This window comes from Xiphias gladius, chromosome 12 (genome assembly GCF_016859285.1).
Source record: "Xiphias gladius isolate SHS-SW01 ecotype Sanya breed wild chromosome 12, ASM1685928v1, whole genome shotgun sequence".
NCBI classification, from domain to species: domain Eukaryota; kingdom Metazoa; phylum Chordata; class Actinopteri; order Istiophoriformes; family Xiphiidae; genus Xiphias; species Xiphias gladius.
This window is the reverse complement of record NC_053411.1, coordinates 2,995,557-3,283,914: the sequence shown is the minus strand read 5'-3', so window position 1 is coordinate 3,283,914 and position 288,358 is coordinate 2,995,557. Positions and strand designations below refer to the sequence as shown.

The 288,358-nt window shown below is 39.4% G+C and overlaps 4 protein-coding genes and 1 long non-coding RNA gene across 29 annotated transcripts in view; 2 read left to right on the top strand and 3 right to left on the bottom strand.

Moving 5' to 3' along the window:
* Positions 1-33,816, top strand: part of sorcs2 (sortilin-related VPS10 domain containing receptor 2) — a 305,555-nt gene extending 271,739 nt beyond the window's left edge. The window contains exons 10-28 of one of the 4 annotated variants that reach the window (XM_040140281.1): positions 3,154-3,300; positions 5,955-6,057; positions 9,407-9,483; positions 9,780-9,871; positions 16,839-16,946; positions 22,464-22,584; positions 22,665-22,798; positions 23,388-23,507; positions 23,949-24,120; positions 24,200-24,386; positions 26,347-26,480; positions 27,517-27,640; positions 28,523-28,635; positions 29,925-30,047; positions 30,152-30,251; positions 30,353-30,400; positions 30,818-30,920; positions 31,811-31,971; positions 33,569-33,816. In XM_040140281.1, the coding sequence (XP_039996215.1) occupies positions 3,154-3,300; positions 5,955-6,057; positions 9,407-9,483; positions 9,780-9,871; positions 16,839-16,946; positions 22,464-22,584; positions 22,665-22,798; positions 23,388-23,507; positions 23,949-24,120; positions 24,200-24,386; positions 26,347-26,480; positions 27,517-27,640; positions 28,523-28,635; positions 29,925-30,047; positions 30,152-30,251; positions 30,353-30,400; positions 30,818-30,920; positions 31,811-31,971; positions 33,569-33,633 (2,232 nt within the window). In that variant the 3' untranslated portion in view covers positions 33,634-33,816. Of the gene's footprint in view, positions 1-3,153; positions 3,301-5,954; positions 6,058-9,406; positions 9,484-9,779; positions 9,872-16,838; positions 16,947-22,463; positions 22,585-22,664; positions 22,799-23,387; positions 23,508-23,948; positions 24,121-24,199; positions 24,387-26,346; positions 26,481-27,516; positions 27,641-28,522; positions 28,636-29,924; positions 30,048-30,151; positions 30,252-30,352; positions 30,401-30,817; positions 30,921-31,765; positions 31,972-33,568 lie in introns of all 4 variants that reach the window. The other 3 variants (XM_040140279.1, XM_040140283.1, XM_040140282.1) reach the window with 3 other exon arrangements.
* Positions 33,817-51,511: 17,695 nt separating this feature from the next.
* afap1 (actin filament associated protein 1) lies at positions 51,512-141,626 on the bottom strand. Of its 3 annotated transcripts, XM_040140964.1 has the most exons (18): positions 117,818-118,086; positions 102,937-103,065; positions 101,003-101,085; positions 78,779-78,887; positions 78,412-78,623; positions 78,065-78,244; positions 72,137-72,223; positions 70,968-71,043; positions 66,196-66,348; positions 65,360-65,571; positions 64,491-64,636; positions 63,424-63,538; positions 62,015-62,241; positions 58,928-59,058; positions 55,524-55,688; positions 55,217-55,407; positions 54,891-55,058; positions 51,512-53,140 (listed from the first exon to the last, which is right to left on the bottom strand). In XM_040140964.1, the coding sequence occupies exons 1-18, from the start codon at positions 117,852-117,854 to the stop codon at positions 53,114-53,116; spliced, it is 2,448 nt and encodes an 815-aa protein (XP_039996898.1). In that variant the 5' UTR covers positions 117,855-118,086; the 3' UTR covers positions 51,512-53,113. The 3 variants fall into 3 exon arrangements, with proteins under 3 accessions (XP_039996898.1, XP_039996897.1, XP_039996895.1); XM_040140963.1 differs by lacking the exons at positions 62,015-62,241; positions 117,818-118,086 and adding an exon at positions 141,530-141,626 and having other exon boundaries at positions 58,928-59,048; XM_040140961.1 differs by lacking the exon at positions 62,015-62,241 and having other exon boundaries at positions 58,928-59,048.
* Positions 141,627-147,568: 5,942 nt separating this feature from the next.
* LOC120797539 lies at positions 147,569-167,762 on the bottom strand. Its single transcript, XR_005708537.1, has 3 exons — positions 167,661-167,762; positions 167,335-167,575; positions 147,569-147,966 (listed from the first exon to the last, which is right to left on the bottom strand). It is a non-coding gene; the product is annotated as an uncharacterized LOC120797539 (long non-coding RNA).
* A 5,820-nt stretch (positions 167,763-173,582) lies between these two features.
* Positions 173,583-269,489, bottom strand: ablim2 (actin binding LIM protein family, member 2). 20 transcript variants are annotated; one of them, XM_040141273.1, is made up of 24 exons: positions 269,238-269,489; positions 235,485-235,652; positions 222,407-222,590; positions 219,540-219,652; positions 219,085-219,211; positions 217,621-217,714; positions 208,155-208,242; positions 206,871-206,929; positions 205,899-205,940; positions 203,843-203,920; positions 203,519-203,662; positions 201,584-201,616; positions 199,433-199,550; positions 196,752-197,039; positions 190,910-191,017; positions 190,564-190,626; positions 188,712-188,765; positions 184,463-184,500; positions 184,139-184,247; positions 183,973-184,031; positions 180,978-181,038; positions 179,185-179,192; positions 178,984-179,064; positions 173,583-173,729 (listed from the first exon to the last, which is right to left on the bottom strand). In XM_040141273.1, exons 1-24 carry the CDS (start codon positions 269,248-269,250, stop codon positions 173,616-173,618), a joined length of 2,244 nt encoding a protein of 747 aa, XP_039997207.1. In that variant the 5' UTR covers positions 269,251-269,489; the 3' UTR covers positions 173,583-173,615. The 20 variants fall into 20 exon arrangements, with proteins under 20 accessions (XP_039997207.1, XP_039997205.1, XP_039997206.1 ...); XM_040141271.1 differs by lacking the exon at positions 269,238-269,489 and adding an exon at positions 246,762-246,942; XM_040141272.1 differs by lacking the exon at positions 269,238-269,489 and adding an exon at positions 246,762-246,942 and having other exon boundaries at positions 190,564-190,623.
* A 1,976-nt stretch (positions 269,490-271,465) lies between these two features.
* Positions 271,466-282,359, top strand: zcchc4 (zinc finger, CCHC domain containing 4). The gene is made up of 13 exons (XM_040141611.1): positions 271,466-271,669; positions 272,098-272,216; positions 272,318-272,400; positions 272,558-272,830; positions 274,020-274,100; positions 279,121-279,193; positions 279,267-279,417; positions 280,378-280,478; positions 281,015-281,136; positions 281,489-281,564; positions 281,674-281,725; positions 281,853-282,000; positions 282,126-282,359. Exons 1-13 carry the CDS (start codon positions 271,582-271,584, stop codon positions 282,244-282,246), a joined length of 1,488 nt encoding a protein of 495 aa, XP_039997545.1. The 5' UTR covers positions 271,466-271,581; the 3' UTR covers positions 282,247-282,359.
* Positions 282,360-288,358: the final 5,999 nt, after the last annotated feature.

Sequence of the window (288,358 nt, the reverse complement as noted above, 5' to 3'; positions counted from 1 at the left end):
AAGCAAAGTAGCCGGGGCCATTATCAATGATGTAGATAAGTAATGTAAACGTTTGCTGTCAAGTGGACTAACTCAGTAAATAATCAAAGACAAATTGTACCACTTAGATATACAACAAAGTGTTTGGGCTGGTCTTGTGACTGAGCATTTCGGTTTGAGCATTTTCGGACTGAGCATTTCAGTTTTCATCCTGAGCGACTCTTGTGTTTGTCTTCAGTCACACTAAAAAGAGGTGTCTGTCTTTCAGACTGTGCTATTTCAATCACAGTGTGACATTGCCACAAAACTGTAATTAAGTATTACCTCTTGGCCAAAAACAGTGGGTTTCTTACACAGGCCTGTGGTTTAGAGTGAGTTCTAAAACTCAACCCAAACACCATGTGAAAGAAACTCATCTCACCATCCAAAGTCTCATATTTTCAGTCACAAATCAAAAGTCATGGTGGAGGTGTGGATTGAAACTTACACTTTCATGACACCAGACACCACACCAATCCTCCCGTCAGTCTCATAATCCATCTCACTTTCATTCATGAACAAGACTCAAAGGAGTAAAAAGAAAACATTTGTCCTAAATTTTATTAGAGACTCAGCTAGAAATAAACTCTACACAGCCGATATGTGTTCGGAAAGAGACCCCTAATACCAGCCTAGTCGAACCCACTATCACATAAAACAAGCTTTAGGTATCCTGGAGGTTGCCACAGAAGTTTTCCCTGCTCACATGGCACATTAAGCTGTTTCCATTATAAAAATAATGGTGGCAGATTCACCACTCAGAATTCTCTGTAATTTCTGAAACAGAAGCTCCTTGATTTCAGACAGCGGTAGACAACAGCAGGGTCCTTATTTCTAGGCAGCGACCACTGATTTTGCCTATGAGAAAACAGATGTAGTTAGCTAGCTAATTAAGCTAATATTAGCTCCATTTGGAGCTGGCTGACTGTTTAATGTTTCCAGCTGACTCATATAGAGAAAAAATCCTGCAAATTAGATCTTGGGTATGCAGTTGATGGCTACATACATGATACTGTACTAAAAGACGAAAGCTAAAGGGACATGTCCCAGGTAAAAAATCAGTATAATGTTATAAAACACAGTTCTTGTACTGAGAGCTAGTTAGTCCTCATACTATCGATTAAGTAAAAAAATGAAAATTATAATATAAAACTGTTATGTCATTCTAATATAACCCTGTTTGACTGCTTAGCTTACACACTTAACTTCACAGTATGTTTCCACTTTTAACATTAAAGGAGAACAGTCTCCTAGGATGAGGACTAACCGATGTGTTTATCCAATGCAATGCTGTCTAAAGTAACGCTGACTCCGGTTGGTGGAGCATAACCTTCCTTAAAGAACCCGAGCCATTAACAACTACCTAGAGTGGATTTGCTGTGGGGAAATACGACACAGTGGACATGCTAGAAGTTAACAGGGCTTTCTGTTAAGGTAACCTGTAACTCCACAAACTAATGTACTTGGTTAATAATATACTACGTTTGAAGTTACACTAAGTTACAACTCTAGGTGGTATGCTAGTTATCATAGACATGATAACATTTGCGGTTTCAGAAGTCTCAGGAAGGCTAAAAAAAAAAAATACTGAGTATTGCTCTAATTACAGACCCAAGAAAACCACTTCAGCATGTGGAGAAATCCAAAGCTTGACAGGCCTGTCGCGCCAAGTTATGGTTGTCAAGCTATGATTGGACAATCACTGTTGTTGTTCTTGCGTCACAAAAATGTGCAAACACATGCTTCCTCCGCCTAAATGGATAATAAGTGAATCCAAACGATGTCTCCTTTTCATGAAAGTAATCTTGCATTAATCGTGAAGACTTCTGTTCGAAGATTCAGAAGTGTTGTGGTGGCTCAGCATGAACTTGAAACTACTGTGCTGGGCCTTCCCTTTTCTCTCTTTCTGTATGTTCTAGCAAGCTGTTCTTGATCTCTGTGTCACCTGAATGTTTTGGCAAGATCTCTGGATAAATGGTCACAGAGGACATGAAACAAGTAGAGGAGGAAAAAGGAAAAAGCAAGTTTTGGAGAAAAGATAGAGAAACGACATACCGGGGATAAAGACTTGAGGCAAAAGGAGCAGAAAATGAGGAGAAAAGATGAAGTGCCAAACAGATGTGGAGAGATGAAGAAGTGCAAACAGAAAGGAGAGAAGCCAGAAGTCTAGAGAGAATAGAAGCAGGCTTATGTACTTTGATTTCAACAATTACCTTTTTTCACTCTATAAACACCAGTGCTGTATAATGGATAGCAAATGGAGCTTGGGGAGTCTGCAGAGGGAGACATGTCTGACATGCTGCCTGGCTCTACTTAAATGTCTGTCTGTGCTGTCTTCATCATCATCTCTCTGTTTAATGTTTCAACTTCAGAGCCTGTAGCTAGCAACCTGATAGCTGCAAAAACCATGCAGTATGTATTGATTTCAGCATATTAAACTTTTACAGCCCTGCACATTCTGTGTCAGTGGTTTGCTATCAGTTTCCAAGTAAATGCATTGCTCTGTAACCTATTGCAACATGGGTAATCCGGTTTCAACCACTGCCGACAGTTAAAGGGCACTTCCCATATGTTCTGGTTAATATTCTAAATCTAGCATTATAGTTCAAGTTGAAGTTAAAATCCAGTTACAGCAGTTTTATGTTTGGACTCTTTATGAAAAGAGTCCAAACTGCCAGCACCCAGCTTCACCATATTTTCCTCTCACTTTGTGTTTTGGGTTTATGTTAAGGAAAATATGATTTTAAGTCCCAGTTACTGGATAAAACTGAGACTATATAACATCTGAAATAAGAAATAGCTCATTAATTCTCTTGAAAATATAAGCATAAGCAGTAAAACAAGCAACAAAATATAACTCTTGCTCATTTCAGTAAACGCAAGAGTTTTGCCACTGAAGCTTTACTGTGTGTGGTATAAGCAGTAGCTCATGGTGACTAATGTTAGCGAACCTAAGAGGCGTTGTAGCTCCCTTTTCTGAGTCAGTTTAGTGACTTTATGAATTTACTTCTATATTTGTGCTACTGTTGCACTACTCTTTCGAATTTCCCTGTGCCTCTTGGCCACAGTGGCAACAGTTCAGATAATGTTTTGCAAGATTAACCCTAGCTGTTGTAAATCCACCTCGTTCCCTAGGTACGTGGAATCAAAGGTGTCTTCCTGGCCAATCAGAAGATCGATGGCAAAGTGATGACTCTCATCACCTATAACAAAGGACGAGACTGGGAACCCTTGGCCCCACCTACCACTGACATGAATGGCAAGCCAATTAGCTGCAAAGCAGTAAGTATTGACCCCCTTTTAGTTGTTTACTTTATTAACGAGTGTGTTACCTCAGTAGAGTTCTAGTGTGATACATTGCCAGATTACCGAGCGTGTTAGTTCATGTTATATTAACAGTATAGCACTGTGGAATGCATTACGCCCTAGATGTAAAGTAATGATGATACCTTGCATGAATTATGGGGACAATTTCCTTTTATGTAGTATAATGCTAACTCTTGCAGACGTTCCCCTTTCTCAACTACTACCATATTATACTACGACCAGACAATATGTTCAATCCTAGTATCTGCACACTGTGATGCCACTGCAATCTTGCACCAGCAACAATTAGTCAAAATACTGAGACCCGTCCACCAAGAATGTGAACACAAAGTAAGAGAAGAAAGGATGAGCGTTGTACTTTGAGGAATGTTTGTGAGATGCCTGCCTAGCTTTTCCATCTATCTTGTCAAAGTTGCCACTGTGAGGCCACACGGCAAAGAGCAATGAGTCACTCGCAGTCAGATATCCATACATCACACCTCACAGGGAGATAAAGGAGGAGTGAGTCTGGTCCTTTATTTGAACCATCACTCTATTCAGTTGACAGTTTTGAAAGGAGACACAGATAGCGGAATATCTACTCCAGACTTGTTTGCCACCGCTGAGACACACACACAGCTGTTTGCTCTAGTGTTGACCTCCTCTTCCCTGTAGCTTCATCTATACCTCAACATAATGACCTTCCAAAGACAATCTGCTCCCCTGGATTCACGTCTTTACATCTATCAGTCAGAGACCTGACTTTATTTCAAATACTGACATCCCAGACACGACCTCACTGATATCACAAGTCAGTGAGCTAGACATAGCCAAATACTAGATGTGCTATCTAATGCGTCACTGTATCAGGCAAACACTGTCAGCTGAATCCATTACCTCGCCACCTGACAGAGACTGACTGAGAGTAATGACCCCTTTTATGAACAGGAGCAGTTTATCGTAATGCCTGAATAAGGTGTGTTGGACATTAATGCCTACAATGTGCCTTTAATTTAAGGATGAAAAGTACCACAAAGCCACACCAGTCAGCCACAACACTAAAGCCAGTTACTGGGTTTAACGTTGTGGCTGATTGGTGTATGTGCTGTTAGCACTAGAGAAGAAGACAGTCTAATGCAGAGACACTGAGAACCACATATGGTCTGAAAGTTGGTCTGAAAAAGCATGGGAACGAACAAGGGAAATGTTGAACAGCCAGAGAAGAAGATGAGGCAGGTTGTAAAGAATGTGGGCATGCTAAAAGATCAATTTCAGCACCTCACATATACCAGTATTGTGTGTTACAGGTGCAGCCTTAAAAATCAGGTCTGTACAATGATTTTCATATGAATACATTTTATGTATTCCTGTGTAATATTGACATTGTCACTGTGGTGGAATGTCACTATAGCATGCTTTGGAAAGTGCCTAGCATTGACCAGCGCGGTAGTGTTATCTATCTGTGGTATAAGGCTAAAAGATCTAAAATCACTGGTATGGTCCTTTAATCAAAAAAATTCTCCTGTACTGCACTGGACCTCTGGCATCTCTTTACTTTAATCCCCCCTATTTAGCATCTATAAGCACTATGTAAGGATTTATTCAGTGGTTTATAATGCATAATAATGTAGTTCCACGCAGATATAAGGACATTTTTAGTGTTTATTAATGTACAGTAAGTCAACAATTATAACTTCTCCTATAAAGACATAGTTTATGTCATCAAAACCGTCTTTCACTATATTGTCAGTCATTATCTGTTTGTACAGTGGCCTCCACTTATGGGCGTCCACAGGAGGAGTTAAAGTTGTTAACAAATACTGCTTGAAACTACATTTCAGTGTGTTATAAACCATTTATTTCATGTTTATATACTTATAAATGATACATAGGGACACTTTGCATTGCATGTTCTATAGCTGTTTCAAAATAAAAGCATCCCACTGTTTTGCTACTGGAAAATCTTTGTAGCAACAGGAAATCAGCAGTAATTTAACACCACTGGGATATGGATGAAAATGATCCATAAACAGTAGAACAAGGCTTATATCTGTAAGTACTAGTAGACACGTAGGAAACTGCAACTAAAACCAAGGAAGTTCATTTACAAGCCACAAAAGTACTAAGAGCTGAACACAGAGACATGTAAAAATGGCATTTTCTTTATAGTCACCAGCACAGCTACACGCCCTCCTACCAAGTACATCACACTAATTGCACGTTAGCGTGGGTGTCAGTGTGAGCAGCCTGGCTTCTGACAAATGTTTGCATTTGTGAATCCCATGTCTGACTCACTCATTTAAAATGAATTAGCTCCCATTAAATATCTTTCACTGAGTTAAATTTGATCATCAGCACTGAAACTCCCACACTGAGCTGTATTTGCAGTAGGATTATCAGGTATCTGTGTGGTAAGACTCATTAAACATGACTGAGCAAGTGTGAGTGTCTTCATTTCACCTATCATCCAAATGAAGTACCCAAAGCTTTCTTCTTGCGTTAAACTGGATAGTCTTGGATGTACTAAGTTGTGAAACAACATATGGTATGGTGGATCAGTGTATATGCTTTGGATGAGTGAAATTTTTATCCTCAATTGAATTCTGTGTCTGCATGTCTCTGTTCTGCAGCCAGACTGTCACCTCCACCTGCACTTGCGCTGGGCGGACAACCCCTACGTGTCTGGGACTGTCCACACCAAAGACTCTGCTCCAGGTCTCATCATGGGTGCCGGTGAGTCTCCAGAGCAAAAAAAGGCCACAGAGTGCAGGACACACTAACATGATATGTTGGTATCAAGTGGAAAGTAAACACAACACTTCAATATCCTCCCAAAACATCAAGCTGCAGGCTACATAAAGCTGATAATTTATGTGTGTTTGGGGTTTTAAATGTTTTGTGTGTGTGTGTGTGTGTGTGTGTATTTTTACAATAAATACACAAATCTCTAACAACTTTTATGCATGTTGTATCGTGACAGTAGTAGGAAATAAAAATGATCTAAATCAAAATCCAAAGCAATTATTTACACTAACAAGCACTAAAAGTCGTGTAACTTAACTAAACTGCAAAGGTAAGTCCCTCCAAAGGAGCAGAGAGTAGTATCAACCAACTGACAAGCTGGGAGGCCAACAAAATCCGACGAGCCCCAAAGCTCCCAGTCGCTCTCTTGGCAACCCTCAGCATACAGGCTGCAGTTCAGCATGAACAGGAAGTGTTGAGTGCACCGGGTCTGTCCGAGAGCTGGTATCAGCAGCAGCCAAGTTGAATCAAGTAGATTGGACAGGTTTGTCAAGGTTTCTACGGCTTTGTATATGTGTTTGAAGTACTGGAAGGGCTCAGCAACGAGCACATACCGCTATAGCAAGCCCTGAGGGGAAAACTTAATTAAGTCAATCACCACCTGTACTACTTAAAGCTAAACTTTGTTACACAATACTCAAGTGAGTTTGTAACACTATTTAAGGTTGTAATGGTTTCATTTATATGGCTGGTAGTGTTGGACTTTAGAGTGCGGGCATATGACTATTTCCTTGAGGCAGTATGTACCGCACTATTTATTAAGTATTCCACATTTTTTTGTCATTAATTGATGGAGTCAGTGATTCTGTTCCAAGGTCTACATTTACAGAAGCAGCAACGGTACTTTCATTGTTATAAAGACATGAAGGATTGAGCAGTTACCTACAGTAAATACTGATAGCATAGGGAAAAGAGAATCATACTGTACAGAAACTCTTACATAAATGAAGGAAGATAAGAAAGGAAAAAGAAATCTAACTTCTCCATGTTAAGTACAGTTACAACTGGCATCACCTTGAAGATGCAAGGATAAGGTCAAGTAAAGCACACATTGTCCATGGTGGACTGTTGGTTTTGTCACTGTCTTTAGCTGTCATCGACACTGAATAGCTAAACTGCAAGTTAGCCAAGCTATGAAAGATAGTATTTCATCAGGAACCTCGGATAAACATTTCAGAGATAAACAGAGATAAAAATTATTGGTCCAATGTAAGGAGGATTTACCAAACATCTGTTCATCAAATGGGCTATCACCTATGCTGTACCAACAGATATGTCAATCTGTACTTAGGCACCAAATGAAAAGTTAAGAGAACATGAATCTTTGCCCAAACTTCCTGGCAATCTATTCAAAAGCTATTTTTGTTTCAGTCTAAAAAGGAGAACCACCTGTGTTTACAGGTGTTGGGGAGTACTAAAGCATATTTGAAAAAAGTTGTATAAAGCCTTTTGTGGCTCCACGGGGAGCTGTGTCTCGTAAATGTCCTCAAGTGACGTCACTTGAGTCAGCATAGGTTGGGGAAAATCAGATAGAACCATACTTGAGGTGTTGCCTTTTGATTTTAGTATCATGGTATAAAGTCACAGTTATGACCCGCAATGTGGCAATTAACAGAAATGTAATTTTTAATTGTATAAGCATGTTAGATTTATTTTAATGTGTAAATCAAAACTAACTAAGTCATATCTAGACACGATGGACAAGAGGGACTGTGGGCTGATAATACTGCATGCGGCAGTGTTTGTGTATTACATGTCTATGCCCATGCGTGTCTTTTTGTGTCAGGCCGCGTTGGTGTGCTTTTGTATGCAGCCCCTACAATAAATCTCTATTATACGCAAACAGTCCTTGTGGCTGAGCTAAAAAACGCCACTCCTACAGAGACAAAACTCCATTTACCCCAGGAAGAGACACAACTATTTCTCTCTGTCTGTGCAATGGTGAAATATAAAACCTCACTACTTCATGCCTGAGGAGAGCACAGTTCACTGAACAATTTTATTTATTGAATACTTCACCATGTTTGTTTATGTGCAGGAATTTCACACAGAAAGCAAAAAAACACGGGTCCTGAAAACTGAATAAAGATAAGTAAGTGAACTGCCTACAATACGGCATGCCTTATATATGGAAGCCCAGTTGTGCCAGAAAAAAAAACTGTTAGGTGTGTGAAAAACAAAAATACTAATGGTTAGTCAAATTTTAGAAATATTCACTCAAAAGTCAAAATACAAAAAAATATGACTTTAAAGGGGCATTCCACTTATTTTACACATCGAGTTCAGTTTACTTCCGAGAAGTGAGAAGTTCTGAAAAAGAAGTAAGTCAAAATTATGACATAATAACTTTGAATTAATTATTAAAATGATTCTGTTTTTTTAAGTTAAATTATAAAATCATAAGTTTAAATTATGTCATTAGTCAAATGTATGAGATAAAATGTCAAACTGTGGACGTTTTAACCCTGTTTTGTGGATATTGGCTTCACTTCCTCATTGTTTGGGGTCCCATAGGCCCCACTGCTCTATGTGTAAGAATAATGTTAATAATTGCAAAATCAACCATTTTTTCCCTTAAATATATTTTGACTAAAACTTTCAACTTCCTTTTCACATGTCATAGATTTGTCTTGAAACAACAATGCTTTACTGTAATTTCCATATTTTGTTACTGTCATCAAATGTGGAAGCAGAGTTTGTGGCAATGGAAAGGGTTACCCTTTAATACTTTTCTACCAATGGGGCTTTACCAAGTCAAAATTAAGTATGTACAACTTTTGATTTTTTTTGTCTCAGACTTACTTTCTTATCATTTTGACTTGACGGTTTCATCATTTGGTTTAAGCAAGTCACATTTTTAATAAATAACTATATCATTTGTGTCTACCCTCTCTGGGCAACAATGGGCCTCCACATATCTTGTTTCTAACAGTTACGAATTAGCGGGGGAAAAGCACCCTCCTTCATCTTCCATGGCAGGCTTTGATCAGGCTAAGCAAACCTTTCTTTTCCACTGTATAATGGATTTTCAATTTATACAGTTCTCCAAGGCCCATTCTTCCCATCCGGTCAATTTTTAAAAAGCAAAGTAAAGCAATAAAAAGGTTCTAAGGTTTAATCCTCTTCCTGTCTGAGTTCCTCTTTATTTGATAATTCACTATCTAGTCTCCTCACATCTGTTCTGTCTGTGTTCTTCCCCCTCATTGTATCTGTTAATGACACACACCTCATGTAAGCCTCCCTGCCTGATGAAACTTTCAATTCTTCATCTTTCCTTAAGGTAACCTTGGCTCCAAGCTAGTGGAATATAAAGAGGAGATGTACATCACTTCAGACTGCGGAAAGACATGGAGACAGGTACATCATGTCCTCCCTTGGTTCTTCTTCTATTTTCTCTCCCAACATTCCTTTCCCTCTTCGCCATTCCCCTCCTAACCTTCACTACACTGCCAAAGTTTCCTAATCTCAGGACATATAAAATCCAACTAAATATCGGTCTAGTTTGCTTTTACTCCAAACTAAATGAGCAAAGTAAGGCTCTTTCAAGAACCAACATTTTTTTACGTTTCACGATTTGGACTAACTTAAATAAATTATGGCATTAGTAACATTATCTGTAGTTAACCTCCAATGCTTTTATGTTTTCCTTGAAGGTTTTTGAGGAAGAGCATCACATCCTGTACCTGGACCACGGTGGGGTCATTGTTGCCATCAAGGACACCTCTATTCCCCTCAAGATACTCAAGTAAGATCACCGTTAGGTCACCATTGGAATAGTAGCCCATCCTTTGGAAGGGTGAGCTCATTATATTATTGACTTTTTATTAAAACTATATAGTGTCATCCATATGTCTGATATGATGGATTTTATGCAGGTTAATTGAATTATTTATTCTGGACTTGATCAGTACTATTGGATCATCAGAAGCCTTTAACTCAGTCAATAAATCAAAAATCTTTATTTGTATTACACATTTCATACATGTTAGTGCCCTTCAAAGTACTTTACCGTTGATTGCCAAAATAACAGGACCAATAAGACAGATGAAATATAAATGTTAAAATAATGGGAGCCTAATGCGGGCAAAAAAAGTCAAAATCTAGAGGTCATAATTAAGGGGTTGTTTCACCAAAATTATGAAAGAACTGACCCACTGAGCCATTTTATATATTTCCACGGTAGAGGAAAGATCAGTTAGTCCCCCAGTCAACCACTGTAACCTTCAAAATCATTTAAGATCATCCCCCTCTCTCCCAGCTCATGCAGACAATTTCAAGCTCAGCAAGATGTTATCTCATCGACCTTAATAAATAAGGATGAAATAATGAGAAAACCATAGATAAGGGAGTACTCAGAAAAACGTTTATCACAGACCTAAATCAAATGACCTTTTAGAAGGGTCCTCATCTGTCTCTCAGTCAAAGACCGTGGAGTGTTGTCCTTCACATTTTTCCCTCCCTAATGCCTCAGTTAAATCAATAACCCCAAAGGCTCAGGGCAGTGCTGCAAAAACATCCCACAAAGATCCACAGAGAATCGTGAAAGCATGAGAAAGTGTTCCGTAAAAGGACGACTTCTTAAAAGTGAAGTAAAAACAATTCATACCACTTCATCACACAAAACAACCGTAATGTTATCACCTCATCAATCGCTGAGATTTCTGGCTTCACAAACTCTGTGTTCCTTTCTCAAGCCAGAAACTCTCCTCTCATTTGAGTTCCGTGACCCCCAATAACTTTCTTTCTCTGCTGCTCCGTAACAGAGAACAGTGTTGTGTGTGAGAGCAACACATCTCAGCTGAGAGGATGAAAAAGCATTGTTCTGAAGCCAAGAAACTAATGATGGAAGAGCCATTTTACTCCAATATTTTGCCCACTGATTTATTATGTGTCTCTGTTGGACACCTGCTCTAATTATTCAGCTCTATTGTAAAACTTTGCTATACTGGCACTCTGTCACACCATGCACTTTTGTAGAAAGGAATGAGTTATGTCAGTGTCGCAACTCTAACTGGTCTCCAACAGATTTGTAAAAGATCATTTAGTAGACTTTATAAAGTTTTAGGCCTTTTACCATGTCAAAAGTGGGAACTGTCCTGGGTCCCTGCAGCTCGAGGGGCCCCCAAAAACTCAATGTTTGGCAGTTCTTTTGTGGTAACTTGATTATTTGTAGCGTTTGGGAATACAGGAATATAAACCATTAGAACACATCATCATCATGATAAGGCCCCGATCTGAAGAGGAGCCCTGTGAAACTATGTAGTTTTAAGACCTTTATTATTTCAGCCGATTTCTTACTCTCTAGGTGCATATTCTTAAATTAATTTGTGTTTAATCAAATTACTACACAGCAAACCTGGGGGCGGTTAGCATCCCAGGATTACTCTACACAGTGCACAGAGAGGGGAAGAACACTGGGGTTCCAAGCAGCAAATGTTTGCCCTGGGGTCCCCAAGTGAATAATCCAGCCATGATGCGCCGCATTTTTTGAACGGCTCGAAGTTAGCTGACAGTTTGTTTGGCTGTGCTGTAAACAGATAACCCAGAAAGACACAGAGTCTGTTGGATCTTTGACAGTCACTAAAAGCACATTTATGGCCCTTTGAGAGAGTCACTGTGCGGATATCTGTGTTGTAGCTGAGCTAGCAGCTCTGCTACGAGAGGCTCTGAGTCTCAGTACTTAGCCGTGGCCTTCTGTTTATCACAATAAGTGTTGCTGCTCCTCAGCCCAAAATATCTTGTGAAGCTCTGAATATAGTACGGAAGACCAAGCATTCATAGCGATGTCCCTTTTTGATGCTACCATTTTTTCCTATCATGGTGAAGTAGGATGATATGCAACAAAGATCCCTGCCAGGCTCAAACCGGAGATTCATGGGTTTCATGGTTCATGATTCATGGGCAGCAATGGCCCCTTTCTTTGGCATTTCTGATGGAGTAGCTGCTCATGCTGTGTTTGCTGCTCACCTTCTGAAGTTCTGAATAGAACTCTGGGACCTGCATTGTTAAAATGCAGTTCCTGTTGCCACCAGTAACCACAGGCGTCACCAAAGCTGAAAGCTTAAAGATTAACTGCATCCAGGCAAGTAATCTGGTTTGGGCTGCTAACTATTGCTGTCTGTTTGCTCCTTCCATCAGTCTAGTACTCCTCAGAGTAACGTTTATATTGGATGATTCCAAACTTAACAGTTTGTTTCTGTCCTGTCTGTGCTCAAAGTGATCATTAAAGTTGATGTTAAAATATGCATAATGTAGCCCTTGTAAGTGGTGCAGGTTTTTTTTATTATTCTCTTTCAACTGTTTTTCACATGTAGGCCTAAAAAGATACAGGTTTGTAATGTTTTAGTTGTTTTGTATTTCCAAAGGGAAATAAATCCTTGGTTAACAGTATTATAGCTGGGCAATATGTTTACAATTTAGCTGATAATGTGCATTGTACACAGTTTTATTTTCAGGGAAACAGTCTTGCTCACTTGTTGAATGTAGAAGAAATTTAAGTTTCCAGAATAATTTCTGAGAAGGGCTTTATGAAATGAATAATCAAAATTTAAATTGAATCTAATCACATCAAACCAAAAGCAAATCAATCTGATTCTAGACTTTGTGAATCAAAATCGAAATTGAAACAAATCGGGACATCATTGCTTTTATTGAGCCCAAATACTGGGGGTGGTCAGAGCTTCAACAGGCTTACCTTCCAAACAACAGAGGATGTTGCAGCGCAATGTCTACTACTACTCCTTAAAAAGCTTTTAATGAGTCTGTGTGGCCCAGGTTAACCTCCCAGACGGAAAGAAGCAGAGGTGATAAAAACAAGGAAAGGGTTGGAAGGACAGAGAAAGAGATTAACAGCAATAGACAGAGGTAGATGGAGGACATGGTAAGCTGTAGCAAGAGAGGAGTTTAGAGGAGAGTCAGTACTTGTCTCTGTTAGGTACCCTTCTTGACCTAAAATGCTCCTTCAAGTTAAGTCATCCACATTTAGACACTCATGACACTCTAAAACCTCTCTCCACATCCTGAAAACAAGACTTGTTACCTGACTCTTCTTCAGTGCCTTTGACTCTCCAAAATTATTACACCCTGCACCCATGTGGGGGTAGGATATCTACAACTCTGTGCTTCAAAGCAGTTTCATTTTCACTGCCACTTCCACTTTTAAAAGTGACAGCTGTGCATGTATACGCACACACAATCAAATTATTTTAGAGCAGATCACTCAGCTCCTCTCATCAGATCACTCAAACTCAAAGTTTTTTTACACTGGGTAACACACAAGGCATTCATATCACTTAATTATGAAAAGCTAGCAGGCTGATAAATGAGATGCCTCTGTAACATGGCAGCTGGACAGGATTGTGTTATGTACATTTAAGATTTATGATTAGCTCCACGTAGAATAAGTCTTGTTTTAGGTTTTTTCATAGTACTGAAGGAATGACTTAAATGCTGGTGTGTGGAATGGAGCATAACTATAGGTTTGGCCCACTAATCTGTTTGATTACAGTGTTATCATTCCATCCATTTCTAATAATTCCTCGGGTATTAGCTGGAGGAAATGGGATATAATTGGATAGGTGACTGAGGACGTTCGGCGTGTAGAAGGCTGTAGTTGTCCAGTTGATGAGTTATGGAGCAAATGGGGGATTTAATGCCTTGCTCAAGGGTAACCTATCAGTTCAATCACTGATTGAAAACAGTGTTACTTATTAGTTTTTTGATGGAATTTGATTCATCAGTATGAAAGACCCTGAAGGCCTCAGTATGCTTCAAAGAAAAAGGTCATACATTGTGTTGTCCAATCACTTCTAAGGGCAAACTGACCACATGGGTGAAAAACCTACAGTCATAGCCATCTCCTGCATGCCTTCCCCGTCTTTCTCCAAGAACTCCAGTGCTGCCAGATTTGAGTGACAAAAAGCAAACAGGAAGTATAATGTTGCCATGGATACAGCTTGGGCTACAACTTGAGTTCTGTTTTTTAGCGTATATTTGTTTACATTTGTTAACATGGAAAATTAAGAATGGCAAATTCACCATTAACAGTTCTGGTTTGCTATGTACCATTGGATTTACTAACAACTATCAGTGAATTACTTTGATACTGTAACAATGAAGCAAACTTAAAAATGTGGTGATTCTCAGGCAAGTTCTGGAGTTATAAGGAGTGTCTTTATTCTGTGATGTCTAAGAAGGTTTATGGACGTTTATGTGGACATCTGAGATAATAATATCCTTGGAAAGTGTAAGTCACACTGAATCTAATAGTACAAAAAATAGCCCTGCTGCCACTGTTGACTGCAGGAGTCGTCGGGACAGTGAATAAAGTACAGCAGATAGCTTTTTATGTCTCAGATTCTTCATCTTTCCTGTTACACATGAAAAATAATCTCATGTTCAGGAGACGTATAAAGCACTCCATTTAAAATTAATATTATGTCACTTTTCACATTTTGTTATGTAGCAACCTTATGCTAAAATCATTTAAATTCATTTTATCCCTCATCAATCTACACTCAATACCTCATAAGGACAAAGCGAAAACAGAATTTTAGAAATGTTTGCAAATTTATTAAAAAGTAAAAACTGAAGTATCACATTGACATAATTATTCAGACTTTTTACTCAGTACTTAGTTGAAGCACCTTTGGGAACAATTACAGCCTCGAGTCCTCTTGGGTATGACACAACACACTTTGCAAACCTGGACTTGGGGATTTTCTGCCATGCTTTTCTGAATATCCTCTCAAGCTCTGTCAGGTTGTATGGGACTGTCGGTGAATGACAATTTTCAGGTCTCTCCAGAGATGTTCAATTGGGTTCAAGTCAGGGCTCTGGCTGGGCAACTCAAGAACATTCACAGAGTTATCCTTAAGCCACTCCTGCATTGTCTTGGCCGTGTGTTTAGGGTCATTGTCCTGTTGGAAGGTGAACCTTCGCCCCAGTCTGGGGTCTTTAGCGCTCTGGACCAGGTTTTTATTAAGGATATCCCTGTACATGTTTCCATTCAGCTTACCCTCAACCCTGACCAGTCTCCCTGTCCCTGCTGCTGAAAAACACCCCCACAGCATGATGCTGCCACCACCATGCTTCATCGTTGGTATTGGGCAGGTGATGAGTGGTACCTGGTTTCCTACAGCCATAATGCTTAGAATTGATGCCAAACAGTTCAATCTTGGTACCATCAAACCAGAGAATTTTGTTTCTCATAGTCCGAGTCTTTTAGGTGCTTTTTTGCAAATTCCATCGGGTTCTGGTCACCTCTCTTACTGAGGCCCTTCTCCCACGATTGCTCAGTTCGGCTGGGCAGCCAGCTCAAGGAAGAGTCCTGATTGTTCCAAACTTCTTCCACTGACAAATTATGGAGTCACTGTGCTCTTGGGAACCTTCAATGTAGCAGAATTTTTTTGTAGTCTTCCCCAGATCTCTTCCTCAATACAATCATGTCTCTGAGCTCGGCAGAAAATCCTTCAAACTCATGGCTTGTTTTTTTTCTCTAATATGCATTGTCAGCTGTGAGACCTTACATAAACAAATGTGTGCCTTTCCAATTAATGTCCAATTGATTGAAATTACCACAGGTGGACTCCAATCAAAACGTAGAAATATCTCAAAGATGATTGAGAGAAATGGGAGGCACTTTAGCTCATTTTCAAGCTTCATAGCAAAGGGTCTGAATACTTTGTCAATGTGATATTTCAGTTTTTCCTTTTTCATAAATGTGCAAATATTTCTAATTTTCTGTTTTGGCTTTGTCATTATGGGATATTGAGTGATGATTGATAAGGAAAAAACTGTATTAAATCAATTTTAGCAAAAGCCTGCAACTTAACAAAATGTGAAAAAAGTGAAGGGGTCTGAATACTTTCCAAATGCACGATACGTGATATCCTGCTAAAAGACTAAAGTTAAATATTAATGGCTAAAGTTATTGCCTCAGGCATTTTCACGAGTTGATGTGCATGTAGAAGACGTGGAAATGAAAGGAAGCATTGTTGTATTGCAATGAGTTAGTGATAGCATTGTAACTATGTCAAGTAAAATTCAACATCAGACTTAAACCTGTTTGGTTGTTTACTTTAAATAATTAAGCATATACATCAAACAGTATGGTTTCACTTTTGACGCTACATGATGAAAGGTTTTTAGGATGATATTTTTGGCAAACGCTACCTCAGGTAATGTTGGCCTGGGTAAACCTCCCAACATCTAATAAAAAGAAGGGCAGAGCTGCTAATATTAGTCTAAACTCTGATGCACACAGTGGGGAAATACTGACGAGTGGATGCACTAGTCATCAATGTGGCTTTATTTCAGCATAGGCTGTAACCCCGCACAGCCTAATGTAGTTAATAATGTGTTCTTTGGCCGTGGAAGTAACGCTTGTTTACTACTGCAGGTAGTAAGCTAGTTAGAAAGCATGCTATCTATCACAGATTATGAAAGAGCAGATACACAGAATGTTTAATGCATTGCTTATACTGGTTTTATTTTTGGAAAACCACAAAGAAAAAAATCGTTCTCAGAATTCTTTAAATGCAGTTGGACAATGGGAGGGGTTTAGTAAATGGTCAAATCCTTGGGGGTGTTTTATTTGTGATATAGCCATTACCAACTCTAGTGCAAGGCTGTTTTAAAAAAAACAGATGAGAGTTTCATCATTGTCTCTGTTTGAGTGTTGTTGAATGTGAACACTTCCTCTTTGTCTGCAGGTTTAGTATTGATGAAGGACAAACGTGGACCATTCACAACTTCACCAGCACCTCTGTGTTCGTTGATGGACTCCTGAGCGAGCCAGGAGACGAGACCCTGGTTATGACGTAAGTGAAATCTCAATTACAACAGGAGAAATTTCAGAACCGCTAACGGAATAATGACACGAAATGTCTATATAGGTTTAGTTAAATTGATTGTAAGTGGTTTGAAAGCATCCAAGTCAGAGCTTCAATCCAAGTATGGGTGTAAATTACAGCATACTGAATTGAGAAAGCTCTGTGGAAGCAGAAATTAAACCCATGGTAATTCCTACACCTCCTATAATTTAACCCTAACACCCGCTCTCTGCTGGGTTCACATGAGTTGTCTAAGCGGGTCAGACTGGGCAGCCCTGCCTTGTAGTTCACTACATGTAAGGGAGCTCAAGTTTCTCTCTGATCACAACAATTCCCTCTCAATCTGTTGGAGCGGGGGGGCCCAATTTTGTGGCAGTAACAGCAGACAGTCTCACTCCAAAGCCGTCCTCTCTCGCCACCTCCAGAGGGTTTGATTGCTGTTACATCAGAGGTTGATGGGAGAGGAAGCCCGTATGTGCCTTCTGCCCTCCCTCCCCGTCTCCCTTTTCTCTTCTCAGGCATTCTGTTTCGACATTTCTACTCTGTATTTGTGCTCTCTGTGTTTCTATCTCGCTGTGTTTGTTTGTCTCTCTGCTGGCCTCTCTGTCCTTCTCCACCACGCTTGCACCAGTACAGTAGTCTTGTATACTGTAGGTTCTTTCATTAACACTCTGACATTGGCCAGTTTCATGCACATTTGATATGATGCAGGTTGTTAGACTGATTGCATATATTATAGAAATGATCACTAGTAGGCCTACACAAGTTAATTAGAGGAATTAAGCCCCTAGTCTGAACGTGTTGTGCAATTAGCATTTTTGAGCCATACCACCAGCTAGGCTCATGGCACTGTCATGTGGTCTGTCGGTCAGTTCAACAATTTTAATCCAGAATGAAATATCTTAAATGTTGAATTGATTTACTTTTGCAAAGATATGTATAAACAGAAAATGAATCTAAATGACTGGTGATCCCTTGACTACTCATCTAGCACAATGAACATGTCAAATTTTCCACCTGTCCAGGACCTCAGTGTATGATAGGATAGTCCTCATCTGTACTTCAGGATTAACGCTACACTGCTAATGGGCTAAAATGTTAAATGTTTGCATTTGAGCATGCTAATGTCACAATTTCAATATGCTAACAAGACAACATGCTAAACGTTACATACTAAGAATTAATGTTTAACATACTGTAAATGTTTATTTTGCTAAGATGCTAAAATACCATTAAATACCTGTTTAAACATCTCAGCCTGTTAATTAAGCAATGACATGTAATTTTAAATATTAGCATGTTACCATTTTAAAGGATAGTTAGGATAAGTAATAGGAAAGGATACATAATAAGGCCAAAATGTGCTTTTTCCCCCCACGAGTGGTTCAGATCTAAGGACAGCAAAGTTTGATTTGATTTCTGGTGTGTAATCAAGAGCCTCCCAACGCTTCTAGCATGGCTGTAGACTTATACACCGATCAGCCAAAACATTGAAACTAATAACTGGTTTTAATTTCTGGTTTGGCTGATCGGTGTAGTGTTCTTGTTATTGTTGTCTTGAACTTTAAGAGATTTTTTTGTCCTTTAGTCTACTTCTGGTGAGGCACAAACCTCCATTTGGCAAATTGTCTGGCATGAAAATGTTCAAAATTAAGAATATTAAATATTGACACAAAACCTCAGCTATCTGCAGCTTCAGACCCAAACTTTGACGTTGGCTTCATGGGTTCATATCTCTCCCTCTCTCTTTTCCCAATCTCTCGATCAGTAAGTTAGCTGGAGTGAGACTTGTCACATCATCTCAGACTCCAGGCCTTGTCCCAGAGATAAGGCCGGCTTCCAGCTGTAATCCGCTGAGAAGGGCAAAGAGATGGTCACACACACACACACTAATAGACAGACAGCCGTGCACAAGGAAGAGAGACTTGAACACTCAGACTCAGTCACTATTATCTGCCATGTGGTCAGACACACACTTTCTGGGCTCACACACACCCTCACATACACACACACACACACACACACACACGTGTATAAATATATATATATATATATATATATATATATATATATATATATATATATATACATATACACACACACACACATTGCCCATCTGGCTCCAGCGAGATAGTGTCAGTGTCCAAAGAGGGGTGTTGAGGACAGCTCATAGACAGATTAGCCAGGGTCTATTTCTTTGCCATGGAGTTTCGATTTTTGACGGCGCAGCCTGCCATCTCATAATGAAGTCTTTGAGCAGTGACTTAGCACCAAGGACAGGTGGGAGAGCAGAGATCGACCGCCACTCATACTAATGACAGCTGGTCAAATATCAGAGACTAGACAGACTCTAACTGGGCTTGTACTGCACATGCCGCTGAATGAGCTTATCATGCCAGATTAATATATTCTGCTACTGACAGACCATATTCACTCTTTAAGTTTCCTGCACCATGCACAACATACTTACACATACACATTTTTCCTCAAAGAAATCCTCGCATCTAAACTCATTCAGCACCAAAACTCTCCTGGAAATTGCTTGCAAACACTGGAAATGTTTTCTCCTCCTCAGCTCTTGATGAGGAGGAGAGGAACTAAAGAAACAAATTTCCCACTGTTAATGAGTGTTGATTCCTTTTCACTGAGCTGATTGGAGTGTTGTTTGTCCACTAATAGAGCTCTTATGGCTCTGGAGTGACTATTCAAAATTTTAAAAAAGGGCTAAATTAACTGAGGCTGGTGGCAACTGACACACAGACAAAGCAATAGAGTTAATTTTTACACCACGCTGAAATTATCATTGATGCATTTGCTGTGTGCGGAGCAAATTTAGAATAGATGCCCGAGTGAGCAGTAACACACCATAATACTCTATGAAGCCCATGGAAAAAAACCTAGTGGCATCTAGCCATGTAGATTGTTTTGGACATATGTGCAAAGGTTTTGAGATATATATACACCTCTGAAACTTCAGCTGTCACTAAAATGTAACAGAGGTGAATGGAATTTCATTTGTACTCCTAAGAGCATAGAAAAATATAATTTGAAAAGCTCAATAGCAACCTGTCTTCTCAGGACAATGGGCCTCATACAAAAGTATTTTAAAATTTTTATCCTAAACCTAAATGAATGTTCTTTGTCAGATTCATCATATTCTCTTAACTACGTCTTGTAAGTTGCTTGTCTCATCTTGGTGAATTCGTAAAATTGACACCCAGCAAAACTGCCAGATAATGCTACCTGTGCTGCTCTGTTTGTGGTCAACTCACAAAAAAAATGTTATCAAAGAGTAAAATGAGGAACTTCACACAGCAGAACTTCAAGTCCTGGTGTTGAAAATCAGCAGATGAAAACATGACAAATTCAGCAGTGTCATCGGTCATATTAGGGGACTGGAAAATATTAATACAACTACCAGTGATCAAACTAGCACCAGGTATAAAAAAAAAATTACAACAAGTTCTCTTCACTTCTACATGCTACTTCAGAACAAATCTGTTTGTGTTTCTGCCATGAGGCCCAGTGTCTCTGTTACTTTAGATCATCCGCAGAATTCACTGTGAACAGTTTTCGTAGGGACTATTTCTTAGGACGTAAGTAGTTCCAATGAAAAGTGTTCTTGTGACCTCTGTGGATTATCCAGAGAAACCTGGAACCCTCCAAAGGATAAGCAGTATAGCTAATGGATGATTAATTGCAAATCAGTTCAGTAATATGCCCCTCTAAGGAGCAACAGGGAGGGTCAACAGGGGCCCACAGTTCATTTTGGCCCTGGGAACCCCTACCAAGTTAAAAAAGCCCTGTCACTTTTTGTAAGTTGGGTGAACTCACCCTTTAATAAAAAAAACATACATACATACATATAATTCTAATGAAGACACGAAAGGTGATGGACAGAGCCCCAGACTAACAAGGGAAACAACAAAGTTAAAAGTATGAGAGGGTGGAACAGCATCATATGTGAGTCCACAGTCCAGACATCAATCACTTCCCTTTAACAACGACGGTGAAGACCACATTAGTCATGCCTGCCTTACAGTCCAGCAAGGTGAACGCAGGCCAGCACAGCAACATATGTTAGAGTCACTGACTTGTCTCACATCAGTCTGCCTCCAAAAATGCTCTGACTGACACACGAGGAAAAGACAACTGAGTTCAGGGAAGGGGATGGTGGACATCACCTGTGTTGCACTATAAAACATCACCATCTAGTGGAGAGGAGGGAGGACTGCAGCTGTGTGAGGAAAAAGAGACTACATTTTCAAGGCTTTACTACTGTATGAGGAGTTTATTTATGCTCCCTGTGACATGACATTCCACATATAATGCAGCAAGACAGTTTCGTAAATACTGTCTCAGCGTTGGAGCTTGCAATGGCTATTTAACATAAGAGACATCATGACCTGGATGTCAGGAAGCCAGCGGTTACACAGTGGGGGGGAAAAACGGAGGATCACAAACAGAATGTTTTAAAAAGAGGAGATTTTGATTGGGGATATAAATGAGGTTATCCTGTCCTGTATCCAAACTTCACTGTTTTTTCTGTATTTTTCAAAACGCCAAAACTAAGATTATAATCCCACTGATCCCACTGAATGGGTGGGTTCAGGCTGGACTAAACACTCTGATGTAACTGATGAGAACACGTGGAAAACAGCTTGAATATACTGTAGGTCAGAAAACAGTATGTAAAAGTATCTTATTATTCATTACTGTACCTAATGAAAAAAATCTTCAGAAAAAGGAGCCATAAGTACTGTATCAGCTTGGTCACCACTGATATCATATACCATTTTGAACTTTTTTGGCCCTTACATCAAAGAACTGGTTGAATATTTTGGAAATATTCTTATTCCTATTCTTACTCTGTATGTAGTCCTAGAATTATAGATGTACTGCGATTGCATAAAAAGTAAATGAAAAGATTCAATGTGAGGCGGTTTCACAGTTGCATGGATTGAAAGATGAACATCTTTCAATAGAAGCAAAAATCTCACTTGAGGGGCTTTATAATAAGTTTCATAAACATACAGAGAAGAGAGGAGAAATGAGAACGACGGGAGGGGAATAACAGAAATGATCAGTTTCTGGTCAGTTCTGTGTTCAGTCAGAGGCTGAGCTGAACAAAAACACACTCTTACAGATACGGTAGATGAATCTGTTGCTAGCTACCATACAACTAACATACTGTACAGTTGGGGCGTTTGGTACAAATAAACACAAACCGTCCAAATTTGGTTCACTTTCTGTCTGAACACACCATCACACCTTAACATGAGAAGATTGATGAAATTCTTGTCTCTGTATGGACAATATTAGGCTACATTTTCACATGTGAAGCATTATAATGTTAAATTGCTTCATTTTGTGGCTCTGGTGTGTGTGTGTGTGTGTGTGTGTGTGTGTGTGTGTGTGTGTGTGTGTGTGTGTGTGTGTGTGTGTGTGTGTGTGTGTGTGTGTGTGTGTGTGTGTGTGTGTGTGTGTGTGTGTGTGTTTTTGCAGTGTGTTTGGCCACATCAGCTACAGGTCTGACTGGGAGCTGGTCAAAGTGGACTTCAGGCAGTCTTTCCCCCGTCAGTGTACTGAGTCTGACTACGACCCCTGGCAGCTCACAGACCTGCAGGTAACAAATAAACACACATACACACACAAACACGAGCCTGCTCATATCTGACAATGAATTCTCACATCTCACTGTCTCAGGGAGAGAAATGCATTATGGGCCAGGAGCAGAGTTTCAGGAAGAGAAAAGATACAGCATTCTGCATCAAAGGAAAGAGCTACACCTCTGCTCTCACCACCAAACCCTGTCAATGCACAGAGAAAGACTACAACTGGTGAGATCTAAAGAATTATACAAAACCCCTGACAGTCTGCACATAAGACTACTTTTAACTTTTACTGGTCCAGTGGGGAAACTGGATCATTATAGCAGAAAGTAGTATATGAATTAGAATAGAGCAAACTGTGTTGAATCAAATTATACATGTGAGGTTGAAATGAAATGCTACAGAAAAGAATGAAACACTATGTGAAAAATTATCCATTATTAAAATAGGTTAAAAAAAAAAAGTGTTCATTTAAATTGTTTATTGCTCTAAATAAGTGTGCACTCAATTAGTAATTAAATGGTGAAACTAACCAAACTATGTGTAAAATGAGTGACAACCTATACGGGACATATTATATGCATATATTTTCATATTATATAAAGTAGTGTCTGCAAAAAAAACATCACACCTGTTAAGAATTCAAAAACTTTCCAAGTCACTATTTTAAGTCAGCTTTTTTTACTACTGTTATATCATGTCTTTGTCTGTGGTATGCACGCATGTGTGTATGGTGTGTGTGTGTGTGTGTGTGTGTGTGTGTGTGTGTGTGTGTGTGTGTGTGTGTGTGTGTGTGTGTGTGTGTGTGTGTGTGTAGTGACTACGGTTTTGAGCGGTCCCAAACAGAGGGCGATCGCTGCTTCGCTGACTTCTGGCATGATCCAGACTCACCACCTGAAGACTGCCATCTTGGACAAACCTACGAGTCCACCACAGGGTCTGCACATGTCCTCACAAACACACAAACACCTACAAACAGGCAAATACACACACAGAGTCGCATTAGTGGCAGATTTAAAGGGATAATATCATCATTATGGGAAATACACTTATTCATTTCCTTCAAATTATGGCGCTAGTGCCGGGGCGTAGTTAGCTAGCTTGGCTCTTGCAGCATGTGACTCGACCTAAAACCACAAATTGTTGTTTGTTTGCACAGGCTAGCTGTTTAACCCCGTTTCCGTATTTGCTAAGCTAAGCTAAGCTAAGCTAAGCTAATTACCCCCCGGCTATACCGCACTTTCATAATGCACAGATACAAAAATGATATTGATGCTCTCATCTCACTCTCAGAAAGAAAGCCAGTAAGCTTGTTTCCCAAATTGTTGCGCTACACGTCCATACTCAGAAACTTGTACCCCCCTCTGCTGTCTTTCAGCTACAGGAAGGTGATATCTAATGCATGTGAAGGGGGGCTAAACAGGCAGCAGAGCGCCAAACAACACAACTGCCCTCTGCTGCCCCCTAGAGGACTACAGGTCGGCATCAAAGGGCAGATGCTGGCTGTAGCGCCTGGTGATGACATCACATTCATTGTCCACCAGGAGCAGGTAGGATGAAAGTTATTCTCCTGTTGGTTCTTCTTTATTCAATTTGAATGTGCTGGAAGTCAGCGTTCCTTTCTACCAGGGCGACACCAGCAGCACCAAGTACCAGGTGGACCTCGGTGACGGGGTTCGGGCCATTTACCAGAACCTGACGGTGACAGATGAACCCATCCAGCATCGCTACGAAAACCCAGGCGTTTACAAGGTTACAGTGAAGGCCGAGAACATGGCAGGGCACGACGAGGCCACCATGTACATCCAGGTCACAGGTCAGCTTCCCAGACAGTCACGTCATGTTTTATATTGTTATTTTTAGATAACTCTGCATTTTGGCTCCTTCTGGAATCTTTCTCTTTTTGGTAGGTAGTGAAGGTTAAATTTCTGAGTAGATCTCACAACAAAGAAATCACACAACCTGTCAACAACCTGCACTCTCCTTTGACCGAAATTTCTTTAACAAAAATGATGAAAACATCTTTTTGCAGTCAGTTCAGTAATTTCTGATATGTATAGCTCCTCAAAGACTCACCCCCTGCTGTTAAGAGACAGGTTTCAGTGTCATTATTATGATAAATTTTCACTTTCCTCTTCCCAGGCACAAATGATCTGCTGCAACTTGCCATGTCTTACACTTCAAATGTTATCATACAGTCATAGACGGGTGACAAATTAAAGGAAAAACCAACATAAAGCGTCTTTGTAAGGTCTTGGGCCACCACGTGCTACCAGAACAGCTTCAATGCACCTTGGCACTGATTCTACAAGTCTCTGGAACTCTGCTGGAGAGACGAACACCATTCTTCCAAAAGATTTTCCCTCATTTGGTTTTTTTGATGATGGTGGTGGAGAGCACTGTCTAAACCGTCGGTCCAAAATCTCCCACAAGTGTTCAGTTGAGTTGAGATCTGGTGACTGCGAAGGCCGTAGCACATGATTCACATCATTTTCATTCTCATCAAACCATTCAGTGACCCCTCAAGCCCTTCAGATGGAGGCATTCTCATCCTGGAAGAGACGACTCCCATCAGGATAGAAATGTTTCATCATAGGGTAAAGGTGATCACTCAGAACAAATTTGTATTGATTAGCAGTGACCTTTCCCTCTAAGGGGGACAAGTGGACCCAAACCATGCCAGCAAAATGCCCCCCCACAGCATAACAGATCCCCCAGATCCCCTCACTGTAGGGGTCAAGCATTCAGGCCTGTAACATTCTCATGGTGTACGCCAAACATGCACTCACACACTTGTCAAGAATAAGGTGAAGGATTGACTCATCTGACCATATCATTTTTTTCCACATCTCTGTAGACCAATGCTTGTGGTTTTTGCACCACTGAACTCTGAAATGTGCATTCATCTTTGCAATGAGGGCTTTATGCACTGCAACCCTACTATAATATCCCTCTCTGTGTAATTGTTGTCGGACTGTTCTTGCTGAAACAGTCTGATCACATCCTGCACTAACATTCTCAGTCACCTGGGGAAGAGTTGCTCTTCTGTTTTTCCTTACATATCGCACTAATGCACCAGCATCACGGTCATCAAATGTGCACTGTCGACCACAGCGTCCAACCCTGTTTACCGACGTCTTTCCCATAGATCTAAATGCAGATGTCACTTTAGTCACTGTTCCTTTTGAAACACCAGCCAGCTGAGCAGTCTTTGGGACTGAAGCTCCCATCTTGATACAAAATCAGAATCAACTGGGCCTGCTCAGCATTTTTATACATGCCACAGGGCATGACTAGATTTTAATTGCTTGATTGTACCATCCAGTGCTCCTGTGTGGAAGTACCTGCATTTATTATGTTTCTCCATTCATTAATGCGGGTTTTTCTTTTAATTTGTCACACATCTATATGATTTCTCAGTCAGTGGAGATTTCATTTTATTTTGTATTTTGCTTTGACAATACGGCTCTGTCTTTTTGAAGTTTTAAAACTAGCGCTAGTTTTGTTGTATAAGCTTAAATTGCTCATGAGGAGTCTTGTGGGAGATTCACTGAACCACCATCCTTTTATTTTGTCAACCTTAAATTAAGTTTGGCCTCAAATATTCTATTTCTTTTGTTTGTACTCGTACGAAAAATTTACTTCACTGATAAAAATTAGACCTGTAATTTAAGATCATTCAGAACTGAATCGTACACCAATCACTTCCACTTTTCAGTGTTTGAATAAAATTTTTTGCTTGGTAATCATATGAATCATGTTTTGTTCTCTTACAGCTCCTCTACAAGAAGTACACCTAGAAGTGGTTCCCATCGCTGGGAGAAACCATGAGGTCAATCTGACAGCCATAGTTCTTCCCACTGAGGCCAACCTGACTGTCTTCTACTGGTGGATAGGAGATAACCTGCGGGTAAAGGATACACTACAAATTTCATCTAATGACATTTGCTAACATCAAAATAGATTCAATTTTTTGTACTTCATCTTTAAATTTCTGGTTCCCTTAAAGCTGCATTAATTCTTTTTTTGCCACTTGGGTGCAGGAGCACAAGCTGTAAACACAACATTGACTAATAAAGTTGGCGTGGAAAACATGTTAGCAAACAGTTGCATATTTACACATTTAGGAGACACAGAGCATCATTATCATTCATTTGGATTCATGATCCTGGCCACCTGGAAAATGTAAGTCCAATATTCACTGTCCCTTTAGCTCTTTTTCAGTCTCCACCAACTCCTGCGAAAAATATCCGGCTCTTTAGCTGCTGAATGATCCGCTGTGTTCACCAGTTAATTAACCTCAGCCTTGTCTGTCTGCCATTTGTTGCTGGACAAATAGGATTTAGAAGATTTTTTCACTGAAAACAGCTCGCCACTGCAGCAGGAAACCAGGTTGAAGAGAGCGAAGTTGTGGACCTAAAAACCAAAACAATGAGCAAAAATAGGCTCGGTAAAACCGAGGGAAACTGCTGATTCAGGTATAATTCTCTGTGAGGTCAGTTCTATGAGCAGCACTTACACTCACATTACACAGTCCAATTTTTTATTATAAAAAATTGGATCATTGCAGTTTTACAGAGCAGCTTAAAACCCCCTTGAAAATTTTATTTTTGCTAACCTCCAGTGGTGTAACTTTTCAAATGGCAGCAGTGCCCCAATGACATCACTGGTAGGTATGGTTACAGGCGTAACAAAGCATTATTATGACCACATCCAGCCGACAGTGATGATGGCTGTGGCCAGAGGTGAAACAGGCTTGAAACCTTAAACCAGAGAGGACAGTAAAACACTGCTTTTCAGCTTAGTGTAGAGTTACTCTTTAAGTAAAAATGTCAGTTTGAGCCCAATTTTTTCGTGTCATCAAGGAAGCCTCTTTGTCTTCCCAGACTTTACAGACAAACTTTACATGACTAACCGCCAATGTGTTGTGAATCTGTCTCACGCAGCCCACGCTGACTCTGCAGAACAGCCTTCTGACTCGTTTCCCTGAGACAGGAGAGGTTTCAGTCACCGTCCAGGCTTCCAATGGCCGGTCCATGGTGCAGGATACCAGGACTGTCCAAGTCTACGGTAACACAATGAAATGTTAATAAAGTCCATAGTGGACTTGGGTTTATGTTGCAGAAAATATTGACTGATGTTTCGAACAACCACATTTGATGACTTAATGAAAATATTCGTATTAAAAGCATTGAAGGTATCTTTTACGTTATTTTTCATTTCAGCATTAAGAGTTTTGTATGTTTTCCTTAGTTTCTGTATTTTTTGTCAATTCACTCATAAATGTAAAAAATAAGATTCTCATGAAGGTTCAGGTTTTTTACTGGCCACAAGAGGGTGCTACAATTAAAGTTAAAAAGATAACACTGTTTGGTACACTCACAACCTTTTTCCTAATGACAATAAACACCAATATACACTATATTTGATATATAAATACTGTATCTGTTCATACTAAAACAGACTTTAACTACTTTAATTTTTTGAATGTGAAAGTTAATTCTTGACCCTAGAAACTAAAGAATCTTCAGGGCTCACTTATTACTGGAGTTTTTTTTCCAGAGCTTTCAACTGCCTCTCATGCTCTGCCTCGGTGCATGGGATTCAGTCAGTTGTGAAAATTCCTAAATTCTTTAGTTAAGAGAGCAAAAGTCAAAAAGGCAAATCTTACACTCCTGTACATCTCTGTCTGTTTTATGTCAAAAAGCTACCTCCATCTGTTACTGCTAATAATGCACATCTGTCCATTCAGCACACATCTGTGTACATAAACTGTGTTTTGACATCTACATTTCTACATCAATAGATTCTGTGTTTGTATTTTCTGTTCAGTCTTTAACACCCAATATGCAATATTTGTGGCTTATTTTATACTGCTGCAATGATTCAGTTTCATTTTTGGATAATAAATGTGACGATTGGTAACTACGCCCCTGTTCTGTCCGATCCCAGATAACTTCCAGGTCATCCCTCTGAGCTTCAGCAGGAACCTGGACCACTTCAACCCAAACATCCCAGAGTGGAGAGAGGACATTGGCCAGGTGGTCACCAAAATACTTGCTAAGGTAGGACTGTAAAATGAAATGACTGCAAACACATTGTAAAGATGCATGATGATTTTAACACAACCTGTCTGCTTTCCTTAAGTAAGCTTTCATACACTACTGGTCAAATGTTTTAGAACACCTCTGTTTTTCCAGCTTTTTAATTTAAATTTGCATAATTCAATGTCTTAGTGTTTTTGAAATTAAAGCATAGAACAAATAAACAACTCGAGAGTTTAAAAACGAGGAATCCTGGAATCTTTTTGTTAAACTAAGTTTAATCTAAATTTTTGACTGATCCAGCAGCTGAACACAATCGTGACATTCTTTCTACAATGGAAATCAAATATTGTTCACAAAGTTCATCCAAACACCGTTGCAGAAGTTCCCACAAATGTGTTGCATTTGCGGGTTGCTTTGCTTTCACCTTCTGTCCAGTTCATCCAAAACCAGCTCCGCAGGGTTTAAGTCTGGAGACTGTGCTGGTCTTCCATCATGTGAAGCCACCGTCTAGTCCTGTTCTTCTGATGTTCTGGGTCATTATCTTGCTGTAGGACGAACCCCTGACCGTGTCTTCCTCTGTCACTTGTCCTTTTCCCTTCCATTCTGATAACAGCATACAGTCCCATTTCCTGTACAGTTTCGTCCTAATAATGCATCACTGCCTTTGTAAAGACAGAGGGTTTGTAAGTAAACAACAAAAGCTGGGGAACCTAAAGCCTTTGTTTGCGTTACGTTCAAAGCTTCATTTACTTCAATTGTTACAGAGAAGCTGTAAATTAACCAATTTCTTGATTGCTGAAAAAGGCCTGTTTTTTATGAAATGTACATGATTTTTCACTTTTTGGTGACCTCACCCTTTCTTTTTCCTTTTTTTTTTTACCTTGGGCAGTTTACCACTGACCTTTCTACCTCTTGGAGTTATTCACTAAACTCGAATTGCTTAAATTTCAATAAAAACCGGGAAAATGTGGGTGTTCTAAAACCGTTTCTTTGACCGGTAGTGTAATACATTCTCAAAATAATGGAACCAGTAGAGGAAATACATCTAATGTATGTCTACAATGGACCTCACATTAAGAAGCAAAAAGAGGAATAATAAAACAAGTACGAAATAAATGAAAGTATGAAGTAGGAATTTAACGAGACTAAGAGTCTGCAGCCCTGCTAGCAGCTGTCTAAGTGTCTAGGGTGGTTTATCACTACTAGCGACCCCTTTAACATTACACAGTCATTTGATCCACTGTTAACAGAAAATTTTGATTAGTGTAGCTTTAAGATGCGACCGACCTGTAACCATCTGACCTTAGATCACAGGTGTTCCTCAGGAGTCCCTGGTTACGGTGGTGAAGGCAGGCCTCCCCACCACTGCTGACCTGTATGTTCTCCCCCTGGACAGCAAACCAGCCAAGAGGAGCGTGTTTGTAGATAAGGTACATGCAGATAGATAGAAAACAATATCCTGTAAATGAATTTTCACCTTACAAATTACAACTTTTGAATCCCATGTTTTACTTTATTATTTTCTCATTCTCAGCGTATTCCAGCCATCATGCAGGCCTTCAATGACAACAATGTCAGCTTTGTGGTGCGAGGAGGTCTACAAGTGCTGGTGACGCTAGCTGACCCAAATGCAGGTATATTTAGATGCCTTTATTTCTCATTTAATCAGTTTTTAAAACTACAATTGTTGGTATTTTTTTTAATGATAATTGCATGTTATTGATTTATTTCCAAGGGCTAGGTCTAATTGCTAATGACTCAACAGCTACAGCAGCAGAGACTGGTGCGTTCATGAATCATAAACCTGCAGCTTTCTGTATGAATGCACATAAGCTAACACTCTTTGATTCCCGTGCCTTATCCTTTCCTGGTTTCCTAACAAATCCAAATCTTATCCAGTCTGAGCCTTTCTGTGCCGTGCTGTGCTGTGCTTTTCCATCCACCTGATTATCCCTCAATGAATTTAAAATGCTCGTGTTATCTGTGAAGGTGGTTTCTTTAAGAAACACTTTAACTGAGTTGGATGTTTCAACAGGATTTATCTCTACTCTCTACTACTTTTGTACATTAGTTCCTGCAGATTTTGTCTTCCTTTTTTATACTTCGTTGTTAATGTTCTGCAACTTCTTTTGTCTATTTGTCTGATTGCGCAAACGCAGTGCAGGCTTCATTAGTATATTTGTGTGGATCATCACGCTAGGTTACCATGGAGCAGCCGGAGGTCCAGGTGTTTGGGCTCTAGCAGTCATTTTCCTGATCACCATCATTGCCACGGGCTCTTTCATCCTCTACAAGTTCAAAAGGTGAGCCATGTCATGTTAAGAGCTGTGGCATGTCAGTCCCAGGTTAGGGCTGGGATCACATGGCACTTAATGTCATGTCAGCATGCATGCTAACATGCTGACGTGCTTCAGGAGGAAATGTTTACAGTGTTCCGTGTCATAGTTTAGTGTGTTAGCATGATGTCTTGACTGGTTGATGATGGCACTAGCCAAAAATTCAGGGGAACACCAGCGTTGTTACAGTTCATCCTGTGGGGGACATGAGTCTGTACTAAAGTACATAGCAATAAAACTGTGACCTCATGGCGGCCCTAGATGAAAAGTCAGGGGTCACCAAAGTAAATAGAATTCATCCTCAGGTGGCACTAATATCTTTAATTTTACAGCAATCCATCCATTACTTGTCAGGACGTTTCAGTCTAGACCAAAATGACTGTCCAACCACCTATTTTTACCAAATCCAGAGAATTTGTAAACCGACAAATCAAGTTACTTCATCACGTTATTGGAATAAATCCCATGAATCCAGTATCAACAAACTGATTTGCAGCATTGCCTACAATAGCCTGATACAACCTGATTTAAGGGAAAGCTACCTCTGTTTAAATGGTAGATTGTTGACTTATTTCTATCACGCCACAATATATAACCTCATGTTGCCCAACCTTAGTAGTCGCATGAAAATTCAAAGTTGATTTACTGTGTGAGACACCTTTTCTAACTGCATGCTTTTTTATTTCACGTCAATCACCCATCAGCAGCACTTCCTTGCGTCCTGAACGCATATATTCACCAAAAAGTCACTTGAATGAAAACATGCAGTGTAAAATTACAACCCCATCTTATAAAAACAACAAATCCCACAGTCCTTGGCTTAGGACTGAGGATGCCTATCCCCCACTGTTTTTCAGGAAGCTCCCAGGCAGCCGCAACGTCTATGCCCAGATGCACAACGAGAAGGAGCAGGAGATGACCAGCCCCGTCAATCACAGCGAGGACACCCAGCACATCATCCAGGGCGAGGAGTTCATTGACGACGACCTGGATTCGCAGACTCTAGGTAACGCAGGAGGTAGCCCCGCCTTCCGTTCCCTTATAAGGACTACTACTAACCACTGCTACTAAAACCCAAGCCACTAACACCAGCAGCTAACACACACCAAGGTACAGGAGGACTTCCCCTTTTTCATCTTTACCACTGGTACTGCTAAAAGCCTTCTGGCTTTGAAATTAATATTCAGATCTTTACTTTTACCTCCAAGGTTGGTCACAAAGCACTGTATGGTCATCACTTGCATTTGCAAGCACATTGAAATCATATCATAATTATGTATGACATATCATGTTATTTTGCCATAATGCTTAAGGATAAATAAGTAATGGACCAAATCAACCGAGAGTAAATGGGGCTGTGGTCTTGCCAAAACACGGGAAAGACATAATGTCACTTAAATTAAGCTATCTTTTCCTAACATGAGTTTAAAAATGTAGTGTTATTGAACTTGGAGATTAGTCATAATTGTTGACATCTTAAATTAATAGCTCATAAGCGTCTCAAATGTATCATGGATTATGGTAAATTAGGACATTTTCTAATGTGTTTATGTGACTACTATTTGCTAGTGGTGACTCAGGCCTTTTATTCCAAAAGTAAAATACACTTATTCCAATGGCAACAAGGTTGGATATATGATATGATATGATATGATATGATATGATATGATATGATATGATATGATATGATATGATATGATATGATATGATATGATATGATATGGTGTGATCAGGGATGTAGTAGGTTGGTCACCACTTCTTCATGGTGATATTAGTCATAGTGATTAATACAACCATGAGGAAATAAGAATGGGTGGTTGCTTTTCATAATGACCATAACTGAAAGTTACTCTTTTACCTACCACTACATCAGTGAGAGTGACCAACATTTTAAGTGCTACCGTATAAAAACTACTGTTTGCATGATGTTAAGCTGATATAAACATTAAAGGTACTCTGTGGAGTTTTTAACTACAAATGGCACCTTGGAGAAATATTTTGAGGAGCAGATCCCCATTTTGTTTGACATCTGATAATCAGTTTAACATTTTAGTCTTCTATCAAGCTAGATTTGCCCAAACTTTGTTGATTCCAGCTTCTCAAATGTGACGATTTGCTGCTTTTCTCTTTTTTACTTGACTGCGTTTTGGATCGTGGAGACAAGACATTTTAAGACATCACCTTCAGCACTGGGAACTTGTGATTATTTTGATCTTTTTTTGATATTTTATAAACTAAACGATCAGTCGATCAAATGAAAAAGCAATGAACGGATTAATCAATCATAATTATTAATTTCAGTACTAGGTGATTAATGGGATAGGAGAGAAGAAATTTGAGGCTCCATCTGAGAACACTGTAACCAGTCATCTTAATACACCTATCATGTAAACAACGCAGGTGTCAAAATACTTTTTACAAAATCCACTTAGCAACATTTAATTGAGGCATGAAAAGTTGTTGACACATTTTTCAGACCTCAGGGATACAGACAGTGTGTTTTGCTGAGAAATACTAAATGTACCAGAAAATTCCACAGGGTAACTTTAACACCAGTGAACCAGAGCGTGTCGTGATTCGTCTGTGTCCTGTTTCTCCTCCCCCCTTGTTGCCAGGCAACCATTCGGGTGTGGTCCTGAGCATCAACTCCAGAGAACTACACAGTTACCTAACCAGCTGATGGCTGCCATGACAACGCTAACAAGCTAGCCTAGCCTAGGCTAGCCGGCAATCGAGCACAGGGACTCCACTTTGCCTTCCTCCTTCTCTCTCCTTTCCTTTTTTTCTTTTTACTTCTCCTTGGACACTTGGTCTCCACTCCACAGCCTCCTAAACCCTTCAGCTCCAGCTTTGGTGATTTTTTTTTTTTTTTGGGGGGGGGGGGGTGGCAGCGCATTGTGCAGGGACGGAATGCACTTTGCTTTACCTAATGTATGTTACATCACTGCAAGCCCCCTCTTCAGCCCTGAAAATCTGCAGTGACACCTGGTGAGGCTGGAGATCTTAATGGCGTCACACCAAGGACACTCACTCATCTGTGTTTTGAAAGACAAAATCTGTGTGTACGTTGTCTTGTCACTTGTAGACACTCAAAATCAGCACGCGTGATTCACTGCACCGGTTTCCAGTAATATTCAGTCTAAGAGGGCTGAACCATCCATGGCCAAGAGGCCACAGCCACTGAAAGTAGGTGATTGCCAAAGACCGGTGTGCTAAAAAGATTTTCAAACACTAAGGTGGGGCAGTGTGCACCCTATTGTTTTATTCCCTCTTTGTTTCCCACAATTACTGGACACTCTGTCTTCAAAGGCAATAATATTCTGTCAATGGAATGTAGGATATGATACACCCTTGTGAATTTGCATATGAAAAGTGTACACATGCAAACACAAAGGGCGATGTTGCACTTTCTTAAAATCCCACTCGCAGGTACTTGGAGAGCTCAGCTTCTTTCGAATATACTGTGTTCACACAGCTTTCTTCGTTCATCAAAATCCCAGTCCATTCACACTCTTGTTTATTACTCACACAGTTACAGAAGTTCGGTGTGTGGTGTTTAAAATCAGCACCACCTCCGTAGGAGCTCATTGTCTGTCGCATGGTGCCTAAAACAGCAGATGTTAATCTGCTCAGTGACATTAGCTGTTTATTTATTTCCGATAAGAGTCCGCCCCTTCCTCCTCCTCCTCCTCATCCTCCTTCTCCTCCTTCCCACGCGTTCTGGGTCAGACCTGTTCCCCTGGAGACAAAGTTCACTGTCATGGAGGGAAGGTGTAGTTGATATATTTGACTGTATCAGCCTATATTAGGCGTAGCCCATGGTGGAATCATGTCTCCTTAAAGGTTTGGTTTGTTGTATGTAAATGTGTAAATATGAACAATCTCCACTTTGTACATATCCCCTTCGACTTGTGTGTGAGTGTTTTACACAACTACCAAAATACACAGCTCTTTCTTTGACAGACCCTTCACTGAGTTTCCTAACTTTGAAAAATGTTCACTATTTCCAGTTTCCTCAACGCCATTGCCTGCTTCACATGTACCCATTTTCGATATTTTCAGTGTAACCTAATGAGTAAGATAATTTTATGGTCTTCATTGTTAACTGGAAAAATTTTCATTGTCTTATAAAGATACTCACAACTACACAGTAATGACTATGTATATGGATATTTTTGATACACTTGTTTTCTCTGTCATTTTTTCCAGTGCGTGTAAACACTGGTGAGTGTTTCTGTTGCCTTTTGCTGGAGTCTTTTTGTTTGTTTGATTGCACTAATGATGTAAGCAGTGCTGTCAACACGTATTGGGCAGCAGCTGAACAAGTCTACAGACTCTGAATCAAAAAGTCTTTGGGTGAAAGGCCTTCACAGACGACCAGTGCTACTGCCATTACCACCAAGATCACCCCTTGGTTTGTCTTGTATTTGATGCAGAAGATCATATTCAGTAGTTCTGATTTACACTTTAATTCATCTTTTGTACATATTCTGCTCATGTTCAACTTGTTCTTAGTTTTCTAGTGATGTGTCGTCATTGTATCAATGTCCTCTTTAACAAAGGGGAAAGTGGGAATTATGATATTACAATATAATAGTGAAGGAGTTTCACAGACGATGGCACCAACCATGTAATTTTGACCACCCTCTTTTGCTTTTATTCTTTTCCTTTTTCTGCCGTTTGTTTGATCTATTGCTTTTGCAATTAAAAACAATTGTGTGTCCTCATCAGGAAGAGTCGTGCACTCCACCTGCATCCTGGAATAAATCACTCCAATAACTTGTACGTCTGTTGATTTGATCAGATTGGTTTGCATACTGTCAAAAAATTAACAAATAGCTTCCGCTGCGTCTCTTGCAAGTTCGGTATGTACCGACAACAGCTCTCACCTTCTCCTGCCAACTTGGCTTTCTGTAACTAACTGACCAGACATCGAGATCACAAAATGTTGCTTATGTTAAAAAAATAAATCTATGATTAGGAAAACTCAGTTATTTGTTTTCTTTACCATAATAAGATGAAAAGAACTGGAGGTGGGACCATGAATTGCCTTTTTGACATTTCTGTTTGTGTATGAACTAAACAAAGGAGATATAACGACTGCTTCCAGTCCTAGACTAAGCTAGGCTAATCACCTCCAGCTACATACTTAACACCCAGACATGGACAGTGAGATCAACTTTCTCTTGGAAAGAAAGAAAATACACGTATTTCCCAATAATGTCTAACAATCCCTTCTACTGATTCTAGCTACAGTAAATACTCACTGCCCTTGTCACGTCCTGAAGATACCGGACTGCAACCTGCGTGCCGAAGAAGGCACTGGGTGTCTGCAAGTTTCACCGAGGGAAATTTAAGACCCGGACATGGATGAGAAGCAGGAAATGGATGGGTGGATGGACGAATGAACCACCATCAATTTAAAAAAAACCAATTCATTCAGGATTCACGTGAAGTTCACTTTCCTGGTGTTCTTGTGGTCCTGTGTTTCAGTACCACATGCAAACAGCTGCAAACTCGAGTGGGTAGGAAAAAGTCGTAGATCTGCCGAGATGCGCGGGGGAGCGAGTGAACGCGATAAAACTGCCGCTTTTACTGGAGAATTAACGTGCGACAAGAGGCCTCCAGTGAGTAGGAATTTAAACCCCCCACCCCACATTCAAAGACTCCTCAGTTCTACACAAATCACACAGGTGCCATGTTTTTCATACAAACCAGCAAATTTCTCTGAAAGATGACAAGTTTGCAGCTGCGTAAGTTAAGTCCCCACAGATCCTACGGTAATGTATCATAGCTACACCACACACTGTGTACTGTGAGGTAATGTGGTTTATAGTAATGTACCATACACCTGCTGGCCTTTAACTAATGTGTCACAGAATGTAGTTATTTAACACAGATGTACCACACGCTCCAGGCTTTAAGACAGCGCGACAGAATATATGTATGACTTGCAGCATACACAGTCACACTCTTGTTTTTTCAAATATTTATTCAAATATTAAAATAAATTAAACAATCTTTTTATTTAAAAATGTATTTGTTTTAAATCCAATTTTAAATGTATTTTTATTCAAATCTTTTTGTTTTTACATTTAGCGTAACAGCATGTCAGCATGTCCCACGTCTGGCATAGGTGGGTGAATTGCAATCTGAACGGCTTTTCACCTGCCTCTGTACCCAGCAAACAAGCCACTGTGGGGCCCCTGTGGGTTTAGTGGGGGCAGTGTGGGCAGGGGCAGCCCACACATATCCACTATTGGCCCACTGTGGATTTTCCATGGACAGCCCACACTTAAGCCATTTGAGGGCCCATAGCCTTTTTCCACTTTGGGATTATCTGCAGGAAACCCACATTTGGGCTTGCACTCAGTTACCCCACACACTGACAGAAACAGGGGTACAGTAGGGGTCCATTTCTGTCCCTCAAGTTAAAATCTACATTAATGTACCCCCCAGGGCTAATTATTGAGGCGCCAAAAGGTACATATGTGTTCCCAAGCAGTAAAAAGTACATATATACACAGTTTCTTCTAAATTTTAAGGTACAGTATCAGGAACCAGTCTGTGTTAGTCCAAATACAAAAAAAGAGTTGGGTAAAACATGAATCTTACTCATGAATTTGAAGGTTTTACTTTTTCCTTATTAATTTAAGGTCGATTTGAACCTGTAAGCTATGGTTGAGTAGCCTTGAAATAAAAGAGATGAATGGAAAAATCGAATACAATAAAAAGTTGCAATTATCTAGTCAGTATTGTAATTGTGATATAATACTGACTGTAAGTAAATGAAAAACATTATTCATACAGACACACACATACACACACACACACAAGTGTCAAGGTGCTGAATTATGAATTATTATTATGAATTATAATGACAGACATCTGATTCACACTAAAATAAATATGTGACCTGTTTTTCATGAGCAGCATTGTGGCAATACTGCTGACCTGGAACCACCATTACTACTGATGTAATAACACCACCTATTGTGTCATCTATTCCCCCCCACCAGCTCGCTACTTTTGATTGGTGAATATGTGTCAAACATGTAGAGCCAGCAATGATTGGCTGTTTGACTTTCAATTTCACAAAGACAACTCTGTTGCATTTTTTTTTTTTTCTTCTTTTGGCCTGCCCTGGAGCGTAGACGGCTCGCATCCATGACGCTAACAGGCCTTTCTGAGGGATGAGGACCTCTTAGAAAAAAAAACTGAAGCAGGCTTGGAGGGGAGTGACATGTTAGTTGAAAAAAATGTTAGCGTTAGCTAACATTATCGCGCTAGGCTTAAAAAAATGTCAAAAGAAAATTAATCTTTAAAATATGAATATATAATATAATATAATATAATATAATATAATATAATATAATATAATATAATATAATATAATATAATATAATATAATATAATATAATATAATATAATATAATATAATATAGAAATCCTCCAGACGGCCTTTGAAACATTAGCTTTTTACAGGAAAAATCAGTGATAAAATGAAGGACAGAAGGGTAACAGAAAAGAAGGAGTGATAGCCAGGTTCAGTCTTTCCTGCTGCACAGGTGTACGTTCAACGAAGGAACCTTCGTGTTATGATATTTTCTCCATGGCGAGCTTCCAGTTACAATAGCCTACACTACCAAAAGTCAACTTTTCATATGGCCAAAAGTTTTGCAAGCAAAACAAAGGATGCTACCTTGAGACGGCAAGTGGCAAAGCCACTCTCTGGAAAAAATACGTCGCATTCCCCAGTTTCCATTTGAAGTTACATTTCGAGAAGTATGTCTTCTGTGGTTTACACTGGCGTTCAGAGGCGGAGAGTTTTTATTCTGGCAGGATTCAGGTGCGATTTTGGCCCAGTAAGTGCGCATCTTTTGGTCTATTCTGTTGCCCCAGGGACCAGGGTCAGTAATGTAGGGGTCTGACATATCTCCTACTGGCGCTTCTCCGCCGGTTGCCGGCGCCACTCCATTTCTTCCCTCTACCTCAGCAGCACACAGTCCTCCGTTCTCCTCCACAGCAGCAGAGGGGTCTCCCACCGGCTCGTGGTCTCCTCCAGCTGCCTCTCCGTCTTCCTCCACAGCAAGAAATAAGAAGAATAATTATTTAAGCATTTTATGACCTTCAATTCTGAAAACCTACTTAACAAATCTGCTTTTGTTTGAAAAACAACACAAAGCACCTGACCAGTAAGGTCAGATGTTAGAAGAAAATGTAATTCTAGTAGAATTCCACAATTTATATCAGACACTTCATATTTAGAATACATTTGAATAAATATCAAATAGTAAAAATGCATAGATAAGCAATAGATAGGATACATTATAAATATAAAAACAATTAATAAACAATGTTAAAACTTCTAAAAAAGAGACTTCTTTCTTTTTTTTTCTTTTTTTCCTCACACAGGTATGCAGAGTTGACTGACCGTGTGCCTGTCCTCGCCCAGTTCTTTTCTGGAGCTGACTTGAAACCGGCCTTCAGGCTTTCCAGAAACAGCATCAACATGCTGGTCCGGAAGTGGCCCAGGCCAATAGCGCATGGATGGGGCGAAAGTGAGGTGCTGGTCACGGTCTCCGGGCTCGCCCGTGGAGCCAAACTAGGATTTTCTGCAGCCATGTCTTCCTCCCTGACACACACTGTTCCACCGTTTCGGAAATTGACGTACCCCTCCATGTCCGTGCATCACAGTCGACGACACAGCACCATACTTTTTTTCTTTAGCACCGGCCTCATTGGCACAATGTTTTCTGTTGATTTTATTTTTTGTTATGTGAAATAGAAAATGAAAATCAAACCATTTTTAAAATTTTGCTCACCCCTTTTTGACCACAAAAACGAAAATATATAAATAACTACTGCTTTTATCGTTTTTTTAATACCCATTTCTGACAGGACAAATCGAATGATCAGAAGTTACATGTCACCGTCACCTCCATGACGGCGACATGTAATGGCAGCATGTAGAGTGAGAACAGAACTGATCCGATGGCTTATTGTTGAGGTACGATGCCTGTGCAGCTGAAGAGGTGAATGAATCAGTTGAAACATAAAACCTTCCGTTCGACAGACAGGTAGTGAACCACTCTACCAGGGCAACCAGGGTGGTCCTAGAGATGCCCACCTACTTCTTCACTCTATTGATTAGCATAGCGTGATGAGAGAGTGCAATGCACTGTGCCCCTCATCTGCTGCAGTGTTTGGTTTTTTTTCTGTTCAGGATAGAGAAAAATAAGCTGAATATTGACCAAAAACGAATGTGTCTTCAGAACTGATACGATTAATTCCAATCATGTATCACCTGAACACTTGACCTAAGGCTCAAAAATGCCAGTCAATGAGGTCACATTAACGGCACTGAATCGACAGAAAAAGTTGTGGTTGCAAACAGTGCAGTCCGAGCATCTGCATAGCTTTTTTCATGGCTTTCGAAATTTCGAGTTAACCTCCATTGTGTCTTAATTATATCAATAATTATAATAATGATATCTTTTCTTATCTATAAGTAAACTAGCAGTTTTAGCGAACTCACTGGCACTGCAGTAAACATAAAGAAGTGTTTTGTTCTGGAAAAGTTTATATTTCTGTTAAACATTTCATAAAGCAACATTAATGACGATGCACTAGCTCTATAATACCAAGTCATGGTTGAGAACTCTGATAATATAGTAAACTGTATCTACATCCACATGCTCCACTGGTCTTTTTCCCTTTTTCCTTCTGAGAACTTTTTTGCCACTTGTAGAAGACTTTCCCATCAGGCCACACTCTCCACTTCAGGGTGACTCCACTCACTCCTTTCCTGTCTAGTCTGTCCTGGAGCTGGAAAACACAAATGGCAAATGGCAGCCGTTTTGAAACCACCACTGACTGTTTTTGGAAACCCAGAGAGGAATAGAGATGATTTTGACTTTCAATCTATAAATCTATTTTTTACTTTTACCTAAAGCTAAGCATAAATAAAGTTACATGGAATTTCTTGCCTCTAATGTGCCATCATTTAGAAGTCTCAAAATAAGCAATTATTGTGAGATCTTTGTTGTTATTGCAAACATCAAAATGTGCCAATTGGATATGCAACCATTTAACGTGTTTTTAAGTGGATTCTGGAGACCTTCCTCTCTTAGGATGTATGCTTTCACAGCAGAGTCAATGAGATCCACAGAGGAGCCCTCCAGCTTCATCCTCAGCTTCACTACCTTCCTCTTCAGTGCTTAACACAGAATGGCAGAAGAAACAAAACATTTCTTTGTTGTGAGTGATACCATGACTGTAACTGAGCAGCATTTTCATGTTCTAGTACATTCTACCATCCGTCACTCTAATGTAACGCAGCATTCTCTCTCTTCCACTAGCACTCACCAGGTGGAGGGACGCTGTAGCAGACGAAAGGCAATCTATTTTGACAGGCTGCAAAACTCCATTTTCCTGATCTCTCTAAAGCCGCAACACCACATATGCGTCCCCAAATTGTTTTTGGTACTGCGTCCCAGTAACTGAATGAGTGGCCACTCCCGTCAGACCAGTAAATGTTAGGTTCTCTGAGCAAACCAATCCATGCCCCATCTCCCCCCAGCACCAACTTCTGAATCTCAAGCTTCTCAGTGTCATTCTTCACAGAGGCCAGATCTATGAAGTTCTCTCTGCAGTGCCTCTGAGCACTGGAGCAATTCACTTTTTTGTTCACAAGAACAAATTCAGGATCCAGCTGTGTTCCTGCAGTATTGGAAAAAAATATTTTTGAGGTGACACACTGAAATTCAAAATAATCATTATTAGAGAAGAGATAATGCTTTGCTGGGTACCCACCATTATAACAAATGAACGGCCTCTCGCTTGACCAGTGACCATCCCTCCATTGTTGAGCATGCATATCAATGGCCACACAGAACTCACTTCCATAGAAAAAATCTGGCTCACCCCTTTTCCAGTCCCTATATTCAGGTCCACTCGCTGTGTACCCATCCGACCACCTCGAGTCAATCAAGCTGTGCAGGCCGATCCAGACCTTAGACCCGTAGCCAGTAGATGAAGCTGTGTTGAGTAGCTGGTTCATCCCTTCTGTGTTTTCAATGGTGGCCAGGTCCGTGTATTTCTCTCTGCAGTAGGTCTCAGCTTCAGTCCAGTTCTTTAAATCAGCAACATAATGGTACTGATGGAGGAGGCACGTGGAGAAGGTGAGCCACCCTAAGGACGAAACCTTTTTTTTTTTTTAAATGTAACGTGGATCAAACTAATTTCTCTCTTCAGTGTTACAGGATTCCACAGTAATAAGCACTCTTAGACATCATACATATCGAAATAATTCGCTGACCCAAGAGACACAAAACACCCAGAAAGATCCTTTCCATCAGGATGCAGCGCTGTGGACTGCTTGCGCCAGTGTACACCACTCATAGGGAACGCTGCCGCTTTTTTTGCCGTTCTTAGGAAAATTTAGGGAAAATGTTTTTTCCCACAGCATACTAAAGCAACTAAAATCTATTTTAGAACCAGGGTTTCTTTCAGACCTTTGTCATTTGCAAACAACACATTCTCTTACTTATCTCTGGTTGTTGCTGACCAAGATAAGAAGAGGTCTCTGCCTCCCCCCAACACAGTGGAGGTGAATGGAATGTCTCTTTTGAAAGAATAACCATACATAGCCATACAAATATATTGTAATTCTTATTTGTTAACTAACGCTAAATGAAGAGAACTTCCATTCCATTTGAATATAAACTGCAAATCCAGCAAAAGAACAGTCATAAAACCGGCTTGATGACATGAATGCTCGCAAGTCGTTAACATGGGAATCTTTCCCGTCTCTACTATCCATCCCATATGATGCGAACATACAAATGGGAGTGGGGTAGATTCACATAAGAGATATCCACATAGGAGCAATGAGGTGGAGCCACAAGTGCAACCTGACTGGAACTGAGTGATTAAGAAAAATAGAAAGCCCATGTTGCTTTTATTGCTCTGACTTAAGCTTCTCTTCAAAAGCAGTGATATGCTCATGCACACATAGGAGGGCAGTGTTGCACTTTAAATTTCCACACACAGGCACTGGCAGAGCTCAGCTTAAGCGCAGGCTGACGTACGGTACTGTGTGCGCTCACACCGTTATTTGATATTCACTATGATGCATGGAGGGAAGGCGTAGTGGATATATTTTGTATCCGTCTACACTGTATTATATGTTTTATTTTGAAGACAATTGGCTGTCACTAAAACATTTGACACAGATTTTTGATACAGCACAAATCTTCTCTGTAGTACGCCTACAACTTTGTGCATTGTATGTATTAGAATCAACATCAACCACTGATTATTGATAAGCAGAGGTAAAGTTAGGTTGAATTTCAGAGCTCACTCTGTCTTCTTCTCCTTTCCTCCTCACCGCTCTCTCCGCTTCAGTGTGACTCCATTCACTTCCTTTCTCGCAGCCTCTCTCTTTCCTGGAGCTGGGAAACACAAATGTATTTTTTTTTTTTTTTAATAGTCTGGAGTTCCTTTTTAAGAAAAAAAAAAACAGCAATTATTTGTAATCCCTTCTGGACTTTCTCTCAACCAGCAAAAACTATTTCCTATGTCACCTAGCCTGCCTTTCAGCGCCCTCCAGAGACAGCTGCGAATGTGTTGCTCGAAATCATCAGTGTATTTGCAGAGTCGTTTTGTTGTTGTTGTTTTTTAACCGAGGGTCAAGGAGGGCGTGTAATTACATTTATTTATGTTAACACTGCAAAATAATGAGATGGAACATTCAATATCATAAGTTATCATTCTAACTCAGTTATCATTACGGCGTTGACAGAGACCAAGGGAGTTTCTCTAAAATCTCATCTGCATCCATGGCTGTGGCTGCTTTACATTTTCGCTCTTTGAGGCTTTCGTGATTGCATGAGATGTTTGTACACCGACAGACCACCCACGTCATGATTCAGAAAAACCAGTGGACTTAAGCGCACAACTCAGACTCTATTTACACCTGTCATTAAGTGCATCTCACATCCAGACTATATCTACATATGATTTTAACCTGATTACATATACACCTGGTATTAATATGTGTCTACAGTGTCCACATTGAGATCTGATTGAAATCTGATCGCTCTGTCCAGCTCATGTCAAATCTTCCTCTCGTTCACGCTGGTCCAAAAAACACAACGAACAACAACAACAAAAAAAGGATAGAAGAATAAGAATAGAAGACCTTAATCTCCAGCATTTGCTTAGCCATTGTTTCATAAAGCCATTGCTGGCTCAGCCATGCTATGCATTGTCAAGTTTCGCTTGTTTACTTAAGTCGGACCAAATTGAAAGCAGACACTTGGTCTCGTCTCCATACACGAGTGTCTTGAATGAGGTCTGCAGTTGAGGACTGAGGAGAGGACTGCTTTGTGTTTTTACTGGCTAATGGCTGCTAGCTGCCTAGCTGCTACCTCGCTGGTTTGGAAAAGTCACGCACGGAATTCGCGCACGTATATCTGCCCGCATCCCTGACCACCTCAATCCGTCCTCAATGTGTCTGGGGTGCATTTACACCTGTACTCTCATGTGGTCAAGCATTATCCGAATGCAACCCGATCACCCAAAACGCATTGTAATGCCATGTGTAAATGGGGTATCAGACGCCGTGTAAAAGTTCAAATGGTTAACCCTTATTGGAATGCGGGCAAAGCAGCTAGAGGGGAATGGCGAGGAAAGTTGACCGGCAGACAGGGATCGACAACAGGAAGGCAAAACTCCAAAGGCAACAGGGAGCAGGCCGAAGCTAGGTCTAAAAAGGGGAATGAAGACTGGAAAGCGAGGGCAGAGGACAGTGACTAAATAACCGAATAACTATGAATGAACTGAAATTTCATTTAGAGTTTGGGAATAAAGGGGAAAATGTTGAGTGTACATACTGACTTTCAACATCATCTTTGAGGGGGAAAACATGCTATTCTGTGTATTCACTTTCATCAACTGGTTTTCCCACTTCACGTAGCCATTTCCAATATCTCTGTTACCATACGACCACAACCAATGGATTTCACAATACAGGCCAATCCAGACGGTGTTTCGAGGGCCAACCGGGTCTATGTATGTTTCCCTGCAGTAGGTCTGAGCTTCAGTCCAACCATGATGAAGGTGGAACATTTGGAGAGGCCATGTGGAGATGTGTGAGGGAAATGTGTGATTTGTTAAAAGCTGCATGTACAGTATATGTCTGTTGACATATTTTAACAAGTAAAGTGACCTAAACATCTTTTTTCGGTGTTGCAGTATTATACAATATTAACTGACCTGAGAGCAACAAGGCAACCAGCAAGATCCACTCCATCATGATGCAGCTTTGTGTCCTGTATGTGTTAATGCACACTGCTAACAGTAAACCATCTGTGTGTCTGCTGCTCAGGCCAATGTAGGAATACTCAAAAAGCAACTTCTCCAATCTGTTACTGAAAATCTCCATTGTTTTATCTTTGCAAAAAGTGTTGCAGTTTCTAGTGTTATGAAAGTGTTTGTGTCCCAATACATCATCATGCTTTCTCCAACACAATCACGCGGGAACCTATTTGTAATCCTGAATCTCTTACTTTTTATCTGTTCCAAGTTGGATTCACCAAACTCTCTTAACTGGACTTGTAGACTGCTGAAGAGACCGAGTAGGAGCTTCAGGACTCGTAAGGTTTGTTCATGTACCAGAGTCAGACGGTCGACTATTTGCTCGTTAGCCTTTTGATACTACTCTTGTTTCCTGCTGCCTGAGAACTTCAGAGTCCCGCTGCAGAAGTTAAGTTAAATTACACACCTTTTACTGCCTGCTAGTGTGAATAATTGTTTTGCATTTTGATTGAAACACTTTTATCATCTCCAGGTGTTTTTTTTTTTACATTATACTATATACTGTACATATGGGTTGGTAGAGTTTGATTTATTGTAAATAAAAAACAAATAAGTAGCATCAACACAATTACTTCAGTAAGTTAAGTAGAAACCCTTTATGATTTCATAAGTTGTAGCCTGCAGCTTGATGTTTTGGGAGGATATTGAAGCGTTTTGTTTACTTTCCACTTGTTACCAACATATCATGTAAGTGTGTCCAGAAGTCTGTGGCCACCTGGTATATATTCAGGGAAAATAACACTCCAACATCCTGGCTAACAGCTAACAGTAGACTATTGCTGACCCTTTTAACGGTAATATATTAAATCTGAAAAATGTAAATGTGGGGCTGAAAAGCTCAGAGAAAAGAACTCAGACCCCCCCAAAAAATAGCAGTCAAGTCAATTCAGTTTTATTTATATAGCGTTAAATCATAACAGAGGTTATTTCAGGGCACTTTTCATATACAGCAGGTCTAGACTTGACAATAGTGGCAAGGGAAAACTCCCTTTTAACAGTTAAAAACCTTGAACAGAACCAGTCTCATGGTGGCTACCTCGACTGGTTGGGTTAAGAGAGAAAGAGAGATGGAGTGAGAGGGGAAGGGGGGGTCATGGGGGCAGTAGGTGGTTTGAAGTCACAGATCCAGACTCTGCAGCTCTAGAGGCAGAAATATCTGCAGAAAGCGACAAGGGGGGGGGGGGGCACAAAACTATGGGAGAGAGAAGAAACTGAGTTAGTAACAAGCATCAGTGAAAGCAGATGCATCAAAATGCATCACAATAACTAGTTAAATCATTTTGAAAAAAGGAAAATCACAGTAATTGTAGTTGAACATAAAAAAATGAAGAAAACACACAAGCCAATTTAGCTGCTCAATCCACTGAAAAGAGGACATTTATAAAATCAACAGAAAGAAACACAGAATCCCTTTATTTCTTCAGTGGAAAGAATGACCAGTTGGGTTTTATTTTTAAAAGTGCAGATTTTTCACTGCTGTGAGCACGTCGATTGAAATTTCCCCCACACACCAAACCAATGACAGCCCAGTGGGTGGTGCATTCACCTCACCAGCTGTACCGAGGGTTCAAACCGATGTCTGACTTAAGGAAAGAACAGTCAGTCTACTGTACAGCCTACGTACGCTGACGTTGGAAAGAATATTTATACCATGCAAACAGCTACATAGCCTCGCCAAAGCAAAATCCACAGTTGCAGTTATAACTCTTATATTGCACTCACCTTTTCCTCAAGGACAGAGACACACATGCGAACATGAGAGGGCGCTGTTGCACTTTAGGTCATTTAAAAAGCATGGCTAACATGCAGTCTGAAATACCTTATGTTCACACAATCATTATGTGTACATTTTACATAGTGATATTGAAGATGAAAGACAAAAGTCTTAACAGGTTGTCGTTAAATATTCTGTATGATAACTACAAGGTAGTGTACTGTAGGTGTTAGCAGATATTAACTCAACATTTCTCAGGGGTTATAAGGGTAAAATTACATTTCAGAGCTCGGCTAGTGGAAGGCTTTCCCCATCAGGCCACTCTCTGTACCTCAGGGTGACTCCACTAATTCTTTTCCCTATCAGTCCTGACCCAGAGCTGGGATACACAAATGGCAGCCATTTTGAAACTTTTGTCCAAATCTGCATTATTTGAATGGAAGCTAGCTTTCGTATAGCCTGCTATCAATGGGCCCAGAAATGCAACCATTTAACGTGTTTCTAAGTGGATTCTGGAGACGTGCCTCTTTCAGGATGTCTGCTTTCACAGCAGTCAATCAGATTCCACAGAGGAGCCCTCCAGCTTCATCCTCAGCTTCACTACCTGCCTCTTCAGTGCAGCTTCATAGGAGAAAGGGAATTCTGATTTTTTAAAAGTAGTTTTTTCATGTAGTAGTTTGAGCAGTTAACAGCAGTTGAGGACATTCCTTAGAGGTGATGGCTAGACCTCACAAACACAATTAACACTTAGTTACAAATTTATGATTCACAAAATTCAGTTTCATTCAGTTTGGGTTTGAAAGGACAAAGTAATTCCAGAAGAAACCTCTGCCTATGTTATCAGGCCAGTAAATGTGAACAAGTCCATTTGGGCCAATCCATTCATTGTTGAGTTCACATACTGAATTTCAAAACGATCTTTATTAGAGATGAAAATATACTTTCTTTGTACTCACCATTAGAGCAGATGATTGGGTATGTCAAATAACACTAATTATCCCACCATCCTCCAACATTTCCATTGTTCACACACCAATGATCTGCCAGATACGGTTACCTTTCAGTAGGGTTTTCCCAGTTCCTATAGCCAGAATATATGTACCCATCTGACCAACAGCAGTGGATGTCACTGTACAGACCAATCCAGACTTCAGACTTGTTACCAACACAAAAAAACTGTTTGGTTAAGATGGTTCATTTCATCAATCGGGGCCAGGTCTCTATGTCTTCCTCTGCAGTAGGTCTGAGCTTCAATCCAAGTCAAAGATACATTAACATAGTGGTACTGATGGCTGAGGCATGTGGAGCAGATGGGCCACACCCTGAATAAAAAACTTGAGACTTATAAACATATTTTAACATGTAAGTTGGCTAAAACCTTCCTTTTCAGAATTTTAGTAGTATACATTTATAAGTGCTGTCAAACATTATCAAAGATTTCAATGACCTGAGATATACAAGACACTAAACAAGATCCTTTCCGTCATCATGCTGCTCCGTGAACTGTAAAAGGAAACTACCTATATAAGTGAGTCTTGAGAAATTCCACACCTGCTTTGCTTCTGTAACTGAGACATTTCATTGGTCTGTTGGGCTCTTTATGCAAAAACGTCATGATGGCTGATTTTATGAAAATGTTTGTATCCAAAGCATAATCCTTACTTGCTCTTAGGCTCTATTGTACTAGGGCAGAGGCAGAAAATCTCATATGGATATGTAGCATTGGCCTCTTCCTGCTGAAACCCCTCCCCCAGCACATAAATTCATCACATATGAAATGTTGCTTCCTGTGATGAAACAAATGTCTCTGTTAAACCATCACGTTGTTTATGTTTTCAAATAAACTTTTACATTTACAAATATGACCTATTAAATGTGTAAAATCGCGAATTTGAATAAACCACATCAATAAAAATACTCACTAACAGAGGAGGAATTTATGGAATTTGTCCCAATTTTCCATTCCGTAGCTTGGTTTTAAAAATTTACTGTGAAAGTGGGTAATAAACCACGTGTGCTTTGAGAGGTGAAATGTCCAAAATTATTTACATGTGAATTCTTCAAATGTAAAATGGTGGTCCACATGTGATAAACAGAGAAGAGATTGTTTCATTTTGTAAATTTTTTTTTTTCATCACTATGAGCATCAAAAAATTTTTGAACCCTTCTCGCAGCGTTCACACTGATGTCTGACTGCAGTGCTCCGGAGCTTTCGATCGTATCACATGATCTTCATCAGCAGGTAGAGTTTGCCCTGTTGTCATAGAAATGTTGAGCACAAGTGAGAAAAAGTCCTTTAAGTGCTTTCATTTTGTTTCATAGAATATTAATGAGCTCCACCAATAAAGCACAAAGTCACTAAGAGCTGTTTGTCAGGAGCGTTTATTAATTTATGTACAAGCATGTCTGTCACCAAGGCGGAGACTGTCTGAGATATACAAAAGAGTAGAAAATGTATAAGGTGCAAAAACAAACACTGATGCATGAGTCTTTCCTCACCACACCTGCGCCCCCCCACCCCCTCCCACAACGCCAAGCTACTGTATGTACAGCAGGTTCACATTTACTGACATCCGACATCCTGCTCAGTTACAAGCCTCGCTGAGCCGACGGGGAATCATAATGAACTAAATACTTGTAGATATAACTCCCCTACGCACCTGTCTTCATGCTAACATGCTGACTACACTCTAGCTTGCAGACCTTTGGGGTATAAATCTGAAAGCAGTAAGAGGACAGTAAATATTTACAAGATTGAGGAGCAGTTCGTGCCCATGTTCTGTATGTAGCATTGATTTCCCAACTCTAACAATAGTGCGTGCTAACACTACTTCTGTCAGTCAACAGAGCATCTAGTATACTTAGCAGTATCTACATGGCAGCAAAGCGTAGGCAGTGGAACCTAAAGTCTTTATCAAAAAAGCACCATTAAAATGTGACTAATGATGAGTGAATGTATGTGTGTGTGTGTATGTATAGCAGTCTGAAAATCGCAGTCACAGTCTTTGATTTAGCAGAACACACAGCAATTATAGTTTACAGCAAGTGTCCCTATTTCAGTCAGTGTATTGTTGATGGGTTTGGAATGTGCCTTGGAGACATTTGAGCGTTCACACACACGCACACACACGCACGCACGCACGCACACACACACACAAACACAGATCAAAGGGCTACAGTAGAGCAGTGGTGTGATTACAGGAGCTGGACTGAGGCTCTTGGATGAGGGGCTAACGTACGCCATGTCAGTTGAGGTTTCTGAGTTTTCCAACGATGAGCGCCAAATCTAAGGGTGGCCACGCCTGAGCCTGACCTGCCCGACTTTCCGAGCGCTAACACGCAGCCCATTAGAGCCCTACTACAGGCTAATGGCAGCAATCCATCATCACACTAAGGAACTATTTAAAGAAGCACAATAACTCCGTTAGCAAGACAACTCTGAACAGCATGGTTCAAGCTGCACTGGGTGACTGAATACTAGCGGCATCAAATGGTAACCACAAGTTTTAGTTAGGGGTAGGTGAAGAGAGCCATTGATTATGTGAATTTCATTTGCTGATGCTTTATTTTAACATTGACTTCACAGTTGTAGCTTGCTAAAGCTGTGGCTACCGGCTACTTGTTTTTTCATAATTTGTTTTCACTTCATTTATCAGTCTGACATTTTGTTCATGGTAGCCACTTTGGTTAGTCAGGTTATTTGTTTTGTGTTGCATTAACCAATCAGTAGAGAGTGACATATCCGTCCTACCAACGTCATTTTCAGTCAGCACTGGTAGTTGTTGCTGGGAGCAGTTGACTTACAACATCATTCATGTTTGTCATCATTGGGCTATTTTTTTTTTAGCTTTTTGTGATTATAAGTCAACCTTCCTTTTTCAACATCTGTTTTTGAGAAAAAATATTTTTGAGGCTCCTCAAGACTCCTCCTGTTGGGAAAGTTTCCCTTAGAAAAACCATTAATCCAAGGAGAAGAGAGTCCAAGTCACTGAAGCCTTTTCTCTAATTTAAGTGAAACATGAAATACAGTGATGCGTAAAGCCCACATTAGTGTATCCTACTTATCAGTCAGCATCACATTCTCTCCTGTCTCCTCAATCATTTTCTTTGACAGCGTTTTTCAAACTGTCCTTTTGAGCTCATCATCTGTGACAGATGTAATTCTTGGCTGTTTGATGGATTTTCTCCCTGGTTCATTCTGCAGTAAAGGTGTCAGAGACGCCGTGAACTGGTTTCCACTCATCTGCATAGCACCAGACTGAATCACTTAAAAAAAAAAAAAAAAAAAAAAAAAATCATCCATGCAGGCAGTGACCAGGCTAATTTTGTGATCATACTCCCTCTATCCTGATCATTTTGATTGATAATATTTATTAATATTGAATAAAAAAAAATGATGATTAATATATTATATACTTTTCTCTCTACTGGCAGGTCCACCAATAATATATATAAAAAAAGTTTAGGAGGGTTCACATAAAACATTTTTTACCTAGTGGTATCTGGCCAGTTATTCTACTAATGGTTTGTGGAAAGACATATTGATGTTAAAATTTTTTAAAACGTAATTTTTCAATATTGTGAGCACCACAAAGAAAATCATCTTAATCAAATATCTCAAAAATGGGAAAAATAAAACCAGACCTTTCCACGTAGTTAGACAGCAGTAGAGGCCAGAAAATCTGGGCTATTTCTTTGGGTTCATTTGAGTGTTGCTTTTGGGTGCTAATGATGACACACACCAATGGACATAAGGGGGTACTGTCTGATGGAAGTGGAAGAAGCTTTTCAGCCATTCACTTGAACAGCTCATCCAGCCTCAGATTTAAAGTTTATGTTCTTTGTGACAGACTGATGTACTTTTCCTTGATGTTTTACTATAGTACTACTAAAGGAGTAAGGCAGAAAGTAAATGTAAATGGGTTTAAATGTAAGAGGACAGTAAAGCTATGGATATATTTAGAGGTTTAGGGTTTGGGCTGATTCTCAATTTTACCCATATACAGATGAACTCACAGATGCCTTACTTATGTCAGTGCATGCAGTTGCACTTGGAATGTATGTTGGATGTCTATGGGATAAACTATGGGCTTTTCTCAAAGGTAGTTTTATCTTCTCCAAAGCCAAGAGTACTCCAGAATACACACATATAATACACCGCATTTCAGCATTTCACAAGGAAACAGAAAATAAACACAATAAACAGGGGAGTCACCATCACCCACCAATATTCAAATTGCACACAGCTCAGGTACATAAAAATGTATCTGTCAATTAGTCTGACTGTGGATAGGTTGGAAAAATGGCAAAATTCCTACAAACACTCCAAACTATGCAAACTATGGTTATTACTGTCTGTGTGTAAAAGTACTGACCAAACTATAAAAAGGTCAGCATTTCATTATTTTAGTGTGTTTTTAGGGTTATTTGGATAATATTGAGAATAATTCTGCTTCTTGAAATACCCCTTATAGTGGAGCTGCATTGTTACTCAGCTGGTGTGTGTTATGATTATTGTGACCCTAAATGGTGCACTTGGTTTGCTGATGCTGACACCCATAAATGAGAACAATTAACGGTGTAGGAAATGGGATTGTGTGGAGTGCCACAAATTCTACAAACAAAAAAAACAAAAAACCTTTAAATATATCAACATAAATAAACAAAGGGAAGCTAGTATTTCCTTTAAACATTTACAAATAAATACTTGGTTTTGACTTTTGACAATTTTGAACCCAAACTGCTGGAACAGATTTTGAGTGAAAAGAAAAAGAAAAAAAAAGACTGGTGAACTGGTGAGACTAAAGAAAGTACAGCGGACAACACAAGTTGCACAACTTAGTACACTAAGCATGCTCAATAGTATAACAATTTTAAAATGCTGTATGCTGTGGTACTTACAGTACACTAAAACCAGCCACTTGTTTTGGTTCATCTGAATGCTATGATTGTGTCCTCCTCCACACTCAATGACTGTATGAACAGTTTTAAATAAATATATAGACAATTTCTTAAAAAGAAAAAAAAGAAATTAAAGTAGGACTGATGTGAGGGGTTGAGCGGTTTATGTGCCATTCTTCTGCTCCCATTCCTACAAAACAAAGAGAGAGAGAGAGAGAGAGAGAGAGAGAGACCCACTTAGTTTGCATGCTCTTCTTCATGTTGCATGTATTTGTCTTTGACATCTTATCAACAGTATCAGATAGCAGATTTTATACGAGCATCTTAATCTGTAGTACGGATACAGGTGTAGTAATCATCAATCAAGTAAAAATAACAAACGAAAAATAAAACGAACAAAAATTTATGATAAAAAGGTAAAATGATTCACTGAAAAATATTTTATGCCTAATCTAGCCTCAAGCCTGTCAAAATAAATTAAAAAAGACTAAATGAAACTTGTGCTGCAGGTTTTTGCATGATACAAAGTACCTAAAGTAATTATTTGAAGGGGAGTGTGTAGTGGAATAAATGTTCAAACCATCAACACAAAAATAAAGAAAAAAAAGAAAAAAAGAACTGTCTCACTTCTAGTTTATACTCTTCCTCTCCTCCACTCTTGACCCTTCAACACACCAGGGTTTGCTGGCATTCATCCTCATCCTCCATCATTCCTCATATGCTGTTCCATATACTAATTTGTGTTACACTGTCGGTTTCAGAAACTACAGATCGGAGGTGGGAAAAAGTCATTGTTTTGCACATTTTAAGTCTTGGCTGTGATGTCCTGAGTCAAGTCCTAAATCAAGATTAACAAATCCAGTCATGTTCCATTAAATCAAATTCCTAAACTTTACGTTTGGAGTCATAAACAAGAAATTAGGTGTCTTTAACCCAATTAAATCTATTACTTTCAAATAAAGGTTATAACATTTAAAAGCAAAATAATGTGGTGTGCATTGGTGTGTTATTCATGTGACATAATTACAATCATTTGTAATTTCTTAGCTGAATGTTTTACCTATTGTTGTCATCCTTTTTGTCTTTAATTTTGATTAAAGTCCTGATAATCCAAGGTATTATCTGTTGTCCATCTACACACTGACACACATTCATCCAATCATTTAACACAGAGGTTTTCCACTGGGGAGAGTTGAAGGAGGTGGGGGGTACTGTGTGACGTGAAAGGGACAGGTGCATACAGGTTTTCTAAAAACAACAGGAAGCTTGTTAGTGTAGTTTGGCTGCTGAATCAGTCAAATCTGACACACTAACGATATACACATTCCTAGATTCAGTGTGACTTGTACTTCCCTAGGGTATCATTATCCATCAAAAATAAACATCCATATATCTGCTTAGAAATCACAGAATAAAGACACTGCTTAAAACTCCAGAACTTGCCTGAGAATCATCAAGTTTTTACATTTTCTTCAGTATCACAGTAATCCAGTGACAGTCTGTACATCCACGGTACATTGCACACAGGAAATGCTAATAGCTGCATCATTATAAAAATATGTTTTACATGCTAAATAGGACTGCATAGGGACATCTTTTTTGGAAATTATATCCAAGAAAATACACTTTTTCCTCTTGCTTCAAACATTATTGGCTGCTGTTGTATATCCATCATCAGAAAATAAATAATTGTCTCACTTTACACTGTTTTATACCATAATTCTTATTCTTTGGGCTGTGGGAGGATCAAGCTTTTTCAATTCAAAAGTCAAAGAGTCCATGTGAAGCCACAAGTCACTGGTTTTAAAGTTAAAGTCAAGTTGTAAGTCTTTTTTTGATTAATTCATCAGATTCTTACTCGTGAACAAGTCATGTGACTCGACATCTCTGCTACAGACATTACCACTGCACTAGCCCGAGTCCACATTGTGAGCTCTGACCTTGGCCTTCCTGAGGACGTGTCCCCGAACTGGTGAGGCCTTCTGACTGCCCTGCTGCCGACGGAGCAGTGAAGCGCTGTTGACTGGCAGGGAGCAGGACTCTGTGTCACTGGTGTCGCAGCTGGAGAAGGGAGAAGACTCCTGTGTCCGCCGCAACATCGCCGGTGACTACACACACAGGCACGGAAACAATTAGACGGCTAATGGTGGTAGATGGCTAGGGGACAGTTGTTAGCAATTTCAAGTTAGCGACATTTGATTTTTGAACTGCGGTGGAAGTATTAAAGCACCACAAATGAGCCACAAGATAGTACAGGTGTTCTGACCTGGAGGCCAGAGGAGCCAGCTTTTGGTTCGATGGTGAGGCCCAGGGTGACCCCTCCGCTCAGGGCCTTCTTCAGGCTCTCCTTCACCTCTGTCAGCTCCAGCTCCAGGTTAACCCTCTCCTCTTCCTTCTGCCGGCAGTCCTCCTCCACCTTCTTCAGTCGCTCTGACAGGGAGCCATGCGAACGTTTGCCTAATGGACAAAGAGGGGGGAATTTCTCTGTGAATGTTCATCACTTTAATAAACTTGTACCTGGCAGGATGTTGAGTGGAGAGGTTGGAGAGCTTAGGGAAGATCGTCTCTCTTACCAGCAGCAGCCTCCACAGCAGTGCGCAGGTCTCTCCTCTCCTTCTTCAGATGGGTCAGATGAGTCCTGATCTCCTGCTTCTTCTTCATCAGCTCTTCTTCCTTGGCCTGCAGCCGTTTGGCGTCGGCCTCCACACGGTTCTTGCCATACTTGCACTGCTCCGCATCTGCATGACAAAGATTTGATTAGAATTTTAAGAAAAAAACTAAAATCAAGGGGTCTTTGGAATCTGTAACAACTTTCTCTGTTTTGATGGCTTGATCCATAACACAAGCAAACCACAAATTGAGGCTTCATTTCCTTTTTCCTGAGAAGGTAACTGATAGTTGTGATAGAAAAACATAGCTAGTAATGGAAATGGTGGATAACATTTGAGGCTTAAAATTAGTCATTTTTTATTTTTTGGAAAAGTGTTATGCCTATATAAGACAAACCTAAGAGAAAAACTGAGACTTACTCTATAGACCAGTCTAACATATCTTTGTGAGACAAGTTCAGATGCTGCCCATAACTGTAAAGTTAAGTTCCAATGGGCAGCTTAATTTTAGATCTGGTTCATGCAAGTAAAATACCTGGATTTGTTAATAACTTCAATTTATTAAAACTTGGGTCTTATTTTAGTGGCTGTGGCCACAAATCAGTTACGATCCGTTATGATAACATGGTCCTGATCAAAGTATTTGCTGAGAACTGGGTAGCACAGTGACATTACTATAACAAAGTAGGACAGGGTAAGAAACAGGAGCATTCAGACTGCCAGTCAGGTTGTAAGCAAGCCAACAGTTTAAACCAGTTTTATTTGAAAGTAAAGTAAACCTGAATGTCGCTAATAATCCCTGATTGTGCAGAAAAACTGTGAGCACACAACAATGGCAAAGTAGATACACTAGGTCAAAACTTAACCATGAAGTCCGTTGGTAAACTGTGGTGGATGTTTACCAAAGACATTTTAGTAATTTTTCTGTTTGCCTTTGTTTTCTTTTCTTAATAAGTTTTGCTAACCTGGAGGTTTGATTAAAACCCGTCTGATCGTCTGACACTCGTGCTTCTTGCCCCATCTGTATTTCGTAGCGGTTAAACTGCCTGTTGTAAACATCCATCACAGAACGACTTCTTGGTTTAACTTTGAATTACTGTACTTGTGCATTCATGGTTTCATGTGCAATTAAAGATTATTTCCAACATTACAGTTCTGCTCACTTCCAGTTTTACCTCCAAATATAGTGGTAGCTAAACTGGGTAAACTGTCTGCTTATTTACAAGCTGTATGATGTTCTGACGGCTCATGTTTATCGTCCTGTTGGACCAATTTTTTGCAGTGATTGTTGTTTGAGATCTTAGAATTACACTAGTGAGTACAGTGATAGCTTAAGCAACAGACCACTGAACCTCTTAAAGAATCTTTATATGGAATCTCCTGGTTTTATTTTAATGAGCAAATAATGTATAAAGCATTCAGGTAGATCTTTAGCTAAATTATATGTAATATAACATGTAATGGCAAAACTTTGGCAAAGTTTTCTGTATGTCATTCTTTGATTTATAGTTCTTAAATATTAGGCCATTTGTAACCTTTGTTACCTAAATTTGTTACAAGTTAAAATTAGATATATTCTGCAGGGGATTTACTACCAGATTCAAATTTGAATGAATTGCTATTGCACCCTAAAACGTAATGACATGAGTTCTAGACTCCAAGTAATCCACACCAGAACAAGACTAAAAGACCCCCACGACTCCCTTAGTGATAGTGTGTTGCCCATGAAATCAGATGTAAGAGATTTTCCATTACAACAAGACCACAAACCAACATGTGAAGAAAAAAAGGAAAAGATATCATAGCCTTTATTATCAGGACACTGGTAAGACATGAACTGCCAAGAAACCCACTGAACTCACAGCCACAGCCTTAAGCAGTCATTAATTACACCAAGACCATGCCTTCACTTACTGGAAAATACACTGAGGGTAACCATCCAATGTGGTGTGTTTCTATGTGCGTGCATATAAAAATTGCTTATGAGGAATCACTCAATCAAACCACTGCTGACATTTTCAAATTCAATACACTTATTTGACACTGGATATGAGAATTGTGTGGCATTCTCTAAATCCAACATGACACATATTTGGTATTTCCATTCCAATATTTGGAGGAAAGACAAGCTACACAAGCGGTTATAACCCTCCTCGTTCACACATTAGGCAAAAAAAATACTATTCTGTACCACAAGGATTAACACGACCACATTTCACCCACTTCCAATGAGGTGGGCCCTGCTTCTGCTATCGCGTCTGTTTGAGCGTTACCCAAATGTTGGCAGGAGGCTCAAGTCTGGCCCGCATGCGTCACATGGATCTTCTCAAGGGTAGGATAGGTTTTAGGTTTTCAAGTTATTTACTCCCTCCTACTTAAACCAACTGTAATTTGGACATCCTGCATTTTCCAAATTACTGTGGAGCAGCGCTTTGCTAGAAAGCAATCAGTGGTGGTGAGGCTGGGACTGGGGAGCCAGACACACTGTCTGCTGCTCACTTACAGCACAAGAACTGACTGGAAAAGGTGGATTACTGTCAGAAGTTACTGTGTTAATGATATTTCAATTTTGATTTAAGGAGAAATAACAGAAAAGTTGATTTTCTGTCCTAGTTTTCACAGTATGAGTCCTAGTTGAAATGATGGGCATTCCTGTGTAAGTACAGAAATAAATGCAAATCAACCAGTTTTGTGTATGTAATCTGAATATTTAATCAAATGTCAAAGGTTACTGAAAAAAAAATGCTTTCATATAGTGAAAAAAAAAAAAAGACATAAATGTACTCATGACACTTATTGGCACCCTTTTGATGAATAGTTTAAAAAACAAATACGACTCATCTGTGCTTAATGTTCGGTGTTCACATGACCTGAATGATGGTTTTACAGTATAAAAAGGGGCTGATTGTTGCCATTTTCTTTTTCACAATGGGGAAGACGAGAGAGCTGCCTGAGAGATCAGAAATGCTATTATCAAAAAACACAACTGTTCCAAAGCATACAAGGCAATTGCCAAAGATCTTGAAATCCCAGTTTCAACAGTTTGTGATGTTATCAGTGTTATCAATCAAACTGCAGTGGTGCCAATAACTGTGTCTAGGGTACATTTTTTGTCTGTATTATTTCACTATTATGCAAGTTTTGTTTTTTTATTTTCTTTTGTTCAGTAACCTTTGACATTTTATTAAATATTCAGATTATACAAAATTGGTTAATTTGCATTGATTTCTGAAGATCTTCTAAATTCTGTACTTAAAATTCAGGGGGGCCTATAATTTCAACCAGGACTGTGAGATAAACTCTTCTGATATCAATACTGTACTTCCCTAATGGAAATAATGTAGATTTGTAGACTTTTTCCTACTTACTGGAGTTGTTGCGTTTCAGACAGGCTGTCCCATTAGTCCCATTCTTCTTGGACTGGTTCTTTGGCTCCGCCTTCTGTTTTGATGCCATTCCATTGGTCACTGTGCCCTTCTTTCCCTTCAGCTGATTGGAGAAGAACACGGAGATGAATTACCTTTCAAACATCTCAAGTTAATACTGAATATAAACTACATACATGTAGATGCACTAATTATCCCACAAATTGTACCAAAAATGGCATATGAAATCACTATATTAAAACCTACTGGCACATTTCTAATGAAAACCTTAATGACAGCTAAAATGACAGGACAACTGCTTATTCCACAGCTGTCTGTACTTGGATTGAACCAATATGACCCTACAGTTAGATCTGGGTTTATTTTTAGTCACATCTAAACATGATAGATATGGTGCATTTGAATGACTATAGATTTGTAGGGAAGTAGGGCAAAATATTGAGGATATATCTGAGAGAAGGTGCAACTAGTGTGATAAAATTACATTTAAGTAGACAAATATATGCAAATAAAAGGTACAAATTAGCTTCTTATTTGCATTAAAATGTAAGAAAAATTCTTAAAGCTGCGTTAACTTTTTCTAACGGCTTTGGTGCGGACAGACAAGCTCTCAACAAGCTGTTTTGATCTCCTGTAAAAAATATGTCTCTACTTTGTCTGTTTGCCATTTGATGCTGGGCAGATAGTATACAGTTTTTATTTTTTTCTAAAAACAGCTGCCTGGTCTTTCTCTCTCCCCCTCCCACTTTCACCTCTCTCCCCGATTTGTCTCTCAACCTAACCAGCCTCTATAATACTATAAGGTTTTGACCTTACTCTATACAGTGCCGTGAGATAATGTATGTTATGATATGGTGTTATACTGAATTCAATTCTGCTACTTGAAAATGGCTTCAATGAAAACTTTGAGACTGAACCAAAACAGTAAAGTTACAGGTCGGAAAACCAAAACATTGAGCTGAAAGAAACTTAAAAGCTCCATAGAGCTAAGGGGAACTGCAGAGTTGGATGATAATGCTCTGTGGGTTCATCACCATGAGCAACACCTTTCACTATACACATAGTCACTCAATCCATTGTTAATATAAAAAATATTGACTAAAGCAGCTAACCTATTGTTTTTGTATAGGATCATTGTTTGTACTGGTAAAGTATGAAGGGAGATATACAGTATACTGTAGGCATGTAATTATGTAAAAAAAATTCCGTCACTATTACATATAATGTATATTTATTTATGTTTGTATGAAAAAAAACAGGTCCACACATGTCTGGAGTAATACATGGCTTGTGTTTGTGATGCCCTTAACCTGATCGGACTGTAATGAGGTGTACGGCCATGGGTTTGTCTTGCTGAAGAGGATACAGTTATGGCAGGAAACTTGGAAAGCTCATATTTTCTAAATGCTTTGTTCTGAAAGTCATAGTCTTAAAATCCTTCTAACCCAAAATATGCAAGCAACCGGGATGTAGAGTGAAAAACAATTTCATATGGCGCTCCTAACATTTTACTTGACTTCGGTTTCTCAGGCCAGCTATGCTGCCTGCAGTCTGCTGTATACCTTGTTGGATGAAAATCTACTTCTTATAGTGAAGTGGTACTTTGTGGTCATATTGGCGATGTTAACACCCCTTGGCCACGCCACACAGAGCACACACATCAAAGGGGTGGCGGGGAGGAGGCGGAGCTCCATACAACACCATGTGGTGACTTATGAGACCTTTGAGGCAAGGGTGGTACTTAAGAGCGGGGCTGTAAAAATATAAATTACACACACAGCTGAAGCTCAGTGTAAAGGGAAGGAAGGAAATACACTATGTGGGTCAACCACAAAAGCATGAACACACAAGGTCTACATATACACATAGTATACATATTCTATACACATACTGTACATATACTACACACAAAGCACAAATCAAAGACAAAAATCTGGCTTTTATAGGGGTGTTCTTTAAATTTTATTTCACAACAGAACCCAACTGTTGATCTGCAACTCATATTATTGATATTAAATCAGTGACTGGTATTAGCTGTAAAAAGCTGGATTGGAAAACACTGTAAATATTTCCAAAGCCTGGTCACAGGAATGATTTGGGGCCCAGTCGTGGTTTTAATCAAATTAATAAGAACTACACCAGAGAGAGAACATGATTCACAGGCTGATGGGAAAGAGAGGTTGGCTTGTGGGTGGCCGACATAAACACCTTACCTAGTGAGTCGATGCATGGTCCTGCAGGAAAAACAAACTCAATTTTCTCTTCCCCTCAGCCAAGCTTCTCTCTCTTACACTTGTTCTCAGTTCATGTAAATCAGGAAATTTGCCATTTATTTGAAGAGATGCATTGTAGTGACAGTAAGGGAAATAGCCATTTGGGATACACAAATATATCAGTTCCAAGGTTGCCCCAAGGAAAATTTTTAAGCTTTTGATGAGAATCGCCGGTGCATACATTCATTTTTTTCAAATAAAATTTGTCATATTAATAATGGATCAAATGCTTGTGTCATGTCTTGTTATCAATTTAGCTACTACATGATGGCCAAGCTTCATGACCGTTACCATGCCAACAATCCATGCTTTTCCGTAAGATTTATTTTACTTCTTAAAAGTGTAATCGTTTCTTCAGCATTGGCAGTCTGTGTTTCAGGCGAAACTTACTGCATCCACTATAAAATGCTGGGAGTAGAGATACAAAATATTGCAATGCTCATAATTTCCCTTTTATTTAAAACTGGACAATGATCAGTGAGAACAAAGAGAAGTAGCTCCTAGTGATATGTCTTAAATTCCTAGTCCTATTAGTCATTTGATATTATTTTAGTGGTTTCATCAGATTCAAAGCATTTGGGCTTTTTTTTTTTTTTTTTTTTTTTTTACAATCAGCAATTTGGACCAATTTTCATCAGTCATAGAGTGAAATTTTCCGACAAATTAAAAAAAAAAAAGAAAAACATATTGTGAATTACGGAAAGGTGAGTATAACACTGTAAATATCCAAGAGTGGATTAGGAAAAGGTTTGGCCAAAGGAGCAGAGTGTTAATCACCTGAGCAGTGTCTTTAGTTTTAGTATCAGCAGAGAGGAACTTAGAAGAGACTTTAGAAACAGGGGTTTTGTAGTGAGTGCTAGAGGTGGAGGAAGATGAAGTAGAAGAAGAGGAAGGCTTGGGAGGATAGCGAGCAAACAGCTTGGGTGAGGGCATCTTCTCATAGAGTTCAGTGTTCTCATAGTGCACCTCCTCTTTCAGTTGATGGCCCCCTGTGCTGGGACTGGAGTACAGCGCCTCTGAGTCCTTTGGTTAGACCAGGCAAGCATGCAAGCGAGAGGAGAAGGGAAAAGAAGAGAAGAGAAGGGAAGAGAAACAATATATAACAGGAAAGAAAAATATAAGGAGAACAGCGAAGCAGAGATGATAGCAATATAAAGTTAGTACACTACAGAGCTTACATACACTACATAAAAAGTGTTATTACAATATATGATATTAAAGGGGATCTCCACCAATTCTAAACATACAGATTAATACACTTAGCATGGTGACCACTACCACCACTAAGTACTACAACTCCTCATAAAACAGTTGTTTATTGTCTCCTGTAGCTCTTTGGGACCTTTCTAAAATCTGCAATAAAATTATGGGAAATGTAGAAGAATGGAGGAAGTAGGAAATTATTTTTGGAACTTGACCCATACTTGATACTAAAAGTTAGGATTCTGTCTCCTGTGAGTCCCCCAACATTATGAAGTGCAATAGTAAATCAAAGGAGTTCCCCTTTAATTACAGGTGCTAAATGGATTTTAACATCCAGTAAGTGATACATTACTGTACTAAAAATCTCATCTGTTCTTCTAGAGCTAATTGAGCTGGAGCTTTCACAATTTCTAGCATTAAATATTAAACAGTCTAAATATTAATATGTAACTAAATATTCAATATGGTAACGTTTTTCTGTCAGTCAGGTGGTTTAGAAAAGCAAAGGGGAAGGAAAGTACAGGGACTTCATTCCTGATCTTAGAAAACAGCTGCTGACAAATAAGTTGCACCACAGGGTCCATTTTGTAGCTATTGTGGAGCTTTCAAAGTCCTTTAAATGTTTGCGAAAAAATGGAAATTTGAACATCTACAATTCCATGCCAATTGGACTCCATCTACTGATGAAGATCATCTGATATAATTGAGAGCTTCAAAACAGTTACCAATTAGTCCTTATGGAGATTTTTTTCTTATTTGTTCACTCTAGTTATATCAACATATCACAGTTAATCTGGCAATGATATATTGATGTAAAAATACTACATGTAGCACCTCTAATGCTATTCCGAAAAGTGAAAAGCAGTTAGCAAAGAGAGCGACAGTCAAAGTGGTGTTCAGCCAAGAATTTGAAAAAAAAATATATATATAAGAAGGGGTTACTGTGTATTGAGCTCCTTTAGCTTAGTCTTTATGTGTACCAGTGAACAGGCACGTCCTCACCATTCCGTTAATGGGCACATCATCATAGTGCAGAGCCATTCCAGTGGGGCAGGCGTAACCGTTGACTGGGTTGTCCAGGTATGGGTTAGGGGAAACAGCACGCTTACTGGTGAAACTGTGAGGAGAATAAACCAAGATTCATAAAAAAGAATCCACATCTCTTTAATAAAGTAATTCTAAAACATCAGACTTTTATGTCACAGAGCTCAAACAGACCTATTAGTCTATTAAATACACTGTACATTTATCACTAACAGCAGTAACATCAAAGATTTGGTTAAAGTAAGGGCTAAATAATCATTACTTCAGCACCAACATCACATTGTACTGAAAGAAATGCTATGTGATGAAGTAAATTAGCTTTTGCTACATGAGACATTTTAGTGTGAACAGAAAATAAAAACTAGACAAGTTTTCATTTCAGTTTTTAAATTAAGGCCTCTAGTGTCCATCTAGTCATTATTTTACTAATTGTTTTTCCCCGGTTTTTCAGAATACATGCTCACATGTATTCTATGTGAGCATGATTTGTTTATCAAATCACAACAAGAGCTACAACAGAAAGACAATTTTTTGTGGGTTTTTTTTGCATCTAATTTAAGAGGAGTGGAGGGGGTTACACTCCATCTTTCCAAAAGAACCTACAGCAGAAGGAAGCTGTCTTGTGTAATTATGCATTGCTTTTAAATATTTTAGTGTGCATATTTTGCAAAAAAATACATATCAAAATGTGATTTCTTCCCAATTTTGTTCAGCCCTGGTTAAAATACTCCAATTATACAAATTACTTGTTATTTCACAGAAAACTCCTAGAATCACTTGAGGGCTTCCAAGGAGTCAAATTAACCATGCTTGTGATTATACTATACAGTATATCTCATCAGATCAAAAAAACCTTAATTTCCTAACATAAAGGGGAAAAAAAGCTTTATGTGACTTTAAAAGGGGCTTAAAAACATGAAAAAAGGCAGGATAATGCTCTGTGATTCTAATTTTAATTACATTAAATAACTCAGTAAACAACGAAAAACAAATAAAGAGAAAAAAAAAATCTGTGCCCCCCTCACCAGAAAGACTGCTTGGCCAGCTGGATGACGTTAGCGGTGGTCTCGACATCAATGTAGTCATAGTGCAAGGTGGCTGGGTCAGTGGTGGAGCCAGTCTCGGCAAGTAACACCCCCAACCAGCGACCCATCTCCTCAGAGGAGGAAGCCTGGAGGAGTTACAGGAATTCAATCCATATAAGTTTATATGATGTTAAAGCATGTCTTTGATAGGATGAGGTTAATGTGTATAGGAAGGCTGTTAATTAAATGCCTGCACTAAAAATGGAGAAAATATAGTAACAAAATAAAAGTTGAGATGACATCCTTAGCTGCTTTTTTTTGTTAAATTAGGACCTAAAATAGCTTTCTGATAAGAGTTCAGGATACTTTCTTTTTTTTAATCAATAAATTAAAATTATACATGTATATAATTTGTTGAAATTTAGAGCTCTTTTGATTTTTTACAGGAACAAGCTACTTCTTGCATTTTACCATCCATCAAAGGCTTAGTAATGATATGGTTTTGCAGGGAAAAGAAATGGAAGCAAATGTCTAGCAGAGGGTAGCTTGCAGACTACATTAGGAAAGAGAAACAAAACAAAATGGAAAATGGAGGAAGTTCATACACACCAACAACATTAAATACATAGACACAAGTCACTGGGGGGTGGAGGAGACGTTTTACCACGAGAGGAGCACTAAGGACAACATGATAAGCATTGCTTGTACCAGTGTGGCTTTGTTTTAATGTAGTTTCAGGCCTTTTTGCTTCATCTAATGTTAGACAGGGAAGTTTTAGTGGCTGCCTTAGACACAGGAAAACACATCTCCTCATATATGAGAGGAAATTAACCATTTGAAAGCTGAAAGCATTCTCATACAAATCTTACCTCCAGTACAGCCACTTCTTGGCCGTTACGAAGGAGGCGGAAGGCAAAGGGATGTTTGTGGTCGAGGCCGGGACTGACCTCGCAGCCACGGAGGGGCAGAGAGGCGATGTGGCTCTTCAGGTCATCCCTGTCCTTATGGAGGAGCAGCTGATTGTCTTTCAGGCGGCACCAGCGCTCCCGCCAGCGGTTATTGGACAACACGTTCAGGTAGCCTATCAATCGAAGCATAGAACTGACTTAAGATTTTCAACCCCATTTCTGATACTATTAATGGCCGGCATTTTTCAACTTTTGGAATTAGTTAGTTGGCTTTTCTGGATTGTATTTTCTAATTGGTGGCTGGCAGATTTCAACTTTACCTTTCTCTTTGCTGGATTCAAATTGCACACCCACACACAAGGGGATTCATGGGAAATGATGCATGCATTTATTGGACCTGTTGCAAAAGTCCAAAGCTGGCACATGCATGCACAGCTATTTATCATCCCAACACACAAATAAACATCAAGATGAGTTGGGGGGTGGGAGAGAGAGACAGAAAGACCATTGTGGTTACCAGCAATACAAATAAAAAAATACATAGATCTCTCCACAATACACAGATATTGACCGAACACAGATTCCATTAAGTGATGAATGCTGAAAGGTGCTGATTACATACTAATTCACCATAAGCATACAGTTGCTGGTGGCATGAAAAATAGCAGTGACGAAAAATGCAGCACAGACTGTACAAGGTTCCAGGTAATTGCCAGAAAAATATTATTCAGATTTTTTTTAATCATTGAAACATTAGTGACACATTTAGGATAATAACTTTAATGTCTTCCTCTTACCACATGTTGGTACATCTTCTTCTGCCGACGAGGTTTGCTCATCTGTGGATGGCTTCTTCTTACCCAGCCCAATGATCTTCGTGATCTTCTTCCCTGCACCCTTCCCCACTGTCCCCGTCTTGTGCTCTGACTTTGAGTTCTTCTTTCCTTTTCCTGAGACAGAGATTGTGAATTTAGTTAATGACTCAAAATGAAGGGGAAATTAGTAACACAATGTGTAATGTTCTTTTTGAATGACTCCTGCAGACTTTAAGTGCTCTACCATCATTATCTTAACATGGGAAATTAGCAAGAGAGATGTTATGAGTTCATTTATGTTGATTCTATTAAGTTTGGATGCTTTTGCAATACTTTAATTAAGAGACGAGAAAGACAAAGAGCAACCTTAGATTCTACTATAAACAAGCATGAGTTAGGAATCACTTGCACTGGGTTTAATCAGACTTTTGTGGGTTCAAAAACTCTTTGTTTGTGAATAAGGCTTAGTCTGCAAACCTGGCATCACCACTGGTCTGAGTGGGCCGATTTGAGCTGGCCTAGTTTCTATCCAAAGAAGAAAGAAAGAGAGAGGAATGACAGTGCACATTCTGCTGGAAGGAGCGCTAAAGTCAAGTAAGCCAGTTCTTAAGAGGCTATGTCTGAGTCCCTATATCTGTCTGTCTGTTTAAATGAGGAAAATAGCTTCTGCTTGGCTCGCTTTTTTAGATACTGTGGTCTGTGGTGTATTTAAAAGCCTATTTGTATGACAGAGAATCAAAGGGAGAAAATCAAAAAAAGAAAAAGAAAGAAGAAAGAAAGCAGTGGTCAAAAGATGTGACAGTGTGTTTTCAACACATAACAGGACAAAAAAAAAACTTTTCAAATGCCAGATATTGACGCAAAAGAGACTGGAGAAGAACTAGCGGGGAAAAATATAAAGCATTCCACTTCACTGATGTCATCATGCCGAGACGGCTAACGCCAAGTGTCTGGAGTGATGCTAGACACACATGCACATGCAGTAATATACTGTATATAATCAGCAGAGTTGGTTTGCACACACACAATGTCTTTGCCTTGCACAAATCAGCCCTTAGCTGAAGAATACTAATAAACAGTAGTCTGAAATGATATGGTAATGACAGAAACTCTTTGTGTTCAATTCTTTTTGGTCCTCATAAGCTTCTGTTTCAAGGTGACACCTATCATGGTGACTGCCTTAATTAAATATTAAGCCATCTGCACTCAATTTCAGTCACAGGATTTCTCTCGTAATACAAAAAGTATACAAACAAACGTCACACACAATGCAGGCTTAAGGTGGAAATCACTTTCACAGATGTGAAAGTGATTCAAACCTTTCTAAAAAGGAGGAATTATTATTATTTTTCCCTCCAGGAGACAACGAGCAGGAAAACTCTGATCAGGTAAATTTGATTCCCATAAATCAGCTCTTTTTGTTACCAGTCATGGAAAGAATGTGGCTGATTAAGCTGAAAATAGGATTTTGGGGCTGAATTAGGGAATGACTGGAGGACGAGGAGAATGGGTGAAGTAAGACCAAGAACTCTGGGGTGTTTATCACGTTTATTTCACTGTTAAATCTGTTGTGTTTACTGGATGATGATACCACAAACCTTGCATTAACTGTAGAGAGGGATGTGGGCACTGACAGTAAAGTTAACCACTACAACAATTGACCCGAGTCAAAGAACAATAGCATTAGCAGCTAATGCTTCTTTCAAAGTACACCGGCCCCAAACTCCTCCCTTTTGTAGGTAATGACTTAACCTATAAGCTGTTTAAAGCACATGAATCCATTTAGTGCTGTTGAAAATATCAGATTTTGATGAGTAACAGTGATCCTAGAAACAAGTTTTAAAAAATAGCCTTCCAGCAGCATTTAAGTTAAAATTTCAGCCTACTTTGGGTAGGATCACGGCCCCTGTTAACTGTTACGGGGTTTATATTTCTAGTCATCATTAACTTCTGAACTCCAGCTGTCACCGTGAGGTTGCCTGGCAGCTAGCAGAGACATAGAGAAGTTGTTGCTCACGTGTCGTTTTTACACTAGTTTTTGTAGAGATTAAACAAATGGCATATAATGTATTAATTAGAAGTACTGGTAGGAGGATTTTGTTAACCTTGGACAGTTTCCAGTCTTTATGCTAAGCTAAGCTAATTGAGAGTGAGAGTGGTATTAATCCTCTCATTTAACATCTTACTCTTGACAATAAATTAATAAGTGTATTTCCCAAAATGTTGAACTATTCCTTTAAAAGTGACTTGTATTTTAATGATCAAATGATATTTCATTTACAGCATGATACCATAGCATAAGTGAACATTACATATTTTACCTGACACAGTTGTCATAATTGTTGTGCAATGTTAGCTTAGCTGAGCCACCATTACAATGGAGGATAATAACCATCAGCAATGGAAAGAAAAACAGCTAAGTGGTCCTCCTTTAAGGAAATGTCTTGATTCACTTCAAACTTGAAGGCGCATTTCTTTGATAAAAGTCATCAAAAACTCAGACATGAGCAGAAACCAAAAGTTCATTCTGAGGTTGTGCAGTGTAAGCATAGCCAGAACAAATGACTAATATGCACAATGGACAAAGAGAACTAGCCCAAAAAGGAACCAGCTTTAGTCCCAGCATTTGTAAATGTATCTAAGCAAGGCACAAAACCTGTCATCATGTAATTTAATCAGCATGCAACCATCAGCTATAAATGCTTAAAATGTCACATGATTCTGGTGTCACAGATGACTGCTTAGTTAATGGAGCGTTATACTTTCTTTCCCTTTCTTAGGATGCATATTGTATGTACACTGGGAGGATGAGAATGTCAACTACTTCGTACTGAATGAATCTATACATTACTAGATCCCACAGGCCAGAAAAACTCACTCTCTGGAGAAGTAATCAACCATTTTATATGACCGCATTAAGCTCATGTGGGAGATCACTGCTGATGCTATTTCTACACTCCCCATAGTTTCACAGCAATGACACATAAACATGACTGACACAACCAAGTCCATGATAAAAACCCACCTGGTTTGGAGATTTTAAATTAACTGCTGGTAGGAAATCTGTTTTAGACATAATGTTGAAAAAATGAACCAATCTTGATGAGGAAAAAAAATATAAGATTGTTAAATTTTAGTTAACAACCTAAATAACTGAGCTGAGAAGTAAAATTAGATTTCTCTCCGAGAGGAATCTTGCCTACTGAGTAAACAAACGGTAAATAATTGGAGACTATTTCACCCCTATCTCTTTGTTCTAACATCTAGCTGTGCAGGGGAAGACCATCTGTGTTTAAAAACTATCTTGAATAAATCAAAATGCTCATTCTTCATACTTCATGAATTACTGTTAAAGGTTGGCCTTTTCAGAGCTTTAAGAGATTCCCCTCTGAATTAAGAGACAGAATAAGGGGGAACACCAGCTGTAATATCTCAAGATTTAGAACTGGCTCCAAGTTGAGAACAATTTTTTGTTGGTTCCAAAAAACAACTATATTGATAATGTTATACCCCTCATTTAATTTAACTTTTTTTGTTTTTTTGTTTTGTATTGTGCTTTAGGGATACAATTAATGGTACTGCATGAACGCAGTGTTTTATAATGGGGATTTTACTCTATAAACACTTAACCATTCACAGATGTTGAAACATCACACATATCTGACAAAATAATCTCAGCAAGGCCCACTTACTAGCTTTGTCTTTGTCTAAAATTTCCAAGTACAACAGACTGTTGGACACTTAGTAATGATTTTTTAATAATTCTGGATTCCTTCAAATGAATAAACTGGGGAAATTTGGAGTCAACTGTGATGAGCAACAGAAAAGAGAGGTCGGGTTCTACACACTACAGATGGTGCCACCCTGATCACGGTACCGTGAAGGAACATTTCTGCAACTTGGACATTGAACTGTTAGCCATGGGGCTATGTCCATAGTACATACCCAAGGAGGTCTCACACACTGTCTTAGGTGTTGTTTACCCCCCCCAACTGGGCAACCGTGCGTCATGTTATCCACTCTGTTACTCTGAGACTACAGACTCTGCTTCGCAGTGCTTTTTTTTCATGATCTCAGGAGGACATCAATCATTGGACACATTACTTTTTGCACATTTGCATTTGTGTGTTTTTATATTCACTTACTTTGGATTTATTAGTATTACTACTTTATAGTTGTATTTACTTTTATATTTATTTACTTCCTCTTTCCTAACTGCATGTTGAGCAATCGTAACAAAGAAATTTCCCTGCGGGGATCAATAAAGTTTTTCTGATTCTCATTAAGAGATGGTAAGCGCAACACAGATAAATGTAGGGATATTATTTGACGACTTAGTGCCTCTCTTTCTTTTCCATTAAAGTCAATTTTATTTCATGACAGTGTTATAATTTTTTGCCACTGCTATGAAACACTGGGAAACCCTGCAACATTTTAGTTTTTTCACTTAATGCACCTACAGACTTGTTCAAACAATGTGATCGGAATACTAACGTAATTTTCTGTTGTTTTTACGTTCCATCTCCATGGTGGTTCTTAATGCTAACCACCCTGTTCTTCTTCTTTTGAATCCAAATTAACCAGAAAAGAATTTTCCCAAGAAAGTCATTTTGTCTTTACCAAAAATGCTGAAACATTCTCGTGAACTTCCTGTAAATGAATCACTTCTAATCACTTCACTTCTATTAATAACAGATCTTTATTTCCAGGAAAAAGTTACAGATTATTTGGTTATTGTTGCTTTGGAGTCTCACCCTGGTCCTTGCAGTCACTGTGTCCGTTCTCGTGGGTCGCCTCTCCATCAGAGCTCGGCCTGTCACACGATGCCTTCTGGCAGCAGTAAGACCATACAGAGAAAAAGAGTGGATGCACAAGAAGGTACAAAGTGATCACAATTGTATTTTTCTAAAAAAAGACAGGTCGACAAAGGCATTCACACAAACACAGCTGTCTAATTACATTGTACATTGTAAAAACCCTAAGACCATCTGCAACATGTTATAGATGAATAATTAGGCTGGGCTTGAGTTTGCTGTGCCAAGTTGAGAGCGGTTTGTCATTAAAGGGCCTCTGATGTAGCTCATTTTCCACCACAAAACACACATGAATATATAGAGGCACACACATAAGTGCCGGCTACAGTATATCTCCTGCATTAACTGCTATTTCACATGCTTTTCCCAATGAAAACCAAGAAGCTATGAAGCTGTTAAGCTTACATTATATAAATATTAATCTGATATGCATCAATGTTTAGTTTCCAACCACTTAGACTAATGTGATGTGATCAGCTAGGCTGTTTCACCAGAGGACTCATCCCTCTGTTGGTCTTATTGAACTACCAAAAGAAAAACAACAAACAATCGAGTCATGATTGTAAAGAGGTGTTTAGGACTGAATATACTCCTCAAAGACACAGGCATTTTAGCCTGAGAAAATTCACAGCACCCACACCCTTGTGGCTGCATGGTCACAGAAAGTATAATTTGAGATTCAGAGAGTGGTGTTGAATTCTCTAACAAATAATTTTTAGCTGAGTACAGACACCAGCTAACAGAGAGCACATTAACCAATAATCAGGAGTCAAATAACTAACACATTAATGATTATTAGCCACAACAAAATATGCTGCCAGCAATATTTGTCATTTCACGGTGCAAAAGAGACAGTCAACGCCAGCTACAAATAAGAAGCCTGTACCAAAATGTTTTACAAAATGTTACTTTTTGCTAATACAAAAACATCGTGAGATTCATCTCATGTGAGATTTGTTAGCAAATCAAGGTATTTTGTCAATCTGGGCACCAGACCGAAAATTGAACCAGCTATTGGAACCAAAACCTAGAACAGAAATAATAATTTTTGAGAAAGTACAACACTCGCTAATATGATTACAGGACCTACCAGTGTATGAGTGTGTTACCTTTTCCAGTTCAGGTTTATGCACAGGCGATCCCGATCCAGCTCCATCCAAGTCTACACTTCCATTAACACACACCTCTCGCATCACCTGGAAAACATAACGAAATATAGCATTAGCTAACAAGACTGCCGTTCACATTAAACACATGGAAAGTCAACACTCGCACACATGCTGATCACCGCCGAGGGGCTTCAATTTATATGCAGCCGTGTATAACCAGGCCAGTGGAATGTTAGATCCTTACCATGATCCCAACACATGGGTGGAGCCCTTATTTAAAAATCCTAAAATATTTCCTCACACCATTGCCACATAATTAAGCAGCTCATTCCTTCAGCCTAGACAGCATGCCTGGGGTAATGTGAGCCACATGTATGGTGAACTCCCTCCTCTCTCATATTCCATCATGCTACTGAATGGCAGCCAAGGGATCATAAGGCAACACAGCCCATGCAGTGGAGTAACTACAGGACGTAGAGCGCGGCATGCATGTGTGGTAGGAGGTGGTGAAGGGGTGGGGGTGTCTGCTACACACATTATACACCACAGAGTTTTACTACGTCCATGGAATCCTTATGCAATAAGGTCCAGTAGGGGTGAATGAGATCTGCAGGGCTCTGGATGGGGCGCCAGTGTGCATTACCGTAACCTCATTGGACTTCAGACCTGGCAACCCACTGTCAGATCTGGCAGTCATAGGCATGTGGCGGTGACAGGGGTGTGTGTAGATGAGCAGTGGGCAGAGGGAAATGAGATTTCAGATGAACCGCTGTGTATGCAAGTCAGCTAATGCATGCTGACACACGTACACACACACATACATACTGTATTCCCCCTCATCTTCTCCACAAGCATGTAGAGCTCCTCATCCCATTGGTTTTGGCCAGGAGAGAGCATAATTGGGTTTCGCAGGGAAAATGACAGGCTGTGGCTCCATGGCTTTGGCTCAGAGGCCAGAGAATGAGACAGACGGCCACATCATGTGTATCTTCCATTGGAGAGCTGCATTGCCAGACTGGGATACTATGTAGGTTTGATGATGTAGTTCAAATCAGTGGAGGTAGTGTGCGGTATTTCAATAAAAGGAATACGCTGGTGATCGACATGTTGCTGTTGCATGCTCTAGGCACTGAAGTGGTTTTTATATTTTTACATATTCATGTCCTAGGACCACACATTTCATATTTTTTATACAATAAAATTAGCTTTTAGGCTACATACACGGAAATATAGTATTTTAACCATATCAAAATCTAGTAAAAATTTGAACACTTATATATTCCAGTATCGGCAAATCTGTGTAGTTAAAAAAAATATTCAGTGCGCTTACGCACTTGGTTTATATTGTTTATCTAGCAAAATATAATAAAACAAACAAACAAAAAAAATTCAGTATTTATAATCAACCAATATTGAGAGCTTTGTCTAATTGACAGCATATATTAAGACTTTCTGATGGAGGAAATTGTGATTATTTCCAACAAATGATCAAATGATCATTCTCCAACCATTTTGGGCTTAAGCCATTACCTTTGGCTGCACTTAACATACACCACTGATGCATATAAACAATGCTGAGGCATTTTCATTTTAAAATTGTAATTGTAATTTTATCTTTATTTGTTCCTTTCATTAAGAATTTGGGTGTATGTTTATACATATATTATAACAATTTTCAAAGTAAAACTAAACTGAAGGGTCACAAATTGCAATTTTAGTAGTTGCGTTTCTGGATTTTTTAAAAATAATTCTATATTTGCACATTTTATACCTTTATTAGATCAACAACAGTAGAGCTAACAGAAAATGAGGGGAGTCCAAGACAGGGGATAACATGCAACAAAGGTCCCTTGGCAGATATAAACCAAGGATGCTGCAGTTCAGTGTCAGCCCCTTAACCACTAGGCTGTCACCAGTTCCTGGAGTTTTACAGTGATTCCACAGCTTTATCAAAGACATTTTGCAACTGAGCAAGCACTATATACATTCTATGCACCAACTTGATCCATTACATGCCTGAATAACCAGTGACGTGATGGTACTTCTCAGGGTTTTTGGTAACATGGGTCTATTTGGAACTATGAGTTATCCTTTCGTATATAACTTCACATGGACAGGCTTGTTTTTCTGTTTGAGGGATCAATATGTGGAATACCTTGCCCACAGAATTTAGAAACAGATCATGAATGGGATCATCCAGCCATCCATTAGCTATACTGCTTATCCTTTGAGGGTTGCAGGGGGGCTGGACACATCTGACACTGGGCGAGAGGCAGAGTACACCCTGATCAGGTCACCAGTCTATCATAGGGCTGACATATCGATTCAAACATGAATGATCTTGTACTTGTCAGTAAGTTTTATGGTAATTCAATAAATTATTGTGTTCGTTTTGTGCTGTTTTGTATGTATTTTCTTGTTGAATTTTTGTGTTTTTTAAAGGTCCATTGTGGGACGAGAATTGCAAACTAGCCTAGGCTAGGCTGTCTTGGTATTTGGCATTGGTAAATGCTATATATTTGTCACTATGGAAAAAATCATTAAATAAATAAAATCAAGATGGTCACATGCATAGGATGACCACACAGTGCTTAACAGTTTGCAGCAGTTTGCAGTGGACAACAATGATGTACTAGGGGTTGGACTGTCAAGATGGCATTTGAATGCCCACTTGACAAGGTAAGGTGTGAACAAACAACTTACTTTCCCCAAACTTAGTGCAGAAAAAGACAAGAAAAAGACAAGTTAGGAGAACTGATACTAGCTTTGTCTGCTACACAAAGGAAATCAGGTCATTGTGTACCAGGAGGGAAAGGGAGAGCGGGAAAAGAGAAGAACAGGGGGAAAAAGGAGAGCATACAAAAAAAAACAACTGGGAAGGTTTAGGAGAACGAAGTAAGGACAGAATATGGACATGTGTGTTCCATAAATACATCGTTAGCAGACAATGTCTGGGAGAATCATTACTGTAACTAGCAGTCTTTGAAAACCCTCAGGTACTCTCTTAACTTTCCTTTCACCCTCCTTTCTTCTCCTCCTTTCATTACTTTCCTCTTCTTCTTTTCCTCTTGCTTTTTCCCATTGCTTCCTTCTCCATCCATTTTCATCTCACTCTCTTCCTCCCCTTCCTATTTCCGTCCCTCATCTCCTTTAGCTAAATGCGATTTCACATGGCTTCACTTTTGTCAACAAGACATACTGTTGGCTGGCTGATTCGACGAGGGTGGGAAATGTCATAAGAAATCCTTATTCCCATTATCTAGATCGCTAATATGAAATGCAAGATTGGCTGTTATTGAAGTTTTATGCCTGTGGGTAAAAGATGCGTTTAAGAGAAATGGACAAAAAATACAAAAGCTGGAGAAAAAGAGGTGAGGAGTCAAAGAAAAAGTGACGGGAATAATGAATAAATGAGCGATTTCTTAATACCCAGCGGTCCTTGCAACACTTTATCCAAACACAGACACAAGACATGCTAATCTTTCTGGCTGGATGCCACTCTTACACACCCTGAGGTTCAAGGGAACACAGAGCAAGTCAGGGGAATCTAAGCCTCCATCACTCTGATGCTAATGGCACAAACACAGCACATGGCCTTTAAATCCAGAGCTTTATTGCAAAGGAGGGTGTGAGTGCAGAACCTCAGCCAATTGGATGTGATGACTGTTGACTGCAGCAGTATGATGAACTACATGTGGATCGATTAAGCAAACAAAAACACTTGAGTGATTGGGAGGATGAAAAACTGACTGCGTTAGCATTATCAGTTCAATATGTTTCCAAGATCCAGGCACCTGACTAAATATGCTCCCCGACCCAGTTTCTCCGAGCAACAATTAGTGCAGTCATTACCATAGTTTGGGTGGTACAGAGATTTGTATATTTTCACGGGTCTGGTTGCGAATGCCTGCAGAGACCTCGGCCCCGATGAAGTTACCTGCCCCAGCCAATCAATAAACAACGGCTAATTATTGTGCGGAACAAGTAATTGAATCAAGAAGAAAAACGCAAACTGTTTTGATCTTTGTTTCCTGACAGCCATAAACATGAAATACTTGAAACTTCAAGAAGAAGACAGAAAGCAAACTCTGCAAATAAGACTGGTGTTTCCATCAATGGTCTGCGGGGCAATTGTATCACACTTCATTTTTTAACAAAACCTTTGGGGAGAATGAAAAAAAAAAGTGCATGCCTTCCATCCCAAAAGTCTGTTGGTAAATCTGCAGCAAAGGGGTATTGAGCTGTCAAAAACTGGGGGCACGAATGATTACAAAAATACAATTTCAAAAAATGGGCAAGGAGGAATCTTAAAATAGCCCACAATGCATAGTCAAGAACAAACAAGGAATTTCAGGAGATTCTTGAGAGAATGAGGGAGAGCAGAGGTGAGGAGGAAGAGGGGGGCTGTGGTGTTTCTTTTAAATCCAAAGACCAGATGAGGCCCGTCTTTCCTCCTGTGATTGAAATAGAAAGAGCCCAGTGGTGTTGTTACCGCACTAACAACAAATTGACGCAGGGTTTGAAAAGCAGAAAGTACCAGAGTCTATTTGATGTCGACGGGGTGGGTTTGTTTTGCAGATTTGTCGAGCAGCCAGAGGGAAAGATCAGAGAGCGTAAGAGAAGCCGACTGGGGGTGAGAGAGACAGAAAAAAATTGTGCAAGAGACAGAGAAGAAAGGGATCAGAGGAGGACTGTAAACCAAACATCTTCACATCAGAGTGAAACAAGAAGAAACACCTTTTCATAACAAACTAATAGTCATACAATATCAGGAAAAGGCCCATCCTGAAGAACAAAAGCCAAGTTATTCTTATAGAGAGTTACACCCTTTATTCTTCAATGCTATTAGAAAAATGGGAGTTACAGTGCATCTAATTTCGTCTGACTGACAACAATATCCGAAATCAAAGCTAAAGGCAGATCCCAAGACTTTCACCCCAATCTGAACTGTTACAATGATCTATGGTTAGCACTGCCAACGCTGGTATACAGCAACCTTTACTGTGTTTGACAGCTCTCTACTTTATGCAATGAGCCACATGAGGCTGCGGTTTAAAGTAATTTTAGAACAGCTAACAGAGTTTTAGGCCTCTTCACTGTTGTGCAATCATGTCTTGTGGTGACACTATGTTTTAAGAAAGGCAGTTACACTTTAACGCTAGTGAAAAATGATACAAATATTTACAAAAAGTTTTGGATTTTTTTATTGACTAAATGTTAGGTTTAAATCTAAATATCTATAGACATATTCATATTAAAATTTGGATTCTTGAGTAGTGTAAATAATTTGACTGTAATGCAGTCAAAGTCTATCAGTCTGTATTTTACAACACCACTGAATGATACTCAGCCAATCAAAACTAAGAATTTATTTTAATGTCATAATAGAAATGCCCAATATGAATGTCAGAAAAGTGTAGAAATAATTCAAAGGGACAAAAAAAAAAAAAAAAATCAAACCAGGTTCTGCTAACACCACTCTCTGTGGTTGAATGGCTCTTAATGGTTAATTTACAAAATTAAATGAACATGTCAAAACAGTGTCCACTCAAGAACCATCTCGTTCATGTTGGCTTAGAGGTTTAGCTACGAAGATATTTATCTGATGATAAAAACCATGTAATATGGCTGAAAGCTCCTGATAAAGCAAGTAAGTTTACTTCGAGTACAGATTGTTTTGTAATGTGCTCCAATATTTTTTAAGTTAAGTGTTATGAACCATGGAGAATGGTTTAAGTCACTTTAAGTAAGTGGACTTTGAACATAGACTGTTTTGTCAGCTGCTGTTTCCAAGTTCAAGAATGAACTGTCTAGCTCAACTATTTGAGCACAGTTCTATTTAGCATGGAACTCCAGTCCAGACTGCTCTTTTTCTGCATTAATGTCATATATATCATAGAACAGTGGTTTTGCAGTTCATAATTTTACCTTGAGCCATTCTTCAGCCTGTTCTTTGCTCTGCACAGCCAGCACCAGGGCGTCCGCCCCCTGGTGGACGATCTTCAGTTCATGCTTCTTCTTCTTGCCATCTTTGGGGATGTGAGTAATACTGCACCCAGACAGTGTCAGCTCCATCTGGGGAGTGTGGTCTTTGGAGGACTTGTAACACTTGAGAAAGGGAGAAGGGGAAGGTTACACTGGAGTAACCAAACATGACCAAACACGATGTTGTAATGTTATCTCCCTATTATCTATGTGCAAGTATGCACATAAATCTTGGGAGTACCCTTTAGATTGTGCCTAGGTATGCTAACATGTACACAAGTGTCCCTTACCAGCAGTTTGTTATCTTTGATGACACAGAGGAGTTTGGTCCACTGGCCAAAGCGTTTCTTTCGCAGCAGGAATGCACAGATCCGGGCGTCCTTCACCAGATCCATGGATGCCTCCTCAGATGGCCACTGGTGATGCATCTTCTGGCCCTTCCCATCCTCCTCTTCCTCGTCGTAGGACTCATATGAGCTGCTCATGGCATCTGAGTCATAGTCTGAGAGGGAGGTGCATACATAAACTGCCCTTTATTTCCTATTCATTAAAAGCAGTAAAGTAGTAAAAGTAGTAAATAAGTAAATATGAAAACTTGAAAAAAGCAATAAATTAACAGTTTCTCCCCAGCAGCATGTAAATTAAAATGTCACTCACTGGAGGTGATGTATTCAGGAGCCTTTCCAGGACTTAAAGGAACCGCTTCCTCATAGTAGCCTTCTGGAAGAGAGGAACTGGGCAGTGGAGGAGGGCCGTTGTTTGGAGGCTGCAGACAGAATATACATTTCCATTGATTAGTCTGAAGATGACTCACTACTGTTTTCATCATTGAAACATAAAATGACACCTCAGCTGCTTTGTGATTCCTTTTCGACTGATTTCAGCTGCTTATAGTACTTTCGCTTTTTTCATTGCTTACACTTCAACTGACATTTCAAGACCCTTAATCATTTACACTTCAGCTGATACATTAACTGCTTTCATTGCTTACATTTTAAATAACACTCAACTCCTTTACGTGTTTAAACTTTTTCTCACAACATTTCACAGCATGAGTTAATATTTTTTTACATTTCAACTCATTTATAGTGTTTACAAGTGAAATATTCAGCATATGCAAGCAGACTTAAATTTGAAATTGTTCTTCTCAAATAATTTTAATATATTCAGTTTCATCCATATACTGTATTTACATTGTATACAATTAGTCTACAAACAAACAGCAATTTAAACTCCAGATTATATGCCTACAGGTTTGGTCAGGTTTACAGTGTGCAAATTGCAGTGTATCATTATATCTATTAAAGGGCAAATATCAAACAGCTGTTAAATATACCAATCATCTAGAAAATCAGTCTTCCATCCTTCACTGCGTCTTCCACTGATATGATTGGTATGAGTGAGGTTTGGGGTGTACCACTGAAGCAGATTTTCTAGACAAAAACTTAAGTCAACTTAGTTCATCCAGTACCCAAGCAGTGGGCTTAACCCCTACCTTTTTCCAGCTGCTGTCTTTACCAAGCGATGGAGTGCGGGAACATTTTAGTTTAGCACTACAGTGTTTTTAACTTTATGTCATTTTTGTGGTTCTTTGTAGCATATGTCTATAGGGAGGTTAGAGAGAAATATGTCAACAAAGACAACAAACTGAGGTCCTCTACATTTATAATGAATGAAATTTCTGTCATAGCAATGAAAAAAAAACACAAATAGAGGTGAAGATTAATTACAACAGTGCTGAATGTTTGTCTTGTGAGTTTCTAGTGATGGTGACCATGATCAAAATATGATCATGTATCTCCCCAAAAGCAATTTATCAAAAGTCAGGATTGTAAGACAGTTAGCTATAATGTGTTTTCTTTGCTGTGGGAGAGGAGCCACTTTAAAGAGCCATTCTTTCGATCAGAGCAAGAACATTATGAGGGAAATCCTTAGTAAACTATCAGTGCAGCACTCATAGTTAGCCACAGTGTCAACTCAAAACAGGGGCAACCACTTTGCAGACATTAGAGACATTTAACTTTTAAATGAAAAAAATTCTTGTGGAATGATTTTGAGGAAGAAAAGAAAATAATTATAAGGTACTGTGTGACAGAGAAAACAAGTGAGTTGCCAAGAGAAGTGTTGGTTTAAGAAACCTAACCTGAAGTCTTGTTAGGGCCAATTAATACTGACTGGAACTGAATTTAAAACAGACCTAATAACCAAAATAAAGCAGCAAAGCTGAGAAAACCAGTTAGTTTGTGACTAAAGAAGTTATAGAAAGGCATTGATGTTATTGCATGATGAATAATTAGGCCTTCAGTAGTGTGCAGATATTTTCATGGTATTATAGTGCAGAGCTCTTGACAGGAACAGAAAGGGGAAGAAGGAGAAATGAGACCTCCTTTGTTTGGACGTGTTCTGTTTGGCATCCACAGTCCTACAAATCCAGTTGTTAGAGCGGGGGATCAACTGCACAGCCTGACGTGATTCATCTTAGCCAGCGCTGCATCCGACTTCTGACATTTCAACTTTTAGAAATGTCATAACTTGACTATACACTTCAAATTGAATTTTCAGCATTTCCACTGCGTTTTTAAATAATAAACCAAAAATACGGATAAAAACAGGCGGATAGAAATCCACCTATTTTGTCTTGCCATAGTAGGAAAAGCACAGGAGTCACTAATAACATTAACAATGGCTCTGTTGTATTCAAGTATCCCAGTGAGCCCTGACAGTGTGATGGTGAGCTAGTATGACAAGACCAGCACCCTGAAACTGAGGCAGTTAAATGACATTCAGACATCACTAATTTCATTATTTACATCTGTGGTTTTCCTACTGTGACATTTCAAAATATCTGCTGTGAAAAAGGACTATACAGTATGTAGTGTCTTTGATTTTGTTTGCCCCAGAAAGATTCAATGTTGTGATGTTACTGATGTCAAATGGTCTATTATTCCAAATGACTGTTTATCAAATGGAAATAAGGATTTGTTATAACTTTAATTAACAGAAAATGCTTTTAAATCATTACGCACAGGAGACCAGTGGAGTACAGTATGGACCAATAAAAGCAATGTTTCTTCTGCGGCCTCATTCTAATAAGTAGTCTACAAAGGCTATAAGCCAGTACCAGACAACCTCAACGTGCATAAAATGTTGCCAAGCTGTAAAGACCTTAAGGCCAACTTTATGTCTTCTTGAAAGCCCTTTTCACAAGACCATGACCAAGCCTCCAGGGCTGCAGACTTTTTTCCTCTAATGGAAAACCTCTTTGATTTCTCTTTTTATTTTATTTACTGGTGGCAGCACCAATTTTCCGCTGGAGGGCCGCTTATAAAGGGGAGAAACTCCATTACTGTTATGAAACTCTACACGCTATGGGCCATTGGTTACAGTTGACCCAATCAGGCATCAGCGCTGCAGTGATGTCAGCGTCCATTGCTGTAGCAACATGGAACAATCATAAAAGGGTTTGGCTGATGTGCAGCTTCAATGGCTAACTTCTTCAAAGTGCAGAAAGTATACGTCAGTGTCATGACAGCGGACAGTCCAACATTATAGTCATTCTGCCATAATTATGGTGTTACTGTGATGAAAAGAAAATAGTGAATTTTATTTTAACAATCATATCAGAGAATCACAAGAATGCCAAGAAAAATCCATTTGAGAAATTACACTTGTCATTTTTATGAAGATGGCCTGTGATTTCTTATTGGTCGATGATTTTTGGTGGAGTTATTTCTTTTTTCTTTTTTTATCCTTTGGATGATTTAGATTTAGGATGTGTGTAGGGTAGCTTTGGGTGTGCAGCTGAAAAATCACAAATGTTTAATGTTAATTTGACCATTAATAACTATGAAAATGTACCTGATAGTGTGGAGAATTATTACTGATCTTTTTTCCTAATCTGTTAACCATATCCCACTGCCTTTTTAAGTATATGGAACTTGCTCAGGTGTCATAACATGACCTAGGTAGGAGACTGGTGACATGATAAGAAGTGTTCATCTCCCACCATATACAACCTGTAGTTATTGTGTGATACTTACTTATCATCTGGACGTATTCCATTCACTGAAGGAGGTCTTTGAAATATGGTCAACAGTTCTTGAAAAAGCGAGTAAGTAAACTTTGAGTTTAGTATATTTTATCATAGAGGTATTCAGTCAGTCGTCTGTATTTGTACTCCAAAGAACATTGAAGAAATATGAATAAAACACACTAGCCAACCATTCTTAAGACTCTGAATCTGATTAACAATCTTGTATCTCCAGGGTAAATGTTTTGCTTTCCTTTGCAATGACTGTCCATGGTGTTTTGCTCACAGAAAATGCTGAAATCCTGTTTTGGTAAGGCTGAATGTCCAGTCAGATAACCATACATGGCCGAATGGTGCCCAATGGCCGATTGTCGTCTTGGGTGTCAGGGCCTTGATTGGGAAACGGACCTCATTTCTTTAAAAAAAAAATGTAAACATTCTTGTTATATTTCAATGAAATTAAGTGTGTGAGCTTGACCACAGTATTTTTCTGCAGCTAGACTGTGAACTGGTTATGATGGCAGATTGTTAGTGGTTACTCATTACTTTTAATGTCTTAAAATTACTGTGGAACACGAGGAACAGTACGAGTGACCCCACTCGTACTGTAGAAAGGCGATACTTTTAAATCAAACATGAAGGACTGGCCCATTTGTTAATATTTGAGCCAGCTGTATTCCATTCAATATTGATTTGGAGTCAAGTCCTAAAGCAGACAAATCCTGGAGATGAAAGATAAAAGCTGATAAATACCAGGCCTATAACACCTGTCCAACAATCCATTAAAAATGTTTAAAACTCCATGACCTGATTTTCTCTCAATCTGCTTTTTCACACTTTCATTCTTTCACTTTCTCTCACTCAAGCCAAACACTATAGTCTTCTTTCCTCCCCGTTCATCTGTCTTGTTCATCTGTTGCAAAAAAAAAGATCCAACTTAACAAGTTATTTAGAATCCAGCCTTTCAAACTGTGGTTTTCCTCAAACAAGACCTTCAAGACTCTATGTAAATTGAAAAAAATGCATTATTGGTTTACCATGCACAATGCAAAGATTATTTTCTTCTTCTTCTGTCTCTTGTCTCAGTCAATACATCCCCTCCCCTCCGTTAATCCTCCTCTTTCTCTTTTTTCGTCTATAAATCAAGGGGCTGGCCAGGCCTCTAGCAGAAATCTTATCACATCTCCTTTGGGGGAAACAGTGGTTTGGTGAACTCATTTTTTGGCAGGGATATGCTGCCCTGCTAAAATCCAGCTCCGCCAGCGTTCTCCTGCCTAAACCAGCCCTAAAAAAAAAAAATCCCAGGAAATAAAGGAGAAGTGAAAAGAACAATAGCACTCAGCCTCAACAGTCAAACAATTAGGCATAATATTAGGTTTGAGAAGTGGATGTGAAACTGGATTTGTTGGCGTTGGTGGAGGGAGATTGTTGATATGAAGTCTGAAGCTTCATATCTCACACCACAATGACTTCTATTAGAAAACGTTTGCACAACAATACCATTAATAATCATGCAGAAACCGATCGTTTAGGTGAGCTTTTTTCCCTGTGTGTTGCACAATACATTACATTATACTCTAGAGAATGTGATCCAATTGCTCTGCTATGTAGTGACTCAAAACTTAGAGGCACTCGGGCGAGGAGTGTGTGTTTGCATACACACACACTTGTATACAGACATGCACATAAACACACAGTCTAACTTTTCCTTTTGCTTCCAGTCCTCAAAACAACAGCTTGGCTGTATCACACAATTGATCTGCAGATCAATTACGCTGCTGCACTGAAACGTACAGGAATTTATTGCGGTCAAAGTGCATACTGCCCATCTGCTGACCTTAAGCACAGACTGCATCATGACGTGGACATTTGCCAACACGCAAATGTCCACATATCTCTGAGGTATCCCTCTGCTCAGCCTTAAAATGCTCCACAGATCTCCAAAACATCCACTCACTAACTTAATATAGCGGTATCCTATCCAGTGCAGAAATGGATAGGGGTTAATCAGTTAACCCTCTTAATCTTTTCAGACCAGTTTCCTTCATCCGCTTCCAATGAGATTAGATTTGATGGAACTTTAATTATTTTTGTGGGGAACTTTGGCCAAGATAAGCAGACGATCCTGAAGATAAAACAATTCCTGCAAGGATCTTCACTGACATATTTACAAGTTGAACACATTGTATTTACAAAAAAATATTCTAAACACGATTTCCACTTACTGAAATCAATAACAGTGATAACAAGGTAAGACACAGTAAAAAAAGGTAATTACTCAAATACTACAGTTGAAAACCATAAAACACAATAACACAACATAGAGATATCTGCTAGCTTTTCCCTCAAGTACTCCCAATGTCCTTCACAGGTATTCACAAATTCAAGGCTATTATGTCCAAGAGAGAGCAAAGAGCAAATCCTCTCTTGGGCAGCACTTCCTGATATTTTGTAGATTTTAGCACTCAAAGTTAATCTAAACTGAACACTGACGCGAAATACACCTAACTCTACGGGAGAGAGAGCGGCTACGCTAATGTGATTCTGTCATTGAAAGGAGGCAGACACTATGACAACCCTAATTTTAATATAGAGAACAATGGTGACAAAGTTATTTTTGTGTATTTCTTAATTCTGGCAGTTATGTAATTCTACTTTGTGATCCTACCAGAATTTGTATAAAAAAATGAAAAAAATGAGAGAGGATAAGGATACTATGTTAGAAAATTAATAATGTAACTGTTTACATTCCATTGTAGTGCATAGCAACATAGTTAGCTGCTTTGCAGGATAACTACCTTGTGTGTTTGGTCTGAAACCACTGGACGACAATAAATCTCAAAATACAGTCAAGTACTGTAAAGCAGGATTTGCAGTTTTGCAAGTTTTTACATAAATAAAATTTCTTAATAGCCCTCTAAACCATTTCTAAGACTGACTAACTCACTTTGAAGCTGTCAAGTCTCAAAGAATCAAAGAAGATGAAGCTGTCGGGGGCTTTTATTGAAAATATGGTATTGCCAGAAAAAGATAACAGTACAGGACTGTACCATGATTTCTGCAACTTTCTACAGTTTCAACAAGTTGGCTGCCAAATACAACTGGCCCTACTGAAAATTCTGCTTGGCACAACTAACTGGATGGATGAGAAGGATGCCAAAGTTTGCCTTGTTACCTATTCACTTTATTACATGCAGACATTTTTTTGTTCTACTTGATTCCTTGTGAAATGTTCTTGTCAAAGTTATGAAGTAAAAGAAAAGAATAACTTGCCCTAAAATAAATAGTGTAAAAAAAAATGAAAAACATTGCCGATAGCGACTCATCCATATTATGATAATACTTTATTGAACTTCTAGTCCACTTACATTTAATTAAGAGTTTCGCGGGAGTTTTCATGTCCCATCATGGTCTAAATGTTGTTCGTCCCTGACAAGAATACATTGCTAGAGGAAACACTGCTACAACCAGAAGAGCAGCACATACAGGTCATGTTCATGGATGCAGATCAGAAATGTCAGAATTCCACAGTCATAATGTGTAATTAGGTAGTGGTAAAGGAGTCCTGACCTTGGTTTGGATACTTGGAGTGGGAGGGTTGTCTGTTGTTCTGGCCATGGCCTGAAACTCACATCCAAACATTTATGCCAAGTATCCATTTTTGCCCTGCGTAGGAGGGCTGGACCTGAATAAATGTTTGCCACAGTGCTAGTGGGACGCTGGAATGGATAAACTGAGTGGACAGAGGAAAGCCACTCCCTTAGGAAAGGATTTGGAAAGGGAAAACTGCATTTCCCATGATTCTTGGCAAATAATCCAGTGTATAGGCACATATGTTTCCAGCTTGTGCCAATCCTGATGGATTTTTAGAATTTATTTTACAGCAACCAGTTTGACTTGTAAGCAATGACTTGGTCGGAGAAGTTATTTTTGGAATTCAATGGTCTGGAAAAATACCCGTTCATTTTCTTTATAGACATTGCGAAGTGACTGACAGCTGGAGAACTCATGTGGCTTGAATGAGCATGAAACTCTCATAGTTGAGTCATGTGTACACAAGATGGACAACAGCGTTAGAAAAATATCTGGTGTTTTGATAGGAAGTCAAAAGATACCTAGATGAATAACAATGTAAGCATAAAATTCAACTACCACTCCCGATGTGCATTTAAATTTAAAACAATCGTTAATACTCTACTTATTCAGCGGTTTAAATCAGTTTACTGTCAGATTCTTTGTCAATTTTGGGAAGAATTTATCAACTATGGCACACTGTTTTGTTTGAATGTGCAACAGCAACGAGTTCTTAACTTGCTACAGGTCTGATTTGCGCCTCTGACTGATTTCCTCTCTATAGCAACAACATCAGAGGCATATGGGTATTGGAGTTTTTAGAGCCATCCTCTACAAAACTGGCAGAAAGTTTAAATAATTAAAACTGATCACCATAATGTAAGCCTTTAGCACTGTTAGTATCTTATTTATTCACCAGTTTATTGCACCACTTTATTTTGGTCAATACCATTACATTTCGAGATAAACCCAAATATACATGTTTAATGCTAAGGTACAAAACTGTGTCCTTGAAGAAAGGTACTGTATATGCAGGTGAACTCTTTTGTTCAGACTGTAAATCTATAATTGTTTTTTTTTAAATGCACACTAGCTACTTCTATTTGGAGGACATACAGCTGTTAATGAAAACCTAATAAATACTGCCCAAACCTTGAGTTACTCCAAGGTAAGGATTATGGGTGAAAGGTTTTTGTAAGGTTTGCTTAAAGCTTTATTTATCCAGCGGAGGGTTTTGCTGAGGCCTATGCTCTTCTCCAGTACCACCCTGCTTAACAGTTATACACATTCACATCTGGGAGCTGCACAGTGTAACCACAGTATTCTACTGTTGGCCTCTGGTCGCCTCCCTACTTGTACAACTGGAGGTTAAGTGCCTTGCTCAAGGTCAAATGGATGGTACTTATTTTAGAGAGAAGGGTATGTTACTCCTTCATTCTTCTTGACCAAATTTTTGCTGCTGGTCCCAGCTGCTCCTCTCATTTCCAAGCTACTGCCACCCATAATTATTCAATCACATGTATTTTCAGTCTTGTCTCTCGTCAGATGAATCAAGGTCTGACCAAATGTTTCAGATCAGTTGTTGCTGTATCAGCACACCTCCAAACTGGACTGATATCCATGCACACACTCACATCCCTTCCCCCATATGTTTTTTGAAGCTCAAGCATGAGGTCAAGCTAAAGCAATGAGTTATAAATTGAAGCCAGACTGCAAGAGAAGATGAAAGCACAAAGAGCAAAGGGCTGTGTTGCTAGTTACCCATTAGCCTCCAGGTTGACCCAGAATGTCCTGCCTTTGTCCCGGGATAACCCTGAGACAAGTAGTTTAAGACTTTACAGTTTGTACTGAAACTCTGCTAGAATATTTGGAAGTGACATGGTATTCAGTGTGATTGAGCCCGTTACTTTAAGGGAATGTTGTACTATGGGTTGTTTGTAGCCTTATTGTTACAAACTTATTGTGTTAACAATTTTCTAGATGCCACGCTACAACCCAGTGTGTGTCCAGTTAACTCAATTTAAACTACAGATGTTTACTGAAGGTTCATGTAATGAATTTTGTTGACTGACATAAGTCACTAGATTTACCGACTTTTCAGACCCCTTTAGCAACTTTTCTTCACAAAAGCACCTAGCAACATATCTAGCGACTTCTTGGACAAACCTTAGTTACTTTCCATATTAGAGTGAGTGCTTGTTAAATAATAGTCATAATGTGCTGCTTTTCACTACTTCATACTTGTTCTGCTGTCTGACAACAAAAACAGAAAAACAAATAAATGAGAACATTTTTATTAGGAATTCAGCTGTATTAAAATACTGTATATGTGAGCATAGAGAGTAGGAGAGAAGCAAACAGATAAAGGGTGATCCAGCCATATACTAGGTTTTGACCTAGTGTTGTTTTTATTTTAGGGAGTACCAGTGTAACTACGGTCTTTTACAGAGTCTTGCATTATGAGTGATTTGTAGCCTTATTATGTTGTTGGGCTAGTGAGCATTTTTGAATCTGTCTATAGTGAATCTTTCGGAGTTAATCAGCTTTCATTAGACTAGGTAGTCTAGTTTAACCTGCAGGAGTTTCTGAAGGCTTGTGTAACATGTTCTGCTGCCACGGAGGAAATAAGTTCATGACAAGTGAAAATGACTTCTTAGCATCTCCTGATGTCTTTACTGCAGAAATAAACCAGGGAGAAAATCTGTCAAGCAGCCACAAATTACATCTGTCCTCGATGATGAGCTCAAAAAGACAGTCTGAAAAATTTGTTAAAAAGAAAATGTCAGAAAAAATAATTATGCGGGAGGAATGAGAATGAGAGAGGAATCGACTTGCTACAGTAACTCATTCAGCTGAATAGCGGCCACTGGGAAAGTGAGCTGTCTACAGACGTCCGACCGACCAAAACATTTTGCTAAGCAGCCAAACGCTGTTACATTGTCAGATGGCTATGGGAGGATGAGAAAATTGCACTTTGATTCCATTCACTATGAATCTTGTTTTACCAGCGTTATTTTATTTGGCGAATAGTGCGGTCACTTACAAAAATGTGAAGGATTACTTCAGGACACAGTGCTCACTTCACGCAGTGAGCACTATGAAGTAGTGAGCACTATTGAGTACCCCCCCCCGGCAAGCCACCACAGTGCCTAAGCCCTCCAGAAACCTGGGAAAAACCCAGTACTAGTTCGCATTCAAACACAGAAATCTAGTATGAAAAGAAACAAGAAAACAAAAGAAAAACTATACTGTGATACTAAATCTCTCTAAAAATCCCCTCTCTGCAGGACTCAAGGCCTCAGCCAAGCTCAAACCCTGCCAACCTCTGTGATACACATCTAAGTGTTCCACCTCTGTGTTTATACATGAACCACCCATGCTAGTGTTACCTCCGACAAAACAAAACCTTTCTCACAAATCCCATGTTTAACTCTATTCTTCACTTCCCTTCCATCACTTTCCCTCCTTCCTGTCTCGGGTTGGCGAGTAGAGTATGTATTTTGCGGGACAGGTGCATTCACCAGAGTGCCGTTACTGGAGGATGTGCCAGCTTGCCGGCTGAGCTGAAAAAACAGCTGGAGATTGGAATTGGGTTGGGTGTTTCCTGCATTTCTCTCACCTCACAATGAGGTGTAAATGTGGGTCAGCAGGAGCCAGTGGGAGCTGGTAGGAGCTGGTAGTCAACAGCGTTGGAAAGGAAGGGTGGGGTGGCCTTAAATTCCCTGTGCTATAAAGTAGGTTCATGTCTTCAATGGCACCAGTGTGCTGTACTACAACTGAGTGAAGAGTCATATGAAGGGATGCATGTACAACTGCAGAAACACAACACACATACATACACATGCAAAATTTGGGGCCTCTGTTTAAAGGGGTTTTAGCTCCCACACAGTTCTTTCTATTATTATGTATACCTACTCAAATTAAAACAGAGACTTGTCACTTTCCTGTAGTATCCATTATTCTAATTCAAATTTAATTTGCTGATGTTCAGAGCCGGATGAACTCAAAAATGTGTAACTGTCCAAAAACTTCCAGTCTGTACATTTAAAGTATTCAGTCTCGTAGGTAGGAAGCAGACTATGCCCTCCTACAGCAGAGCTTGATGGAAGTTTTTGATAATATATTATGTCAGCGGCACATTTTTTGTTTGCGATTCCTTAAATAATAAAAGTATCCCTTAAATTTGGATATTAATTCTTTTAATTTTGGATATTGTGACCAAAATATGTGCTGAGTGGGACATTTTACAGTTAGAAAATAAACTAGTCAGTGCTCTCTGGTGGACAGACTCTGTAACTGCAACACTGTTTCTGAATTACTTCAAACAAAGTATATTCAGCATTTCTCTACTGCAATTTTGACATTTACATCGATACCAATATTTGTGATAAGCTACGTTGATCCATCAATCAGCCTCTTTTACAAAGTAGTATTGTATAACTTGAATGATTTCAGTCCACCGTGTTTAATGTTGCTTTTGGCTCGGAAAGGACACCCACATAATAGGACAAAAGTTTTCCCAGACTTCTGTCATTTCAGCTGAAAGTCTGACTATGCAAGATTACTTCCCACCAGTAATCACAATTACAGTAACCTGTGCCAGTACAGCACTCCCTCATTTTACTGCTTAACTGGCAAGTTAGAGAATTAGATACTTTTGCATTATGTTGCTTGATTGGAAAAAGTACTTAAATTAAAGCCTGCCTTGAGATCAGACAGAAACCCTAAACATCACTCTAAAAAAAGCAAATATTTCTACACAAGTTAGAATTTTAAGAATGTTTTACTAATCTATTTACAGCACCCTCTTTGCATGCAGACGTTCTCTGGACAATGATTGTTACATAAAGAGATACAATCAATGGACATTTCCAATTAAAGGTCAGGGTGGAAGGCAACAAGATGTCAATCTGTCACCAAAAAGTCAATTCATTTTGTCCATAAACCATCTCTACATTTCACTTAGTTTAATAGTAAACTATATTAGTTCTTTAACAGACTGCAGAAATAACTTCAATTTTACCTCAGTGTGTTATTAAGTCACTTCGATCACATCATGTGTCAGGAAAAAAATCCTGGCATTGTAAAAAGCCTTCGAAAGCACTGCAGTGGGGGAAAAAAAGTTGTGAAATAGGTTTTCCATCCATGCTCCACTTTCTCAGCAGGGACTTTTTCCAAAGAGTGTCAGTATAAGCAGGCTGAAACAGTTCTGACCCTCATGATTAACCATGCTGTGGGCATGTGTCACTTAGTTAAGTCCCACTGCTTACTGCAGTTAAGACTTAATCAATCTCCCATTTGCCACTTGTTTGGTTACCTCAGTGACAAAGTGTGACGCCTTTCAATATTATCCGTTAAACCACTTCATTTCCTGTTTCAAGTCAATGACACAATAGTGCCGATGTCACTGAATGCTTTGCTGTGGTTGACCATACCACCAAGTAGGGAAATCCCACTGATGAATTAAGTCCAATATGAAAATCAATTCATCAGCACCATTTGTATACCAAACCATGCCATGCGACAAACTCCAGCCGGCAAATCATTTCTAAAGACGTACAAAAGCAGGACTGATTCAACTGAAATTCTGTGATTGCGAGCTGACTCCTGCTGCAAATGCAATCCATAATTTGACACAGCACAGTGACACATTAACTTGCTACAATGTGTTTCCCTTTCAGGCTAGAAAGCATTTGTTAGAAAAACATAGAAACAGAGAACATTTGGTTTGGCAAATACAGCAAACCCTACATTTATTCCAGATACAAAGCCGCTGGTCTATGGCCACCAACGTGACAATGAATTGCAAGTGGTAGGAAATGCTTTGAATAAATTGTGCGCTCAAACAAGTAAGATCCATCGCAACCACCAGTGACACCTAACAATAGATAATAGTGCATTTAGACGTGTGTACACTATGGGCTGCATTCGAACATAAAGCTTGGGTTAAGACGCATATTTATCTTTGAAAGTGCTTGGGGAGGAAGGGGGTTGTCTGATTCAAAATGAGAAGGGAAGGAAATGAATTCCAAATGGGACCCAGACTGTTAAGGATAATGCAACCCAGCTTGTGTGTATACAGCATATCCATCACATGACACATTTCTATACTCCTCTGCGCTCTAAGTGCAAAACAGAAAGCAAACAAAATCAACCCATAAAATTTTTAACGCATGCATGATGCAACATAAGTTAATGGCTCTGTTAAATGGTTAACTTGCGGAGTGAGGGAAGTTCTGTTCGGGGGAAGATGAGGGAGTAGAGGAGGAAGGGGCAGGGAAGGAGGTGAAGGGGGGGTGGCACCACTCTCCAACATCAACACAGATGGAAATCATTTGTGTCTCAACAAGAGGACGGGTCCACATTCTGCTCAAACAGAGCCGCTGTGGAGCCTCGCACGGCACTTAGGATGCAACTGATGATGTGACTGGAATACTGACTGAAAAGGAATTGTTATGTTAATGCATTAGTGCTAAAACAATTAGCAAAAAAGCCAAGCATTTTCTAGTCTCAGCCTCTTCTAAAATCTGAGGATTTGCTGCTTTTATCTGATTTGTATCATTGCAAACTGAATAACTTAGAGTTTTAGACTGAACAACCAGAAAACAAAAGCAATTTAAAGGCATCATCTTGGGTTCATGGAACTTGTTATAGCAGTTTTCACTATGTTTGGACATTTTAATGACTGAACATTGAATCAAATAATCTAAATATATTCAGAAATGAGAATAACCATTGGTTGCAGTCCAAGATACCTTGCCTGTTGACAAGGCATGATCTAACAAACATGTTGATGGATGGTTTTCAATCAATTGAAAACTGAGTTAAACTTTGTTACAACTTGCTCAGAATTGAGCAACTTGGGTCTGAGATTTTGGTCTGCACTAAGGCACCACAGTTAAAAGCGGTTTCAAGGCTGGGGTATGCGTAAAACAAAACAGGTCGTATGAAATGTCGTCCAACCATGTCTTAATGCAAAAGTATTTTTAGCTGTTCCAAATGGCCACATGAAGGCAGGGCAAAAACCCTGCTATCATAGAGAGGGGCATACCCCGATGAACTGTGATAAAAGCGGGATAGCAGTGCACACTATTGGATATTCTCCTCAATGGCCGTCACGGCTTTAGATTCTGTTGGTTACAAAAAAATTGAAAAAAAAGAAGGTGTATGAAAAATTAAGAAAAGAAAGCTTGAGTGAGAAGTTCAAATCCACATTGGTTGAATGAGTCACCTTTTGAAAGCTGCAAAAATAGTCTCTAACCTCAGAAAGGTTTGGGGGAGTGGGCTTCCAACACTTTAACAATTCAATAAGCACTCTGAAGCATACTGACACCTTTTTTTGTCTACGAACCTGAAGAAATGTCACATATTTCTGATGCTTTGACGTGCAAGACACCAATGAGACCATTAGCTGGTGTATTTAAACATATCACTGTGTTAATTTCCTTGTTTTCATTTCATGGCAGCATGAAATAGGAACACTGTAGAAAAAGTCCCATAACAAAATGCCGATGACAAATCAATTCTTGAAAGATGCTTACTATCATTCTGTGTTCAGTGATGCAATTCCATTGATTTTTGTTCAAACTACTTGACATCTGGATGGAAACCGTACATATGGTTGAGGCAGTAAGCTTGTTGAAGACAGGAATGTATTTCATCCAGAAGATAAAAGAGGAATATTAGTGAAGCATAAATCTTCCATTTGAAAAGAGACAAAAAGAGAAAGATTCTTGTAGTCCTACAAGACTTCAGTTGAATTTTGTCACACTTAGTGGTCATTCTGATGTAATTAGAGCCAGACCTTGTTTTCTTTGTGCGTAAACGCATGTGTACATGTTTGAGTGTGGCTTGTAACACATTGGAAAATGGTACAGTGATCCTCCTTCTTAGATCGCTGAAGAAATTTATGAGGTGAGGGGTGTGGAGAGGATCAAACTGACATGGAAAGATCCCGTTTCTCTCTGAGTGTATATAGTATGTGTATCTGAGCAAACCAGCCAGTTTTACTGCTTTATACTCTTGCACACACACATACACACAGCCCTACATCCATGACCAGATCATGATGGAATTGTATGACAACACCAGGCGGAATGCCTGGCCACTTTTACTGCAGTTTGGAGGATCACCATCATCAATATCAACTTATCATATACCATATACCATATTGGTCCTTCAAATTACATTTGCAAAAGAATCCTGCTAGTGCTAAAACAACAGTATTTTTCAGTTGATTAGTCAATTAACAGAAAACTTATCAACAATTTGATAACTGATGAATTACTGAGGCCTTTAATCAAGCAAAAATGGCAAACATTTGCTGGTTCAAGTGTGAGGATTGGTTGCTGTTCCCTGTTTTATATCATTATAAATTGAATATCCTTGTTTACTGGACTGCTGGACAAACAAAACAGGTGAAGACATCACATTGGGGACTGTGAAAATGTGATGATTGTTTTTCATGACTTTTGAAGTTTTTATAGAACAAATTCATTGACAGATGAATTGATAATGAAAATAAATACTTTCATCCTTACATCTTAGTTGGTGAGCAGACATTTATGTATTTACAATTAGAGGAACAAGTACTGGTTCTTGTGTTACTGAGTGAACCTGTTATTCTAAGGGTGTACTGTGTGTTGTCTATTGCCTTGATTATTGCTAAACAGGTGTTACAAACACACAAACAAAATAATAATAATAATAATAGTTGCCAATATGGTACATTTAACACTATGGTTTGTTTTTGGTCAAGAAATGAATTTTTCTATTTTGGTGTTCTTTGTATTAGACCTTAAATTTTGTTTTGCATTGACTTCCTAATGACTCATTTTATGCCCCACACACACACACACACACACACACACACACACACACACACACACACACACACACACACACACACACACACACACACACACACACACACACACACACACAGAGTGGTTCAGACCAGTTTGAGCTTGATAAACAAAAATGTAACCCAGTGGCTGTCTATTTGATTAGGGGATATCCTGCTGGGTTTCTATGTGCTTGTGTGTCCATGTTTGTGTGTGTTTGAGAGTCGATAACAAGTCTGCCCCTGGGAAACAAGTCTCTACGCACAGATACACACATCATCTCTTTGTTTCTTTTTGCTAATGCTGAGGCTAACAAGTGTCACACATGTGACTATCATGCCCCGCTAACAGTTACACTTTGTGAGTATACTACAATGTCTTGACCTCAGCTGACTGTCCTGAGGCAAATCTGTCACTACAAATGCTATGCAATAATGTAAATGATTGAATGACAGGCTTAGCTGTGTTGGCTTAAAATAGCTAATAAACAAAGGCAAAAGTGGTTAACTATGGCTAAATTTTATTCTTAACTGCTCATATTTTTTGCTAGTTGATGATATATCTACTGAGCCACAGGATTTTATATATTAAACATTGGACATTTCTACCCCATTGGAAAACAGATACACGCGTTATGTTAGCTATGCATGCTAGCATGCTATACCTAAGCTCTTAAGTGAACTTAGCATGTCTGCACTCTTAACAAGAACAAATACAAACGACACATCCCTCCATTATTTTACAATGACTTTAGAGCAGCTAACACAGCTAAAATTGTTAAGATTTTGCTGGCAATTTAACAATTTAAATGTGGTAATACCACGACTTCTAATGGTGCTTTGCTAACACAACAATAATAAATTATTGTAAAATGTTTCTACCTGGAAAGAAGCTACAAAAGTGGTAAGTTACACATAATTGTATGAGCATAAAGTAAAATAAAGATAGTGCCATTTGTCTATGTTCATATCCACCTGTTCTGCTAGGGTAGTGATTAGCAATGCCATAGCTAATTTTAGTAATTTCAATATCATTCTATGTACCATACATTTCAGAGTTTGTCAGGAGGTACAGGGTGTGCATGACAAACTGCATAAAAATTCCACATTGAGTAAACACATCATGGCAGTCTGTATAATTTGACTACTTTCCCCTTTGTGTCTGACACACAAGCATTTCATTGTGTAAGTGACAACCTCCATTCAGTTCATGTTATTTTTGTTTGATTAATTTATAATGAGTGCAATAATAATGTCACTTGACTAAACATTTGCAATTGTACTTTACACTGAGATGTCCAGATGTCCTTTCCACTGAGCTACTCTAAACTAATTATTCCTTATATAACAGTGAGGAATCAAAATGGCTGCCACAGGCTTTGCGGTTGACAGAGCACTGATGTAGCTTCTAAAGCCGCAGGCTCTCAGTCTTGCAGGGAGCAATGGTTTGGCTCGGCATTGAGCCTTGACAGGTCACAGACAGACCGTGGCCGTCTCTTCCTCTTCCATACTCTCCCATTCTTCCACAAGATCTCTCTTCTCTATTTATTGCACTTAGACACCCAGAGTAACTCAATAAATATTCTGCTCTGTAAATTAACTACATTTGACCCATTAGAACATGACTAAACAGAGTATGGGTGTTTCATCTGCACTAGATCTTGTTCTTCTTTGTTTCTTCAACTCCCTACCCCTACCCCTTCCACTTTTGCATTCGCCTCCCCTCTCTCTTGCTTTTACCCATCTATCTTTTTTCCCCACAGGCTGAAATTTATACAACTTAAAAGAATTGAGAGTGGAGAGAGAGAGTAGAACAGATTTTTTCTCTCTGCTTGGACAGCTTATCCAGAGGTCAGTGTGGAAATGTGATGAATGGTAATTTCAGAGCAGAGAGACAGCAAGAGAGAGACATAGAGCTGGAAGAAAATAAAAGATAGTAGGTAGGTTTCCATTCAAGTATATTTATGAGAATTGTACTTTAGTGCCGCACTACCTGCACATACTGTATGTTACTTTTAGAGTTTTTAATATACATGGGCTATATTTCCAATTAGCATGTTAAAGTGTACTCGCTGGCTCCAGTATGTTTAAATTTCCCCCCTTTACTATTATTTTCTTCTTTGCTGACACAACAGCAAAGAAGCTGATGGCAGCATTATAACTGTATTATATCTGTTTGCATAAATCTACAGCCAGTTTCCACTGCATATTGTTGTTTACTTCCACATGCACATGTTGAGTATGATGTCTTCATAGTTTTTCTTTTACACATATGGGTTTAGACTTGAGTGGTCAGACTGTAATTGGATATAAGTCACAGTTAAATAAATGTGGGTAAGGATCTGTTTGGCCATCATTCCCATTTTTTTATGGTAACAAATAACATTCTCATTTCTGAGAAATGGGGACATGTTGACAACACTTAAAACAAATTGTAACAGGGCAAGGAAATTTTGGATTTTCATCCCATCTATTTGTGGTAAGCATCCACTTAATTTTGCAGCCAGGCTTCCTGTGCCCAAGTTTTGCTTGAAAATACATGTAAGTAGTTTAGCCAACATAACCAGTACCTTAACGAAATCCCATGGGGCCCACCAACAAACCACAACATAAAATACCTAATTTAAAGCAGAGAATAAACCTCACATTTGTGTAGTGTGTCCAGCTATGTTTTCAGGTGCAGCTTATTCTTTGTTGTGTCAATCACATAGTTCCACTCTCTGGCAGTTAACATTTTTCAGCCTTTTTCAGCTCCTCATCATTGCATCCTGACAGATGATTCAGTTCTGATTTTACAGTGAAGACAAAGAGCAATGTTTTTGACTCACTTTCATTCATTGCCTGCAGTTTACAGCCTAGAATGTAACTAAACTGAGGGGTTGTTTACAACCTGTGTGATTGTCTGACCCCTTGCATTCCTGCCCTTGTAGTGATGTTTCTGCATCCATATACATCAGTCATTACTTTGATGACTACAATGTTATCAAAAGCAGTTATAAAGATTAATGGGCAAACCACAAATATAGGCCCTAGGTTGTAAAATACTGAATTTTCCTTTAAATCCTGACTGTAATGAGGGTTAAGGTTAGTTAACTAAGAAACAAATTAGAAGTGACCACTAAAGATGAACTAACTCTGAAAAGCATTGGTTTGCTGTCCTCTCTGGGTGAAGGTTTTAAGCTTGTGTCAACTCTGACCACAGCTTGCATCAATGATGGGTGTGGTCAGAAGCGTGCTCTATTGCTGCTGTAACCACACCCAACAGTGATTACACAGCATACTTGTACACCCTGGAGTTCACATGTACATCACAGAATCAATGTGAGGAGTTAAACCACGGAAGGGTTTAAAAGTTGGTGTTAAAGTTAAGGTTCGTAGTATGCATGCATAGCCTTTGTATGTGACTTACAACATTGCTAAGAGAAATTTTGGATACTAATGTTGATACAATGTCATAGTTATAGTACCAATACCAGAAAGATACTTTTTTGATACCTTTCTTTGTGATATTTCACCATTTTTTTTGACAAAGACCTTTTTTTTCAACATAAGAAGCCAAGCTCCTACAATGTTATATATCGTCTAAACACAAGACATTTGCTTGATTAAAATGTTACAAAAACTGGCAAAGTTTTGATTTAAATCAAGTTGAAAAATCTGATATTCAGTATCCAGCTTTTGGTACCAGACAGTTTTCAATACGAAGTGCTACAAAGACTTTTCAGTTGGTGCCATTCACTGATGAAGACCTTTAAGATGCAACTGAAAGCTCCAGAAAACCTAGAAAATTGACATTTTAGTTGAGATTATTGTGTAACACATACAAAGTCAGGAATGACTTTCATGCTAATGTATTAAAAAGCATCTAGGCTCGATATTCACTCATTGCACAAATTGATTTTTTTCCTCTAGTCATGTGACAACATGAAATTTTCTCAATCATTTGTCTTGTGACTGTGTACTGAAAAGGTTAACACAGAAAACACAAAATGAAGCAATGTGGTGACCAAACAGGGCTTTCAGCTGTAAGAGTACTGCTATGCATTTTATTTTTTAACATTTCAAAAGCTGGTTAAATTGCAGGATAGAAAATTGCTAGAAAGACAGGAGCAGAGGAGGGAGACAAAAAGTAGAGACAGAGCGACTCACTCCTACTCACTCCTCCTCTCGCGTCTAGGTTTCCGGGAAAACCTGGCCTCTGATTTCAGACGCACGCTGGGGTCACCGGAGGAGGCTGAGTCTGTGGACTGGTTCTAATTACAAACTGCACTGTAAGGCCTTGTGCCTCAGTGTCTGTGTGTGTGTGGATGAGAGGATGTAGAACAAGGGATTGTGGCTTATTGTTACGGTGAGAGGGCTTTGCAAGCCATCACCGCCACCTGCTTTCCATCAGAGGCATCTGCTCCAACACTAATGACACACACACACACACACACACACACACACACACACACACACACACACACACACACACACACACACACACACACACACACAAGACTCCCTGTTATTCCTCATGCTGGATCTCTTTACACATGTATGCTCCTCATATCACTCCCACTATATCACTCACATACACACACACACATATACACACACACACAAACACACTCACTTGCTACAATAAAGACGTAACAGTGCTTACTGACTGTCAGGTTGATTTGATGCAAGTCTCAGTGTGAGACAGGAAAACATACTGCTTTGCAAGTGACTGTTAAAACACATCTTACATGGCTTCCACATCCCACTGTATTATTAAATATGACTTTAATGTGCCTAGATAGATTTTAAGTGTGTTTTAATTTGACTTTTGACTTAATAGAGAATGTCTTGATTGAATGATAAAAATGTGCCGATATCACCAAGTATCAAAAACTGTCAAGTACTGAAAGCTGCCATCAAATCTCTTCCCCCTTTTTTCTAGGGTATTCTTTGATTAGACTGATTTAAGTCAAACTTTTAGGCAAAGTTCTTGTATGGGTGCTTGTATTTAAACAGTATTTAATATTTGAGAACTTTGGGGTCTTCTGTTAAATGAAAAGAAATTGTTTTTGATGATACAAACTCACCATAGATATTGTTCCAGTACCAAAAAACATTTTATGCAACACCCACCCTACTTCATTCACTTCTATCTTTCCTGATTTTCCATGTGTGAGAATCTCAAAAGACACATTTGCTTTGAATGCACAAAAAAGACAGGCCTTATCCTGGGTTCAGACTACATGATATTTTTTTGTAATCTGACTCTGATGATCACTGACTGTTAACGCTCATGACAAAGGGTGTCTAAGATGTGTTTCTCTGCTCCGATGTTTTCTAAACTATGTGAATATGTTATATGAAAATCACATCCAGAACCATATGACATGCAAGCGACTTGCAATGCATTGTTAAAATCGGAATTTGTCAGTGTTGCCAAGACAATAAGTAAAGTTTATGTCATTCACCTGAGAGTTGTCAGAGTTTTGGCACTAGAGCAGCTTTACTAAACCAGAGTTACAAAGAAGGAGACAAGACACAGCACTGGAAACAAAGTGACGCTGAGTTGGTTGGTAAATGGAGGAACACCTCTGTTCGGTCAGACGTCTAAAGCAAATACAGGAACTGAATGTTTATCTTGCTTACATTACAATACCATAGGGTATGGTTACATCTGACAAAACATACAAATATATACACACACACACACACACACACACACACACACACACACACACACACACACACACACACACACACACACACACACACACACACACACACACACACACATACATACACATGTACACTTATATACACATATACACACACACATATATATATATATATATACATATATACAGATAGACACATACACATATACACACACACACAGACACATATACATATATACACATACATACATACACAAACCCACACATATATATATATATACACACACACACATTTATACACACACACACACACACACACACACACACACACACACACACACACACACACACACACAAATATACACACACATATATATACAGACACGTATACATATACATTTATATATATACACACATACACACGCACATATATATATACATATACACACACACACATATATATACACACACACACACACACACACACACACACACACACACACACACACACACACATATATATACACACACACACACACACACATTTACACACACACACACACACACACACACACACACACACACACACACAGAAACACACACATATATAATGCATATACATATGTATAAATATAAAAGGACATGTGGAATACGGTGTTCCCTGGTCAAGTGAGTGGTCAAGTTTCCTGTAGGATTAGATTTTGCCTGACTGCAACTCTTCATCTTTTATAAGAGGTACTGTAAGGTTATAGGTCTTGAGGTCAGGATAGAAGTCTTACCAGCCAGGGATGAGGGATCTCAGGGAGGGGCATCTGAGGTGGCGCTGGTAGACCACTGTGGATCTCTGACTTGAATGAAGGCTCTGGGGAGGAGGAAAAAGACACGGAAAATGAGAGAACGTTCTTTATTATACGTACAGTATACTGTGTAGTGGGCATGAGGAGGAGGAAAGGTTCAGTAGCTGCAACTGGGAATGAAAACCTCAGTTTAGGCTCTCAGCTTTCTTCAATAACAGGGTGTCCCAGTGAGGATTTTTTTTTTTCTGTAACATAAAAAATATACTTTACATCAGGCCACTGATAAGAGTTTAGCTGAACTGACTAAAGGCACAAACCTCCCAGGCAAGTTCTTTGTATGGCCCCAGAAAGGCTTAATCTGGCTCTAGTACTAGATTTTCCCATACAGTGGGAGTTATTCCTTATTTTTGTGTGACTTTGCATCATTATCCATTTGACTTTTATGAGTTTTACTGCAATGACAGCTAATGGCTAATAACATTCTCCGTCTTTGAATTAACCTTGGAAAAACAAAATACAGATGTTTGATGACTGCCTGATAGTGTTTGATAAATCCCTTGCAAATTTTTAATAGTTGTGCTCCTTAAGAAATAACATCAAACTGTCAAAACTTTTTAATAATGTGAACAATTTGTGATGTACACATGCATGTCTAGACACAGTTTACCCTGGCAATGCACAAACCAGATTTGCCAGATCGCTATCAGCACCAAAAACGACCTTATTTAGTGATGGGGTTTCAGCTAGATGTCAACAATCAACATTAATACAATTTTTTTGTCAACGTCATTACAAAAATCAGTGTCTCTACTGAACGTAGCATTTGACATTAGACCAAATTAAGTGGTAAAGTTACCACTGATAGTAACTCATCAGATGTATGTGCTTTCAAAATAAATGCATTTAAATGTGAAGGCAGTGGTAAGCCTTTACTGTGAAACCAGAAGGGCTTTTGTTGTTTTGCTAAGAGTATATTTGGACATCCTCTTTTGTAAGTCATTTTGAAACATTGTACGGACCAAATACATTTACTACTTCTAAGCTCGATGAAGAAATGAGGACTGACGTTACATCTTATTAATGACTAACTTTTAGCTACTGGAGTTAAAAACACCACTGCAGTCCAGCTATGTTGGTTTTAGTTTGAGTGACAAGAATGACAGTGGATAGGTGAAATGGTTAGGTGCAGAAATGCAGAAGCATGTGGTTAAGCAGAATGAAGCCATGTCCCTTATCTGGTATGGTATGGACATACAGTAAGTAGACAGCAAGGGCATCATTGGCTCTGATGACTGCTACTCACAGCAGCTCAACCTGTTTGGAAGGTGTGCATCTGTACATAGCATGATTTCTTAAATTCATTTTCTGCACTACACTGCATTTACAGCAGTTTCATTTAAATTTGCACAAGCCTGAAGAGGATGTTGGTTTATGAACCTTTCCACTTATAGTTAAGATTTGAAGACAAGTTCTAGCTTAATGTTACCATACAGAATTATTATCCCACTGAATCTGAGACAGTGAGGTATACAGATTATGAACTTTGAGAACAGATTACTAGCATCATATCGGTACTCTGTGCATTGCAAGTTTATAGATGTGTCAATTTATCACACATAGACATTCCTGTTATGTTCTGTTTGTTTTGATTCATATCTAAACTGTTTGAAACATTCAGGGGTCATTCATTCACATCTTCAATCATTTTGTTTTATCTTCAATACCCAGCACTTGTATTCTAATCAGTAGCTGTTTTGTTTGGCTGTAGTTTTATCTACAGTAACAGTGAATTCTATCCTAATGGCTTCACCCTCTCTGCATGTGAAAGTTTGTCAGCTATCTGATTATGTAATACACAACTCCAGATAACGCCAAAGTGTTTCTGATGAATGTTATATTGCATTGTGTAATCTCACCTTTGTCGGATAGGACTCTGTGGAGGATGTTGGAGAGGTGCATCTTCTTTTCTCGGACCCCCGCGCTTAGATACTCCCTGTCCAGCAGGTCCAGGAACAGACGAAGCTCACACACCAGCTCCTCCATCGCTGCAGAACAAACACACAGACAATTTATATTCAGGGTTGCCATTATTACTTCGGAAACTACGGATGTTTATTACATCTGTTACATTATTCATAACAGCAACCGATAACTAATGACCTGCTGGAAACATGGAAAAACTGCAACAACAAAATCCAGCGGGGCACGAGCAGCCAGATGTTCAGACAGGTTGTAAAAAAGTCGTCAGTTTAGCCAGATTATCTAAACACTCAGAAAGTAGTTAAATGTACATAACGATCCCTCACTGCACAAAAAAACAGTGTGCGGGCACAACTGAGGTAAGACGCAGGTGGCAAGTAGTGATAAAGTGAATGTTTCGCCAATTACGTCTCAAGTCGTGGTTATAAAGTCCCAACAAGTCCCAAATCAGGTCCAAGTCCTAAACTTCGTGTTTTGCCTTATGCAAGTCATTATGCGCCATTCTGTGCATAATTTACAGATATAATGAATGCCATTCATTTTTTGTTGACCACAGCAGAGTTTTAAAATGCAAATGTGATAAGTGAAAGAATAATCTCTTCTTCCTCTGTCTGCCTGTCTGCACTGACAAATGCACAATATGATTGGCACAATGTTTTTATAACACCAGATTTATTGTCTGGGCTTGTGGATAATATCAAGCCATTCAAATCCAAAAGGCTCAAGTTCAAGTGAAGTCACAGGTCATTGGTGTTAAAGTTGAGTTGCAGGTCTTTGTTTTGATTATGGTAAGTCCAAAGTCATTCATTACCTTACTTGAGTCCACACCTCTGAATAGTAGGTCATGGTTGTACCAGGAAGTCAGTCTGTGAACTGTGATGGATGTTTATGATGGACAATTTGGGTAATAATTTTACTTTTAAGCTTGGTTTTCAATTCCAAAGATGTTTGGTAAACTTCATAATACCCAGATCTCCACACTTACTTGAGTACAATGTTATTATTACTAGTGGAAATGATTTGGAAAATTTAACCTGTATTGCCATAAACAAGAATTATCCTTTAACAGCCGGTATGAAACAAGACCACAAGAACAAGCTGCTGAAATATTAAGTACCTATGAAACACAAACTACACACAGTGATAGGCCACAGCATTGCTCATTAATCATATTTAATTTACTGTATGTTTTAGCTAAAGCTCTGTGCAGTGTGTTTTTGTACTATAAGTCAAAATTAAACAGATGCTGATCAAAAGTACAACATAGTTACATAACAGATACATGGGCAGCCAGGCAAAGATATGAAAAACAGAGCTTTCAGTCAGTCAGTCAATCAGTCAATAATCGAATCAAACAGCACTTCATTCCAGCACGGAGGTCCAGCAGGCTGATCGCTGCTCGGCAGGGACAGACCTGGCAACCCACCTGACAGACATATCGCAGCAGAATTATAGGTGCTGGTGGAAAATACACCACAGCCAACCCTAACAGAGCAAAACAACAGAAACCAAATGTAGTACAGAGCTAGAAGCTTTGGTATGTGTGTGTTCAGTATTTAAGTGTGTGTTTATGTTCGTCCACCTTCACATACTCATATCTGAAAGCTTGTTGTGATATGGATGGCATCAGATGGAGTTCATAAGCATGACTCTGAGCTGGCACGCTCTAGTCATGCACAGCAATGCACAGGCACTCAGGTGACAAGCACCTCTTTCAAACTGAAAATCCTGGTCTGTTTTTTGCACAATCTGTCAACATCTGATTACATCGGAGTGGACGACATCAAACTGGAAACCCTGGATACCCTGACCAGCTAAGGGAAATGGAGGTTCAAAAGGCCAACCTACATCATGCCTGTGTGTGTGTGTGTGTGTGTGTGTGTGTGTGTGTGTGTGTACACACACACACACACACACACACACACACACACACACACACACACACACACACACACACACACACACACACACACTCTGAGGTCCAACAGTATTAGACTACTTCCCCATTCACTTACATATAGGGGCTCTGGCCAATGTTGATTTACATTTTTCATTACAATTTTTACATTATACTAACCAAAAAATTATTCAGTAGATGATGAATGTAATGGGCACATTAATCAATAATTTACAAAAATGCCATAGCTGCATTCCCAACATGGTTTGCAAGCTATGTGTTGCCACAGTTGCAGGAGTGAAGGTTAATGCCACTGAAACGTTGCAACAAATTACAACATGACGAAGATTTCAAGGCAATAAAACTAGCAGACCACATAAACATCCAAAACAGGAGCCTTAAACTACATCACTATACTGCACAAGGTGTCAAAGACAAATGGATAATGCAAAACTGTAGTCCTTAAAGGCAGCACTCACCAGCGACACATGATGCATATCGAAGGTGTTGCCCTCAAAAGTTATGAAACAAAATCAAAATTTTTTATCCTACTTCTGAGTCAGAAAGGCATGTTCTTCTTTAATTCAAGCACTATGCAGTCTTAATATCTAAATATAAGTTGAGGTTCATTCCTTACAGATAGAAAAGTCCCAGAGAAGATGGAGCTTGCACCCCCTGCCAAGCTAGTTGTGATATGTTTATGTTCTTTACATAACCATATTTAATCAGCTCAGTCAACATTTGGGCTAGAAGCACAGGAGGTGTACTGATCTGACCCAAAGTCCAAAATATCCCAGCAGTCTAAAACTAACCAGCCCTCCAACCACTCCACATGTTGAATTCAGGTTAGGGATTAGAATGAGGCTTTTCAGCAGGGACTAAATGTTCTAACAACGTTATTCCAGATATCTGAAATGACGCTACAAGTCTCTTATATCTCCTTCAAAACACGTCCGAATACCAGATCTGATCATAACTCACCGTGCCTATCACACAGGTATCTATGATTAACCAACAACAGGTGAGAACGCTGGTAGCTGGCAAGTGAGGGAAGAGATTCATCCAATTATCTTGGTGTTATGACTTTGATGAATGAATGAATTCTCCAAGAGACATTCATATAGATTTCCAATGGAACTATAATTCATTTTCATAGCTGCAGAAGAGGGTTGGGTATTCGGCAGCAGCTCTGAAGCTGGATACACAGCCGCTTTCACGCATTCCGCACATAATCTGATTATCATACATGAGAGAGGCGGGAGAGAGGTATAAATCGAGTGAACCAATAAGGTGCAAAAAGAAAAAGGGAATGAAAGGTAAACTAGCCAGGAGAGAGTGAAGGTGGGGAAGAGTTCAATAGAGTAGAAAGTTAGATAAAAAAGAGGCAGCATGAGTGATGGAGAGACTGAGAGATATAGAGACACGGTAAGACAAATAGATATGGAGAAAAATTATCACTCTACAACAAAACAACAAAATTTCAAAGTGAAAATAACAATGTACTTAACAATCTTGTTAAGAGTTCGTCTTATGGTGTGCTCACCAAAGTGTACTATATTTCCAAAAGTATATGGACAAAAATGTATGTCCACATACTTTTGTGTACTTTTGGTCTCGGACTGTTTTTCATGGTATGGACATATAGCTCCAATGAGGGGAAATCTTAATGCTACAGCATACATTGACATTTTAGACAACAGTGTTCTTCCAACTTTGTGTCAACAGCTTGTGTTTGTTCCTTTCCTGTTTCAACATGACACTGCCCGTGCACAAAGCCAGCACCATAAAAAATGGTTTTCCCACTTTGGTGTGGAAGAACGTGAGTGGCCTGCACAGAGCCCTGACCTGAACTGTATCCAACACCTTTGGGATGAACTGGAACACCCACTGTGAGCAAGTTCTTATCAGCCAACATCAGTGTTGGAGCTCACTAATGTGCTTGTGGCTAAATAGGAGCAAATCCCTGCAGGGATTTAGGACCAGATTAATGCCAGTGATTTTGAAAAGAGATTTCCATGTAATGTCCAGGTGTCCACATACTTTTGGCAATGTAATGTAATTGCTGAGATCTGGAAATGCAGTGACAACAAAGTGGAAAGAAAAACAAGCAATGAATTGATCAGACAGGTTGGAAACAAGCCAACAGTTTATCCAGGTTATGTAAAACATTATTTGGAGGTTAAAGTGAAAGTTAGGGATAATTAGCAATATTTTGATGCGCTATCAATTTCACGATAGAGCTGAAACAATTCATCAATTCATCAATTAGTTGATTAGCCTGTCAAAAGAAAATTAACTGCCAACTATTTTAATAATCAACTCAGTCATTTCTCAAGAAAAAATACCAATTATTTTCTTGTTTCAGCTTCTCAAATGTGAGGATTAAATTAAGCATATTTGTTGTTGGCTAATCAAGCAAACTAAATATCTGTCAAATAAAGGCAATTTCACATGGATGCAAACAACATATAAAAATCTAATATGGCCATAAAAAACTCCTTGACATTGATTTCCAACATTGCCTACAATAGCTGATCCAACCAGAGATATAAGAGATAACCACAAATGACATAGCAAAATATCTGACAATTGACAAATGTATATAATGTATATACTCTCTTGTCACCTGACCCTAGTTAATTATGCTTTTAGGAATGTTGGCCTGTGTTGTAATAAACTGGAATTATCCTTTAAATGAGAATGAAGCCATCTAAATTTATTAAAGTTCAATAGAACTAACACCAAAAGACCTTTGAGCATATTTAAACTACACTTCACAGTCAAATGGAAGCATCATCAATCATGTCAGCCAATCTGTCAGTTTCTATTCAAAAATGAACAAATCCACAAAGCAGCACTAACATCCCCACTGTAGCGCTACACACTCACACACACCCTGGATCACTTTCACCAGGCCTGTTTTTATATTACAGTGAGAACAGCCAAGCACTCTTTACTGCTCCATTTACTGTTTCATAGAGCTTTGGGCAACCTGTGCAATACTTTACCTCCACTAGGGTGGTCAAAAAGCTAAACCTGTGTGTGTGTGTGTGTGTGTGTGTGTGTGCGTGTGTGTGTTTGTGTGTGTTTTGGTGTGTGTGTGTGTGTCGTTAAAACCTAAAGCAAGTTCTCCAGATCACCAAAGACGATGAGGGAAAATGAAGTGGCACAGAGCGAAAAGGACCACCCTCAAACAAGGCCCGAGGGCGAGAAGAAAAATACCTCATTGTGCAAACAAACCACCCACGCCCTTTCTTCAAAAACTCACTCCTTTCTTCCCTCCTTTGTCTGTCTGTCATTCCACTCCTTCCTTCATGTCCATTTTCTTCATTGTCAATCTTTCACTCCAACTCTTTAGTGTTATCTCTCTCTCCGACTTTCCACCTCAATTAGTGTCTGCATATAAATCTGCTACTCCTAATTCCATTATATATGAAAGCATATATGTACTTGTTAATTTATTTTATATTTTGGATATCAAAAATACACGCTTTCTTGTAGAAGTATACCAAACCAGCTGTCATTTACTTGTGTAAATGCATTTTGGTCTGTTTTCAAATTTTTGCTTACATGTGTCACACATATTTTCAATTATGTTTATATGAAATGTATATTCTTAGCTGTATAATTTACCTCTAACCGGATTTGCTATGTCAGCACAAGGCTTGCCATGACAAATGATTGCAGCTCTTTCCAAAAAAAAAACAACTATTAAACCCAACACTTACACACAAACACATACACAGAAATGCAAACCTACTAAAAACACCTAGACAAGTCAGGGGGATGTTTTCACCGTGAGCTATTCACACTTCCCGGAGCTCAGAACAAAGGGGGTTTTCCTGGGTGAGGCATGTGTGCGTTTGTGTAAGGCAATGGGGTCATGTTTGGGTCTCGCAGAGAACTTGAGACCCTCCGGCTCCGTTGTTGTTGTGGGTGCATATGCTTAGCCAGGTTAGAAAGAGGAGGGCTTTCTGCCCTCTTCCCAGAATACAGCTGTTAGGATTGACAACACACTGACAGATGCTGTGGCACTCTCTGTATCTGTCTGTGTGTTTCTGGTGTCTGTTTCATGTTACTAACAGCGTCTTTAACACTTCAGGGATGTGTTTAGTCTGGACTTTTGACAAGCATTCAGGTCATGATCTGCCTCCACACATACACGCTGCTTAAAAGACTTTGCGTCATAACTTGAGCAACAAATGTCAGTGATTTTACAGTCAAACACACATATCATTAAGACAAATCCAGTTTCTCTCACTGAGTTAAGACGGTGGTTTTTCCCTTGAGAAAATGTGTCCCACTCATTCTAATTACAAACCATCAACACCATAAAGCCATGCCATTCTTAATCATCATGGGCTCTTAGTTTACTTGGATAAGTGACGGTTTACAAACATCATAAAGATCTCCGATTCTTGTTTTGGCTCATGCTGCCAAAAATGAACTAGGGTCAGTTCTGATATTCTTAATAGAAAAAAGGTTTCTGGCAGCATGGTGAGAAAATCTGACCTTTTTTCCAATGAAGTTTGGCTTGTTTCATTATTACCATACAAGACAGATGGAGGCAAAGCCCTCTGTTGTAGGGCTGTCATTCTTTCAAAAAAATCAAGTTCAAAGGAATGAGAACTAACGCATAACTATGTCGAATGAATTCAAATAGAACCCATGTATCCACGTAGGGCTGGGAATCAAGAACGGGTTCCAGTTGAGAACGCGTTTCAAATTGTCCGAAACCATCAGAATCATATGCGTCCTAGTTTTCAATTCCTTTTATGATGTCGGCATGTTTTTCTGAAAGCTGTGTACTTGTAATGTCTGTAAAATGGTAACTGTAAATGAGGGTGTAAACACGAACAATATGCTGAAAAATCTTTTTATGCAACATGGGCTTAAACTTTGACCGGGAAAAACCTAAGTGAAAACGAATGCTGTACAAATATTCTCTCATTTCATCCACACCAAAGTCACATGCATGGATTTTTTTCTTGTTTCTATACTGTGTACAGACTCAGAGACAATAAAACAGTTGCACTGATGCTGAAAAGCTGAAAAGAAATTAAGTAGGCCTACTTTTTTTTCCGAATAGTAAATTATAAATAAAGAATATAAACACAATCGATAATAGCATGGGTATCAATAAAATCCTATCAATTCCCATCCCTATATCCATGTAACCCCAAACTATGTTGTAAAATTGACATGCTGAGGCAGGACTGTGGTTCTGAAGGGGACATGTTCAAGCTAAAGTGTGGTGGTAAGAATACAAGTGACCATCCTGCTTCATTTTTACAAGCAAATGGTACTTCAATTAAACATCAAAGCTAGATTGACATATTATGCATTATTGCACCCCATTTCCTTATCACCATAACTACAAAAACTCAAGCCAAATGCAGTCCACTCTAAACAGAAATTTAAAAAAAAATTACAAAGGCTTAGAATGTCCCATCAAAATGGTTCTTCTATACCTGCAACACCTTCACTCTCCTCTATCCATCCAAACCGCCCTAGAACTTATATACTACTATTGACATTCAAAATAATGGCATCCAAGTAGCCTCACTTATTCAGAAACTAAGAATACATGGCATGACTAGCTGAGACACAAAGTGATATTTGCCATAAGCAGAAATTAAGTAAGAACTGGGCAAAAAACTGTTAAAACGGTTCAAAACCAACAACAAAGCCAAGCCAGTCTAGTTGGGGTGATATGCACAAGACAAACATGCCTGGGTACTTGACTGAATAACCTGTCCGGGTGCTTATTTTGGGAATATAATTAGATGACAACATTTGTTACAGTAAAGCTACAGAACATCTTTAAATCCACATCTTAAGACGAATCAGCACATTGCACTTCTCTATCGCACGCCATGCCAAGTCACATTAGCTGACATTAAATCTTATAGAGAAACATCTGCTGCTTCCAACAATGCATTCTGAGAACTGAAATTAACAAAATGGGGTGTGCAGAACCCAATACTTTTGCCATTTCCAAACGATAGCACCTGGTGGGCTTCACTATTGCAGAAGATAGATCCCTCCCCCAGGCATAACAGACTGCTGACGTAGCCAACAGATGCATGAGAAGCCTGAACCACTTACTAAGTCAACCATCAACCAGCCAATCATCTTCAGTGTGTTTCTGGGAAACTTAATTGCACTGTGGGTTGAGTGTTACAGTAAAACGTGGTTGTTGTTAATTGAGGTTGGTTTATGGTCTGGCATCATCATGGTTACTGCCTCCAATGAGCCACCAAAACACAGCAGGGCATCACTGGAAGGCATTCATTTGGATAATATACACATGATTATATAGGAACCCACACACAGAGATGTTGAAGGACTATCATCAGACCAAAAAGGGGCTTAATATTTTGCAAAATAAGGTGTCATCTACATTACTATCATTTTTCTCTAAAAAGGATGATCCTGGGTGTATGAGGTCTATACTAGTGCTTTATTATTGTTCTCAACAAAGCTAATGAAACATCAGCTGGAAAACACTAAGATGCACTAGTCTTTACTTATCCTAGTTGATCAAAAATTCACATGACAAATAACAGAATTTAAAATAACTTATATAACTGTTCCTCATTTTTATTTTAATGGTAACATAAAAGCATCAAATGCACTTCCCCTTGGATGGGAAAAGGCTTATGAACTTGTATATTTTTTCTGAACTGATGGTGAAAAGCTGTGAAAGTCATGCAAAATTACAAGTCATAAATGTTTCATAAAGGGTTTGTAAAAGCCTCGACTTGGACGAACACCAATAGAGAGGGAGAGTTATGAACAGATCAGAGGACGGGTGATGCTGCATTAGTTTATGATGAAAGACAAGCTGTCTCGCTCTCTCCCCTTTTCTCAGGTCTGTAATTATGAGGTTTGTGTGTTTTCTTCGTTCCATTGGACATGCCAAGTGAACATCACAGAGCGGGGCTGATTGCTATCGAAAAGTACAGGTGGTTTACTGTACGAGCAGATGTTTCCCCCACCACAAATACACATCTGCTAAACCCTGATCTGAAGAGGGGGGGTGTTAGAGATGGAGAGATGGGATATGGCAGTGCTGATGGAGGTTTAAAGAAGATATGAGAGAAGAGGACATGGGGAGGAGGTCCCAAAGCAAACTAAAGACAGATACTGTTTGGGGAGATGATGCTCCCTTTGGTATCTCTTTTAAGAAGATAATTAAAGGGTGCCCGGCTAAAAATCACAGGCCATGGAGAGTGACATGGAGAAAAGGGATGGAGGGGAGCTCCAGCTTAGGGATCCTATTTTCTGGTGGGTATAGAGGAAATGTGATTTCCTTGATTGGACTGGGAATGGTTGCGGCCTGGGTTTTAAAAATGGGTGTCATGTTGTACAAACCTTTTTCATTAGTCTAGTTAAAGAAGTTGCAAACCTACTAAGTGATCATGGGATCATTAATTTAACTTCTGATGACACAACAATCCAGACCAGATATAGGCGAGGCACTGGAATTAGCACAAACTGTGGATTCACGGATCTGATCTGCCAAAGATGTATCGGAGCATATAGCGACCTTCTTGAGCAGGTCGGGTATTGACGGATCCATGATAAATACAGTTTCTTAGTCAATGTCATTATCAAAAATTCAGTGGTTCCACTATCAGATACAAATTACTTTTAGTGCAAAAAAAATTCCTGGCCTCATATTACCTTGCACAGACATGATCCCAATGAGTTCCATGCAGTGTGGTGTGATTTTGAATACGGGGGGGAATGGATCAGTAATTGGTTCCTGTAGGTACTTTGAGATGAGGTATCAGAATCAGGAGATATTAAATTGGATTGGTGCAATCCCTAATCTTAATCTGTTCAGCCGCCCTGAGACAAGACTGCATTCTTATTTACCCACCTTTTCTTTGAAGCTCTTTTAGCATAATTTTTAGTCAATCAACAGAAAATTAATCATCAATTTTTATTTGCTACTTTTTTGTTTCATTGTTATTGTAAATTGAGTAATACATTTGGGTTTTGGACTACTGGTACGGTACTATTGATAATAAACAATTTGAAGATCCCTTGGGCACTTGGAACTTATGATAGGCATTTCTAAATAGAATAAATAATTAATTAAAATATAATTGGTAGATCAAATTGATAATAAAAAATATGTGGTTAGATGTAGCAGTGAATAAAAGATAAATAAAGTTTACTTACTTACTAAGATGTCACTAGTTTAGAAACACAGCTTTAGTATTCTTACATCAGATTTTGTTGCCATTTATATAAAAAGTCCAAAAGAATTCATTGTGAAACCGTCAAACTGAGTTTACAAGACAGTCTTAAACTAGATTTATGATGCATGATAACCTTCGTAAATAGAAAATAGCAAAAGCCTGGTCAAAATTTGCTAGATGATGTCATGGGCTAATCCGCATTCATGTTAATGATTGGCTCATAACCTGCATATGAAAATATGTCAATTTAAGTCAACACAGACAGCTATAGCAACAGTGGTTCTCTTCAAGAGAAAGCAGATAACTTATGCCCAAAAGGTTGCTAGATTTGTAACTAAGTCCTTTATTGAATAAAGCTACCAAAGGGGTCTTGGAAATTGCAGAATCCAGAAAAATTGCTTAATTGGCAACATATCAATCATTATGAGGCATCCCAATGATATAAACAAAAAGGGTAAATAGGATTCTGTTGGGTTTACCCTCCACTACATCCTCATCTTAGTCTAATTCATACTAACCTTCTGTTGCAAACCAGTGCATATAACCCCAGCCTACACAAGTGTAAACACCCATGGGAAAGTCTGAGATCTGCAGGGATGCGTAAATCTTTGCACTGATAGAATGTAACTGGCTGAACACTCTGTCTGGTCTTATGCCAGTAGTATCTTAACTTTAGATGCTAAAACAGTCCTGATTGTCACCCATTACATCCCTCCTACAGTACCAGAATGCCATGCAACCCCTCACACAAGGCATACCCATATGGGAATTCGTGACGAGACGGGCAGATCCAATCACAAGTACGAACATAGCATAACTCTCACATAAACACATGGAAATTACACATGCCACCACATTAGGTGCTCATAATGCCATTCCTTTTTTGTTGTTGTTGTCTCTTCTGGAGGCCCTCCCATAATCTGCCAAACCTCTAGCTGTGTGAAGCCCCACACACTCTACATCACCCCCGCTAAAGTAGCCCCCATCATAGCATGCCACCAACGCAGCTTTGGTCTTGTAATCCAAAAAGGTTTGTCCAATACAGACAGACAGTGTAACAAACCACCAGGCTCATCCTATTACAACAATAATCCTATTAAATACGCTTGGTGTGGCTCATCAGAAATGATCCTCTCCTAATAGACCCAAATTACCAAGGTAACCATTAATGCCAAGACTAAATAGCACTATTTCAACTGTTAGTTTTACATTTTGAGGCAGGGGTCCAAAGGTAAATGCTTGGTTGATGATGTTAAATCAGCAGGCCAGTTTCCAGTTTCTTTAAGCCATATGAAACTTTGCTATTTGACATACATCAGGGTCTTCTGAATTGTGCTAGAGCTTGGCTAAAGATCTCCATCCTTCTCCCTGTGTTTTTCCAGATGGATATTGACATGGGGGAAGGCCGGGAGGGCTATGATTAGTCGGCCCGAAATTAAAGCCTCTCTTCCCGCATGCCAGCTTACTGACAGGCCGGCTTTGGAGGGAAGGAGGGAGAGATTACAAACTCATTTCTCCTCATCTCTTCTCTCCACTCCTGGGATCTGTCTTCCCCCAGCCACCAAAAAGGAGGGGCTCGCATGTCTAACAGATGAAAGCTTTTAAACTTCAATCATCATTGGGGCGAATGGGAGTTCTGAACAAGGCGGAGAGGGAAAGCAACCCCCAATTTTAAAGCAGAACCAAATGGACCAAGTGGGCCAGAACGGTGACACCATGTACCCATTCTGCCCACATTAAAAACACCCCAATTGATTGCTCATTGACTCAGGGGTTCCGTGAGGAAAGCTGCAATGAGAAGTGGCAATAAACACTTTAACACTTATAACACATTTATGCCCCCAAAACATGGCACCCAATAAGTGGGAGACCGTTTGAGCGAAGGACTTGCTGAAAGGGATCCGTGACTCCATCAAAGCAGCTTACTGTGATTCCCCATATCGAGCAGCAGCTTGTTTCAACAGGGACGGTAAAGCAAGTCAGGGTTCAGTAGACCAGTACATAAAACGGCCTTTTAGGGATCTTTCACACTATCTTTTATAACAGCCTAATTTTGGGCTGCAAATAATGCATTTAAATGGAATTGCCAAGATTGTCCAGACAGAGTAAATTTGAGCAGACATTTTTTTTGCAGAGTTTGTTTTTGGGGAACCCTGACACTGTTGACCAACTTCAAGCCATCTAACACACTGACTGTCAATCAAACACCCTTAATCTGAAGTGATATTCTGGCTCGATCAGAACATACTACTGTTATCATTAGAAGTAGTACCTTTGGTTTAAGAATGTGTCAAAAATGCTTCTGTTAGAGCTTTTCCAAGCTTGTAAAGTACAAATTCACGGACACACATTTGCTAGTTTTGGGCATGGAAATAGTTAAAGGTAAAACTATGTTGTGATTATCTGCTGCAGAAGTTAAAACATTGTTCTCAGCTGTAATATGCAGTGAGTATAATGCTGCTTTATTTCATTACATTACAAAGTAAACTACCGCCAATATAACCAAAAAAAGAGACTGAAGCTTTAAGTAAAGGCTTTTCCCCAAAAAACCATTCTCCTCACTCCTATAAATGTAGCTCCTAGAAAATATGTTAGCCGAAAGAGCTGGGAAACTGGGTAAACTGACTTGGTTTACCATCTATTACATACCTGCATATCGGTTATCTTAAACTCACATTGGTTAACCCCTTTTCCAAATCCAAAACCAAAACATGGTCTGCTACATTCTTGTATGCTGCTAGGATGTGATTACAGCCCCTTTACACAATGGATGTCTGTCAGAACCTCACCAAGTGCTGGGCAGAGAAGCGCTGCCGGGCTACCTGATACCCTGCAGCTGCTAGCAGAGGTCTTGTTATTGTAGGACTCCATTCACTGCGACAAGCAAGAGACATTGGAGATATGGAGCAATTGTGTTGTCATTCCAGGATCATATTTGGATACCTCTGGCTATAGTGTGGCGTTACCCCGATGATGACCTGAACGGTGTAATATCTGACTGGGGACTGGCATCTTAAATTAAGATGGGTAATCTGATAGAAAATAAGATACATGGATGAAAAGCAATGCTTTCAATAACTCTTATGAATAGAGCTGTAGAGGTGGATGGACTATGACCTGATAAATGAAAGACCCTTACCATTGGTAATATACATAGGTTTTATAGGTTTACCAATTTATCCAATCTCATTACTATTTAAGTGAGGCTAGAAGTTTAACCCAAGACCAAAAAGGTAGTCAGAGTGCCTGCAGTAGGTTTTCCTTTCTTCTGCTGTTGGGTGATAGCAAGTCTAGAAAATCAGTTTGTATCATTTCAAGTCTAGGCCATACAGTAAGGGGGTTATGGACCCCATGTTTATACCCTACAGGTAAGCTAAAACCTACCTAAATCCTACTGATCCCTTATTTTATGTTTCACTGAAGCATTCAACATAATGTGTGTTGTTGGTGTATCTGGAGCCGTTGTCTAGCAACAATGAGGTAATGGGAAACAGACTTGTTTTTAAGGTCACAATGCTACAAAACAAGGAATTCAGTTACATAACAGTGAGCTGTGTCAAAAAACTGAAAATGAACAAATATTAACTAAAAAGCTAATAACAGCACCTGCTATATGCTTTTGAAACTAGCTGCTGCACAATAAGTCATTATGAAGTATGTCAGAATACAAGAAAGATGATAACTTTAACAACAGAAAAAGAGAAAGCATTAGTTTTCACATTAGGGGTCAGTGAAGGTAAAAAGGAATCTTGCTCTATTTTATGTTCTGTTAGTCTATCAAGATTGGCCTGCAAGTTGATGTAAAAGTTTCAGTTTAATCAATTTAAGTGTTACACTGAAAAAGTCAAGTTCTTAACTCCTGCAGACAAAAGTACCAAAAGGTCTTGCTTCATATTTATGACGGATGCATTTTTGCAGTAAGTAAAGCCACATTAAATTGGCAGATAACTGAATGGAGTTTGGCGTGAAGTTCATACTACATGGACACTTGACAAACACTGTCAAGAGCCAGAATCTCTCCACAGTTTCTCCCGCTGTGACACCTTCCCTCCAGCCCCCTCTCAGTCTGTCAGAGACACTAGCCTACCTTTTATAAACACTGCTCATTTCAAAATTCAAACTTTTTCTTTTTTTCCCAGCTGAATTTCACCACTGGCTCTTTTCAGTGGGCGTGCGCGCGCGCGTGCTTCGAGCACTGCTAGGATACAAAATTGCTAAAGCACACTGAGAAATAAGAAATACATAATAATAAACTGTTCCAATTTTATGATGAATTTTCATGCACGAACCATCATTTGTTGCGGTAAAATTCGGTAAGTGAGTAAGACTATTATTTCTAAATATTACAGAACATGAAAAAAAACTTTGAGTACATTCAAGCTATAACATATACTATGAAAACCACAGCAGCATTATAATAGGACAACTTCAATACCAAAGAAAACTCGACTAATAGCCTAGCAAACGAGATGGAAATATCGGTTACAAACGGTCACTGCAAAATCCGTATGCTAGCGACTCGTAAAAAAACAAACTTCCACAGGTTTATTAGTGTTATTAAGGAGATGCTACGCGTGATACAGTGTAATAAAGTCACGGTAAACTCCTGGCACGCGTTTTAATCTCCTGTTGGTCTATTCCTGTAAATGGAGAGCGGTACAGTGATTTTTCGTGGTCAGAAAAATAGCCCCAGGTTGAGCCACTCACCCCTGCTGGAAGTGAACAGAACGGGGTCGCTCCTCATCGTGAAGTCAGACTCATCTAATCCGCCCGACTACGCTCACAGGAGCTGGCGCGTGCCCAGCGGCTCCCCGGCAGCAGTAAAATCCCCGCACACGCAGACTTTGCGCCGTTTTCTGCCTCCTCTTTCAGCCTCCACTTCTTCCCTTTCTACCAAGCCGGCCACTGGAACGTCTCTCTTTTTCTTTCAAACTTTTCTCCTCCTCCTCCTTCCTTTCCCTTCTTTCCCCCTCCCCTCTGCTCCTCTGAACGTCTCTCTATCTCACTCGCTCTCCTTCCCGCAAACTGCCTGCATGGATAGTTATGCTGCATTTAAAGAATGTCGGAACTACGATAATTCCCTGCCCGGATTATGAATTTATCTCCTTTTAGGGGACAGAAACGCGTTAGATTGTTTAATTAAAATTGATTTGGTTTCATAAAGACTATATAATACCTTAACTGCTCAGATTCAACTAATTTTTGCATCTTAACACGACCAGAATTACAGACAGACTGCGTAATAGATATTGAATATTATTACTAATAACACTAAAAAAAATATTATTTGAATTAATATCAAAATAATAATTTCAGTAAAAAAACAATAGGCTAATAAGAAATGCTAGAAATAATAAACCTGATATTTCTGATTTGCATTGTTTCTTGCTTTTCAACAATGAAGAAGAGAGTGCACTTGAAGGGAGCATTTTCCACCTCTTTTCTTGTGCCTTCCCTCCTCCTCCATTCTGTCTGCATGGATAATCTGTCACGAGCAGCTCTTAATTGTTTATGTGCAGATTTTAAATATACTTTCATTATACCTTTTTGAGTACACTTTATTGTGTAAAAAGGAAAATTTTCTTTGCAGACTGTTCCATTGGTTGATTTGTATATGGACGCATATGATTGGTTTGTTTTTGATTTTTCTGCTTTACACCTACCCTATTAAAATTTTGTCTATAGCATGTTTAATGCTGACCCAGATGAAGGCCAGCAACCGAAACGAGTTGGTCTAACAATAAAGTTGTTCTATATACAACAAGTTTTGACCTCATAGACCTTTCACCTTCTCCATGCACCCTGGAAGCAGGGGAAGTTGTGACAGAAACCTTCACTCTGTTTCTACAAACTATTCCATGTCACATGCAACCACACGATGAAACACACAACAGTATAAAACACACACATGTATGTAGAAATATTGATAATAAAATGTTAAATACTGACCTGAGAAGTGAGTATTCATATGGAACGACATAATACAAATTAAAATGTGAAAAAAAGACCAAGTTTCACCATATATCAACACCTCCAGTGTTTCCCTCAGACCCATACTTTATAATACAACTCTTAAACACTTACTTTTTAGCTATAGGAGACCTCCTTAATTGATGTTCACTGGGATATTGTAACTGCACAAAGGCCTTGACCTGTGACCTCCTTACTATTAACTGCTTGTAATTTTGATGATCTGCACATTGAGTCTTTTCAAAAACTCCTGCGATGTTGCAAGAGTTTGTTCTACCAACATGAATTCCACCTCTTTAGCTTCAGATTGGTCAGAACCAGCTTTAGCTTTAGTTACACTTTGTGAAGTTTAACCCACACACACGAGGGAAGGAAAGAAACATTGAAAGAGAGAGAGAGAGAGAGAGAGAGGCTAGCTTCCCTAATTACACTCCATTACCATAAGCTGCTGACCTCGCCCCACCATCCGCATCCCCAGGGGTAAGCAAGAGCCAGTCTGAGTTCAACATCCCATCTGCCACCAGGGAAGGAGGAGGATGACGAGGAGGGAAGGGAAGGGGGGTGAGGGGGTGTGGAGAGAGTCATACTGAGGCTACCCGACGCTGTGTTTTTCTTTTTTTTTTTCTTCACAACTGCACTTTTTCAGTGAGGAACATGAGACTGAGGGAGGGAACAGTGTGGAGAGAAAGAATAATGTCTCAGCTCACCTTTCAGTTCCACCCATTCAAGGAGAGCCAAAGAATGGCAGAGGTTGTTGAAGTGTATTTCCCTAAAGGATAATCACCATAATGTTCCTGTAACTGACCTAGTCCACAAAGGAGTATGTGTATGTGGTGTTAGCAGTGTATATATATTTCAGTTTATGACATTTTGTTTAGCCTGTAATTTATTAATCAGAGATTTTCTGCGGAATGTGGCTGTTGCTGGACTGTATAGCTTTTTATTGTCCCACTGCATCTTCCCCATGTAAATATCCAATTGAAGAAGAGTTTGTGTATATGAAGTATGAATCCATTTTTATAAAACACTCATACAGATCATTTTTGTAAGGGTCATTTGCTTTTTGGAAGGCACTGACAAACAATATCAACTAACCAGTAGCACCAGATAAGAAAATGCTGAAATGAGTTGTTTTGGAAGGCAATGGCAAACAACCTGTTTCATTGTTTAGGTTGGAGACCCTGTTGGAAACTTCATCTTTAATAACAATGAAATTAACATTAACTGTGGATAACTTTCAAAACTAATTCTTTCAGGCAGTACTTCACTGAAGTTATGACTATTTCTCAACCAATATATGCTTTAACACTGTTGACCTCTGAAGAGGCAGTCGTTCAACCAAGTAGAGTTGTGCAACCAACAAAGACATCGCAGACACCCAAAGGAATCTCCTTATGTCAGTCTCTGCTGTGACCAGAACCTGTCTGTGAGATGCAGGCTGGTTAATATCACAGATAAGTCCAGTTTTCTCAGAACAGAACACTCGATCACTGCTGTTAGGACACACTTTGGATTTGTCATTCCCGATGTGGACAAAACGTCCCAACATCCATTCTAAGTGTGAAAAATTTCACTTGTCTGTCTTAATTAGTGGGATGCAGAGCGGCTTGGTGGTTAGCACTGTCACCTCCAAACTGCCAGTCTGGTTTCCTCCCACAGATGAAACTGAACTGGTGGACTGGAAAATGTAAAATTGTCATTTCTGTGTCTTCTGACTGTTACTGTGTTTGGCCATGTGTGTTATGTGTTTTTGGCCACTTATGTTCAGCAAAACAAACTGAAAGCACAAGAGTGACCAATTATCACCTAATAAAGTTGTTATGGCTAACCTGTTAGCAAACAATTTCCATATTCAGTAGACACAGTCTAACAATAATATTCATTTGGAGTCATGTCTCTTCTCACCTGAGCCTAAGCCAAATTATCAGTTAACTCTGTTTCGGTCTCCATCCAACTACTGAGCTCTTTACCTGTTAAATGCTGAACTATGTTCACCAGGTAGCTAGCTAGCTAATGCTGTTTGTCTGTTGTTTGGTGCTCCGGTAGTGGACAGTGGGTTTATCAGAGCTTTTATTGTGAAAGCAGCTGCTTGCCTCATTTGAAAACAAGGTTGATGAGAGCAGAGTTTGCAAATAAAATATAAAAAACCCAAACACTTAGCTAAAAAAGGCTTAAAAGCTCAGCTGAGTTGAGGGGAACTGCAGAGTCGGGGTTCTTCACTACGACTGAAAGCTTTCACTTACACATAGTCATTTGATCTATTGTTTTGATTATACTGATTAGTGAAGCTTTCATTTCTGGGAATGGGACACGTTTGAAATGTAACTTCTGCCTTTCTCAGCTTTACAGCTGTCTTGACACCACTTTTTAACTCATCCTCACTCTAGCTCACAGTATGGCAGCCAATGTTGCCACAGCAACAAAGAGCCTCGAGTTCAGCACAACAGGCAGCAAAGGGCCACACACACGCAAAGACTGCGGTCAGAGACAATTGCTTCGGACGTGCCTGTCAAAACAAACAGCTGGCTAATCTGAACCCAAAACCCTCCAGATTTTATATCCATTAAAACTCACTTTCCTGGTCTGAAAATAACAAGACCAGACAAACATCACTGAGCTTAGAACACAAGAGGCAGGTTGGGTTCAGGGTGTTTTTATGGGCAGATGGAGGTGGCATTCCTCAAAGCGCTGTTCATTGTGGTGCACTGTGAGGCGGTATGCAGGCCAGATGACCCTAGAGTCAGTTAATTGTAGTGGAGAAATCCAGTGGGAGGATTTCTGCTTGAGCTATGAGAATCTTATCAGGGTGAGATATTATGATGGAGAGGGAGTGTGCTGAGCATGTGTATGTTGAAATGATGAGTGATGAAACGATGGATGGATTCCAGTTAAATTGTGTGTGTGTTGTAACTCTCTCTATATTTTTCACTTAAGTCTGGAGTCACACACTTTTCTATGCTGTAATGTGTGTGTGTGTGTGTGTGTGTGTGTGTGTGTGTGTGTGTGTGTGTGTGTGTGTGATCTCACTGAATTCTCATACTGGATAGATGTCGGCTTGGCTCTGCTGTATAAAAGTCAACACTGACATCAGTGTTTGGCCCCCTGACTGAGATTAAATCTAATAGAGATTGAGATACTGTAATAACTTGGACCCTTCCATGCACCAGCCAGCCATCAACCTGTCATGTTATTCAGACACCCCAACTACACACACACACACACACACACACACACACACACACACACAAACACACACACACGCACACACACACGCACAGACACATATACACACACACATATATACACACTGTAACTAAAGCTGGCTATAAAACATCCATGGTTTTAATTTGAATTAATAACAGTCTTCCCTTTTGAGGTGTTTTTGCTTTTTCATGCACTTGTTTCAGAGTTTTCCAAGCTGACAAAATAAATAAAATGTAAAATTTAGTGATTTCTTAAATACATATTTTTAGAGAGTTTATATTTATAGAGTTTGGTTGGTGGCTTGTAAAAAATTCTAAGGTAGGTGGGGTCTTGCTTGGTTCATGTTGAAACAAGTTGGAAGTTGGAAGCAGACCATTATCATTAAGATTTCAACAAATTAGACCTCAGGGCTCTTGCCCAAACCATGAAAAACAGCTAGAGGACAAAACTATCTGTCCATCCATATCATTTTGACCATGTCGTGTATGTTGAAGGTCTATGTACATGAAATTGTGGACAATGTGGACCACTGGTTTTATACTACACTAAGTTAAATTATGACCAAAGTCTCACTGTAACTGTAACCAAAAGAACTCAACTACATCTTCCTTTACAACTCACCATGTTGCAAACACTGCTGCTGTGTTTTAGAAATTTGGATGTATGTTATCTAGCATTCCAGGTATCAGTTGGGTTTCAGTAATTTTCCCATGATATGAAAATCTTAGCCTAGAAGGTTCTTGACTTTGCGCCCCATCACAGTGAAAATTACGTATGCCAATATTTTCGTTAAAGATTTTTTGTTGTGAAGTAATGCGATGCAAATCAATCTACAACAATGTAACATTCACAACAATGTATACAGGCTCTATGTTGACTGTGACGTATTACACAACAGTACATTTTGAGAGCTGTACTTGCGCCTCAACTTTCAAAAATCTGCAAAGCAACACTACTCTACTTGATTTGAAAACTTTGGTCTTTGCTCTTTTCAGTCCTGGTGTTACCCTATACTTGTACCATAACATATTTTAATTACATAATCATCTATACTGAGCCTTTCCTATTTGACACAAGTCCTAACCAAAGGCATGGCTGTAACAGCTTAGACCATTTTAATCAATAGCAAGTCAACTCTTTTTGGACTTCCCAGTGTAAAACTCTATATGGAAAGTATTGTGAGGAAACTGGTGCTACAAAACTGAACCAAGTCATCCATAGTGTCACATGGTAGGAGTCTGACTTGCAATAAATAACAATTTCTCAACCCATCCCCCTCTCCAGTTTGCCTTATTGAATTAAGACACATAGTTTGGGTTTGAGACAAAGTGAGCCTTGTCCTCACAGAGAGGAGAGCCACTGCTGGAGTATGGTGCTGTCAGGGGCTGATGGGAAACCAGAGCTGCAGAATCACGTCAAACTCTGATGAATACCACTACTGGCACTGACCAAATGATTGTGTGTATGTCAGATCCACCCCTACTCATAAAGACTAGGGGTGGAACTGACAAAAAGAGTGGGTGATATGGCCAGGAATTACTTTATCTACAACTGGGAATAATAACCCTGTTTGGCCTCTTAAACATTTAGAGGGGACAGAATTGTCTAAGGCCAAGTGGCACATTAGATGACAAGATGGCCAGACCAAGAAAGGGTCTCAAAATCCACAAGTCAGCAGGGTCATTATGGAGCCTTGTCAGGCCCCTGCTGTGATTGTCAGACATGGTTAATACAGTCTTGTAGTGCTTGAGGAGCCAACCTGTCACTCTGGGCAATATCAAGACAGAAATTACTGTTGACAATATGAGATATCCAATGAAATTATGTATGATTGTTTGACCTTGGATTGAATGCAGTCACTAACTCTGGAGACTTAACAAAGAAAATAAAGACTGGAAATAAGAAAAAAAAACATACTTTTACCAACAAGCCTGATTTATTGTAATTGTCCTTCATTTCTGTTCTGTATACTGTCTCGGGGAGTGGAAAGAAAGCAGAAAAAAAAACAACGACAAACAGAGGAAGAGCAGCAAGACCATAATTGTTTCAGAAGAAATTTACATGCATATATGTAAGAATACTTGACTTTAAAGCAGCTATGAATTTTTGGGGAGAATTTGGGGGCAGCAGAAAAGGATGTAAACACACCACTGACATATAATCCCCTTATAAAGTTGTGATGATGAATATGTTAGCAAACAAGTGCTTATTTACACATCCAGCAAACACACAGCAACAGCAACAGCAACAGCAACATTAGCATTCACTTAAATGTTGTCCATTGTTACTCTGTTTCCCATCCAAAACAAAGCTGTTAGCCAGTAGCTACCTGGTCACAACTATGGAAATGGGTGAAACACCTGGGGTTGGATTTATGAGAACTTTTATGCTGGAAATGAGGATGATGACAGTGGTGACACAGAACCAAAACAGTAAAGATGTGGCCAGTGAAACCAAAAGAATTAGCTGAGAGACACTATAGCATGTTATAGAGCTGAAGAATGGCATGGTTGGATGAAAAGTATTTGTTTTTATTATTTGTCACAATGAAAGATCCTTTTCACATTTCACATATTAATTTGATTCACTGTTGATATGAAAATATTGATTAGTGCAGCTTTAAGGTGTGTTCAAACTGTTGTATGTTGTACATTTTGAAATGCATATCAAATGCATATATCGGCCATGACTGTGTGTCTGCGTCTGTAGGAACAAAAAAAGGGGATGAAAAGGCATGACTCTGTGCATGCACTCAGAGGTTTGTTTTGATTCAGTGTGTTTCCCCTTTCCCAGAAAATGGCTGGTATTCAAGGCACGCCTGTCAAAACAGCAGCCAACCTGAGCACCTCTCAGCACAAACCAAGACATATTCCACACTAACACGCGTGCACACACACATATTTCTCTGTCAAGCAAAACAAGGTGGAGAGACTCATGAGGAACAGCTGCTCCGGATTTGATTGTGTCTTTGTGTACATTCATGTTTGTGTGTATGTGTGTGTGTGTGTCTATCTGTCTGTCTGTGTGTGTGTGTGTGTGCGTGTCTTCTTTTTGCAGTTACCATGCATTCTAGGTTGTTAAGGAGGTTCTGCAGTGTTGGAGTGATTGTTTTCTTCTCACAGGGAGTCTGTCTGCATGCAGCAAGGTCCAACTTTGACAAGTATTCCCAAACCTGGCAACCTCCCCTTGCTTTTCACAGTGTAACTCATTCCCTTTGAGTGTGCTTTCAGATTGCTCCCTGTTCCCCCAGGTGGTTGGAAGGTTAACCCAGCCTGGCAAGCATAACTACTCTCAACATCCAAAAAGTGAGGAGAGAACGACTGGCTGTTTTAGAAGCTGCTCCCAAAAGGTAAAAAGGTTGTCATTTTCAGTCTGGCAACTGTCTGGTTTGGATTCAGGAGCAGCCATTTTCTGTGACTGTTGAACTGAAGGTGCAAAGGTCATCACAATCAAAGCCAAAAGACAAAAGGCTTTACCTGACATGTCATTTTAAATTGAGTGGAATGAAGAATGTTTTCCATTTGCAACAAATGTTGACAGCTCTGTTTCCTCAAGGGGTCAAACCTCGGTGATGAGGGCTAGATACAATGTGATGTGCCAGGTCAGTATCAAAAAAAGGACCTAGTCTTTTAACTGTGTCACATGCACATTATGAACATGATAAGACTGCACTTAAATTCTAATCAAAGCACAAACACGCATAAAAGTTAAGTTTAAGGAAGTATTTTTGATTTCCTTCTCTCTCCATTTAGTCAACAAAATAAGTCAATAAAATCGCCCTGTGCTAATATTGGATTAGGCGTCAGTGACTAGTATAATGCATTTTTCTACTAAAAGTAGTTAGTAAAAAGTAGCCACAAAAAGCGTTAATGAAAGTTAACCAAGAGACACATTCATAGGCTATATGAACAGCGGGTCTAGTCTTGTCTGTGATACCAGGTGTTTGTGGATGTGGTTCACCTGAATATTCAAGCTCTGTAGAAGCAGCAATGGTTGCTGCTGCACGCCAGTCTAGGCTGCATGGGGCTGTACTGCATTCTGGACCTGGAGCTAAATGAGTCATCTTAGGATTTGTTTTAGGTAGAATCTTTGTGCAATTTTACATTTTCTGCAGAGTAATACCCAAGGACAAAAGAATGACAACGAGAGCAACTCATGGATTTAATCTTGCATATATACGCCACCATGGTACCGTTTTTCTGCAGGCACTATATTATATGTCAGTTTGTTGCATGTATGCATGTGTCTCACCACTGGGCTTCAGGAAAAGTGTTAAAACACACTGAATGCTGCAATTTCCCCCAAAAGTTGAGCCGCTTCAGAGTCGTAAGACTGGAATGTGGTTGAGGACTGGAGGGATTCCTCTGGATCCCAGGCCTCCTGCTGGCTGTGTTACAACAGGCTGCAGTGTATCAGCTCCACCATCAAGCACACCGCGCTGTTTTCCCAACACATCCAGTAGCGAGCACGATCACTCACTAACGTGTGTGTTTTTAAGTCTGGCTCGTGCCTGTTTTCCATTTGGGACGGACACGATCCAGTAATACCAATTACTGGGGAAGAAGAAATGCCCCCTACACTTCCATTTTGTTGTGATATACTAATATGCTCTGGAAAGGAGGTATAAATATGTAGGTGTTGCTCTCTGATTCTCCTCCCTGAGGGGAAAACATGACATTGAAATGTACATTTTTTTGCAGCTGGCTTTATTTGCAGAATGTGCATTTGCATCTGTCCATACATACAGTATGTATATTTTTTTGAGTATGTATGTGCATGTAAGTATTGATACAATGTCCAGATGTTCCACATTAAGTTAGTGCCATAACATCCCACAAGCTACAGATAAATACTTTTGTGAGGCTTAGAAACCAAACCCAGCCCAGAGAGATGAAGGAAAATCAATCTTAACTGGGCTTCAAATCACTGGATAGCAGTGTAAACAGTATTATTTCACACGCACACACCCAGTCACACTGCAGGCTCACCTTTCTTAACGAGAAGTATATGAGGAATGCTGACGTCAAGGTATTATAAATCTCAAGTCACAGTGCGTCACAGTTGAGAAGTGAGCCAGCTCTAACGTCCAGGGCTGGAAGTTCCATCATCATTATCATCATCATCCTAAGCCGAGTGAATTGTGTGTCTATGTGTGTGTGTCTCTGCAGGAAGGCATGAGTGTGACTGCTCATGACTGCAGCCATGCCTATATGTCCATATGGACATGCATAAAGTATTATGTGTGCATGTAAAACTATTATTATGTGTGTGTGTGTGTGTGTGTGTGTGTGTGTGTGTGTGTGTGTGTGTGTGTGTGTGTGTGTGTGTGTGTGTGTGTGTGTGTGTATGTATGCATTGCAGTATAACAACTGTCTGAGGTGCAACAATGTCAAATGCTAACTTGCTCTTAGAGCGCTTTTATTTTGAAAGTGAAGGCCATTTTATGATGTTTTATTACTGAAAAAACATAAAACACTTGGTAAACATAACACAGACAAAACTATCTAAACTCAAGGTCTTCTTACTAGAGCTTTAATCACATTGTCATCAGGTCACATGACAAATGAGCCAACTCCATTCATTGATGTTCTTGAGATGAGATTGATAGCTCCAGAAATAGCTAGTTAGTGAACCTTATTTTGTCAAACTGCTATTTCTAAGATCAAGAATGACCTTTCATGCTTAACCTGACAAACAGACCACTGGGATATCGAAACAGCACTGCAGTGCTAGAAACAATGTTAGATCCAACTGTTTACATTGAGGCACTATTTATCCACTTTAATATTTCATATTCTATTGTTTTAGCTTCTTCTTTTTTAATCTTTGAGAGTTTGCAGGCCATGCATTTCATTGCCAGCAATGACTGCCTTGCCTATAACGGTTGTGCATTTGACATAAAAAAAAACCTTGAACTTTTAAGCTAATATGCAACTGATAAAATTAAAAGTAGTAAATATTGTATAAGGTCCAACAGTTCACACTGCAAGTCATGACAAAAAACACCCAATGATGTCCAAGGAACTCCCTCTAGACCTCCCTGATAAAATCATGGCAAAGCATAGATCAGGGCCAGGGTTTACAACCATTTCTAAAGCTTTCAGTGTTCCCAGGAGCACAGTGGCCTCAATAATTTTGAAATGGAAGAAGTTAGGAACCACCAGGGCTCTTCCTAGAGTTGGCTGTCCAGCAAAATTGAGTAGGTGGGCCAGAAGAGCCTTAGTCAGGGAGGTGACCAAGAACCCAACGGTAACTATAACAGAGCTTCAGAAGTCCTCTGCAGAGACTGGAGAACCTGGCAGGCCCATGATCATCTCAGCAGTACTCAATCAGACCTTTATGGCAGAGTGGCTAGACGTAGGCCACTTTAAGTAAAAGGTATTTGACATCCTGCTTGGAGTTTGCTAAATTTGGGATTTAAAGGACTCGGAGAGCATTAGGAAAAAGATCCACTTGTCCGATGAAACAAAAGTTAAACCCTTTGGGCAGAAATCCAAACACAATGTCTGGCGAACACCAGGCACTGCTCATTATCTCACGTGCACTCATCACACATCATGTTTAGAGTTGGCTGCTCTGCTCCACGTTGATAGTGTCTGGTTGATGGCGTAGAAAGTATTGTTGCAGTTGAGTTCCGCTTTTCTTGAAACCTTTGCATGTGCATAACGTAAAATGTCCGGGTGCTAGTGATGCACGGGTTGAGCCATAACCCAAGGCTCCTGCAGATTGACCTGCCCAACTCATGGGTCGACCCGCCCAAAGTGCAGGCAGGTTTGGGTAAATTTACTCGAAAATGTCAGGTATTCAGGCAGGTTGGGTCAAAAAGTGACAAAGCAGCATTCCAACTACGTTATAAATAGATCACAGAAATACTGTTTGCAATAGGCTAGATGTGATCATTATCTGATTATTATATATCAGATGTGTTGACATGGGCCTACATGTTTGCAGCTATGAACAAGAGTTAGTCAGTCCTCTCTTTGATGCACGTGCAAGCCACTTGCTTTTCCTTCTAGAGAGTATCTTTCTCCCTCTCTCTCCTCACTGCTCTCTGAGCGGTTTGACACTGCAAATTTGACAGTTGACACTGCACTACCTTGGCTCCTCAGCAATACACCCACGAAGTTTGAAGTTGATCGGATGAGCAGTTGTCGAGAAAATTGAAATAAAGTTGGAGAGACAGAAAGAGATTCCTCCATTTATAGTTAGATTTGCAAAACAATCTACAAACATGTTTTCAATTTTTCATTATGGGTTATTGAGCGTTGATTGATGGGGGAAAAGACCAATTTTATCCATTTAAAATTAAACCTAAAACACAATAAAGTTGAAAGGGGTCTATTTTCTGAATGACGATGCTTCAGTACTAACAGCTTATGCACTACTTCTAGACTGCATTTACACCAGAGTTTGTGCATTTTTGAACATCAGGAACACAATCTGATTACCAAGAAAAGTTGTACTGCTATTCCATGCAAAATCTTTTTAGTATCAAATACTCTCCACAAGCAACAAGCTGCTACAAACTAGCAGCGTAGGGTTAGAAGAAAAGTTGAAGTTGATTCTGTTGCAGGAATCGTTTTAGATGTTTCTGTGGATGTGTTGATACTTTTTTTACATCATGAAAACGTGTCAGCATTATAATCTGTTGTACCTAAAATGAATCCTGTTGGTCCTGTTCTTAAATTTTTAAAGGAAGCATCCGTGCATTGCTGATGTCTGAGTTTTGGTGTCAAGACGTTTTTCTCTGAGAAAGACAGGGTGTTGCATAATTTGATACGTCTGTCTCTGTCAGAGCACAGCAGCATATATGGAACCTTGGCCCTGATCCAAACTGAACAAGAAGCAGGCAGACCAGTGAGGGAAATTAGGTCAAGAATGGAACCAGGTCTTTTTTCAGTAAGCGAGTTCCCCAAAAACATACAGCAGTTCGGGCTATACTGTATGTCTGTGTTTAATCATACTGTTAACTTTAAAAACTTTCTCACTTCCATGTCTCTCTCTGCCCTAGTGATCTCAGATATGTGTATATGTGTATGCATTGTTGCTGGTTTGTAAGGCATCTGAAAGGAAAATGGTTTGCTACTGCTGGGTAGGTTACTGACAGCTTCTAAATTGAAGATCTGCTGCTTTTCTCTGTGTTATATCATTGTATTAACTGTATAACTTATCATTTCTATAATTTTTTTAAATAAAATTGTCTTAGGTACGTGCCACAATGATCACAGAACAGATGGAAGCAATGTCGACAAAGTTGTTTTTGTCCATGAGATCCAGTTCCTGCTGGAAATGTTGACTTGTACCAGTAAATTGGGAAATGTAACTGTAGCCATGGCTTAAATCAGCCAAAACAAAGAGTTTTACACCCCATTTGTTTGGTTTACTCTTCACTGAGTTCCTTGACTTTGTAGTTGACATGTTTTCTATCTATTCAAGACATCAGGCCCCTCTTAGGTCATCCATAGTCGGCATATAACCAGCTATGGATCTCTGATTATATACTCTATGGTACTGTGACATTTATAGGAAATAAAAGCCTAAAAGTGCTCTGACCTGCATGTCAACACCTCATTGAGAAATAAACAAACTCCATCTGCTGATGAAGATTGATACAGTTAGTAAGGTTAAAAGCTGTTTTGTTAAACTACTTTTTTCAAGGTCAAGAATTAAGTTTCCTGCTCACAAATATTATTTTCTGTTCATTCCTTTTTGCCATTGCACTTCTATTGTGTTTCGAAAAGACTGAACGTGTGGTTTACCATGCATTGTGAAATCACTGCTGATCTTTTTACCATCATAAAAGCTTTCTGTTTGGTTGGTTGTATCAATAACTGTAGTTTGTCACAGATTAAAGGTGATATATACAATAGGAGACACAAGTATGCAATACTCCAATACTCTTATTGGAGTCATGCATCAAGACCTGGTTAAACCAGCTTTTAAAATGGTCATCAATTCATTTAAATTGAGCTGCCACGATCATTGGATTCACTGGCCGGGGCAAAGTAAATCTGTGCAAAATCTTTTACGTCGAGTTTAACTTTGGTGAACTTTTAAACGCAAACTTGCACTGTTTACCGATAGCAAGCTGTCTTGACAGTGCTAACCGCTCTGGGAACGGACAGATGAAAAGTCCAAAATGGAGGAAGCTATCATAGTTTATTAGCTGTGTTGCTCCATCTAGTTTTATTTGTACCCTCCTCTGTCCGAATACATGGTTTGTACAGGTATGAGACAGGAATAAATGGTACTAATACATCTTTTGAATAAAAATATAAGAAGCTAGAAGAACTATTTTGAATGATTAGTGCTGTTCCCAGCTTGCTAGCGTGGCAATGGTTAGCTTGCCAGCTACAGTAGTTCACCGACTAGCTTTGCAGTGTAGTCTCTACATCACCAAGCCTGACAAATTTTGCGCAGAAGCATTTGTGCTACTTTTTGGTATGAGCAGACAACCCAACATCAAGAAATGTTATAATATGTGACAGACCTACAAGCTGTCCACCGGTAATCACTAGGTGACACTGGGGGGGCCCTACACTGAAACAATTACCTGATCAAACAGGGAATAGAGATGTGAGGAGAGATGACTGTCAGCCCGCTGAAAAAAGGAAAATGTTCTTTTTCCATCCCTTTTCGTCTGCCATTGGTCATTTTGCCTGCCTTTTCGAACAGACTATTTACAAATGGTATCACGTTACTTCTGTTTATTTACTTCAATTGTTTGCTGTCGTTCATTTCCTGTTTGAAATGTGTCACTTCACTGACCACACTGTCCCCGCACAGCTGGGGGTGGTGCTAAGAGTGAGTGTGTAGAGGTCAAGCGCAGATGTCGGAAGTGTGCGTGTTTGAGCTCAAAGTGCACTACATGGCTGTCAAAGGTCACTGGCTCCAGTCTTCATTTACCCACTGGGATTTTTTCTAGTTTTTACGACAGAGAAAGTATCCCTTTGCCTCCTAATAGACCACAAAATTGCTCTTAACCCCTGTGTGACTCGCTTTAAAAACACAAAGACACAAGGCTTAGCCCCAGCCTTTACGCTTCAACTACTCCTGCTTCAAAGTAGTGCCACATGTCAAACTACCCCAGTAAATAGTCTAACCCAGACTTTAATTTCTGTCAAAAGTCCTCCTTACATAACCTTATACCCATTCAAAGTAGCTTTAAGTCCGTAATTCTCCCTCACGTAACCTTAACCTTCCACACACCCTATCTAATTTGCAAAAATCCTTTCACTCCTGCTCAAAACTGCCCCGAGCCTCAAAATATTCACTCAAACTCTAAACCTTTGCCTAAAATATTCCCTCTAACTGTAAACTCCACCTTAACATCACCCCCAACCGCCAACTAACATGTCAAAGTAGTCTTCAACCCTTCAAAAACAACTCTAAATTTCCCCCTCCCTCCTCAAAAACAGCAGAACTACCTTTAACTTCTATCTACACACTTCAAGTGACCTTTGACCCCAGGTCCCCCCCTCAAAAATATTTATCTTTCAGCACCTGACTGAAAAGAACTCTCCGTGCTGAAGTCCCCCCTCAGAGTAAATCCTGGTTGGTAGCTGACCTGCTGGAACAAATCATTTTATAGCTTGTTGTATTTCACCTGAGCTAATGGTGAAACCGACAGTAGGAAGAGATGATGGAAGTGTCTCATCTTCAGGCAGCAGAGGGGGCTTTACTCTTTGGAGCCATGAATGTGTGTGTGTATTTGTGTGTGTGCGTCCAAGTAATCTAGGGTTTACATAGAGAAGGCTGTTATTAATCAGTACACAGGAAATTTAAACAAGCCTCCCTCATTAGCGCACTGATTGACCTTCTGTTCACCCCGACGGAGTCACATTGTGTTTGTGTGTACGTGCAATCAGACCATTCTTACCCCATTTCTGCCTGTACATGAAAGACAGATTCCTGACTGATGATAGGCCAAATGGGCCATAATGTGGCCTTTTGTCTTGATATCTTACTGACTATTTGTTTGTTCAGTCATGAGCTACTGTTGCTCATGCTAACTACGAAAATCAACTGCGATGCCGGTCCTCAGGAGAGTAATTCAGCCATGCAAGGCTTAAAGGCCCTAAAAACATACTTTCTTCATCAGCCTCTTACTATGAGTGATCAGGTCCTTCATGCTGTCAATATTAGAAGACTTTTGGTTTCACATGAGAGATTTCTGTTTGTGTTTTTATCTATGCTCTTAGCAGTGGTTTGAAATGGGTGGGGCTCAGTTGGGAAAAGATGATGTCACATACTTGTGTAAACCAATCAAGATGTAGTACAGGGTCAGAGAGAGACCAATCCCCCTGAACATCAGGAGATGTAAGGGAATGGGGAAAAGCTAGTGTTGTTTATCCTGGTCTTAAGCAATGATAGTGTATTTAGTCACTTGAGTGCATTTTCAATTCAACTTGCTACCAAAAATATTTTGGTCTTAGTTAGCCTGATGACTAGAGTGGGTCAGTCAGTGTCTCACTTTTTATACTTGGCATGGCCACTTCTACCGCAGTTGGGGTGGTCAACAATGAAATATACCTCAGTCTGTCCACTTTCATCCCCACAGAATTTGGCTTAGCTGAACTTTCAACTCCAAGGAGATGCATGCAAGCGAGTTTTTAGCAGAGAAAGGTTTTTTTCCCCCCACACAGTATGTTTATTGTTGGATAAATCTCAATTTTAACATAATAAACCAACAAGAATCGATCATGTACAACACAAAAGAGTAAATTAAAGTGCATTCTCTCTTTAATTTTGATTGTTGCTTATTTGGTCATGAATATTTAATATAACAAATAAATACTTGATTTGAAACCAAGTGTTCAGAGGCTTTAATTAATGATTAATACTATCATTTTTTGACCTTTATCAGACAGTTGACAGTGAAGACACAGACAGGAAGCAAGGGGGAAGAGAGGGTTATGACATGCAACAAAGGTCTCTGGCTGGAATGGAACTAGGGACAGCAGTTATGTACTATACATTGTAACCATTCAGCTACAGGGTTGCACCCTTCAGGGACTTTAAGGAACAGTCTACCATTTTAGATAAAATGTTTTCCACAACAACCATGGTCAGATGTGAGTTTTTGTCGGCAGATAACATACAGTTTTTTTTGCAGTGGACTCGCAGCACATACCCTTATCATTTGCTCAACTGACTCTGGCTAGAGACGCCTCCTTAGCTTCCGCTGTAAACATGATGGCAGCCTGTCACCGTGGTAGCTGGCAGCAGCCCCCTTCTGCATAAATGCACTTGAGCGTGTAAAAATTTTTATTTTGTTTGTTTTACAACTGTGACATACATTATGAACATTTTACATTACGTACTGGAAAAGATTTTTTTTTACCCTACAAATTTTTACTCTAATTCAAATTCCTATTTTTTCTTGCACATCCTCAAGAGTCTGCCTCTCTCCATATTGTGACAAATAAAATTCAGTTCATGATGGTTTAGCTTTTTCAGCTTGCTTGCCCTTTGACCATAGCAACAACAGAAACCACACAAGGAAAACAATGCAGGAGCTAATTTCAGTGGTATCTGAATTTTCTTCTTCACCTGGAATAAAAAAACATATCAGATAGCATCATCATCTCTGAAGTTTGATAATCCTCTCTGGGCCGTTAACCATTGTTTACAACATCATAATGGAAACTATCCCTCTACTTTAGCATATGACCCACTCTATTAAGCATACTTTGATAAGATTAGTGTAGGATGATAGCAGCACCTTATAGAGGGCATTTTGTTGTAGTCGTAGCTGTGGAGTGGCAGTAACTGCACACTGTCTTAAACACAGTGCTTAAACACAGATTTTCTATACAGCTTCCCCAGTTTCTCTTCTATAGTCACAAAAACCCTAAAGTATTCTTTGTTTCATGTCCTTGATATGAGTGTGGTCACTATGAGTCAGTATCCTCTGCCCCGATGTCGTTATGACAGGCACTTTGTCCACTTGCTCATACATTTTTAATGGAGCTAACCCAAATACACATGCAAACACACACAATAATAATGAAGCAGTCGTTACAAACGGGAGCAGATGTGTTAAGTCCTTTAACTACACACACACACACACACACACACACACACACACACACACACACACACACACACACACACACACACACACACACACACACACACACACACCATGACTTCTGAAAGGCCAGATGGTTCAGTGAGGGATGACTGGAAAGACGGGTGGACGAAGGAGGATGAGATCAGAGGTGGGTGTGGCTCCTGAAAAAAAAAACTCCTATTATGTGTATATATAAAGTTTATATGAAATACAGTTCACCTTGTAATGTACAGAAGTAAGCTTAGTATCGGAAATTCAGTGAGATTCCAGGCTGGGTAAAACAGCCTGCAGATATATCCTGCATCTGCTAATATAATATGGAGCTCTGCTAAGGAAGTCTGAAGTAAAGGGAGTTGATTCATTAAAGCAAGACTGTCGTTTTTAAAGGAAGAAATAACACAATCCTCCTCTAAAAAATGGACATTTTTAGTCATAGGCAATGTAATACACTCTTTATCAGTTCAATACACTCAGAGTTTCTACAGCTACAGCCTTATATGGTCTGGTATGACCAGTAGCTTATGGTGGCTAATTTTAACTAATGTTATCTTTGTTGTGTAACTGCCATCACCGAGTCAGTACGCTCACTTCATGACTCTTCTCTATCTGTGCTACTGTTACACTAGCATGTCACAGAGCAAATCCATTCGGCCGGACCCGCAAACATATAGGCTAATCAGCTCTCCTGTGTGGAATAAGTACGACCTTGCCTTCCTGAGTTCAACGGTTCATACATCAGTTAATTATTTTATTTTCTGTTTTACAAAGGTGAGACGGAAAAGCAAGCGGCTTGCGTGTGAATCAAAGAGAGGACTGACTGTGACTCTCGTTCATCGCTGGAATCATGTAGGCCAATGTCAACACATCTGATATATAATAATCAGATAATCACCACATCAAACCTCCAGATGGGTTTCAAAAGCAGACATGACAGTATGATACACTTTATAGTCCCGTAATGACAGCCAGGGTATAAGAGGACATGCACCATCTGGTGCCTGCGTGCGTGTGTGGGTGTGTGAGAGTGAGAGTGAGTGTGAGAGAGTGAGAGAGAGAGAAAAAGAAAGAAAGAGTGAGAGTGAGAGAGAGTGAGAGAGAGAAAAAGTGAAAGAAAAAGAGAGAGAGAGAAAGAGAGAGAAAGAAAATGAGAGTGAGAGAGAGAGTGAGAGTGAGAAAGTAAAAAAAACCCACATCATCGTCACATCATCACCAAACAAAGAACTGTCGCCCAAAAGAAAATTTCCGTCAGAAATTAACAATCAGCCCCCCCCCCACTGCCAAAATGTGCCTGAAGTCCTGCACGTTGTCCATCATTATATAATAAGCGTTCCACGCGAGAGAAAGAGAAAGAGAGTGAAAGTGAGTGAGAGAGAGAGAAAGATAGGGGAAGAGAAGAAAAGAAGGTGGACTACTAGTCACAGTCTGGTCTATTGTACATAACGTCTCTCTAAGTTATTTAGAGCTTCGTCGGAACGCTGCTTTGTCACTTTTTGCCCCGACCTGCCAGAACCCTTGATATATTCTAGTCCGCTTACCTGAACCCACCCGACCCACCGGTTGAGCCAAGAGTTTATCAGGTTGCCTACTGATGTATTTAGAGCAGCTGACTGAAAAAAATCATGGGAAACGAAGGGAAATCCAGTGTAGCATTGTGTTTCTGTCACTTCTGGCCAAAGTGGCTGCTGTTGAGCAAAAGTTACTTTGTCTCAGTGTAAATATTTAGTTTGACCAAATTTGAAAAAAGAGAGGGGTCGCGAGAGATAAACGTACTGAAACAGGCAGTTAAACATGTCTTTTTTAAGTACAAGTAGTGGTAAGATTAAAGCTCATCAGAAATTTTTGAAACTTTGACAGAAGGACGCTTTACTTACTGACTTCACTTGAAAAGCAAATGGAAGAGTTTCCCTCTGAAGTGCAAACATTACAGAACCACTTAAAATCAGTTTCCCTTAAAAGAGTTCTCCACTGATTCAGCATTGCATTCCTATTAGATTCAAATACTCATGATGGGTAGTTAAAAAAGAAAGCTCACTTCTCTCTCACTCCACATCCCCAGATTTTTTTCATTTTCAAACTTGAAGTCTTCAGACCCAACCCACGCTTATTATACAGTATATATTTAGCAATTTATCAGACTTCACTCAGCTCCCTCAGGAGCCACAAAAGCCTTTATACAATGTTTAGCTCATATGTAATAGCACTCCCAAAGACCTGTAAGCAGGCTTTGATGTGTAAAATCGGTGGAGTTCATCTTTAAGAAAGCACCTGAATTATTATTTACTGTAATCTGTTGTCTCATCTTGTAGAGGGGCCCTGAGTTAAAGTCAAATTTGATGGCTTTTAGTTTTTCGGTATATACTGTGCTTACATTAGTAAATTAGTAAAAAAGAAACATTCCACACACAAAAGCTCTGCACTGGATCAACACGGCCTGCCTGCCTAGACAGAGGAAATGACGTCACAGGTTAAGTTTTCTGTGAATACTTGTGTGTGTGCTTGGATACATTTGCATGAGAGTTAGGTAACTGAACCCATGCGTGTTGGCCAAATGGATGCAAAATGTGTATAGCTGTAAACACCCACTGCAACAAAATATCCACTTTAACAAATGATGTAGTCCAGCATTGAACACTGAACTCTTATATTATCCTTAAAGAAGTGACAAATCTGCCAACAGGATGAGATAAATCCACTTGTTTCTTATTCTAATCAACTTTCTTTTCTGAAATAAACATTTGTTTTCCTGATAGTAAAGTGGCTTATTCAGAGAGAATTCCTTAAATATATCTCCTGAACACCACTGAAAACCCAGCAGAATTCTGTCACCCCCATTGAGGATACTTTTTTACAGTGCAGGAAGGAGGCAACTGTATTTGCCATGCACAAGGAAATCGCAGCAGTGCAATATAAAAGCCATATGCTCTGCATTGTGGTGGGTGATCCTGGGGATGGAAGTGAAATGACTTCATTTCTTTCCACTGAATCCAAGAGAAAGATGGAGGGTGGAGGAGGAGGGGGGGCAGAGAGAGCCTGGAGAGCAGAGGATGTTTCATCATCCTGTTCCAGCTTACAGTCACATGGTATTTATAGTGCCGACGGTTGCTGAAAGTCATCTGTGTGTGTGTTGTGTGTGTGTGTGTGTGTGTGTGTGTGTTTGGATTTTGATATATATGAAACTCACACAAGCTCACAAACACACATACCAAACTTTCGCCCACACACCCCAGTCAGTCGCCATGCTGACTGACAGTTCTGTTTGGCATGCGGGTAGAAAACTGAACACGAGGCTTATTCAGGTTGTAACCAACCAAAGTGCATCTGCGTGTGTGTGTGAGTGAGTGGACAACACCACACACCATTCGCTCCAACCAGCCAACCGGTATTTAGCCAAATCCCAGCTGTGTTTCCTGTCTGGGAACCAGTCACAAGAATTCAACTGAATATTTTTAATAATGCTTAATCATTCAAGTTCAACTTTAAGTTTTAATAATATTACTCATAATGATTTTAAGTTGTTATGCTACCAACTTCTGGTGACATTCCATGCCTTGCTCTTGCTGTATTGTGTAATACGGTATTGTTGCTGTATGTATGACATAATTAAGATCATAATATTTTTGCATTTTCTGATTTCATTTTCAGTAGAATTATTACCGATACCATTAATATCAACTTTAGAGGAAAAATGTGACTTCGGCTTTCATGCATTTACAATGAAGTTTGCCCATTGAAGTTTTATTTTATTTTACCCGAGCTACTCAGCATTTCTGACAAAAATACTGTGACAATTACACTTTTATCCTTTTTCTTTTTTTTTTTTAAATAAATGCTCTGACAAATAATGCAGCGATTGGTTCAATTTTGTGCTAATTATTGGGATCTCACTATCAGTATTATAATGTATAATGAATTTAAAGTAAAATATATTAATGTAATGCTGCACTTAAAGCAAACCTGCAAAACTTATTATGGGGTAATGGAAAATGGGAAAACATAGCATAACAGTAGCGCAAGTAGAGAAGAGTCTGACTCACTAATGTCAGTTACGCAGCAGTATCTTTTCTAAACTTTTTTAACAACTAACATTAGCCCTTGAAAGCTAATGGTCATACCAGACCAAGTAAGGCTGTAACGGCATAACCTGTGGGTGTATTGAATTGAGCAAGGTTACATTTTCTTGCTTATGACTTCAACTTTTCATTTTGAAAAAAAAAAAGAATGTATCATTTATTCTCTCTTGTATTAAACTTATAACGATTTTGATGTAAAAACAAGAAAAAACCAGTACTCTGCTGCCCCACTAGCAGCATGATCTAGGGATGCAGAGCTGATCTGTCCACTTCATTCTAGATGAGTACTTGCTACTACTAGACTACTAGTTTGGTATGAAATTCATGGTGCCCAGAGGATGAATCCTAATGTTTGTCATGACCCGTCGACCTTTTGTGTAGCACCAGCATCAGACTTCAAAACTTCCGAAAAATATGATAACTAGCAAAGAATATAACAACGTAAGGGACAGATTGCTGTTCCTGTTTCCAAGATGATGTCCTCATGTGAGCTTCTTGTGGCACTCACTAATACCGAGATAGAAATGAACACATTCATTCTCCAAAGAAGACAGACCCCATGACATCTCCTCTACCACCACCCTCATGACAAAGTTTAGATTTTTTACTACACTACTAGTAAGGTTTTGAGAATATCAAAATTGTGTCTTTCAACTCAACTACCGTGAAAACTATACTTTCAAACTACAACAATACGAAGGCAGTGTGTTTACTCACGAGTTAGCACTGTTGTCTCATAGCAAGAAGGACCTGGGTTCCAATTGCAGTTTCCAGGTACTCAGTTACCAGGTATTATAGGAATAGTATTTCCATTTGTGTGACCAATAAGCCCTCAGTTAGACTGTGAGTCCCTGCCTACTAATCCTAGAAGGGTCAAACACAGAGGTTAAATTTTCCCGCACAGGTCAATAAGAGTACAACTTAACCTTTTCGTAAAACATCAAGCAAGAAAGTCAATTTTCAAGGAAATCCTGAGAGTCAGTGCAACCACACTAACGTCGTCCAGAGATTTAGTCTCTTTCTCTTTCTGTACACGCTACTGCTCTCCTTTTTCTCTCTTCCAAGAAATACTGAAAAAACAAACACCAGTTTGAAGCTGAAATCTAATCTCAAACACTTTTCTGTCCAATGTAATATAAGTCATGTAAATAACTACTCAGCTACCACGCTCTACTAAAACATCAAAGAGAGCAGGAAAAGAACCCACATAAGAGCTGGGACCATGTAAGGACAAACCAGCAGTCCTTATGATTCATGTTAGGAAAAGCAACATGAATCATGTTCAGCTATGAAACACTGTCTGATCAATAGGTTAAACTCCTGTGCTTCTTCTTATTACTGAAACATCACTTAGTCTCCCTCGGTTCTACATTACAGAACAAAAACAAGCTATATAAAGGGACTGATTATACAGTTATTCAAGTAACGCAAGACATGTCTTCCTCTCACATGAAGCTTGGCTCATCTATAAGAACATACATTCTTATAGTAGAACTATTTCAGATGTTTGCATTAATGCCGCATCAGCAATAAAGCTATGGTCAGACAGACAACAGCAGTGCCTAAAAACACTCAACCTCCACTTTCATCTGAATGAGGTGCCAGCACACTAGGCTTGGCCAAAAAAAAAGCATGGTTGTCTGGCAAGCAAGTCTAACCTGGCTAAACTTTTGCCGCAAAGCAATGCACTGCCCTGCGCTGGCAAATCAAATAATGTGCCAGGGCACATTCCTGGCACATTACTTTGTAACATGAACGCTGAATTTCTAGTGTTTATCACACGGTCATCAAGACAAATGATACACGATTGCTGCAATAATAACTCTGTAAAATCCTACCTCTTAAACCTCTGTGCAGTGTTTTGCCATCTGATAAGCTTGTAAACTCATTAATCTGTTACTCAAATTGGACTTCCAGGATCTTATTTAATCATTGCACTTGAAACAACATGTCCACTCTTTCATAGCTTCTTGCATTGCTTGAACACAGGGCCATTTGCAGCCAGAAATGTCCAGTAATGTGGACGTTGTACCGTACTGTTGTGGCGAGAAAGGAGCTGAGCCTGAGAGGAAAGCTCTAAATATATGTTACAACCCTCACCTGTGGTCATGAACTTTGGGTAGACGCCAAAAGAATGAGATCATGGATAAAAGCTGCCGAAATTTCCTTCACAGCGTGGTTGGGCTTGCCCTTATCTCCAGTTGTGTCCTCAGGGCTTTGTACATTACTCCGGGATTCGGTGTATAAATGCTTCTTCTTCTACTTACTGATTTTAATAGTGGTTGGCAAACAACGTCGTGGTGCATTACCGCCTCCAACTGGAATGGAGTGTTGCTCGGGAAATAAGCATGCATAGAAAGTCATATAAATATGGGGATAACTGCACATTTTCAGATACTCTCTCCTGAACACCATCCATTGAGTTGAAATTGGTTGATCACATGAAAACTGCCACAAACAGTGGCAAAGGGGTATAAAAAAGAGAGCTTGAGAGAGAAGTTCAAACCCTTGCCTCCCACGGGCAGGTTCAGAACACACTAAAGGAATTCCATATCCTGTCTGGCCTGGCCACGCCACAGGATTCCCCAAGATGAGCTAGATGACGTGGCTGGGTGAAGCATGTGAAGCATGTATTGATGTTTGATTCGCTGTACCATTACTTCAGAGAATTCCAATGCAAAAGGAAATTATTATGGATGACATAACAGTTCACAGAGTAAGTATTAATGGCCTAACATAGAACCAGATTCCTTGCAGAATCAGTGGATAGGAAGGGTCTAAGATAACTAGATGACAAGTGACATCTCTGTCATTATGAGACAGACTGGCAGGTTACTTTCAGTAGGTGACTTCCATCCTTGGTAATGCCATTTGAACAGCCAGCACTAAGAAAACAAGCCACAAAATTGAAATGATTTTGTTATTTTCCTCCCTGGCAAGAATTGGAGGTGAAGACACACCGCCAAGGGAAACACATTTTTTCATACACACAAATTGTGCAGTAAATCCTGAGAGCTAGGCCCAGATTTACAGCCTAATGAGAGGCAAAAAGAGGAGTATTAGAGGGAAGACGATGAGGTAATGAGAAAATTCTGATGAGTTTCACATGTCAGCCTAACTAATACAGGCAGCACACGCAAGACAGAAGGAGAAGGGCACAGTGGACGATAAAGACCAGGCAGCAGCTTTTTAAAAACCACATAATCACAAGGATGCAAAATGGTATTCTAAACAACACTGGTTCTCCAGCTAACAGTAAAAGAACATGGCTAGATTGGACCAGATGAGATCATTTCAGTTTATTTCAAATGCAAATTCCTGCATTATCATCATTATTTGATGGAAATTGCAAATGACTTTGCTGATTCAAATCGTTTTGTTCAGTATAGTTCAAACATTTTTCGTCACTGACTGTAGCTCTTTTCATTTTTTCTAAGTTAAGAAATTTCTTTACAGTTTGTGTGGGCTCATCATTATGAGTGACGCATTTAACATCACGCATAGTCATTTCATTATAGTATTATAAATAGAATACAAGTTAGCATAAAATATCAATTACTGCAGTTTAACTACGTCTGTGGTTAGACAGAAAACTTTTACCACCCTCCACTGGAACTTAAGTGTGGAATTAAAGTGAATGAGGTGTTACTGCTTTTTTATTCTGCTCTTCATGACAATGGCACTCTGAGGTTCTACAAAATATCTGAAACACCATTGGAAACAAATACAATTGCCCTATGCCTGCTGGATCAGGGAAATTGGACAAGCCATTCTTTGCAAAAGGCATATTTTTGACCCTTTTTGTCTACTGTAGGCTCTGACTCTGGCTGAGAGTCAGGTGAGGCCATCTCCACAGAAGCTGGTGGGTCACGATTAGGCATAACTCTGGGGACAGGGGAAACAGGTGGTGGAATGCTTACCTCCGCCAATGATGTTGGGTCTAAGCTTGGGCTTCCAGGGTTGGGGAGAGGTGTCACGGGCACCGCCTCATCTTTCTCAACAAAACAACAATAAATAGTTCTCTTCATTTTGAATTTTAAAGGTGTGATATCACGAGGAGGAGTACAGCATGCAGATTCACACATACATACATGCCTTATGTTTTTAATCGTATCATATCAGGGTCAGAGCCAATCGGAGGAAGTGTAAGGGCAGGTATTTGCAGAATGTGGGTGGGAAAGAAAAATAATGCTACACACATGAACTCACAGAGACATACCTGCTAAATGTCAGGCACACTGGTACCACCTATAAAAATGTTAAATCGCATTTGACAGATTTTTGGTAGCATGTGCAACCATATGGTTGCACCCTTGAGCCTCGTGGATGAACTGTCCCCTTGTGTTTAAGACCCTGACACATCTTTGTGTGTGTGCAGAGGGAGAGTGAACTGGACGATCTGACTGTGTCCTGTGTGATTGAAAAGAGTGAGGCCTTGTTCAAACTCAGCTCTGCTTTCCATTCATCGTCTCGTTAGAGAAGTGAAGCTGCTATTTACTCAAGAATTCCACTGCATAGATGGTTCAGTGTGGCAGCGGGGGACACACCCACATCAACACATTCCCAATCATACAACTATATATAAATATTATATATCTAGCAACAAACAAATGGCAAACGAATACACAATCAAACATATGTTCAAAAAACCAAAGCACACATTTCAAGGCAAGGTGGGAATACCACCGCTGCCCTTAACAACAGTGGTATTCCCAGAACAGATTTTTTCCTCTTTCTCTTTTTTCCATCCCTTATTTTTTTGTTTATTTCTTTAAGGGTGTGTCACCCTAATTATCAGGGTAAATATGGCGATCGGAGCCCAGAATAGCTGACATTTGCATCAAGAGAGAGGAGGGATAAAGTGGGTTAGAATAATAACAGAATGGAAACTTAGCGTGAAATTGACTTTCAGCTTCGCCGTTAGCACACGGGCCTTGTATAAATAATGACTGGCGAGGGCCTGCCAACACCACACACACACACACACATTGACCTACAGTAACTAAGACACATACAGTTGTACACAAACACACACATATACACACTGTTGACTTGGAAAGAAATGCTAGGCCCTGCATATTAACATTAACTAAATTTACCCAAAAGCCACACATGGCAAATATGTGGAGGGAGTAGAAAGAAATACCTCTAGGGAGAGAAAGAAAGAAACAAAGGGAAAGAAACCTCAGATGGAGGACACTGTCTTTCTTCCTTCAAACACAATAGTACACTGTAGTTAAACAAGACAGAGACGTGTGTTTTTGTGTGTGTATGTAGACCGCACAAATGACTGGAAAAGCTCAGACGAGCAACCTAAAGCTCAGTACAGCCATACTGTAACTATAACATACAGAATAGAGCTGCATGTTTATAGAGTCTGTACACACTAGGAACAATACAGTCAAGTGTGTGTGTGTGTGTGTGTCTGTGTGTGTGTGTGTGTGTGTGTGTGTGTGTGTGTGTGTGTGTGCGTGTGTGTGCCAACCCAAAGTGTCCATGGGAAGTGTTATGCAGAATATACTACAATTTCCTTTGACAAGACAGACTTTCATTTTCTGTGAAATGAAAGCCAAAGATGTCATATCTGTTTCTAATGGTGACTGGAAGTTGTCCTGGCACCCAGCACGTTTCTGGGTCTCATTCACTCATTCACATGTGCGCATATGCACCCAAAAAAAAGACTGAGGTCACGAGAAGACTTTTGACAATCACACACACAAGTTTCTTATTTACACCTGTGGCCCACTGGGACCAACTGCACTTTCATCACGATTTGCTGCATTTCCACATGGTCTGCAGTGAGTAAAGAGTTAAAGCTGCAATATTCATCTTATTTTACATTAAAAATACCTAAAAGCCAATAAGACATACTTTAATCTACTCTATCTTTAATCTACTGTGGGACCCTGAATGCTCATGCTTGAGCTCTCCAGATCATACTGGAGGAGGTGTGATTTGTACACGTTATGAGAGGAATCAAAAGTGCCTTTTGGGGCTATTGCCATGCAAATTATATTAGTGATCAAACTTAGAGACAATGGTCGGTTAATGAGAAAAGGACTTTAATCATGCACTTCCTTGACCATGGAAATTCATTCTTGACTATGGGGAACAGTATATGTAACAAAATAATCTAAACATGAAGGTCCACTTACAAGCATTTGGGGGTTTAACCACATCTCACAGTCTTCATTCAGCAAATGGGACTCTGAAAGCTATGGAGTGGACCTTTGACGTCAGATAATTTGGTAAAACTGCCTAAATGCAGAACAGGTACTTACTGTACTATGATTAGACCAATGTATTGTCCCAGTAATTACTTTTTATAAAAATCAGATATGATTCTGTCAGCTTTTTAGCTTGAGTATGAGCACATGTATAAAATGTGATAGTTATTCTGTTGCTTTACTAGTGTTTTTGTTAATTATTTCTTTATATCAAGGTTTCCATAACATTGAGCAGCTAAGGTGTGGTAGACACTTTACCTTCATCCCACACAACTGAAACTCTATATCTGATTTTTATACCTAAGCAAGAAAGGTCTCTAATTTATGTTCCACAATAAAGAGGCAAAGACGTGGCTTTTTAATTCCAGTAATAATGACTGCTATTTAAAGTTGAAAGAAAGTTTAACACTTTCAACGTATAGTCAGTAATAATCAACTGCTAAGCGAAATGCATAGTAGAATCATTAAAGCAGCGAAATGATTTTTATGGTCATTTGGGAGCAGTGGAACAATCTGTAAACTAAACACAACACCAACATTTTTTAACCTGTGTGCTGCTCCAAGTGTTAGCAACTTAAGCTTACATTTCGAGTTGTATTCGTGTCCACCTGATGAATGTTACATCAAATTTTCCCTTTCCTTCTAGCTGTGGTTTGGTCTCTGCCACCGCCTGAGAAAAAATACACATCTATCTTTAGCTGCTAAATGCTCCACTAGGTTCACCGGCTGGTTTCTAACTGTGTCTGTCTGCTGTTTGATGGTGGGCAGGTAGTGGACAGTGGCTTTATCAGAGCTTTTTGCTAAACACAGCTGCCTGTTGAGCTGGAAATGAGGCTGATGAGACGGGATGAGACTGAGCCAAAACAATAAAGCTACGGGACGGAAAACAGTAACAATGAGCTGAAAATAGCTTAAATGTAGAGCTGAGAGGAACTTCAGAGGTGACAAATTCTCCATAGCTTTGTCACTACAAGAGACCCTTTTCAATTCATACGTTTTTACTTTTCTCATTATGGGAGAATTTTACATAGATAGAATACAAAATTACGTTCATTATTTCTTTCTCAGCCCTGTTTACTGGCCTCCTGTCATACTCTACCCCGGCCTCTCTTCCTGTTTCCAGATCCACCTGCTCACCTGCCTTCCATTTCCAATCACTGGAACTTCCCCACCTATCTACACAGTCTGTGCCCGCCTGCCCTCATCACTTATGAGTGTGTCTGCGCTCGGATCCTCCCTGCCTGTGCTCCTACCTCCAGCCGTGACAATTACACATCACGGTCAATGTATTAGATAGTGGCATAAAATTAAATGCAAAAATTATATTAAAACTTGATTCGTCAGTACCCCCTTTAAGCTACTTTCACTCGGTAGAATTGTTTAACGCATTTTCCTGGATACCAATTTACATTTTACAGCAGAAAACATCAAACACCACTGCTGTTCTTGAACACAACCTGATAACTTCCTTAAGTGCATCAGCGTGCATTATTCAGGTCAGGTGACACAACATGGCTGTGACTCTGTTCATCAGGAGATGTGTTGTCTGAAAGGGAGTGTAATCGGTGTAATTGTAGCTCAAAGTCATCTTTAAAGAGGGATCATTTTGACGAAACTGTAGAGTAGTGATGGTGAGATGAAGCTTCATGAAGCACTGAACCATTCCAGCAAATTGGTTCGAGAAAAGGTTCATTTCTTGATGCTTCAGTACGACAGTACGACATCTACTGACCAGAATGTAAAATACAAACAAATACAAACATCTGTATATTACAAATTAAATATCAGCATAAGGAAACCATGATTGTATTTTTTTATTCTAAGCATAACTTTATAGTAATTACTGTAAAGGCAATCAACGTGTTTTTCATGCATTGAAATGTATTAATATCGGTCGTTAGGGTCAATATCTGTGTTTTAACTTAAGTGTGAAAAGTGAGTAGTCACCGGGCAATGTCAGCAATGCAGATGTATAATGGAGAATGATTTTGGGAAAACATTTCATTTTTATTAAGAAATGTGACTTGAACTTGTGTTTTGGGACGAAGACAATTTAGTTTTTCTGAAATGATCTCCCCTGCCTTTGAGAGCAATCTTTCACAGGGCACAGATGAAGCTGGGGTACATAAAAACCACATTAACAGCTTTTAAAGGCATGGATAAATTCATTTCTGTCTTTCCCAGGATTGCAGTGGATCCTCAAGCAGGCCAAGATTGGTTTCACCGAGGTATTTCTGCACCTCCACAGTTTTGTCTGCTGTGACATTTTGGATTTGTCACTGATGTCCAGATGACTCCATAGACTGTCACCTGATAAGCAAACAATGTCTTTAGTGAATGCAGGTATTAAGAAAAGAGAACTCCAAATTAAAAATCATATACCAAATAAATAAAATGTGATGGCCTTGAAAAAATAATAGTTCAATAAACTTGAAGTATCTATAATGTTACAGTACTATGCACATACGGTACCTTATTGTGAGAATTAACAAGCACTTCAAAGCCTCGACCTCTCATGTATTATCACTTTTAAAGTGCTTTTATCGTATTGAATATTGTTAAAATGTCTGTGATTATATTGTCGTCAATCTCGATTTCACATTTCACTGTAGACACTGTCCTGTGCTAATTCAGTAGACAACGCCCAATCCTACCAGTTACATAGTTTACCAGCTCATCGGCCGCCATTCTCCTAACTGAATCATGAAGTGAACCACTGTGAGAACAGGAAATAGACTCATTCATTTGGATGTCTGGTGAAATTTAATGAGCGAGTGCAGGAGGGAGTGACATTATAAATCTGTCACTAGCCGTTTACTCTCATGGATCATCTGTGGCTGATCAGGTTAAAACACTTCCATTATTGAAACTTTCCCTTTTTACTTCCTCCCTTTCCTCTCCCCTTCCATTACTTTTTCTTCATTTGAGTGTGGAAAAGTCAGTTTAGGATTTAAAATGAAATTCAGTGGCTTTAAATTTCATAATTTTTCCTCAAAAAATGAAGTGTATCACGAGGAAATGAAGAAATACTAATAAAAGACAGGAAGGAGAAAGTGCACAAGAGTTATACAAAGAGAAAGAGACGCCATGGACAGCTGGTAGCTGCACAGATGTTACACTATGAGCTGGATATGACACACACGCATGGTTGGACAGTTAGACGACACATTAACATCAATAAGTGTGTGGACACAGGGTAGAAAGGTCAAAAATGAAGAGAAGGACAAACAGAGGATGATGAAAGGAAGAAAACCAGAGGAAAGGAAAGCCTGAGGTGCTGAATACCTGTAAATACATACCTGCGTCTCACACATACCCAATTACACACAAACACACACCAAAATCCAGACAAGCTGCTTGTACATTCCTGCTGCCTGCAGGCTTTTTTGCTAAATGAACCTGGGTCTGTATGAGAATCTGGCATTTCATTCCTATAAATTAGTGAGGTGGAAGACTTTTTGTCCACAGCATGAATCTGCCTCATCACATTCCATCCAATCACTGGCTTCGGCCTTAAGACAGACTCAGTTTGTCTTGTTCCACTTGCATTCTGGTGTGAAGGAATGCAAAGGTACGGGCTGAGATTTGTGCGTGTCCGCACTGCAGAGTGTGTGTAGCTTTTGTCTCTCTGAACTTTCCTAGATTGCTCTCTCCATGGGGGATTGGTGTTTTTTTCTGTTGTCTCCCCCCCTGCAGGCTTTTTAATAAACAGCCTTTATCTGTGATCAGACTACAACAACAAGGCAGACCACGACCCTATATCCTTCATACAGGAAATGGAATCCCTCTGGCAATGAAGCAGTGTGTTTTAGGGGGTTCAGCGTTATTATGAATGAACAAACATCCAAGATTTAAATGAAACAAATCAAAAAAGTCAAAACTGGAAGGAAATTAAAGGAACCCATGTAAAAAAAAAATGTAAATCATATACTGTAACAATATCTTGTAAAATCCAAAATATTTGCAGATATTATACTTTAAAGCTGCACTAAAAAGTATTTTTATATTAACAATGGATCGAGTGAATATGTATAATGTGAGAGGGGTTATTTTTTTCTGATGAACCCACAGAATTATTATCACCTACTCTGTACTTCCCACCAGGTCGACAGAGAGTTTTTTTTGTAATAAAATCAGTTGATCAATCAATGACCAGTATTGAAGATTCTTAGGGTTGTTTACTTGTTGTCTGAACAGATACTTCTGTATCTAAATCAGGAAACTTTTCCAACTTTTTATTCAGCCAAAGTTCTTTACTTAAAGGTACCCTGTGGGGTTTCTGACCTCTAGTACTGCTATGGGAGCCATGTCTTTACGATTGGGTCCCTATTTTGTTTGTTTTATACAAATGCACAAAGACGAACATGCATGTGCACGACCACCTTGGATACTAGCTAGTAAACAAGCATGCAGCAATGCGCGATTTGATATGCAATGTGCGATATTTTTCTTAAATTAAAAGAAGGTTAAAATTATTTTATATTTGCCAAACAAATTTATTTTATGTGTCTTGGAACTGATACTGAAACTCAGGTACTATCAACGTTCACAAATTTAGTATCCCATTTTTTTATGAATAGGACTTATATAAGTTGCACAGGATATTCATGATCTAAAACCACTGTATGGTATGAAGTATTAAACCTGTATGAAAGTGGCCATAATCATGTGACACTTGACAAATGTAACCTTTTGATGAAAAAACATTTATAAGTTGTGTACCTGTGCTGTTCTTAAGTGTTGTCAGAAACTGTGGGGGATAATTAGAGAAATAACTGTAGTCAAAATCGATGCACCAAAAAAAACTAAACAATGGATCCTATGTTTCACATAATAAAACTCAATGGTGTCTTAGTCAGACCCTCAATGTTTGGTACATATTTTCTATTGTAAACTTTTAGTCAAAAAGCCCAAGCTCTACTCACAACTTCTAAATCCACAACCAGGAGCTTCTGTTCAGGTCTTGAAGTCAATATTTTTTTTTTACATGATCTCTCTCAGTTTTTCCTCCCAGTACAGACTTTGAGTGGTGTGAGGTGAAGGAAAACAGGTGTTGTTTGGGTGCTGTGAGGCATTCAAGGATCTTATGGTGTGGTTGTTAACAGGTCCAAGCCAGTGGTCTGACCGACATTGATACATTAATGTACTGTACGCTCACATGAGGCTGGAGGAGATGGAGGAGGTGATATGAGGTCCAGGTGATGCCTCTTCTTCTGACTTTATTATTTTCATTCTTTGTCTCACAGCAGGGGAAGCAGCATCTGTTTGTGCAGGCATATGTATGTGAGTGGGTGTATTTGTGTGGACATAGTATATATGAGAGGTATTTCATGAGGGCACGAAGACAAATGATGTTGGTGAAAAATGGTGGAACGCAACAATTAGAAACAATGAGCACCAGTTCGTGTGCATGGGTTTGTATAGTGTCTATGTACAGTATGAGTGTGTGTGTGTGTCTGTATACAGTGCGTGTGTGTTTGTGTAATACCCGCAGTGAACACCCAAGCAGAAGAACAGCTGTGCATGAGGCATAGCAGGAAAAATGTGATGACACAATGTAATTCTAACACATTCAAAATCTATTTACCTTTCAGATTTTGCCTTCAGGCTGTCATGTAATGGAGCAACACATCAGCAATGAGCAGATTTTTCACTTTGTCCTCCATATGGACTCCATAAATACAAATCTATAAACTAATACAGTCCACTTAGATGAAACTATTTTTATTGCCTGAACCTGCCTTTGGTGTTGGAGGACAGCAGTGGGTAGTTGGTGGTGTTGCTTGGGTTATCAAGTGGACACCTCCCTTGGTAACTTATATGAAGGCAGAGTAACCGCCAAAAGGTTTCACATTTAATTTAAGTGTCCAAAGACACACATAAAAACATGTAATTAAAGACACATACATTATTTGGATAGAGAGCAATAATGCATGTTTATACATATATATATATATATACACATGTATATACACACAAATAAAAAAGCCATTATTGTCCATTGTCAAGGAATTGCAAATTCACCTTTTCTAGCAGAAAATGTCAAACGCCAATGCTGTTCTTGAACACAACCGAATAAGTTCGTTCAGTGAATCAGCTGGTTATTCAGATCAGGTGATTCAACACAGCTGCAACTCTGTTCAGCTGGAGATGAGCTGTCTGAAAAGGAATTTAGGAGTAACTTTGGATCAAGGTCATCTTTAATGATAATAATTTTTATGAATCAGAAGAGACCGTGCTGTTATCTCCATCAGGACGTAAAAAGAAGAGGAAAGCTGAAACTTATTCACGTAACGTAGCAAAAAATGCACATTATAGCGGCCAGGGAAAAGTTCCCTCCCTAGCTTGTAAACACAATTCAGAAAAAGGTTGTCAGGTGTCTGCACTATCTACCGAGGAGTTAACTAAAATAAACCTAGTTCCTCTATTCCACAACAGATAAAGTAAAACAGGATTCCACTCCATTGTCTTACATGTATATCATGTCAGTTAAACAGCAAAGACCTGAAGTGGATAATCCAGCAAAACACAAAACAAGGATCTGACCGTCAAGTACTTCATTCTGAATGAGACTGGAAAAACACATTCGTGCAAAGCATCATTTATGAGCAATTTTATAAGTATTGAATATTGCTAAATGTCTCTGACTATGTTGTGGATAAATCTTTTTTCTGATTTCATTTCAGATTATTTGCTTTTTATTTGTATACACTGTTTTGGGCTTTCAGTCTGTTAAGAACACACTATCTTGATTATTATGGTGTATATCTACACTAATCAGCCACAACATTAAAACCGGTAACTGGTTTTATTGTTGTGGCTGATTGGTTCATTTGAGAATATAGAGTATATTTGACTCTCCAATTTGAAATGGAGTGTGGAGATAGGTTTCGACTATGCAAGACTATTTTTACTAACGTTATGTTTTTTTGAAATTGGATTTGTAGGTTTTTGGTTTTCCCTTGACACTGGTCACATTCCCTTTTTGCAAGACAGGCTTCACTGGAGAAAACTTTTTTTTGTTGTTTTTTGGGCTTACGTGAAGTTTGTATTGGAGCTGGTCCTTTGTTGATGTTAGTGGACTCAATTTCTAAGCTAGAGTTAGCAGGTGTTGCAGGTATATATATATATATATATATATATATATATATATATATATATATATATATATATATATATATATATATTTTTTTTTTTTTTTTTTTTTAACATTAAAAAAAACATAAAATTAGCTGGTTCAACGCATTTTCCTGATATTTTTTCACTGTGTCTGGCACATTCTTTTGAATGTTTTGATGAGTGGGCCCCCATTTGTTTGTATCTTATGCCCTCACATGACCACATGGGTGATGTGAAAGAGAATTCTGCCAGTGGTTTCACACTAATTCACTGACTGACAGGTGGGGATAGTGCTCCAAGAAAAGTATATTTACTAAGACTTACTATGAATATATTTGAAAATACTACTGCTAAGGTATCCACCATAATAAGACTGTCTGTAATATCTGTACTGTGGTGTAATAAAATTTTAATATGGCATTATTTAATCTCAACAATAGTACATTTGCATTTCAAATAATGGACCTGTGAGTACTTTCTGACATGAGTATGTGGTGCTCTGCCTTATAAGTAAAGTCAATTTTGCTGGAGTGACTCTGTGGATTAAGATCCAAGGAGTTTGGTAACTCACTGGGTCAGTTGAGGAGACAGGGTGGACTTGTGGTCACAGATTTGGCCTTTGAACCAGATGTTAATGTGACTATTGATATAAAGCATGGGCTTATTGGACTTGTAGAGCTGTAATGGCATCATCATCTGTGTTTCCTCTCTGTATGGGATACAAGAAAACCACAATTTAGGTTTATGGCTAGATATCATCTCAGTTAAGCTCACAAAAGAAAGGATCTAATCCCCATATTGATAGGCTAAACTGTTGCTCCAAGATGTCAGAAGTCTTGGTTTCTGGCTTTCTGATGCAATTCCAAAATTCCTCTAAATAGACCATCTTTGACTTAACTTAGCATCTGTGAACCATTTAGCAAACTGCAGCTAGCTTTTAATGGGATCTGGGTGCCTCATTCAGACGAGCACCACCCTTACAACTTGCATTACACTGCTCCCTTAAGGTAAGTGAGGTTGAAACTCCATCCGCTTCTCTTTAAATGCATCTATTTTGGACCAAACCCAAGCCACACCACTTTTCCCCGTTTACTTTTCCTTGGATGTGGCTGAGGCGCTAACAATCCATCGCTCTTTCATCCCTCTGTCTCCATCTCCTCATCCCTCGCAAGCAATCACTACCATGTGGGAGACTCTTGGTCAGGTTTGTCGCATGTCTGTATGTGTCGTGTGCGTGTGTGTGTGTGTGTGTGGGTGTGGGTGTGGGTGTGTGTGGGTGGCGTGGACCAGATTGTGGCTATTTCCGTCTCTTATCATCACATATCTCCCTTTTATCTACCTCTGAGGAACACAGAGCAGGAGAGATGCAGAGACGCTGACAAAGAGAAAACAGAGTTAAGTAGTGAGAATGTGTAAGCCATGAAAGAAGTTATTTAAATGACACAGAGATAGTTCAAGAGCTGATTTGCGACTATAGTTTTTTAATTTAATTTTCATTTAAACATCTGAAGCAACAGTTCCAGGAAGATCAGGAAAGCATTTTAATTAAAGGTTCATTAAAGAATTTTAAATGAACCTTTACAAATACAAATACTACCGTTTTTGAGTGACAGCCATTAAGCAATTAATCTTAAGAGCCTTGCTCAAGAACCCTTCAATTTTATTGGTTGATGGAGGTGAAACTGTTCCTATTTTTACTTTACAAAGCGCGATTAGTGAACACGTCCTCTCCTATAACATCATTATCCCTGTGTTGGAACAACAGTAAGACTGTTGCCAAAGTGCCATATCACATATCATAATGATAATATTTGACAGTACAGTATATGTTTTGTAATGTATATTACAAGCAAAATGCATTTCTTAAAAGCAGCAGCCAAAAATCCATTGTTCAGTCAATGCGCAGCTTTAAATTTGGTTATTTAAGAATTGTGAGTTTGTCAGCACTCTCCGGTGGACAAACTATGTCATGGTGACACTGTATCTACGTTACCTCAAAAATATCTTTGGCATTTCTGCACTATCATTAAAAAGGGACTATAAGAGGCACTTAAAAGACATTATGCAAGATTTAGGTGCATTAGCAAGTGCAGAGGCGAAGAAGGCAAACAGAGGGAGAGTGAATGGAAATAATGGTAGTCTATTGGGACATTTGATGGACATATTTTATAGAGTGGATGAGAAAGACAGAGGAAGAGTGAGACAAAGACTCTCCTTTGTACCAACCTCACTGAACTGTATGTGAGGCTCTGACTACAAAACTCAAACACTCAAACACACAAGCAGCTCATACCCTCTCAGACAGTGACTCACAGCACCAGGGGCTCATCTGTTAAATACTTTGACATCTTCTGCCTTTACACACACACACACACACACACACACACACACACACACACACACACACACACACACACACACACACACACACACACACACACACACACACAGAGTGAAAACCTCCCCTCTCCATTATTTCTCACTAATGCTTTTCTTTTACCTGCCCTGCAGCAGAGTCTGGATAGTATATGGCATCTTAATGCAGAAGAACTCCCCCAAACCTGCTTGACTCACATACTAACGCACTACACACACACACACACACCTCTGTTATACTTGAGCTAATGTTGACTTAGACATTCCTCAACATCTGAAGCTAGGCCTATTTATCTTCACACAGTGAAAGCCTTACACCCACCTTAATTTGAAACATATTTCAGCCTTAAAAGAGCCTGTGGATGAATATTTGGATTCAATAAAGTAGCATAAATATAACATTCAAACATATATAATTGTTTTGGATGGATCCAGTGATGGATTCAGTGATGAACCTAACTAAATTCCTGCCCTAAACCCAGGCTATAAACCAATTGGAACTGTAATCTAAAGTTAGAATAGTGCATGTTTTTGAATAAGTGAACTGTTATTCATATAACTCTGTAGTGATTGCATTCATAGCCAGCTGATGAAGGTTTTCTTGGACAAAATCATTTCAACAGTGAATACCTAGCAACCCTGATTAGTTGAAAATCAGCACAAAACAAAGGAAAAAATCACAACGATTTTTATTTTAACCCCAATCAATTGATTTGTCAGTATATTTATTTTTGATTACCCTATTCATCAGTAAAATGTGAATCAAAATGGTAATCATAGTTTCTGGTGTGCACAAAACTAAAGCCTGTTTTTGACAATGGAAAAAGCTGATCCTCCAAAGAAAAATCAATGGTCTGATGTTGGTTCAGGAAAGCTACTGAAAGGAAAAGTTGACCTTCCTTTTGAGATTAAATTAAAAACACTTTGAGAGAAATGATAAAATGATAAATATATATAATTGTATGATTACAGTACAACTATGTGTTTTGTTTTGTTTAAGCTCTATGGATTGGAACCTGAGGAGATCAGTCGGAAGGTCCACCACTATCGTCCAGACTGAAATATCTCAACAACTATAGGATGGATGGCCATGAAATTTTGTACAAATATTCATGTTCCCCTTAGGATGGAATGTAATAACTTTTCATCTAGTGTCATCCTCATTTCCAAATTTAAATTTGTTCAATACTTTTTCAAGTGAAAATGCCAGACATTCCCTTGTCCCAGCTTCTCAAATGTGATAATTTTTTGCTTTTAGTGACCTGAATATCTTTAGACTGCTGGTTGAATAAAAAAAGGGATTTGAATACATCAACTTGGGTGTGAGAATTTAAAATGGACATTTTTCACTATTTTGTAGTATTGTATAGACAAAACAATTAATCGAGAAAAAAAAACAGAAGACGATAAGGAAAATGATTTTCAGCTGTAGTCTTACTAATCTCTTTCAATTCAGCCTCAGTTGTACTTGTTTGGTGCCTATCAGCAAATGTTAGCATGCTAACATGCTAAACTTAGATCGTGAAAATGGTAAACATTATACCTGCTGAACATCAACATGTTATAATTTTCAGTGCCAGGATGCTAGCATGTTGACATTAGCATTTAGTTCAAAGCACTGTTGTGTCTATGTACAGCCTTATGGAAGTGCTAGCATGGCTGTAGTCTCTTGTTCTGCTGTCACATGGTAGCGGTTTCAAATGTGTAAGATCATAAAAATGATTTGATCTTGATACCAGTACAAGAACACATACAGTCTCTCGGCACCACCTTGTAAACCTATAACACAATCGCTCATCTCTCTAATCACTTTTGGTGTTTCTGTCCTTTTGAAACGGTGCAGGATCACAGCGAATGCAAACACACTCCAATCTCACCAAAAAGAAAACAAAAATCAGTCCAAAAGATGATTGAATAACACTTACTTTGTGTTTGTTAATCCCTACTCATCTTTTTACATGCTTTTCATTCTCTCATCCGTGGCTTTAAGGTTCTCGTTCTATCATGTTTTTGTTGGCTGCACACACCTACACTCACACACACTGAGGTGTAAGTCTGTGTATTTACATTTAGGAGTTTGTATGTGCATATGATTGTCTTGAGCAGGTAAGTACGTAGCTGTGAGGGCATATAAGCATCTGTGACTTATGTTTATGCATGTATTTTCAACACGTGTAACCTTACAGTTTGTGCTTGTTTGAGTGTGTGTGCACATACTGTACATCAATGTGTACAGATGCATGAATGCTAATGTTTGTGTTCTTTAAAGGCATTTTGAAAATTATAAATATGTGTGTGTTTGGCAGTGGTGATGAGCAGAGGTGAAGAAAAATTAGCAACAAGATAACACACTTTCTCACACACACACACAGAATCAACATCCTGATCCCTTCGCAGAACCAAAACACAGCCATCCTCACTCAGAGAGCTGCTTATGTTGAAGTGTCACTGAGATGTTCCAGTAACAGAAACATTAAGGGCTCCGCTGACAACCTGTTGTTTCACTTCAACTGCAGATTTCCACTTTGGACAACTTCCTTCCTCCCATGTGTCAAAATTCAGGACAAACATCTTCAGTCCAAAAAATACTTCAGTACCATAACATTACAGCGGTACAGTCCAGTATCATTATTGTCAAACTTCACAATCTCAAAATATTTTTAAGTACTAGTCCACAAGTTCCTCATTTCTTGTTTCCATCTTTGGTGATAAACCACTCATTGCTGTTATGGTTTTGCACGACTCTTCTCATCAGTCCCCTGTCATTCACCCTAGCCTCTACTGTTGCTGATTATTGAATGTTATTTGAATATTAAAATTAATTTATTTTATCTTTTAATCTTTTAGATAATATTATTTTGATAATATTATTATATAATATTATAATACATTATACAATATGCGTTCGAAAGCTCCCAAAAAAGCTGCTGAGTTTCCCTTGAGTTAAGATTTTGATGTCAAACCATCTTATTTTGCCAGGGGGGGTACCAGCACGAACTTAACTGCAATTTCGTAATGAAGCTGAAGTGCAGTTTCGTTTCGCTTAATTCATTCAGCGCAAATTTGGGAGAGGGGTTATTTTGTTTTGTTTTGCCCTAACCAGTGAGTAGCTGACATAATTTTCAGCCAACGTTGAAACTTCATTAGTGGTTGCTCGAACTTGAACTTAACAATTTTAATGAATCTCAAAAAAATGTTGATTTAAAAGTTTTTAGTTCTGTAACTTGACTTAAAACAACCTGTAAATCAGTTTGAATCTCATCCACACTTGTCAAAATTTTTGTGGCTATTATCATGGATTTAGCTAATAGCTAGCTATGTAGAAAAATTATGCTCCCATTCTTAATCCCACCTAGAAGGCTGTAATTGGTCGAAAGCTTTTCCAACCAGTAGGAACAGCCATCAGTGAGCACAGCAGCAGTCTTGTCCACCAAATCAAGTCAAACTACACTCACACAGCCTTAATGAAGCAGTGAAGCTTTTTTTAGCCAAACTCTATTTAAATAGTACTAAAGGTGTTTTTTTCTTAACATTAACTTAACTTGTTGCTTACTTAGTCACGAATATATAACGTAGATAAATAAAGTTTTCAAAAACCAGTGCGGACGTGTGTCATTATGATGCATTAGCTATGCTGGGCAAGTTTTAAGTCTCTGTGAGTTCAATTTGATAGCATAAAGAAATGAACTGAAAATGAGCCCCTGGCAAGATGGAAAAAGTCATTTCAAAATTATAGCACCACTTGCATGACTGTCAGCAATGTAAGTACTAGGAACACTGGACTTACTGGACTGGTGCAAAATCACTGGAATGGTCCTTTAAACTACAAATTGTCATTTTTACATTTTTGTTTGCGTACGAATTAAACAAACAAACAAGATGCACTATGTCAGTGAACTCTAAAGATGCCAGGCCAGCTGTTTCCTTCTGCTTCCAGTCTTTATGCCAAGCTAGGCTAACCACATCCTAACTACAGCCAGGTCCATAATGCACAGACCTGAGGTTTATACTGACCATCTCATCTCAAATAAGAATGCTCAGTGATATGGATTAATAATGGCACGGGGCACCACCTACAGTATTCATCCAACTGAAAATACGATTACAGTACAGGGTCAAGAATGAAGCATCCAAACCACAAACAAACTCTCCTCACACTGAAAATCCAACACAGGCTTTTTCTTGCTGAATTCAAATCATTAAGTACACATTCAAGCTCCTTCTTCCTCATTCTATTCTTTTAAATTTGTTGTAGTGTGTTTCAGTGCTGTGGCATTAAACTTTAACAGTCTGTATCACCGCTTTCCAAATAATGGTTGTTTCCATTTTGGAACACAATTCCAGAAACAATCCCTGAAAGAAGGAAGACTGAGAGGCGAAGAAAGGGATGCTTTGCTGAACTTTTATTGACGGAGGCTGAACTATCCAAACACATTAGTTTTAAGCTGCAGATGCCAGCCATGTTCCGACTTGAAGTTTAGCAGCTGAACACAGGCATTGGAATCATGCATTTTGTCTCTGTCTCCTCACAAGCACTGACAGGCAGAGCAACAGAGATCAGGGCAGAGTGAGGCAGAAAGTCAGAAATGTGTTCTGCTAAATCACCTCTGAGATATTTTTGGTTCAAACCATACTCTCTTAACTCATTACTGACTTTTTAGCATCTTACTGCCAAGTAAACAGGAGATTCAATGTCAACTCTGCTGGATAGAATACATCCAGCTGCAGTGCTGTCTTCTCTCCTCTGTATGAACAGAGAGTCTTACCCCACATATCCAAATCTAATTGTGACTAAGCAGTTTGCCTCTGCTTTTTCCAAATTTTAAAATCTTAGGTGGTCCAACATTGCAATCTGTTGGTCGGATTAACAACAGCAAAGCAAACATAACATATCTGATCAGTCAATTAATCATTTTCACCCACTGATCTGAATCTGACAGATCAAGATGCATCTCGTCTCATGATCAGCTAAAGATTTTCCCTGAAAGTAAAATAGTGTAACGCTAATTGTGGATGTGCACTACTATTTAAGACTGTCTCATTTCAAGTGTTTTATATCTGGATAAAATCCAGGTGAAATGTAAAATACTCTAGTTTACACTAGGCCCATATACAGTTAGGTCCAGAAGTATTTGGACAGTGACACAATTTCATAATTTTGCCTCTGTACACCACCACAGTGGATCTGAAACAAAGTCATCAAGATGTGATTGAAGTGTAGACTTACAGCTTTAGTTCAAGGGGTTTTGACAAAAATATCACATTAACCGTTCAGGATTTACAGCCATTTTTATACATAGTCCCTCATTTTAAGAGGCTCAAAAGTATTTGAACAAGCCGACATAATTATAAAGATAAGAGTTATTTTTAATATTTGAATGAAAATCCTTTGCAGGCAATGACTTTCTGAAGTCTGGAACCTATGGACATCACCAAATCCCGAGTTTCCTCCATTGACATGACTTTGCCAGGCCTTTACTGCAGCCGCCTTCAGTTGCTTCCTGTTTGGGTCATTATCTATTTTTACTGTGAAACCCCTCCTGTCAGTTTTGCAGCATTTGGCTGAATCTGAGCAGATAGTATAGACCTTCACACTTCAGAATTCATCCTGCTACTTCTATCAGCAGTCACATCTTCAATGAACACCAGTGACCCACTTCCATTGGCAGTCATACATGCCCATGCCATAACACAGCCTCCACCGTGTTTGACAGATGATGTGCTATGTTTTGGATCAGGAGCTGTTCATTTCCTCCTCCATTCTCTTCTCTTCCCATCATTCTGGTACAAGTTCATCTTGGTTTCATCTGTCCAAAGAATCTTGTTCCAGAACTGGGCAGGCTTTCTAAGAGGTTTTCTGGCAAAGTCTAATCTGACCTTTCTGTTCTTGAGTGTTACCAGTGGTTTGCACCTTGTGGTAAACCCTCTGTATTTACATTAACGAAGGTGTCTCTTGATTGCATACTGACAATGATACGCCTACCTCCTCTAGAGTGTTCTTGACCTGGCTAGATGTTGTGAAGGGGTTTTCTTCACCAGGGAAAGAATTCTGAGATCATCCACTTTAGTTGTCTACTGTTGTCTTCCAGGCCTTTTGGTGTTGCTGAGCTCCTTCCTTCTTTTTAAGAATGTATCAAAATGTTGATTTGGCCACTTCTAAAGTTCTGCCGTCTGTCTGATAGGTTTGTTTTGTTTTTTCAGCCTCATGATGGCCTCCTTCATATGCATTAACACCTCTTTGGACCTCATATTGAGAGTTCCCATGAACAGCTACCAAATACAAATTCAAACACTTTGAATCAACTCAAGCCCTTTTATCTGTTTAATTTAAATAAAGCAGGAAAAGACCACACCTGCCCAGAAATCTCCAAAACGGTTAATGTGATATATTTGTCAAACCCTTTGAATAAAGCTGAAAGTCTACATTTCAATCACATCTGGATGGCTTTGCTTCAAACCCATAGTACTGATGTACAGAGGCAAAATTACGAAAATTGTGTCGCTGTCCAAATACTGGACCTAACACCATTCGTCTCTGTTGGCCAGATCAAAGATCAAAGATTAGTTAGCTAGCTAACAACTATCAGTCAGCTAACACAAACATATTGATGCCTCCCCTGGATGGACTACAAGCAAGACAAAAATGTAGCTCTTCTTTATGGGCTCTCACTCACACCACTCCCTCACCCAGACAAATTACTTGCACTGATCAGGAATCAAATGTTACAACAGCATGTTATGTGTTCTATATAGCTAACAAGTCCTCCAACTTAAATGATCATTGTTAAGGTTAGAGGTCCTGCATTGTCATGGTAACAATAATTAACACACAGTTAAGATTGTTGAATGGTCATAGGTAAAAAAAACAATGTTGACTAACAATGGTTTCAACCAGGACATGAACAGTGGTCTTCTGTGTGAGTAGTAAAGTCCTGTTTTTTGTTGACTCATCATATTATGTGAACTGACTTCCTCTTTTGTTTCTGTCATAATTAGTGCGACCAATAGAGGCTGTCTAACTATAAAACTTACCTATAGGTTATAATAAGCTACTTTCACGGAAGACTTGTGATTTTTACAGGAGGAAAGTCATATATGACTGAATGTGTTGACATCACTCAAGCTGGTTTCTTCCTGTTGCTCACGTGAGTCAAGGAGAGTGACAGGTTTGGGAACCACTGCTGAAACTTAAAGCCCACTAATAAGAACTATTTCCACCAACATACACAGGTTTCTTTAGTGTTGACAGTCAGAAAGAGGCACATATTGACACTGGATGACTGGTAAACTATGACTGCATCCTCATTTTTTACTTGGAGCAGTATAAATACTTTCTACCATTTTATTTGCATTACCGAAGTCGAAATGGAAATTTTATGCAATTGATAGTACCCTCAAAAATTCCCACAACAAAACAAAAAATGTACTACATACTGCATGTGCACTACTTCTGACTAACGCCAGCAGCATTGCTTCAGGGATGACTAGCTGGTCCACCACTTTGGTGTAGAATGAAATTGGTCGGCAACTACTATAGTTCACAGAGCGTGACTATACTTTTGTGTTCCCACAAAAAGTTTCAGCTTCACAAAAAGATCTGATGGAACGGATACACTTCTGTTAATCAATAAAGCTGTCTACACAGGCCACTTAATGGCTTGCATTTTACTTGCAATTTACCCATGTAACTGTCATCCAAAACAATAAATACAATGTAGGCTTCGTGCTCTGAGCACTGCTACTGATGTGCTGTTTTCACTACCTGTGTAGACAAAGTCTAGGTCCTGTATGACAACAAGGAATGTAAACCCTGCAGAGAGAGCTAGAAGAGAAAAAACTTCATAAGGGTGGGGCGAATTTAAGATCAGGTGACTCTGCACTGGTCAGCCGGATTATTAAGTAATTCTGACTCAAAGCACAGCACACTCTTTGACTGTGTGCTGTGTCTTTAAAATGATGTTAATGAGAATGATGGGCAGCAACTTGTAAAATGACTGGGCAAACATAAATTAACATAAAGTGTACATGCATGCAAATGCTGCAGACCGAATATTACATCTTCTTTATGACCTCTAACCTCTATGACGGCAGTCATCACCAGCAGGCAAGCACCTGGGCCCAGGGACAATGGAGAGAGCTTTGATGATAGTAAGGGAGAGAGAGAAAGAGATATTCACTGGGGACAGACAGCAGACTGGAAATATTGGCCCAAAGCAAGGCACAGTAGGATACACACACTAAGGGGGGAGGGGTTAGTCAGAGGCAGGAAAATTAGACAAAAGGAGAGGAACAAAAGGAAACACCAAGGCAGCAGTTTAACAGTAGGGACATAACTTAAGACTTGGGCTATACTGAGAAGGGGTGCTGTGTATCAAATCTCATCTCATACTGTTACCATGGCATCCCAAAACACACACACACACACACACACACACACACACACACACACACACACACACACACACACACACACACACACACACACACACACACACACACACACACAGGACCCAGATGACCAGAAGTGACGATGTCATCAGCAGGACAAACAGTATTGACAGGGCTGGGATAATGGAGCCAGCTGCTCAGAAAACTCAAGGCTCATGTTGTGTAGTCAAAGCATATGTGTATAAATTGGAATAAATACACAGACACAGAGTATTCCATTTTGATAATGTTATGAGAGATGCACCACTGCATCTAATAGACATATTCAGGTTGTTCTCCATTGGAGTGTTGATATACTTGTGTGCTTCCTTAGAAATGAAAACAAGATTAATTTAACATGTAATAAAGCCCATGTAAAGTGGGGGCTTTCAAGTGGGGGGATGTCGAGTAAGGTCAACAGCAGATTCTGACCAAACAAGAGTACCAATGGTCCCCCAAGAGTAACTAAAAGAACAGTGTTTCTAAACCGGTGGGTGTGGGTCCTGGTCACAGGAGGTAAGATCAGGAAAATGCTGGAAAACATTTGTCTATTTAATGAAAAAAATCAAAAAATTGAAAAAACCCCAATCATATATATATACATAGAGTATTAAACAAAGTTATTTTTAAAAAAAAAAGCCCCTACCTGAGGTAAGATGCTCTTGGTAATAATCTTATTTTAATCTAATTTTAGGTTTAGATCTGCAGATTTTATAATTCTCATAAAGAATACTATCTAATCAAGTAGATTTGTTTTAAAATTATTTAGTATTTACACTGAGTGAAATAAATCCATTTTCAAAAGGTCAGGTTAATTTAAATATTAGGCTACTTTGATAAGGTTTAGCTTTAAAGGTTTTAGGCCTCAAACTAAACAAAAGAACAATATAACATTGATAATATTTCAATACCATCACTATTCCTACATTCTAAGAAAAGTCTATGAATATATTATGGTTTAGTCGTCCCCGTTCTTCACTGTTTTTCATGAGATACAAACTCTGCAGTCAAACACTCAGCTTAACCCCTCAGTGTTTACTGTGAGGCTCTCTGCTCCACTCTCCTGTGTGTCTGCAGGTCACATTGCCGGCTCACAGCTCCATCCTTCCTACAAGCCAAAAGGATGTATACAATTTGTCTGCCTGTGATTGTCCATTGTCAGATTACAACTGACTGTGGCAAGTTGGCCGGGCATTCCATCAACTGAGGAAATACAGAGCCTCAAGTGTGCGCGCACACACACACACACACACACACACACACACACACACACACACACACACACACACACACACACACACACACACACACACACACACACACACACACACACACACACGTACGTACAAACAAAGGTAAAAATAAAAGACAATGGGCTGTGAAAGTATAAAGAGTTCTTGGAATTCAAACTTGGGACAGAGGCAGGTCAGCTAAGGTAAGAAAAGTGGGGACATCTGTACATAAACAGTCCCCAAAGGATACCACAACACAAATCAGTGCTCAGAAATGTCTGTATAAGTCTAGCTGAGGCCTGTAATCTGTAGGGCTGGGTTACTGAACCTCAACACTTTTTTGGTGCTGACCAAAATATGTCCATAGCACTGAGCAATGTGTGAATCTTCACACCAGAAGTTGTGTGAGGATTGAAAAAGAGACTTTAAGAGAGAAGTTTAACTCTTACCCACGTTCACACTTCTGCACAGCAGGCCAAATACTGCATAAAGTTTGTCCGATAATCGAATTGTCTGCGTGGGAAAAGTTGAAATTGTCAGTGGCAGCCCTCCTGATTTTTCTTTCGGAATGGAGGTTTCTATACGCTGTTAGACGTTCCCTACATGCACTTTGTTTTGAAACATACTGAGGCCTTCACTCTTTGGTAAGATACATCCTGGTTTGACATTTTGCCAGTGTTAGACTTCTTCATTTCAGTCCCATTGACTTAGGATTCGGTGGCGAAAGAAGCAATGCTTTGGTGCTGGTGCCCAAACCAGGTACTGCATAGGCACAAGTATCGAACATATTACATATATACCCAGCCCAAGTAATCAGATTAGTGCATTTGGAGGATGTGATGCTCCCTTTTAAGATTCTACTGCCAAGTTGGGTCATGAATACAAAGTGAACAAGTGCTTTTGGATGGAAATCCAACAGACTAGATCGTCAGAAAATCATCTTTTTCATTGATGTTGTTCTGTTGTAAATAATCAAGAGCCACATCAGACATGTAAGTAATGTTGTAACAAACATATACATTCACATTACTTCCGTGTCCTTCCATGCTCAGGTTTAATTGAAAATTCAATTTTTCTGGGCAAAATTAACAAATCAGTCATATATGCTCATTATAATTCCAGTATTTCAGACAAAACTTGAAAGTACCAAGTTTAAAAGTAGAGAGGAATCATATTTACTGGCATAAATCATTTCTAAATACATGACAAAGGCTTCATTGTTAGAAGTCATTTCCAGTGCCAGTTGATTTTTTCATCCTATCAACAGTGTCAGCCTAATTATTCTTAATCTCATGCTTAGTCCGTCCAGTTGCTCTATTGTATTTGATTAATTGGATTTGTCCGACATCATTGAGCTGCCGGAACGCCCTCCTCCACCCACAGTCTGTTGCATTAAATTGGGAATGGAGGGGGTTGCCAGATCGGCTGATGCATGTGGCTCTGCATCAAAGATGTGGCAACCCTTCACAGAATGTCCTAACACCCTCAAAATAAAGATTTCCCAAACTATTAAACTGATGAACACATTTGACAGTGCGTCAGATGTTTTTGTTTTTAAAACACTTTTTGCAGCATGTATTGTTGAATGCTGAAATGCACTCTCATTAAATGAATCATCTGTCTATTTAACAGCCTCACTTTGCCCTTTTATCTTCCCAATAAGACCTTGGGTGCTCTTGTCTGGAGGTGACAGCTCAGGGAGCTGACAGACATCCAGGCTCCCAGCTGGTCTCCCCTCTCCCCTCTCCCTCCCTTCCCCCCTTCCACCTGCAGGGCTGCTGATGCTGGGAGCAGCCTGCAGCCTCCAGCCCAGAGCATTCGCACAGTCCCGGTCTGCCAATTAATCACACTCCTCCCTCCCTCCTGTCCTCTCCTCTTCTACCACATGGTCCTTTGTACCCCTTACAGCTCTGTATTTTCTACTGACTTCTACTGACTTATCCTTGTACTCCAGTACACCAGAATAATACAATTCTGAGTCAACTGAATGAATGAAATCCTTTATATCGCCTATCATTAAAAGAACTATGTAGTGTTAGTGAGTAACCAGGCAGGTGCTCTTAAAATATTACAGTAAAACGTCAGATTAGGCTGAAAATATTACGACCAAAAAAAAAAAAAAAAAACTACTAACTGCAATGAGTTCACTTTAATGGTCACAAAGAAATACCACAACATCTTTAATAATATTGTAGGGCTGTTCATGAGACTAATAAAAATTCCAAAGTACATAAAGTTGACTCTAAACCATCACCTATGTCCACACAAGAATTCTATGTCAATACTTAGTTAGCAAGACACGCCATTTTTTTTTAATTTTTTTTTTTTAATTCGGACATGAAATGGAAGGCGGCATTGTGTACCTCCTCTGTCATCCCTCCATCCCTCTCTGAATGAACCCACCCCAGGACGCGCTACAGCCCAAGCTAGCCCCCTTGACAACACAGCGAGTCAGCAGCTAACGCGCGGCGAGCTACCTGCGAACGAAAGCCGGCGGAGCGTGCCGAAGCGGCGGACAGCTTACCTTGGCCGTTCTTCTCCTGCTTCCTCCACGTTCAAAATAAAATAAATATTCCTCTCGGACCGCTGACAATAGAGGCAGGGCGGGGGCGCCTGTCAACAACCTCCCCCCCCGGTGGTGGTGGCGGCGGCGGCGGCTGCGTCGCAGGAGGCGGGTCCTGTTTTGTTCACATCCTCGACACCTTGCTCAGGAAGTGAACGGAGAAAAGGGGGGAATTTGCTGGACCTCTGCCATGCGATCCATCCTGGGGAGGAAATATGCCGCAGCACATCATAGGCTGGTTTTCTCCGATGAAATGGAATTTACATTAGATGTTTCAAGACACCCACCTATAAGCCTTCACCTTCACATTCACCTTACATCCTCATTGTTTCATCTTAGCAGTGGCGGAAGAAGTAAGTAAAAGTTTTTGGTTTAAAAAAAAAACGGAAATACTACGTTTTGGGGTCGAGTACAAGTACCAGTACTTGAGTATAGTACTTGGGTAAATGTACTGAGTTACTTTCCACTGCTGAAATCCACGTTACAGCTCACAAATTTGGATGGAGTCTCTGCCGCTGTAAACCTTATATATATATATATATATATATATATTTTTTTTTTTTTTTTTTCCTATTTAGCTCAATATGATTTTAAATGAATGCTTTTTTTCATATTTAAGACTTCCTAAACACTCGTCCTTCTATGTTGCTGATACAGTGAACTACCGTGCTCCTTTTTTTTTTTACCGGGGTCTCGTGAAAAAATTGCTCTTGAGCACTTGAGCAAGAATTTCTGTTACATAAAAATCAATTGGTTTTTACACCGACCAGCCACAACAGTGAAAGCAGTCACTGGTTTTAATGCTGAATGGTTCGTGTTCCCTATAAATGTCTCCTACAAATGATGTTTATATGCTACTTATTTGCTACAGCAAATACATTTAGACATAATGCTGCCCGTCACATTTTTTATCAACATAATAGAAACTTTTTTTAGTGGTATATTAGAAAGTATAATTATTAGGAGAAGGTGTTGGTCCCTTGGTCAAGCATCAAAACTGCGGAATGATTATTTTCCATAATGCTACTCAATAGCATCCTTTTATTAAACTCTCCCTGCTGGGTAAGTGTTAACATCTTTCAAACTGCACAACCCCAGCTTGTAACACAGGCTTTTGTTATGAATTTTTAAAGGCCTAGATAACCCTGATGACTTCATAAGGCATCATCCTTTCATGGTGCTTATTGTCTAATGAATGCAATAAAATGACATTATAAGGTAATTATTTAGGGTTGCAGCGGACCCCTGGAGCTCCCCCCAGGACACAGTGCATCCAGGTTAGATTTCATTAGACAATTAATTCGTTTTTTCTCGTTCAAGGATTAGAGTGGAGGATATGACAAAACAGGAATAAACTGAGGGCAGAGATTCTTGTGAAAATACCACAGCAGGCACAGTACATTGTGAGAGATAAAGGATGTTCTTGGCAGACGTAGGCTCAAGGCCGGAGGCCTTCGGACAGTTACACATTTTTAGTTCTTCAGGCTCTGAGCTTCAGCACCTTCAATATGAAATAAAACAATGGATACTACATTAAAGTGCCAAGTCTCGGCTTTAATTTGAGCAGGTTAACATCAATATATAAAGAACTGTGTGGGAGGTATAGCCCTCTAAACACACAGTGCCCACATTTTAGTGTTCAAAAGTAACTGGACACACGAAGTCAAACGAAATCATCATATTTAATATTTTGTGGAAAATCCTTTGCAGTCAGACCTCAGCAGACTCTTCGAATCTTGGTGATGCTGTGCCGGAGCTTCACCGCAGCCGCCTTCAGCTCCTGGTTGTTGTGGGGTCTCTCTGCCTTCAGTCCGGGCTTCAGCAGGCAGCTCGGTCAGACTGAGATCAGGTGAGCGACTCGGCCAGTGAAAAGCTCCGTGGTAGCTTTGGCCGTACGTTTAGGACCCTTGTCCTGCTGAAAGATGAAATGTCGTCCCGCGAGTTTTGATGCTTTTGACTGAAGCCTAGCTCACAGACTATCCTGTATACCTCTGCGTTCATCCTGTTGCTTCCGTCAGCAATGAAATCCTCAATAAACGTCAGTGTTCCAGTTCCATTAGCAGCCATACCTGCCCAAGCCATAACTGGACCACCGCCATGTTTGACAGATGAGGTGGAGGCTTTGGCTCATGAGCTGTTCCTTTTTTTTACCACGTTTTTGGCCTCATTGTCTCATCATTATCTTCTTCACTTGCACAGTCACCTCTTCACTCCTCAATCTAAATGGCAACTCTCAACTCTCAGTCAACTCTGAGCCAGGTGTGAGCTTTTTTAGTACATAGACAAACATTGAAATAACGCACAGCTGCCCAAGAAACATTTACAAGTGTTAGAAGGGCTGTATCCCACAGTTCTTTCTATATTGTTAACTTACTAAAATTAAAACTGAGACTTGGCACTTTAATGTAATATCATTTATTTTATTGCCCAATGAATGTTGTGAAGCTCAGAGCATAAAGAACAAAAAAATGCGTAACTGTCCAAATACATCCGGCATTGACTTTATGTGTTCTTCATTCATTTTCTGATCATTAGTTTATTAATAATCCCATAAGGGAGCTTATTTCAGCCATTTGTAACCACAAGATATCACATAAGAGTCAACACTGAATTGAATTTAACATTTATTACAAGATCGACATCAGATATTCCTTTGCAAATTTGCAACAAGGCCAACTAGAAAACAAGTCAGACAAAGAAACTAACTAGCCACCATCCATCAGACATCTGGTTTCATTATTGGACACACTGGGATTTGTTCTTAATTACTGATAATGAAAGCCAAGTAAGTACAGAAATTAATATATTTCAAAGATAAATCCAAAGAAAAAACAAAACTTTCTTTTAAATGGTTATGTGACATGGAACATTCATCCTTCTACATTGAAAGATATTTCTATTTCAGCATGCACTCTGTTCCTAAGAACTTTACACTGTCTTCGGCTAAAACAGGGATAAAACAAAAAAACATAGATGGGCATAAATAGTGTTTCTCAATCGGAATCTTACACCACAGGCTCTGAGCAATGTGTGTTGTTTTCTCTGGGTCAGAGGCCTGTTTGCCTAAAGAGATGAAAGGTCTCTCTGCTTGTGTAATCCAGCGTGGCTGGGTTTAACTGCACTCGCTGCGCTGATGTACTGTAGCATCGCTTGCTTACATTCACACGGCAGACTTAACGCTCAATTTGAAATTACCACTCATATCAGGACTTTTTGGATGACATCTGTGTTGATACTCTGATACCAAGTCCCCCCACATGTGATGAAGCAATTAAGCAAGAAGCATCATCCTTTTGAAGTTTTAACACACCAGACCAGTGGATTCTGAGCCTGAGGGTGGATCCAACTGAATCCACGGCCCTCTATTTACTATACTCGGCTGTTTGAAACTGTTCAGTTCAGTTTATGTGTCAGACTGAAGCTTTAACCTGAAGATCCTGCATTTGTCAAACTGCTAAAACTGACATTTTGGACTTAAGTGAGAAAAAGTCTATCGCTTTCACTCGCAAACTTAAAATTAAAAACTATTTATCAAATTTCTTTCAACTTCAAAATGCTTTTATGTTGAAGAGAGCACAGAAGGTCTCATAACAGTAGCTCCAAGATGACTATAATACAGAAACAGACACGAGCACACACCTTCTGAGACATGTTTTGGAGCGACCGTGCAAAATAGCATTGGTCATTATGAATCATGCATTAGATGACAATTATTTCTACTTGTAATAAATGTTCAAATTAACTTAAAGAATTCCGAATCAAATATGTTTTGCGCAGCATATCGCTGAGGAAATGTAAGTCATTTTCTTGGGAGGATGAACAAGGGGGCAGATTTACGATAAATGCGAGCATCTGATTGGGCAGGCTGGGCAGCATTACGTTACTTTCAAAACATATCTGTTGTTACAAATTAGTGATATGTGAATGACAGCCTTGCTTAAAGTTACATTCAGCATAACTGATTGATTTTGTCAATTTCTGCTACTACAATCTTTCCGCTATAGCATTAGCGTATATGTAGCTTAATGTTTCTACAGCTATACAAATTTGACACTATCCCTCCCTGCACAGTGCTTCCCTGGTGGAAAGAAACTCTTCTAGCCTCAGGAGGGGGATCATTTTTCATTTCTGGAACAATCTGACAAAGATGAAGTTAGAGAGTCTCCCTGAAAAACTCTAAAATAACATCCACGTATTTATATATTACACGCTTTCCTTGAAGGTACTGTCATTCCGTTGGATTTTTGACATTCATTTAACAAACTTAAGCAATCCAGCCCATATTGACTCTGGACTTTGAATAAAGCACTTTAATAGCAGATGAATATTATAAAGAGGACACAACGCTTTATGTCAGCAGTCATTGTGTTACTTATAGGAGCAGAAAATTTGACTTGACACTCAAAGTAAACATAAAATTTGATATGTTTCTCTTCAAAAGCTTTCTTCTCTGTGATGCTATTCATTCGACACTACACCCTTAAGATTTAAAAAATAAAATCCCTCCCTTAATATCGCAGTTAAATAAATACCTAACACAAGCTAATGTAAGCAACTGACCCAGGCATTTTATTCGATGTTGTTTAACCAGAAAATAATCAATCACTCAAACCACATTGAGGATAATGTTTTCATACATTTCTAATCCAAGGTCAGTGGACAAACTCCATTTTCCCATCCTCATGCATGCCTGAAGAGTTATACACCATGGATTGTATACAGACAAATATATCTGGTATATGTCCAGTATATGTTCACATACATTTTACAGTATGTTAGTTGGCAAGTTGATCAATTTACGGTCCAGAAAATCAAGCAAAGCTGATAGTCTTCACCTTAAATGTGTAGCTTTTACTGTATGCAACAATGTTTTCAAACAACAAACATATAAAGAGTTAGATCTCTATCTGAGAAGAAATAACACAGTTATAGTATTGAGCTTTAAATCAAGCACGACCTCACTTGTTATGCTTAAGTGCTGCTGCAGGTCTCTGAAGCTTAACAGGTCAGCATGGCCTTTTTTTTTTTCTGGTAACAAAATCATGATTTCTCTCACCTGTGTCTCATGATTGGTGTAATGATCCTTTCCAGAAGTCAAAAATAGCTTATAAAAATAATTTAATTTGCTTTTTGTTTCTTTTTCTGTGAGTGCATATCACCCTGGCAATGTTGCATGGTTGACACCTTTGCATACCCTGAAACGTTCTGTACTGTATATTTTCTTCTCCTTTTTTTTTACCCCCCATCCACCACCACCTCCCCATCTGTGATTTACTACCATGTTTTGGCCCCTATCCAGCCCTGGCACTCCCTATCTGCGCTGATTTACGAGAGGCTTGTGTAAGATATGGGAACGCATTCAAACATACCAATCTTTCCCACTGTCTCTGACTGAAAACAACATGGAGGAAAATAAAAAACAAAAGTGTATGATAAGGTGCTTTTTGACAGTTTTTGGAGTAAAAGATCAGAGAAGCTGAGGTTGTTTTTTACCCTGTCTTTGGCCATGACATGCTTGAACAGTGAGTGTGTACCAGTCTGCAGTATCTTCACTGTCCTAAAGTAATGTCAAGGGTGTTAAAATGAACTGGCTTGACAATATAACAGTCAGTCAGTGCAGTGGTAACAACTTAAAATAATGGAGAGACAAGGAGAGAAAAGGTAGAGCAGCGAACAGACGATATGCATACACGGACGGGATGATAAACTGTTGCAAAGTGAAAACAAGCTCGCTGCAGATGAAAAACTCGAGATAAAAGCAAGGAGATAAGTCAAGATTGACAGAGTAGAAGACATAAAACAGTCAGGACCACAGAAACCTGGAGGAAGGCCTGCACGAGATTCAGAAGAAGCTGTTATTTTTACCAGGGTGTATGAAAGTGTTGGGATGGGTGGGAGACGGTGTGGATACAGAAACCGTATGGGAAGCGAGGAGCATCAACACAGGCCATGCAAACGCAGCTCCTCGTCCTCTTCTGTAAGGTTGTCAGTCAAAGATTTGGACCACATTGCATACAAAAAGCTATAGATGCTGCCTCGACGTGAGAATGTTCCCACACGGAGCAACTCTCCGTGACATCACAGGCAGATGGCATGGCGTTTTACAGGTGGAAAGTAGGGATATCATGGAGGTGCATATATAGATATTTCAGATGGGTTGGTTTTTCTTTTCTGCTTCCTTCCAGACGGGACGCTTTGTTATTGAGATGTTGCTTGGCGTTTTTTTTTTTTTTTTTGTCTGTCTAAAAAAGGCGTGCCTTCTTCTTAAGGTCGTTCCTCTTCCAGAGGGCCAGGCGGTCGAACTGCTCCAGTGTCATGCCGAAAACCTGCTTGAAGTCCTCAGGAGATAGGTGTCTCTGGAGAAGCAAAACACAGCAGAAAAACATATGCTTTGTAAAAAAAGACAAGTACTGTATGTAATTTAAAGAGGCTGTCCTCACCAGAGCACGTTAGCACTGGTTATTTGTACAAATTGGTTAAAACAACCCACAGATGGGTGGCAAACTGAAGTTCAAACCAACATAAAGCATAGTAAGGTGTTGTTCCACCACAGGCCTCTAAAACAGCTTCAATGCTCCTTAGCAAAAATTTTATAACTCTGGAACATTATCAGTGGAGATGACCATCATTCTTCTGAAACATATTCCCCGTGCTCAACACCACTACCTACTGCACAGGCTTATATGCAGGGGTTAAAGTGGGCCAGAACAATGTAGAACGGCGTTCCGGCACCTTGCATTAATAAGTAGGCTAAATAAGCCTGGCGTTCCTTCCGGCTACCAATGCCATGAAGATACACACTCAATAAATCAGAAAGTAACATCACCACACAGCCCCGCCCCCAGACTCTCATCCGTAGTCGGACTGGCCATCGGGCATACACGGACATCGGGCATACAGACAAATCCCTGTGGGTGACTCTTCAGTTCTCTCTGTTCCTTAAAAGAACAGCACAAACAGCACTGAACAGCACAAATTTACTCTGCAATTCAATCCACCACATCACTGCAGTTGCACCGAAATGCATTGTTTCAATCCAAAACTTTTGCTTCTATACACTCAGTTGGCAGTTTAGGAGGAGCTAGCTAAAACTAATGCAGTCTAATACAACAGCCCTGCTATAGATCCTCCATCATGAAGGTTGTAATGTTCAGTTTGTGTTAAAGTGTTTTAGAGACATGTTGATTTCAACTGTGTGATCATTTTGGAAGATGTAGTTTGTGCTGCTGTTGAGCTGTATTGTATTATACAGAGAGGTGCTTCTGTTATTTAGCCTACCTTCATTGATATAAATGGGGTTGACAAAATAATATAAACACCCGTTAATATAACGCAATAAAACAGTTTTTAAAAAAATTAACATTATAACCTTCATGGAGGAGGATTTATTGCAGGACTGTTGTATTAGACTGAATACATTTAAGCTAGGTGTACCTGTTAAAGTACCAGCTGAGTGAATAACACTAGCTTCTCTGTGTTGAATTTTCACCAGGCTTCACACTAATGAACCACATGTTCTACTGAGTCAGCAGAACATGTGGCTCTTTGGCTTAATTGATTAAAACTTCCCCTGAACCAATGAGATTATTCCTGCCTCTAGGCCAACTTGGCTTTACTCACCCATTTCTGCTGTATGGTAATTCCGTAGCAGCTTCACACAATTCATCGAATCCTAAAATCATGTTTGTGTTCACCACATTAGCAGGCATGACGTTGCCTTCTGTATTGAGGTTTAACACACCAAATTCAATTCTGTGCCTCAGAAGTTCATCCAATGCTGAACTGCTATCCAAAACCCACTTTGGCTCTCACTGCAAACACTCACTAACTCCTCTGTAAATGTCAAAAATATACCATGGAACAAAAACATGCATGGTATTGATTTAGACCTAGAAGAAAAGCATACACTGCTTTATTGTAAAACTTTGGCTGCACAGTGCTCAGCAGTTGTGTGTCTTTGTGATGATAGTAAGTTAGAGGCAGGCGGTTGCTGTGTGATAGCCAATCACCTGGCTACCATACTAGCCAACAGAGGGAGGAATGTGAAGTGACAGGTTTTTGACCCTGAGGCAAAAACATCCAGATCGCTTTCATTTCTCAACTTCCATGCTAATGGGATAACAACATGATGGTAAAAGGACAGAGAGTACAATCTCTATTACCAAGAAAATCTCCTTTTCAAAACATGTTACTCAATAAAGTTATTATAACTAATATTATGTGATCATTTTCATTAGAGGGTGTAACTTTCTACCCTATTACTTCAGAGAGTAGAAGGACATGAGGATTTAGCCTTCAACGGCATCGATACTGTAAGTAGTACTCCGTTAAGGCATGTCATTATCACCATTTTCCAACATAATACATGATGATTGAACCTGCAAATTGGGCAACTAGTGGCCCCTTTCCACTGCAGGAACTTTTCCAGGGGCTCAGTAACTTTTATAGGAACTCTTGAACTTTTTCTTGCATATTAGCCAGGGAAACCTGGTTATAGTTTGGGATCCTTGGCTGTAGTTTCTGCCCTCCAACAAGTTCCTGCTCCTATAGTAGTACTTTCTGATGGCCCCAGTATCTCTTTAATGAGATACAGATGAACTCTGCAGTACTAATATTGTACAGCTTTCTTTCAGACTAAACAAAGAACCACAAATTAACAAGATGACTCTCAGATACTGGGCTTTAATGAATTATTATACATTTTTTTAATAACAACAAAAAAAATCGAGTTTTCTATATATCAAAATTTTATTTGTACACGCTCCTAAAGTAAAGAGCACTCATGTATGTCATACCAAAAAAATAAATAAATCTTTACAAAACCAACACTGTCTTACTGCTGGGGTCATAAGAGTACTGTAACTAAATTGTGAGTTTTTAGTTGCAGCATGTATAACCTTTTATTTGATTATAGGACTAAAATTATAGTTAATATTTCTAATCTTTTGGCTTGAAAATAGTTAGAAATAAAGGTTTCCAGTCTTTAAGGTAAGCTAGGCTAACTATGTCCTGACTCCAACTCTGTACTTAACACATACGCATGAGATGGGTATCAATCTTCTCATCTCACTTTCAGACAGAAAGCAAACAAGCGTGTTTCCAAAAATTTTGAAGTACTCCTTTAAGTTGTGCCACTGCACTACACACAAAAGCTCGCTGGCTGATACTTTTGTGCAAAACCTCACACACACTACCAGTCCCAGGTCAAAAATATCACATTTGGTTGTATTACCTCATGGGAAAGTGTGTCCATCTTGGCTCTAAATTTGAGTTTTAATACAGGTTTAGCTGCTGATTGGGTTGGGTAAACCAGAAGCACTTTGGGTTCAAGGATCAGGAACAGTGGTGGGTAGAAGAGAGGTTGGAATGTTTCTCTCTGGCACACACACACATTCACACTAATGACGATATGACTCCACTCTACTGTTCCCAACCACAGAGGGACATCTTGAGTCAGTAACATATCAATATTCCGACGGTCCGTCTCCTCTTGGGACAATATTCCCATAACCCAAAGGCTCACAGGGAGTTCTCATGTTAGGGTTACTTAAGGTTTAAATATTTTAAAGGGGGTGTTTTTGGAAAAAAGGGTTCGTGAAACCTCTTCTGAGGGAGGGAGGACCACAATTGAAGTTTTTAAATGGGTTACTTTTGTGACTAAATCATTTCCTGTTTTCAACTGCACAAAGTTAATGAAAGTTCTGAATCTGTTAATGGGTAGTGTAAGAATAACAGCTGCAGGAAATCAGTTATTATGGGACATTAAGTCCAATTATGCCTAATTTTTTATTTCAAGACATGCTTGTGGGTTAAACTTGCCGTGACCCAGGGCAAGAGCAAGTAACACTACCGTCAATTATACTGACATGTCTCAATATAATCGCACAATTTATTGCATTTATTTTACATTTCACAGCTCCATCTTATAGAGTTTTCTTGCAGCAAACTAAACCATGTGGCCAAAGGTATTTGGACATCCGTACATTGCATCTTTATATGACTGCTGAACACCTCATTCCAAAACCATGGAAATTCATCTGCTGCTATAACAGCCTCCTCTCTTCTGGTTTCAGGCTTTCCAACCAGATTTTTGGACCTGGTTGCAGGGATATTCCCCCATTCAGCCACAGCACTAGTGAGGTTGGGGCACTCACTGACTGCAAGCCAGTCTTTATCACCCAAAATTGTTGGATGGGTTGAGGTCAGGCCTCCGTGCAGTCCAGTCAAGTTCTTCCACACCTAACAGGGAAAACTGTTTCTTTATGGACCTGGCTTTTTGCTGGCTTTGGGGAACTGTCAAGTTGAAAGAGGAAAGGGCCAAAAACAAACTGCTGTCAAAAAGCTGGGAGTACACTATTGTCTGGAATATCATTTTATGCTGCTGCATCTCCTTTCATTGGAACTTAAGGCTTTAGAATACTTTAAACGAATTAGGTCTTATGACCAAGGGCGAAGGGGATGGAGGGATATATCTCCTTCTTAAATTTCAAAATTCTTCTTTAGTCTACAGCACCATTACAGTTTGTTCGATTTACTCACAAATATCTCTTTAAAGATTCATCTTACTTTTCAGCTACCAAAATCCAAATGAGAGAAAAAATGCTTTCAATTGTTACCATGCACTCGCAGCATTTAAGCTTTATGAGCAGCCGTTAGTGCTTTGCCGAGCCCCTTTCTGCCCCTTATTTCACCTTTCATATGTTCTTGATGGAGGTTCTTGGGGCCATATGCTGCCTGCTCCTATGTAGCTTAATCTTAAAACTGCAGAAACTACTAGGGCTGGAAAAGGTATTTCTTTCTACTACACCTTCTTTGCATGTTGATGAGGTAATAAAATCTAACCTATGTTTTTGTTCACGGTCAATATTCTCCTAAAAACATGCTGGAATTGAAAGGCAGTAAAGAACAGAGCACTTTGCACTATTGAAGGAAGGTCAACATTATTAATCATACACTTATCAAGGAAACCAAATGTGATTATAAGATTAGTGCATTAATAATTCAGCAGTTTCAATAGCATTTCATTTTTCTTTTCTTTTGGTATACACCCATTAGTATGGACAGAGCAAGGAACGCACTGAATCGAACAAAGGCGAATAATGGTACAAACTTTTGGACAGTCTCTCGTCAACCTTACTAAAAGTAAGGTAAGTAGTTGTGTGAAGAATTAAAAATAGAGCTTGAGAAAGAAGTTCAAATCCTGACTACTTTCATACCTCCAAACAGGTGGCCAGTCCCTGAGTTAAGTGGGTGTGATTGTCAGACAATTCGTTTTGGAAAGTTACAAGTGTTGTTGGGTACAACTGGTTAGAGGATCTGACAAAAACAGCCCCAGGCTAGAAGGCCTAAAAACACCCTCCCGTCCACATACTTTTGGCCACACAGTGTATATATATATATTTTTTTTAAAGCAGAAAACTTACAATCATTTATCCACCTTTAAAAAAAATTCTTTAAGCTTTGGCTGATACTTTTATCGCAAATGGCTTAACTGCATAATATTGATTTTTTTTTTTGTAGGCTACAAATTCACATTCTCTCAGGCTTTTTAATGACCTTTGGATAGAAGAGGGGAAATGATGGAGCAGGGAAAGGAAGATTAGAGCTCACCTCCAGTCTGGTGCGATCTACGTCTCTGGGAAGCTTCACTTTCACTCTATGCGTCACTGCCAGCATTTCATAAGGGTAGACCTGGCACACACAAAGTAAGCATTGTGGGATATTTATTGGGGAATACAATTATAATCCAATGTTCAAAACAAGCCGCCAAGAATATTAAAGTATATTTCTAAAGTATTAACAAACTCTTACCTTGTACTCTGAGAGGGAAAAGAGAGAGAGAAAACAGAGAATTAATCTGGCGGAACAATGAGTTTTTATTTAAATTGCAGGCCTATTATAAAAACGACCATAATAGATCCTGACCCTGGACCCAAATCTTCTCAATAATATTGGGTTTCAAAGGCGTCAAAAGCATCATAAACGGTTTCTCTGCACACGCACAAACACGCACACACACACACACACACTGTAATGAGGTTGGCATCCTGTCAACTCTCTCTTTACTTAAGATACAGCCAGGACTGTAGAAAACACACACTTGTAATCACACAGCAATAATTCTGCAGCTGGAAAAATGACATCACCCATCAACGCTGTTACCTCCATTCACTGATCTGGAGCCAGAGCTGCAGGGCTCTCCATGCTTGGTCAGGGATGATAAACTGACCATAGATCCGCTTTTCGAGGAAAGATGAAATGGGTAACATTTTATAGATTAAGATTTTAGCTGATGCTTTTGTCTGAAGGGAGAGGTCCTTTTGGGGGATTGAGTTTTTGACTCTTTACAACAAGAGTTGCAAAGTCAGAGGAAATTGTTTAGGAAGTCCAAGGTTCCAAAAGTCCTGTCGATTTTCAACATAGACAGTGTTAGGTGACTGATATTCGAGCACGTCCGAAACTTGGATGGACACAAAACTCTCCTGGTCGAATCATCATTACAAAAGACAAGCAACTGTGATAGAAAATATCCAGTTCTTTGATTTAAAAGGCATAGGAACAAGACTGTATATTTTGAAACTAGACTGGAGAAGTTAACTTTAACTCTTAAGTAGCATTTTGTTATGGAATGCCTAATTGCTGAATTTAAAGTTCTGCAATGTGCGTTGCTAATGGTTAGAGGAAGCTAAAGACTCCACTTTGTAAAAACTTGATAAAAAATTTAATGGTTTGAATCCGCTCATTTTCAAATTCTGGGTCAATTTCAGATGACTTTCGTAACTATGGTGCTGTGTTTTGTCCCCAGTTGCAATGATGAAGACTTATTGTCTTGTATGATTGGGCCCAGAGGGATTACGTCCAAGTTGAATAATATTGTAGAGGGACCAAGAATCGAACCCTGGGGGACTCCACAGGTAATGGTAGTGATCATCAATGGCACAGCATAGACTCAAGATATGATCCGAACCAACTGAGGACTGCACTAGATGACGAAATCTTCAAATCTGTCGAGAATTATTTTATGGCCAGATGTTCTAAGGGCTGAGATACAGAACTGATGTTTTCACTGAATTAGTTTTCAGATGTATATCATTTAACATTTAACACAATCTCTGTTCCAGGATGTGGTCTGAAGTCATACTTAAATTTTTCCAAATGCAATTTACAAGTGAGAAGATTTTAAATTTAACAAAAAATGCTTTCTTCAAAGAAAAGGAAGATTAGATAATCCATGGTGATTAACATTGAGTATATCAATGAAAAAGAAATGGGTATTTAGTGGGAAAAAGGTTAGGTGACTGACATTCAGCTAGTGCCTATAGAACCTTCTAGGTTGTTTTGTGTGTACTGCATGTTTAAGATCCCTGAATTTAATTTTTTTTTAAAAAGGGCTACAAAACCTATACTCTTAACCCGATATGACTGTGAATAACCTGAAACACTCTTGAAGTTTACAGAACTTTAAGCTCAGACATTGTTTTAGTTGATAGGTGCTGATGCACCTATCAACAGTGTAACACTAAAAAAAGCTTGCAAACCATTAAGATTAGAAAGAGCAAAGAAGAGCCGAAGATAAACAGCTTTAAGTTAATTTTCACTTTCACCTCGCATGCCTCCCCAGCTCTGGGAGTCTGGGTCCACTTCATCCTCCACCATCTCAGCAGCCTGCAGGAATACACACACATGAACAGACACACAGTTAGACCGTCTTTTGGATATCCTGCTTCATGTTGCCAAGAACATGGCTGGTCTTTATCAAAGCTAGGGTTGATCTGAAAGCCTTTTAGTCACTGTTTTTGCCCTTGGTTTGCTCACATTATTTCGTGGTGACCAATAGGAAATGAGTGTGCTGCATTTTTCTGATAGTGAGATTAAATTAGTTTGGAGAGACTGTTTGCCCATTAATAGAGTTAATCTGGCTTGAGGGTGGCTATAAAAAACACTCAAAATTAAAGATTGACAGCAGCTTTCTATTTTCAGTCTTCAAATCCAACTAAAATCACAATTGCTCCCTCCAAGCCTCTGAGTGTGTGTTGCTGTTGCTGGGTTTGATTGACACCTGTGCTGGCAGGGGCATGGAGACACATTATAAACAAACTTGCACAGCTAACTGTACCTAAAAACTATGGGCAAACAGCGTTTTTGTGTTGAAGAATAAAGACACACCATTTAGCATCTAGCTATGTTTTGAAGCTTTTTAACGTGCTACAGCTGACTAGCTAATTAGCTATTATTAGGGGACATTGGTTAGAAAACGAATGTGCTGTTCAAGGCTTTTCCTTTAGTGGACCCAGCTGATAAAAATTTCATTTTGTCCAATTTGCCTAATAATAATAATTACAAAACTAACAGAATCCCCTTAAGCATTAGCTGTCCTTTGCATTTTTCTGCTAATTAGCCAATGCTAGTATGCTAACACACCAAACTAAGATGGTAATGCTGTAAAATGTTACCTGCTAAATATTAGCATGATGAAAATGTAATTGCATGAAACCATGTTAATATTAGCATTATCTCAAAGCACCACTGTCTACCACAGAGTTGCTAGCATTGCTGTAATTTATGATTATGTGTATGCTGAAGCAGAAAAAAGTAAGTGCAATTTAATTTCGGTTCAACTTTAAATGTAGATTGAGCACAATGCCATTCTGTAAATGAGCACGTACTTACACAAAATGGTATCAGTATAATGTCAGCATAGTGTCACATAGCTACACATTTAATACAAAAAAAGATCTATCCCCCTTTATTCTACTTCCAACACATGATGTAAACAACACTAACCAGTAATGTCAGCAACTGAAAAATAGTTAAGTATGCTTTGGTGCCATGACTCCATTGTGGCTCCTGAGCCTTCATTTCCTTCTCTGCCTGTTTTGTCTGTCTGTCCTCTATCCATCAACAATCACAAAGGGAGAGGAGCAATATCACATCAGGGGATGATAGACTAAATAAGCCCAGCCTCCTCATAATAAACCAGGCCCTGCCTGTGTGGAGTGAATGGTACTGACTGACCTCTGTGTAATCTGATACCAAAACTGTGAGAGAAAGGCTCAGGGAGATTGATTACTAAAACTGTGGAAAACTTTCAAATGGCCTTAAATGCTGCTCTGAGGTTTTAGCAGAGAGATGGGGGTTATGTGGTGGGGATGATGTGCGTGTGTTGATTTGAGAAAACCTTGATGTAAACAAATGAAGATGGAGGCCTATTTGACTACGGTACCACAGCAAGATTAGCTTAGAAACAGTACCACCCAGTGGTCTAAAAGGCAACAGCTGTCAGATCCTCCCAACACATCCAAGAGCTCTTTCTGTAATGAAGCAGCCAAAGTAGGACAGCAAGATTAAAGATCTTCTAATCCACTGGTGCACTTGGTATGGATACAAGCACGACCCCCTTTCCCATTACGAGTCACTATCTAGAGTGTCAAATGCTAAATGACAGGCCACCAAATCAAGCATACGCACGCCATGGCTGGAGACCTGCCAAGGTTTTGGACCTGACCTTTATTGAGCCTGACTAGAACAGAGGAGGAACAAAGGAAAAATTCTCAAAGTTAAATTAGTGTATTGTGTCATGTTGGTTTGGCAGGAATATATATGTCTTTGTGCCAGGTGGGAAAGTTAAGGGTTTACGTTACAATTTGTATTAGGTAAAATTCGAACAGTAAAATAATAACCAAAACTGTCAGTTGTAAACACCCTTCAAAGTTGAACCAGTTCACAGCTCTGGTCCAGTTTTGCCCTAACATACTCACTGTGGTTGTAAGAACACTCATTTCCTGTACAGCGAGGGATTATAAGCAACATTTCAGATACACTCACTTTAGGTTTTTCCTCCAAATTAAATGGTTTAGATACTTGGGGTAACCTGTTGGATTGTTAACAACCTCGTGTTTTTAAGCAAAGTTGCTGCTTTCTGAGATCTAAATAATTACTTTTGTGAGTACAGTGTTAACATAACTAATAGAACTGCTGGGCAGAGCTACCAAAATAAAGCACAAGTAGTGCATTTAAACTCTGTAATCACTATAGAGTAGTCTTCTGTGTTATAGTGGCAGAGTCCGCCATTCCTGTACTGAATTCAGATTGCCTTCACATGCATGTGGGATTCAAAGGAGACAATACAGCATATTAATCCAGTTTTAGTGTTTGCACCTTTACCTCACTTATATCACTGTTGACTGTTCACTCCTCCACACACATATCAGACCTGTATTAACTTACTACTAATGCTAAACCAACATTACATACTGCTGCTGCTTCACATTTAAAGCTTTCAACCAGTGAAACACAGGGTGGCTTTTATTGTGAAGCAGTCATAGGAAATGCAGTGCATTTGTCACAGAGGTTAGCGCCCACTGCGATCCTTCATCAAAAATGTGTCTACAAAGGAAGACATGGTCATTTTAGGCATTTTTTGCCAGTGTATCAGTTTTAAATACTGCATGGAGTAATGGTTGCTGCGTCTCTTTTCCAATTCCGACTAAAACAAGCACTTGTAAAATGAAAATCTTTGGCTGAGCTGTCTGAGTTCCAGGAAGCACCATGGATTTTTCCTACTACGTCATGTTGTGCCACATAAAATTGGCAGCTCACCTTGTAGATACCATTCCTTCCATATCCGGGTAAAGATGCAGACTTATTGTAGGGAAAATCTGCAGAGAAGAAACGTATATCTTTTCATGCTCGAAGTTCTGTTCAAGATCGATTTGTTTTGATTCATATCACTCACATCAGGCTGAGCTTGTGATTGGTTACTCACTTGGCTGGGAGGTGTCAGTGGGCAGACTGCAAGTGGATTTACGGGGGTCCAGGTCTTCTGGACCCATCTGTCCATCAATCTCACTCTTCAAGATCATCCAACTGGTCCTCTACAGAGAGAGAGAAAGATCCAGAGAGAGACAGAGACAGAAAGATGGAAAGAGGTGATGGATGATGGCAAAGAATGAGTTAGTGAATTAGTAAATGGATGTACAGTATTTGTAAAGTTTAAGAAAATGACTTGAAAAGAGACAGATATGGCTAGACAGATAAAGACACACACACACACACACACACACACACACACACACACACAAAGACCCACCTTGCTATCCTCCCCATCTTGCCAGGATGTTCTAGAAGCTGTAAAACAGTCACATGTTACAGGATGTCACAGTTAACGTGCTGGATCATCTGCCTCTCAGCTCCAATGTACTGCACTAATAACTCTAGTGTAAATCATCTCCGGACTGTGACATCATCAGTTGCAGACGGCATCTACAGGGAGCTTGTTGTGTAAGTGTACATTAAAACAGTGTGAATAGCAACCACTAACATATGTATCAACACTATTTTCAAAGGGCTACACTATACATTTTGTGAGTTTGATCCATTGGTCATCAGAGAAAAATATCTTAACAGTTACAGGACTGGTCATCAGGAAATTTGGTATGGACATTCATGGTCACAAGAGGATGATTGCAAATGATTTTAAACTCTGGCGTTGGTCAAAACTTCCACTTGAAAAAAACTTTGTTCCCTGACACTTTGTTTTGAAAATGAATGACCAGATTTCCAACACATTTGCTGTGAATAATCATGGTCCCTAGAAGATAAATCCTAATGTTTTTGTGACCTCCTGTTGTTTTTGACTCTAGAGCCACCATCAACCTGAAATTTCCACTTGCACTCAAGAAATATACAAAAAACGAATTGGTAGATTGCTATGATTGTGACTGAGTGTTCAGTGTTAGACACTCCATGACCTGTTTCTCTAGCAACTCCATCAGGGTAAAAATGAATTTTCTGTTTTTAGCTCCTCTACTAGTAAGACTTCTACAATGGCAAATCTCTCAGTATGTTGTTTGTTCATCTGACATAGTGGGGGGTAACCAGCTTGGCAGCTCCTAGGAGCTTTTAGTCTTCTAGCCTTTTCACCTTGTTATTTTATGTCTTTCAGCTCTTCAAATTCTGCTACTATAAAGTCTAGTAGATTTTATGGAGATATAAAATAGATTTGTGCGCATTTAATAATGCAATTAATAAACTGTCCCGTGGAATCAAAACATTGTGCACACAAATAACTTTTTCAAGCCATTGAGTGACTTAATTGTGCTTTCGCTAAGAAATGTCAAAGAAACAACAAAACTGTTAAATGTGCAAAATCCAAACAAAATCTATGGATCTCTGTCCAAAATCAAAACAAAACTGCATTAAATTCAAGAGCCTGCAGCGAACAATCAATTTCGAACTTCCTTAACAGAACTGAAGCTGCAGGTTTTTGTAACTACTCTGATAAGTTAAGCAAGGAGCAAGGAGCATCCTTGTTTGGTTATTGCATTCATGACATTTGTCCTTGTTGCCTTAAATGTTTTTACATAATAGTGATGCTGTATTGGATGTTGTTTCAGCAGTACTGGCTAACTATCTGATGTCTGCACATATATCACTATGTAGTCTAATCCAGTGTTAGACCACATGTTTTTTGGTTGTCAGGCCATGGAAATTTTTATCTAAAAATAAGCCCCTTGGATTTAATGTAGTTTTGTTCAAAATTTTGGACTGCAATACCTTTACAGTATATACTTAGTGCATTAGCTTGTTGAACAAAATAGTGTTGCCTTTGACATAGCTTCAACATACTGTATGTTAATATGTCCGCTATGTGTTATAGTTTTGTTATATGAATTGGTGCGCATAATTATTAATCCAAGACAGCTTGAATTAGTCAGCTTGAATTAGTCATTTTTAACATAAATTACTGACAAATTCCTTTGTTTTAGGACAATGTTAAATACATATGGTCACTTCACATACTGCATGCTAGACGTATCCAAATAACTTTGGTGACAACTCCAGTATCAGATAAAATGTGCAATGGCCAAATTCATATAAAGTATGTATAGCCTATTCAAAAAAAATGTCACTTTACACAGCTCCAACGTCTTTACTTGACAGGAGGGAGGTACAGATTTTTTTTATAGGTTTTCTTTCTTTTTTTTTTTTGGCAGACGGCACAAGCCTTGTCAGTGACCTCACGTTTGCCTGAATGCGTACAATCACGATGCTGACAGCCAGCTCATAAATCTGTAGGACTATGCCATATGCAGCTGATTGACTTGTTATATTTGATAAAGATGAATATTTCCTTATGTGATTGAGGTGAAAACAGGCTCCTCGGACTCCAGTGACTGTGTGTTTCGGGTGACCTTGTCATGTGCACATATAACTTGAGAGCAACTATAGTGAAAACCATACAACATAATTTAGACACACAAACAATGGTTAGGGGAGAGACATTGTGATTGAAACAGTGATTGGTACAACACTAATGCCACCATACACAGTGATTCATGTACCCAACCACCCACAGTGTACACACAATCACAGCATCACCACTAAAACCAACAAATGAGCTGGGGAGATGAGTGCAGACGTGCATGATCGGGGTGAGAAAATTAACACCCAAGGGCCCCACTTCCAGTCAGCTTCAGTCCCAAATGGATTGGATTACCAATGTGTCACCGTGTTGCAGTGCCAAATTAGACACTGAAATTTTGGGCAATGTTTATATTATGGGCAAATCCCAATTATGCAGACTTTCTTTCAAACATTTACGTTAGTCTCCTCAACATGTTGTTACATCTAGCCCCTGATCAAAGAGCTTTCTCTTCCCTCTAGTTAATTTGAAGTATCTACAACTGCTGCTGCACTGCCCACTATGGGTTGAAAATTTCAATCATGTTCAATGTCTGGCTATATCTTGATCAATGATGTCACAGGTAATGTCTTGCATTTGACGCCTAATGTAAAAGATCTCCTGTGACATCAATGATCAGGGTGTTCCCAGAAATGCAGCATGCTTGAATATTTCAACCTCTAGGTTGAATTATTCGTATTCTCTTCTGATTTAGGCCTTGAATTCTCTCATACTCTCATCAACCACCCTGCCAATCCTATCACCAGACATCAGACTGATATAGGAAGATTCAGCCAAATCCTGGATTATGTTCACTGTCGTTTATAAAAAACAGTGTCAATCCTTTAAAAATAATTTCTTTCTACAATGTGTGCCCATAGTAGCTACGGTGTGGTAAAATTCAGGAAAAGTTCCAGTTGTGGCTAATTGTTAGGGTTAAGGGTTCAATATACTTCAGATGAACTAGTTTTTAGTCATCCATATATGTCTTAAGGTTAAAGTGTATACCTGTTCTGAATGGCCACACGCAAAGATGGTGTGGAAAGCTGTCCGTAATAGAGAGAGGCATGATGCAATAAATCATAAAAATGGGCGTAATGGTGCAAATTATCAGTCTCTCTTCAAAGGCATGAAAACTGATGGAAGTAGTTGTGTTAAGGATTAAAGTAGAGAGGTTGAGAGAGAAGTCCAAACTCATACATTCTTAAAGAAAACATTCTTATCTCGATAGACCTGACCAAAAGCTGCGTGAAGTGAGTGTGTTTGTGGGATTGTTTGTTTCAGAAATTACAGAAATGGTTGGGTGGTCCCCCAAAGTTTAGTATTGGAAAAGTGCCCAGGGAGGTGGTATCATACGTTGATTGACGATCCAACAAGCATTTTATTTGAAGCATATTGATGCCTTTGGAACATTAAAATATTTTAAATTTAGGGAAAGTTTGTGGTTTGTACAGCATTAACTGTTGGATTATAATGGAATGCATACTGCGGTCTCCAGCATGAAAGTTGGATGCGCTACAAGCCCGTCTACCACCCGGACCTCCACATCTTTACTTTTCATTTCACTACTTAAAGGACACAGAACTTCCTGTATTGGCACTGAAAGTAGGCATTGGATGTAACTTTTGCGCACAGCATTGTCCAGTATGAATGTAATTCCCAGGGATACTGGCCTGACTGAGCCGTCAAACTCATAGGTGAATCATTCAAACCGACTTTTTTGGATGTACAGTATTTCATCTTCTCACTGGAGTAACAAGCCCACAAAAAGGCAGAACTTTGCATTTTTTAGCACAGTGCCAAATTCTGCAGGGTCATAGGTACCATCATATATTTCTTTGTTCGAAACCTCTGGGTTGCAAATTTCAGTGGTCGGTTGGTTCATTTTGCCATAACATTGCCCGTCACCTAAATGGTCACCCTTGATAGATTCTCTATTTGTCTAATAAGGTGATTTTATAACAGAGAATGGGTGTACTCTTACACCATCCCTATGAATGTAGATCCTTGGAGTCTACTACATGAGTGCAGGCCTTAAAAGAAAAAGGAAGAGAACTGGGATAAACCGGTGACGAGATGACTGACAGGCGACATGCAACACATCGTGCAAAGACCAGACCAGAGAAGGAAATGTTAAAGAGGAAGTGGACTGTACCATGCTGTTTGTAGATGGGGGGTTTTCTATAGATATTATCTTTGACCATAGTCTCTGAAGATGGGAACAGATGCAGAGGAAAGAAAATTGAAGAAGCCAACATGGGAGGGAGGGATAGAAAGAAAGAGAGAATGGAGAAAAAGAAGCATGAGTTAGCAGTTATTGAGGGATGAGATATTTGAAGAAGCAAAAGGAGGGGCAGTAGAGCTTGATTCAACACATTTGTCATTTTTATTATTTCACAACAGAAACATCACTTTTAATATTATTCATGCAATATATTCAAAATATATGAATTTATTGGTCTGTGTTGGATGGTGGGAGGTTATTTGATGTAGAACAATTCAATGACATTCAAAGAATAATATCAGAAACCACTCATGGTCCCCAGGCATCAGACAGCCTATATGTATTAGTGGTCTTTAAAAAAATTAAAATTAAATCATTCAAAAAGGGGACCAAAATTAATAACATAAACATTGCAACAATGGAAAAAGTTAATGTAAGTCTTGTTGCATTAACTGCACTGTTAGATGAAGTGCCTCTGGAGGATAATGGGGACAATATTTTTATTTTTTTTTCCCTAAAACTGATCTAATCCATTTTAGTGTCAGCGGACCCAGTAAGGTCTCTAACAGAGATGCTCAGTAACAACTGTCACACATTAAGCCACAGCAGAAACATGACTCACAATAAAACACATGTGGGTCATTTCTCTTGCTTGTTTCAGTGCCTGCCAGTATCTGAAACAATATCCATATAAAAGCAATAAAGAGGATGACTATGAAAGCCATTAAGTGGAAAATCGTTGGCTGTTTTTTCCACTTAACTTGCTTCCAACTTGAGAGGTTTTATTCCCTCTGCATGACTGACAGTGTAATTGTCAATGGGAACAATATGTTGGATCAAATGGATTTTCCTCTGTGAGAGACTTAAAGTTATGAAGGATACACTGTTTGACGTCAACTCCTGTCCAAATGTATTGTAAATGTAATTCTTAGTTATGCAGTCTCGCGCCAGATATTTGTTGTGTCAAAAAAATTGCTTTGAAATTAGCAAACTGCAGGGACACTTGGATTGAAAGAGTCCTAGGGATATATAGAGTACAATCCATAAGCTGAAGGCAATGAGTCAACTGCTACACTAGAAAAGTAAAGATGCTGGGCCTTGTGCAAGAACCACTCATACAAACAGATTAAATATTATATGGCATGAATGAGTGCTTTAAGAGAACTTGTGGCATTCACAAATTTTATGTACTTAGAATTTTCTTTTAGACATGAACAAATTCACAGTACTCCAGAAATGTAGTACTAGTCATGTACATTACAAAAAGTCTGCATGCATTTCATCTTACCGGGCAACTGAGGTCACAATAGGTCTAAAGGCTCTGTTGCCTTGGCCTGCCTTGATAATTCTAGTCTACAGTAATAAAATCCAGAGACAACTGTTCAAGGCTTAAACCATGTAAATAGCTAAACTACTGTCATTAGATAAAGATATTTGTTTATTTGTGTTACGGTATTTTTCTGCAATGATACAGCATGGATAGCTGTACCAATATTACATTTCTTTTTTGGTCCCTTAATACCCCCACTGACACTGCTAAATGTTAATGTTTTTGCAATGTTTTTGTCAACTGATTTCCTACAGCAGGACTTCAAGTTCCACGCTGTGAGGTTTTTTTTGAAAGAAAAGATTCTTGCATGAGGCCCAATGTAACCAGCTTGGTACTGAATATCCACATTTATGGCTTCACAAGACATATCTGCATGTACCTGGAAAGAGTCTAAATTAATTTTCTTGTTAAAAATGAATTAGTAGCTTAATATCAAATCTTGCATTAACTGACCTCCAGGTTTAACCTTGCTGCAGTGATCTAGATGTGTAGTGTTGTTGGTACACAGCACTACTGCTGGGTGGATCAGAAGTACAACAGACTTAAAACTTTCAAACAAAGGAGGTCAATGAAACAAAGCTTTGCGGCTTGGTGTTGAAGTATTAGCTGGTAAACCAACCTAAACCTTGGTATCAGTAGCAGTAAGAGAAACAGTATTTTTGGTTATTTGTTATTATCTTGTAGCTTACCTTGTAATCTACTTCTGTGTCACTAATGGTAGTCTACACCATAGAATGTGTGAAGATGTAGGAAAAATTAAAAGTTGAGTTGCGAGCCAAGCGCTGCAGTTATGGCCTACCTGGTATGTGGAAATGCCGGGGAGCAGCCACATATGTAGAAGTAGATGAAGGGGATTTGCCATCGGAATAGGTGGATAAACTGGGGGTACTCCGACCACTTTCACTACCTCCAGTTGGGGACGGAGGTGGTTGGGCATTGGATATGAAAGGCAAAAGGGAAAGGGTTTGGGAGAAAACAAAGGGTATTGGGGGGCAAAAAGGCAGCGTTATGGTAAGCATATTGATAAAGCTAAAATATGAAGCTGTAATTAATATAATGATGCAGGTGACTTGATAACCCAGCCGTTTACTGTGTTTGTATTTACCGTACTGTCTTGAACAAATTCAGTAGTGAATCCTACTAGTCTACTGATCTGTTAAATAATGAGACACAAAAATCATCCTGTAGAATTTTGGATGCTACCCTTTTAGCATAGATAATGCACTATGTTGTCCCTCATCCCAAATCTCCTTTTTCCCAGCAACATCTTCGAGAATCTCCTGGGAATCCCCAAGAACTAAAGTTTGAAACATCTGGAATACCTCCATTGACGGGCATCCATGGGGAATCTGTGCTTGGTGCCTGAACCACTTCTTGTGGCCCCTCTCATTGCAAAGCCTCAGAATCTTAAAAGCTAAGATAATTACATGGATTAATACCAACCATCCTTCACAGAGCTACGCCATTTGTATCTCCAATTGTATTCTTTTTGTCCAAAGCTCATGGCTATAGGAGAAGGATGGAATTTAGACTGGCCACTAAATTGGCTGTGGTACACATGAAGAAATAGGCTGGGTATGCACAGTCTGCCTGAGGAATTCAAATTGTAGGGCTGGAGATGATGCTTTCACAATGAGAGAAAGAACAGACATCAAAGCATCAAAATGCAATATCCCTATGAACGCTTGGCCACCATGAGCGACTGATACCTGTGGTAACTTTTCTGACACCTGCTTAAAACCGCAAAAGGTCAGAACTATCTTCTAAGACCCCGCTTTCACAGTCTGTCTTCATACTGAAAATGATTGATTCAGCTTTTTCCCTCCACAGGAGATTTTTGACCTGCTTGAGCTTGCCTTAGGACACCTGCATTACAAGTGTATTATCCCTTTCAAACTGCTCCAGACCATATCAGAGCTTACAACCTGACGAAGCCAATGGCACCACATGTTACTCCTAGGGTCAATTAATATGTTTCAAATGAATCCTTCAACAATGGCGCTAGAGGTTATTCAGAGGTTTCTCTGTTTCTAACTTCACTGTCAAAATACTTCATGCAGCTGCTTCATATTTGGTGGACAAGGCAGCTGTGCAGTAGTTAGTAGTCGCCACAGAGCAAGATATTCAACAGCCAGATGGGGACTTTCTATGTGGAGTTTCCTGGTAAGGTTATTCGGAGACTGAATTGCATGTAGGTTATCTATCTGTGTCAGTCCTGCTTTATACTTCACTGAGGCCACTGAAGTAATCAATGGAAGCTGCTGAAGTAATTCATTCAGAACTTGCAGAGTTCTTGAAACCCAGCCTGTCTTCACATGTAAGCACATCTGGCCAGTTTCTGCAGAGAGTGTAGATGTAGACTGTCAGACTGCTGGTTTTGGAAATTCCCCAAACAAGTTTGGAAACAGCTGTTAGAGAGAAGCTGCTATTGTTCTAAACTATTCTAAGCTCTTTGGTTTAATTATAAAACAGCTCTTAGCCCCAAAAACTTCACACAACAGTTACTTCCCACTTCAATTTAAAGACAAATGCTAGGTTCTTGCAAATGTGGTAGCACTTAACCTGTTAGCATTAGCACCAGATCCAGAGCAATGATTCACCGAGAAGGGATCTGAAGGGATGATCAGAGAGACTTTGTTCTCATCACTTAACAGTTAAAAATAGACAATCACAAAAATGTATGAGTTTAAATGTAATTTTAGGCGCCAAAATAATGGTACTGACAGGGACCAATAATTATTTTTGATACCCAATGGTCATTATGTTTCTCCAGTTCATGTAAGAATGTAACATACATAAACATTGTACTGAGCGTATGCATGTGTGTGTCATTATCTTTGATCACAAGCAGGGTCCACCCCATTGTGTTATGTCATAAGCAGGCTAGGTGATGGAGTCACTGACGCCTTTGAGGCCAAAAGTAATAAACACTGTACATCCAAAGCTTTGCAGAAGAAACAGGGAGAGAGAGATATTGAGAGTGTATGTGAGAGAGTGTTAGCTGATTGAACATACACTCTTCTACCCTCAGAGAGGAACCATCGGCAGAGATCTGGATGCAAGTGGATGAGGTCAATGACACACACAGCAGTGCTGTTAGTGCTGGTCTGAGTGATCTCCTTCACATACAAACTGTCACACACACATGCCCATCAACACACACACAAGTACACACCAGAGTACTGTTATTGCAGGTCTAAATGTGGGGCAGATCCTTCATACAAACATCTGGAGGTAAGGTAGGTGGCTAAGGGAGTTTGGGACGAGATGCGTTATAATTTATCTGAACAGATTGCACATTTGACAAAAGGAGGAGTCCATTCATTAATCAAAAACCAACAACACAATAGCACAAAGATATAAACGATGGTTTTAGGATCATTAACACAGAATCAGAGGGATAAAAACAAAAGCATGCCTTATTCATCCTTGCAAGGCCCTCTCCTCAACTCTCCCTCAGTCTTCATCATTAGACAACACATCTGAATAGCCTGAGTGCTGCTTAAGTCTTACCACCACAGTAACTTCTATGAGTGAACCTGATAGCTCATTAAAATGTGACCCTGTTACATGTAAACAAATAGCCCTCTTTCATGTCATGTTAGGAACCGCTGGGGCCTGAACAAGGCCAGCAGAGCACTGTGTTGCATGCCACTGCAACTGGCAGCCAGGCCCCAAATTACAGCTCGGCCTGCTTGGGCTGTTTCATTCCTCCGTTCCCCCTCCTCTCTTTCATCTTCCCCATCAGAGAACTCCTCTCTCAGCCTCACCACCCTGCGCACGGCAAAAACGCCAAAACCCTGAACTGCGTATTCGTGATTTTCTGTGTGAAATGTTTGAGTGGAAGCTCATGCCGTTTCCCTCTCTACATCCTCCTTTTAATCAGGCTATTTCGGATCCACATACACATGTTAAACAAATCTGTTGCAAAGAGTTCAGTGCAGTACAAGAATAACATCCTTTTTCAGGCAAAGATTCCCTGTAAGTAAAAATGACCCTACATGAGAACTTTATTGTGCTGTATGAACCATTTATGTTAGGGCTGTCACCTTTTATCCAAAATTGATACTAACATTCAAACGCGGAAAAAGAATTAAATATTTGATCAATTAAAATTACCAAAAGTGTATGAGTTCCCTTGTACTCTAGCAATGGTCATCTGACCCAAGCCCAGTCAGTAAACTAGCTATTGTTCTTAACTGTTAACACCCATAATACAAAATGAAGACAACCAGTAAACCATGCTGAAGGGATTATCATGGCAAAAAAAACATCTGAGAATTAATGTAAGGAAGCATTTTCAATTTGACACCATGGATGGAAAAATCTGGGATACAGTTAAAGCTGTTTTCTGTGTTTGTTGGATGCAACTGCCTTACGGTAACATTACATTACACTGAAGTGAGGCAGCTGAAGCAGTTTGTGTTAAAGTGTGTCGGTTTGAATTTTTTCGAACTTAATTTTTTTTAAAAGTCACAGCCCTATTCAATGTGTGAAATATTTTTAAAGTCAACCTTGGCTTGATTTTGGGGTTTTTGGTTGGAAGGTGTCTATGAAACCATTACAAACACATCTTTGACTTCATTATGCACCTTTGTTTGCTAATTTCTTTACACTCCACGCTAACATGTGTCTGCTCTTGAAAGTGCACTTCATATTACATACAATATAACCCAAAACACAACAGTAAAGAAAAACTACAGTTTATTACAACTTCAGTTTTCTTGTACTCACCAAAGCAACTGATGAGATCTCTGAACACAATGATTTCAATTTAGCCAGATTAATGACCATTTAAAACAAACAAACAAACAAAAAAAAGCGCACCCATAATGCTACCAATACTCCTTCATTGAACAGGAAAGCAATGAGCACAACTAGTGCAACTAGGTCAATGTTGAAACATAAAGTCAGACTGGATTTTTATAATGGACAGTTTGGATAATTTTTCATTTTCATTTTCTCAATGATTGCCTTGTGTTTGCCTTCCATTTATAGCTATTTTTACCAATGTCACTGTGGCTGTGATTTCATCAATTAATTTGGTGAATACAATAATATTATTGAAATGATGGCTAGAGCAATGGAAATAAAATCCAAGTTGTAATGAACTGCAGTTTTCCTTTAAACTGTGTCATGGAGTATTTTTTATGACTGATTGAATAATGTACAGAACATTTGCAGATAGCTGGTATACCAGATGTATGCAGTCTGGGTAATAATGCTGCAGAGTCTTCAAAGAAACATGCTGATGAATCCCTCTATCTTATCTCCTTGACCTGCAGTTAAAACATTTTGATATTCATTAGTGCTTTAGTCAGGGGGGTCATTTCTAAGGAATGCATTTGCTGATATTGTACTTACTTGTGCTTCTGTCATAAACAATACACTTCACTAATGATACTTGTAACCCTGCTTGCAAACCTCAATGTGCCTTTTATCAGTCATCAAAACACAAAACCTGCACTCTCCAGATTCACAACAAGGACAAAAGCAAGTAACATCAAGGGTATAAAATCTAACACATAACGATGAACAAGAAAAAACAACAGGGTAGATTAGAAGTCAAAGGCAGGCAAAAAATTAGGTCAAGAATCTGAACAGACAAGCAAAAAAATGAAATCACCCTTAATCTTCATCCAAAAGATAATGCCAAATGTATCAGGGTCACAGTCAGGTCTACATCAAGTTAACCATGCACAACAACAACCACATCCACAGAAACAAGTGAGCAGGGCAAGCAGAATGAGAAAACTGAGTGGTCCTACGAATGTACCTTGATGCACCCCATGAAACCACAATACCGGACAACAACATCACAAAACTTGCTAACCATTCCACTAGGGGAGGGGAGACACAAAGAAGAGAAAGACTACTGGAGTTTTTACCGTTAGTAGGTGGTAAATTGAGATGCAGGGATGTCCTAGGTTTAGGGTCAGGTAGGGGGTCCTGTTTGAACCCTGGGGGTGAGGGCGATCAGGAGATGGAGAGAAGATGAAGCAGAGGGAAGTGGTTGGATAAGCTTTTTTGCAGGGGTTACAGCGTGCAAGGGGGGATGTGTACAGCACTGGTTTGTGATGTTGATTTCAGGGATGTGTGGTATCGTTAATAGCATTAGCAGTTTCATGGCTTTAGTTCAAGAATTAAAGAAAATAAACCTTCATGAGTGATTAAACAGTGGTTACAGACCCAAATGCAGCACACACCAAGTCAGACGTTCTGTTTCCCATTATAACTCCTTGGTCTATGGTGAATCAAGAGACCCAAAGACCCAGAGTGAGAGTTTCGAACACATGGTTAATTTGGTGATTAACCACAAGTCATGCCAAGTGAACTCAATTCAGTGGTTGTATCACAGCACTCCATTCTTAAGGACCTTTGATCTCAGTCAAATACAGAGAAGACCGTCACCTTGCTGCTATTCCTAAATCCAAGGCTTGAAAAACTTATTCTAGTCGGGTAGCACCTTAGAAACCCCACTTTTGGGACATGTTAAATCCCTTTTCAAATATTAGCTTTTTGGTAGTTCTTGAAAGGTTTAAGGTTTTTATTTCTGTCTGAGGTTTGACAACAGCAATAACTCCAGAAACTTGTCTATTGTCTGTATTGGACCAGGTCTTGGTCTAAGTGTGCTTTGATACCTCTGAAGTAAGGGATGAAGTTGTGCTGCTGCAGCATGGCCAGGGTGGTGGGGTTTAGGTGTAAAGACAAACCTGCACTGCCACCTGCTGGTGTAGGTGAGTACTTGCCACCACCACCACCACCTCCACTCCCTTCAGCCCCACCAGAATAGTAAACAGGGAGGGAGGATGAGTCCCTGGCCCAGGTTGAAGGGTACTTAATGCCACCCATGAGGGTTGGGGGCAAAGGAAGGGAACTGGAGTCACGGGCCTGGTTGCTGTATCTACCGCCAAGGTATAACTCTGGCCCTGAATGTGCAATCAGATCATAGGAAACATATTGAGTCACTAGATAAAAATGTGAATGTATACAGTGTCTTCATAGTGAAGTCTTTTTGAAAATTTGCATTGAAAACAGGAGTTGTAGTTGTGGTTTCAGTTGTTTTTTGTTGTTTCTTAGTAAAGTATTTATCAGTTTCTAAAAGGACCGCTCACAACACTGAGGACATGTCCTTTCGATGGTGGAGTATGCATTCTACAAATTTACAGCTTTATTTCTTCAAGTTAAATTCTTAAATTCAAATGTGATTTCTTTTAGTCCAACAAAAATAAATAAGTATAGGAACAGAGCTAGGTATGTGCCTAGACAATATCTCAATTTGAGGAATACAAACTTTTGGTAGCACCATATGTTGACTAATCCTATTTACAATGAATAAGCAGTATATAAACATACATAAATGTAGTAGTAAGCAAATGTATAGTATAACACAGCTGAAATCATATAACATAGGTCCTCATATATTATATAACTATGAAATATAAAGCATTTGTTACTTACATTTATTATTTAATTTATATACGATATTAATATTATTTTATAAAGGTTTATAAATACATCTTCTTTACTTTCAATGACAATTGAGCAAACACATTCTGCAGCTGAAGTTCGTAAGGTGCAGCTGAAAGCCCCAGGACAAATGGTAAGTGCACCTTGAGTTAACTAGTTTTCAAGGTCAACAATCAAACCTTAAAGCTCAACATGTCTCACTGACTTCTGAACATATTTATAAAACGTTTAAAAACCCCTAGTGAATGATTTGTGCATGGATGTAAACCGAGTTACTGAATGCATTTTAACAGAGTATATGGATTTGTTCATGTGTGTTTATATATTATGATTACAGTGGTTATACTGTATTTACATTCATTAACTGTTTATACATCAGATACAAATAATTCATAGTAAAATTATAATTGTTGACCAACGCATTCTTAAACACTAAACTCTGTATCTGCTTACAATTACATTACACTGTGTTAGTAAGAAATTATTAACTGCTTATATGCTGCTTATAAATACTAAATAGGGAGGGGTTAAGTATTACTGCCTAAGGATATGACCATTCAATAGCGAGCCCTTTTAAGGACCAGTGTGTAGGATTTACATGTGTCTACTGGCAGAAATGGAATATATTGTCATAATCATGTTTTCATTAGTGTATAATCACCTGAAACTAAGAATCATTGTGTTTTCGTTAGCTTAGAATGAGCCCTTCATATCTATACAAGGAGCGGATCCTCTACCACAGATGTTGCATCGCCATGTTTCTAAATTAGCTCAGAAAGGACAAACCACACACTGGTTTAGAGGGGACCTTTCGAGTTTTTACGTTACCTTAAGGCCACCATAGGTTCTCCTACACGCTTTCGAAAGGGAGGGATGAGGGGAGGGGTATTGAGTTTGTTGCAATCTGCAACCTCATCGCTTGATGCCTAAGCCCTACACACAGGTCCCTTAAAGGACTGCAATATTTCTACACCAGAATTTTTTTCTTGACACAGTGGCTTTGAAACAGCATTGAGACCATAATCTTGGGAAATAAAAATTAGAGAAAATAATACATATATAAAAAATGAAATATCCAATAAAAAGAGGGTGGGGAGTCATTGTAGGATACATGGACTCATGACCTGTATTTCAAAAATGCCCTAAGTGAAACCAATTGATCTTAGAGACCTACTGTAGATTTGAGAAAATTTCAAAAACATGGTATTTTGTTTTGTTCAAATGAGAGGCCAAATATTTTGTTTTAAAGTAAGCTGTATCATCTTGTCCTAGTAAAACGGAGGATAATGCTCGTAAAGACTTTGATTCCTATTACAATCAGAACAAGAACATAAAGTATTTCTAACCTGAGCAAATACAGTATAAAGTTAAATTTTGAAATACCTGAAACATAATGTATAATAAAGGAATAAATAGCTGCTGCCAAGTGAAAATTTTATCAAAATACTAAAGCAGACTTTTACTTAACATGAGATCATCTAATGGGTTTTGACAGTGTAATATATGGGTTGCAGATTTTAATCAACCAGGAGAGGAGCCTGTTATTGAATTTCTGGTTTTGAGAATAATCAATGGAGGGAAATGTTCTTCAAATACAGGAAGTCATGAATCTTTCGTGATGTAGCATTTTCTCCTAAATACAGTGTGAAAAAGCTCTGATGTTGCCACTCAATTATTTACTGATTAAAAAAAAGGGTAAGAGCAAAAAGAATGTATGCAATGTTGCATGATTTCTGGGCAATATAATCCTTTCATATTTTAGAAATTCATACTATAACTTGAACATTTTCATGTGACAAAAGCATTACATAGATTGTGGTGTATGTGTCATATGTGTGTATGAAGTTGATACCTGGTCGGCTGTAATTTTGGGGGGAACGGGATGGGGTGTAACGTCCATAGCCCCCCAGGGAACTGTTGGAGCTGGGGCTGGAGGGCCTCCTCTGACGGGGTGACTTCTCCTCATCACCCTGGATGCACAAACACAAAAAGTAATAAAAGAAATCAGCATATTCTACTGAGAAACATTCACAGAATCCCTCCTTAATTGCAGTATGAGACAGGAATGTGGGCAAGACTCAATCTCTGATATACGTATATATGTCAATGAAATGGATCAATGATATTACAAAAGGTATACAAAGAATCAAGGAATATATAAGACCAAGATAACACAGGTATCAGGGGAAATATTCTTATTGGTATGTTCAAGAGAAGATTAGGTTATTTCAAAACATCAATCAACAAATGAAAAAAGTTTTGCCAATCAAAAATTAAGGCACAAAAATGTGATGAGATATAGAATACACCTTCCAACTGACAATCACTAACAGTGATATACTGTACAGCTAGCAGTTGGCTTAGAAAACTGACCATCGAAGTAATTTCCCCTTTTTTATTTGTCCTTCTTTGTTTTGAAAAAGATGAATATTAATGGCACAAAGTTTTATTTCTATACTTCAATTTCAAAGGATATTAAGTTGAATATTATCTCAGAGTTTGGCTCACTGATCCTTCTTTCAAGAGTCAGCTTACCCAAATTACAAACAATACAAATTGTTTTGGTTTTTTTTGTTTGTTTTTTTTATGGGAAAGCAACTGTCAGACAGTTTGTTCATGGAGTATTTGATAAGGATGAAATCATAGCAAAAATACTAGAACATTGTAATTTGCTTGAAAATGCTGACACTTAATACTTATAGGGTAATACACTGTAAGTACAAGCTGGGTCTTATTTCACCAGCTTTGACCATTATTCGTATTTGTAATAATAACATTGTATCCAGCAAATTCATGGCTGAGGGTCTGTTTATGCAACTAGCCTGATAATCAGACTAAATCGTCTGTTTTATTTCACTTCATTCATTTGGCCTGACATCATGTTCATATCCGTCAATTTCTCTTTGGGATGGGTATATTTTGTTTTCTTTTGCCGTAAACAATTGGTAGCAAGTTACATATCCGTTCCTTTCAACGTCATTTTTAGGCCCCGTGGACGCTGGTGTAGTGGTTGCTAGGAGCAATTAGCCTGATGTTTTTTAACGACAAAGAAATATGCCGGTTTATGAGTTGTTATTTCTTTGAGTCGGTTCACAACAGCTTGTATAGTTGCAAAGATCTTATCCACACTTGTCACATTTTTGTGGTTGCTTTTCTGCTGCTATTTTTCATGGATGTGGCTAGGTGGCTAGCTAGCTACGTAGGAAGATGATGCCACCATTCCTAATCCTGCCTATATCAGCCAACGGAAGTAGCTATCAATGGGCACAGCATCATACCCATTTGAATAGTAGACCAAATTATAGAATTAAGTGTTGAATTAAACCAGGGTGGGTATGTGGCTACATAACTAAAAACCAATTTGATGGGGCAAGAAACATGAGCAGTAAGACAAGCTGCAAACAAACCCCCAAGTTACCTAAACTTGAGGAACAGAAAATTTCAACTTTGACCTACCGCACCATAATTGTGACCAGGTTTTTTGTGTAATGAAGGATTACTACCAATACTTCAGGTGTGGTTGTTTTAGGTATTACCTCCAAATAAAGTGGTTTAGATAATTTGGCTAAACTGCTAAATCATTCAAGCTTGTTACAACATGTCTGAGTATTAATTTTTGTTGCCCCACTGGACTTTATTGTAGCGCTGTTACCGTGTTCCAAGATCTGAGCAATTTTTAAGTACAGTGTTAAGAAAACTGATAGAAATAATGGCCAAAATCCTTTAAGCATACGGATATATCAGCTGCTTTAATCAAAACAGCAGCATCTTTATGGACCATTGACTCATATCAAACCCTTAAAAGTTCTTGCATCCCCAAAAAAAACCTAAACAACAAAATACTTCCCAAGCATAGTAATACATAGTGCATACACTCACACACACACACACACACACACACACACACACACACACACACACACACACATACACATACAGGAAGGCATGTTACATTGATGAAGGGGGTGTGACAAGCACAGTGAGACATAGGGCATTATATTACCTCAGTAGGAGTAGGGGAAAGCAGCTGGGGGGACTGCAAATGAAGAGGGGGAGAAAGCCAATGATTAGGACAAACTCATATGTGAGGTTATATGAGTTAACTATCCAACCATGAAAGTCATCATTCAATGTCAGTGAGTAATGATGTCCACAGTGAGGACATTCCTAATGGATGGATGAGATGAATGAAGAGGGCCCAAAGTATAACGTTCAAGTTACAGGCTCAGGGCTGTGAGACTGTGACTGCACTGCAAAGGAATGGATGTGTGAGGTGAGAGAAAATCGAGCGTGGCGTGGATGAATGACCGTTACTAACTTCACTTTCAGTGTGAGGGAGGACGATGGGGGATAGCAAAAAGTGAAAAATAGGAAAAAAAGGCAACACAAAAGCTTTAAAAGGAAAGTTACACAAAACTACAAGCAGTCTGTTGGGTATTCATGTGTTTAACATACAAAAGCAATGAAATCACCTCTCTAATCTTCTGATTAATCAAATCTCTTGGCAAAACACCGGCATATTCATTACTCTTCTTTCCCACCATTTTTCCCTCCCAAAATTGGTTCATAAAACTATTGGCTTTATTAAAGGTTAATAAATGATTCAGTATTGCATTTAAGATTTCAACACAATTATTAAGGATGACAGATTTAATAAGGACAACTCTGGTTTTGAAAAATAGCCACATCATAAAGCCAATAATAATGGGCCATTAACTTCTCAGTCTCTAATAAGCTATCAAGCTAACTGATAAGCAATAAATTCTGCATTTATAGATCTCTCAATTTCAAATACACCAACAGCAATTGATATAGTAGTCAGTCATCTGCAATTAATACAATAAAAACATATCAAGTGTTCATAAATCGAGTTTTTGATTTAGATGCTCTGCAGCACTTCTCCCGAACTGTAGCCAAAAACAACATAGCAAGTGCAACGCTTGGGAGGTAAACACCAGCCAAAGGGATTTTTCACAAACCGGCAACCCAAACGTTGTTATTTTAAAGGGCTTATGACTGATCTATAAAGTATTATTAAAAAATGTATTAACCATTAATAGAGCAATTGGTTACAAATTGTACTCAATTTATAAAGAGTGGATTATTAGAAAGTCACTCCATATTTTGTCAAATGTCACGACAACTTTGAAGAAGAAAGAGAAAAGGGCAGTGGTGAAATTATTCTAAACTGAAGTAAACATGGTAATACCATAATGTAAAAGGTATTCCATTACAAGTAAAGGTCTGGCATTCACAATGTCAATATTATCAGTAAACTTTATTTAAAAAGTAACTACACCAAAGCATCACTGATGGGTAATTGTGCTCTACAGCATCTGAAACCACACCCAACTGTGATGTCATGGTGTACTGACCACTCCCTGGAGTACACACCTACATCACTGCAGCGAGGAGAAATATTAAACCAATTGAAGCCAGTAGCTGCTATAAGTGCACTCATTATGCAGGCAGAATGGCTGTCAGTGTAAAATTACCATGCATTATATTATATATGACAGAAAGTAAACAATGCATTATATTTAGTATCATAATAATAATATAATGAATGCACAAAGTATATTATTAATTAATTAAATCTTATTGAATCTTTCTTACTGTCCATGGCCATGTATGCTGCATTTTCATTATGTTGATTGGTTGAGGCAGAGCAAAGTTCAAGTACTTTATATGCAGTTGGGTAATTTAATTTATTTTATTTCATGCATCAGATTTCAAATGTTAAATATAGGTTTGAATTTTTTTAATCTGCAAAGTACATATTTACTATAGCTTTCAAAGAAATGTAGTGGAGTTGAGGTATAAAGTAGTAAGACCATTAATTCTCAAGTAAAACTCAAGTACTTAAGTGCAGTTCACCACTGGAACAGAGAGGAGTAAAAAGAAGAACTTAGTAGAGAAGGGTAAGAGGCTGGTCTACCTCTCCGTAGTGCCTCTCCTCAGATGGGTAGCTGATATATGGGGAGTAGGACAGCATGTCAGGCCTGTCTATGTTATAGATGGCCTTGGTCTTTGGAAGAGCTGCTAGGTCCTTGTAGTCCAGCATCTCCTCTCCCAGTTTGGCCTGGCAGCAGAAAGAATAAAGAACTCACTTACTGGTATTTCAGAGCTTTCTTGAGCTAAGATGTATGAAACAACTGCTACAGATCATTCTCAAACAGATACGATGCCCTGAAGTACAGGGATTATGGCCCCAAAACTAAACCACGTGCAGCTCTGTCGCCCCCTGGTGGCGCAGTCTTACATAGATGACTCTGCTGGGAGAGCCTGAGGCGCTGGACGCTGGGACTGAGGTGATGCTTTCATTTGAAGTACGGGTCACCTGGAACACACACACACACACACACACACACACACACACACACACACACACACACACACACACACACACACACACAATTACTGTTTAAACATGCTAGATGCTCATACGTGGAGGCAGGTGACAAAGAGAAATATTAGGTATATGTATTGCTAATCCACTCAACCTCATGCTTTGTATGAACAGAGATTTAATCCAGATTTTCAATTCAAACCTGCCTTTTGCTTTTCTTTAAGCAACCACATGACAGTAGCCACCTCTCTTCAGTGGAACGAAAGGCACAATAGTCTGTTTACAACACAGCGAATCCTACAGTGAGAGCAGGGTGCCATAGCTACTCCCACTCTGTTAATGCTGACTAATGATTAGAACCAACGGTTCATTTCTTGATCAAGAATTAAACTCTTGCTTGTTTTTTTGGGGTTTTTTCTTGCATTATCCGATCGTTTGGTCTGTAAATTGTCAGAAAATAGTGAAAAGAAAAAGTCATCATAATTTCCCAGAACCAGAGGGGACATCTTCAAATTGCTTGTTTTGTCCTACCAACACTCATACCACAGATATTCAGCTTACAACCTATTATCAAAAGGGTAGCCATGAACACTGCTGTCTGTCACAGTGGTTTATAAATAATAGAAACCATGGTCCTAACAGTATTCAGACAAATATGTGAAAACAATGTGTTCAGGCTTCAGGCGTCTGACAACTTCTGCAGTTTGCCACTAGCTGGAGAACTAGTAGAGATCCATAGTTCTGTTAAGTTTGCATTCCTCTCAGACACTGGAAATTGGTTAGCCTATCTTGCTAATGTTAGCACAGATTCCTACTAGGTGTTACTTTTCTATCATGTTATCTCAACAGCTGCTGAATCACTGGAATTTCCTGCACACCCTGTGCTGCGTGTCCTGTACTATTGACAGGAGGATGTTTAACTAGCGTTTCACATCGTTTGTTTCCCAAATGATGGGTCCAGAATCCAGACATGGTGAGTACAAATGATAAACCTGTCAAAACTCAGAGTATTGAGTAGTTTCTATAACCTCAGCTCTATGTATGTGCACATACAAAGTCAAAAATATTCATGTTCAGAGTCATGAAATAACGCATGGAGTGCTGAAATCACAAATACACATGGGGCTGAGCAACAAGTAACAATGTCGACCCCCCGCTGGCTCAAACCTAATTAGTGACTGACTGTTGACTGCTGTGAATGACTGTTAGTAACTGAAGTGAACTAAAAATGCATAAATGCATAAAAACAAATACAATTTTGAATAAATTCAGTTAGCCTTTAGCCCACCCTTCCTCTGACTTTTTGATCATTTCCATATTTTTTGCTCTCATTGTTGGTAGATTTTATTCACCACAAGCAATAAAGCAATAGCACTTAAGTCTCACAAAAACACACACAAACACACACGCACACTGTGGCTCTATTAGTGAAGCTGTGTTGGGAACGGGCAATCAGCAAATATCAGTTATTGTTATAGCACACAAGTTGAAGAGAGTATGTGATCTTCCCCACATCAGAACAAATTCATTTTTTGAAAAATAAAAACACAGGCTATGGCTACAGTTTGATCTTTATCATCTTGTATATCTATCTTTAAACAAGTCGGAGAAGCCCACTCTGTTCAGGTTGTGTGAGTGTTACCCTCTACAGATACAGATGATGTATCCTGCAGATGCAGGTACTGTCACGTCAAGTCATCTCTGCTTGTTCATTAAACCATCCCTGTACATGCACAGTCTGAAAATCAGCATCCACAGTCACTGACCAATCAGATCTGTCACATGAGAGGTCTTAGGAAACCGGACGGATACATTCAGGGTATTTGCGATGTGGCCCGTGGGTGTGGCTGCGCAAAACATGAAGCAAATCTAGCAGTAGGTGTCAACAGTTATGATCAACCCATGCACCTGATGGTTTTCGGGGGGTGAGTGGGGTTTGGGTGGTTGCAGGGACGTCGAGAGCACCAACCTGTTGCTCAGGGACGTCATTGAGCTGTATCCGGACCTGCTTCTGGGAAGGAGAGGGGTTATGATGAGGAATGAGTATGGAGGAAGGGCAGATACTGGATGTGAGGCTGTTGATGCAATGTAAAAATAATTAACTGAATTAAACCCCTCCTCCTCTTTCTTGTGAAGGGTCAGTTGCATCCTTGGTGTAGTTACTGATGAACCTTGAGGTCTCTTCATTAGAGTTAACTCAGTAACTTTTTTGTTGTATTTGGTGACTTTAGCGCAGCTCCAAAAAGATCTCAGAAAAACACTGAAAAATATCAAAATATATTCATTGAAAACCATTTTCTTTTCATTTGTGAAGTTTAATTGGCAGTCACCATTTGACTGATGTCCAAGGGGCTTACATTATTATTTTCTATTTCCTGTGATTTCTCGTAACCTAACTGTAAAAACTGTATACTATAAAGATCAGTAGAAAGTATATGCTGAGTGGACTGGGACTGGGAGGATTCCATGCCCGATCATCACTGCATACAGCTGCATTTTGCACCTTCACAGCTTTCACCTTCATTAAGTCTGCCAGACTATAAGATATGTATGAGATAAAGAGATTTTACACTGATAGCAGACATTCATCTTTTGCTCCTTACTGATCCAGGTTGGAACACAAAAAGGCCAAAGAGGTCTAGAACAGCAGTTCGAATAAAGTTTGCCGATAATATTTAAAATCGAATGGGTTTCAGGGTGTATCAGGGAGGTCAAAGAAAAAATTGGGAAAATAATTCAACAAACTACTATACAGCCTCTACAAACTTCTCAATTCTTCCCATGTTACATCTAATTTAGAACACTGGGGGTGGGATTGGGGCTCTTGGGTCTAATGTGGATTTATTTTGGTTTTATTTGGGAATTTGTGACACGACTGACGCAAGCATCAGTTTTGACACGTACTGGACACAATTATGGCTCGACGGTCTTTTCCACCCACCTTACTCTTCTCCTCCTGCTTGGCTGCTTGCCTGCACGGAGGATGCCAGATAGAAGATCCTGAAGACACAGGGACAAAGAGAGGAACTGTCAAAGATCATTTCAAGCATTTCACGTGTCCTGTCATATTGTCACTAGTAGCGTGGCTATAGGGATGGTGTGCATGGCGGCTTGGCTGATTTATTTATGACTAAATAGCTATTAAACTAATGACATTTCCATGGGCCTCAGCTGTACTTCGTGCAAATGTAGCATGCAAACATCTAAAATTCAGATGGCAATGAACATGGTAAACATACTGGCTAAACATCAGCATGTTAGCATAGTCCTTGTCAACACAAAAGTATAGCAACAGTTAGCATGCGAACATTACCATTTAGATCAAAGCAGTTTAGTGAGCAAGTAAAGCCAAACAGCTGCTTGCAAGGCTGTGGCTCTTAGTCTTGTAATATTATGCTACATACTGGTCATTTATATTGTCACACGTTCAACTTACTACAGTCTTCTTTTGTAGGTGTCAGTACTGTTGGTTTAATAATCCATTGCTCTAATTTGCTGTATATTATATATCATCTATGACAAAGTAATGTATGGATAAAACTGCTGACATCTATACAAGATGAAGCTAAAAAAATCCAATATCATTTTCTTACTTACTTCTAAACGAGACTGTGAAGACTCGTTTCTTAATCTGCAGTGAGCTTTTTTTTTATGATTATGGTGTCAGAGAGCTATTTCCACTACTAAATCCATTCACCCTAAAGTGACAAGCAGTAGTGCAATAAGAGTTGAAGCAAATCAACCGTCCAAGGCAAAGCAGCAGCTGCGACTTTGTGTTAGCAGCCGTGAATGACATCTCTATGAGTGTGGTGGTATGACTCAGGCAAAAATGTGCACGATTCATTCACTAAGCTGCTAACCCAGTTCATCAGGAACAAAAAGACCCATAACGCATCGGGTTTATGCTGATACATATACTGCTGACAGTGAGTGAGAGAAGATAGAGACTGAAGACAGGTGACAGGGCTTTAAAGAGACAGGAATAGGAGAGTAAAGATAGAGGGAACAGAGCGAACCAAAAAACTTCTGTCATCGTTAGACTATTAGCTCTGGTGCTTCTTATCATCTAAGAATAGACAGTCATGTGTTTTAGGACTGAATCCTTTGTGGTAAACAGAAACAGTTCCAGTACCTACTCTGAAAGTTTGGAGCTAGAATAAAAGAGCTTGACTATACAATATATATCAGATGCGAAGGTAGCTGAGGCCCCCAAATCTGCATTTACCTTGCAGGTACATTTCTTCTCCCTCTGCAAACATCTGCTCACAGCGGGCACAGCGGGCACATGTGGGGTGGTAATGCTTCTCTCCAGCCTGTTAAGCAAGAAAGAAGAATATTGTTGGTTTATGCTTTTCAGGGAAATCATTAAAGGGGTCCTCAAGCTATTTCATACGGTTGACTTATGAGTACATAGTCAAAGTTTTGACAGATTATCCCGAGTTATGATTTGTCAGATTTCATAACGTCATAATTACAGTAAGTCATAATTTTGACTTAAGACAAGTATTTCTATTATGCCTATTTTTTCTTTTAGCAGAAATGGACTCCCATATATGAGGGATCCATAAGGTATACAAGCATTCCTTCACTCACACACTATTAGCCCATCTGCTCCCTTAGCAGATGTTGGGAGGTATGGGAATGTAATGTATAGTCATAATCTGGGTACTGTACAGGTGTGATAATGACAACAAACCTATTTAACACAGATTAAATTAAACAACCTTCCAAGTGCAGTGGATAACGCTGGTAACTGATTTTACAGCTGAGTGCCCAATACATTTACAGGATCAAAATGTCTCTAAATGCTTTGTCTCATCACTCAGAGTGCATAATGGCATTGGAAAAATTATATTTTTCCAATGCCATTGATGTCCAAGGGCTTACATTATAAATACCATTTTTTTTTACTTCATCATCACACCTATCGCCCCAAACACAAAATGATGCAAAGGCATTAGTGTTTCTGTATGTGCCTGTATGAATACATAAGATTATTTTTTGTAAGTCTGAAGGCACGCTTAATTAAGAAATTCATAATTAGCTCATTAAAAATTCTAATGCATCATGAATAGGCAGCCCCAGGAGGGTTGCTGGGTTAATTGTAATTCAGAGTCCAATTTGCATTCCTTGATTAAAGTGCCACCAGCTACGAATGACAACAAAGAAAAGGTTGTGTTTTAATAATTAGCCACAAGGTGGAGCACTTGTTTAGAGTAAAGAGCAGTGCAACTACATTCAGTGCAGAGAGAGGTGAAAGACTACCACGTATGTATGTATGAAACAATTGACTTTTTTTTTTTTTACATACTTGTGACTGATCAACATTCATCAAAAGGGGAAAAAGACCCAAGTCCATGAACTGTTATCTTAACAGCTTTAGTATCAGGGGTGAAATTGTCCTCAACACTCAACTCAAACTGCACTCCTACAAATTCCCAATAAACCTACACAATGACCCTGCAGTGTCTGAACCATTTATTATGATCTGTATGTTAAGCATGCAGTTGAGACAATGTGGCTTGACTTTTAGAGGGTAATGGGGGTCATATGTTATCTTCTGAGCTTGAAGAGGAATCCACAAGGCAGTATGAGAGGAGTGGGTTTACGCAGTGAGGATGGATGTGCCTTTGACATTCTGTTACGCTTATACTGTTGATTGCTTTTGGACTAAAAACCACAGGCTACTGGGGTGTGGAGGTCTTCAGAGATCCACTTAGTTCCTTGTAACTGAGACCTGACCAAGGACCCATGTTGGGCTGGGGCCAGAATGTGGCTACTAGTGTTGGTGTTCTTTTTCTCCTTTCAGGAACTATTTGGGTCTAATTATCTTTGGGTATATTTGGATCCGGCCTGACTGTCTATGGGTCCCTGTGGATCAGGTGTCTTCGTTCTTGACAAGTTATTTACTGTTTGTATGTCCGCCTTGGGTAGGTTTTTCTCAGGTCTGTTTCTAAATCAACACTTTGGACCTCCACTACTGTAAGTAACCTTCAGAACAGTTTGTGGGTCCAGTGCCTTGCTCAAGGGTTACTCAAAAGTAGTTGTTGTTGTTGGAAATTTATTACTTTTCTCGACAAGATTTTCCAAGATGGTTCAGGGATTGAAACTAGCAAACTGTTGGTTCAAAACCTGATTTTCTTCCAAAAAACATCCCCATTTCAAGAAGTCTTCCAGTCTGTTGGGTAATCCAAAAAACCACTGCACCTGCTCAGTAGGGATTTCCTCAGTATTAATGTATTATTCTCTATTGTTTTGGCTTATGACAATCAAAACACCATTAGATAAGTAGAATTATCTCACTCTATTGGCAGATTGTCTTGTTTTAAAACACATGATTTCTGGACTCAAAACGACTCAAGATGGATACTTTTTGCGATGAAATCATTCTTTTTCTCAACAGTCATCTGATGTCTGCTGATCTCTACCTCCCAAAGGCATCCCATGTTGCTTCAACGGCCGCCTGAATATGCGCAATCCCTCTGAGGTCCCTCCACTTTGCTGCGTCATCTCAGTGTGGAACGATATCACAAAACAGGACATTGACACCCTGTTTCTTGGATAACACTCTGCTTAATGCTTATCTGGACCAAATGGACAGCAGATGGTGAGAGGACGCAACCAGAGCGATGTATTGACCAAAAATGAGCAAGGAGACTCCAGGTCCTGGAATTATTGGGAGAAAAAGAAGGGCGGGTGCTTGATAACTGGCAGCATGTTGTGGACGCCATGCCAAAAGCTCATATTTGAACTGAACTGAGACAGATAGATAGACAGAGACTGAGAGAAAAGAGGAAGTTGACTTAGAAACATTGAGGCCCAGAGATAAAAGGCTGGAACTGAATTGATATTCAAACATGGAAAGGATGAGAGGGCCGGAAAGGAGATAATACTGCAATCAAATCCTTCCTTTGTCTGACTCCAAGGCTGCATGAGTGGAAAATTATCATATTCAATGTCCTGTAGGACTGATAAGTCAAGGAAGTGAAGGGGTTGAGAATGGGTTGGAGGGGGGATGAACTTGAAAGCTGATGATTGGATGTTTTACTTAGGAATTGGGCTATAGCTGGTCAGCCAGGGTAGCTGAGAATCCCGCAGATTTTAGCGTTTTTGAAACAGCCCTGGTAAAGAGCTGGGAGAGAGCTTGGTGAGCTTTTTCCACCTCTTTATTTATCCATTTACCTATAGACAATCTGCTTTCTCATAATGATCCTCTCTAATGCCCTGTCCATCCCCTGATCCTGCAATTGCAGAAACGAGTCAGGCGAGGGAGGTGATCCATTTAGAAGATTGGAATAAATCTGATGAGCCGGGCATGGCTCAGCACAAACACACACACAAACACACACACAGAAAATCAGTGATTCTTTTCAAGATCTAGGGCAGTCAGTGTATTATTTTCTAATTTTCAATTTGTCTTTCTTTTTTTTCTACTCTCTGCACCACTGGCTATTAGAACACAGAAGCAATTAGATCTATATCCCCTTCAAGCTTTTAAAGTGCGTTTCCTGTTATACACACTCACACTCAAGGCCTCAGTATCCTTCATCTAGGTTGTGCTATGTGTCGTCCGACACACACAGTTTCAGGCACACACACAAAAAGTGAAAAAAGTATTGTGTGAAGAATGAAAAAAGAGAGCTTGAGAGAGAAGCTCAAACCTTGTCTATTTTCACACCTCTGCAGACTTGGCCAATCGCTGTGTTAAGTGGGCTTTATTGTCAGACTGTCTGTTGAAAAGGTATGGTGCCAGTATACTTTGTAATAACTGCTTGTTGGATGGTCCATTTACTTCGAAAACTCCCTTCCCCCACCTCTTTCCGATATGGGATGGGAGGGGGGTCTGTGTCCGACCATTTCTGTAACTTTCCGAACACAACAATCCAAGGTTCACACCCATTTCACACTGTGATTGGCCAGCTGTGCAAAGGTGAGAAAGTACTCTGGGTTTGAACTTCTCTAGCTAGCTCTCTTTTTTCATTGTTACACAACTATTTGTGGAACTTTTTGTCATCAGCAACCTTGTTAAATATAATGAAAGCCTCTGAGGAGAGATTGTCTGTACACCATTATCCCCATATTTAAACGATATAATGAATTTACAGTATGACATGATGGGTGATGAATTTAACATTTCTAGCTTGTTTGAAAAAATAAAAGGACTTAGTGGTCAGCATAAGCAGTGACAGCAACAATGGCTAATTAGACAAAGTAAACAGGGCCACCTACTTATGATCATTGGGAGAATTGCTTTGTAGCGGCATGAGCAATTGTTATCTCACGGACAGAGCTGAGGTGCTGAACCTCATGGCAACATCACCTTGAGTGTTACATCTCCTTCGGTTTTTATGCCTTTACGTTCAACAAGTTTCATACTTTTTTCAATACTTTTACCACATCTGTCAGTGACCTCTTAATGTGCAACCAAGGAGTTTACAGCTGTACATAACATAACCTAAAGTGACCAGTCGTAAATATAATGGTAAATGCACAATTCACTAATGGGCTTTTAATGTTTTGTTTCTCAAATTTCCCAGACTTCCCAGCTGCCTGGCACTCACTGCGGAGGTAAAGCTATGCTACACTCTGCCTCTGCACTGTGCTTTGTGCACATCTTTGGGTGAGTACAACTTATACCACTGATACTGTGAAGAGGGCCTAACAGCAAATCCGAGGAAAGAGGTATCGCAGCACCTACTCACACTATTTAACTGACAGGGGATTTCTGGGAAGAGCAATGCATAAATGCCAGAGCAATGAGAAGCCGAGCAACAAAGATGTAGGCAAAAACAATAAACAAAGTTTCAATTCACCCTCCTCTACTGCTGCCAGTTCCAGGTATTGATTGATATGTCCCCACAGAGCAAACTCTTTGATCTCAACCAAATGTCATGACATTTTGAATGCTCAGTCTCACAGTTACTCTCTCAAGACTGTGCACTCCAGCACATGTAGAGTGACTGAAAATGGCTTCTAAAGCTAATACACTGAGACAACTGTGTGCGCTGGCATTTGATTTTAAAATAACAAGGATGCCAAAGAGCTGGACCCGTATTTATTGGGCAGATCAGAATCTCTCAGAAGAACTGCACTATAGAAAGTTTGATTCAATGTCTTTATTAGTTTGCATGCAATATAATCTTTAATATCATACAATATTAACTCACCTCTAGGTGATGCTGAGTGGGAAAGATGTGTTGGAAATGAAAGTAGCTTATTTAACCTTTAGCTAGCTCGAAATCCTCTTTCTACAGAACATATTGTAATTCACTCATTGTAACTGTCAAGCTGTAATCCTGACCTACACAATAATACTAAGACAATCAAACTTTGAATACTTGTATGAATTTTCTTGATTTCACCCTCCCCGCTTGAAGGTGAACGATATTGATTAACCTGACATGTTTAGTTGGAAATGTGTTAGGTGATTGTTGGTATTGTATTGGAGCGCCGAATTGATCTAGGCGATTCCAGCTGCTTTTTTCAGTTTCAGATTTCCTCTTTCCACTGCCAAAGTAGTGTCTGAAAGCCCAGGATACCAAGCAGAAAGAGCAGATTTTAAACTGCGAGAAATGAAGCCAATGTGGCAACAAGTAGACATCATGGGATGACGCAAATGCTTAAATGTACGCTTCAAAATCCTGTTTCTCACATACAACATTAGTCATGCTCTCAACTTTCTAAAGTAGGACACCATTGAGCATGTCCTATGGAAGCCCATGGAGGCATTTTCAGCATCTGTGCCCAGTGAGCAACCTTCATAGGACTGAATGGGGAACCATCTTTGAACAAGGTATCCAGTTCTCTTAATGCATCCATTGTGTCCCCAATAATGGACCATAACTGGGCGTCACCCAAGTTGATAATTGGTCCATAAACAGTAGAAGAGCATCCACGTTCTCAATTTTGTATAGAGGAGGTGTTAGAAGAATAATTTTCTATCTTATCCATCTTTTTGAAATGATCTTTGTAATATGTTGACTGCAGATCTTGATGACGGCCACAAGCCGAGGCGCGTTAACTATCTTAAACTTATTGTTTATACTACAACTGTTTCTGGAGTTTGACATCTTCAGATGTATTTCCCTTCTCCATGCAGGCCTATTTCCACTCTCCATTCTTGGAAGCAGGGGAGTTTGTGCCAGAAAACCCTACTCTTCTGTTAACACTTTTACAATATACATTGTATTTTAACTATTATCAGCTAGAAACTCTAAACATTAGTTGTATTTCGTTGCGATGCCAACCCTTTCTATAAAACCTTCCTTTTTTTAAGGAATGAGGCAATAAAAGGAGACAGGAAGTAAGGAAAAACTTGCCTAAAGGAAACAAACAAAAGACCACTCCCTGCTTAGTCAGAACAAACACCACCAAAACCCACAAACAGACACACACACTTTATATATACGTGGGCTTTTAGTCCTGCTTGACTGACTTTGGCTCCAGTCACTGTGGGCCAAAGAATCAAGCAAACACCTGATAGGCCAGCACAATAGGAAATGAATGTAGATGATGTCATTTACACACACACACACACACACACACACACACACACACACACACACACACACACACACACACACACACACACACACTGAAAGAAAGACAGAAACATGCTCCTATTCCATTTCTTAGGTTTTTTGCTGCTCTCCTCACACTGGAACCTAATAGTTGTTTATGAAAGGAGAGAATGTGAGAGTCAGTCATGTAATGACAGAAAGAGAGAAAGTGAGAGAGGATTGTTGTTTGTCCCCATAATGCTGCCCTGTTGTTCCGAGGTCACGGCGGGAGCCTCCAAGACCCCCCATCTAAAAGCTTTCTTCCTCTCCTCCTCCTCTCATCCCTCTCTCCAGCCAAGGAGAGTATCTCATGTCAGTTCCCTTCATCACTGCAGAACTACAGGCTGCTTCACTAGAACCACATTCAACTGCAATGATTTCTATCTGCCTCTCCAATGGACTCTGTCTCATCCAATTCTCTCTCCCTCTTTCCTGTTGTACCATGTTCTTCCAGCTCTTCTTATTCATTGAGAGTGGACTGCTGCAAAGTAATATTGGACTGGTCATTTTGGGGATGTAGTTTCTGGTGCTGTTGATTTGTAGATGTTTCTAATACTTAGTCCACTTTTAGTTTGCCTTTAAGGGATTACACAAAGTTGTTTCTAGCGTGCCTTCTTTTATATGATTCTTATGGTTATTTATCATGATATTATTTGTTTTTGTTTAAAGGGTTATTCCAGTAATTTAGCATTGCACTTCCATAAAGTTTGTGGACCTGACAAATAGATTTTAAAGAAGAATGGTCGAAACTGATGCAGAAGTGTTAGGGGTAGGGTTAGATATTCCTGACCTTTAGTTTCTGGTATGGGTCAAGTACCAAACAAAACTGGATCTTATATTTCCCACAATGCAACTTCAAAGCATCTCTTCATTAGACCCTACCTGCCTTTTAAATGCTCACATCTCTCAAACTCCTTGTGTCCAATTTGGAACTCAGGATTTCTGTTATAACTTTGAAGCCTCAAGACCATCATCATGACCTCATACGGGGTTATTTCATCAGACTTGACAAAGCTCTCCCAGAGACATTACACAGAAGACATTATACAACTGTTCTCACAGGTTGGGGGGTGGGGGTTGGTACTCCCCATGAAGAGTAAACTGATATTCAGGCATAAGATTGGTGGAGTGCCCCTTTAATTCTGATTATGTGGCATACTTTGGCTGATCTGTTTGCTGTTCTTAGTCTGTCTAACCAGGACACTGTTGAAAAGTTTTAATCTAAATAATGCTTCCCTCTAATGAGGTTTAAATACAATAAAATTATGGCAGAATCACAAATGGACCATGGAACTGGACAAAACACACACTTGTTCTACTTCAAATCAAGACTTGAATTTTAATTTTTTGCTTCCTAGTCTCTTTTGCACTACAGAGACTATCGCCACTGAAAATGTGGGGCTAATCAATAACAATGAAAGTTGTCCATTTCCACTGAAATTCATCAGACACTGTTGAGGCGGCAGGAAACACACTCACAGTAGCCTGAATGTGAATTTTTTATTGATTATGCCAAACATACTTCATGAAGGCAGCAGGACTTGTGTTATATTACTCAGCATGACTGTATAAAAAAATGAAAGCAAGTTTGCCGTTGGAAAAAACTACTAAAATTTACTGAAACAATGAAAAAAATCCATAGAACTAGTTCACTTACTTCAACATTTGAGGCCCTATAGTGACTTAGAACTGATAGTTATTTCTGTTATTTTTTTTTTTTGTTTTTATGTTCCTTTTTATGTTTGTTCCTCCCCTCAGTTAAAAAAAAAAAAAAATGACCAAAACAACAACACATTAGTGCCTCATTTTGTTAAAAAAAAAAAAAAAAAAAAAATAAAATCTATACACACACACACACACACACACACACACACACACACATATACATATATATATATATATATATATATATATATATATATATATATATATATATATATAGTCAAAAGTCATGCTGGTAGCATGACTTTTGACTCTAGTCTTTGCTAGACTTGTTACAAGGTATATTTACAGTGAAGCTCTCTCTTTGTCTTCACCTCTATATATAATGCTTAAAGGAAGACAAATGGAATCAGGTCATACACACACATGACTTCATGACAGCGACAACCTGGGGATGATGTGTCTGTTTGCTCTAATACCCCCATATCTAATAAAAAGTTTAAAAAATTGTACAGCACTAGACATAGAAGACGTTTCAAGAGGATGAAGTGTGTAATCTGTCCTGTAGCTGTCGGTATTTTCTAGAGCAGCATCCTGCACTGCTTTGTTTCATGGCAAGGAGAGGAGTGTAGAGGCAGCCTTGTCACTCACCTGAGAGGGAGTGACAATGAAAGGATGAACTGCTCGAGGGGGGAAGGAGGAAAGGCATCAAAGAGAGGTAACATGTGTGTGCAGTAGAGGGTGAGGTCAAAGCCATTAGCCCAGAGAAAGAAACAAGAAAAAGAGAGATTGTCCTGAATAGCCAGGAAGGCCCAAAAACAGGTTCTTCCCTGTGGACCCACGCACAGCTGGCTACAGGGGGGCATAATGCATAACCTCAGCAGACCTATCCCATTAGCCTCTGGAAGTTGCCCTGTGCACTCTTCCCTGTCACACTCACAGGGAAAGGATGTTACTGATGACGTCAGTGCATAAAGACTCTAAAGTTACGAATGAAAAGGAGCTGGTCTCAGATCCGTGCATGCAGAGGTGGCGATTCTAGAAGCATTTCTCATGCATCTGCATTAGCAGATGATGAAATTTTAATGACGGCTTTGGGGAAATGGGGTCAACACTGGAATTTGTTAAGTGGAAATGTGAGAGGGGGAAGTATGAAGAATATAAAACAACAGGATACATTATGTAAAACAACTACAGTGGAACACGTAACAAACAATGACTCCAAAGAGACCGTTTGAAAAAAGAAGGGACAAAATCAAAGCAGCGAAGGCCGAGATACCCTGACTTTTAGTCACTATTATGGGTAAAGCTCAAAAATTGCCCGTTCCTACACTTTCCGTGATAATATCTGTGAAGCTATCATTATTCTGTTTTATTCACCTCCTCACCTGTTTTGGATGTGTGGCTACATGCAAACAGCCACCACTGAGAATTTCTTCTAAATGTAACTCATCGGCGCAGTGACGTTACCTCCAGGACTTTTCCAGTGATGTACTTCTTGCAGCTCTCGCACTGGATGCCGAACATGGCGTGGTAGTCCATCTCACAGTAGGGGATCCCATCCCTGACAGGAGAGCACAGGATGAGACGTGGGTCAGAGAGAGCACCGACCATCAGATACGCATTCCGTCACACAGCTGAGAGGTCCGAGCCTCAGAATCCGCCGCTCCTACTGTAGCCTCCAACTATGATGACCCAAACTAAGATTGTGATCATTTGTGAGTATTTCACACCAAATATAAAAATACAGCTGCTGGTTAGTGCCATGATTTACTATCTCAGACAGCATATTATTGCTGCCTATAAAGTGTGGTAAAATTGTTAATACATTATGACAAAATATTGACCAGATCTGTAGGAAATAAGATTTTTGCCATTGGTTTCTTACATAGTTTACACTCTATCTACTCTGTTCTCTCTTTGTGCTCCATTTGGCTCTTTAATACTGGATTACATACTGGAATATGAAACGGTGCCAGATACAACAAAATCCTTATTTCATATAAAATACCTTTGACTTTATTTATACATGTATCTGTATAGGTAGCAAAACAATGTTACACAGTGCTACCGAATGCAAAAGAAATGTCTAAATTCAAGATTAGACATTTAAAACAGTAAAACAGTAGAGGTATAATAGAGATAAAACTGAAATAATAACTCTTTGACAGGGGATAGAAAGGCCTTTGCTTGAAAGTATTAACTTGTGAGAGTGAGATCAATATGTGGGGAGTTCTACAGCAGTAGGAAACTCAGAATAACCAGAGGAGCCCAACCTCACAACTGCAGTCTACTTAAAATTACATACAATCTTTGAAGAACTGTTGCTGGATTTTGTATTTAATAAACTTCATAAGAAAACTTTTCTGACCAATGTATCTGAATGACAGTCGTATTTGATTTGTTTTTCCTTCAATGTCCGCTTGTGGCAACTGAAGCATAATTCATGTTTTCATGGGTATGTTAAGGCACCAAAAAGCACTTGGTTAAGGTTGTTTTGAAAATGTCATTGCTGACAGGGCGTGCTCTCTTACAGTATACCTCAGCATATCTCCTTAAACCTGCAATAACTAATTTTTTGGCAACTGATTGTTTTAGCTTTTAGCTTTTTAGTTTCAGGCCACTTGGCAAACCTAAGCCCCTCTTTTAGCTTTGTTTTCTGTATCTATCAACTCCTGAGAAAAACATGTGGCTCTTTAGCTGCTAAATGCTCCACTATGTTCACCAGCTACTTGCTAACTTTGTCTGTCTGCTTTCTGCTGCTGGACAGGTAGTGGACAGTAGGTTTATCAGAGCTATTTTCATGAACAGCTGTGCAACATCTAGCAATTACCATCCAAAAAGCTCAAATGTAGGACAACTTGCAATGGAGGTAACAGCATTAATGAAGAAGTGCAGTTTTAGCACTTTATTTCCAGAGCCAGACTGACTTACTTGCTGATGTACTCAGCATTGAGCATCTTGTTGCAGACTTTACACTTGAAGCAGCCCAGGTGCCAGTGTTTGTCCAGTGCTACAAGAGACTGTTCATTCTTAAACTCCTTCCCACAGCCACAGCAATCTGCACACAGGACAGAGAGATGCAGGAGAATTAGATACGACTTGATCAGAATTGATGCTAAAGTTGACTCTCCCTGAGTGGAGTTGTTGCCTCCATTGCGCACAGTCATTTAATTGAGTAAGATACGAAAAAGAACATCGGACGTTTTAGTTTCCTGAGAAGGGAATGACTTAACACAATTTAAGAAAATGCCAATTTAGGGGATGGAACAGAAAATTACAATAACAAGCAGTGTAACAAAGCACAGGTTGCAAATGGAAAAAGTTTTGCCATGATTTATGCTCTAAAAAAAACAGGGAATAGACAGAGACATAAACAGAGTACTGACTGTGGACAGCCTGTATGGGTGCAGGGCTGTTGGCAGGGAGAGGCTGAGTACAATTTTGGCAGATACACTCCTTCCCGTTAAAAGTCACTCGGTCGCCGGCCGGGAATGGCTGCCTGCAAACAAACAGAAAAACAGATAGAGCATCAGACGAAGGCTCTGACTGATAAGGCTGGTGCTAAGGGTTCAGTTCACCCAAACGCTTGGACATTTATTGTAAGCCTCGGAAACAAGATTTAGAAAATCGTGGGACATAAAACACTTTAACAGGTTACAATTCATATAAAATCGTACAGGTGGCTTGGCAGCTGCTTAAGGCAGGGTGAGGTTGGCGTCCCTGCAGACTGAGGGGTAATTTGAAGTCTGTAAGTCGTTGTTGAGCAAGCAAAACCACTTGAGATATTGACACACATCAGAAGTTACAAAAGATATCTAGGGCCTCGGTGATCATCTGAGCAAGTGCAGCTAAAGCCACATTAAGAGTGGCTACAACATTCAGTCGTGGGGGTTGCTGCTCGGAAATGAACAAATTAATACTTTGCCATTCATTAACAGCCAAATACCCTTTAGAGAAAAATGCCATTATAAAGCTTAAGAGACATTAAAAACACAGTGAAGCAATGTTTCTCCTGGCCGTCCAAGCTGCTCAGGCACTGCTGTCGCCGAGTCAAGAACAGAAGGAATGATAACTCCCTGGCAGAGCAGGACTCTGACTGGCTGCCACATGCTGCTTCCTACAGCTTGGAAATGTGATATTAGAGCTGCTGTCACACTGTCACAGCCAGCTACTGAGGAAGGAACACATCCGGGCAAAGTGGGAGAGGCGAGATTATAGGTTATTCCTGTATAAACAGTCAAACGGTTTATTTTTTAAGGTTGAGCCTTTCTCATTTTAAAGCTTATTTGTATAGCTTGGCCTTCTTGTTGCAATCTTTATGTACCACCCCCACTTATTTTATCATGTTTCTTCAGTCGTTTCCAGAAGAGACTGAAGTTCATTGTTGTTATTAATAAAACTGGCTCAAAATATAAGGTAAACGGAATGTATAAATGAAGGTATTGAATTTGTTCTCATAATCCCAATATTTTTCATGTATTTAATTTAGTTAGCTAAGCTTCATTTGTTCACTATGTTTCACTGTGATCAATAGAAAGTCCATGCATGCTCACACACGCATATGCAGAAAGACGGAAACACACAAACAAACAAACAAACCCAAACAGTTAATGAATTAATGTTATTGTCAATGAATGAGAACACACTTACAGAGCTGAGTCTGGTGTCTCATCACTGTCTCTTTCTCAGTCCTATTTTTATATTCCTCACAATAAGCCTGTGTGTTTGGTCAACACAAAAGCGATATTTGTTATAAGAGGAGTAGAGGAGTTTTAGGATCACATTACAAACCTCAAATGCCACACTGGAACATTCTGATCTCAGGTTCAGAATAGGGGTCACTGAGGTATGATGGGACTGACATGCACACACACACACATGCACAAGCTTAGGACACTTAACACTAGCTATGGGAATGGGCTAAGTGGACGCACTGAATGACCACACACTTAAAATTCCTGCCTGAGAGAGGCTCCCATTACCTTTCTAGGCCTGAGAACCAGCACTAGTAATACACACACACACACACACACACACACACACACACACACACACACACACACACACACACACACACACACAAACACACACACAAACAAAACGGTCAGTAAAAGCATGCACATGGCTGGAAACAGGTGAAGATGACTGTGTGACTTGCAGTGACACAATGCTTCACACGCTTTCCTATTTTTATATATGTATGTGTATTAAAGCTTTAGGTACTTGTAAATTACACCTACATGCTGCCATGCTGTTGATAATGTGCGTAACAAAAAAAAAACACTACTGTTGCAATATCGCCCTCTGAAAATATGTTTCTGTATTTTAAGATTGAGCTCTTTTAGTCAGGAGAAAAGAAAAAGGAGGGCTGAGGCAACCAGCTGATGAAGATGCATGAGCTTAGCAATAAAGTAAATCCATCCAATTCTGAAAGAGTGTCTGGCTGTCTCTATAGTAAATGGCATACTGTTTAATGTAGCATTTAAATGTGCTCAAGACCTTGTCTGACCTTCATGATGGTTTAAGACATTTTGAGACCTGTAAGGACCTGAAGACACCCTGAGCTCTGTGACAAAAGTGCTCTGGAAAAATAACGGTTAAGGTTAGAAATTAAATACAATGAAAACAGACATTGTGTGGAGGATTGTCTGAAGAATGAAAAAACAGAGTTCAAGCCCTGCCTAATTACACACCCACACACACCTGGGCAATCACTGCACAAAGTGGGGGACATTATTGGATTGTCTGACACACAAATTGACGCAGAAACGGGCAACAGACTTGTGACCAAGTTATTTGCGGGGACCAAGTCAAATCCTAAAGGTTAGGTTTCTAAACAAGTCATAATGTGAGGTTTAAAAGTTTGACAGTAGTTGACAAAACAGTGTCAACTCAAGGTCAATTTAAAAGCCGTTCTCGAGTTTTCGATCATCACAGGATATTCATCAGTTGACAGTGTTTGCTCAGGTATCATGGAATTGCAGATGTTCACATTACAGCGTTGAGGTTTAGAGTTCATTGACAGACTGTCGAATGTCACTAACTTTACCTGCTTTATGAATACGCTGCTGCACCAGCCACATTTCTTCCACTTGCGGAGGATACAAGGTCTTTCAGGTCATGAGAAGATTAAATGATAAAACAACTCACTGCCAGTAACGTCCAGGATGACTTGCAATTCTTGCAAGGAAACAACTGAAGAAGCAGCTAAATCATACGTCAATTATATATAGCTTTGGACCATGTTTCTTACTTGCAAGAGGCGCAGACGAAGCAGCGGGGGTGGTAGGTCTTGCCCAGGGCGGACACCACCTCGCCCTCAATGAAGTCCTGGCAGCTGAAGCAACGAGTCCCGTAGAGTCGCTGGTAGTCCAGAGTACAGATGTATTCACCCTGCCGCACGAAGAAGCCTCCCTGGGCCAGTTCACAACCACACACTGGTTGGTAGGGTAGGTGAAGGGGTATGGAAAAGAGAGAGAAAAGCAGCAGAGTGACAGGGAGGAAGAGTTGAAAGAGGAAGGGATGGAACCAAAGGGGGAAAAAAAGGAAGACAGAGTCAAATTAGATCATACTGATGACAAATTCAGCAGCAAAGATATTCATGCATCTCCTGCAACGATGGTAGGACAAGTCACAAGGACAGGTATCAGGTTCTTTCCTGGTTATGTTGCTTCTTAACTCAGCTTAATGACCCCTCATTGTATTTTGTTGTCTCTTTAGCCACACCGCTTGTGGTGAGATTGAGATATTTATATATTAATATCTCAGTGCTATTAATTTTATCATATGTATCTGAATGTCAATGACACAACTTAGCTTAGCTTAGCATAAAGACTGGAAACAGGGGGAAACAGCTAGCCTGGCTCTGTCCAAAGGTAACAACACCCACCTACCAGCAACTCTAAAGCTAATTAACACATTACATCATGTTTGATTAATCCCTACAAAAGCTGAAGTCACTGCCCTAGGACCAGAAGTATTCCAGCATATAACTGTTTTGTATAAATTGAACTGCTCCCAGTCTTTATGCTAAGCTAAGTTCAATGTCCTCTGGTAAAAACATTTTTTATTGCCAGATATGAGATAGGTATTAATCTTGTTTTTAAATTCTTGGCAAGAAACCAAATGAGGGTATTATTTCATTTTTTGTATTTAATAAGATTCATTTATACTTTACATAATACTGTATGCATAAAACTATGGTTATGGGAATTTTTTTTCCTCATGAGTAGGCTACATCTTTCTCATCAGTTCTTTTAAATTGGTACTGCTGATATTATAGTCATGTCTTAATGTCTCGTTAAGTACTATTACTATTAACGTCCACTCTTGTCTGTCAACAAAATCATAATCTCACAAAACAGAAAAACACACACATATACAGTACAAACCTATATATAGACTTTCATTTGAAAAGAAGTAAAAAGGAGAGGAGGCTTAGTGGTGAGCTGAGCCCGTCTGACACGTCTGATTGGTTTCCGCAACCTGCTTAGTTATTAGCATGTTTTAGTGTAAAGGCTACAATGTGTCTATTTGTCTGGCTTTAACAATGCGTGACAGGAACCCCAAATCACCATGTCCTCTCATGAGCACACAATGATTACACACAATAACCATAGCAACTGCATGACATCACAGAGTGGCCACGCCCTCAGGGGAAACCTCGCTCTATTTTTCAACTCCTTTAGCAAAAACAATACCCCTCCTTTCTTTTCCCTCCATTCTTCCTTTCTGGAAAAAAACGACTGGAAAGATAAATGCGAGATGCTCGCACTAGTTGGTCTCGTGCCCCAGGACTGCTCAGTGAACTTTTAACATACACATACAAACACCGTCTCAGACTTGGAAGGATGTGTGAAGGTATGAGATAAGACCCTTTTTTGGCATCTGGGTGAGATCACACACACATAACATGTGCTTTAAGAGGACACATACAAAAATACATGTTTGCAAGAATGTGAGAAGGTATGAGGTGACAAAACGTACAAAACGTGGATGAAATCACACACACCCACAACACATGCTGTAAGGACGCACAACACTGTACAGAATAGGCTCAGACACACCCAAACACACATGCAGCCGTGGCTGTCTGTTTCCCAGCTCTCACTAAGGCGTGAGTGTAAACTGATGTCCATGTCGCTGGCAGACAGCTCAAACAAATAAACAGAAAAGTCAGAGAACAATAGAGCCTATGTGAAGTACGTACAGTAGTCACTCAAATCGCAAATAGCATATTCTCCGACAAGATATTCATGCTAGTGGAGCTTGTTGATATCTAGTCATGTAAATACCAACCCAACTACTACATATACCACATACACCACACCACAGCGAGGCTAGCTGCTCTGAGAGGCTCTACTATTGTAAAACAGTGTGGAGTCGCAGCCACTGCTGCTGCTACAACTGCTGACCGTGTTGAGAACACCAAACTACAATAACTAACTTCCAATTGTTTCAGAAACCAGGCTCAGGGGAACACCCTTTTTTTTTTCCTTTTTTTCCTTTTTACCCAATTTCAATTGATTATGAAAAACATTACAACCATTCAAAATGAATATGGTTCACTATTGGCCATTATAGATCTATATAAATTGCTCTTTGTTGTTGAATGGCCCTTTCATTTGTGTTTCGTTTGCAGTACATAAAACAGCAATATATCTGTGCCTTTACTTTGATGGAAGCGCAAATCCTGAAGTTGGGGCTAAGTTGTGTGGTTTTTGTAGTTTTTCGTTTTCACTATTGGTAGAGGCAATTGCACTGCACAACTACTCAACACGTGTGGGATAAAGCTCATGCCTTCAGGGATTAAGGGGAATTTAAGAGTGACAGAAAACATCTACTGACACACCAAAAGCAAGGTTTACAATATCTGTGATGTTTATTCTTTGGTCTAAATCCCCTAAATTCCCATACTTTCAAAATTTCACATTTTCCTAATAGTTGCATAACAGTCCAACTCTCCCACCATTTTATCCACTTGTGAAACCTTTGACCGACGTGTTGAACAACCTTTATAAGCACTTGCAACATTCCTTTTTTTGTTTTTTTTTTTAAATCAAGTCCTTCCAGGGGTTACAGCATGCTAATAAAACAACCACAAAAATACGAGCACAATTGTTTTCTCAGGAAGTGGATGACATACTTTCCAGTGGCTGCTGCCGGCACTTTTACATCCGGTTCAGATGTCTGGCAACCTGTTTAGATTGAGATAATGCTCTGGGCTGATGGAGTAAACACCAGCAGAGTGGAAAGCTGAGTGGATTGATGGATGGATGGATGGATGGATGGATGGATGGATGAAATTTGCCCAGAAAAAAGAAGATTCCTCAAGGGCTCTTTTGTCATGGTCTGATATAAAAGTCAAAATGAAAAATAAAAGGTTAAATTCAGGAAGTGTTTGAGCTTTAAAGCACCCTAACTTTTCAATGAGGAACCATTTGAGGATAGTTCATTATAGAACCTTTCTAAAAGCTTCTTTACTGTGCTGGTAAGCCAAATAGCTGTAAAGAAGCTATTTCTCACACTACATGGAGCCCTACACTACACTCTAGCTGGACCAGAATAATAAATTTTTTTTTTTGTATCAAACTTTTTCAGTGCCATTAAACTGGCTTATATATTAGAGAGATAGTTTTGAGACTTGGGAATCAACTTCACTTATTTTTCCGAGTCAAACTCACAAAAATAAGTACTTGAGACTTCCTCTGACAGACTGGCGACTTGACTAGAACATGTTTTGAATGACTTGAAATTTTACTTAAGACTTTTCCTGAATGACTAAAGACTTGACTTTAGAGTTGCTCTGACAGACCTGTGACTTGACTTGTTCTTCTCTCAAATTACCTGCAACGTACTTGACTTGACCTGGACTTCTTCTGAATGACTTAGGATGACTGTTTTGAGACTTGCTCTGACAGACTTGAGAATAGGCTTGTAATTGACTCAAATGACTTAAGACTTGTTCTTATAGACTTGAGACTTGCCTAGGACTTGTTTCAGATGACCAAAGACTACTAAGACTAACTTTGAAAAGCTTGAGACTTTATGTGAGACTTGCCCCAAAAGAATTAAAAACAGCTCTGGCAGAGAGACATAAAGGACTGGAAGAGATGGAGCCAGAAATCCTCACTCAGAGTCCTGAGTGCTGGTTTCCATCAGCTCGTCTTTCAATCCATTTATATTTATACCTGCGCTGCCAGTTGGCACATAGATTCCTCTCTTTTCTGTATTATAACTTTGTTTCGTAAGGAGCTCGGCTGTTGAGCCCATATGAGCTCAAGTGGGAGCCAGTTTATCATTTATAGAGCTACCGCTACCAGAGAGCATTATATCCTTTTTATATTATTCTTTTCATCTGCATTACAGCACTATGGTGCATATACTGCAGAGGAGTGCAAAGTTCCTGACAAACTAGCCTCTACTGCAGATCTGAGAGTGTGCATCTGAGTGCGTTAGGTATACAGAGGATGCTCTTTTTGTCTTATCCTCCATCGCTAATGGAAACCGTCAAAGCTGTCTTCCTCTCATCCGTAGCTCTCATTCCCTAATCCCTAATTCATGTGGGAAAAGGCAGGGAGAGGTTGAAGAAATGAAGCAGAGCTGGATGGAAGCCAGTAAATCAAGTTGAACCGAGTGGAGAGTGAAGTTCACTTTCAAATATGCGCTTACAGACACAAAAGTTCAGCAACAGACTGAACCAAAGAAACTGTGAAAGTACAAAAACAGTATCTGTGTTAGTCTGTAGTAAACTCATTCATTCCAAACCCATCTGAGTGTTACATTCAAGCAGCGATTTCATCATTTTGAAACCATTCCATCTCCATGACAACAGTGGGTGTGTGTGTTTTCACCCTGCACTTGGGCCTCGGCAGATGAGATCATGATGCAGCTAATTAGTCGTTTTGTCCCGAGAGTCAGCAGAGGAGAACAGAATGTGTCGGGCTACACGCCTGCAGCAAGATAAAACTTCCATGGAATCAAGAGAGGGTTTGACCTCATGAACTCAGGGCGGCCGGCGGTAGGGAGTGTGCATATGAATAAAAGAGTGTGTGTGTGTGTGTGTGTGTGTGTGTGTGTGTGTGTGTGTGTGTGTGTGTGTGTGTGTGTGTGTTTGTGTGTGTGTGTGTGTGTGTGTGTGTTTGTGTGTGTGTGTTTGTGTGTGTGTGTTTGGGGCGGGGGGGGGCTCTGTGAGAGCAGTATATCTTGTGATTTTCAGTAACACCATGACCCAGCAGCAGGGAGAACTTCAGAACCAGGAAAATGTAGAAAAGAATCACTTCAACTCCACTCTAATTCTACATAATTACTAGCAATAATAGTGCTAACAGGGATATTAGTGTTTCTCAGGGAAGCAGGTCTAAAGGTTGGTTCATGATTACAACATTTTCCAAGGCTGAAAGGCAGATTACTTAGAAACTGATTACTTCCATCTTGGAAGGCTTATTTCATGCACTGTGAAGCCACTTACATAATATGAGTGCACTCAGAGGCATTCAGAGGAATTCAGTGTTCTGTCGAATCTGTTTCGTCCGCACTGGAGGATCTCAGGGCCAAGTATGTTCTGCTTTTCCTTCAATTCAACTTGGGGAATGAGTGGGAAAGTTGCACGCTTGAATGAATGGGGATGCAACAAAATTGCCCTGTTGTGATTTGTAAATAAAATATGGTGCATCTGTTTTCCTCGTGAACAAGGAAGGTCTAGAGAGAGAACAGTAGTAGAGTCAGTGGTTTGAATGAGGTGAAACTAGGGCTAGGTGTCTGTGTAGGTGTCCCAGTCTAGCCCTTCACTGAGGAGGAGAATACAAAGCCCTACAAATAAACTGAATTTGCATGTCATGCAAAATAGATGATATTTAGCCTAATTCAATTCGGCCCTGGGCTTGCTCTGGAGGATTAAAATACACAGATACTGTACATCTGGGGAGGCCTGTGCAGTGTGGGTGTGTGTGTAAAGGCAGACTGAGAAAATGTGTCTTTGAGACCTTGACTCTATGTATACCAATGACTCTTACTGTGCATGTGTGATCGTGTGTGTGTGTGTGTGTGTGTGTGTGTGTGTGTGTGTGTGTGTGTGTGTGTGTGTGTGTGTGTGTGTGTGTGTGTGTGTGTGTGTGTGTGTGTGTGTGTGTGTGTGTGAGCAGGGTTAAATATACATGTGCTATGTTCTTTCTGCTATGAATGTGCAACCTTGACTGCACCTCATGTTTTACAATGACTCACCATCCACGATATGTGTGTGAGGTGGTGGTGCTGTCATTCATTAGTCTATTTGGTGACCTTGACTGTAACAGTTGTGAGTCTGCTGGCATTGATTTGACCAGCTATGGGACTGTACACGAAAGCAAAAAATAAATCAAGGTTGATCCTTCTGACAAGTCAAGTGGATCCACAGTGATCCAGACTCCCACTGCGCTGGACTAAATTGCAACCAGGCATCTAATGAGGCAACAGGCAGAGGAGGTCTTTCTATTTCCTAAATCACTGGACTACAATAGATCTCAGAACACAGTGTTGTTGTTGAATTTATTTGAGATCAACTGAGGATTTTCAGAAAGAAGTGAATCTTATGAGGATTTTAAGTTATCTATTTCAATGTGTTCATTTTCATTACCAACTAAATGTTAAGGATAGCTCTGTACTATTATTTTATGTAAGGTCCTTGATGTAAAGACAGCAAAGATACAAGAGCCCAGGTGACTGACATGATATATCTGACAAATTAACACATTACAAACCTAAATCATCATTAATAAGATCACTGCAAGTGAAAAGTCCAAAACATCAATTAAAGAAAATTGCACAAAATTACAACTATGATAGTAGTTGTCATTATTTCACACTTCAAAGTTTCCAGAAAGACAAATTTTACCTTATCTTTAACAATTGGGCTGGTTACCCTCATTTTGAATGTCATTGTAAACTGTACATGCAAATAATTGAGGCAAAGTAAGTGGTACTTGAGTTGAGACTATTTTTTAGAGCTTTTTTACGCTTCATTTTCTCTTTTAAATATGTCTTGCTATCCTGAGGGTTGGTTTAAAATTGGTAAAATCAACTGATGGGTTGTCTCTCTTCCTGTCAGATCTCTTTTTAGCATTAACACTCCCTGTGGTATTACCAAAAGAAAAGATGGTCAAAACTATATGAAAATGACTCGGATTGTATGAAAGCATAATTTCCCTTGGCACTGTCTCTCTTCCAGGCAATACAGGTGTGTACGTGTAGTTTGCAACCACATATATTTAGATATGATACTGCCTGCTTATTAAAAATTGGATAACACCAAGTTTGTGCTGTCTAGGAAGAGCTTTCAGTCTGTTTAAAAAGACATCATGGTAAAGTAGAGTTTGACTGGCAGGTGATGTCTACTGTCTACTATAGGTGATCTATAAAACAATGAAAGATTTTCACCAAAGACAAAAGGTAAAAAATCTGACAATTCCACAAACTATAATCCCAAAATATAAGCATCATCATTCAAAACTCTCCAAACTGTACTGTATGAACAGATTCGTATGCAGAGTATGACATGTACTGTATATAAAGATTGTCTTTCAACTCTTTTCAAGTGTATGTGTATGGGCCCCCCCCCCATACACATCTGTGTGTGTGTATGTGTGTGTGAGGTCAACACCCCTGGCCCAATGACGAACACACACACTCCCCCCGGCTCTGTTCTGGTCAGTCTGCTTCCAAGAAGGAGACAATCCAATAGCCAACACCCACATGAGAACATCACAACCATCTGCTATTATAACACCACTGATCCAACCATGAGGACCTCAACATGTGGCCAGCAGTGTGTATTTACCAAGCTTACTTCCAGGAAGACACACACTCAGGCTGGGTGGTTGTACAAAAACAATGCAATCCATAAATCTGTTAAAACCTCAAAAGAAGACTGTAAGAAACAGACAGAATTAAAGCTGCAATTTCACACAGTAAACATCATTGTTACATCATCCTTAGGTTCCCGGTTGTACTGTTTTTAGATTTATTCAAAAGTTCTCTGTAGGCCAGCAACTATTTTTTGTTCAGTTTCACGGTTCAATCTTGAATTTGGAAACAGTAGTCAACAAAAGAATCCCAACTCAAGGTCCACTTACTCGCTTGTTCTGCGGCTTTCAACCTTACCACATGGTCTTCATCAGCAGATGGAGTTAGAACTGTAGATGCTTTACTTGCTGTTGTTCTGAGCATTTTTAGGAATTATTATCCACGTTGGCTTAAATTTGAGTTGGACACCGTAGGTCGTACAGTCATGCCAAACACAATCTGCTAATGAAGTCTATGTTATTTAATGGAAAGCTAAAAACTTACACTTGAGAAACAAATGAGTAATGCATGTTTTACTGCAAACCAAACATTTCATCATGATAAAGAGTCTAAGCTCTAACGTCCACTTACTAGCTTTTCAGCTTTTACCCAAATCATACAGCTTTTATTCAGAAAATAGAGCAGGCTCGGGTCTGATCAAGTGGCTCTCAGAAATGATGAACATCCATGCTCAAACTCTGGTGAAAATCCACAAAAATGTTAAGTGAAAATGGTCACTTTTCCTCATTTGGACTAGTCAAAGTTTAGCATTCTAAGATTCTAAGTATTCTTCTCAAGGCAGAGATTAACTGTACCTTTAAACAGAAAGCCTGTACATATTTATTGTATTTCCCACATGATGTGGATTTGGCATTGAGAAGCATTCCAGCTTGGCAGACTACACCTTCTACATGAATAAAAATGTTTTCGGCTTTTATAGAGGCAAGTGGAGCAAAGATACCACACCTGTGTTAGTGAGTGTGTGTTCTTAAATGCTTAAGGGCAGTGAATGTGGTTTGTGAATGACAAAGAAGGAGAGCGTGTCTGTCACCATTGCAGATTTTGCACTCTACATTTATCAGTTTCCATGCAGTCTTGCCGACATTAGGGTGTGACTGCATATTTTCACATCTGAGTATACCCCACTGTATTCAAATGCTATTTGGATGATGTGATGGCTCCTATATGAAAGCCAAACAGATTAGGGATTAAAGTCTGGCTGAGCTGTTTTGCCAGGTAGTTTTGTCTGCGGCTCTCTGCTGTTGACGGTGTCTCAGTGTCAGCTTAAAAGCGTGTGAGAAGCAGACATAAAAGGATATACAGAGACAGGCACAGTTGGTACCTAAATAAAACACACTTCCTCTACCACACTTCTTGGTGTCGATGGCAGCTACCATGTAAACAGCAATTAGTGCACATCATATTCTGCTGTGCTTAAAGCTGCACTCTGGGATTTTTTTAGTATATCATATGTTAGCAGCAACGTAACAGTAAGTTACACATGAATCAATTACACTGTTTAAAAAACTTGCTCAAAAAAAGGAAATCTCAACATCTATGTTTGCATATAATTCTATGACAACTTGACAAACTCCATCTACCGATGAAGGCCATGTGATATTATCTAAAGTTCCAGAGCTACTAAATGGAGACAGAGTTTTTAAAAAATGTAATTTGCATTTATTTTTGAAAAGTTTTATGCACCTTACTATGATGTGTGCTCAAATAAAGGGACTATTTTCTAATAGTGCAACTTTTATATGTGTATATATATATATATATATATATAAGTTGTAAGTAATGTTTTTAATAATGGTAAATAAATAATTAACCATTTCTATATAGATTAGTAATAAGCCATTTATTAGAAAAACTTTAGGGTTGCCTGGTTGCGAAAAATCTCTGGCTAAAACTTAACTTGCACAATTGATAATATGCCTGTAATAAACATTAATTAACATTAACAATCATTATCATTATTTACACTGTATAACCCTTTGGAAACTGTGCCATAGGATAAAATGGTAGCAATTCAAGTGTTAAATATGTGCATTTAAACCAAAAAAATGCAGTTATGTGTTAAACACAAAGTTACTGCCTTAGAACCTGAAACTGTTATGTGACCCAAAGGTCCCGTATCTCTAATTAAAATAGTCTCTGGTAATCAAAGCAATTGGTGGTAATGTACACAACTAAAGCATCATACCTTCAAAATGATTAGGGCCTTAAAGACAAAGTGGAAAAAAATACCAAATTTTCCAAAGTGTTTAATTTACTATCATCTCTTGGTAAATGGCAAATTTATGTCAAAAATCAATTTGAGTGTGTTTTAATCAAAATAATTTTTTTCCTTTGGGGGGACTAGCGAACCCCTCCCATCATATAAAGCAAAACCGCACTTGACCTTTAGCTTGTAGGTCTTAGTCAGCAGATCAGCTTCGTATGTCATTACAGCGCTGTACTGCTTTACTAAGCCCCGCCCACTTTTGAGCAATCCAATCCAATCTGTGGGATTTCATTTAAATACCTCTTGTAATTATACCATTCACATAGAAATACATCACATTACAGAAGCTAAGAACGCTATAACTGCCATTTTGTTGTTCCTTAATTTTTCCCTTACTTTTACGTGGTGCTTATACCTAAGTACATTTGTTGGGGCGCTACAAATTATTTTTGCCCCGGACCCTCTAGCATGTTGATCCAGCCATGTTCAAAAGGTACACTTAGGTGTACATGTTGCTAAAAATGCTGAGGGTGTGGTCACTATTAGCAGCCCAGAGCTGCCTTGATATAAAGCCAATGCTAAAGAGGCTAACATTAGCTCATATTAGTCCAGTCCTGCTCTCCGCTTGGTGTTAATTACACATGGCTAGCAGAGCATTGACGGTTCCTCACTTCAGCCCTGACGCAGTTAGCCTGTTGACTAACACCCAGGCTGGTTGTAGTCTCTTCCAGATTAATCTTGAAATCTTTGATAAAGAGTAGTTGGTCAGACGTGAGGTAGCCCTCAAAAGAGTGTGTGTTCATGGTCATGGAGATATTTCACCTGATTTTATTATCTATAAAGAATTTGCAAAAAGAAAAACCTAACATCTAAGTGAGCTCTCTACTGTGTTGAACTTTGATGCTCACCCTCCTCTTTGATGCTAAGGTTTCAACTGCAGATAAAGCAATCTGATCTCCACTCAACCTGCTATGGTTTATTTTATTTCCATTCCTGACTTTCAGATCCCTGTCAGTCCACATCTGGGGGTTTAAACAGCAAACTATACAACCCAACGCTCCACCCAACCTTTGCAATGCCAAGATAATCAGCACAGTTAATAACCCAAATTAGTTGGAAATTCAATCAATGTGGTCATTCTTTGGATTTATGGAGGAATGGCCAGGCATTTTCTGTGTGAACCGGGCAGATTGAGCAGCGCTCCAACATAGCTCTTCTGATTGGTGCGTCTACATGGTATTGATACACCTCCTGAACGCCTGTCATTAAATTAGCCAGCCCCATGCTTCCTAATTAATCACTTTTGAAAGCGAGCCAAATAACTTAATCCAGTGAAGAAAATATGCTCTCTGTCCCTTTAATCATGACCTCCAGTAACTTTCAAGTAATAAAATCTGAAGATCTGAAGTGTGACCTGAGGCGTGTAATTATCAGAGTTTGCTACTTTCTTTTTAAGTTAAACATAAAAGCTGTTCATGAAGGAACAAACACAGCTCAATTAGTAAGGCATGAGAGTCTGACTCCTTAATTGCTGCACATTATTAAACCTTAAACACACTGTGGTTAAAGTAATTTTCTACTCTACAGCCCTCTTCAGTAAGCAGTAGTGAATTAACAAAACAAAGTAAACGTTGTGTCATTGTGAAATATTAATAGATCTATAAATAGTGTTGTCTCTTGAGCGTGAAAGTTTATTCTTGACCGAAATAGTAGTTGAAAAAAAACTTAACTCAAGGTCCATGTAGTTTTCCACAGCTTTCAACCAGTCTTTTTCATACTATCACAGCGTATTCAACCATGTATTTTGATTAAAATCTCAGGAATAAGCAAGTAAATGTGAGAATTTTTTTACAGATCAAAAATTTTATTTTACTTTGAGAGAAAGAACAAGAAGCCCTGCCTACTCTATGATTTCACTGGTCTTGTCAGTCGACCAGTTATATTCCTTTCTACCCTCAGATTACTTTTGGGTAAGTAAAACTCCATAAAGTGAAAGCAAAGAACGGGTACTTTAAAGAAATAATCACGTACAGTACATGAGTGCATGTACTTTCCACCACTGGGGATGGCTAACAATATATGAGCACTCCTTTTAAGCTATTTTCTAGTGGCTGCAAACATTAGGCAGCAGACAAAGTGACCTCTTGTCACTCCTTATTCTAAGAGTAATTGTGGTGTCATCGTGTTCCCAGATCTTCACTATTAACTCGGTGAGCACACAATGTTGTTATTACTGTGATGAGTAATGGCAAAAAATAATGTATGAAAACACGATCCAAGTCCAATAAGCTGTGATTATCTTTTAAAATCAGGCTTAAATAAGCTGATCATTATTCAAGGTTGAATATCCCATCATCATTAGCACATCATGGGACTGCTCACACACTGCCGTTTCATCCCTCATTCATAGAGTTAAAGATGGAGGATGAGAAAGGGAGGGAGGACGGGTGTAGAATGGACAGACAGGGAGTCTGCTGGTCAGTGTAAGATTAAAGGCAATAAACTCTAGGAAGCTGCCGACACCGTAGGGACCCCGCCGGTAGCCTAGCAACCGAGTGCATGTTGACAACAACAGCGGTCTGACACAACGCTCGTACTGAGAGTCTGGGCTGGGAGGGGTGCAAACATACACTCTTATAAAGTACAGTCACATGCATAAAGTCCAACACCCACACCCACCCACAACCACACACACATAGAACATACTCACATTTCAAGTATCTGACCCTTGCAACCACCCTTCCAGAAATACAAAAACACACCAACCCTTCTCTTGCTCACAGAGACAATGTAAGCCATACCGATCTCTTTAATTGGAGAGACCTGACCAACTCATCAATTTTGACGTTCTGAATGAATTTCCTCTTATTGCTCAACTATCAATAACAATCTTATTACAAATAACCCTATAACAAAGGCGATCTAGTATAGGTCACAATGTAGTGTTAAATTGATAGCAGCCTCTTGTTAGTCGTAACCCATGATTAGCGCAATGGTTCCTCCATTCATAGTTAGTGAAATGTGTACTATAGTTGGTGAGCTAACAGCTAAAAAGCTAGACAGCCGGAAACATGCCAGGTCAAGCGTCTGTTGTCTAATGTAAAAAAAGATACTTATTGGTACCTTTTCCAGTTGGATTCAAAAAAGGTCCACATTACATTTGCCTGTCCATTGCATACTTAAAGAGTACTGATTTACCTCAGAGGGCACGTTCCTGTTTTACAGAGAGTTGTATGTTGTGGGGCGACGGGGCACAGGTGACAAGTGCGATCCGGTTGTCACATACCTTTACAGACAAAGCACTTGATGTGGAAGTGTTTGTTCTGAACTCGGAGTGCCTCCCCTTTGCAGGGCTTCCCACAGTTCTGACAGGCGATGGGTCCCCCTCCTCCACCCTGCTTCTGCTTCTGCTTCTGCTGCTCCAGAGGGCTGTGGACAGCCTGCTGTTGAAACACTGCAGGAAACAGACAGAAACAAGGAGATGACAAGATTAGATTTTAGTCTAGTACATATGGGACAGTGTACAGCGTGTGTACAAATGCCTAAGTGCGCACACCAACAAAGACTGCCCACACACTTGTGGGAGCAATTAGATAAGAGGGATTTAAAAGATATTCCAGCCAGAAAAGAAAAATATTGTTAGGAAGATACTGCATATTTGGATGTTTCTGAATATATCTGGCATGAAAATATATATAAAATTTTAAAAAAACTGCTTATGAGTAGTTTAATCCAAAAATATCTGCATCACTTCAGTAACCCCTTTATACACTCTATGTTTGTTCCTATTTGGGTCCTCAAGCTTCAAGATCCAGCCTTTTATTTTAATAAACACATATATCTTTCTTTTTGTAGTGTCATATGTCATTATTGTTATTATGTCATAAAAATAGCTTTAATCCAAAATATCCCAGTCATCATCTAAAATTATCACATCACACAAGGATATGAAACAACAATATTCTTATCTGTTCTTTTTTTTTTTTTTGACTCACACATACACACTAAAACTTGATTCTTGTTTTCATCACTTACAGGGAAATTGCATTGTCTTACATTCAGTCCCTGGAGACTTACCCTAAGCACTACATGCCTAACCCTAACCTTAAATAAGGTTAACCTAGCCCCTAACATTAGCCTTAAACCCAGTCTTCACTGCAAAATTGAAGGATTTATGTTGTGGGGGCCAGCTTTTGGTAACCGTAAGAGAGGAAGTCCCCACAATGTCACACACATAGTAGAAAGCCTAGAAGTCTACCTACACACTGAAATTCGATGAATTTCTTAACTTTGTCAAAATTCCAATTGCTTTCCAGACAGGAAGAAGGGAGTGTGCCAAGAAAAATGATGTCAACACCAGTGATGAAAAACATCTAACAGAGGACAACAACTTCCCTGAGGCACCTGCGATGACACAGGAAGGCAAACACTCAACGTAAGAAGCTGACATCTTCATCATAACAGTATCATCAGCACACTTTGCCCTTTTCCCCTTTCATCATAACCCTCAGCCTTTCAATACTGACTAGGGCATCAGCTGACTAAAAGACCTTTTGTGTTCTCAGGAAACATTTGTGTCGTCAAACCGGTTTCATCGGGCCTCCATGGTTACCGGTAGTTTGGCTTGGAGAGAGGACTTCATCAAATGAATTGATTTAGAGAAAAAGACAGAGAGAGAAGGAAGCATGGGGATAATAGCTGTGACCCAAACAGCGCTGCTTTTTGGAATCTCGGCACAAACTTGTTTTTGGTGGGCATTATCCTTCTTTCAGGTTTGCTCAATTCATTGGATGTTTATGGGGTGTTTTATTGGTGCAATGTTTCGACAAAGATTAAGTTAAAACCACAATGTTTATTTGTTTTTCTCTACCCCATAATATCGAAAAATGAAAAGCAGATATATCCACCCAGACTCCTTTCTCCCTATATAGTTAACGGAAAACTTAATTTAAACTGAAGGGACCTGGGAGGGTTCTAACTTATTTCAAATTAAGTCACTTCAAGTAAGTCACTTTATATAGCATTTATCAAAACTAGAGACTGCAAAGTTCTTAAAAAGTAAAATCACTTTTTAGTTGGATTTGACTCATGCAAAAGTATAGTATATAACTTTCAAAGTACTAGTACAACTAATTTGCATTATTTCTGAGAGGGAGATGAGAAAAACAATATCTCATTTAATAATCTAATTTCTGTGCATTAAGTACAGAGCTGCAGTCAGGACATGGTTAGCAAGGCTTAGCACAAAGACTGGAGGCAGACTGTCCAAAGTTAAAAAATGTGCCAACCATTAACATTTTAATAATTCTCATTATGTATCTAGCTTGTACAACCTGTACTCTAACAGACAAGCACAGTACAAGATGCACCTTTTTTGGGAATATAATCATATATGTTTAGGTTCAGGTCTCTTTTTGTATTTCTCACCCTACATACAAAGACGCATTTGCCCACTTACGACCTGCTTGGCTGGGAGACTTGACAGGATAGTAAAAACAGCCACCACACCATCCAGACCTAAAGGAGCAATACATACTTCAGCAAGTTTTACAAGGACCTCTCACCCACAAAGTAACAAAGTGATTTTTCAGCTTTGTAGAGTGTGTGACTGTTTTCCAAGACAAACACAGCCTCCCAAACCTCCTTAAATGTCTTTAGGATGAAAACCTTCCATTATTTTATTTATCTAGGCCTTATTCCAGAGATTCAACAGTATAATCCCCAAATCAGATTTTTATTCAAATAGAAAGTGTAAAAATGTATCTTGGCGATACTGAACATTCTTGAGGTCAGCAAATATAATGAAAATATAGAAAAAGGAAATTCTTCATGGAGTTTTCTTTGGATAATGCTAAAAATCCACAGAGCTCTTTTCATTCAGTCCATATGTCTTGATTACAATCTGATCTCTGCCTTGTAAATATGCGGACTCCCAAATTGACTCAAGACAAGAATAGGGCTTTTGGAAAATATTGCCTGTATTCTGTTGTTGGTATAAGGTGGGGCTTTATTGAAGCTACCCATGTTGAGTGTACATGTGGGCACCCCAACCAATAAAGACAAGAATTTAGGAGGGGAAAGTCTTGAGTCCTCGTAAAAAAGGTCTGAGACTGGGTTGATTGCAACCATCTGGAAAAGACAACGGTCCAAAATTGAGAAAGGGTTGGGAGGAGGGTAGGCAGCAGGGATTGGTAGTCACAGGGGAGCCAGGAAGGGTTCTGCCTCCTGATCTGACCCAGCGTGCAATGCTGTACCCTTGCACCTGTTGGGGGGGATCCAGTGTCTTTACTTCCTCTTCAAACAGCAAATAGAAGAGGAGGGCGGGGATGGAGACGAGACAGGAGATGATCTTTTAGGCCAGATGTAGAGTCCAGCAAGTTGTTCCAGACATTCAGGCTGCCAGTGGTCTGTGATAAGGGTCCAATAATCTGTCAGTGGGTGAGTAGTGAGAAGTTTTGCTATTTATAGTCGATAAATTCAGCTGACAAAATGAATAATGAGTAGTCAGTTCAATCCATGTTAAATCTGTGGCTGCAAGCAACTAACAGTAAGAGGGTCGAAGGTTGAGACCTTAATGCCTTAACATTTCTGTGCTCATAAAGATTAAAAAAATTTGGGGAAAAAGATGGAGTGAGGGCAAAGAAGAAAAAAGAAAGGCTTTTTTCAGAGATTCAGTAGAAGTAGGGAGTGGAAATAATTCATTTGGACATGGGTTACTTAAGGATGTAATGAGTTTTTTTTTCTATAATGAAGGACAGAGACTGACTGTGCCGAGCGTAGCAGCATGTAGAGTCCTTCCCCCTCTCACCCCCCCAACTTCTGCCAGTGAGCTGTCTGCCCCAGGGCCCAGTTGTCCATATCATCGCTCAGCCTTCCTGGTGTCTGTTATCTGGCTGACGGCCACTACTGATGCCATTATCCCAGAGGTCGCAGCAAGGCAGGCAGCTATCTGAGCAATGCAACGTTACATGTCTGTGCTGCATACAGTCACACCACTGGAAGCCTCTGGGAACACACACTGATCATCGCTGGAGATTTGCAGCTTACCACCTGCATATGTAAAGTATACCACACAAATGCCCAAACATAGGCATGTAGCTACAAAACATGGATATATAGCATCTGTCTCTGATGCATCATGAGGGATATATTATCCAATCACTCATACATTTATCCAATCACTTCTCATGCATGGTCACTAACAATAAATTAGAAGGTACACATTCAATGTCTTGCTCAAAGACACTTAAACAGAATACATTATTGTTACTGGGATTGAAATTTAGAACCTCCCAATGCCAAGTTCACATCAACAGTGGAGAAACAAAATTCTACAGTATCTCCTGCAACAACTTAGCTCATGCTGCAACATGAAAAGGCTTTTAAGGTACGTATACATGTAATCAGGAACCACAGGCTACTACACAGCGGAACACACAAACAACTTTATCTCAAATGCCTTTTCAAGAAGCCATGCTCCAGCGCCTCCTAAAAATAGAGTATTCCCTGAACTCACGGGGATCCCATGGTGCTCCGCAACATTCCTGGTGTGAACCATCTGCAGAGGCGGCAGGGGTGGGCGAGGGATCAAAATACTCACATTACCACAGCAGGAGTGCTTCATGGTGGCCAAGCTGTTGACCTTGGGGACTTTCGCTATTTTATGAGTAAACACGTGAATATACTCCAAAAAATGTAGATTATGTGTTTGTCTTACTTTCATGGAAAAGCCAGTCCATAGTGGGACTACACAGGCTCCTTCCCAAGTAATGTGGATAGGATATCAGTTCTATACAAATGCCACTTTTTTCATTTTAAAAGAGTTAATATATTTCCATAAAAGTTAAGCGTAGACCTGCTTAATTGTTGGTAAAGAGAACGTGTCTGAAGGGGTTCCCCACAGTACCATTTAAATTTACCATTTACTATTTAACACAGTACAGTAAGATTTTTCTTTCCAAAAATGCTACTATGCACCCTTGCATATATTCAATTGTTAGCACTGAGGGTAGCACAATCAAAATGGCAGAGACGAGTGTAAAAATACAAAAAAACATTCCATTGTAAAATGAAAAAAAAAGAAAATCTAAATTATATGATCTAAAAGTTCCATTTGAATTTGGTAGATTAGCCTCTGGTTTGCCTCTTCTAATGAAAGAAATAAGATACTATTGATATGGCTTGTACACACCAGAAATAAAAGTTTGAAGAAGTTAGTTCAGAAACACAACACACCAAGTCTCTGCAACATTTTAAAGACCTATTAAACAAAATTTAAGACTATTGAAAACATTTATTGACTGTATTTAGGCTGTATTCTTATGGCCTTGAGTCTAGATAATATGATTAACAACATGTGAAGAGATTTAAAGGCCTGCTGACACCTGGTCTTACCTTTACAGCCATTACTTCACTGCTTAGGACTTTCCTGTCTGTCATCCCAACAGAAAACTCACTCCAGTATCTCACTCTCGTTAGAGGCCAAGAAAAAGACATTAACAGAGTCTATAGGCCAAGCTCACTGAATACAGCTCTTATGGTAAAAACATGGGAAAGGAGGAGAGAAATAGCTAGTAGCTAAGATGAATGATGAAACTTATATCTGACTATCAATATACACAGACTAAACATTATGACCTTTTTCCTGCGCTTCTCAAAGGCCTGACATCCACCTGTGCGATCATTCCTCCAACCTGACCTGAGCAGCATTTGATCTCTGACCTGAGGTCAAGCACTACAGAGAGCTGACCTCTGACCTCCCTGACAAATGACATCAGTACAACCTTGTTGGCTCGGCCCTTATAAAGACAAGGGCATGTCATAAAAACAGAGAAGTGTACGAAATGAACCAAATTAACTCACTTCCTGAGTGACAGTATTAGGCATATTTTGACATTGTAAATATTAATATTGCTGGTGCTACAGCTACCAAAACTACAATTACTTAATAATACTTAATAAACCAATCATAAATCTTAACAGTGGCCCAAAGTGAAGAAGGAAAGGGCAACTAGTGTGCTGTCTTATGAATATGGCCTTTGTGTGAGAACATATGATTCCTGCCATTCCTGTGACAGATGAGTCAGTGAATATTTCTTCCACGTGGATGACAAACACCGCCAACAGATAGCATCCCACGTGTTACTGCAGCTGCCTCTGCTGGAACACTTCCATGTAGTTGCCTCAAGGGAAAACATAATCAAGTTAAATCAAATATAAAAATACTGAATTATTCTGCTCTTCTTCGTTAAAACTCAAATAAGATCCTACACTGATTAACCTAAAGTATGCAAATACTGTCTACATACTTTGTGTACTTTTGGTCCAAATGCTACTGCAAAAAGAGTCCTGCACAGAGCCCTGACCTCAAACCCATTCAACACCTGTGGGATGAGCTGGGAGGCAGACTGCGAGCAAGGCCTACTGCTCTTGTGACTAAATCCCTGCAGCCAAGTTACAAATAGGGCGGTAAATTTAAACCCTGACCACCCATACCGGAAGTGTATTTTATGGTAGTTTGTGCCCCATAACAAAGAGACAATATTCAACTATGGGTGCAACTGAAGATTACTTTTTTATTTAGACACTTTTATTTTTTATTTAGACACTTTAGAACACAGTGAAAATATGTGAAAAATCGCAATTTGATTAACACAATTTCCAAGAGCTAATGATGATGTTTTTATATAGCTTTCTTTGTCCAACTAATAGTGCAAAACTCCATGGAGTTTGTGTCCTGTCAACAACCTGCAATTAACATTTGCCTTTTTATTAACCCTAACCACCATCTTTCCATTACTTTAAAGAAACTTTACTGTACCTGAAATCCACAGATACTGTAAAAAATGAGAATTTTTTTATATGTTGGCATTAGCAGAATTATCCTATATCTTGTCTGGCGATCAAAAATTGTTTTTTCCTTGACAAATTAAATAAATGATCAATCAATTATCAGGTCTGTCGATTTAGAGTACATTCTTCTTATGTGATTATGCTAGCTGTGAACTATCAAGAATCTGGCACATCATGCTTGGTTAAACTATCAACAGAGAGAAGGACACAGAAACAAGGACAAGAGAAAAAAGAAGTAACACAGACTGAGCCTGGGGACCAAAGTCATTTTTGGACATAGACAATGAAACAGCAAAACATTAAAGACAAAACAAAAAAGAGAGAAAGTTTATATGAAGCTCTCCACATTTGCCAGTCTATGCAAAAGTGCTGTATAATAGCAGGGATCAAGTGACTGGAGCACAGACACTTTGATGCAGCAGGAAATCACAGCATAGCTCAGCATGTTACAGTGCATGTATATGTGTGTCTGTGCGTGTATATAATGTAAATGTATGTGTGAAGGATGCGTTGATAATTAATAACTGGTCCTGAGCAGGAAAGCTGATTGGTGAGGAGCACAAAGGCCAGTGTAGGAAGGAACGACAGAGTTGGAATAAAAAGACAGTGAGGGATCGGAGCTGTGTGTGTTTGCAGGCGATTTATTTCAACACGGAGAAAAACAGCGTGACTCATGAATAGAGCCGCTCAGTAGAAAGCATTGTGTCAGCAGAGCTGGCGCAAAAACCCTGGCATATGCCAAACAGGTTAAGCACTTGAGGGAGAGAGTCCAGTACAACTGCAACTGGATTCAAACACACAGGCCAACGTAGAGTAATGACTCTACGTTGAACTGCAGATACATTATACAGTCATAAAATAACCCCAGTTACTCAGACTGCTGGATAATTTGCCAGCCACTTGAGAAACAGTAGCAAGTCAATGTGATAAAAATGACTATGAGTGATGTAAAAAGAGTCACTTGTAATGAACCCTGCCTGCATTTCCTTTCAGCTCTACAAACCTTTTTAGCCTCTTTCTGCTCATTGCTTTTTTTTTTAATCGCTTGCAGTTTAGATAAAGCCACTGTGCACTACCTGCCCAGCAGCAACCAGCAGACAGACACAGTCAGAGACCAGCTGGTGAAAATGGTGGAGCATTTAACAACTAAAGTCAAATATTTTTCTCAGGAGTTGGTGGAGACCAAAACAGAGGTTATTAGGACGAAGGACATTGGATTTAACAATCATCAGTCGGCCAAAAACACAACACCAAATGAATGCTAATGTTGCTCGGTGTCCGCTAGATGTTTTTTTACCTTAAGCACACAGCCACGACAACGCAAGAATGGCTTAGGGACAACTCTGTGAATTTTCTTGAGTGGCCCAGCCAGAGCCCTGACTTGAAACCAATTGAACATCTCTGGAGAGACCTGAAAATGGCTGTCCACTGACAGCCCCATCCAACCTGACAGAGCTTGAGAAGATCTGCAGGGAAGCATGTCAGAAAATCCCCAAGTCTAGGTTTGCAAAGCGTGTTGTGTCATACCCAAGAAGACTCGAGGCTGTAATTGTTGCCAAAAGGTGCTTCAACTAAGTACTGAGTAAAGAGTCTGAATACTTATGTCCATCTGATATTTCAGTTTTTCCTTTTTAACAAGTTTGCATAAATTTCGAAAATTCTGTTTTGGCTTTGTCATTATGGAGCATTGAGTGTAGATTGATGAGGGGAAAATAAATTGAAATGATTTTAGCATAAGGCTAGAACATAAGATGTGAAAAAATTGAAGGGGTCTGAATACTTTCTGATGAGCCATCAATGAGCCACACTGTTGCATTGGGTCACATGTTCACATGTTCCTTCATTACCATCCAGCACACACCATCCTGCGGTCAGAAATAATCACTAGAGAATTGAATGTGTATTAATCTGCTGTTGAAAATAGTTTCCAACGACTGCGCTTTTTTCCTCCTGTTTGAGTAACGTTAGTTACAAACTACAGTGATTAGCTATTTTAGAAAGCCTTTTTTTAAAATTAAACTATATGTTTGTGACCCATTTTATAAGATTTACATCTTCAGTAGGAACCAACAGGCTCAGGGCCACTGACAAGATAGGAAACGGGGAAAGTACTGAAAGATGGACTAAGACATTATTGATTTGGAATTTGTTGACAGTGATAAAGATATAGAATAGCACCAGCTTCATCCTTTAACATGAACCTGATGCAGTGACTTTCCAACAGGCTAAGAGTCACCTGAGGATACTTTTCCAAGGATCCAACAACTTAACCTTTTCCTGTATTTAACAGCTTCATAATTTGTAGAATGAATAAGGAACCATGACTAAATAATAAAGGTACAATAAAATACCTTTTTGATTCAATTTTTAGAAATATAAAATGTCAACAGGTGTAATGCTGGAAACTGTGGGACACACATATTGTTTTTTTACTGGCAGGTCTGGTATAGTGACAGGCATCACTGTGACTGCTGACAACCAGCCAATCATTAAATCACACACCCAGGATTCACTATCCTTGGCTAGGACTGAGATGCAGCCTAAAGTGGTGTGTATGTTTCTGTGTGAGCATGCTTGTATTCATTTGGCTATTTAGTGTCTAGCCTATATACTGTTAAGTGTTTATGCATCCATGTGTACATGGAAAACAACCAAGAATCAACGCACCAGCTTGTATCATGTGTTTCTGTACAGCATGTCAAAGTATGTGTGTTAGTGTGTGGAAGCACGTGGCCTATGAGTGACTGTGTGGGTGTGTCACCCGTGCATCCTCCCCTCCAAACATTACAAGCTTCGTCATGTTATGATGGAAGCGCACATGCCTCCCAGCTCTGTCCAAAACACAGTTACAGCCTGCATTTAGAAACCTGTGCACAAACACAGGGTTAGCGCCAGATCAGCTTTGACAAGGCTGTTGAGGACAAGACACTGTGAGGGGAGGGGAAATATTTTATGGGGACCAACAGTGAGGCTTCTTTTTACAGCCAACTGGGTAGGGGTCAGTGGTGGAAAGTACATTTACTTAATTATAAGCCTAGTTTTGCAGTACTGGTATTTTACTTGAGTGTTTCCAATTTCATCCAAAACCTTTCATCAGCATATCAAATACAACATATTCCCACAGATTAAACCACCTCATAACATTGTCAACTAAATTGTCAAAATTAGCTTCACCTCAACAAGCTAGTAATAGAGAGCCAAAGTCCTGACACTAGTAGCCACTACTAGCTTCTGTAAGTCAACGCTAAATCTGTTTAAAAGTGTTTTTCATTGGTCTTTACGAAAAAGCGAACCACGTTTCTGGGGTTGACTAACCTTGTTGTGAGATAAATGTGTATCTGCCAAGTACTCTCTGTTCGAAGTATCCCTTTGTGTTTTTAAGAAAGTTAAACAATGATTCAATTGTTAGTATGCAAAAAGCACAGCTCCGAAGAAAATATACTAGCCTGGCAGCATGTGTACTTACATCAACGTAACTTGGTTTTATCCATATTTTTTGATATCCACCAATGTTCACTTCTGATGTAATTTTCCCAAAATAATCTGCATCCTTCTGTGCTCCCTGTCCTGCTATTGTCAGAACTAGCCTTATTCACTCGACCCACTAATGCACTGTCCTTGTTATTTCCAGCTGGTTAACCGGGAATGGTCTAGGTATGATGGGAAATTGTGTTTGTTAAAGGCAGCTAAAAACCTAAATATTAAATAAATTTTGATCTCATGTAATTTTCTAAAAAATTACTATGCCTGTCTGGACAAAACAATTACTGCATAATGTACTGTACAGTTAGCTTAAGTCGTACTGCTGAATTTTAGTCATTTGCATTATTACAAATGTCAACATGATTTCAAATAATTACGAACACTAAGGTTATATCAGTTTATCCTTTGTAATAAATTTGCAAAAAATTTGAAAATTCTGTTTTCGCTTTGTCATTTTGGGGTATTAGTTGTAGATTGTTGAAGGAAAAAATTAATTTAAATGATTTTAGCATAAGGCTGCAACATAACAAAATGTGAAAAATTGAACAGGTCTGAATACTTTCTGAATGCACTGAACAATAGGTGCAAAGAAAAATAAAAGATGATTAAGTTCTAATAGTTCACAATAATATAATTATGAAACACTGAAGACATACTGTAAATCACTGTTGGAATATCATGGGGATTTCTTCTTAGTAACTGCCCCTCACCAGTGGGTGAGGGGCAGTTACGAGGCGGTTAGCCCAAATGGCTGAGCTCCCAGTATTAGAGATGCAGGAAGGGGACCAAGACAACAGTGTTGTTGCCAGGGATGTTGGAGGAAGGCTGCATATCACCCTGCAGCATAACCATTCAGACTGCTGCCACAGGCTTGCATTCATAATTCACATTCGCACAACTTATTCAAACAGAAAGTGCTATACGCTTCTGACTGGAGTCACATAATAGAGGCCCTATTAGCTGTAGGTAAAGTACTACTTACACAGAAACACACACAAGCTGTAAACACAAACACACTCATGTGGGCTTAGAGCTTTTCAATGATTTTCATATTTCTAAGTTGTGGAATTATTATAGTTTATTATCTGTCCTTGTGTTTAAAGAGTAATTCATGTCTACTTGACATTGGAGTACGATAGGAGAAGCAAATCATTAGCTACACTCTTCCATCTCTGGCAGGTGAACTCACTACAACTGCTTCTCAAAGGTTATTAAAGGTCAATATTACCTTTTTCCTCCGGCATTGTCAGTCAGCTGTTTTCCCAGATGTGATATATTGTTATGTCCTTTAGTAATAATACTTATAGACAATATCCAAGACAAATCTTTCAGAGTCCTCTGAAGGTGTTGCGACACATCCTCGGTACACTCTGCCGCTCTGGTGTAATATTAGATATGCGCATAGAGTGAGCGCTCTGCCCCTTACTATCTCTGGAATGAGCTTTAAGTCATATGACTCCCCATGTCACTGTCTCTGGCCCTCTCTCTCTCTCTCTCTCTCTCTCTCCTCTCTCTCTCTCTCTCCTACCTCTCTGACTTATTGCAGCTATCTGTTATAAATAGAAGCATGTGCAGCTCAAAGAGAATGACACCATCTCCTGGTAATCTCTCACTGGGTGTGTCCCAGTCCCCCCAGTCCACACAAAACTCAACTTTGACAGCTCAGTGATAACCAAACTGGGGTTCAAATTGTTTGAAAGCCCCCTGGATTATCTATTGTAGCTAACTGGAAAGAGATTTGAAAGGTTGTTGCTGGTGACCAACACAGAGAATTTGCACCAACTCTGCAGATCCCCTTTAGCATAACTTGGTTTTTTAGCCTCTTTTAGCTCATTGTTGTGGTCACATGGACTAAAACATGACTCCAAATGAATGTTTATGTTGCTACATGTCACCTAAACATCTAAGTGGAAAATTGTTTGCTGGCATGTTAGCCACAACAACTTTGTAAGGCAGTAATAGGTCACTTTTTTTTTAGCTCGTTGCGGAGGCCTTTTGCCCATAACTTGCGAAAAGAATCAATCAATTGAGCTTTACAAAAAGGAAACCAGCACATAGTACCCCTTTTTTTCTTGATTTCATTGAACAATGGCAAATATAAAAAGTAGTAAGGGCCATTTACTGTAGGTAATTGGCATAAATCTGCTCTTTATATGTGTAGGACGACCCACGCTCATACATTGACTGAAGAACCCAGAACTATAGTTTATCAAACCATCCTTACTGCCTACCGACAGTCACTTCTAGCAGACAGCATTTTAGCATTGCAATGGAGCTTACAGCTTTACTGTGTATTCATGTTTGTGTGTGTGGCTATGCAGAGGGTGGCTATAGATACAGCTCAAATTTTGAGAGCACAGCCCCCCTTTGAAGGTCACTTCTCAAAAGTGAGGGGATGATGAGAGGCATTTTGAAATATGAATAATGATGTGCCACTAAGCTCTCATTCAGGGACAAGAATAACGTTACCCCACTAATACAAAATTGCATATACACTCCTCTGCTGACTTGCAAAGGTCACTGTCTTTTTCTTCATTTCTTCATAATCAGAACTTTACTGTCACAAGCCAGGTTTTCATCCTAATGTAATGCGAATTTTAACCAAATCTTGAGAAAATCAACAAAAGAAAATGTGAATAAATGCATGCTTCCATCCATTACTATTGTGCAAATACTGGGAGTTGGTTTGTCTAGTTAAATAACTGTGGTAATTTTCCAGTCATGAGCCATCTTTTTTTTAAAATTTCTGACATTTTCACACAGGTTTTTTAGTGTGAAAATTGAAAATGTGCATAAAACAGGTTAATGGAAACACCGCTCAATTAGAAACTTACATCAGAAACTGGTTGATGCTTTCAGCCTATCTGGAAAACATGTCACTGCTCATCTCTTGCTATGTTGGGTAAGGGATGAACAATGACAGACTACATAATCATCCAACCTCCTATCCTGGCTGTCTTCTTCTACAGTCATTACACATGTATCTAAATTACAGCTGTATACAGCTCCAGTGCAACTTTCCCAGATATCTGATGTATGTTCAAGTTAACTTCATATTGAGCCGCTATGTGTTTGTTGGTATTTGTAGACTGAATTTAACTCTCACCATTGATCGGAGCTGATATCTAATCAATATCCAGTGAGCGGCAACACTTAGCCATAGGGAGTCATCACTGTTGCTGTAATCAAGCCAGCTATGTACCCACAGAGGTAAGGACAGAGTTGACATACTGTACGGGAAGGAGGTGGACAAAATAATGTGAACTTATTATGAATGGGGGCTTTGAAGTCACCATTACAAATGAGAGGAGAACTTGGAAACATAATCCTATTGAATTTTTTAAAGAAAGATGAATGATGGTGACTGCCCGCTGAAATTGTCCGCGTGACTTGAGTCATTAATTAACAGCTGTGTGTTTCATTAGAAACTCACTACTCTCAAACACTTTCTATGACCAAAGCATGCGGTAAATGGTTGCATGATGTGACTGAACACAGTACTTTATGTAAAGTGTATAGAAACAATGAGGTCATTCTTCATTCAGCTGGTGTAGGGTCACCTTAGGGTAACCGTAATAGTGTTGGACCTTCTCCATGATGTGGGCCCCAATAAAACAATAGACGATTCCACAATGGTGAAGTAACCAGGCAGATTCATTAGGCGCTGCGCCAAGCATTCAGAACATGACTGAACCAGATGACCTGAGAGGGAATATTCTGCCATAAGAAATAAGTGACCACTCCTATGGTGGATTAGCCTAAATACTACTTAATTTTATTAGCCATGCAAGGTTGTTTGTCCACCACTGTAGTTATATATCTCAGCAACTAATGGATGGATTACAATTACATTTTGTATTTTTTATTTTATTTCTTGGTCCCCAGAGAATGAATCCTACTGATTTTGGTAATCCTCTGACTTTTCATCTAGCTCAATCAGCAGTTTTCATTTATTAAAATATCTCAACATCTGCAATATAGATTTTGTGCTTTGTTAAAAGCCTTAATGGTTCTCAGATGATGAATCCTGCTGACTTTGGTGATCTCTTGACTTTTCATTAATAGCGCCACAAGCAGGCTAACATTTTTGGTTTGCACTGAAATGTCTTGAGAACAATTGGATGGACTGATTTGAAATTGTGTACAGATATTCACGGTTCTCAGAGGAATCCCTCTGACTTTGGTCATCCCCCTAATTTTTCATTCAGCACCACCAGCAGGTCAAAATGTTCACTTGTTTAGTGGAATATGTCAAAATCTACTTGATGTTTTAATACAAATTGTTATACAGACATTCATGGTTCCCAAAGGATGTATCATAATCATTTTGGTGCTCCCATGAGTTTTTGTGTAGTGCCATTATGAAGTTGACATTTTTTGGTTTTGAGTGAAATGTCACAACTACTGGTGTATTGCCATGGAATTAGCTACAAAAATTCATGTTCCCCAGGAGATGAATCCTAATCACTATGGTTACTATCTCAGATTTTTCAGTGCCAACAGTAGGTCAGTGGTTACATTTATCCAGGGAAATATTTTTATATCTACACACTGTATTACGCTCCTGACCACAATATTTCAGTTTTTGAATGTTTCAGGACTGGCCTAGAAACAAAGGACGAACCCTACTAGACAGAGGACAGGCACAGCATGAGCTGTATTTAAAGCCATGACACTGTAGGTGAATAGGTATCTACACTGCCAAGCCAGACCAGCAGGAGCCCATAGAGGAGGTTATTAAAAACTACCAAAAATAACAGACAGGATGTTCCAGAGGAGTGGATAAAAGATGAGCTGATTGCCAGTAAGCAGAGACACTTGCCAGTGGAACTGAGCATTGAGCATAGCCTCATTTAGTCTCTGACACCATCCCCTTCCTTCTCACACATCCGCTATTCCTTTCTCCTTTCTTCCCCTGTCATCTGAGGCTGTGATGGATCATCATTAGAACATAAACCAAAGGAAGTGCTTGGTAAATGGTAGGAAGTTTCACGGGGGGACAGTGTGCATGATGGACTTTGCCCGTGTGACTCAGCAACAGGCACAGCTCTTGTGTGTTTGTGTTTGTGAGTGAGAGCAAAAGACACAGGATCTGCATTGCAAATCATCCAGCACCAGGGCTGCCAAGTGGCATCTACAACAAATCCAAAAGCAGGACCAAAACAGAGCGCTGCCACTTCAAGCCAAAATAATGAAGCCAAAACATGATTTATAGCCGCATGGTGTCATTTACGAGGATCAAAATGCCAAATTTGATAATAAAATGCTACTTTGGGCTTTTGTCTTGGGAACTGATGCTGACTTTTCGGGGCGTTTCAAACAAACGCCAGTCTTCTTTTGAAATATACTGCCTGAAAAACAATGACTTAGCTGCTTTTCCCTTCTGACTGTGATCCATGACAATCTGGATTTAGCTTCGCAATAGTCTCGCAACAACTTTCTGCAATGTTCTCCATAGGAACACATCTTGCATAGCACTGAAAGAAATGTTAAAAAAAGCAACAGCATCTGCAAAGCCACAGATATCTGCATAGGCTTTAATTTAGCATGGAAACATCCTCACAGTCACAGAATGAACAAGATTCCCTGCCTTTCCCTCTTTCCTCTAAACCTTCCACTTTCCTTCGGTGCAAAGTATTTTGCAAAGGCTCGGGGAGATTTGTGCAGGCTGTAGCTGTCTGTTGTCAGCTCAATCTGTCAGAGAGAGAGTAAGAGACACAGTGAAAGAACATGTATTTCCTCCATTCCTTACCCGCTGGAAGGATGCTTTGGGTGATTTATTATCTGGATCTAGCATCTTGACCTTTTCCCCATAGTTCCATTTCGTACACAGATTAAAATCAACAAACAGTCTGATTTAATAAATCCTAAAATAAAGCCACCCATTCAATCTAATAATTAGCATCCAAATTTATCAGATTTCATGGTATAACCCAAAGCCTCACCTCATTTACATTTACTCAAAGACTTAGCCTTTGTTTCTGAGTTCTGAACATATGACAGCTAATAACAGTGTGCTTGATTCATGACAGGTATTTTAGAAAATATAACTGAGTCAGATCACGGTTCTGACTCTGGCAATGGGTTATGATGTTCACAAAAGCCCATATTCTGCATGCACTCTGCATGCACAGACCCAGGAATTCTCTCTTAGCTAAACTGAGGTGTTTTTTGGGAGTTCTTCAGGCAGACTGAAGAGTTTTATTGTTCATATTATGATTTAGTAAAATGTCTCTAATCTCCAATTGGAGAACAACACTTGTGCTGTCTTATATGTCCATGTAGGCTGGGATTTTGAATATACATGACACTACAAACGCAACTTAACAAATAGCCAAGTCCAATGTGGCAAAAAACACAACCTGTCAGACAATCAGACAGGTTGTAACCCAACCTACATCTTATCCTGATTATTCAAACCACTTTATTTTGAGGTCAAAGTGAATGTGAGCTTACCTGAAATGTTAGTAATAGTTCTCTGTGCACAGGAAAACTATGTGCACAGCTTTGGCAAGTACGTCAAGTAAAAGCTGAACCAGAGGTCCGTCTGCAAACTCTGATGGATTCTTACAGTCTGAGTCATAATTTAACCATTCGCCTTTGTTTTCTCTTCCCAATAAGTTTATTTTTGTGAGTGTGTTTGCCCCATCAGTTCTTTTTAGTGATGTTGTCGTATTCCCAGATCTTGACAATTAACTTAGTGAGTGCAATGGTGTTATGAATACAGATGGTGGCCAAAACTACAAAAATAAGTTGTATCACACCAGAATTACCCTTTAACAAAATGCACGCAAAGTACAAAATTATGATATAAGAAGAGGCAGAGGGCTATAACACTGCTCCTAATAATATATCTCCTCAGGACCTTTTGACTTTGACCTTATCCGTATCACTCTAGCATTGCCAATCATGTCAAATATGCTCAAAAATTCTGGACTTAATCAATTACACCTTACAGTGTTCTAATGCCAAAAGGAAATCACTCAGTCATTATATAGCAGGTTAATACATGACAAGCCTGCGGCACTAAAGTGAACCAGGCTATCATAAAGAGCTTGACTTCAAAGGTTCGGATGACCATATCACTACTGGGAACGCTGGATAAGAGAATGAAGCGTGAGCCCAAAAAGCCCACAGAGAGATCTCAGAAGCTTGTGGTGTCGGTCTCTCTCTCTTTCTTTTTGTTACTGTATGTGAGCATACATGTGTGTGTGTGCCTCTGCAATGCACCATCGACCCTAATCCCAAGTCCATCTACTGGTCATTAAGAGTTAAAAGCAGCACATTAGGCTATTCGTGAGATGGTGCATGTGTGAGTGTGTCCAAATGCAAATGAATGAGGAAAAAGAAGCTTACATTTAGATATCCAAAAGGAGTCTTTTTAAATGAACAAAATGAATCTTTCCCTTTTAAAACTGTACTGATAGTCTAGGGCGAGAAAGGTCATACAGGTCACATTCAATTTTTTCATGAAAAGTCATGATGTTCATCACAAAACAGACTACGCTGGTTTGCCAGTATATGGACATGACAATTAAAAATCATCTCTGGCCCAGTTGGCGTTATCACCTTTAAAATGATGGATGTGACACAGTTTGATATTTAGTGGAACAATACTATGGTTTTCTATGAAAAGAGCTTAATCTGAACTGATATGATTACATCTTTACCAGATTCTATACGCATAGACATGGATTTTACTGGAAAAACTGGACAACAAATCCTCAAAATATCTCCTCCAAACTGAGAAGAATCTAAACAAAGAAGTCACGTTCATAACAATATACTGTAGGTCCAAGAGGAATTCATATTTCGTCTACTAAAGGCCCAAATTCCAAACATTACAACAGCTAACTGATGTTGTAACACTTGTTTTGATTTTGACCATCAACAGTTAAAAAAAAAACCTTAGTGGTAAACAGGTGGTCTAAAGTTAGGCTTATTTACATGGCAATGAGAGCACTGGGTGTTGATATTTATTCATAAATATATTCTGATGGTTTTCAAGTAAAAATCTAAACCTTGATATAGCTAAATGCCTCTGCCTTTTTTTTAATCTTATCTGGTAATTATAGTTATTATAGTTGCTATTATAGTTGTTGTTGATTTTAAAGGGTTCCAGTGACTTAGAATTGCACTACCATAAAGTTGGGGGACTTACAAGAGACAACCGAATAAAAGCTATCGTCAAAATTGAAGCAGCAGAAGTCGAGATATCCTCACTTTTAGTTCCTGGTAGAGTTAAGCCCCCAAAACACTTGATCTTATACAGTATCTCCCATAATGCAACAAATAGCATGTTTTCATTAGACTGTCCCTCCCTGGTAAACACCCACATCTTTCAAGCTCCACACTTGTAGTTTGTAAGTCAGGTCACCTGTTATAAATTTGTAATCCCCTAGCCAAAGTTGCGGTAACCCTGATTACATCACTATGACATCATGGGGGTTATTTTGTCATATTTTAGAAAGCAGGCTGAGCTCTACTCCCCATGGCGAGGAAACTGAACTTTATCTGTAAAATGAAAGGAGTTCTCCTTTGAATAGCTATAAATATATTAACTGGTGATCTTGTTTTTGCTGACCTCCAGTCGTTTAACTTCTCACCTTGCTGCAGTGATGTAGGAGTTTTTTCCAGGTTGTGTCAGTACACTCTAACATCATTATTGGGGGTGGCCATAGGTGCAATACACCTGTAACTTTTAGCCAGGCAGAACAGTAAGATACATTTTTTATGCAGCTATGTGATACACATTCCTGAAAACAGTTTGACGGTGTCCCACTGAAGAAACGTAGCAGTGGCAGTGAAGAAGACTGCTAGCTAGCAGACACGGATGTGAACAATGCAGGATTTAGTGTATTCCCAAAAAAATCAGCTTTGCTAATGTTTTAAAGTAAAGGAATGCTTTCAACACTTTTGTAATGCCTCCGGGATAGAGGGATTATTTTAGGGAGGAACACTGAATGTAAACATAACTTTTGCTTGTTTACATAAGAATATGGGGCACCATAGAGTTACTCTTTAAGGGTTCAAGAGGAGAGTTTTAGTGCCCAATGATGTTTTTAAGACTATTTCTGATATTTTAAATTATCAAATATGTGCTCACTAAAAAAAAAAAAGGTCCCGTAGCATCCTTTCCTATTGGGGAAATGGTAAACTACATAACCCAATGCTGTCAGGTCAATTTTGTTTACATAAACAAAGTAAAGTAATCTGTAGGTCTTTCATCCGCATTTGTTAACTGAATGGATGGGCGGAGATGGAGCAACGCCAAATATGGGTCATGAGAGTGAGCTCAGGACATGTGCTCTCTCCATTTCAAAGATTACACTCACTGTAAGCAGGGAGGCTCAGTATTCTATATATGTGGGTGTGTAGATGGATGTGTGTGTTCATTTGAGAGAGAGGCAGGAAGTGGGTGCAACTGCATATCATTGTTATCTAGTTCTGGTCCTGCAAATACCCCACATCCCTGACAGATGCATAAATATACAGCGCAGCAGATACCCCCACAACACACACACACACACACACTGACAGCTCTAGATTTTCGCTGAAGAGAGGAGGAGGATAAATGAGGCTGTAACCAGTGGCAACGAGTGAAGGAGGGATGGCTGGATGAGCACCAGAAAAGGAGCAGCCACAGGACTGAAACCAGCTCACTACAGCAACTGTTGTGTGACCTGGAATGACTTTCGGCTCTTTCTTTCTCTCTTTCTCCTTATTTACCTCTTTCTTCTTCCTCTTCTTTTTCTTCATCACTCTCTCGTCCTCCACCTCTGACTCTCTCTCGTTCTTACACTATCTGTCTTTAATGTTAACTCACTGAAACTGCATAGGGGTTGCAGACGTAGCCTGACGCCGTATTGAAATATCAGCCACATTTCAAATAATATCGGATTTAATAACCAAATAAGAACTGTGACCAAAACAACATATATATATACATATATATACAATGGCCTGTCCCTGATAAAGGACTGGGTAGAACTCATTAAGAAGGTTGGACTTATCAGGACTGTAATAGCTCACATGATAAATTCAATATAATGTACATTTCCACTGCACTAATTCCATCAGTATAACAGTATATGCATGTCATACTCACCACTCTATTCCTATTTGTTTATTAATTGTCTCTGTTCCAATCAAAGTCATTTCCTGCACTTCCTGCAGATTTTCCACATTAAATACCTACCAAGAAAGAGAGGGATTATACCCTTTAAGCCAGTGAAAGGCTTTTAATGTGAATCATTGACAGGAAGTGTTGAGTTTATTAACAGTTACTACAACCCAATCACAAAAAAAAGCTACTAGAAGGCCTACTGTGTCAACTGTCTGCAGTGTTGACCTTCACTGACAGTAGCTTAACAGCGATTAAAGAAATCACATTAAATACTTGCAGGAAAGAGAGAGATTATGCCCTTTGAACTGCTCAGCTTTTATTAAGAAACAATTGTTCAGGCAATGTTGATTTTCATTGACAGTAGCTTAAAACCGATCATAAAACTGCAAAATAGAACAAACTGCAATTAATTAGTGACTGAAAACGGTATTTTGTTGAAAAGAGAAACTGAGAGCAACAAAGCAGACTGTATTACATGACTCCATTGTATGATAATGCTATGAAAATGTACATTATCCTGAATTTACTAAAACAACAGGTTAACATGGAGGAAGTGTTGAGTTTGCAAACAGCATCAACAAAAAATTCAATAGGAACAGATCAGATAATAGGGAGGATTCTTACTAAAATTCAGTTCAATTATACTTATGTACAACTAAGCATAGTCCTTCTTAAATTTGCAATATATTATCAGAAGTTTATAATAAATAAATATTATGATAAAACACATGATCAAACCTGCTTAGAAAATAGGGACAATTAAGAAAAAAGTGCTGTTTCGAAATTAAGCCCGTTTCAAATAATTTTTTCTCTTTATTTGAGGTAAATAAATGCAGCAGCCATTATTTGAGAATTTACTTAATGTCTGCTGGTTTTATTGGTTTGAATTTTGCTGGAAGATACATACACTCCCCTTAATCTATACATGGAATTGTACACACTATGTCTCCATTAATATCATCTATGTCTATTCAAAAAGGTATATATAATTTAATTCTACTGCACTCCAAAATACAACTGTCAGCAATGTACTGTTGTGTTTACGCAAAAATAAATCTTTCAAGATGTGCACAATCGCAGTCTGATTTTAATCTGCTGAGCTGTAGGCACAATAATAATTCATATGAATATGAATTCATATCAATAATTCATATGAAATAACTGGCTGCATTTTGCCTGGATCTTATTGGGAATATGGCTTCGGTGTGTGTGTGTGTGTGTGTGTGTGTGTGTGTGTGTGTTAGTGTGTGTGTGTATGTGCGCATACATATGTACATTAAGCATATCAAAAAACTTCCACAAAAGAAAAAAACGAACAAAGAAACGCGCACACATACGACATTACACAGGCATCCATGTGCAAATCTTAAATGTAAACTAGCATATTTCCGTCCTTTTTTGGTCCTCACAAGTATAGAAAGACATACAAAACACACTGATAGTGGAGCCTTAGACCGAGAAACTAAAGATGATACTCAGGATTGGTGATCACCAGGGAAAAGCACAACATGAAGTAAATCTCTGTCTCAACATTCTTACCCTGGACATAAGCAGAGAATTAACACCACAAAAAATCACTAGTCTGACCCACATACAGGTTCCTACTTTGAAAATCCTTAATAAAAACATGGCATACAGTGAGATTTGAGAGTGTTAATCTGGTTAATTGGTTCATCCACTTGGGAGCTGCTGAAGCTCAGGGGGACTAAGAGGAGGAGGAGGAGGAAAGGAAAGGAAAAGAGATGGGAGATAGGAGGAAAACATAGGAGAGGAGATGAGAAAGGAAAAGAAAGGAAAGGAAATTGTAGTTATATTAAACCCACAGACAGCAATCCAGTCTCCACAAACAATCAATCACAGCACAAAAATACATACACACACAAAAAACACACACTCAGGAGAAAGTGAATTGATGAATAATTCACTGAAACTCATTGATCTTTGGGTCTCTCTCCCTCACACCACATAGCAGTAATCTGATCCAGGTTTAAAGTGCAGAGTTAGCTCTCAAGGTAGCTGCGCACATTCCCATGGTGCATTTGAATAACACAAAGGACAACATGTCCTGTTTCCTCCAAAAAGTCCCTACAAATAGATCCAGTAAACATATGCTCATAAAAATTGCTGAGACTGTCCTCCCTTAAAAAAAACAGAGGTCATCTGTGCAATCAAATGACAACCTCAGGACTGACCCTTGTAACAATATTCAACATTGTCTGTTTTATCCATGACCATTCCACAATTTTATTTCACGATTGTAACCATGACAACAAAGGTCCGGTATGCCTGCCGCCATAGGGGTGCTATTTCAAAGGGACGCTCCTAAGGGTCATATCAGGGGTAGGGGCGAACCACCTATATATTGCTCAGGTTGGAGGACTTTTTGTTATGACAATGCAGACAGTATCTAATCTGAGAGAAACAGCTGATGAGGAAAACATTTGGACTGTCTGAATATAGTCTCATTAGTAGTGGTTGTCCATTGTTCATTGTCTCCTAAACATGTTTTTCCGATAATAAAGGTTTGATCCCAGGAAGTGACAGCAAAATTCATCAAGCTAACAAATTACACACTAGTCATCCAGTGAACATGCTAAACTCAGTCATTCACAATGACTTTCCAAGCTAGCTGGCTGGCTTGACCGCTAAACAGAGAAGAATATAACAAAGTGAATTCAAGAGAGTTATACCTACATACAAAATTGATTAACAATGTTAAAGCATCCTTAAATTCAAATACCGTAGTACGCAATCTAGAAGCCATGGATATAACCTGTTATTTTCAGTAATATCTCTTGCCTCTGCATGCCTGGTAATATCACACAATGATCATGCATTTACACTGTGAGAAACACAGTAACCAAGTCATTCTCTACACAAGTCTAATCCTCTCCTTTTAAGAAACTCAAATCCATCACAATGTTGACATTTGCAGACACACAAGGTTTTTCACAAGGTTTTTCCAGTTTGAAAACTGGAAGCTGTTCAGTAAGCTGGAGATCAAGTATCCCGGTGTCGTCCTCGCGAGTGAGGGTAATATGAAGCAAGAGCTTACTTTGAATTGGTGTGGCATCTGAAGTGATGTGGGTATTATACTGGACTGCCATGATGAAAGGGAGTTGGGCCCAGATGCAAAATTCTCGACTGATCAGGTGCTCTAGATTCTAACCCTCAATTATGGTCATGAACTCCGTCTAGTGACCGAAAGATTCAGATTATTGATACGGAAACAAAATGAATGTCCATCAGAGGGTAAGGAGTTTGAAAATCGAGATAAAGCTCATTCCTTCATATTGTAATAAGTCAGTTGAGGTAGTCCGCCATTTGATCCTTCTAAGGGTCCACCAGGAATAAGAACCCAGGACAGACCCAAAACACCCTGGATGGACTATTGACATTGAATTCTCAGACTTTGCCAGCCCGGTTTATTGAGCATTGTGTAAGGGGGAAAATACATTTTAAATTGATCTATTGGTAAAGTGAACTGTTAGTTATTTATAATGGTGTCAAACTGGGAGCTGTGTGGACTGAATAAGACATGTTTCTGTATGTCTGTGCATACATGAGTCTATAATACCCTCTGCTGTGCATCATGAAGTCTGTATGAAGATTTTTAATATTTCTAGGTCATTTCTTGAGAAAATGACAAAAGTCACTCTCGCTCCACTGAAACAGCTTTTATACATATCATGGGACACTCAAACTCTTTCACTGAACAACTGTGTGGAGAAATATAAGGGACGCAGATGCTTTTATACAGGGCACAAGTGCTCATTGAATGGTTTGATCAGTGTGGAAATTATGTCAGTCAAATGTTATGGCCTTCACAGTCACTAGATCTCAACCAAACTGAAGACCACTGGGAAATTTTGTAGTGACGTGTTAGATGATGTCCTCCATCTACACGCCAAATGAGGGAATATCTTATGGGATAATGCTTTTCATGCCTCCAGTAGAGCTCCACAAACTTGGAGAATCTATGACAAGGAACGCTGAAGCTGCTCTGGAGGCTTGTAGTTGACCCACATGTTGGGTTTTCCCTTTATTCACCGATGTCTATATGACCGACCAAAAACAGCTCTGCATTACAAAAACACAAGCGGCTGCGTTGGTGGGGGCACATAAGCCAAGATACCAGTGAGACGACATACATTTTTCACCAAGTTTGCAACATGCAAGCTGTAATTTGCAACATTTTCAAGTACTGTGGGTTGTAATTATGGCATTACTGTGTGAATGGTTTCAACTTTAATGCAAGAGGAAATTATCTAATGTTGCTAATTTTGGAGCTCCAAAGTGTTAAATAAAAAGTTATTAAATATGTAATGAATTAAAACTACAAAATCAAAAACAGTGATAAAATAAATAGTCACATGAATAAATAGTTGAAAATATATATATGAAATAATAATTTGTGAAATAATTTAAGAAGTGATTAATTACTGTTTAAAAAATGGTATTTCATCATTCTCATTTTCATAATAACAGAGTTATTTAGGACTTCTTATTTTCTAATGGACAGTTTTATTTCTAAACGTCCTGAGTTATTTCACACAGTGCTAATAATTTTGTCTAGCTGCTGTCAATCCCACAGAAGGTAGAATGACTTCCCCGTAACATAAACCATCTACCTACTGCCAACTATGCAGCAGACAGTTTCAACAAACAGTGAATAGCCAAATGGTCATTTAGATTCAGTGGAGAGTTACCCATGAGGAAACGGATACAGAGACAAAACCGCAACAAATCACATCACAAATCCAGATAATAATAATGAAATAACTCAAGGTGCCTGCATAGCTAACTCAGCTGCTACACTCACACACCACTATGACTTTGCATTTGTGTGTGTAGCAGCTGCAACCCATTTTCTGTGACACCTTTTATCCTCCATAGGTTCAAAAGAACAGTTTTCTTATAACGCCAGCTCGGCCGCAGTTATTTCATCAACACGCTATGGCTGCTTGAACACAGTGTGTAACATAACTCTGTGAACAGCCCCCAGTAAAATGCATGGCTGACCTTGATGGCTGCTGTCACACCTAAATGTCACACACTCAGCATGCTCAACACAAAGGACTTAATTAATTGGGAGCTCAATGCTGCATACTGGAGCTGTGAGGTATGACAGGAGGAATGAATAAAGTATGACCCAATCGACGTAAAACATGTTTGGAGGAAAGCAATTCTGCAATAGGACAGTAAATGGGTTCTCACTTCTTTTTGAATGAAATTTCACACTTCTGTTGCAGTTTTATACTGTCATTCACTTTTAATAAATTCTTCTTTTTTTGCTTTCGATTGAGCTAAGCTAGCAGTTTTCCCTACGTCTAGTCTTTAAACAAAGCAAGGCTTATCAGTCCAATATCTTAGTTCTTAGAAATCAAGAAAAAGAGGGAATCTGAAATCAAACTTCTTCGGGTAAACAGCGAATAAGCGTACTGGTAATGTTAGTCTAACACTAAAAAGGTACTGTATATATTGTACTTGCAGTATTACATGACAGGTTCATTTCGCAAATATCAGCCATGACCATCTGAAAACTGTGATGTGACCAAACTATTCAGTGTGTGGAGTCTTGCAAGATAAACAACATGCCATTCCTGCCTGCATCAAAGGCCCATGTAAAACAGCAGGCTGCAGAGAAATGTCACGAGCCCACACCACATTGCAGGCTTAATTACTACTGTGTGTGTTTGTGTGTGTGTGTGTGTGTGTGTGTGTGTGTGTGTGTGTGTGTGTGTGTGTGTGTGTGTGTGTGTGTGTGTGTGTGTGTGTGTGATTGTTTGCGTGTGTGTTTGTGTGAATGACCCCAGTGCAGGGGCTTAGCACCAGTGAGGTCAGCCAGTATTTATCCCAGTAAGGAGAGCTGTGGTGTCAGCCTGAAACCAGTCTGGATCCGCCCACCAGTTGTATCCACTGTTATTTCATTCAGCAGTGGGGAGCCACCACTGCAGCAGCAGCAGCAGCAAGAGCATGACTACCCCTGCTAGAGAAATTGTGAAAAACAACAGGCCTTTTCCCTAGAAGACATTTTGACATTTCACAGTGTGTAAAGTAACTTGTACCCAGCAGCCATGTAGCTGCTTCAGTTTCAGGGTTCTGGTATTATTCATACTGGCTCATGGTCACACTGTCATGTCTCACTGGGACTAATGTATAGAAGAAAGACATCTTTAATGTTATCAGTAACATCTGTGCGTTTCCTACCATGAAAAGTCAAAATGTTTGCAGTGAAAAAGGCCTACAAAGACATGTTTGTTGACTGAAAGGTTTGATTATAATTCACAACCAACAGTTCATCAGGGCTTTGCATTAGCTGTTCTAGACACTAATCAGTGTTGAAAGAGCTCATTTCCCAAAATGTCGAACTATTACTTGAAATGACACTATTGCTCTGAGGGTTGGGTCGGCACCCGCACATTTTTGTGTGTTCCTTGAACTGATTTGATGTCTGGATTGTTTACGAACTGGCAGAATGTGAATCAGTCTATGTGTTTTGACACCTCAGCCCCTAAAGGATCTGAAAAACTAGCTTTCTGTAATTTGACTCTATTTTTTTCTTGTTTCTGTATACTCATAAATTGGAGAGAATATAGCCTCATAGAGTCTCAGAATAAGGGCAAATATTTCACTCAAGTTAAACACTTTTCAACTCATGCTAACTCGTCTTTGCCTCAGTTAGCGCCACACAGCACAAATCTAAAAACTGTTTTGAAATTGAGCGTGAAGGAAATTGACCTTGGAAATGGTATTTTCAAGTAAGTGGAGCCAACTGTGCCAAACAAAAATCTGTCAAACCTTTACAAACGCCTCAGAAAATCCATTTGATGGATCATGGCACTAACAAATACTATTTCTTCATAATCATCAGTAAGAATGAAATGTTTTGATTATTTAAACAGTTGTTTAACAGAACATTTAGCGATGACAGCTGAATGAGCTACTAAGTAAAAATACTGAACATTTGCAGGTTTCAGTTTCAAACCAGTTTCACAGATTTTCTGCTTGTCTTTTGTTTCATATAATTGAAAATTGAATAATTTTGGAATCAAATTATTAGGTTTACAAGATTAAAAGATCCATAGACAATGGATAATTAAAATGATCTTACGGTCCTCATCATAACCTATTGCTGATCCCATTTTTCATTCCAATGGGAAGACATTGATGTGATATTAACGCATTCTGTACAGTAATACATATACATAGCAACCAAATAAACTGCCAGCCCAGGACATAACCCAGATGGAATTACACTGATTGGCCAGCATCAGCCTGTTCTTGAGGCAAACACACTCACACACTCACACACTCACACACATACTCTCATATATTATGTCCAGATATGAAAACATTCATGCACACACACCAGTATTTTCCCTTTCTCTTCTTACTCTATCATCTCCTATACAAACACTTTATCAAACACAAACTGCATGTGTAAACACATACATCATCATTCTTAACAGTGAGCAAACATGGAGGCAGATACACACCCTGAAGGCACGGGGCTTTCAGCACATAACTCCAGCATACCGCTGTACTTCATAACTTGTGACACATTATTTAACTACACAGTGCCAGAAGGAATCAGCATTAGTGCAACCCTGTCACAACTGCCAAAAGATAATCATATATATGGGTGTAATTGCTCACTAGCTAGTACTTAACCAGGAGCTCCTGGTTTGTAGTTGGCTCTAATATAAGTTATTATCTTGGTTAAAGATTCTGAAAAGTTCATCAGTAACTTTACAAAGTAAAGTGTAAAAGCAGCAACAAAGCATTGTTGGTTTTGGTCTTTTTATAGGTTTTTTGACGATAGAAAAATGTAGTAACACCACCCCACACTTACTCTTTTTCTTTTCAAAAACGACAAAATGTTAATTAGTGAGCTTTAGAGGTGTTGGTAGGTGTATTTTTGGCTGGACCGCAACATCTGGGCCAGTCCTATATGCACGAATATCTGTGAGTGATTGAGTGAGTGAAAAATTACACCATTGGTCAGCCAAATGCCACATGACTGAGCACCGTTGTTACACCATTGGTTGGCCGGCTGAGTGTTGGAGTTTCCCCACAGGCTGTTGCTCTTTCAAAATGAACCGGAGCAAACAGTTTCTACTGCGTCATCAGGGGGTGATTAAAGACTGTGTTGCCAACTTACTGACTAACTACTGACTTTTTAAACCCCTTTAGTGACTTTTCTTCACAACAATTCTAGCGACTTTTTGGACAAACCTTAGCTACTTTCTGTAGAATTGTGGCCAATATTGCCCCACAAGCACGAGGTTGTGCTTTCCCTCCACAGGCAAAACTCTCTCTGGTCTCGTTAAATCGACCGCAGGGAAGCTGACACAGACGTGAATGAGCTTCTAACTTTCTCTGAGTGATAATTTTACAAGTTAATATGGCCGAAATACAAGCAAAGCAATGGTCTTAAACTTATGTGTGTGGTGATTTTGTCAGACACCCTTTTGGTCATAAAATCAGGATTTTAGCAGTGCAGAGCAGCAGCTTGGAAATGGCTCGGAAGTGACTGCTGGTTAATGGGCCGCGTTTCAGTCATTATTTAATACTTGTTCTGTTGTCTAACAACAGAAACAGAAAAACATGTAAATGAAACACCTCTGTTGGGAATTCAGCTGTATTAAATTACTCTATATGTGAGCAAATAAAGTAGGAGAGAAGCAGACAAATAAAGGGTGGTCCAGCCATATACTAGGTTTTCAAACTTTTGGACAAATTAGCTATTTCCAGTCTGTTTCCAGTCTTAATGCTATGCTAGGCTAACTACATCCTGACTGCAGCTCTGTACTTGATGGAAAGACATGAGATTGATATGGATCTTCTCATCTCACACTCAGAAAAAGAAAGTGAAAAAGCAAATTTCCCAAAATGTTGAACTATTACTTGCAATTACACTATTGCTCTGAGGGTTGGGTTGGGTTCAAATTTAAGTTTCAAATATAATTTATTAAGAAATTTCTCTATAAATCTGTACTGTATGTGTCATGTGTTGCAAGTACATACACTAAACAATGCCCAGTGGGTAGAGGGAGAGATACATTAGCCTGACAAGGGAATATTCAGTAATAGATGGAACAAAACAAAAATAAAGCTCTGCGTCAGGTATGAGTCTCACATTTGGTAGCTGGCTTCAGTGGGGTCAGGTCTTAAAGACGTGGGTACGGGCTGGGTTTGAGTCTCAGTTTTTGGCCTGTGTAGAACTCTAGCTCAAGATCAACTCACCAACCGTTGTGTAGCATGACAAAATACTCACAAGACCCAGGTGTCATTTCCACTGGCCAAGATGGCAATTGGACAGGTGCTTTGTGAAGGTGCTGGAGTTCACTTAGACAAATGTTTTACAGCTGATGATATTGATGATACACCAAGGTGAAGAGTGTTGAGATGACATTCCTCATCTATCTTTGTACCACAGTGGGTGTTTTACAAAAGCACAGAGCTCCACAGATAGATTTAATGTAAGTTATATTGATCCAAGCTGTCTTACTCTGAAGAACCAGTCGTGAGGATATCACCAAAGGGTCAGTGAGTTCAAACTATAGCATACAAATGTACACAACAGGCAAGAACAGCATGAGAAGCAGTATCGATCAGACCTCTTCTTATGTGACCTGTGGCAGTAATCTGGGCTGGAAATAACAGGCTATACTCTTATTATCCATCCCTATTACTCACTTATAATTATTCCTTGCGGTGAAAGGGCTCAGTAATGCCAATGTGTCTCAGTTAAGGAGATAGCTAGAACCTAAACACAAGGCCTGTTAATAATCCAGTCTAATGTAACTTTTAACTTTCTGCTGTTGCACAGATAGTGATCAACAAAAGATAAAGTGCTATTCTTCTGAAATTGAAAGAATGCAGAGTGGTCTGCACATTGATTATACTGGTCAACTTTATCTCAGGGTGTGTTCATCGTGCCAAGCCTGTTCTGAGAGGTTTATTTAAACTTGAGTGCACCTCTCCTGTGGTTTGACCAGGTTTACACTTCAAACACAGGTGGCACTACACAAGTACACCAATTTACTTGTAAATACAGATCTCAGGTTTCTCTCAAAGAGAGAAGCATTTTTTGTTTTTTGTTTTGGGAGAATTTAATGTGAACTGAGGGCTGGAATTTTATCCAAGAATTCCATGGGGTCACAAAGGATTCTGGTAGGATGCCAGGACAAATTACATTGTGTTGTCAGGATTGGGATGGATCTGGAAAAGATGAAAAAAAATCAATGGTGCAATTTTTAAAGAATGTATTTAGGAGAACATAGTCTAACCTGGAGGTCTCACATTTGATCAGGAATACCATGAAATGCCACAAGATTCTGGTAGGATAGCAGGACAGTTCCACTAGAATGTTGGGATCAGGCTGGATCGGGAATGGCCAGTTCCAGAAGTGGGTGAGAAACTGGAAGACTAGTAACTTACTAGCAGCTACAAGTGTTGCCAATCAGACTTCAAATGCAGTCACGCTAGATCAGTTTCCAAGCATTCACTTCATCTCCTATTTATGTTTAATTGCTCCACAAACTCCAGAGTCAGAGCTAAACTTTGCTCAACTAAAACCTGCTCATTTGCATGGTTGGCCATTAGAAATAGTGACACACCGTGTTCCAAAATGGAGAAATTATTATTACTATCACCCGGTTCAGTACAATATTACACCACCAGTGTACAAACCGCAGCATCACTCTCATATACTGTTTGCAGTTTGTGATTGCTCTGCTCAATGTTTTTTATCCATATTAAAAAAGTAACGTTGGATCCTTTTCAAGGCAAAGTTTGGCAATTCCATTGGATGGAAGGCTAATGTTACCGTATCTATATATATTCAATATTTACTCTGGACTGAAACAAATACGTGGAATAAAAGCACCACTTGAAGCAAGGAAAGACACATTCAGCCAACCAACACTGTATAAGTTACTGTACAGTACTTGTTTTCAGACACTGCCTTTATACAGGCGGATACCAACATGTCTTCAAAATTATAGTCTAGCTGGACAACTATATTCAAATCCAACTGGATCTCTCTTTGCACACACACGCATCCACACACACACACACACACACACACACACACACACACACACACACACACACACACACACACACACACACACACACACCTGATATTGTTTATAAAGAGCAACCTGACTGTGCATGTGGAGACCAGCTATCATCAAACACAGGTAGAGATCTGAAATGAATTTTCTGCTCATGTCTATTCACACATCCAGCCAACGCTCTTCATAAGGTAAAATGCCAGTCTTCTAAAAGGAATCACAAAGGAGGGAGACAAAGTCCAAGACAAATGGTGTTTCTTGTTTGTCTATTTTCTCTCGCAGTTTACAGTGGTCTGCTAATGAATTACTCCTGTCTCGACTCCCAGAAAAACTGCAGCGCTCGCCTTAGCAGCTCCAGCAGCTCTTAATAGCATCGATGGGTCTTCTCATTAAAACCAAGGGCCATCCATGGTTTCTGTATTGAAAGCTCAGATTTATTATTTAGCCCTGGCCCTGTCTTCAGTGATACTGACCTTATCTTACTCGGTGCTGATAGATTGCAAATTGTTGCAAATTCAGATTTTGTGGAAAATAACTCCAGCTAAAAAAACTGAAAAGTCCAGGAGATTGTCTTTGCCCTTAATACTGTCCTCAATGCAAAAGCCAATGGTAGGCAACAATGTTGGCAGAAGGGAAAAACCTCTCGCTGTTCCAACTTGGGACACTTCTCGAATTATTTCAAGATTCTTACCCATTGTTGCACCGAACTTGGTGGAGGGATGGGGCATGGGCCAGGGACGAACCCATTACAGTTTGGGGCTAATCTGGATCATTTATTATCAGTGAATTTTTTCCTCTTGTAGTTTTTTATGTAAACGCCAACAATGGTGGTGGAAATTTTCCGACACTGTGTCACCAGTTTGTTGATGCTTCTATAGTCTTTTCAACAAAGTTGTAGAAATATCCCAACTGTCAGGATTCCAAAAACTTCCAACTTGGAACTACGAGGCTGATATGAACAGTTTTTAACCCATGGCTCCTTGTAATTACAATCTGAGAAATACGACATGTTGTGCATTAAGCTTGCTATATAGCAAAAAACCTAAAAATTGTTACCCTCACTGTTAGCCTTGCAAGATGTTAAAAATGCTAAGATAAAAATGTTAAATTATTAACTTTTTCCATGTTACATGTATGTAGAGGTTTATTAATAAGTAAAATATGATCCAACAAAACAATGTATAGTTTTTTTATTTTTCATATGTAATGTAATTATAATGTACTTTTTCAGTTTTAGTTACCTGTATAATCTGAATAAGGGTCAACTTAATGTTGGAAATTCCCGGGATCGCCAGTTCAAAGGTTGATGTGAACAGGTTTTGGCTTTTTTGTTTACACTGTTGTGAATGCCAAATGTATGAGTTTGTTGAGGATGAGAAGCACTGAAGGAGAAGCGTGTTGGCTAATATAGTGCTACTGCTGTCGAGTTGATTTTAGCTCAGGGGTTGAAATATGTGGGCTGAGTTACATACTTCAATTTCTGACTTGAAGGGACAATCTTTTTTCATATTATCTTTTACAAAATAAGAATTTCTGACTGTGGGACATTTCTGGAAAGTAGCCTATGGTCACTAGTTCCAATGTGGAGTCCCTTAAAGGTCCCTTAAGAGGGCCCTGTAGGCCTTGTAGCAAAACATCAGTTCGTGTAACATCACTATTAAGTTACTTCGCTCATAGATGACCATATATTTTAGTTATTCCCTGGCAATAACACAAACATTCAAAACCATGAGTTTCACGTTCATCTAGAATTTTGATTTTATCCTTTGACGTTAGTGTCTATGACATTTTATTTACAACCACACCCCACGATCAAACAGTCTTTGATATTAAGAAGCTGTAGAACTTCGTACCCATATTTATTCACATATACAAAACAAACAGTGCAGAGTTGCTCCAGGACTTGACAGCTTCATATGAAGACGAGCCTCTTGTTACATTTGCTGAGTCTTCCTCAGGGACAAAGCCAGCTGTGACAGCAGCCCGCCAGGAGTCAGGCCTGCCGTAGACAACTGCCGTGCCCCTTTAAACTGGGAGTGACTGCACAGCAACATGATGAATAGAGCCACCAAGCCCACCCTGGGTGTTTCTACATCCTGTTTATTTAGCCCACATGACATTTACTTTTACTGGGACAAATTTGAAACTCCTAAGACAAGAACACCTCAAGCTTAATGCAGCATTGCATATTTGGGTGCATCCAGGTGCTGCTGCCGTCACTGGCAGATAAAGGATAACAATATATACAGTAGTTCTCTCTACATTTTAAATGCATAACATATAGTTTTCCCCCAGGGTAATATTATAGTGATGCCACAGCAGGTGGAAAATTGTGTAAATCAGAACAAAGCAACCACAGAGTCAGTACGCATCAACACAGCTACACTGGAAGCCCTAAAGGGATTTTATTATGATAATTGTTCCTTATGCTATGACAGGAATTCATCCAACTGCAGAGGAAAGGCAGTGTCGTCTACAAAAGAAATGCTCTTACCAGTGCTGCTCATGGTGCCAGTCAGATGTCTTCTCCGGTCAGATGATGCACAGTAAATAAGCCACTAGCCACATTGACAGTACATGGATGATGCCAGCAGCCGCAGAGCGCACGAGCCTCAGTGCCAGCCAGCAGGATGAATGGGGTGTTTACACGGGAGGGGGCGCGGAGAGCCTGGCTGCCCCTGGCTGCTGAGGCCGCAGAGATCTTTCTGAAAACAGCCGCACTGTGTGGACAATGTCCCGCATACACTGCAGGGGCTGCGCTGCCTCCCTATACAGCAGACAGTGCAGGTTGGGTGTGGGCGCACGGTGGAAAAACGCGACTACAGTCAAGCCGGACAGAAGAGTTAACGGGGGTTCCGATGCGACATTTCAAAATAAAAGGATTCCTAAAATTGCGCGCTCTATCGGAATAGGGAGCAGAGAAATCCAGGGGGTCGCTGATGGTGTTGCGGGCAGCTGTGCAGGAAACTCTAGAACAGTTCAACTTTTTTATTGTTTGAGTACTTCACTCAGAAATTTAAAAGAATGAACTGGCCAAAGTTCTCTAACTTTGTTTGCTAATTGCCAAAACCTAATTGAAAGTCCTTCAACCTGTAAGTTTTGGGGGCCATGCAAGGTAATAGCCTTTTGATATAGGGCTGCAAAAAATACATGGGTAATACACAGTCACACATGTTGCTATGGAAAAATTAATGATACTCCACTCTATATGCAACAGTCATAAGCAGTTTATAGCACCTGCCATGCTGTAGACTGAATCAAAATAAGGTAATTATCGGGAAAAATCAAGAAATCAGAAGCATGTGTACAAGCCTCATGAAGCTAAATAAATACAATTATTTTTAAATGAATAAAAATACACTGTTCCTTTCAATGAGATAAATGTGTTTTGACACAATTTTGTTCTGCTGGCCCAAAATGCTCACATGCCAAATGTTCACAACCGAGGCTACGTTTTTATTTTGAAGGAAAACGCCCGCCGCTTCCTGTCTTATGTTAGAGAACAGCGGGCATCTTGTCTCTGCTCGGCTCCAGCATCCAGCAGGCTGCTCCCGGACAGTCCTCGGGCTGACGGCGCTGCTGCGCTGCTGGCGCGGGAGGCATTGGGAATTGTAGTCTTGAAGAGAGACCCTGACCTGTCTGACGAGCAGCGTGCTGCCGAGTTGGGACTACGAGCTTGTTTAGAGTAAACAAACTGCATTGGGAAACAGTCGGTCAGTAAAATTTTGGATAGAATATCTAAATCAGTGTGTTCATGCATATTTCTTTCAATTTATCCTCTTCTTTAGAGAAGTACAGAGGTGTTGAACATCTTATTGCTCATTTTGTTTCTGTGTCTTCTTCGTGTGTCGCGGTACAAATTAACTGGGTCGGTGATTTTTGGAATAGCCTTCGGGAACAGCTGACGAGGAGGAACTGGAGGAAGATGTCAGAGTCGAAGGGGACTAGACAGGTCACAGGATCAGTGCAAACACCTCTTCTCTGAACACTTTTCGATCAAAACTGCCGAACATGAATACGGAACGGAGCTACATTGTTATTATTTCATCTCATTGATCCAGTGGATACGCCGATTGAGGTTAACAGAACTGTTCATAGAGCTTTCCAGGGATATATATGGACAGTGGGCTTTTTTTCTTGCTTTTTATTTATTGAAATGTATCACAAGGGTGCATTATTTCGAACACTAACATCATTTCAGATGATTTAAAATATACAGCGAATAAAGAAAAGCACTAATATTTAACTGCAGTTGTAAAAATGTGTGCAGAATGAACGATAAGTTTAATAAATTAATTAAATAAACAAACACAAAAAACAATCTTAACTCAAGGTCCACTTACCAGCTTTTTCAGGAACTTTCAACTGCATCGTATGTTCTTCCTCAGCAGATGGGGATTGCTCAGTACTATTTCTGATTAGTTATATGTTCTGAGGAGTAGCCAGAACAACTCGCTCTATCGGTCTTGAAGAGTCTATGTATATATATACTTATATCAGTCAGAGGAGGACATGGGTGTGTGAAAGCTGTCAGGGAAAATGATGAATTCCACGATAAAACACAAAGAGGTAGTAATACATTCGAATTTAGTTTTAATATTCTTACCCCCCCCCCCCAGTACAAAACAACGTCCAGTTTAACAGAAAATAAATTCCCAAATAACACCAGAACACATTCTGGCTGTGTTTTGGTTTATGGCCAATGGGCGTTTATTGCGACAAAATAATAATTACGTCAACTCTGCGCGACTCAGAGCAAAATGGCTTCCACTTGCCAGGCTGAACTCTCGTGTCAAGAGGTTTAGGTTAAATTTCATTAACTGTGTAACCTTAACGACATGGACATGACCGAGGCTAACGATGCCAGTTTTGGAATAGAGGTTATTTTTCCAGAGGGCGGTAAAACAGCTCCATGTTGCCCGCATGGTAAGTCTAAATTCACAGGACATGTAGATAGTCAGTAACCTAACACCGAACTGCTTTAGGAAATCGTGTATCTCAAGGTTTAATTGCTTCTTTGATATATGTTCACGCTTTGTATAATATCACTTACGGCATTTCTTATAGAAATGAAATCTTAACTTTAAAACGACTTTCCGTTATAAGCTAACGGATGTATTATGAGAAAAAAAAAGACTGAGGATAACACGTGTGTCTAATATTCAAGCCGAGTTCTAGCTAATTACACGCTGCTTCCTCGCCGTAAAATTCCAACAAATTTTAGTGGCATGGAATGTTTCTGCAAGTATTTAGGGAAATAAAGAAGCCGGTCCAACTCTCTCTACATACACAGCATGTACTGGGGTTGCACCAGACAGAATAAAATACAAATAATTTCACGTGTGTTTTGCCAGGTCCATCCTTGCTATTTGAGAAAGTCAACAAAGGAGGAGAGAAAGGCAGGAGGTTTTATGCCTGCTCAGCCTGTAGAGACAGAAAAGACTGCAGTTTTTTCCAGTGGGAAGATGACAAGGTACGCTCGCTGGAAGTCACCTATATCAATGTATCTGACACTTGATTGATTCAGTAAACTCATTCATATGAATTTTTTTTTTTTTTTTTTTTTTTTTGGAGGTGTCGGAGGCCAGGCTGTTGGCTAGAAAAGCAGAGAACCAGTCAAAGAGGCCTCTGCTCAGCCATAGGGAGTACTGCACCAGGTTAGAAGTCAACTGCAGCCCATCTTGGTCTCTACCGAAGAAGTTCACTTTCTTAGCCGTCTACAAGCTGGGAAAAACTACACCTGATAGACAAAATTCTCTCACAAAAAGTGAACGTATTAACTGACTTTTTGCCTGACTCTAATTTGTCCCTCAGGTTCAGAAAGTTTGCCTCCCTCCCGCTGGATGAGAAGAAGTTCTGTCAGGATTGTCAGATGCTGCTCCTGCCAGGAGAGCATGCTGCCCACTGCTCTCACAGATGCACAGCCGTCACCACGGCCCAGCTGAGGAGGCCCAGTGTGCTGCTGCGTGCTCTGGACAACAAGAAGAGCAACGCCCAGTACCTGTTCACCGACCGCAGCTCACACTTTCTGCTGGATACCCTAGCTGCTCTGGGATACAGGAAGGTCCTGTGTGTGGGCACACCCAGGTGAGGGAGATATTGAGTTAGAAGATACTCAGACATTTGCTTAAACCTGTCTTAAAGGGCCAGTTCAGCCAAAACACAAAAACATATCTCCTCTTTTACCAGCAGTATTATGTAGCCATTAATTTTTGTTTTATGTATATGTTGACTTTTAAAATTTTATGTGCAGTGCTCAAAGAACTGAAAATAGGCATGTCCTGGTGGCCTGGTAGTGTAAGATGTGTACCATGTAATCGCTACATACCCAGTGCGGTTATGGGTACCTTTATTGCACGTTATTCCCCTAGTCTATATTGTGAACCATTTGATCAAATTTACTACTTTGGACCAAAAAAATAGTCCCTGACGCTGCTTTTACTCCTCACCTGTTTGGTCAAACTAACTCAAACTGTTTGCCCCTTTGGTTTGGTTTGTTTATGCTGTTGTCAGTGTCCAACTCAATGTACAGTACTGATAAGTAGATACAGTACCATATTAGACATTAATGTCAATTTAAGAGTCAAACCACTAATGCATTCTGTCTGCTGATGATGGGGGCTGTCAAGGAAATAATGTCTTTTATAATTATGCAAGTTCATAGGTAACCATGGAACACATCTGTGGATTTGAATTATTAAAGAATTATTAGAACTAAAAAGCGACCAACTTTGACCTTCTGTCCATCATTATTCATGACATTTTAGTTTCAGTTTCATTCTTGATAGTTGAGACCTGCTTGGGTCCGTGTCATACTGATGATGCAGTACGTCACTGAAACTGCCCGATGAATAAGTTCCCCGTCAGTCCATATGACTTCATGCTGGTCAACTGAAGAATTGTGTGGACCAACTGGACTGAGCTACATGTGTGAAAGTGATCTGTGAAAAGCTGGGGGAAACAAGGCCTTTTAAGAGATTATAAACCTAAAGAATCAAATCATCTGGGAGCCAGTGGACAGTTTTAGTGTCCTGGGATGAATAGAAATGTAAGTTAAGAGGTTTTTTGCCATAAAAAAAAAATTTTTTAAAGAAAATACAAAATACTCATTTTAATAAAATTGTCATAATTAAAACATTATTTATTGTCAGAAGTTTCAGCTACTGGCAGTAATCATAAAATACAATCAAAACAGTTATAGGATTGGTAAAATAAATGCAGTCAGATGACTAAGATTTTAAACACTGTTTTATTCATGATTGTTGGTGTGTGTCAGACTCCAGGAGCTGATCAAGCTGCGAAACCTGGAGCAGAAACATGAGCCAATGAAGAGTCTGCTGCTGGACATTGACTTCAGGTTAGTTTTATCATATTTATTGTCATATATCATGCTACATTCAACAGTTGCTCTGACATGATAGTCTATATACCAGTGGCGTGCAGTGACTTTTACAGATAGGCAAGACCAACTACAACCAACTCAACTTGCTCGTTTACTTGCTCCTGCTGCCTCATAACATTTAGAAAGAAAAGACGGTTGAGGTAAATTTTGTAGTACGTAAGTACAGTTTCCACACGGATCTGCACGTGAGTAATAATGCATGCAATATCACAACTGATCTCAGAACAGTGGAAGCTGAGTCAAGGGCAGCTTGCCAAGCACACTTGATCCCAGGATTATTCACAATGAACATGCACAAACATCCAAAAAATGCTTCTCCCCCCTCTGCTTGACAAGCCCCAGGCCTTGTCAACGGGACACGGTCACACCCACGACAATGACGGAAATGATAGATGCAACCTAGCTTCCCGAGACAATAGCCTACTGCAGCCACAAGAGGGCAGTAAATTACAAAATGAATGCAAACGGGCAACATCAGATCCTTTATGGGACAGAACGCTGTTCTGAGAGATGCACAAAGGAGAGCTATCACTTCTACTTCGGTATCGTTCTAATTGATTTCTATTTTTAGCTTTAACTGGTCAAGCATTGCTTGCCTTGCTTGACCTGACGGCATGCCACTGATATTTACATGGATAGAGCCCACATCACTATCCAGCATGTCCTGAGGACACCAGCCCCCTGAAATAGCCCTAGAACATCAGAGTTTTGAGGTGACACAGCTCCATGTGGTTTGGCCACATCTGGTTCTGTGGTGGTCTCAGGAAGCGTATGGCGGGGTACAGGGGCTCGGTGAACTGGTGATGAGCCCTGTCGAACACCGGTGTCATGGCTGCCGAGAACTTCTGCAGGACAACCATGGTGTCTGCGTCATAAAACATCAGCTGACCCTTGTCATAATTGACCCACACTCCGACCTTTCCAAGTGGTGTTTGCCCGACGCCCTGACACACCACATGCCGGTCGTTGTGCCAAGCAGATAGATTGCTGTTCTGGAGCTCCAGGCACCACGAGTTCCTGTTTCGGCCCAGTTTGGCGCCCTTGTCCTTGCCCTTCCTCTGCAGACTGGTGTAGGCTACGCCCACAGCCCAGGCGGAGCAGCAGCGTACGTCGACCTCCCAGTAACTCTGACCTGCTGTGACGGGAGACGAGCCCAGAGCACAGCAGACTTTATCAAATTGAAGAGGATGCTCCGGCGCTGAGCAGCCAGAGCTTGAGAAGGACATGCCCCGTCCCTCAGAGGTCAGGGTGATTTGGCTATGGCACGTCTGCCTATCCATCACCACAGGAGATGAATCTGAAATTAAACACAGAATCCAGTCTTCTATGACATTTTGATCTGGCCATGCATCAGTGTAATTTTAAACACATTTAATGTTGCTTTCCGACTTGTTGCATGTCACATATTTGTATTTGGCTTATTTAAATTCACACTAGCACAGGTACCAGTGAAGCAGGTCTTGTTAAAAATGTCACATAAGTTTACTTTATTTGTTCATTTGTTTTAAATTATAGCTGTATATCTATAGATTTAAAGCTCAGTTTCCTGTATAATATGAAAATTTACTCATGATTTAGGCTTTGCATTGTTTGAAAATATTTTTATTTTGGTGCCGAAATAGGTGCCAAGTCCATGGGTGCTTGGGAGCTTGAGCACCCACTGGGAAATGTTAGAGGAATTTAACTTTGGTGTTGTCCGGCATTCCCCTGTAGGGCAAAATAACTTTCAAACTGAAGCTGAGTTTCTGTGCGTAAAATTTTTTGATACCTTGGTTTAGGGAAAATCTTATGTTGAATGAATGAATATTTCTATCCTTTAATCCTAATCCATTGAAACATAGTGCAATGAAGTACAACAATGTGTCAGTGTTCAATAAAGTAAAATCAGAGTTGGAAAGATTTCCTAATTCTGAATAGGAAAAATTTGATTTAAAAAAAATAAGTAAATGAACAACGGAATTGGTCCAAGCATCCGACGTTTGATATTTGACACATATGGATTGTCATTACTACAGACATATATCAAAAGGTACATCAAGAATCTGTATCTAAATGGAAATATCACATCACATATGCTATGGTAGAAGATCTTATATATGTTACCGACCCCTACTACAAGGATGGAAATTTTGGTGGCACAAAGTCAAAGCAAATCCAAATCTAAAACGCCTTCTTGCTGCTGTTCATACCAGTTTATAACATGGTAAAGTATATGTACCTAATATTCACTATTTGTTTTTGATGACATTTATTGACACATTACTCATACTCACCCAAACTAATCAGACTTGGCTCACTATAATACCCTGCTGCCCTAAAGGAGCTGATATAGAAATAATCGCCTCAGTACCTAACAGTAGAGACTTCCTCTGGAGCTGGGCTTTCAGGTTTTTAGAGATGGAGGATAATGTTTTAAGAAGCCTCTCAAATCTCTCGTCATTCAGTCGGATTTCCTTTTCATAGGCGTCTGGCTTCTTTGGACTGGAAGAGGGATCAGAGAAGAGTGAGGACAGAGAGTTGGAGAAACTGAGACAGAGTAGTCTACAACAGATCTCTATAGGGGATAGAGCTGAAAACATTTCATCTAATGGTGCATGGCTTTACCTCAGATGCTCAGATTGACCCTTGACAAGAGACAAAATACAAAAACACTGATTAAAACAGCAGGAAAATACCTTCATTTACTATTTTTTTTAAACCGTAGTATTGAGAGAAATGAATCAGACCTCATCTTCCTCTGCTGCAGAGCTCTTGTTCAGTGCTCTCTGGGTGCTGCTGATGCTCTTGGTGACCTGGTCCTGGTGCTGTTTCCAGCTCTTCAGAACCTGGTCTAGTCTGGTCCTGGTCTGTCTCAGGTCCAGTTCCAGAGAGTCCATGACGGCCTGCTCGTCCTGCTTCAGGACGGCCCGCATGTTCTCAAAGCGATCGCGAACCTGTTGCTTCATCATCTCTGCGCTCCTCTACAGGGAGCAACATGGAGAGGAGAGGATTATATGCACCCTGACTTTATGTTATCAACATATTTGCAGTCCTTGGTGTGGTCTGAAGTCTCTGTCGTAACTAATATTAAGTATTGAGAGCATCTCGATCCATACTTACAGAGAGATCCGTGTTTCGTTTTTTCAGAGACTGTATGTGGGCTTCAGTCTTGGATCGCTCTGCCTGTAGCTCCTCCAAATGTCTGGATAGCTGCTCCTGTAGAGAGCAGAGATAAATAAACTCAATAAACTTAGCATGAATTTGCATTAAAGTAGATTGATTATAACTTTGATAACTTTGCTTCCTAAATGCCCAGTTCTCTAAAACACCATACCTCCACTCCATAATACAGACTTGCTGTTTCCAAAAAAAAAAAAAAAACGTAGTCTCAAACCCATTCCAAAATAATGATTATTTTTTTCAAACTCTGCAAAGCTCCTCCAGAGCCACGGTCAACATTATACAACTCTTTGTGCAGAGTGTTTCTGAAATTCGTGTGTAAAATTGTTTGACATTTTTTCAAAGGGTGACCAAGAAAAATCAATGTACTGCAGCTTAAGAAAACACTAGCGAATAGACAAAAGGCAAGCAAGTACAGAATCACTGCAGGTTGTTCAGAACACAACAGAAGCTTCCGCGGGACACCTAGTGTACCCAGACTGTCCATAGCCCCTCTCATTTGTCACAGTCCATTGCATTTCCAAAAGTGGGTGTTTGATATACGTACATCAAATTGCACATACACACAACTTGTTCATACGTTCTGTTCACTAACTGTGCTGCACAGAAGGTCATACCAACAGGGTTTGTGCTCTGGCTCAGGATGATGTGAACCTCAGTGCCTTAGCTGTTTCTTCACACCCTTACATGCAATTCTTCAAGCAGCAACTCATTTTCTGACTTTGGGTCCATGCAGATGAGACGGTGTGAGATCATTCACAATGCTAAGCTGTGAAAATGTTCCGGCCCATGTGCCTCACCACACTCGTGTACCTGAGAGGGCTTTCCAGCTTCAGCTCTCTTCCTCTGTAGTTTTGGTGAACGTGGGAACGGCTGAACAACCCTGTCACAGTTGGAGTCCAGGGGAGTGAAGCTCAGTCCGTCCTGCAGTACACTGTGGGCGCCTGCGGAGGGCGCTGCAAGACAACTCTGCACTGACTGAGCCATAGTGGACTGTCCATTACCAACAGACAATGGCTCTTTTTCTGCCATTCTCCAGGACTGAACAAAACAACAACATATATTAAAACTCTGGCTGAGAAATTTTTAACTTTCTTTTTCACTTTCTAAAGCATTTTCTGTGTTTTTGCTTGGGCCGTGTTTGCCGAGTAAACCAGTTCTTCAGGTTTTTGAAAAGTCTGTGAAAAACTCTTTGTTGTGAGTCCATGCCAGGCTTTTTGCTAAGACCTCGTCCAAGGACATGGCCACACTTTCTCTGCAGATTTACTGAAAAAAAATGTGCTGCAAACAGTCATTTTCACTACTGTCTGTATGTTTAGCATTCAAATTTGGCACATTTTGCATGCACAATCTTTTTTTCAGTCAGATAGTTTGTTGTTAAATGTGGAATATTCTTTAGACATGCTGTAAAAATATTACATCCATAATTTATAGTCAAATACAGACTAAATGATATTCTTTGAGGATTATTAAATAATGTTTTTTAGCTATTCTTACCTGAGATCTGCTAGTTTGCCTCTCTTGTCTGTCCGTTTCTGTAAAGAATGTGCAGGGTAGAAGTGCAGAGAGGGTGTGTTCCTGCGATACAAGCTTCAGCCTGCGGGTCACAGTCACACAGCTTATCATTACGAGGATACACACCTCAGGATCTACTGTGTTAACTAACTTTGTGTGACGTACCGTAGATAGGTTCAGACTTGCTCTTGCTTTTCAGCCTGCTGTTATTAGACACAGGAAACAGAAAACGAACTGTTCCGTTAGAAAGATGAGTATTTTATGCTGGAAATACACAGAATGTGATCTTCCTCTGTTTCAGATATGCCCAGTTCTACAGCCAGGATGAGTTCTGTCATTACAACATGTTCAACCATCACTTCTTTGGTGGAGAGGTAGGAGTCAAAACACATATTTTCCTTGTTTTCCATTTCCAGTCCTATATATTAAAGCTTTGTGTCTTGTCAGACCTCCAGTGCAGTCCTGCAGGCTTTCCTCAGAGAGTGTGACGGGGAGAAGGTGGTGATGGTGGCTGACCCTCCATTCGGCGGTCTGGTGAAGCCTCTGGCCAACAGTTTCTCTCTGATCTCACAGACATGGAGGCAGCTGCAGAGCAATGGTCAGTGTCACTGTGGAGTTTGAGGTGTCATCCTCTTTATATTTGTCATATTTTTTTAAAATAATAATATGGTAATATATGATAAAGCTCCACGTGATTTTAAACAAACTGCAACAAATGGGACTAAAGGTAAGAAGTAGACCAGAGGCAGAGTTTAGAGGGTAACAAACGTTTGTGTTTTTCCCTTTTGTTTTGTTAGTGTTTATTGATTGGAACCGGTTGAATCCCCAGTAATAAGTGAGAAGCAGTAGCACATGAAGGATGACAGCTGTCCTGAGTTGTCTGATGATGTGAACGCTCACAAGTCGTAAACATGCTAACCTTTTCCATCATTACCTCCCTGTCCCACATGACATGAACGTGGCTTTAGCCCCAGTCCTTCTTGCATCATTACACGTGGCTTATCTTCTTTCAATAGCTGAAGAGCGGAGGAAGTTTTCACCCAACTAGCCGAGTTAATGCTTTTTAGCTAGCAAGCTACAGCTGATTAAACCTGCTATTGACAGTTGTTGTTTTAGCAGCAACGTCAGTGCTGATCTGCTAGAAATGAAAAGCTGCTCTTGTCTACCTCTGTCTCAAATCATGGGCCAATTATAAATCTGCCACCATCACCTCTGTAAACTGCCAGATTGGACAGCTTGAAATAGGCATAGTGTGTTTACTGGCCACCTTAACAATGTTGCCCAGTTGGTTCCTGCAGCACATTAAACTCCAGTGCAACAAACCGACGAGAAGGTCAAGACTGTTTTTAGGACATATTCAACTTCCTATAACATTAGAAATATTGAACATCTGCAGAAAATACAGTCTTCAGAGCCCTTTCTGACATATTGCTTCAGTGTCTGTCACATCTCTATTTAGTATACAAAAATGATTCATTCACTTTTAGTCCAATTTAAATTAAATTAAACTCAAATCCAGTGTTTCTACTAACACATATGTGTTTGTTTGTGTGTTCAGACAGCAGTAACGCTGACATGCCCACGATGTGGATCTTCCCGTATTTCTTTGAGCCTCGTATCCTGGAGTGCCTCCCCTCATTCAACATGCTGGACTACCAGGTATAATGGCAGTACATCAGCTTTTTCTAATGATTGGTCCAGATGATTAGTAGATTGATTAAACCAGCTTCAGGTTTACCCTCCAGAAGCATGCAATGTCTATATGGGTTTTTTTCTAATATACCTCTACGGTATTGCATGTTGTGTAGTGTACTTATAGCCAGTAAAATAACCTTATACTCAGTCGCTGGTTCTTGGGGATGCCAAATAGGGATGGTGTGGCGGATTCATTCACTGATCCTCGATCAATATTTCATTATTTACTGTAGAAGGTTTCAGGACAGGGCTGTAGGTCTCTATAAAGAGATTATCTGATATAATTAATTATATATTGTAGGTGTTAACCTTGTTCAGCACATCTGCCTTAGAGCTGCAACACAGTGACTCATACCTTAGATCCAGTCAACAGCCTGACTCTAGCTCTGATAAGTTGCTCCAGGCTGTGCTTTGTTTGGAGGCTACACTATCCCTAGGCTGGGTTTTGTCTCTGTGGCTAATGAACAATAAAGTCAATATTTGGTTTTGTTTCTAACCAGGTGGACTATGACAACCATCCTCTGTATAAACATGGGAAGACAGGCAGGAAACAGTCTCCTGTCAGACTCTTCACTAACATCTGTCCCAGAGATGTTGTCCTGCCCAAAGAGGAGGGCTACAGGTATCAACACAGTCTGTCCGCTCTATGCTAGAGCCTGACTGATACATCGGCTGTTATAATATCATCACAGATATATCAATGTATAGTTCAAGTGATAAGTCACAAGAAATGTCAGTACAGAAACACCAAAAATATGTTTTAGGTAGAAACAGTGTTACCATTACATAGTTTGTCCAACAAAGAGCACTGACAAGTTGATTTTTACACTACAAATTTTGGGCTTAATATCACTGGAATTAATACAACACCTTAGTTTTGCGGTTCAATACCCAACTCTAAGGACTGTGCAGTTCATATATTTCTATATTAAAGTTGTGTTGAAAAGGCATGCGTCTTCCCTTCCTCCTCTTAGATTTTGCTCTGTATGTCAGAGATACGTCTGGTCCCTAAATAAGCACTGTGCTCAATGCAACATCTGTCCATCCAAGGTATAAAACCACACCTTTACATACATTATATGTTGCTTACTCAAATTAAGGCAGTCAGTTAAATTTACACGTACTGTGGGCTTCAACTTTCATTTTTTTGCGTCTTCAGGATGGCCGCGAATGGAAGCACTGCTCAACATGTGAGAAATGTGTGAAACCATGTATGTAAATTTATACATAATCACATCAGATACTGCAGTAAGATGCACATTGATCCATGGTTACTACATGTCAAGGCAAACAAAAGTCTTCACATCACTACTTTACCTTTTCTCTTTTTCCTCTTAGCATGGAAACATTGCCGGTCCTGTGTTCGCTGTGCCCTCCCAGACCACCCATGTGGCCAGAGCCAAGGAAAGGAGGGCTGCTTCAAATGCGGCAGCCTGCAGCACAAACGCAAAGCCTGTCCTCTCACAGACACGCACTGGATCAGCATGTGAGTTAGAGAACAGCTTAGGGTTAAACCTTTGCTATTCATCACTCTCCAAAAACCATGAAATATTAGCACGTGTCAACTTGTTCCTCTGCATTTGTGTGTTTCTCTCTGTTTTGGCCCTCTAGTTATCGGTCTAATGCCAAGAGTGGAGCCAAAAATCTATCCCATCCCTTCTACAAGCCTAAAGCTAAGAGGATGTCTGGAGCAGCTCGCAGAGCAAAGAAGATGGCTGCTCAGTCTATGTGACCTCGGTATGCGTGCAGTGTCTTGTCAGCTGTGCAATCAGAAGCTATGAGTTTGTTGTTTTTTTTTGTTGTTGTTTTTTTTTTTTTACACTCAAATGGCTGTTCTTAACAATGTTCACAACTGTTGTAGTGGAAAAAGTACAAAGTAAAAAAGTATATTAAAAGAGAATTTGCCTTGTATTTTAAAAGGTTCTAAAAGGTGCTACAAAGCTTTTTAGCCTCTGTTAGGTCATTGTTTTTGGTTCAAGGGCCCACATCTTTAATATTTGGTTTAGTCTCATCTCTCATATTAACCTAAATCCACCAAAAGCAGGCAGCTGTTTTCAGTGAAAAATTTTGGATAAACCCGCTGTCCACTACGAATATTGGACTTACATTCAAGTTGGACACAGACACGACTCCAAATGAATGTTAATGTTGATCTGCCTGCTGGATGTGTAGATAGCAACTGTTTGCTAACACATTAGCCATATCAAGTTCACATGACAACAATGTCAAATTTGCATTTATGGCTGCTCCCAAGTGTCCAAAAAATAAAGTAATACTACTTTAAATCGTTACAAGTGACCAAAAACTGTTCAGAACTACATGTAAATGAAATGTTTCTAACCTTTAGGTCTCTTTAAATGCCTTGTTGGTTCTCCACATACAAACCAAAGTGTTGTACTGTGGTTTACTTGACTCTCTAGAAAGTCTGCAAAGGCTTTAGTAAATTAGTGAATTCTCTAATTAAGTAAGTGAATAAGGTCAATAATTTCTAAGTACAGTTTGAATGATGTTAGTATTTCATCTAGGTATGCTCAGCCTATAGGCTGGTTCACAGCTTTTTCGTTTACTTGATTTTTAAGTTCATAAGTTATATTTCAGGTGACTTTCAAAACTGTCTAAAATTCTTGGTTTTGACATACTGAAACCTGACCTGACCACAAGAGCCAAAAACAGCAGTGCTGCTTCATAATTTTGCAAAGTGAGTTCAGCTTTGACCACCTGATGGCAGTGTGATTAAGGTTTAATCTGCTTCCGCTCCCATAATGTTTGAAGACAGGAATTTGCCATAGAACCTGTTTTAAGTGGTCATTGTTTCCCTGGGAGCCATCAGTACATGTCAGTATAGGTTGTGTTGATATTACAAAAATTATGTCCCAGTGAACCAGATTCATTTCCTCTAAGTGTGACAGCCCCACAGTGCATGTCCACACATACACACACACACATAGTGTATGATATCTTCCAGTGGAACAGTGGGTGTCTTATAAAGTAGATAGATAGGTATACAGTACATCCAGCCAGAAACATGTGCTGTATATGTTTATGGTGATGATGGTTAAAAGACAGATTCATCCTGAGTAAAACACACACACAACTCACACAGACATACGCTCACGTGCACACCTGCTTTCAGTAATGTTTACCCAGTCTGAACAGTGAAGGCAACCAGACACAGGAACACGTCCCCCTCTCTATGGACATATACAGTGGCTGATTTACACTTTTGTTTTCAATACCGCTGATTTAGAGGGAGACAGACAGAGAAAGACAATGTCTTTTTTCCTTTGGTTGTATTTTTAGACAAGATCACTGTATAACTGCGCTCCACTCCCTGTAATTCTTCTTTATTCAAACTGCTACTACTGCCATTTATATAGGATGTTTGATAATATAGACGGAAAAATTGAGTATCTCAAGGGGTTTAGTAGATCAATGGGGAATTATAATACTCATCACTGTATAATGTGCATGATGTTAAACTATATACTATAGTTTATCAGACTACAGATTCATCAGTCCTCAGTGGTGAAAACTGGAATCGACCCTTCACATCCATCTAAGCAAGTAGCCAGACACTTCAACAGCCATGAGAGAGGCCACATGACAACAATGTAGGCATGAGTCAGCCAAGACATTCAAAGGGGGTGAGCATCAGTCAACATTGTTGTGATAACTTTGCAAAATTCAATGTGTTGACACGCCTTTAACATCGTGATAACATACAAAATCTGCAGATGCAGGGCACTATATTCATCAAATCGTACCCCTACCTCGTTCCACTTCCCTGAAGACGCATCTTTTGAAACAAGACTGTCCTCCTATTAAAAAAAAACAACAACAGCGTGTGTTCGTCTATGCAAGTAGTTTATTACAACCCAAAGTTACGTTTTATTGTTAGCCATGATGGTTATACCACACTAATGCCTGTGCATGATGAATGCAGCTAGAGCAAGGAGGCAATTAGAACCTTAGCATAAGTTGCTAATTGCTAACTGGCTCTCACCAAAGTAAAAAAAAAAAACCACAAAAAATTCCAGCACTTCTCTGTTTTGGATAATCAATAATCAAATAAAATCACAAGTTCTGTTTTTGACGTGCTGTAACTGTCCTGGCACATTAAAAGGGCCAAGCTAGCCGTTTTCCCCTACTTCCAGTCATTATGGTAAACTAAACTAATCACCCTCTGGCTCCTGCTCTGATTATTAGGTTTCTTAACCCACAGATGTGAGCTTTATCTTCTCATGTAACTCCCGGCAAAAAAAAGAGAGTAAAGGTATTTCCCAAAATTTCAAACTATAACTACTAATATTTTTGTGAGTGTTTACAGCCATATTGGATGAACATTGTTAGCTCTTAGGGGACGATGTATAAAAATGGTACAGTTCCTACATGGTTCTTCAAATGTAAACACCATCACACTGGAGCACAGATCCAGAAGATTAAGATTGCTACATAAATGCAGCCAGGTTGCAACCTAACCTCCCCTGCTTCCATCCTCATGTGGGTGAGGTGAAAGGAACAGAGGCAGCCAATCCAATGCGCACATTTCTTTAGACTTGTGTGTGGAACTATGAGGCCAAAAATTTTTGCGTCACTGATTTTGTGCTATATACCAGTGTTACCTGCCTTTAGGTAACTTTTATTTATATAGCGCCAAAAATTTACCAAAACCAATTTATAAAGTGATAATATTGTATTCCTCTGTATGTCCATATAAATGCATTTATATATTTTTTGGTAACTAGGGGCAGCAGAACCAGCTGAAAACACAATATCTGACGTACAATATTATCACTTTATAGAGTGGTTTTGGTGAATATGATAGGCGCTATATAAATAAAAGGTAGCTAACAGTAGCTAGCACTTCTAAAAAGCACAAAATCAGCTTTAATGACAGTAATGTAACATTACCACGAGGGAACCCGTGGTGTTAAGTTGTCAAATTGTGACACCCATGTGGAGCAGCTTTAAGTGTTTGGAAAGCCATGCAAATCAGGAACCCCAGAGGTAAATCAAGACAAAATTAGAAAGTAAGAGAGAATACCAAGAGAGACAAAAACTAAGAAATCAGGAAGGAAAAGAAAGCAGGAAATTCAGACAGAAAGGGGTGAGAGGCCAGCAGAGGGTTTCAAGAAGCTGAGCAATGTTGATTCAAATGCTAAGCAGGCAGAGAATGACCCGTATCTGTCAGCCTTCCTCCCTGTGAAATGGAAATGAGCAAAGAAAGATGGAAAATGGAAAAAAAAAAAAATCTAATTAGACATAAGATAAAATGTGGAAAAATGGAGCTTCTTTTTCTCTGCTCCAATGAAACTGCAGATGGACTCTGCATCACTTCTTTTGCAGCTGCATTAATGTAATCAAGTAAAACAACAGTCCGTGATTAGATTTTTCATCATGCTATGCTGATGCTGATAATAAAGTCAAATTAAGAGATTAAAAACCATACGTTTGCTAATGCATCTAAGACAGGGCAACAGTTATTTTAAGAAAGTAGGGTTACTTTGTAAGGGTTACTTTGTAAATATGTAAAGCCTCTCAACTCAAGACCACATATCTTTGCACTACCCAGACTGCAGAGGTGTCAGAGTAGGCAGGGTTTGAACTCTCTCATCGGCCATTGTTTGTTAGTGTGTACAAGAGTGCAAAAATATGAATGACTTTGAGGAGAGACTTTCAGAAAGTGTGCTCTGTTATCTGTATTTTTACAATTCGTTGCATCTCAAGGTTTTAACGATTTATTGCAGTAATATGCATTTTAGTTTGGCAGGTTGGCTCTGCTCATGTCATAATCTGGAAAAATTCTGAGCAAGCTTGACACAGACTGTTACTGAGCTCACAAACTCTCCTGAGACAGCCTGACATACACAACATTTAATAAACATGAACAAATGTTAAAATAAAATATGCAAAATTCATCTACAACTAAATGCTAATACAGGAGGAGGCTGCAGAGGTGGATGGAGTGGATGCAGATCTCAAGATGACTGTATGCAGACCGAATGAGCACCAATGTTTATATGGGCCACTTACTGAGGCAGATAAGTCATAGACATGCATGATTGGCCGTTGTGTGAAACGTGACCATAGATTGGCTTCCCTGCTTGCCTGAACTCCACTGCATTCAAAGCACACTGAGCCCTTAACTTTCCAATAAGTACTCTGGTCAAAGGTACTGAAGAATAGACTATGAAAAAAGATTTGTTTACTGTTATATACATAATATATACATAAATGAGCAGTTGTGAAGTGGTGCAATGCTGGAGGCCTCAAATGAGTACATTTAAAAATCAAACTCAAATCTACTGCTAGCATGTCTTCAAAAATTGTTGTGTAGCATCAACTGTTTAAGATGGTAAAACTCCAAAACACAAGGAGTGAAAATGAATAGCCTCCATGTCTTTGATTAATCCACCCAGTATTCTGTATGAGCAATTCTGTACCTCGCGATTTAATTCCAATGGCAACATTCAGTGCCAATGCAGGACATAGTAAGCTCTATATGTAACAAGAAGGAAAGTAAGACCCGTATCATACTTCTCACTACAGGCTCCAAAAATGGACCAAGCTGCGAGCTTAAGGGTGTGGAGGTTGGGGTGGTGGATGGGTGTGTAGCACGTCTGACACAGGTTTGAGACTACCGTTTGCATTCAGTCACGGACCTGCAATTATGATCCACCTTTTTATTATCGTAATGACAATCATTCTCTAATCCTTCACCATTCCGCAGTTGGCACGTGGGTAGAAAAAGATTTTTAAAAACAGTGGCCTCACGCTCACTGGGCAATACTGGTGACTCTCATCTACCAAAAGTAGGTAAGGTTTGACCAAAAAGTCAGATTAGATTTGTCACTGGGTGCTTTTGTGAAGAAAAGTCACTGAAAGGGTGTGAAAAGTCAGTAAATCTAGTGACAAAGGCGTTTAAATTGGCAACACTGCCTGTAAACGCCCCATGATGTCGTAATAGAAACTGTTTTTCGCAAGTTCATTTTGAAAGGGCAACAGCCAATGGGGAAACTCCAACACCCGGCCGACCAATGGTGTAACATCAGCACTCTCTCACGCTGCATTTTGCTAACCAATGGTGTGACTTTATCACTCAGTCAGTCAAAGACATTCACATTCATAGGGGTGGTGCTGCTGTTGCAGTCCAGCCAAAAAGAAAAAATAATATGATAAATATAAGTGTATTACAGTGTCTTTCATTAGCATTGTGAAAGACAGTGGAAGACATCTTTAGTTCACACTTTTTTCCCCGAAGAATCATCTAATGCCACTGATTAACCTACAGTATGTGCATGTACCATTTTCTTTGATTTACTGCATATGCTTATGTGTATTTGCAATGGGAATAGGTTGTATTGTCCACCTAACACAAACACTATATATTTAATGGTTTTTGCATTGTCTTTTTTTTTTTAATTATTGAATAATATACAAGTTAGGATGATTAATCTGTCGTAACTCATATGTTCAAACCATTAGATAAAGGCCAAAATTTTGGTTGACCAATGGAGAGGGAATGCTACAGATTCCAATAATGTTGTCTTACAACAACAGAATAAAGCTTTTAAATGCTCTTAAACTGGAGAAGACTATAGCAAAATATAGCAAATATTCAAGCCGGACATCATCCATGTAAAATGAAAAACTGTATAATGTGTGTCATTAATCATTATTAGTCAAACAAAGAAGTTGTATTAGACTGCTTGTGCAAAAGGCTCTGACGACAAGGAAAATAAAATATGGGACACTGGACACCCCTGACGTAGACCTCTCTTATTTGAGAAGGTATCTGTTATTCTCTTACCTGTACAACAGAGATGTAGTGGATTATTCTGGGT

Excerpts from the sequence above, each read along its gene's own strand:
- zcchc4 (XM_040141611.1), top strand. The coding sequence starts at position 271,582 with ATGGACATGACCGAGGCTAACGATGCCAGTTTTGGAATAGAGGTTATT. Across the intron at positions 272,831-274,019 it reads CTGTGTGTGGGCACACCCAG|ACTCCAGGAGCTGATCAAGC; the intron begins GTGAGGGAGATA and ends GGTGTGTGTCAG. Across the intron at positions 279,418-280,377 it reads GAGGCAGCTGCAGAGCAATG|ACAGCAGTAACGCTGACATG; the intron begins GTCAGTGTCACT and ends TTGTGTGTTCAG.
- afap1 (XM_040140964.1), bottom strand. The coding sequence starts at position 117,854 with ATGAGGAGCGACCCCGTTCTGTTCACTTCCAGCAGGG. Across the intron at positions 101,086-102,936 it reads CAGAGTCCTATCCGACAAAG|AGCCTTCATTCAAGTCAGAG; the intron begins GTGAGATTACAC and ends CCTCCTCCCCAG. Across the intron at positions 65,572-66,195 it reads AGAAGATGTACCAACATGTG|GCTACCTGAACGTGTTGTCC; the intron begins GTAAGAGGAAGA and ends TTCGATTGATAG.
- ablim2 (XM_040141271.1), bottom strand. Across the intron at positions 217,715-219,084 it reads AATGCTGAGTACATCAGCAA|GGATGGGATCCCCTACTGTG; the intron begins GTAAGTCAGTCT and ends CTCTCCTGTCAG. Across the intron at positions 190,627-190,909 it reads CCGGCATTTCCACATACCAG|CAGTAGTGCTGTGTACCAAC; the intron begins GTAGGCCATAAC and ends TGATCCACCCAG.